Source organism: Dermacentor variabilis, chromosome 5, assembly GCF_050947875.1.
Source record: "Dermacentor variabilis isolate Ectoservices chromosome 5, ASM5094787v1, whole genome shotgun sequence".
Classification (NCBI taxonomy): Eukaryota; Metazoa; Arthropoda; class Arachnida; order Ixodida; family Ixodidae; genus Dermacentor; species Dermacentor variabilis.
In genome coordinates this window covers 67,324,618-67,612,975 of record NC_134572.1, presented here as the reverse complement: position 1 = coordinate 67,612,975, position 288,358 = coordinate 67,324,618, and the positions used below count along the sequence as shown (strand labels likewise).

Here is a 288,358-nt window from a genome sequence, read left to right as displayed (position 1 = left end):
GAGCAATCCGCCTGGCCGTTGAGGCCGTGAAGGCTCACCGTCCTCAACGCGCGGGGACTGCTTCGTCCTCCCTCCCCCCCCCCCCCCCCTACCTACGTGTAGATTAAGAGGCGGGCACGCCAGCTCGGTGGAATGATAAAGTTTTCAATCAATCAATCATCCATTGCAGAACGAGCAAACGGGACCACCACTGGGAGTGCGCCGCGTTGAAAAAGAAAAGGGAATAAAAGAGAAAGAAAATTTGAAAAAAGAGGAAAAAAGAGAAGGAAAAGAAAACGAGGCGGAGCTGGTTACGCCTACGTGACGTGGTTTTTTGGCTCCAGCACGGGATATACCAGGGACGGTATGGCACTTGAGGACGCTAGTAGAGGCAAAAGGGAAGAATGTGATTCTTGGCAGTGAAGCTCGCCTGCTGGCAGCATGGCAGCACGACAATTTCTCCTATTTCCTCTAATAACGAGCCGATTAGAAAATTTGTTGCGGTAAAATGCTCCCTAGAAAGCCCTTTACAAGTTCGAATGTATAAGCGAAATTTCAGAAGAGGCCTGGTGAAGGGCCCTTTAAAAACGAAAATACTTGCCGTCGGAAGGCTGGCGCATTGTTAATTAAATCGTAAGGGTTCAGAAGAAATGTTAAGTACCTATAATTGAAAGTAAAGCTTTACAATCATTGCATTCTGCCGGTAAACTATGGGGCTGGTACTCGGAGGAAGCTAAGGACCGCTCAACTAAACGCTTAACAAAAAATGATAGCCGGAGAGATAGGAATATGGCAGGAAAGATTAGGGAGCAAACACAAATAGGTGATATTCTAGCTGAGATTAGGAACAAAGAGTGGAGTTGGGCAGACCACGTATCGCTTATATGGAGTGCACGTAGATAACCGTTTGTTTGTACGAGTAACAGAACGAGTGCCAAAGAAAAGGCAAACGCTGTAGAGGACGGCAGAGAATTAGCTGGAAAGATGAGATTAGAAAATTTTCGGGCTAAATAAGGAGCCAGCTGACGAGAGAACGCAGATATGGCACATGTAGCATGCAAAAAAAAAAGAGCCTTTGAGATCTCTTTCTATTTCTCAGAGGCCAACCATCGCTGACGTGGATTTGGTGATGAATTATGATGATAGCGATGGTGATAGATGATGGCGACGACAATGGCTATAAGGCCGGTGTGGAAAAATGAAACGCGTGTGTTTATCAGCGGATGTTAGCCATGCCATTGAAAGGTGCACGTCATATGCACTCGAATGTACTTCCTCGTTTCCATGTACCCTACTTGCACGAGATATGCGGTACGATACGGCTCCTGACATGTACCAACTACTGAACACAATCTATTTCCAAGCTCCGACAGCCTGTTCCTTTGGACCGGACGACGTACGAACAACCAACCTACTCAGACTGCGCGAGATTTGCAAAAAAAAAATATTAAAGAAGAAGAAGATGAAGAGAGCGGAGCCGGCGGCGGGCCGGTTATTCGCCGGTCCATCACCACAGCTGAGGCGTACGCGTCCATCCCCGCTCACAGAGGACTAAAAATCGACTGCAGTTTGTTTCTGACACGAAGTGCATCACACACGACCTTACACAACATAGATGGATAGAATAAACTTTATTGTCCAACGGATAAGGTGATCTACCCACCCCCCGACACGCAGGTCAGGGGGCGAGTGCCGCCGCCTCAGATGCAGGCTGGAAGGTCTTGGGCCCCAGCAGCCTCTTCAGCCAGTTGGACGAGCCGGAGCTGGAGCTCAGAGTGCGAGCTGCGCAGCAGGGTCTCCCAGGTGTCTCTACTACCTATTTCGTGCGTTCCCCCGGGAGAATACGGACATTCCCATATTATGTGGTCGAGGGCCCCTCTCGCCCCACAAAGATTACATCTATCGCTCCTGGCCTCGGGGAACATGTGGTTCGCCATAACCGGGTGCGGATACGTATAAGTATAGTATACGTTGTTTGGATCGCACCGCTGGTACGATCGGTTGTTGGGAACTCGGCGCTGACGCCCGTGGTTGTACCTGGGTCGCAAGCCCCAAGGGTAGCGTTGGCCTGGCGGCCTGGGGTACAACTGGAAGCATCCGAAGGTCCCGGCAAAGCATGAGTCGACTGGTAACAACGAAACAACTTGTTTATTTTAACATCGCAAAGAGTTGGCGGTCAGGTTTGACCGAAGTAGAGAGACGGGAGAGCACTTCACTCAACAGAAGAAATCGGAGCCCTCCTTTTGGCGTCCGGGGGCAGCTGTTTTTATACTCTCGCAGTTGAGGGCAAGAAGGAACCCCTCAAAAGACGAGCACGTGAATGTACAATGGGCTAATGGTGACGCACACTGTCGAAGCGCTGCCGTAGCACCATGTCGAGCACGATCTCGTAGCACCCTGTTGTAGCGCTGCCGTAGCACCATGTCGAGCACGATCTCGTAGCACCCTGTCGTAGCGCTGCCGGTCGGGCACAATGACTGTAATGAGAGGATGATCCCTTTGCGGTCGCATCGCCGCAGTCGCGCCTGGAAACACCTGCCGATGAGCGTTGCGGCGACGATGATCGGGCCAAAATGTCTGCCGCCCCGCCGCAGTCGCGCCGGCAAAACCACGTGTCGCAGGCGAAACGCAACAGACCGCCCCGCCGGGGGAAGGAGATCCCGATGGACAGGGGACTGCATCCGCTGTCCGGAGGGATGTCGCTCGATGATGCTCATAACCGAAGTCGGGCGTCCCTCGACGTTTCTTGAGCGCAGCGCACAGAGAAGGCCTCGTTCTCTCGTTCAGGTTCGCACGGGACACTGCAAAGTGACTTCGGGAGAGTTCACATTTTTGTTCTCGTTCCCGGCAAGCGTTAGAACGACGCTGAAACTCAACCGCTCAGTCAGCAAGCACGGCACAACCCTCACTAAGCCCTGCCAGGCTCTTTCCCCTTTTTATACCCCTGCCTATTTCCTTACAGTAGTCTAGCATCACTCAGAACGCGTCCACAAATTGAAAAATTGCACCAGAAAGCATATCATCACTTTGAAACACTAAACAAAAGCAATATGTTAAAAAAAATCCTGCCTCAGGAAGAAAAACATCAGTAACAAACAATTTTGAGGCTGATTCCTACGTTAGGGGCTTCGACTTAAGCCATCGGCGTTACCGTTGAGACTCCCCTTTTTGTAACGCACCTCAAAGGAATATTGTTGTAAAGCGAGGCTCCAGCGCAGGAGGCGGCCATTTTTGGGAGAGATGGTCTGCAGCCATTGGAGAGGGCAGTGATCCGTCTCAATGATAAACCTCGAGCCGGCTAGATAGCATGACAATTTCTGAACGGCCCACACGAGACACGCACACTCTTTCTCGGTGGCGCTATACGCCTGCTCACGACTGGACAGCTTACGACTAGCATACAGGACGGGGTGTTCTACTTCTCCATTTTCCCGTTGGCACAGTACAACGCCCATGCCTCGCTCACTAGCATCGCACTGAACAACGAACCCTTTTGTATAGTCTGGCGATCGTAGCACAGGCTGGTTTGTTAGGGCACTCTTTAGGGCGCTAAAAGCTCTTTCCTTTGTCTCGTCCCAGACGACTGTTTGAGGCTCTGTTTTTCTTAGAGCATCCGTCAGGGGAGCCGCGATATCAGAGTACCTAGGGATGTACCTCTGATAGTAGCCGGCGACACCCAAGAACGACCGAATATCGGTCTTGGTGCGCGGTTGCGGAAAGTCTCGCACAGCGGCCACTTTTATTTCAGAGGGGCGGCGACGACCCTGACCAATCACGTGACCGAGGTAGACAACCTCGGCCTGTGCTAACTGGCACTTAGGAGCCTTGACTGTCAAGCCCGCTTCGCGCAGGCGGGTTAGCACTGCCCGCAAGTGTGCCATATGCTCAGACCAGGATGCGGAGAATATCGCTACGTCGTCTAGATACGGTAAAGCGAATTCTTGCTGTCCCCGCAACACTTTATCCATGAGACTTGAAAAACAGTATGGCGCGTTCTTCAAACCAAAACTCAACACTTTAGGACGGAATGTTCCCATTGGTGAAATGAACGCCGCATACCTACTAGCCTCTTCTGTAAGTGGAACCTGCCAATAACCCCTGACAAGATCTAGGGTGGAAATAAACTGAGCGCTACTAACTTTCTCAAGGCGCTCCTCGATGTTAGGGATCGGATAAATTTGATCCTTAGTGATGGAATTAAGCCTGCGGTAGTCGACGCAAGGACGAGGTTCCTTGCCCGGTACCTCAACTAAAATCAAAGGGGAGGTATAATCACTCTCACCTGCCTCAATAACACCGAGCTGTAGCATTTTCTTTACCTCAGCCTCCATAATATCGCTCTGGCGGGGTGACACCCGATACGCCTTGGATCGTACTGGCTCTGTGGAGGTAAGTTCTATATCATGAGTAAGTACAGAAGTCCTACCAGGCCTCTCAGAGAACAGACCTTGAAACTCTTGTAATAGCTGGTGTAGTTCGGTTTTCTGCTCGGGCGACAGCGGTGCTTTACTGATAAGGTCACTAATGACTTGACCGGTGTCTTCCCTGTTCGTCACTGAGCCTAGTCCCGGAAGCTCGACCGGAAGCTCTTCAGGAACGTTTACCATCATGCACACCACTGCTTCCCTTTGTCTATAAGGTTTGAGCAGATTACAGTGGTAAACTTGCTGTGCTTTCCGCTTTCCTGGCAGACTTACCACGTAGTTAACGTCCGACAGTTTCTGAACAATTCGTGCTGGGCCCTCCCACTGCACGTCTAGTTTGTTGTTTAGCGATGTGCGCAATATCATGACCTCATCGCCAACCTCAAAACGACGGGCCCTGGCTGTCCGATCATAATAAACCTTGGCCCTCTGCTGGGCCTTTGTCATTGCTTCACCTGACAACTCCTGTGCCCTTCTTAAGCGTTCGAGGAGCTTAAGCACGTACTCCACCACGACTGGGTCGTCGCCCCTACCTTCCCACGATTCTCGAAGCATGCGAAGCGGAGATCGAAGCGAGCGACCGTACACCAGTTCAGCTGGCGAAAACCCCGTAGCCGCATGCGGCGCGGTCCTTAAAGCAAACATCACCCCAGGCAGACACAGCTCCCAGTCAGTTCGATGTTCAAAACACAACGCTCTCAACACGCGCTTCATGACGGAGTGGAGCTTCTCAACGGAATTCGACTGTGGGTGGTACACTGAGCTGTGTAGCAGCTTTATCCCACACCTTTCGAGAAAAGTTGTCGTCAAAGCGCTAGTAAACACTGTGCCCTGATCTGATTGGATTTCCGCAGGAAAACCAACTCGCGCAAATATGGACAGTAGTGCATTGACTATCTCAACTGAGCTGAGTTCTTTAAGCGGCACTGCTTCAGGGAACTTTGTCGCTGGGCAGATCACAGTCAAAATGTGTCTGTACCCCGTGGCTGTTACCGGCAGAGGTCCCACAGTATCAATAACGAGCCGTCTAAAAGGCTCCGTAATGATAGGTACCAATTTCAACGGCGCCCTCGATTTGTCCCCTGGTTTGCCCACCCGCTGACAAGTGTCACATGTCCTCACGAAATGGTCTGCGTCCCGAAAACACCCTGGCCAATAGTACTCTTGCAAGAGACGGTCCTTAGTTTTCTTAACTCCAAGGTGTCCGGACCACGAACCCCCGTGTGACAAGCGCAACAGATCCTGACGATAGCATTGAGGCACGATCAGCTGATCGAACTCCACTCCTCTGCGGTCTGGATACTTCCGGTACAGGACTCCACCTCTTTCCACAAAACGCGCAGTTTTCCTGGCGATACCTTCTTTGACATTGCAGCGCACGTTTTCCAGGCTGCCATCCTTTTTTTGCTCGGCTATCAAAGCCGTCCGGCTGACTTTTAGCAACCTATCAAGTCCGTCTGACGTAGGCGCGATGAGCAAATCAGTAGATAGCTCTTCTAACTTTCCCGCGTCGGGCGTTTCCTCTCCAGTATCTGGCGCCTTTAACGTTACAGACTCAAGTTTATTCAGTTCGGGCGTGCTCGGAATATCAGCTTGCTGCGCCTCTGACCCTTTTTCGTTGTTTGATAACGTCGGCCCCGCAACTACCGCCTTTGCAGCGAGCTCCCGAACCTTCGATCTGGTTAAGGCCTGAACACTAGCTTCACCAAACAAAAGCCCCTTCTCGCGCAGGAGGTGATCGGACCTGTTTGAAAATAGGTACGGGTACTGGGGTGGCAGCATAGATGACACTGCCGCCTCCGTCTCAAGCGCTCCGAAAGGTCCTTCAATAAGCACCTTTGCTACTGGCAGACACACGCTATGAGCTTCCACGGCTTGCTTGATCCACGCGCACTCGCCCGTGAACATATGGGGTTCTACATAAGACGGGTGAACTACATCCATCGTAGCTGCGGAATCGCGAAGCACTCGGCACTCTTTCCCGTTCACGAGGAGGTCTCGCATGTAAGGCTCGAGAAGCTTCATGTTCTCGTCAGTGCTGCCTAATGAAAAAAACACAACTTTTGGTGTTGTTTCCGGACACTGCGCCGAAAAGTGACCCGGTTTCTGGCACGTATAACACAAGCGCGCTCGCCTCATCTCGAACCGCTTTCTGCGTTTGGCTGCCGCCGTCTCTTTACGTTTGGTCGGACTGCTTTCGCTCGCATCCGCACTACGCGTGTTCCCCTTTGCTCTCATGGGTGTGAACTTCGGCCTCTCAAACTTCGAGCCAAATTCACCCTTTTGACCGTCCTTAGCTCCGCGAGCCCGACGCGTCACAAACTCCTCGGCTAGCTCAGCGGCTTTAGCCACCGTACAAACGTCTGGCCTATCCAAGACCCAGTATCGCACGTTCTCCGGTAACCGACTATAAAACTGTTCTAGCCCGAAACACTGCAGAACTTTATCGTGGTCACCAAACGCTTTCTCTTCTTTGAGCCACTCCTGCATGTTCGACATAAGCCTATACGCAAACTCTGTATATGACTCACTTCTGCCTTTCTCATTTTCCCGAAACTTCCGACGGAACGCCTCCGCAGACAGCCGGTACTTTTTTAGCAGACTCGATTTTACTTTGTCGAAATCCTCTGCTTCCTCTCTATCCAAGCGAGCGACTACGTCGGCCGCCTCGCCGGGTAACAAAGTGAGCAAGCGCTGTGGCCACGTTTCCCGAGAGAACCCCTGCTTCTCGCACGTTCGCTCAAAGTTAACCAGGAACAAACCAATGTCCTCTCCAAGCTTAAACGGTCGCATCAGGTCAGTCATTTTGAACAATACTCGTTCTCCTGCACCGTGTGCCTGACTTCCATTACGAGCGCGTTCCATCTCTACCTCAAGACGCTTCATTTCCAAAGCGTGTTGACGGTCACGCTCTTGTTGCTCTCGCTCTTTCTGTTCTTTACGTTCACGCTCTTCTTTTTCTTTTGCAGTCTCCCTCTCTTCAATGGTCTCAAGGCATTCCGACAGCTCGTCATCCTCAGCCTCTAACTCAAGAATAGCCTTTAGCAGTTCTGGTTTTCCGAGTTTGTCTGAGACATCCAGACCCAACTCTCTTGCAAGCTCCAACAATTTCGGTTTGCGCAACGACTTCAAATCCATGGCTGCTCTGAATGCTGCTTTCTCTACTGCTTACTATTGTCTTGCCGCAAACTAACCCGGCAGCAACGACAACCACAATTACCAGCTCTGTTTCTAACACTAACAAAAGCCTGGCAAAGCTCAGAAGAAGAAAGTCCCGCACTCACCAAACCTCGCAGGCAGGAATTCCGCGCAGTCGTTCCGCTGCAGGCAACCAGTCGTCACACAGGGCTCGTTGCACTGCTCCCGGATCGTCGTTGAGCTGCTCAGCATACAGTCAACTGCATCTCTTTGCTGCTGGCCTCCGTTGTCGCGATCTCACCGCTGGCAGACAGTTGTTTGAAGTCGTAGGCGATCTCACCGCTGCCAACCAGATGTTTTGGATCGCACCGCTGGTACGATCGGTTGTTGGGAACTCGGCGCTGACGCCCGTGGTTGTACCTGGGTCGCAAGCCCCAAGGGTAGCGTTGGCCTGGCGGCCTGGGGTACAACTGGAAGCATCCGAAGGTCCCGGCAAAGCATGAGTCGACTGGTAACAACGAAACAACTTGTTTATTTTAACATCGCAAAGAGTTGGCGGTCAGGTTTGACCGAAGTAGAGAGACGGGAGAGCACTTCACTCAACAGAAGAAATCGGAGCCCTCCTTTTGGCGTCCGGGGGCAGCTGTTTTTATACTCTCGCAGTTGAGGGCAAGAAGGAACCCCTCAAAAGACGAGCACGTGAATGTACAATGGGCTAATGGTGACGCACACTGTCGAAGCGCTGCCGTAGCACCATGTCGAGCACGATCTCGTAGCACCCTGTTGTAGCGCTGCCGTAGCACCATGTCGAGCACGATCTCGTAGCACCCTGTCGTAGCGCTGCCGGTCGGGCACAATGACTGTAATGAGAGGATGATCCCTTTGCGGTCGCATCGCCGCAGTCGCGCCTGGAAACACCTGCCGATGAGCGTTGCGGCGACGATGATCGGGCCAAAATGTCTGCCGCCCCGCCGCAGTCGCGCCGGCAAAACCACGTGTCGCAGGCGAAACGCAACAACGTATAAGGTCTAAAGATGCAAAAGCAATTCTGGGACTGGATCTCACGAAGGCTTTTGACAACGTAAAGCATGAGGCGGTCCTGGAAGGGCTGAACAAGATTAACGTAGGTACCAGGACATATCGATACATCAGGGACTTCCTGACGGGAAGAACTGCCTGCATGGGGTTCCAAACGTTGGAATCCCCCACAATTGAGCTGGGGAGTAAGGGTACGCCCCAGGGATCAGTGCTGTCTCCCCTACTCTTCAACGTGGCTATGAGAGAACTCCCCGAGCAATTGGCAAAGCTGGAGGGATTAAAATTTAGTATATATGCGGATGATATCACCCTCTGGGTCAACCAGGGAAGTAATTCAGCCGTCGAAAGCCTCATCCAGGCCGCCACCGACATCATAGTCTATTACGCGGCCGAGAGAGGCCTAGCATGCTCGCCGCAGAAATCAGAATTATTTATATACAATCCGAAACACTTAAGGTGCAAGGCACCGTCGGAGATCAAAATTAAGTGGCGGGTAAGGAGGTAGCAATGGTCGAGCAAATTAGAATCTTGGGCCTGATTCTCCAGTCACACGGCCACAATGGCGAGACCGTCAAGAGGCTGCAGAATCACGCAATACAGACCCTGAGCCTAATTAGGCGGGTGGCCAGCAAAGGGCGAGGGCTAAAGGAGAAAAACTTAATTAAACTAATACAGGCGTACATATTCAGCCGGGTGAGCCATGCAACGCCATATCTCGATTTGAAAGTGGTGGAAAGAGAAAGGATTGATTCTCTAATGAGAAAATGCATAAAAGGAGCGCTGGGACTGCCCATGTGTACATCGACAGAGAGACTCATGGCTCTAGGAGTGCACAACACATGGGCAGAACTGGCGGAAGCGGTGCGAACCTCTCAAATTGAGAGACTTAGCACCACGAGGACAGGAAGAGCCATATTGGCCAAAGTTGGAATAAAACCGAACAGAGGCCCCACCCAAAAGGTGGAAGTAGATAGGGAAGTGAGAGAAAATCTGATTATACCCCCCCCCCCCCTGCCAAAAAACATGCACCCGGAACATAGCAAAGATAGGAGGCATAAACGAGCCGAAGCATTAAAAACTAGATTCGGTAATATTTCGGAACATGAGGTGGCCTATGTAGACGCGGCGGAAGTTAGCGGCAGTTTTACGTTGGCAACGGCCGTCAGCAGCCGGGGTATTCCCGTGACCGCTGTCACTCTGCGCGGGCGCAGCATAGAAGTTGCCGAGGAAATTTCGATCGCATTAGCTTGCGCTGGAACGGACGCGAAATTTGTGATCAGTGACAGCAAAACTGTCATACAAAATGTTAGTAAGGGAAGGATCTCGCCCTTAGCGGCCAGAATCCTAGGCCAGGGAAAGTTAGATAGAAAAATTCAAATAATTTGGACTCCGGCGCACGAAGCCGTCCCCGGCAAAGAGGCGGCCCACGAGCTGGCTCGAGATCTCTACCGCGCCGAGCCGCTACGGGGCCCCTCGATGACCGAGGGAGCGGAGAGCGCATGCTAAAATATGGGGAAATCACGCAGCATTATAGATTGGCTCGTAGACTGGTATCCCCGCCAGACCCAAAATTAAACAACAGACAAGCAGTCGCGTGGAGACGATTACACAGCATACAACTTATAGAATAAAGTTATAGTGCACCTGTTCTGCAAATCAGCGCCCGGCATACCAACGCACGGGCGTGATCGGAAGCGTAGATGCGAGAGCATTTCACCTCGAAGACGGGCGGCACACGCATTCCAGCACGCTTGCCCCCTCCCCCCCCCCCTCCGTCTTTTCTCCTCCCGTCCGCACCATTTTCCTTGTGCTCACTGCAGGCCCGGTTGCAGCGAGCATGGACTAGAGAAAAAACAAGAGATGCAAGCGCAAACGTGCAGCTGTTTCGAGGAAGTCGGCCGTGACCTGTTTAGCATGCGCATCGGGGTAAACTAGTTCTAATCTAAGCTGGAAACGTGAGGGCTGAGAAAAACGCGCACTTTTCATTTTGTTTATTAAATGTCTGTGCCAAGGGGAAGTTGTATGAAATTAAACACATTATTCGCACGCTACATTTGCGTCAGCAAAGCCGTCGTGGTGGTTAAGTGGCCTGACGTTGAACACAATGCCACACCTTCGATTCCCGGCGATGGCGGATGCATTTTGATGGAGGCGAAAAGCAGAAACGCTCGTGGCGCTGAGATTTAGGTGCACGCTAACGAAGCCCGTGCGGTCGAAATTAAGTGTGGAGCCCTTCGCTGCTGCTTCCCTCGTAGCAATAGTCCACTGTGCAGCTTCGCTCGACCTTCAACCCCACAATTTAATTAAATGTTACGTAAGCATCGCTTTTTGAAATGTCTTTCCGTTACAGATATCGACTGACATCATTATACTGACATTACCCAATGTCGTCTCCGCAAGTTCGCGGTTTAGTATTCTTTGACAGAAGCTATCATTACGAAATATCGGCACGTGAATTGTTTCGCGCGCCCTCAGATACTGGAAAACACTTTACTGCGCGTTTCCAAATGGCTACGAGAGGGAAGATTCAGTCGACGCTAAACTGGCGCCGAACGTCCTTGAAGACAACGATAAGCATTCTCCGAGACGGGCACCTCGAGGAACGATTTCAGTTTGTGGGGAGCTGTAGCTTGTGCATTGTGCAACAAGATCTTTATTTTTAGTAAGATTGAGAGCCTTGGTGCAAACTTGTGTGAAATGTTTGCGCATGGACGTGTTTGCGTTGGTTCTGTGCGTCGGTTATTTGCATGTACGTCATTACATTTTTCGCCCTATAGCTGGAGTCACAAAGCAAGCTTGCGAACGGGAAATCTTTTATAAGTCCACATTTTTTATTAATTGCATCTATCTATCTATCTATCTATCTATCTATCTATCTATCTATCTATCTATCTATCTATCTATCTATCTATCTATCTATCTATCTATCTATCTATCTATCTATCTATCTATCTATCTATCTATCTATCTATCTAACTAACTAACTTTAATTCTATCTTCTATCTATCTTTAAATCTATATTTAATTTAGCACCAAGTTACGTAGTTATCCCAAAATTTGAAATATAGCGCTTGGTGGCATAGATCAAGCACTTTATTGCACTTTCCTATCATTGTCTGCGCAATAATTTTCAGAACCAAGCGTCGCGATTCTCACAACCCGAGAGAACATGATTGTGTGCAGTGCTTCACAGGAATAGAACGCTTCTTGTTGCTTTACACTGCAATGAAAATAATTGTGTAGGAAATATTTCCTACTGCGGTTCTTCATTGTACTCTTGAATCGTAAGCCTATAAACTTTTGTCCATGGACATTGTGCATACAATTGTCTACAAACGTGAATTTTCATTAATCTATAGGCTGTCTATAGACAGCCTACAGATTTAGACACTTTATAGACTAGTCTATAAAATGTGTAAGGCCTTAAGTTGTTAGTCTCTCTAAACTAGTCTAAAGAAATTATATAGACAGTCTATAGACTTCATAGACACATGTCCATGGACTTTCTATAAAAAAATTTTAAGGGTATGCTGATTCAAGGGGGTGTTCATGCTGTGCTCTTTGACAAGGTTGCGTTCTTGGTTTGCAATTTGAAAGTCTCCCAGGTTGCATACACCTTCCCCCTAGGCCCCTCCCCCCCTCCCTCGCGCTAATTTGGGCGGGCATGATTTATTTCTATATTTTTCTTTTTTTTTTCCTCTTTGGCGCTTTGTCAGTGGTCTGAGGTGTGCTCCGTCTACGTTATTGACATTCGTGATCCGCCGGTCGTGAGCTGCGGATAAGAAAGAAATCACTGCCCAAGAACACCGTACTGATGGTTAACCAGCCAATCTGAAACGTGCGGCCCCTGTGTTTATCACTGGGTTAATCCCGGCAGGTCATTAAACGACGACTTGTTAGACTGCCGGATACTCAGAAGGCAATTGCTGCTTGCTCTCGGCTGCACGAGCCTGTTCTTGTGCTTGGGCTGCAGCATCGGTGCGGCATAAACGAGCCCGTTCCCGGTTCTGCTCGCGGCGTTGCTGATCGAAAGCTGCCTGCTCCTCAGGTGTACGTACGACGCGTCGCCTACCCATTTCGGAGCCTGAGAGAAACTGCTGCGCGCGCCCTCGGCAGTGACGGAGAACAACGGTGTCAATACTGGCACAGCTAATCCATCACCTAGATAGCACAAGGCCTTTTCACTACGATCCATGACGCCGTGTTATCTGGGCCGACTGCCATAGAATCTAATACGAATGTTCCCGAGTAGGCAACAGTGATTTTGATGTCACCGCTTTCATCACGCCAGCCTTGTCAATGGAAATTTCGGGCCAAGTAGCATGACGTCATGGATCGGAGTAAACAGGCCTCGTGCTGTCAAGGTGGGGTCGGCTAATCGCGCGTCTCTCTCTCTCTCTCTCTCTCTTTCTTTCTTTACGCGCATGGCGTACAGGCGAGCTACAGACGGACGGACGGACAGACGAATCGGCTAGCCATATGCAGTTGCGCTGTAAAACATAGAGTCGACCGAAAGGATTCGGTACGTAAGTTGTATCGGCCCTGATGTCTGTTTCACTGGAGCTAGCTAGTACAAATTGCACCGTGGTTAAGGTGCAGGACAGCGACTGAAAGGACTTACTGTCGCAAGTCCTTCAGTCTCTCGTGCACTCGGTGTTGCTGGTTTATACATGCTCTCGCTTATCAATCGCTTACCGTTTCAGGCGCACTTTGAGGAAGTTATGCTAGCGAGGCGCAGATAATATACGGCATTTGTGATGCATCCGTGCTTTCAAGATTTTGGCGCACACGCTTTCATTTTTTACCACTCTTCTTTTCTTATTTTTGCTCTTGTTTTCCTTTCTTTCCTTCCTTCTTTCTTTCTTTCTCTACCCTTTTTTGCGTTGTTACACATATGAAAAACGAGAGACAGCAAACAAGATGAGAAGAGCAATGAGCTCGGATACTAAGCGTGACTAGCTATCTCGAGTACCACGACAGCTCAGCGCACGTCTCCGAGGTATACATCCAGCATCATACTAAAACTGTCATGCCTAAACACAGTTCCACATCAAGAAAAATTAGACTGACTTGTACGCCTTTACTTTTGGCAATCGAGAGTGGTTTTGTACAAAAAAAAAACAATAATAAAATGTTTTTTTTTTCATGTAATACGTCATCCTAATAGAGTAACTTGTTAATTAGTAATTGTTTTACTGAACATTTAGCTACTGTAATCTCGCTCCATCGTATCAAAAACACTACTATGGTATATGCGTTAGGGTTCCCGTACATAAATCAGAATTGTAAGGCGTCAAACTCAGTGTAGCATATATAGGGTGTCCCTGCTAACGTTAGCTAAGCTGTTCATTACTAAAAAAAAGAAAAAAAAGATTAAGAACGCACGGTGTAAGGTACGATATTAAGCCCTACGTTGTTCGGTCGTCAGACCACTGATGACCGAACACCGCAACGTCTTATAATTGTATCTTCGTTGGCCAGCTTGGCTAACGTTAGCTCGGACACAGTGCATATTACGTCGGTCATTACAGTGTTAATTCGAACATGACTTCTTGCTTCTCCTGCGGCTGGGGGCTGGAGATCTCTGGTGGGAGTGCTGTGCAATGGTGCTAGCCTAATACGTCTTTCCTGAAAGTATTCGATGTTAAGCCGCTATAGATGTTTCATCATTGTTCGGGATTATTCTGTCGGCGGCTGGTAAACAAGCCGCTTTGGGCTTGTCTATGAGATATTGCTTTGGGTACTCAGCGGTGCGCGCATGATCTCGGTGATTGCCGGCAGTTTGATTTCGCAGTCGTGGATAGTCAAGTACGGGCCAGCGGCCTTTGCATTTGTCGCCAAGACAATCGCTGTGGCCTTCAGACGCACGAGGGAATGCGGCGTTGGCGTGTCTGCCCGTCACAGAGGGGGGAAAAAAAGATTTACGCATGACGAGAACGCCTGGAGAGCCAAACCTCTCTAAGGGAGAGCCTGGGCGACGGTCATGAACTTTTGATTGACCATTACTGGACAAACCGATGTTGTGCGTACTAGTCGCAGCTACAGAGGCGCGATTCGGCGACTCGTACAAAAGCGCGGCCACAGGATAGATGATATCCAGCTGAATGTAAACGCAAACGTTTTACGACTGTTGCGATTCGCCTTAACGACAACAGCATTTTGTGGTGATTTATGCACTTTGGCGGTGTGTGACGCCCGCTTGCCGTGATTGGTGCATGTTTGTCGAGATTTATGCGAAGTGCTTCAGGTCGCTCTCGAGCGTTAAGAATAGTTCGTGCGTGTCCCATACGGATGTTTACGTTTTCTGGCGATGAGGACATCGGTGTTAAACAATGCCAAGCGCCTTCGTCCTCCTGATATCTTTGGTAAAAACGTTGAAGTGCTTCCGGTCAAGCTAGCCTCTGTAGACTGAAAGAATGGATATGGTCACAGGCGGAAAGTTTTCTTTTTTCCTGGAGGAGGAGGGGGCCCGACCAGCTTTCCGAAGACTATATATATATATATATATATATATATATATATATATATATATATATATATATATATATATATATATATATATGTTTATTTATTTATTTATATCACCTTTATTAACAAACCACCTTTAATCACTTTTAATAACAAATGCGCTGTTGCGCTTGAAGAAGCATTGCGTGGCCTTGAAGAATTGTTCACTGAAATGGTGGCCTTATATAGTAGTTATTACAAGACCTCAGAGCCCGAATCTCTTCGCTCTACCAAGAGACTGGCGTCTCTTAGTGGAGTAATCTTTGTTGGTATAATTGTTTTATACTTCGCTATCACTAATACTACTGCGCTTTCCCGGCGATGCTGCAGCCTCTTGGTTTTTAAACTGTGAATATCGGGAAAATGCCTCGAGCGGACACTTTGCAATGCGTAGGGCGGACAACCGGTGGACTACTGCAGTGGAAGGAAGGGTGCCAAGGGAAAAGAAAGTGGTGCGTAGAAATTGGGAAATTCGCAGGCGTATTACGGAGTCAACTAGCGCAAAACATAGGTTATATGAGATCGTCATGAGAGGCTTTCGGTCCTGCAGTCGACATAAGCATGATAATGATGACGATGATGATGACGACGCTGATGATGATAACGATGATGGTGGATTTTAGTGTTTGTGGCATTTAGCTGAATGCGGTGGAAACATACCCGACGACGCCTGTTGAGGCGACACGGCATGCGAAGCTCGCACATTGGATCGTAAGTGTGAACAGGTCCGTACTGCAGTTCTTAGTCGATCCATACAGCATGATGCACGCACCACGAAAAGCAAGACACAACAGCGGACTCCAAGAGAAAAATAGAGGGACTTGCTCTGTGTGAAGTTGTGCGCTGCACGAAAAGCGCGGTCTGCATGTATATTGCTTAAATTATAGCAGCTACTCAGCAGTAGGTGAGCTGATTTTATCAGCAGGACCACTTCTTTATTCCTCCGACCCAGTTAACGTCATTTCCTACGGCCTTCCTTTTTTTTATGCGCTAGTCCTCCAACTTCATTTTGCTTCTATACAGACGCTGCTTCTGCTACGAATTGAAAATTTTTTTCACACTGTTTACAGCTAAGACGCGCGCGCGGTATCAGCTACGAGCGTGCGGCCCCAAGAATCTTCCAGTAACCTGCCTTATCAGCTTAGTGCACCAGAACAAAAAAGCGTATTTTTTAAATTGATTTAATGTACGAATAGTCTCCCTTTACGTTTCTTAATAAAAGAAAGGAGCATAGTGTCTCAAGACTAATACTTATAATTTTTTCATGTATCTTACGGCTAACATGACTAAATATTGGTTATGTACGCGGTAAACGCTTTAAAAATATTCAGGCATCTGTTTTAACGCACTCCTGCTACTCGCCATTTTATCGTTTGCCCGCTCACTTTAGAAGGTTACGCCAGTGTGCAAAGCCGGAAGCCGTCCAAGGTCCGTTTTGTAAACAGCTGCTACAGTTCTCGCTGTACGGGGTCGGCAAGCGTATCTTCGTGATCAGCATCGGGAAGCCGCAGGCGCTTTGTACTGGGCGGAGCCGATGCAGTAGAGTCTGTACAGAGTAACACGAACATGTGATGCATGTAGCGGAGAATGCGAAAGTACTTAGCTCGAATGTAGCAAACCGTTTGAATATCATTTGGCTACAGCGAAATAATTGCACAGGATATGCTGAAGCACTTGCAATGCCTTCGGACAGTGACTAACCAGACCTCTAAGATCACACATCAAATGCAGCTTCGCTATCTCACGCATCTTGCGCATCTCACACATCAAAGACAGTGCGAGTTGCCATGCATTTATGTTCTTTTTTTTTAATGCTTGCCCACTCTTCTTGGCAAACCATTCATTTCCCCTACTCAGCCTCCTGCCGATCAGTTCTTTATTTATTTTCTATTGCTCTGTAAATAGCAGGTCACTGAACGTTCCGACCACCCTAAACAGATCTACCTTCCTTGCGCCGTTAAACACTGTACGTCTTCATCATCATTAAACAGACATAGCGTGTCGCTGCAAGAGCCCACACCGTCGTATCACTATCGAGATAATTCAGTGACCAGATTACACACACTCAGCACTGCTCCTAAAGCACACTACACTTATGTCAGGCATCTGACCAAGATAGAGACACCTCTCTACGCGAGGTGTCCCATTATCTCATTGATCTTCTTTTTTTCTTCGTGCTAACTTATTCTCGGTTGTTTCTTCCCAAGATTTCTCGTTATCACATTTCCTCTTTCCTCCTTTCTTTCTTTCGCATTGTGAGGGCTTACTTGGAGCGAGCCGAGCAGTCTCTACCATCTATCAACAGGCTCTTCAGTTAACACATAGAGTTATAAGCAATGTTCGAGCACGGTTCCGGAAAGATGTGACACTTGCATCCACATCCACAACGATGCATCCACTTTATATTCGCGAAGCATGTACATCGTTAGCCCTTAATTTGCGCGCAGATTTCTTTCTCGATCGCTTTTTAAAACCCGGAACTTCTTGGATCACCGTGAATTCCCCTCTGCCAGGGCTTTGACGGCGCTCCAACTTTCGAACAGAGCAGAGACCAAGTAACACAGTGACAGAGCCCCTCGCATCTTTCAACGACGCGATTGATCCCGAAGCACGCAAGGATCGAGTGAGCTCGCATTACCTTCCAGGAGCCTTCTCAGCTCGGCGAGGGAGTCCTGAGCGACGCCGTCCACAGGTATATCCTCGCCCAGCCACGCTCGGTGACGCTGGTCCTCGCGCAGTATCTTCTCCCCGGACATATCGCGTCTGGAAACGGCAGCCAGCTGCGCCCGCGGAGCGGTCGTGACACCCAACACCTATCAAAGCCAGCTCCCGATATCGTCCGCAAGGCGGAAGCCGTGCGAGCGCCGCAGCCGCTTGCACGCGTCACTTTACGCACTTTGGAACGGGCCTGTCCCCAAGAGTGGCCGAAGGCCACCGTCCAAGGCCGCCGACGCTGCTAACATCGACAGAGAAGGGCGATTCACGCGACGAGTTATTAGACCCGGGCGCCCCTCAACTGTCCCTACGCTCTCTTCGCGTGCTTTGCGGGGAGAAATGGGACGATAAATGGGTCTCTGCGCTCGCTGGCTCCGTTACTCGCAGAACAATGGTGTCTGGCAGGCGAGCCCTCGTTCTCTCGTCGCAGGAGAAGAGCGAAAAGTTACGCGAAGGGAACCCGAGCAGAGAGAGTGGTTTGAGCGAGAGCAGCGCGGCAATAGGGGGCTGACGTCATCGCTTCCAACCGATGCCTGCGGCATCACCTTAAGCAAACAATTTCACGCTTGACAAAAATGTTTTTTTTTCTTTTTTTCGGCGACTGCGGGCGCTCACTGGCGCGTAGATACCTCTACCGCGAATGGCACATGTGGTTGGTTGCCTTCTGCTGGAGATCGCTTGACGGGCCTTTCATTCAGCGACACATGTGGCTTAGCAACTGGGTCGGCGAACGCTTCCTCAACGCGGAGCACGCTTTGACTATTGGAGTAAAAGTGCGACGCGCGTCCTGTAGCGACGAATACGCTATTCTTTTATGTAGTCATCTATAGAACATGTTCTCGCGCTATCGGTGCAGGTGCCAAGGCCAATGACGCTGCTACGTACTTCGCGTTTTGAGTATTCATTCCTTTACGTTGATATTCTTTACGGGATGGTGTTGTATATTTCTATAGACTTGTAGATTACATCTGTCAGTCCTTTGTGCGGATAGGACCAACACATTTGACCGTAATGATAGGAAAGGAAGAGACCGCGAGGTCGTTCCTATAAAAGAGAAATTGAATAGGACTGCGGGTTTTAAATTCGCGAAGTTTCAGAGTGGGCGCTGTGAGCAAGGCGATAGGGGGGGGGGGGGGGGGAACATCAGTATTCGAAAACGCGCATATGCACGAGTCCGCGACATCAGCGCCTGCTAAGTTAAAATGGGATGCTTGTACAATGTATACAAACAATTCTATGTGTATCTGTCCGCGAGGTCTACCAGAGATGCGTGTTCCCTTTTCCCGGCGCGCTGAAAACGTCTGTGTCCGAAGCCGGACGACACACTCTCGGTCTCGTTTCAAATTGTCATAACTAAATGGAACGCACTCGCAAAAATGTTCCACTTACGGCTAAGTGAACCCGCCGAGGCTGCTTTTAGTGACTTCGGCTTTGCGCTGCTAAACCCGAGGGTGCGGGTTCAAATCCCAGCCGCGGCGGTTGACTTCCGGTGTAGGCGAGATGCAGAAACGCGCGCGCAAGGTGCATTGGGTGCCCGTTAGAGAACCCCAGGTGGGCGAAATTAATGAGGAGTCCCCCGCTACAGCGTGTCTCATAATCGTACCGGTTGTTTTGGCACTTAAAACCCCAGTATCTAATCTGCTACTAACCAACGTGGAACGAGATTAAGAGTATGGAACAGGATCCACTCACGTCGACCGTTCTCGCAGGAACCTATCAGCTCGGCGTTCCGCGTAGCAACTGCTTCGTAGTGGAAAGAGAGAAAGAAGTGATGCGGCGGCCAGCTGAGTGTCCGCTTGCATCACACGTCGCAGTAGTCGCCGAGCAGGCGGGAGACGCCTGTTGCGAAACCGATCTTCGCAAACGGGGCGACCGAGTCGGACTCTGCAAGCGGCGCCAGAGAACACGAGCGCGGAGACGGAGACGATCACAAGGACGTCTTGTGATCCAGTAGTGCGGAAGGAAGAAGCCTGTGACATTCCGCTGCACGTAAATTTAAACCCCCTGTATACACAACGTGGCTCCATTTCAGTTCGGCGAGCTCATCTTTGGTGCTCGCAACCGCTCTGGCGAGGTCATTACCATGTTTGGCTGGATGTTTGTTGACAAAGTAATTGTTTTACAGCGGAACATTTAGCCTCCAGTTTGTCAGGATATTTCGTGGCGTGCTCACCCGAAACACGGCAGCCGGAAAAGGGGAAAAGGGGCTCGCATTACAATCCGATGCTGTCACGTCTGCAGGCTGTGTGTAAGTCATACTTTATAAAATTTCTGACGTGGTTTACATTGAGAAATTCGATTACTACAATAATGCACTTGCGCCAGGTAGAGGGCCCACAATGATGAGGTCTTATCAACCCCACCGGAAGGCGAGTGCTAGTTTAGGTTTAAATTTAGGTTTAAAGAAACATGTGCGCTCCAAGCGGTTGCCAGACATCCTGACATTTTTTTTTACTTCTCTTTTTGGGAATCTTAAATCGGGCGAAGCGTGAGAAGTGGTTGTATTAAGGCATATTCACACCGAAAGCGGAGCGTCTAAGTGGACAAGCGGATTTTCAAAGCGGCGAGGCGGCGATCGCCCTCGCCTGTTCAGACCAGCCGGGTTGTCTGGCTGCCCGCGCCGCCGGGAAGGCGGGGCATCTCGCAATTTCTTTAACCATTTCAGGGACGCGCCGCCATCTCGTGGCACTTTGGGTTTGACGCTCACTTTCGATATTTTTTTCGTCGTGGGTTGGCGCGCTCCCGTCCGCTATCTACTTCTGCAAAATGACGATCTCAGACGAAGAAGACGAGATCGTTGGCATTTTACTCGCCACTTGTCTGGTCGCTTTTCAAGATTTGTTACAGCGCAACACAAGACAATGACAAAAGAAGGTATAAAGCGAAGACACGGCGCCGTGTCGTCGTTTTATACCCTCTTTTGTCCTTGTCTTGTGTTGCGCTGTAACAAACCTTACTATGAATCCCAACCAACTGGCCCAACTTGCCGTTTTGACGCTTTTCAAGAACAGAAGCGAAAACCCCAGAGAAAGACATTAGTTTACAGTCGTTCACCAGCGCTTCCGCAGTGTCGGGTTCTGATTGGCTGCGGCCAAAGCGGCCAACTTGTCCGCGCAGAAAAAAATTGGTCCGGGCGCAATCCGGCCAAGCGGCCGCGTATTTTCCGCAAAGCGGAAAATCCGCGGCCGCTTCGCCGGATCCCTTTGTCCGCTCCGCCTTCGGTGTGAACGTGCCTAGTGCGTCCGTCGAGCTTACCTCCGCTCACCCTCTACCTCTCGCTCCGCGATATCACAAGTCAGATCGCGCTTGGTCAACTGCTTCGGTTGTCGTCCCAAGTATGAAGATGGAAACATAAGACAGAGAAGCTTGATCAGACGTGCAGCGAACGGAAGACGCTGGAAGCCAGGTCAACCAAGCTTAGACAAAGATGGCTAAACCGGAGCATCGCATGTGTTGCGTGGCTCTGTGGTATTCTAACACCGGGAATTCCAGTTCTGCGAAGTTGTTCAGGTTTCCTAATGAAAGCAGGTAAGCACAAGTAATTCACTTTATTTTCTGAGCAGGTATTCGTTTTGCGATATGTAAACCAGCTATTTACGTGCAAGCCTGAGTGAACTTCAGAAGAGTATAGGCTTGGGCTGGTTGGTAATATATAGTTACACTAGAAGCATAGCGCGGGAACAACGATCGACATAGACAGGACAAGCGCTAACTTTCAACACAGCGTTTATTGCGGAAGAGGAGCATATATACGCAACTGATTCTGCTAAGGGAAAGAAGGACATAAAAGCTTAACAAAAACGCCACATGCCGTCATGCCATGAATTCAAGCTCTGTAGTTGATAATGCCACAGACGCACTGCTGACGCATAGATCACCTGCCCGCGCAATCTCAGATGCTCCCTTGATTTCTCTTGTCAGGTCTTTGCGGTGCCGGTACAAAATGATAAGTCGGTCATTTTGTACCGGCACCGCAAAGATCACCTTGCAACCTTGCCAACCACCTTGCCACCCCTGGTAAGGTGGTTGCCGTAAGGTGGATCCCTAATATTGATCGTTGCTAACTAGGAGTACTGTCCTCCTTGACCGCCAAACAGACCACTATTCCTTGAAAAGACGACGCAGTTTTCGTCCTTGAGTGCTCACAATAATCTTTTTGTAGTGCATCAGATTCCTTTGTAAATCTGTGCTGCATATATATATATATATATATATATATATATATATATATATATATATATATATATATATATATATTATGCATGCTTGCAACGTGACAAATTTACGAGGAATTTACACATTTGCGTGCGCCGCACCCGGCTTGACTTTTTCCGGTAGTATAATGTGCCTTGCAGTGTAGCAAGCCGAAGGAACTCTGGATACGGCCACCCGGGCATTAGATCAAGGTCCTGACTTGTGCAGCACGGCTGCACATATTGTTCGACACATAGGCGCGTGCACAGGAGCCACTGCATGGCCAGCAATGGATGTAAATAACAAAAAAAACAATGGAAATTAGTTTATTTCAGTTAGCAAGAACAGCCGGAGAAACAGTTCAAAACCGTGCCTGGGATGAACGAAGTACGAAGACTTCGCGCGCACATTCGCGCGAACACTTGCTTGGTTGCGCAAGTATCTGCTGAAATTTTTGCTATATATATATATATATATATATATATATATATATATATATATATATATATATATATATATATATATATATATATATATATATATATATATATATATATATATATATATATAATGTAATATAAGAGGTTGGCAATTTTAAGTGGTACCGGCTACTTCTCGTTGCGCGCCAAAAATAATATCGCAGAACTTGTAACAAAATGTGGCACAAATAGATCGCAAAAAAACGCCAGTCAGCATTAACACAAGGAACCCACAGAAATAAACACGTATGCAGTTGCCTATGTAAACACAAGTACTACTGCTTATTTATTAAATGTGAAACATTCCGGCAGCCAGAATGCAGGTTTCAAGATAAGACAGCACACTCGAATACACTCGGCTCTAAATGTACGCTTTGTTTTACCTCAGGTCTTCCGGCAACTCCGAATGGATTGCACCCATAAACCAATGCCACGCCATTCGCGCTCACCTCATGACGCTCCATATTACTTATGATTCAAGCCATGAGCCGGAAACTTGGGTTCTCTGATCGGATCACGGGACAATCAAATAGGAGAGGCGGAAAAGTCGCATATGCTCACACACACGTACACCATGCAGAGCAAATGTATTCGCAAGTATGAACTGGCAAATAACACAAAACGAAGGTCAACTCCTATATTTTTCCACCAGGGGGTGCCAAGTGTTTCGCACGCAGCCCGAAAACCCGTGGTGCCAATCTCGAGCTTGACGCACCAGCTAAAGTCTGTCCGCCTTGCTATCCAGGCATACGTTCTTCCAGAACGCGTTCCAGTCGGTGTCGGGAGCCGTGCCTCCAAACTCCTTGGGAAGAGCGCCCGCAGGAATATCCTTCTGAAGCCGGTCCAAGTGCTTCCCGTGGAAGCGGGCCTGCGTTGGAGCACGCGGGAAATTAGACCGAGAGGCCCCCGACATAGAATTCTGGAGCGAAAGTGTCCCCCTCGGTTATGTGTTCTCGACCCAAGTACATTCCGAGTCCGCGCTCCCTGTCAGCGCCGTCTTTCTGCACAGTAAATGCTCCTGGTCATCGAGCCCTCGATAAATTCATTATACCTTACCAACTGTTAGCCTTCGAATTCGCTCAGCTGGTAGAGCGACTGAACCGGAAAGGCGAAGGAGAGCGACTAAATTCCCGGATCAGGACAAATTTTCCTTAAGCTGTAACGTTTTCTTTGCAGGTTCTGGCACCTTCCATCCGAGGTCGCTAATTAAGGTTGCACGGGATGTCGACATATGCATGCTTCATCCAGATAGATGCTAACATTTCCTCCGATGAAGTTCTACCTATATCAAACAAGATATTTTTTTGTCATACTCGCAAAAATATAAAGAAGAAAACTTGTATTTTATTGTGTTTATGGTTAATTTTATTTCATTCCAAGATTTATTTGTCCGTTATATTTGGGTCATACGTCGCCTTCAGCTGAAAAGAAAGGAGTCAACGGAGTCTGGATGGATCGCAACTCGCATCTATTGTAAATTAGAGCTATGAAAGCGTTAGTACACTCGACTGCAGAGCGATATCCAGTTAGGGTTTGACAAATCTCGGCTCTCCGGCAAACCTCTCGTTTTCGAGTAAAGGCGACCTTTACGTGAAGCCAGTGCATGCCCCTTGTGTAGGACTGCGCAAAAAAGGAAAACATTGTGAGACTAGTATGGCCTGCTAAGCGCGGTGACGTCCTTGCAGAACTGGATCCGTCCACGAGCTAACGTTAAGAAGACCACTCCCAAGCATCTCCTGTGAACCTCTTTATAATGAGTCACACTTAGTTTGATCACACTTCCTTTCATTGACATCTCCAAATAGTTATCTCAGCCATTACTCGCGGTGGCGACGCCATCTAATGCCGCCACCGCGAAGCCTGCGCCTGGCCTCCGAAATACATGGCGCGCTGGTGCGTGCGAACGCCGAGAAACGCGTCGCAAGGCGCCATCTAGTAACGCTGCGGAGAAGTCCTCACTTGGCCTCCGAGACCCGAAGAGTGGCGCGCGGGTGCCTGCTAACGCTGAAAAGTGTTCCCTCGCTTGCCGCACACTAAGTGGCACACATTCAATGTATCAAGTTGGCGAAACGTTCATTGAAGAGCATCACGTACCCAGTGCAATTCGTGGCGCAGCTCGCTAAAGCGTTGACGTGAAACACGTTCATTGAAAAGCGGCACACACCTAGGGCATTTGTGGTGCTGCCTGCTAATGCATCGGGTTGCTGTCCTTGAGAAACTCTGGTGATGTGGGTTCGATTCCCCTCGGCATCGGAGAAATTTAAGGGATCTTCTTCGTCATTGTAGAGATGGCCCATTTCCAGGGGCTACCCAAGTTGACAGCAAAGAGGTTCATTGGAGAACAGCACAGACCGAGTGACGCATAACCAGTGCTCCAAGTAGGCGTCATAGAGCTTCTTCGGACAGCGGCATACCTACCCAGTCCCGCATTTACAGTGACCAGCGTCGGCGTGTAAGAGATGTCTGGTGGTTGGTTTCGAACCCTGTTCCCTCAGCACAACAGCCCGATGCGCCACCAATTCGACCATGGACTACCCAGTGAGCCACGTAGCTGGGATAACTGTTACATACGTGTGCCCGAATAAACTTAGGCCTAGACATGTGCACCGGGGCACGTGCCATTGTCTATCTGAACATTCTCGGACAATCCCCCAGAATGGGCATGTGCAACTGGGTAGGTGGCCGAATATGCAAGTAAATGTATGGATAGTTGGGCTAGTTGGTAATGCATTATAAGAAAAACTTGGAGCGTTATAAACACACAGGACGTGGAAAAGGAACGCACACCACACGCGCTCTCAGCGTGTGTGGCGTGTGTTTCTTTTTCCACGTCCTGTGTGCTTATAACGCTCCAAGTTTTTGTAAGAATATAAAAGTACAGAATAAGAGGCAGGAAAGGAGGAAGTTGACAACAAAAGCAGCCTAATGTAGAAGAAATCAAGTGAACAAAATGGGATAGTGCATTGATCGAGGTGCATTGCACTGCAAAGGAGCGAAAAAGATAGTCGGCAACGAACAATTGAAATCGGCTGCAGAAGCAGCCGAGTGCGAAGAAACAAGTTAGACGAACGAAATGGAATCAAAGCGTACACTAGGTGAGAAGTGTAGAGCTACGTCAAAATGGAAAAGTGAACTGAGTACGTTTCAGTAAATATCAGACAGCTCCACTTATCCGCGATTCCCAGATACGCGTGAGATGTGGCGATCATTTTTTTTTCCTATGGTTATACGCCTGTTGATTCACTATAACGAAAAGGCTTACCATTTTGACGTTTTCCTCCTCCAGGAATTGTTTCACTAGCTTGAACGCTGCATCAAAGGCTGCGGGCTCCCTGACATTGTGAACTTCACTTGTTAGAATGGGCATACATTTCTGCAAAATCAATTAAATAAAAACATTCATAGTGACAGGGAACCAGTCTTTATTTGCCTGTGAAGCAACCGAGCCGCAGACGGTGAATCAGCGTTTCAAAGGGTCTGGTTGTACTTAACGTGTACTGGATTTTAAATTGAAGTGATGGGTCAATGTGAAATAAATCTGAGGATCTATAATTCTCATCAAACCATGTCACTTTGCAACCACGGGCTGATATCTGTCTCAGTATGTGGCGCAATTCGCCTATGTCACATAGCTGCCGACCCAGTAATTACGCTGTGAATCTTCAGTTTCCCGAGAGCACAACAATGACTTACATTACACCGCGAAAAATAAATGTTTTAAAGCCAAGAAAAAAAAACGGAAAATTTATATTTTTACCAGCAGCAAATTTTTCTCAAAGGAAGAACAGAGACTTTGATTTTAACAACTCGTTTTGTTTTCTTTTTCATACTAAAAAGCACTTTTTTGTTGCTTTTTTAAACAAGATTGCTCAATTGCATTACAGTAAAAATTCCGTCCATACAGTGATCCAAATGAGATTTCTTCATTTCGTTACGAGCAACTAACCTTTCTTGTGCAGCTGCACCAGCAATGTAAGTATAGAGGCAGATAAATTTCATATGCGTTAAGCAATCGGCCTTCATTTCTGAAAAAAAAAAATACACCCGCTCTCCAGGCGAGCTGTGCCCCTCAGAGTATATCTTAGTGGCACGTCTCATATACACTGGCAGAACTGATGCTTAGATGTGTTGCATATAGTGCTGGCCGTCTCGTCACATCTCGCATGTTCTACATGTAGCTTGCCTATATATGTAGTTGTATGGCATGTTAAAGCATTTGGCTCTTTCGTATTGCACGAAAGTTGAAGTGATGAGGGTACTAAGAGTTGCTTCCGCAAAGAACTACACAATGTAAAAATGTTTCCTCTTTCCTTTCTTTTCCTTTTTCTTTTTTTTTTTTGCCAAGTGGCGAGATAGCCATGAGGAGAAAACGTTAGGAAAAATACGAAAGTGCGCGGCGCGGCTCCGGACATGAGTGAAACCCAATCTGGCAGTCTAGTGGCACCAGATACTACACTGGCGCTTGCACTCCCCGTGCTGCCGAAAGCCAAGTTCATTAAACACTCGACAAGACAAGAGGGCCAAGCCAGCACTTCCAAGACAACTGGAAGTGTTGGCAGAGCGGGTTCCCCTGCGTTTCCAAGAGAAAAAAAAAACTGACAGCTTTCGACGACATGGTCGTTGTGTTGCCTTCAACGCCGCTGCACCGGGTTGAAAGGTGTCCTCTCGAGTCGCTGGTGATATAGCGTGACCGCCATTTCTGTCCTCGGTGACGCTCTCTCTCTTTTACGTCCGATGCCGCCCTGCACCCGGCGCGTGTTTTCAACGGGTCGCATAAAAGGTGCCGTATAATTACTGATTTGTGGCGTGTTCGAGGAAATGAGCCTTCAGCTACCTATAGGATTAAAAATAAGGAGTGTGACCCTAGTACCCCCATAATATTTCCGTATGCGTTCGCATTAACATATGTCTACTCCTACATGCATCTAGGTCGCAACTTTTTCACCACTGATTTGGTCAACACTGGGCCTATTTATTTATTTATTTATTTATTTATTTATTTATTTATTTGCACACATAAACACAATCATAGAGAATAGGAGAAGAGCTAGTTGAGCAACAGCCACCAGGTGGGCCACAACGCCTATTAGCTCTAGAAGTGAAAATATGCATAGAAAAAGAGTAGTCAGTGAAGCACAGAAGAGACATTGTTTTGTGGCAACAACACATCGCGTACCGAGCCAGATCAGTAACCCCACGGCTAGTTCGCTGGCAAGCATTGGAGAAGCTCGTGTATTCGCGGCACACCGATCGTGCGAAAGTATATGCTACCTATCGAGTGGGTTCAGTTATTCGGCTGCCGGGCAATTCACATATAATCGAATTCTTCGATGCGATTAGAAATGACGGCCTTGATAAAGCATTCACCGGGAAAAAAAACTGCGTTTTATCGTGCCCCCCCCCCCCCACCACCCCCAAGCTCTGCAACGCCACAATTCAGGGAATGAGAGGGTGAAGCAATATCTGAAGAGACCTTACGTCAAGCGTGCATGTGTGACCCCCAGATAGGCGAGATGGAGTCCGTCGGCAAGCATATTGTCCACTTGAATTCAGAAGAAAACAGTGCCGACTGTGGTTCTTTATCTGAGGCACTACACATATGTGCATGGACATATTTCTGTGTTAATAAAACATCACCCCGTAAAGTAAAGTAGTTCGCCCTCCGTCGGTGCATACATGCGCGCATCCAGACGAAAACAACACCAGCAACGTATCTATATCACAGCGAATAGACTGCCTATCTACACGCACAGTTGGTGTAACACGGCGTCCAATAAAGCAGCGCGTGATCGCCCTGTCGGGAATTATATTACCTACTCCCATCCAAAAGCAAAAGATGCTGGTGGCGGTTCTCTTTTTGAGGCCGTATAATACTGGACGGTGCAATAACATAAATATAATTTTACCGTTGGGTTAGTGGCAGGAGTGGGCATAACACAGCATATCAATTGCAGACAAAACAAAAAAAGATCGGTTAATGGCAACGAACAGGTCCGGACAAAGCATTCCAATTTTCAATTGTTAGGGGGGATAAGCTATATCTTTAGCTGTCGGTTCTGGCTTGAAACGTTAAAGAGTTCGGGCTGTGAGAGCTACGAGTCCGGGAAAGTTCCGTGAGTTTAATATAATTATATATTTTTGCGTACAATACACATGAACACATGCACTCGTGCTTTCCTTTAAAAGATATACTTTGAAAAAAAAATTGCGCTGTCTTATCAGATAACTTTTCTAAAAAAACATAAAAGCAGCTCTCGGCGTGAGTAGAGGCTTCGTAAGTCAGACAAGATGCAAAAAGAGAAACGCAGGTGGCGACACCACCTTGAAATTCCCGCACCAACTCACCATGACGTCATAGATTTTGACGGCGCCCTCTCACGCACATTTAATTATTTTATCGTTAAACGTGGATCACATCACATTTTAAAGGAACCAAAGACTGAACATGACGAGTTAAAAGAAAAGTGTTCTACAACGGCTCAAGTACGAAAACAAAAATTCCTTTCGATATCTGTTACGTCACACTGACGTACCGGCGTGGGGTCTTCCGCGCGATATTCAAAGAATGAAGCGCTGACGTGCTTATAGGAGGGCATGAAAGAAGACACACACGATTTTGTCATCTATGTGCTTAACAAGTAAGTACGTAATTATGTCATACCAACAAGGCCGAACGTCCACGCTTTGACGTTCTTTATTATCTAATGGACAACCCGCGAAATGAACAAAACTAGAGTTCTGAGAAAATGCCATATTACGTCTGAACTGATTTGGTGTTTCTGTTCAGGATCTAATTATGCTACTCTTTCATCGTGAATTCCATCATACTGCAAATGCTTTAAGACATTGTTCAGTGTTGTTTATCAATATGAAGTTGTATATCGTTATATAATGTTATAATAGGATGATGCAAGTTCCCTTTATCATGTTTCCATTTGGCGATAGATTAAAGCATTGTACTAGCATCAAGGATCCGATATAGCCATATAGTCTAAGAATCGAGATCTACGCCTGATTCAGCTCTCTAAATGTAGACATTTCAATCCAAAGTACAGGTTACATCTATTAATTTCTAAACATGCAAGCAAGCACGGCATTCCAATATACCGAGTGCTGCATACAATAAGCACTTAACTCGAACAGGCCCGACTCTATACAATGTTCTCAGATCCGTTAGTCTTGGTTGCAAAGTGGTAGAAGTATCTGAAGAAAAATTTCACGCCATCTACGCTCAGCAGGGTACCATACATAGTCAAGGCGGCAGAATACCACGCTTTCCAAGGGTCGTACCTGCATGTAATGCAGCAGACTTTTGGTAAGGCCTAGCTCGACATGCCGCACGCTCACTAAGGAATAGCCTTCGAAGTCGTTCACCATGGAAACTCCCAATGTCTGTGCTTCGGGGCACATTGACAAGTGCTCGAGGCAGAATATCATCGCTTGGTATAGCTGCAGGCAGCTCATCTCAGGTGGGTTCCATTTTCCTGCAGTTACAAAACCAGTATGGTTAGTACAGAGTGAACGCAAATTTGTTTGAAGTCCGAAAGATAAACCTGGGTCACAACGACTTGCACTTAGGTCAAGAGTAAAAATAGAATGGATGGCAGTGTATATGGGTGCGAAAGGCTATGTGCATGACTACGCCAGCTAAACGATGCCGCCCAGTTTGTAGGAAACCTCCAAAGCATCCCTTAGATTCAAGTTGTTGCCCATTTTGCATTAGGCTACCCAATAAGCGGTCCTCTCGTATGCGCGCAGTGTCGCTGTTTCCCCCTTTTCCTTTCTCCGTTTTATTGGCCCCCTCCCCCCATAGATAGTAAGTTTAAGTTTTTGTGAAGGAGCACTCAATCGGATAGCAGCAAGCTCATTGCCTCAAAAACAAAGTAGGTTTAGAGGCGTGATAAAGCTTTAGAGACTCCTTTGGCTTCTGTAGGACTACGCCCATTTCCGTCCTTCGTTATAAATAACTTTCGCGAACCTTCATCATATATTATATTTTAAGATCATCGGGTATTTTGGATGCTACCTCGGTTTAAGTCCCCCTATCGGTTACGTATATTTTTCATTGACAAGGCCCGAAATGAGGCTGTACAGAAACCGACCACCACATGCCTGGTCTGAGCCAAAGAATGCGTCACATGAAATCTGCGTAAATGATTATAGACCAATGCAAACAAATTGTGGTAACGTTCCTTTCTCATCTTTGAAACGCGATCTCTGCAAGTTAAACTTTCGAAGATAAACTATTGTGCAGGCAATGATTCGTGAATTACAAGAATGACAGACGACTTAACTGATGCAAAACTATCACCGCCGAGTGGTATTTCTCTCTGAAGTAAAGACCAGTTTTCAATACAGAAGACCACATGAAAAGAAAAGCTAACAATGCGCTTGCTCACTAATCTGTAGTAGGTTCTATGCATCTGGAAACTCGGTGGTGTCGTGCACCATAAGGGCAACATCTATTGCAGTAAAAATGGCACGACGTACCTACGGAACTAAAATTAGTCTAAAGTCTTCATACGCACGTCTCTGAACTTGGTCCCATGGCAAGCAACGATAGTAACGCACAGACGCCCATGCCAATGACGTTAAAGGGGCGGAATAAATGGCTCATGCTGTAATAGGATAGGCGCGGAGTGATTATAATAAGCCAGTCAGTCTTACCAAATCTGCTGAACATAATTGGCTTGCCGTGCATGTTCCTTTGCGGCAGTATCGTGAAGATATCCTGGGCTACTTCTCGCAGCTTTTCAGGTTCCTTCAGTCCTTCGAAGAGCTTCGGTGCGGAGGTCCTGAGTAAGCAGTATCTCTTGAGAACGACCAGCGCCTCGCGGGCATCGTATTTGCGAAACCGCAGAAAGCGCAGCAAGTCGGCCGAGTTAGTGGGAGCATTGACGACCGGTTCACCTGCGTACCAATGAGGACCAGGATGATTCACTATATAGCGCATCGCTCTGGATGTACAAACGAAATCGATGGACCAGTTAATTATCTTTCGTCCGTTCCTTCAGTTGCTTAATTGACTAATTAATTGAATTACTATTTTTTTACACAAAGCAAATCACCTAGACTGATATAAACCTATCAGAATACAACTGCAGCAGCTGTAAATTGAACCATCGACGTCGTGCTCAGAGTAGATTATCTTAGCCGCGGATGGTTTTTCTGACAGTAGCTTACCGCCACCAATCATAAACGCAAAAACGGAACTCAGCTCTGCGTCATATCTTGTCTGTATTCGTGCATGCGTGCGTTGAAAGAGGGAGCCGTAGTCCTAAAGAATATGAGGCTTTATGGATAGAGTATCCGAGCTGATTAGCGCATCCAAAACCCTAAGCTCCGCTCGTGTGATTGTGTACTGTTATCGCATTCTTTCGCGCGCACTTGGGACAGCATGTCATAAATGATGTCCATACATTTCTAAAGCTCCATAATGCATATTTCCAAAGTTCATCGAGACCTGTGAGGGCTCTGCGGGAAATCCTGCTACTAGCCAGTCCACATAACTATGATGCATGTGCTCTATAGTAACGGTGATGGAACACTTGCTGGTAATGCTGAAAGAGAGAAATGGGAAATGAAAAGCAGGGAAGTTAACCAGATTAACTGTCCGGTTGGCAGCCCAGCACTAGGGGATGGGGTATGGACAGAGAAGATGAGAAGGAAATAAAATATATAAAGAGGATTGGTCCGCACAAACATATTGAAGACAACTAGCAACTGGAACGAGGACACCCAGACAGGAAGGCGCGCCAGTCGTCTCTTTGCACCCACATATTTCACATTCTGCACTTCTGGCCTTCCTGATCTAAAGAAAGTGGTCATTAGGGAAAGCTAGTTCAAGCAATAAACGACAAACGAGAGTTACATCCCCTCATGGTAAGTGAGAAAAATTAACAAGGGGATACAGGTTAAACTGCAGCACGTGGTTTTACAGAACGAAACGCACAGCTGGAAAATGAGCTGCGGTAGGGTCGGGTCGTTCTGCAAAGAGTTATTGCATTCGAAGACGTGTCTCTGAAATAAGTCTCGAAAGAATGCGAGTGCGTGGCGCTTTTAGTAAAGTTCTATAGGAACTACGCCAACGAAATGGTCAGAAATTAGAAACTACTGATCTTTCCAAATAAAGATAATGTTATAAGCTTAAGCGATAACCTTTATAGCGATAATAATTTCTTTGAAGAACGCTCGGATAACACAAGCATCCGAGAGAAAAGGTGACGTGGTGTGGCATGGCGGCGACGCCCATTACGCAACACCGAGCGCTAATGCGGCAGCAGCTGTTCCCTTTCGCCCTCTCTGCTCCGTCGGGGCGCGCACTTCATGTGGCGTAGCAACTAACAGGAATTTAGGTGCCGTTTCGCTGCTACAGAGGCGGCCTTTCACTCAATGGGTCATTTGATGCTATCGCATCAAAAATAAAAGAGCCAGGGACCGAATAATTTGTTGCGGTAAAACCCCCCGCTTGTAGGTGACGACAGATGGGTATAAAATTAAACAAAGAAGTCCCACCAAGTTTTGAAAGCGAAACCACAACGTTGAGTCTCCAGCAAAGCGAACACGGAGATTTCACGCGCTTGCCACGCTATCTACGTGTTGTGCCTGTTTTTGCAACAACGACTGCATTCGGGGAGACTATTTCCAAGAAGGAACCTGTCTAGACACGGATCTAGAGCCGAGGAACGCCCAGCCACGACCTTGACAGTACAATGACGTATATGATATGATAAATGGTAAGATAAGAAGGACACGCAAACGTTAAGCAGGGACGTGTACCAGACAACACAAGGCGTCGAATCCCGAAACGAGAAGCGATTAGCGACAATATTTTGTTATAACAAAATGGACGAGCATACAAAGCAGCAGATCACAGGAAGACACCTTGAAGTGATCAACAGACGTCGAACAAGAAATGTCGCTGGAGCCAATGTTCCCACAGCGAGACTTCGGCAGGGGGCCCTGAAAGTCGAAACGTTGAATCCGGCGACATTTCTTGTCAAACTATATACTGTTGATCAAAATAAACGAGCATCACTCAGGAGCCATAGCACAGAAAAATGCCTGTTTACGCCTTACCTTCCAATAGTCTTCTCAGCTCGGCGAGGGACTCTTCGGCGACGCTATCGAGGATAACGTCTCCCGTTTGCCACGGTGGGTACTCTTCGAAGCCGGGCTCCATCACAACTTTTCTCCGCAAAAGCTCAACTGCAAAGCCACAACCGCACAACTGACGCAGGCTGACAGCGCGCCACAGGGAAAGTGGGTTTTTTCAACGAGGCCCGAGGACCAATGCGCCGTCAAAAGCTTGTCGAAGGCGACCAGAGCGCGCGGCGAGCAACACGGACTGCTTTTCAATACAGGGCATACGCCGAAGAAAAGCGCCGTACATACATACGATACCATGTCAAGGTTGCGACAGCTTACCGTATACGCAGGCTCGGCAGCCGCGGTCCATGCCCTCCGCATTAGGGGTTAGGCCCGTCGCAGTGGGCAATTTTAAGCAAATAATACATCGGCGTCTGCACACAAACGGAAAGTCATTAGGCGCGTGGCGCAACGTGGGATGTCCCCGCAGCCTTGTCCTCATGGTGAGGCCATGCATGATGGATGAACAGCTATTTATCCTTTGCGTGTTTTATTGAATGGGGCTATGTTACTACAAATGCGGAGCTGAGGTCTGTCGTATGACGTTTCTGCGTAATTGCGGAGAGCATGGTCTTGTCATCAAATAAACGTTTGCGTTTTGATGACAAGGTCTTCCTTGGTGATCTCATACGGGCTTGGCGTATCTGGCAATCTGTTTATGTAACCTCTTAACAAAAGGGGCAATGCCGACTCTTTGTCGTAGCGAGTCGCGAAAGGTATGAAGATGTAGGCCTCAAGGAGACAAGAAGCGGACACTAGATCAGTATGCGTAAAATTAACGGTACGGGCATTATTAGCGCCAATTAGTCGAGAATTAACCACGTTGCACCATAGAGTGCACTATTTCTGGGATCGACTCAACTGACGTCTTGGTCAAGAAGGAAAAAAAAAATTGAGGAGCCATTCCACTCCGCGAAGGTGGATAATAAGCGGAGCTATAGCACACGACACAGGATTAGACAAGGGTAAATGCACGTATTTTCATTATTTGGTAATGTCAGTGGCGATATCTTTCTGATTACTGTCATTTACCCTGATTGGTTCATTTACAACCTTAGACAGAATCTATACACGACTATTGTTGAGTATTTGAGTTACTTGGATTGGTGCGGTACTTCAAACCAAAGTTTCCTAACAGAAACTGAGTGAACCATTTCTTGTCATGTTTTGAAATGTCCAACATTCAAGACTCCAACGATGATCACAAGGGTAGTTTCATCACGGATGACCCATGCAAAGTGTGTGGTCATGAACTTCTCGATATCACACTTTGGTGTGCCTTGATATACGCGTAGTGGATATCACAACTGCGTCTTTCGTTTGTACGGCACAGACATCCAGCCTCACAGTCGCTGGCATTGTCCTCTTGCGAGTCAAGCGGACAAATGTACATAGATGTTGTAGCCATGAATCTTACGGGGCTAATCCATTGAATTTTTTTCCTAGCTTACGGAGGTATGAGCCATCGCTTACGGGGGTATGGGCCATTGATAATGACAGCCTGAGCAAAAGATGGAGGCGACACAAACGCAACCGCAAAATCAAAATGAAAATCAAAGAAATAACGCAGCAGGCCGAGGAATACGCCAAGGGAACTTGTAACAGCCATCTGGAACTGGAACAGAAACTGGAGCCAACTGAAACTGAACGAAACAAAGTATGGAAGAAACAGAACGCAACGTTCGTGCCCTAAATTGATATTTAATTGCCCTGTAATTATGAGTACCGACTAGAAGACGTACAAAGCATCATTCTACGGCATTGATTTCACCTCGCTAGAGTCTGTAATGACGTGGTATAAGATTAGGTAACTTCGGCACATTTATCAGAAGTCCATCACAATCGTGACTGAAGGGGATGAATAAATTAACTGAGTAAATATATAAAGTGCGCTCCAATTACTGGTGATTGCAGAAGGAGCTCCGGATCATTCGCAGCCTTTTGCGCCAAGAAACGTTGCTGTGTCAAGGGTGGATGTAGGCGAATAATTTTTTTATAGCGTAAGTCTAACATTTATATATTCTATGAATGCGAACGCTTTGTATAATGACTTAATTACGCACTTTATTAAAAGTTCAATTTTTTTTCAAGTGCCTTTGAAATACCTTCAAGACAAGAACTTCTCAAATACATTTCAGCTATTCTATTATTATTATTATTATTATTATTATTATTATTATTATTATTATTATTATTATTATTATTATTATTATTATTATTATTATTATTATTATTATTATTATTATTATTATTATTACGCACACCTTGTTGAAAGCGTACATTTGCCTTTAGCGTAAATATGCAGCAATAAAATATTAGAAGCTACGATCGTTCGTACAAAAAAAGAAAGGTTACAGTGCGCACAGGGGAATTATCATATGGTTCGACAAAACACAAACATAGCTTAGCCATAGAAAAGAACGACTCATAATTAAAAACGTGCAGTAAGTCATTCATTGAGAGAATGCCATTGCGCGTCGCAAATTATATCTTTTTCTTACGTTTCTGTTTTCTTTGTTGTTGTTGTTGTTGTTGTTGTTGTTGTTGTTGTTGTTGTTGTTGTTGTTGTTGTTGTTGTTGTTGTTGTTGTTGTTGTTGTTGTTGTTGTTGTTGTTGTTGTTGTTGTTGTTGTTGTTGTTGTTGTTGTTGTTGTTGTTGTTGCAGAGGGGCGATAGTATCTGATACGTCAAGAGAGAAATGCAGTGCTTTTACGAACGCTTATTTCACCTTAATTGAAATGACGGGCCGTGCCACTTGTAACATATATGATGCGGAACTCTGTTCTGACCTGGCTTGATCTGGCTTGACCTGGCTTGCCTATTTCACCTGGCCTATGACGACAGGCTTGCCCTTCGCAGTGCGTTAGGGCGACTAGACGACCGGCCTTTCACAAGGGAAAATATTACGTAACCATGGGCTCTTTCGTCCGCAAAGCACAAAGCCACTATATCGCTGCCGTTTGTATTCGCCCGCCTATCTGACCGTTTATCACCTGTCTGACCTATCAGGCACAAATTCATATGAACAAACGATTCTATCACGATCGGCGTGTGGAATACGAAACTGCAATCGTGCATTGCCGCCGCCGCCACCACGTCGCTGATAAAGATTGAATCCCACAGTTTCGGCGAGCATGACGACAGTGATGCAACAGAACGCCCTACGGTCCATTGCGTACGCGTGCCAGAATTGTAATCACAGCGTGCGCACACAAACAGTGCATCGTATATACGTATCATCATCATCATCATCATCATCATCATCATCATCATCATCATCATCAGCCTGGTTACGCCCACTGCAGGGCAAAGGCCTCAACAACCCCGGTCATGTACTAATTGTGGCCATGCCATCGCTGCAAACTTCTTAATCTCATCCACCCACCTAACTTTCTGCCGCCCCCTGCTACGCTTCCCTTCCCTTGGGATCCAGTCCGTAACCCTTAATGACTATCGGTTATCTTCCCTCCTCATTACATGTCCTGCCCATGCCCATTTATTTTTCTTGATTTCAACTAAGATGTCATTAACTTGCGTTTGTTCCCTCACCCAATCTGCTCTATTCTTATCCCTTAACGCTATACCTATCATTCTTCTTTCCATAGCTCGTTGCGTCGTCCTCAATTTGAGTAGAACTCTTTTCGTAAGCCTCCAGGTTTCTGCCCCGTAGGTTAGTACTGGTAAGACACAGCTATTATACACTTTTCTCTTGAGGGATAATGGCAACCTGCTGTTCATGATCTGAGAATGCCTGCCAAACGCACCCAAGCCCATTCTTATTCTTCTGATTATTTCCGTCTCATGATCCGGATCCGCCGTCACTACCTGCCCTAAGTAGATGTATTCCCTTACGACTTCCAGTGCCTCGCTGCCTATTGTAAATTGCTGTTCTCTTCCGAGACTGTTAAACATTACTTTAGTTTTCTGCAGATTAATTTTTAAACCCACTCTTCTGCTTTGCCTCTCCAGGTCAGTGAGCATGCATTGCAATTGGTCCCCTCAGTTAATAAGCAAGGCAATATCATCAGCCAATCGCAGGTTACTAAGGTATTCTCCATTAACTTTTATCCCAAATTCTTCCCAATCCAGGTCTCTGAATACCTCCTGTAAACACGCTGTGAATAGCATTGGAGAGATCGTATCTCCCTGCCTGACGCCTTTCTTTATTGGGATTTTGTTGCTTTCTTTATGGAGGGCTTACACACACATACACACACACATACATACACACATACACACATACGTTTACACATACGTAAGGTATGTGTAAACTGGTGGCGACCTTTGCCCAGGTGCCAAAAAAATATGGCGGCTCGTTGCAACCGTCGCCGTCTGCGTATCGGGGGCACAACCAGCAGCAAACAAAAATAAAAAATAAAAAGCGACGCCCCAACCGGAAATGGCAGTGACGTCAAGATCTTGTGCTCCTTGGGGCAAAATTTTGAATTTCTTTAGCGTCCGGCATCTATATCGCTACGGAAGCAGTTATCATAATTAGGTTGTTATTTACGGCAATTGCTCCAGTAGGTCCCTTAAGAAGGTGAGCGAAAAGGATGGAAATAAATGACAGAGCCACAGAGATTTCAAAAGCAACTTCCTTTTTATTCATCTAGAATAATGCAACCAATATAATTGACCCGACAAAACATGTTTCAATCGATGAAAGGTAGTATGGTCTGCGCACAGTCGCAGTGTATAGCAATATACGCGAAACCTCTTTCACAGAATCATTCGTAATTTCGCGCGACACCATGTATTCACATCCAACAGTTATCAGACAAGACAACATTGCGCCATACCCGCCGTGGTTCCTCAGTGGCTGTGGTGTTGGGCTGCTGAGCACGAGGTCGCGGGATCGAATCCCGGCTACGGCGGCCGCATTTCGATGGGGGCGAAATGCGAAAACACCCGTGTGCTTAGATTTAGGTGCACGCTAAAGAACCCCAGGTGGTCAAAATTTCCGGAGTCCTCCACTACGGCGTGCCTCATAATCAGAAAGTGGTTTTGGCACGTAAAAACCCAAATATTATTATTATTACAACATTGCGCCACATTATAATCTAGAAAAATACGACTTACTAATTTTGTTGCTCGTCGGACACTCATAGCCTGTGTTGCAGAGAGTGAACAAACGTAACGCGACGTTTCTTCGCGGAGCGTTCCGCATTTATCATCACCTCCAGACACAGCGCGTCGAATGCCGCAACGTGAACTTGCACGATAACAAAAAGCCACCCCTCACACCTTTCGCCAATGAATGCCGTGCGCTAGGTCACGCAAAATTTGAAGCGAAACGCAGACCACAGTTTGAACAAACACGCAAAGGAAATAAAAGAAGACTCGGATGAAACCACCGTTTTCAATTGGGCACCGCCATTATGCACGACATAAGAGCTGGATTGCACAGTCTTTCCAAATCTTGCGCCAGAATCACCGGTTGGTAGGTGTCAGCAAGAACGACCTAATAAATTGTGAAATCGAAAAAAAATTGTTGTCTTAAAAATTATGGGGTTTTGCGTGCCAAAACCACTTTCTGATTATGAGGCACGCCGTAGGGGAGGATTCCGGAAATTTTGTCCACCTGGGGTTCTTTAACAGGCACCTAAATCTAAATACAGTGTTTTCGCATTTCGCCCCCATCGAAACGCGGACGCCGTGGGTGGGATTCAATTCCGCGACCTCGTGCTCAGCGGCCTAACACCATTGCCACTGAGCAACCACAGAGGGTACATTTGTTGTTTTAGTACAGCAAAAATATTTGAAACCGAATATTTACTCGTACATGTGACAGTGTTTTGAGTGAAAATTTTCGAAAATATTTTTCACATAGGTTTTCTAGTATCAGTGTTTGTCCCCCCGTCACCTAGTCGAGCTTCAATCGTGCGCACCTAACTGATATCTTTGGCGATAGGTGTTGGCATGCTTTTCGTTCCAAGCTGCGCGACCTATTTAGATAGACCTCGGTATACGTGTGTACTGTGCTTTCGTGTTGCTGTCCAACCCTTAAGATGGATCGTTGCTGACTAGCAGCACTACCCTCCTTGACCGCCAGATAGACCACTATTCTTAGAAATGACGACCCAGTTTTCGTCCTTGGGTATGCATAATCATATTTCTGTAGTGCGTCAGTTTCCTCTCTGAGGAAATCTTTATATACATGTATATATAACCAAGGTGAGAAATTGACGAATAATCAACACATTTGCATGCGCCGCACGCGGCTTCACACATTTCTTTTATAATATAATGTGCTTTGCAGTGTAGCAAGCCGAAGGAACTCTGGATACGCCCACCGGGCATTAAATAGATCAAGGCCCTAACTCGTGCAGCACGGCTGCAAATATGGTGGTGGTGATAAACTTTATTGAAAGGGGGAAGGGTAAAGAGGGACGTGGGTGAGGGTTTGGGCTCAAGTAAGGCCCTGGGCCTGCTTGGCATTTTCCGCCCAGTCCACCAGTTCAAGTTGTCGGTCGACGTCCCCGGAACTGAGCCAGGCTGTCCAGTCAGTCTCGCTGCTGACGGGGGGATGAGAGAACGGGAGCGAGGTGCATTCCCACATTATGTGTGTGAGTGTTCCTGTTTCTGAACAGAGCCTACATTTGTCGCTTTCCTTGCCCCCTGTGATCTTGTTAATGTATTTTGGGTGTGGGTATGTGGGTGTGGGTGCGAGGGAGCCACCGCATGGACGGCAATGCATGAAAATAATATAAAACAATGGAAATTAGTTTATTTCCGTCAGCAAAAACAGGCATGGGAACAGTTCAAAACTACAGAGCCGGTAAACCGTGTCTATACAGAGAACCGTGCCTTGGATGAACGAAGTACGAAGATTTCGCGCGCATTCGCGTGAACCCTTCTTTGGTTGCGCAACTATCGGCTGAAATTTTAACTGTATGTGTATTTATTTTAGATATTAATATAAGAGGTTGGCGCCTTTACATGGCACCGGCTACTTCTCGTCGAGTGGCAAAAAAAAGATATATATCACAAAATTTGTAACAACATGGGGCACAAATATATCACAAAAACCGCCAGTCAGCCTTAACACAATGAACCCACAGAAGATAAACGTATACGGTTGCCTATGTAAACACAAGTACTTCTCCTTATTTATTAAATGTGAAATTTTCGGCAGCCAGAATGCAGCTTTCAAGGTAGGGCAGCGTACTCGAATATACTCTACTATATAATACTACTATAATATATCTACGCTTTGTTTTACCTCAGGTCTTCCGGCAACTGCGAATGGATTGCACCTATGAACCAATGGCACTGCCGTTCACGCTCACCTCATGATGCTCCATATTACTGAAGATTCAAGCCGTGATCACATTTGCATATCAATTAATCTTGGGTCATGTGATTAGATCACGGCACAACCGAATAGAAGAGGCGGAAAAGTCGCATATACTCACACACACGTACACCATGCATGAGTAAATGTATTCGAAAGTGCGAACTGGCGATTAACACAAAACGATGGTAAACTCTTATATTCGTTCACGAGCGAAGATCAAGCGTGTCGCATGCAGCTTGAGAGTCCGTGGTGCAAACCTCGAGCTTGACGCACCGACTAAATGCCGTCCGCCTTGCTATCCAGGCATACGTTCTTCCAGAACACGTTCCAGTCGGTGTCGGGGGCAGTGCCTCGGAACTCCTTGGGAAGAGCGCTCGCACGAATATCCTTCTGAAGCCGGTCCAAGTGCTTCCCGTGGAAGCGGACCTGCGTTGGAGCGCGCGGGAAATTAGCCCGAGAGGCTCCCGACATATAATTCTGAAGCGAAAGTGTCCCCTCGTTTATATGTTCTCGACCCAAGTACATTCCGGTCCGCGCTCCTTGTCAGCGCCGTCTTTCTGCACAGTAAATGTTCCTGGTCGTCGAGCCCTCGATAAATTCATTACACCCTACCAACTGTTAGCCTTCGAATTAGCTCAGCTGGTAGAGCGACTGAACCGGAAAGGCGAAGGCGAGCGACTAAATTCCCGGATCAGGACAAATTTTCCTTAAGCTGTAACGTTTTCTTTCTGGTTTCTGGCACGTTCCACGCGAGGCCGCTAATTGTGGTTGCACGGGACGTCAACAGGTGCAGGCTTCATCCAGATAGATGGTAACATTTCCTACCATGAAGTTCTACATATATCAAACGCAGCTTTATGTGACACCCAGAAAAAAAGCAGAAAACTTGGGTTTTATTCTATTTATGCTTAAATTTTCGTTCCAAGATTTATTTGTCCGTGACTATGTGTCTCATACGTCGCCTTCGGCTAGAAAGAAAGGCGTCAACGGAGTCCGAATGGATCGCAAATCGCATCTATTGCAGATCAGTGCTATAAAAGCGTTAATACACTCGACCGCACAGCAATATCAAATTAGAATTTGACAAATCTTGGCTTTCTCCAAGCCACTAGACTGGACGCACGGCTTTAGAGATGCTACAACTCTGTGAACTTGAATAAACGCTTCTCTTCCTCCATACCATCATCATCATTCATCAGCCCTTTTCCTCCCCGTCCCTTTTCCCCAGTTTAGAGTAGCAGGCCAGAGCAACTTATAGCTCAGGCCGACGTCTCTGCCTTTCTGTAAATCTCTCTCTATCTCCGCTCTCCGGTAAACCGTTTTATTTTTGTCTTTAGTTTTCAAGTAAAGGCGACCCCTTACGTGAAGCCAGTGCATGCCTCTTGTGTGGGACTGCGCGAAAAATGAAAACATCGTGAGACTAGTATGCTGGCCAAGGACGGTGACGTATCTCCAGAACTGGGTCCGGCCACGAGCTAAGGCCACTGCGAAGCAACTCCTGTGAATTTCTTTATACTAAGTCACACTTAGTTTGATCACACTTCCCTTCGTTGACATCGCCAAATAGTTATCTGAGCCATTATTCGCGGTGGCGACGCCATCTATCGCCGCCACCGCGAAGCCTGCGCCTGGTCTCCGAAATGCATGGCGAGCTGGTGCGTGCGAGCGCTGAGAAACGCGCCACACGGAAACCGAGTTCCTCTCTCGCGCTTCCTTTTGGACATGCTGCGCCATCTAGTGGAACTGCCGCGAAGTCCTCACTTGGCCTCTGAGACCGGAAGCGTGGTGCGCCGGTGCCTGTGAACGCTGAAATGTGTTCCCTCGCTTGCCGCACACTCAGTGGCGCACACTCAGTGTCCCAAACTGGTGAAACGTTCACTGAAGAGTGTCACATACCCAATGTATTCGGCGCAGCTAAAGCGTTGACGTAAAAAGCTTTCATCGAAAAGCGGCACACACCCAGGGCATTTGTGGCACTGTCTGCTAATGTATCGGGTTGCTGCCCTTGAGAAACCATTGTGAAGTGGGTTCGATACCGCTCAGAATCGGAGAAATTCAAGGGATCTTCTTCGTCATTGTAGAGAGGGCACATTTCCAGTAGCACACACCTAGCTACCGAAGTTGGCATCAAAGAGGTTCATTGAAGAACTGCACAGACCGAGTGATCGACGCATAACCAATGCACCAAGCAAGCGTCATACAGTTTCTTCGGACAACGGTACCTACCCAGTCCCGCATTTACAGTGACCAGTGTAGGCGTGTAAGAGATGTCCCATGGTTGGTTTCGAACCCTGTTCCCTCAGCGCAGCAGCCCGATGCGCCACCAACTCAACCACGGACTACCCAGTGAGCCACGTAGGCGGGGTAACGGCTACATACATACATATATATATATACATACATACACTCTAAGAACATTTTACACCCTTTGGCGTGGCCCTTCTGCCACACAACAATAATCGTCATCTGCCTTGATGCGTTTCCTTTCTTTAACGCTGCGAGCCCGGAACTTTCCAGTAACGAACGGCACGTGCGTTATCAGAAGGGGCACTCCAAAGGGTGTAAACTGTTCTATGCTGATAACGCGCGTGCCGTTCGTTACTGGAAAGTTCCGGGCTCGCAGCGTTAAAGAAAGGAAACGCATCAAGGCAGATGATGATTATTGTTGTGTGGCAGAAGGGGCAAGCCAAAAGGTGTAAACTGTTCTTGGAGTGTACATACATACATACATACATACATACATACATACATACATACATACATACATACATACATACATACATACATACATACATACATACATACATACATACATACATACATACATACATACATACATACATACATACATACATAGTTCCTGGAAAGTGCGTAAATTACCTTAAAAATGCTTATTCTTTGGTGAGGAAGTGGGAAGGCGGATTTTGTTGCCGACATCGTCGGCAACCAAAAACTGACGTCGGCTGCAGAAACAGCCGTATGCGAAGAAAGAAGTTAGAAGAACGAAATAGAACCAAAGCGTGCACTAGGTGAGAAGCGCAGAGCTACGTTGAAGTGAAGAAGTAAACTGAAGACATTTCAGTAAATAACAGATAGCTCCGCTTATCCGCGATTCCCACATATGCATTTGATCCGGCGATTATTTTTATTTGGGGTATACGCCTGTTGATTCACTATAACGAAAAAGCTTACCGCTTTGACCTTTTCCTCCTCCAGGAATGGTCTCACTAGCTTGAACGCTACATCAAAGGCTGCGGGCTCCCTGAGAATGTGAGCTTCGTTTGTTAGAATGGGCACACATTTCTGCAAAATGAATGAAATAAAAACAGTGATAACGAAAGGGGACCAGTCTTTATTTGCCTGTGAAGCAACACGCACGCGCAAACCACAACTTAGGGTTACAGACAGTATTTTCTGGCAATTGCTCCGCCCGAGCGTCTCTTACAATACCGTGGAAGGGTTTCACCATATGTCCATCAAACCAGTCTCTTAAGAGAGACTGGTTTGATGGACATATGGTGAAACCCTTCAGCGGTATTGTAAGAGAGAGACTGGTTTCATGGACATATGGTGAAACTCTTCAGCGGTATTGTGCGATACGCTCGGGCGGAGCAACTGCCAGCCTTGACCGCCAGGCTAAACCCGCCTGTTGCTACAATTCACCACCACCACCACCACCACCATCACCAGTATTTGCCCAATAAATTATTCAAGTATTATTTCTCTTGTCGAACCCGTTTGGGCAGGTTGCTACACAGTGACATCTAATAATTATTCGGAAATGTACTCCTTTTTTTTCAGCGCCGTTAAAATATCGCCATGTGATATCTCGGAGTCAAATAGTAGCCTTTAAAGAAAGAGGGGGGAAAGAAAGAAAGAAAGAAAGAAAGAAAGCAGCAATGTTAACAAGAAATGCGTCTGGATGTGGCGTTGGATGAGTACGCCACACCCAGCTCAGGTAACCTCGGAATTTCGACGTTTTTAACTGCTGGTCTTTTTGTTTGTAATCAAACTTCACTCAAACAGCAATTTCGTTTCTTGCTACGCGTGACTTCCTTTTTAAATAAAAAATTATGCGCCGCATAAGAGTTATGGTATATTTGCAATTCCATGAGACCTACAAAGTAAGCTTAGCTTAAACAAGTACTGACAGAAAATTTCTGTCTCGTTTCTTTATTTCTATGTCGCATATATAGCCGTCGAACCAGTAATTACGCTGTGAAGCGTCAATTCCCGGAGAGCACAAGAAATAATTACTTACATTAGACTGCGAAAAAAAAATTTTATAAAGCCAAGAAACGAAACAGGAAATTTACATTTTTACTGCACAACATTTCTCTCAAAGGAAAAACAGAGACTTTGATTTCTTTTAACAGTATTGCTCCACATGCTGCATAGTAAAAAGTTACGTGAATACAGAGAACGAAATGAGATAGTTCCTTTCGCTACTAGGAATTAACATTTCTTCTGCAGCTTCACCAGCAGTGTAAGTATAGAGGCATGTGAATCTCATATGCGCTAACCAATCGGTCTTCATTTCTGAAAAAGATACAGGTGCTCTCCGGGCTAGTCGTGTCACTCAAAGCATATCTGAGTGGCCCGTCTGATATACGCTGGTAGAGAGCTAGCTGCTAGCTAGCAACTGCCATTAAGTTGGGCACATCGCCTGCAGGATCTAGAACTGAAAATGTACATAGAAAAAGAATAGTCAACGAAGAACAGAAAATACATTGTTTTGAGGTAACAACATATCGTGTACCGAGTCAGGTCGGTAACACCACGGCTAGTTTGCTGGCGTGAATTGCAGAAGCTCCTGCATTTGCGGCACACCGATTGTACGAAAGTATATGCTATTTATCGAGTGGGTTCATTTACTGAGCTGCCGTGATATTTACATATATAATCGAATTCTTCCATGCGATGAGAAATGACGGTCTTGATAAAGCATTCACCGGGGAATAAAAACTGAGTTTTTACGTGCCCCCCCCCCCCAAGCTCTTAAACCCCACAATTCAGGGAATCAAAGGGCGAAGCAATATCTGCAGAGACCTTACGTCAAGTGTGCATATGTGACCGCCGATAGGTGAGATGGAGTCCGTCGGCAAGCCTATTGTACACTTGAATTCAGACGAAAACAGTGCCGACTGTGGTTCTTTATCTGAGGCACTACACATGTGCGCATGGACATATATCTGTGTTAATAAAACATCGCCCCGTAAAGTAAAGTAGTTCGCACTCCGTCGGTGCATACATGCGCGCATCCAGACGAAAACAACACCGGCTACGTTTCTATATCACAGCGAATAGATTACCTATATACACGCACAGCTGGCATAACACGACATCCAATAAAGCAGCACGTAATCACCTCGTCGACAAATACATTATCTACTCCCATCCAAAACAAAAGATGCTGGTGGCCGTTCTCTTTTTGAGGCCCTGTGATACTGGGCAGACCAATAACAGAAGTGTCAGTTTTCCGTTGGGTTAGTGGCAGGAATGGGCATAACACAGCATATCAGTTGCAGACAAAACAAAAAAGATCGGTTAAGGGCAACGAACATGTCCGGACAAAGCATTCCAATTTTCAATTGTTAGGGGAGAATAGCTGTGTCTATATAGCTGTCGGTTCTGGCTTGAAACGTTAAAGAGTTCGGGCTCTGAGAGCTACGAGTTCAGGAAAGTCCAGTGAGCTTAATCGATTATATATGCTTACATGCAATACAGATGAACACATAGACTCGTGCTTTCCTTTAAAAGATATACTTTGAGAAAAATTATTTGCGCTGTGTTATCAAATTACTTTTCTACAAAATACAAAAAAGCAGCTCTCGGCGTGAGTAGAGGCTTCGTAAGTCAGACAAGATGCAAAAAAAGAAACGCAGCTGGCGACACCGTCTTGCAATTCCTGCACCAACTCACCATGACGTCATAGATTTTGACGGCATCTTCTCACGCACATTTAATTATATTATTTTTAACCGTGGATCACATCATGTCTTAAAGGAAGCAAAGACTGAATTCGACGAGTTAAAAAAAAGTGTTCTACAACGGCTCAAGTGCGAAAACAAAAATTCCTTTTGATATCTGTTACGCCACACTGACGTACCGGTACGATGTTTTCCGCGCGATATTTAAGGAATGAAGCCCTGACGTGCTTATAGGAGTGCGTGAACGAAGATACACACGCCTTTGTCATCTATGTGCTTAAAAAGTAAGTACGTAAGTATGTCATACCAACAAGGCCAAACGTCCACGCTTTGACGTTCATTTTTACCTAATCGTCAGCCTATTCCAGCGAAATGAACAGTAATAGAGTTCTGAGAAAATACCTTATAATATCTGAACTGATTTGGTGTTTCTCTTTAGGATCTAACTGTGCTACTCTTTCATCTTGAATGCCATCATACTACAGATGCTTTACGACATTGTTCACCATTGTTTACCAATATGAAGTTGTATATCGTTATATCATGTTATAATAAGATGATGCAAATTCCTTTTATCATGTTTCCATTTGGAGATAGATTAAAGTATTGTACTAGCATAAAGGATCCGATACAGCCATATAGTCTAAAAATCCAGATCTACGCCTGATTCAGCCCTCTAATTATAGATATTTCAATCCAAAGTACAGGTTACTTCCATTAATTTCTAAACATCCAAGCACGGTATTCCAATATCCCGAGTGCTGCATACAATAAGCACACAACTCGGACAGGCCCGACACTATACAATGTTGTCGGATCCGGGAGTGTTGGCTGCAAAGTAGCAGAAGTACCCGAAGAAACATTTCACGCCAGCGTATACGCTCAGCATGGTAAGCTCAGCAGGGTGCCACGCTTTCCAAGGGTCGTACCTGCATGTAATGCAGCAGACTTTTGGTAGGGCTGAGCTCGATATGCCGCACGCTCACTAAGGAATAGCCTTCGAAGTCGTTCACGATGGAAACTCCCAGTGTCTGAGCTTCGGGGCACATTGACAAGTGCTCGAGGCAGAATATCATCGCTTGGTATAGCTGCAGGGTGCTCATCTCGTGTGGGTTCCATTTTCCTGTGGTTACAAAAGCAGTGTGGTTAGTGCAGAGTGAACGCAAATTTTTTTGAAGTCCGAAAGATCAACCTGGGTCACAACGACTTGCATTTAGGTTAAGAGTAAAAAATAAATGGATGACAGTGAATATGGGTGCGAAAGGCTGTCTGCATGACTACGCCAGCTGAACGATGCCACCCAGTTTGTATGAAACCTCCAAAGCATCTCTTAGATCCAAGTTGTTGCACATTTTGCCTTAGCCTATCCAATAAACGGTCCTCTTGTATACGCACAGTGTTCGCTGTTTCCCTACTTTCATTTCTCCGTTTTATTGCCCCCCCCCCCCCCCCCCCGTAGAGAGAGAGTTTAAGTTTTTGTTAAGGAGTACTCAATCGTATAGCAGCAAGCTCATTGGCTTAAATATAAAGAAGGTTTAGAGGTGTGATAAAGCTTTAGAGACTCCTTTGGCTTCTGTTGAACTACGCCCATTTCCGTCCTTCGTTATAAATAACTTTCGCGAACCTCCATCACATCTTATATTTTAAGATAATCGATTAGTTTGGGTGCTACATCGGTTTGAATCCCCCCCCCCCCCCGTCGTATACGTATATCCTTTATTGACGAGGCCCGAAATGAGGCTGTACAGAAACCGACCACCACGTGCCTGGTCGGAGCCAGAGAATGGGTCAAATGAAATCTTCTTAAAGGAATATAGACCATTGCAAGCCAGTGTGGTAACGTTCTTTTCTGATATTTGAAACACGATCTCTGCGAGATAAACTTACCATGATGAACTCGTGTGCAGGCAATGATTCGTGAATTACTAGAATCACATAAGACTTAACTGGGGCAGAACTATCAATGCCGAGTGGTATTTCACTCCGAAGTGAAGACCAGTTTCCAATACACAAGACCACCTGAAAAGAGAAGCTAACAATGCGCTTGCTCACTAATATGTAGTAGGTTCAATGCATCTGGAAACTCAGTGGTGTCATGTACCATACGGACGCCATATTTTACAGTAAAAATAGCACGACGTACCTACGGAACTAAAATTAGCTTAAATGTCTTCATACACACGTCCCTAAACTTGGTCCCATGTGAAGCAACGATGGCAACGCAGAGACGCCCATGCCAATAAAGTCGAAGTGGCGAAATGAATGGCTCATGCTGTAATAGGATAGACGTGGAGTGATTATAATAATCCAGTCAGTCTTACCAAATCTGCAGAACATAATTGGCTTGCCGTGCATGTTCCTTTGCGGCAGTATCGTGAAGATATCTTGGGCTACTTCTCGCAGCTTTTCAGGTTCCTTCAGTCCTTCGAAGAGCTTCGGTGCGGAGGTCCTGAGTGCGCAGTATCTCTTGAGAACGACCAGAGCCTCGCGGGCGTCGTACTTGCGAAAGCGCAGGAAGCGCAGCAAGTCGGCCGAGTTAGTGGGAGCATTGACGACCTGTTCATCTGCGTACCAATGAGGACCAGTATGATTCACTATATAGCGCATCGCTCTGGATGCACAAACGAAATCGGTGTACCAGCTATATATATTTATCTTTCGTCTGCTCCTTCAATTGAATAATTGACTAACTGATTGAATTACTTTTTATCACACGGGAAACAATTCACCTAGACTGATCTAAACTTATCATAATACGACTACCCCAGCCCAGAATCGAACCATTGAGATCGTGCTCAGAGCAGATTATCGTAGCCGCGGGTGGGTTTTCTTACAGCTGTTTACCGCCGCCTACCATAAACGCAAAAACGGAACTCAGCTATGCGTCCTATCTTTTCTGTATTCGTTCATGCGTGCGCTGAAAGAGGGAGCCGTAGTTCTAAAGAATAGGAGGCTTTAGGAATAGAGCATGCGAGCTGATTAGCATATCCAAAAACCTAAGCTCCGCTCGTGTGCTTGTGTACTGTTATCGAAATCTTTTGCGCGCACTTGTGATAGCATGTTATAAATTATGTCCATATATTTCTAAAACTCCATAATGCATATTTCCAAAGTTCATCGAGACCTGTGAGGTCTCTGCGGGAAATCCTGCTACCAGCCAGTCCATATAACTATGATGCAGGTGCTCTAGTTAACGGTGATAGAGCACTTGCTGGTAATGCTGAAAGAGAGAAGTGGGAAATGAAAAGCAGGGAAGTTAACCAGATTAACTGTCCGGTTGGCAGCCCAGCACTAGGGGATGGGGTATGGACAGAGAAGATGAGAAGGAAATAAAATATATAAAGAGAATCGGTCCGCACAAACATATTGAAGACAACTAGCAACTGGAACGAGGACACCCAGACATGAAGGCGCGCAGTCGTCTCTTTGCACCCACATATTTCACATTCTGCACTTCTGGCCTTTCCGATGTGAAAAAAGTGGTTATTAGGGAAAGCTAGTTCAAGCAATAAACGACAAACGAGAGTTATATCCCCTCATGGTAAATGAGGAAAATTCACAAGGGGATACAGGTTAAACTGCAGCACGTGGTTTTACAGAACGAAACGCACAGCTGGAAAATGAGCTGCGGTAGGGTCGGGTCGTTCAGCAAAGCGTTATTGCATTCGAAGAATTGTGTTTGAAGGAATTCTCGAAAGAACGTGAGTGCGTGGCGCTTTTAGCACAGTTCTATAGGAATTGCGCCAAGAAAATCGTCAGAAATTAGATACTACTGATCTTTGCAGATAAAGATAATGGCATAAGCTTAAGGGATAAGCTTTCTAGGGATAATAATTTCTTCAAGGAACTTTCACATAACACAAGCATCCGAGAGAAAGGCTGACGTGGCGTCGCGGCGACGCCCCCCGCAACACCTGGCGCTTATGCGGCAGGAGCTGTTCCCTTTCGCCCTCTCTGCTCCGTCGGGGCGCGCATTTCATGCGGCGTCGCAACCAATAGGAATTTAGGTTCCGTTTCGCTGCTACAGACGCGACCTTTCGCTCAATGGGTCAATCGATGTTGTCGCATCAAAAATAAAAGAGCCAGGGACCGAATAATTTATTGCGTCAAATCCACTCGCTTGTAGGCGACGACAGATGGGTATAAAATTAAACGAAGAAGTCCCACCAAGTTTTGAAAGCGAAACCACAACATTGAGTCTCCAGCAAAGCGAACACGGAGATTTCACTCGCATGCCCCGCTATCTACGTGTTGTGCCGGTTCTTGCAACAACCACTGCTTTCGAGGAGACGCCTATTTCCAAGAAGGAACGGTCTAGACACGGATCTGGAGCCGAGGAACGCCCGGATACGACCTTGGCCGCACAGTGACGTATATGATATGATATTTCTAACGTAGTCTGGATTGTAAACGCTATCTACCCAGGGCAAAACACGCTCGTCTGAAGTTCTTGTTTCAGCATCTAAAAAACAACTATAAGATAGATGTGTCCAGGTACATTTCATTTTCTGAGGCTCGAAAAACACGTGACAAACATGCGCACACTTTAACAGAATACATATGCAACAACGACACGTTTAAGTATTCATTCTTCCCCCTTACAATAGCTGAATGGAACCGACTTGATCCTGCTATAACCGCCATCGAATCGTTGTCCGAATTTACCTCACAAGTAGAAGCTGCAGTGCGTAAATAAAACTATTTATCATCGCACTTGTCATCGTCACAAATTTTGCATTGTGTTGCTTTCGACGTCCCACTTTCCTTTCTCCATATTTTTTTTTGTTGGTTGTCGTTATGTGGACATATGGTACACTCTGTTCCCAAAATAAATTCTCATTACTGTATTACTTCTAGTCCAAAGATGACTGTTGTAACTGCCATTTTCCTGCTAATTGCTTGCCTAGATTTTTTTAATCGATTCGCTCTCAAAGTGTATACGTTTTAAGCGTATCTCTTCTCACAACACTAAAATTTCTTGACGCGTTAAGTGTTATCTTTCAGTTCGCTCCTGTTTCATGTATAACTGGTTACTTACATGTTCTTCACTGCTAGTATCGTGTTAATTAACTGTCATATGAAAAGTTCCATTTTTGTTCCTAAACTCAGCTTCCTTCTTATATTGCCATCCTTGGGCAATTGTTTTCTTTTTCTTCCTTTTTTTTCACTTAACTGTTCTGCCTAGATGCGTACTGATATACATGTATTCTGTATCGCCCAACTGCCACGCTCTCAAATGAGAGTAGCAGTATTGTCAATAAATAAATAAAGGGTAAGATAAGAAGGACACGCAAACGTTAAGCAGAGACGTCTACCAGAGAACACAAGGCGTCGAATCCCGACACGGTAAATGATTAATGCCAATATCTCGCTATAACAAAATGAACGAGTATAGAAAACCACAGATCACAGGAAGACGTATACCTTGAAGTGTTCAAGAGTTGTCGAACAAGAAATGTCGCTGGACCTAATGTTTCCAGAGCGGGACTTCGTCAGGGGGGACTCAAAGTGGAAACGTTGAATCCAGCGACATTTCTTGTCAAACTATATACTGTTGATCAAAATAAACGAGCATCACTCACGAGTCATAGCAAAGAAAAGTGCCTGTTTACGCCTTACCTTCCAATAGTCTTCTCAACTCGGCGAGGGACTCTTCGGCGACGCTATCGAGGATAACGTCTCCCGTTTGCCACGGTGGGTACCCTTCGAAGCCGGGCTCCATCAGAACTTTGCTCCGCAAAAGCTCAACTACAAAGCCACAACCACACAGCCGGCACAGGTTGGCAGCGCGCTACAGGGAAAGTGGGTTTTTTTAACGAGGCTACAACTATTGTACGGTCAAAAGGTTGTCGAGGGCGACAGGAGCGCGCGGCGAGCAACACGGACTGCTTTGCAATACAGAGCATACGCCGAAGAAAAGCGCCGTACGTACATACGATACCATGTCAAGGTTGCGACAGCTTATCGTACGTACGCTAGTCGGCCGCGGTCGTTGCCCTCCGCATCAGCGGCGAAGCCCGTCGCAGTGTGCAATGTCAAGCAATTCACCCTGCGGCGGCTGCACACAAACGGAAAGTCATTAGACGCGTGGCGTAACGTGGGATGTACCCGCAGCCATCTCCACATGGTGAGGCCATGCATGTTGGACGAGCAGCTTTTTATCCTTTGCGTGTTTTATTGAATGGGGCTATGTTACTACAAATGCGGTCTGTCGTATGACGTTTCTGTGCAAGTGCGGAGAGTATGGTCTTGTCATCAAATAAACATTTGCGTTTCAAAGACAAGGTCTCGTTGCCGATTTCATACGGGTTTGGTGTATCTGGCTATCTGTTTATGTGACCTCCTAACAAAAGGGGCAATGCCGACTCTTTGTCGTAGCGAGTCGCGAAAGGTATCAAAATGTAGGAGAGAAGAATCAAATCAAGGAGACAAGAAGCGGGCACTAGATCAGTATAAGTAGAATTAACGGTACGGGCATTGTTAACGTCAATTAGTCGATAATTAACCACGTTGCACCATAGAGTCCACTATCTCTGGAATCGACTTAACTGACGTCTTGGTCAAAAAAAAAATGAGGAGCCATTCCACTCTGTGAAGGTGGATGATAAGCGAAGCTGTAGCTCACCACACAGGGTTAGACAAGGGTAAATGCATGTATTTTTATTATTTGGTAATGGCAGTGACGATAGCTTTTTGATTACTGCCATTTACACTGATTGGTTCAGTTATAACCTTAGACAGAATCTATACACGACTATAGTTGAGTATTTGAGTGACTTAGATTGGTGCGGTACTTCAAACCAAAGTTTCCTAACAGAAACTGAGTGAACCATTTCTTGTCATGTTTCGAAATGTCCACATTCAAGTCTCCAACGATGACACAGGGGTAGTTTCATCACGGATAACCCATGCAAAGTGCATGTTCATGAACTTCTCGATATCAGACTTGGGTGTGCCTGGATATATGCACAGTGGATATCACAACTGCCTCTTTCATTTGTACGGCACAGACATCCAGCCTCACAGTCGCTGGCATTGACCTCTTGCGAGTCAACAGGACAAATGTACATGCATGTTGTAGCCATGAACCTTACGGGGCTAAGCAATTGCATTTTTTCCTTGCTTACGGACGTATGAGCCATCGCTTACGGGGGTATGGTCCATTGATAATGACAGCCTGACCAAAAGATGGAAGCGACAGAAACGCAACCGCAAACTCAAAATGAAAATCAAAGAACTACCGCAGCAGGCCGAGGGATACGCTAATCAACTTGCAACATCCAACTGGGAACGCTTCTGCGGATTACTACATGGAACTCTAGGGACACCAAAAACGTGGAGAGAGTGAGAGAGAGAGAGAGAGAGAAAAAACTTTATTTGGACCAACGTGGAACATCCTCTACCTTTCTCCCTCCTACCCTCTCTCTCTTTTAACCCCATCCCCGCCACCCTGCTGGCGCTGAGCCGTGCTCCCGCATGGGTTGCAGAAAATAGCGCTAGCCTTTTCTCCTTCCCCTCAAGAACCACTTCTCTCTCTCAGAGGAATGATTGACCCACTCAAAACCAGACGCAAGGGATAAAAACCCTTGGAGAGATTGTTAAAATCATACCCAGGCACAAAATAAGAACCCCTTCAGGCAGTCCTTAGCAAATGCTTCAGTGACAAAGCCCCAATACCCCCATACCAAGCTGACTACACGGACACCCAAAGCCAGGAATGGATGAACTCTTCACGGAGGCAGAAGGTAGAGCAGCAATCGCCAGAACAATAAGGAACACAGTGGCAGAGACGCACCAAATATCAAACGCCATAATTAGAAGTATGAATGATGAAGCCATAGCAGCCCTCACGAACTTTATAAATGACCATTGGGTCAAAGGAACTATACCACAGCAATGGAAACACGCTGTGATAATCATGATCCCAAAACCAGGGAAGAAATTGGCTTCAGAAAACCTTAGGCCAATCCCTCTTGCATCATGACTAAGAAAGGTGTCCGAGATATTAGTAAACAGCAGACTCCAACGGCATCTTGAAGAAAACAACTTAATGCCTGACGCCATGTTTGGCTTCAGATCACATCTTTCAACACAGGACATACTCCTGCTTCTGTCGTAATCATGCTGTCGTCATTCAATCGTGGTTATGCCGCCATTGTCATGCCAACGTCGTCATTGCGTCGTCACACACACGCTATCATGCATTCGTTGTCATAACATCGTCGTCGCGCCATCTTGGTCGTACTTTCGTCATTTCTGCTTCTTCCGGTTGTCATCATACCGCCGTCGTCACATACTGTCGTCATTTCGTTATCCTCATGTCGTCGCCGTCACGTTGGGGAACACAAGTCAGGAGAACACATTGTCATGGCTGTCAACATAAAAGGCGCCTTTGACGACGTAAGTCACAAAGGGATACTGGATTGACTAGCAGAGGCCAACTGCGGTCAAAGGACGCGCCAGTGCACCCGAAGCATCCTCAACCAGAAAGCAGTAGTTATCAAAGTAGAAGACGATGAATCCAAAGACATCCATCCATTCCCTTAAGAAAGGCACGCCACAGGGTGCGGCGATCTCGCCTACACTCTTCAACATGACCATGTTTGGACTAGCCAAAAAGCTCCAAGAAATTCCTGACATCCGTCATTCCCTATACGCGGATGACATAACAATATGTCACCGCGTAACCAAGGACAACTTGGGAAATAAGGAGGAGAAGCTTTAACGGGCAGCCAATATGAAATATATGCCCAACAAAGAGGACTCCAGTGCTCGGCGGAGCAATCATAACTGATTTGCCTCATAACAAAACAAAAAAATGAACTTACCCGAGACTCAAACTCAAGGTCAGGCTGGAAGGGAAAATTATTCCTGAGAAGTCAATAGTAAGAGTGTTGGGGATGTGGCTTCAATCGAATGCCGGATTTCTCCACACTTTAAACACGATCAGAAAAACAACGCAACAGATTAACCGGATGATAGCCCGTGTGGCTCATAATCGGACAGGGATGGGGGCACAAGACACCCTCAGATTGCTGAAAAGCCCGGTCCTTAGCAGACTACTTTCCTCCCTACGTTACTATGCAATGAATAGGAAGGAAGAAGAAAAGGCTGATCAAATAATAAGGACGGCATATAAGGCAGCCCTGAGGCTGCCATGCAACACTTCAGCTGAGAAGCTTCTAGCACTCAGCCTCCACAATACATTTGATGAGCTGGCTGAGGCCTAATTTATAGCGCAGAGGAGTTGATTGGCGCAAACGACAGCTGGCAGAGCCATTCTTCAAAGAGTCGGCCTTGGCGAATGCATACAAGTTCACCAGGACACCAAGGGGCTACTCTGCCAGATAGGAGATTCGTATGGGGTATCAGCAATACGACAAAACATGGATCCGGCATTACACGCATGGAAGGAGAAAGGCTAGAGAACACGCAGACAAAACAGCCAAGTACTTGGACACTGCAAGATTCACGAATGCTTCACCATATCGGACCAACTCAAAGAATATGGTGGCAGTTGTCGTAAACCATAAAGGTAAAATCACGGCGTGTGCTTCGGTTTTCCGAGCAACCATTATTGAAGCAGAAGAGATAGCCATTGGCTTAGCTATAAGAGAAGGCATAGGGCGCAACACTCCATTGACAATAATCACAGATTCTCAGGCCGCATGTAGGAACTATCAGAGGGGCCAAATCGGCGCGAAGACACACCGGATACTTACCGAGAGAGATATATATATGTCATAAGGGAAAGTTAGGGAGGTTAACCAGGCTGAGCCCGGTAGGCTACCCTGCAATGGGGAAGCAGGAAAGAGTATTGAAAGAGGAGAAGGAAGAAATAAGGTCACGCGCTCCACTGTTACGCACACGAGCGTGCACCACTGAGTCAGTCACAGGCGGTCATACCGAAATCAGCAGAGAACTCAACGTCAGGTATACCCAAGCAATAGCATGGACCCCAGGACACGAGGGTGTTACCGGAAACCTCCATGCGGATGAGGCGGCTCGAGGTTTCACTAATTGCCGAGCTGCCGATGGCAACATCGTGGAAGACCCGACAACCATCGATCCCAGTTATAAAGCAATCTTGCAATATTACAGGGAGTTGAGAAGACCCTACCCAGCACCGCATAGGAACCTTTCAGCCGTCGACTCTACGATGTTACGTAGGCTCCAAACGGACACATATACAGACCTCCATAAACTGCACATATACTACCCAACAGCATGCAAATACATATGCCCGTGGTGTTGGAGCACACCGACACTCATCCCCATCACATAGGAATGCACGGCTCACACCGAAGAGCAAGAAAAGAATAACACGAGAGTGAAGTGGGAGGCATTGCTATCCAGCTCTGCCCTCGAGGACCAGCTCAGGCTGGTATGGAGGGCAGAAAAGATGGCCAGGGCGAACGGTGCCTTGAAATAGGTGCCCGACCACACGACGTTGCCCCGTTTTAAGGGCAACGGAGTCTTTTCTGCAAATGAAGTTTCGTTCTTCTTCTTGACATGATGTCCTCTATGGTATATGCATGATTAGAGAGAATATGAGCACTGTTCGCTTCACTTTTCTGATTGCTTGTAGCCTCTGCCTTACGGGGCGATGAGCTATTGCATTTTTTCTTTGCTTACGGGGGTATTTACGATGATAATCTTTGTTGACGCACACGAAAAATATACAGAAACCTAGTCATATGCAGCTTCGCTGTTAAAAAGCGGATCAAGGAAGGGGTCAGGCAAGATGACGCGATCTCTCCAATGTTATTTACTGCATCCTTAAATTCAAGTTATCAACCTCCAAGGCGAAATATACGAAGTGAGCGATTACGGAACGACCGCCCGCGACACAGTCAAGGGCGTGATCAGGGGCATAGTGCCGAAAGGCAGCAGATGGTTATCAAGTACAGCCCCCTTGCCGCGGGGGCGAAGCGTATCGGGAACACGACGACAGTAATCGTAGTGTTCAACGGTATCAAGGTTCCTAAGTATGTGCGTTACGGATCCACGCTCTAGCCGTGCAGTTTCTACAGAAAGCAAATAGAAGTTTGCAAAGTATGCGGCAAGGTCGGCCGCAGGCGCCACGTGTGCCCCACACCGAACGTACGTGTTTCCCTTGCATGCGGTATTTCTAATCCTAGAGAGGGCCACAAATGGGTCCCCAAGTGCAAGCTCTGCAGCGAAGAACACCCCACCAGGGACCGCCTCTGAAGAGCCAAAGACAAGGTTCCATACGTCGTGCGGCGACGGCGATGGGAACGTCGCAACGCCGAAGAACAGCCAAAGCAAGCACTCGAGTCAAGCTCGTTTCCACGCTTTGGGCGTTCCCGCTCGCACAGTGCTTCCCGTAGCGAATCCCGCAGCGCGTCGCGCCATGCCTCACGCCATGCATCACGCCACGCTTCCTGTCATGCCTCGCGCCGCGCATCCCACGGCCGTTACTCATCTGGCAGGAACAGCTGCGGTGCTAAGCGATCGCGCTCCCGTGACGGAGTTAGCTGGGCCGACGCAGTAAAGGGCGAAGTTAAAAGCAGCAGCGCTAGCTCCAACAGCGCCACTAGTGGCCGAAGCACTCCGAGCAGCTGGTGGGCATGGATAACCAGCCCCTACTACAAGAAGCTCGAACAACTCCGCGCAACCAACGCGACACTGGTAGAAACCACGCGCCGGCTTGCCCAAGACTTAGCCGAGGTCAAGAAAGAACTCCTAGCATAGCGAGCAAAGCCGACCACTGGCACAGCTGTCGCCCGAGACACCTACACACGCCGTTGTACCCGAGCAGAACACAGACACGCCATCAAAGCAAGGCACAGAATCAATGGACACAACCCAAGACGAGGCCCAGGAGGAGAAGACCACTGACCCAACCTCCAAGAAACGAGCACGCGCCTCATCACGACATTGCAAGGACCTGACCCAATCTGAAACTCAGCTCGAAGCCAAAATTGAAGCGCTCGCCAATACTATACACCAGCACGGCTACCGTCACCAACCAAGGACTGGCACAGCTGGAGGAGCTGATCACCACGTCCTTCCACATCATACAAGAGCGTTGAACAGACCCTCAAGCCCATAATAGGCAGCCCCCTCTTTGCGGCGCAATTCGTCAACCACCCATACCTCCAAGAACAGACACAAGCCCCAACTTCGTCACAGACATGTCCCAGCCCCAATCCACAATAGGATCACTACCGGGTCTTACGGTATGGCAGTGGAACTGCCACAGTTGCAACAACAAGAGAGCAGTGCTGCAATAAACATCACCACAGTAAACAAGAAACCTGACATCATTCTGCTGCAAGAAACGGTGACGGCGACCCTCACCCTCCCTGGTTATCGCGCTCACGTTAGCCCGGCGGAGGGTCTGTGCGTTCGTCCGCAAAGGGCATCGAGCACCAACTCAAACACGGCCGCAGTAGGGTGGAATACACCTTCACCGAAATCATCCCAAGCAAACAATGGAAAGACAGCCCGTTCATCGCTAACATCTACAGTAACCCTAAGCACCAAACACAGAAATTCAGGACCCTACTACACACGGCCAGCACCCAAGCCAAAGACAACACGTTGCCAACTCGTGGCTCGACCGAGACATTGTAAGAGGTACGGGTAACGCTGCACGAGCTCAACACCTGCTCAGCAGCCGGCCCCGATCTCGTTACCAACAACATGCTACGCAATCTCGACGATGCATCGATCGAGGGCCTAACCCGTTACTTCAACGAATGCTGGCATTCGGACAAGCTACCCCGACAGTGGAAAACGGCAAGAACGATCCTGATCCCGAAACCAGGCAAACCACCGGACATCGGCAACCTGCGTCCCATCTCACTCACGTCCTGCGTGGGCAAGGTACTGGAGTACGTGGTAGCCAACCGGTGGCAGGAATACCTGGAGAAAGAAGGCTTCTACCCATACACGATGATCGGCTTCTAGCACAGACTCAGCACACATGATGCCATGCTACAACTCAAACAAGAAATCGACAAGACACAAGACAGCAAAGTAATTATGGGGTTCGATTTACAAAGCGCATTCGACAAAAATCAAACACTCAGCCATATTAGCACAAGTATCAAGACACATCATGGAGGTACCGACCTGCAATTACATCGTTGACTTCTTGACCAACCGCACGGTGGAACTGCACGCCACAGACGTCAAGCTACCGGAACGCAAGCTCGGCAGCATGGGTAAACCGCAGGGTTCAGTCATCTCGCCGTTGCTCTTCAACCTAGTCATAATCGTGGTAGCGAGGGCAGTAGCGGGGACCGGCGTCCGGCATACGATATACGCCGATGGCATTACCCTGTGGGCGGCCGGCCCCACCGACGCCAGCATCGGGCAACAGCTGCAAGCAGCGGTTACCGCCATCGAGCAGCACATTGACGGCACCGGCCTAATGTACTCGCCGGCCAAATCCGAGCTGTTCGTCCTCACACCGCTACGACCGGGCCGGAAATGCGCTCCCCCTTGGGAGTGCGATCACATCAAGATTGTGACTGCATCGGGGCAACGCATCCCCGAAGTTCCCAAGATCAGGGTCCTGGGCCTGCTGCTAAAACAAGAGCGGCCGCAACGACGAGACTATCAACAAGCTTACCACGAAAGCAATGGACGCCATCCGGCTCATACAAATAGTCTCGACACGACGGGCAGGCATGCATGAAGACAGTCTCGTGCGCCTTGTACACTCGTTAGGGATCAGTCACATTGCCTATACGTTGCGGCCTACCTCAAATGGCAGGTCACTGACAGGACCAAGATCAACACGCTCATCAGACGGGCTTACAAGACGGCGCTGGGCTTAATGGAGACTCTGAGTACGGCTCGGCTATAGTCATAGTCTCCCATGTCCCATAAGGAGAGGTCCCCCTCTCCCCATGGCTATATAATCAGCTACCTTTGACTTCAATACAGTTGCAAGTAGCGCCTTGTCCTGTCTTTGTTCCTTCCTGTGTGCCGTCACTACTGGCGCTTCATCTATTGAAATTTGATCGGCAAAGTGTAAGAGTAGGGTTGAAGATTAATACGCTGAAGAGACAGGTAATATTCAATAGCCACGGAAGAAGACGAGAATTCATGATTGGTAGTCAGCCTCTAGAATTTGTGCACGAATGCGTTATTTAGGCCGGTTACTCACAGGGGACCTGTTATCATGAGAAGGAAACATATAGAATAAGAAACGAGGGTTGGGGCGCATACGGCCGACATTAGGAACTAATGACAGGCAGATTACAGCTATCCTTGGAAATAAAGGTGTATTATCGTCGCGTTCTACCGGTACTAACATATGGGGCAAAAACTTGGAGGCTAACAAAGGAGCTTTTAAAACAGTTCGGAATCCCACAGTGAGCGATGGAACGAAAAATATCGGGCTTAACCTTGCGTACACTGTATATATCGAACATCATCTTATATATTGTGACAATCAGTTTATGTGTAACCGTGCGTTTCCGCGGGTCTACGTGGTTATATGTTAGTAAATGTGGACTCGGACACTTCTCCGAAAACGTGCCGCGTATACAATGCTTCATACTTTCTATATGTTATCGTCCTGGTGGAATATGCCATCAGTGTGACTCAGTATTCGTAGCCTCTTTCCTTGAAATAAACTTTTTAAAAATTAGATTATGGGGTTTTACGTGCCAAAACCACGATCTGGTTATGAGGCACGCCGTAGTGGGGGACTTCTGAAATTTGGACCCCCTCGGTTTCTTAAACGTACACCTAAATCTAAGTACACGGGTGCTTTCGCATTTCGCCCCTATGAAAATGCGCCGCTGTGGCCGGGATTCGATCCCGTCTCAACCCAACAGCATAGCCACTAAGCAACCACGGTGGGTACTAAAATTTTTTCTAAACACATGAGAAAGAAAACAGCGGTGTGAATCATTGGGGCAGCTTATACCGGCTGTCTCAGCGAACACTTTGAAAAAAAAATTTTAATGTTCTGTGGCAGATAGCACAACTCTATATAGTCCATGAGCTGGTCTACTTGAAGAGGCGAACATCACTTGCAGAAAAAGATGAAATGCATAATCGAATAATTAACAAAAATTCACTGATTAAGTTTCTAACTAATTTCCTTATGGCACATATTGCAATTTACAAATTCTAGTCGGGGAATTCGCGAGGTGGATCATTGTGCCGAAGCATTGGTGACGGCGACTACACCTACAGCAACGGATGTTCGAAGCTGAACATTTCGTGACGGTGCACAACGTAAGCGAGTGGCTAGCAACAATACGTATTTGCTACAAGCTATTACGAAGTACAGAACATGTATGTTCCAAGCCTTGTGCGCGGCAAGAACAAATATATCGCAAGGGAGCACAACCGCCAACGATTAGGCAGGAAATAAACAATCAGACAGCGACCGCACCGAGAATCTTTACTGCGGAAGAAATATAACAAGCCGCTGCGTCAAAGTAGTTGCCAAATAAACAGAGAAGAGAGAAACAACCTGACCCTAATTTATTTCGTAAGCGGAAAGATTGGACAGCTTGGGAAAATTTTAAACACAATCTATACGCTGCTCGCGCGGTTTGCGCAAGGCGTAATGAACACCAAAAGCGCTTACATGCCCTCTAATGCTGTGGCCAAAGCTTCATGTCGTCCACCGAATCACCACCTACAATATCCGCCCAAACAGTCGTTTACAGAGCTGCACCGGGGCGTCATGCACATCCGTTGTAAACTAGTAGACAACGGAGGCAGCTGAGGCAAGCCATGGACGCGTCTCCACGTGATAAAATATGGCGGCGGCCACGGGATTGCCTTGAATAGGGTCTATAGCAGCCACACGAGAAATCGATGAAAGGGGTTTCAGTACAGCATGGTCACATTTTTCATAATTAAAAGACGTGCCCGAGGGTAGAGTGGTTTACAATGTAACTTGTTTCTGTACAAAACTATGTACTACGTATTCAGCAGGAGTCATTGATGTGCCACTTTGCACTGCTTTGTGCGTGATCATTTTAAGGGAAAAATAAAAATTAAACAAATTATAATAGGTTCTTGGAGTATTAAAGTTAAATGGTAGCAGATCAATTCGGGAATACTCATTCGCAAATTAATTTGTTAAGTTAAGGCATAGTGCAACTCGATGCTGGTTTCTATTATATGAATTCTTCACTATTTGTTCAAGCGAGTTGAATATTCTGCGTTGTTTATTGCATAATTAGTCCAAATAAATTAAATATATATTTTCAAGTATCTGTTGTTCTCAGATGAATACTCCAAAAGTGTTTTGGTGCTGCAAAACTTTGCAACATTGGTCAAAGAGATGTTGAAAAAAAAACGCAGAAAATTTTGTTCTGGGATCAGTATGTATATTTCTTTCGAGTGTCATTTTACACGTTTATAGTGGCTCAACCTTCGCGTTAACTGCATTGTATATGTTTATCTAGCACTTGCCTATACGAGTTGACGTGAACAAAGAAGTCTATCATATCCCAATTTGACGGGGGAAAAGTAGCTACGTTGCCTCCGCTGTATATGCACTGTCCTTAAGACCTTACTTGATGCAACAAAGGGGGACAGAGTCCAAATTTGCTTATATTGTGAAGCAAGGATGCCTAAACTTTCGACCAAAAAATCAGCACCATTATCATGAAGTCGAATAAAGCAATAAAAATGGCATGTTCGTGTGACAATACTAATTTCTATTTAATGAAAAGGCAAACAGTTTCTAGTGGCCGTTTACTATGGTATTCCGGAAAGCCATAGGACCAGCTTACTTGTATTTACATTCGCGCCAAGTTTACTGGTTCGAGTTTTATCACCGTGAATCATAATTAGTATGTCAGATCCAAAAATGAGATGAAATGACTAGCCGTGTGTTCACCTATGCCTTCGCTATATACTGCCTCACAACTATTTGGAAAGTTTAGTACGGTCATTAATATCCCACTTTAACACGCGAGCATTGTGAGCAAAAGATGCATTTTTTTTTTTTAGCAGCAACTGTAGCGGAAAGTCTGACGCAGTTAAATCTGCCTCTCCTTGTTATTTCTCACCCTGCCCATTGCTTCTCATATCAAATAATCTAACGGCAATCTGTGTATGTTCGGCTAGTAATGAAATGAAATGTTTATTTTTCTCACATTTAGAATAGCCAGGAAGAGGGGACGCAAGGAGAAAGTTGCTTTGATGCAGCTTGAAGAGCATTAGGCGCGCTTTGATCACATGACAATATGTTCGCTATAACCGAGAACGCGACCATGCTTCGTACAGGCCCAAGAGCTAATGGGTCGAGCCGAACCGGGACGGGCCGGACCCGAAACGTTGGGGCCCGGGCCCTGTGCAGACTAGGTTTGATATCACCGTGCCGGGCAGGCCAGCGCATGGTGCTTTCTGTCTCGGGCCGGGCCCATGCAGGCCTGAAAAAACGGCTCGTGCAGTGCTATGCCTCAGAGGGCTAAAGGAGAGAGCAGTATAGCCTTTCCGTGTCCCGTTCTGAACGAAACTGGTCTTTGTTCAAGCTTTGCACGCTCATATGACGGATATGTTTTAATTAGCGCAGTAGTTTTTCTTGCCTCTTGCACACCTAAAACGTGTCACGCGTTGCCTCTGTTATCTGAAGCTTTACTCAGCACTTCTCGGATTAGTGCTTGGTAACTTTTTCTTTATCAATTGAATGTTCCATATATATGCAGATCGGGCGGGATAGAGCTATACGATAGCACCCTACCTTTTTAATTCTTTTTTATTCTGAAGCCTTATTGTCGTAGAACATTCGCGAAAACGCAACCCTGGATTAGAAAAACAGTGGAAAATCTTCAAAATCAGCCGATAATTATTCGAGAGGTGCGAGGCAGTTGTATTTTCCTTAATGCGACTTTTATAACAGATTTTCATTTCAGGACGAACTTTATCAATGATCGTGAAACCCGCGTGCAAACAGAGTGAGAATTTTGAACTCCCACAACCGTTTTCTTTTTTCTGGTTTTGTGAGCCAATAATATATTTTATAAGCGCAAAAACACTCGCACTCTGCTTGAAATGTATATAGCCCGCCTTTCTTATTGTTGTCTGAGGCTCCAGTGCCTGCCTTCGCTGGCTGCTGCAGGGACTGCCACGAGTCCACGACTGCCACTAAAGAAGTTTCTTTACAACCTACTTGCGTGCCTCCTTCCGTTTCCTCCCCCATTTTGCGCTCGATAGCTGCTGTCTCCTTTTTTGACCCTTAATAGAGTCCTAACTTAACCTCCTGACAACTGAGAAGCTTGTAAATGAGAAATTTATATGACTAAGCTGGGGCACCACGACAATGATGGTACTAAAACGAGTGGATGACCCGTCACTAACACACGTGCAGTGTTGAAAGAGCTCGATGTAATCCTACAACACCGCACTTGTTTTTTTCAAAGGGGTTCAAACATGGTGAGACACTCAATCGAGGCAACTTCGTGTATGTAAGCATGCCTAAAAGCGAGTCATTCTTGTTGAGTGACTGCAAATTATTGCGCAGAAGTTCTCTGCCCCCCTGCATTCACGCAGGAATAGGTGCCCCTGCGCAGTGGCCGCACCTTATCCTTCGGCTGAAGCATTCAGAACAGTCCTCGCATCCGGCGTTCTATTTCCCTCAAGACTACAATAAGTGTTGTTACCCCTGTTACCTGAATGAAACGAATATTTGTCAATTTCGAAATGGGAACGCTTGAATCGCATGCGAATCGAATGGCAGAGACTATTCGATTCGTATTCGAAATTTTCAATATACGCGCACCCTTATATATAGTGCCAAGAGAAAGGAAGCGCAGTGGAGGTCGGCAGAAAGCTAGGTGATGAAAATATGAAATTTGCAGGCATGTGATAAGGTGAGCTGGTGCAAGCCAGGGATGACTGGAGGTCGCAGAGAAAGCTATAGGTATATGCCCTGCAGTGGACTTAAATAGGCTGACACACCACTGAGTCACAACCGAAGTTTTTTTTTTTTTTAATGAATATAGAGCAAACCGAAGTAGGACGTATCTTATATACAAAGATGTATGCAAGAAAGCGCAGGGTCTGTAATAGCTTTAGCTAACCAGCTTTAGCTTAGCTAATTAAAAATGCACGAGGCAAAAACATGTGAGCAGGTTGTAACGTTGTAAGTATGTCTGTAATAAATCCACTGCTGCTCTTTGTCATTTTCTATTTTACGAAGTCTGTATTTATTAAAAAAGGAGGCTTTGTCTTTATTTTCGGCAGTGATTGTCCGCTTTCGTCTAGCGAAAGCCAAAATAGTTCGAAAAAAAACTTCCAAGTCTAAGCTGTTTTAGCGTTGTTTCTTAGTGTCCCTTTAATTCACGTTGATAGTACTCATCTACTCAATGCATCCACAAAATTTCAATTTTTTCAGGGCGAGATGGCACATGATGCGCGAAAAAAAAAAGCCTTCCTTTCTGACGTCTCACGTTTATCTACGACAGCCTCGGTTCGCCGCGCTTGCTATTCAGGGTTGGGCAATCCCTCCTATACCCGCACACTTATCCCGTATGCATCAAGCATGTACGCACGCTCGACTCCGCCGGCAATGAGCGCGAATGACGCCTGTCGCCGAGGCCCGAGGTCTTCGTCGAGACACACCAGCCGGTGCATCGAAACTGTACATACGTCTCCAATGATTTACCTCGCCGTGAATGCAGTTGTGAAGGATAGCGAACGCGGAAAAATCTTCAATGTGCTTCCGCTTCCTTCACACTCACGTATCTCGCAAAGACGAGTTGTCGCGAGGTTGTACGATTTGCGCAATGTAGTAAAGATTTAGAGTTCTCTTTCTTGGCGCTTCATGTGCGTAAATGCGCGCCACAATGATTACTCATATTCGTGCTGTATACGTAATACCCTATGTTTGAATGGAGCTGCGTCAAACGACACATATATTTACGAAATATATAGTAACCATAAGAGTGACCAAATTTATTAAAATTTATATTAATGACCTACCTTCTAACATTTCCTCTTGCATGCGGCTATTTGCTGACGACTGCATCGTATACCGCACTATTCAAAGTCATGATGACCGTTTGATCCTCCAAGAAGACCTTAACATCGTTTATACTTGGTGTGATAACTGGCTTATGACGTTGAACTCGAATAAGTGCAAAACAATTTCCTTTACTCGTAAACAGTCACTTTCTAACTTCACGTATTCTATAGACAATGTTTCACTGCCCCGTGCGGTGTCATATAAGTACTTAGGCTTGCATCGTACATACGACCTTTCATGGAAATTACATATCACCAACATATGTGCTAAAGCGTCACAACCGCTGGGTTACTTACGTCGAAATTTACGTCATTGCTCAGCTCACACACGCCAATTGGCATATTTAACCTTCATCCGCCCACAGCTTGAATTTGCTTCATCCATCTGGTCGCCTCATCAAAAGTATATAATCTCAATGCTGGAAGCCGTACAAAATAGAGCCGCTCGATTCATTTCATGTAACTATGACAGCCATTCCAGTTAACACAAATTAAGCTAGGCATTTCACTCCAGACGTTGTCTTCGTCGTTCTGTTGCTCTTTTATGCTTAATACACAAATATATTCACAGCGTAACGCCATCCCCTCTGCCACTTGAAAAACCATTACGTACATCCACCCGCCTTCATGATCACCTCAGCATCAAACGCATATTTGGTAAAACTAAAGCTTTCAATTCCCCGGCTTTGCCACAAGCCATCGCACTTTGGAACGATCTTCCCGATGCCATTGTTTCAATCACTAACCGTGAACATTTCCGTGAGCGCTTATATACTCATTTTACAAACTAAGACTGTATAATGATGCATTTTTTTGTTCTGCTTACTGTTACTTTTCTTTGTTCTTGTTCATGCTCATCACGTATTTTATTGTATAATCTTCCATCACTCAATGCTCCGACCGGAGCCTGTGATATACCAGTAAATAAATAAATTAATTAATAATTGTGCTGTCGGGTTGTACCAAACGACAAGGCAAATCAGCCGACCATGCTTATAGGCAGTTCTAGATGTGTATGTATACAGTGAACCCTCATTATAGCGAATTCGTCGGGACATTAAATGTAGTTCGTTGTAAGCGGTATTTCCCATAGCAGAAAGGCTCTGAAATAGCCATAGTAACGCGAGAAGTGCACTCCTATACATCCGAGGTTCGAGTACCGTAGCTAACGCTAGCTAAGATGCATCATTTCGTTCCCGTTTTCATGTGTTTGCGTGATGTTTACAAGATTTCGGTTTGTAAGCACAGCTTGAGGCCCGTATCATCATCACGAAATCGCACCCTCAAGTTAATATATTCAAAAGGTGTTCTACGTGTAATTCACTGTTCGTGTTTAATTTGTCCGCGAAAATACGTTGAGAGGAAGCTGCGCTCGACAGGGGCACGTGACAGCACTCCCATCAGCAGCTGCCTCGTCTTTCGGCTACGACCGCGCGATGCAGCTACAATATCGAGGAGCTGTCGCCACGTGTCGGAGCGGCTTTATCAGTTTGGGTACTAGCCACGAACACACACAAGAAACAATGAAGGAGACGTTTCTTGTGTGTGTTAGCGCCTAGTACTCAAGATGAATTGTGACCAACTCGCCCAACAAGAAGTCATCTCAGTCTTTTTCAGCGCTCTTTGTCTGTCCAGGTTGACAACCTTACATGAAGAAAAGCTAAGGGTGACCGTACACCCTGCGGTGAACTGTCTAGTGCCGATTTTCTGCTGCGCACTTTCATTGGAGTCAGGCGCCATTCCACCTGGTAAATCCGGTACAATATGTACGCACAACAATCGCCACTTCGTGATACTTCAAATAAAGCAATAGCTCGAATAGAGAGATTTCGTTATTATGAGGGGGTTTGCTTTATGTCCACGGTCTTCTTAGGATGGCAGTAGACTTTAGCAGCCGTCTTGTGCAAGTACGAAACCGTTCCTTCCCTTCCAGTGTCACCCCTGGAGAAGGAACCGGACTGGCTCGAAAACTTTTGGCCTTTACTCGGCTTGAAGTTCCTCAATATTTAGTTGAGCCTTTCGAACCTGGCACATCGACCTCGGCTGAATTTCCATCCTTGATTCTTTGCAGCGGCCATCTTCCTTATTCTTCTTTCTTTTTTTTTTGTCTCCCGCAAACTACTCCATTTGTTACACCTCGCAAATGAACTACCGGAAGAGATGAAATGCGAGGCAACTCAAACTCAAGCCTGCCAACATCACAAGAGCTGGGCTCTCCCTGCTGTCTCAGTGGCAAGGTAGCCACAGCTGCGGCGCAGAAGGGTACATCCTCTCACGTTGAGATCACTCAACCGTGAGAAAAGAACGCTACGGCAGGAATAACATCTCATCGGCATTCGCCTTGGAGCTGTGGTCGCAACCTTATTTAAGCGTGGGCGCTGACGCGCTGCTTATTCGAGATTGCGCGAATCTTCGTCTCGCGTCTAGTCGTCGGCTCGCACTGCGCCCCCGCTGCTGGAACGATGGACGGCGTCGCTACCGGTGTCTTCGTCTTCGTCGCCACTCTGTGCGCGGCGACAGCACAGGTCCGAAACGTATCGTTCAAGAGTTGCGGTGAGTGTCTGCGACGTAGCAAGTGTGGGATAGTCTGTTCAACCTATAGAAGATGCCTATACACACCGGGGATATTCATTCTCGTATAAGATAAAAGGGCTAAACCAAAAGTGTAACCAAGGCTACATATAGGTTTTCAGAAACTAAGCATGTGAACGCAGCTGTTGCTCTCACATAAGGAAAGAATATGGTCATTCAGCTTAATGTATAGTTTTCTGTATAGCATTTGTGTATTTTTTCTGTAATGAAAAAAGAAAGAATAAATTGAATTGAATGTTACACAGAGAGACCATTTTCAGAATCTCGGAAAGAAAGGTTTCATGTTGCAGAAATTGGTCCTACCACGTAGCTATAATTAGGAGGCTTGCAGATGACATTGGCACGACATTGAATTATCCGACAACTCGAATCGCTGCAAACTTGAAATAACTTTATCAATTAAAACATCTCGAAACCCACAAGCTGGAAGAAGCGCTTCAAGTTTCCAGCTGATTTGATCTGCCTCGTGTCGTTATATATCTGTTAGCTCGTTGGCTCAACGAGATTGTAAAGCAACCTTTCCCGAATGGCAGTGGTACATGTATATGTATACTATAGCTGGCGCGATCCATGGAAAAGGAAGCATATTTTTTTTAAACCACACTTATCTGGCGTTTTGAAGGACACCGAAATGGGCGCATCTGTACAGCATGCCTTCTGCTACAAAGCTAGGCAGATGGCAGTGTTATACCATGCATGAAAAACCTTCCTCCTCTCTGCGAAACTTAAGTGAACAAGTTACGATTGTAATTACAATTCTCACGAAACTTCGACGTAATTCGACAGCACTGTGCTAAGCAATAACAGAAATATCAAGTGCGGAAAGTTATATCGCATTCAAGGATGTAAAGTTGGTAGGCGGCTTATATGGCCATAAAATGCTCCCGAGCTAAAGAAAATAAAGGAACAGCAGAGATAATAATATACGGGTGCTCGAGGAATGAGGTGAATGACTGTGTAATGTCAAACTCTTGGCAAAAGTTCGTACAGATACCTCGCTTCAACAGTAAATCCATACGTGGCTGAGTAAATCAATTTGGCATGCCATTTAATGTTCAATCATTCAAATATGTAGCAATAATGCTACAAGTCCCATTATGGTATATATGGTCTGAAGCCGCTTAAGAAAAATTGTGCAATTGTACGAGACTCGAGAATAGAGCTCCTAATTGTTGCGTTCGGAGCTCTGTGGCACTACTCGGCAGCCAGCGCGCTTCAAGAAGTCACTGAAGCCTTCCTTACATTACAAGTGTCTCGGTCCTTAAGCATGTATTGCTAGTGTGGGGCATCACTACCGACGGCGCGTTGACCAATTTTCATAAAACATTTTCGAAGTTGCTTCTTTCTTTTCTCAATTTAAGGTGGAACCGTGAAGTCGGTCCTGATACAGCCCTGCTCGTCGGAACCGTGCGCGATAAAGAGGGGCGACACAGCGAGGATCAGCATGGCCTTCACTTCAAGTAAGGCACACAACTGCAGCCCCGAAGATTCCCGCATAGCCACGAATCTTTGAGCCTTCGTTTCCCCCCCCCCCTCAACTATTCTCCCTTTCTTCGTGATCAAAGTAGCCACGTTCGTTTGTGACCACATTTTAAACGAGACATCACGCACATTCTAAATACCACCGGTTCAAGATAAAGCACAACTGAACTCGCTCTTTCAATTGGCTGTTCCCATGCCTAGGATCTGGACAACAATAACAACAACATCAACAACGACAACAACAACAACAACAACAACAACAACAACAACAACAACAATAATAATAATAATAATAATAATAATAATAATAATAATAAATGAAATGTTTATTAGTGCCCAGGAGCAGCTATAGAGCCTTCGTACTGGTGCACTTAAAAAGTAATACGCAAGACAAAATATACAAAGAAGACATATGTGGCAGACAAAAAAATGCGAGACGGAGAAACAAATAGCGAAAGAGAAAACGATGAGGTGGACGTAAAAGGGAACTAATCATAAAACATGGTTATCTACATTTATAGAAAAAAGGTTGACAGCCACTTAAGCCTTCATTACGTGATTTGAATGCACAAGCATAATGACCTCTCTAAGTTATCACCTTACATTAAACCTCTACCTTAATCCACCTTGACCTAATTTGTACCAACCTTAATCCACCGCAATCCACTTTAACCCACTTCAATCCACCTATATCTACTTTAATCCACCTTAGTCTACTTTAATCCACCTTAATCACCCTTAACCCAATTTTGGGAGTGGGCTAGGTCAGTGTTCTTTTTTTTTTTTTTTTCGTGTGGGCCACGCTGTCCGTCGGACGACGTGGCTGTTCACTGTAGAACTTCGCAGTGTAAGTCGCAGTAGGTCCAGCGCCGGGAACGTGATGTCATCACTTGGTCACGTGTGTTTTGGGACCATCGGATGGTAACAAACGCCGGATTTTTCGCTTCATGGGGCATACACTCTAAGAACAGTTTACACCCTTTGGCTTGCCCCTTCTGCCACACAAAAATAATCGTCATCTGCCTTGATGCGTTTCCTTTCTTTATCGCTGCAAGCCCGGAACTTTCCAGTGACGAACGGCACGCGCGTTATCAGAAGGGGCACTCCAAAGGGTGTAAACTGTTCTATGCAGATAACGCGCGTGCCATTCGTTACTGGAAAGTTCCGGGCTCGCAGCGATAAAGAAAGGAAACGCATCAAGGCAGATGACGATTATTTTTGTGTGGCAGAAGGGGCAAGCCAAAGGGTGTAAACTGTTCTTAGAGTGTATGCTGATAACGCGCATGCCATTCGTTACTGGAAAGCTCCGGGCTCGCAGCGATAAAGAAAGGAAACGCATCAAGGCAGATGACGATTATTTTTGTGTGGCAGAAGGGGCAAGCCAAAGGGTGTAAACTGTTCTTAGAGTGTATAAGGCTTTCACCTTAAACAAAGCAAATTAACTCCGAAATATGCCAATACAGGTAGAATACTTATTACATGTTTGGAGTCGAACCATACGACACTCCTTAATGTAACAAGACCGAGCAGAAAATGTGGAATGTTGCCTGGTAAACTTTTGCGGTACAGAAAATCGCACATGATTAAGCTTTGGGCAGTGCATAATGCCATGGGCCACCTTATAGAGAAAGGAAAGGTCTGACTTAATACGTCTTAATATTAGAGGTGTGAGTAGAGGTATATTTGAGAGGGCTGGGTGATGGTCTCCAGAATGGTAAAAGTGGTGCTTGAAAATAGATATCAGTTTATTTTAGACTCATTCAATGAGGTCAGAATGAGATTTGCACGTTTCACCCCAAACTACAGAGGCGTACTCTAGTAGTGGAAGGCACACAGTCAAGCACGTAGCCACAGGGGGGGGGGGGGGGGGGGAGGTGTAGTGGCAAGCCCCCGCCCCGGAAATTAAGCGGCATACACCCGCCCCTCCACGCCACCACTCCTCACACACACTCCTAAACCGCCGACAACTCAATCTATTCCGTGGTCAACATTTTGCTGCCTTTTACAGCGAAAGCTGTAAACCTTCCGTAGTTTTTTCGGCGTTCGTCAACAGAAAAAAAATCATCATATGGGCCGGTCCTGGTGTTAGTGCAGAAAGGGTCCAAGCTCAATGGCACATACCCGGGCCTGTGGGCCCGGGAACCTGTAACGCGCCCTTCGGGATGTTCGGGATGGACCAATGTATAGGGAACGCTTACTCCGCCGCGGGTCGGCCCGGTATTGGACTATCTTCGGGTCGACCCACGTATTGGGAGTGCTCAATGCCTGCTTCACCTCCGCCGCTGGTGGGCCAACAAAATTACACCCTTTGGGTTGTATCTTACCACACAACAACAAACGTCATCTGTCTTGACCGCATTTCCTTTCTTTACCGCTGCGAGCCCGGTACTTCCCAGTGACGAACGGCATGCGCGTTAATTATCAGCATGACATAGTATTCCCGACAGGAAAGTAGCGGGCGCGGCGTTTTCAAGAAATTTAAGGAAACGCATCAAGGCAGAGGACAATTATTGTTGTGTGGCAGAGATACACTCCAAAGGGTGCAAACTTTTTTTAGAGTGCGATAATCGTCATCTGCCTTGCTTGCGTTTCCTTTCCTGAAAACTCGGCGCACGCTACTTTCCTGTCGAGAATGCTGCGTCACACTGATAACGCGCATGCCGTTCCTGACTGGGAAGTACAGGGCTCGTAGCGTTAAAGAAAGGAATCGCGGGCAAGAAAAATGACGATTATTGTAGTGGAACAAGATAAGCCCCAAAGGGTGTACATTTTTCTAAGAGTGTAAAAAATTTACACCCTTTGGGGTGTATATCTGCCACAACGGTAGTCGTCATCTGCCTTGCTTGCGTTTCCTTCCTCGAAAACGCCACGCCCGCTACTTTCCTGTCGGGAATGCTATGTCATGCTGATAACCCGCATGCCGTTCGTTACTGGGAAGTACCGGGCTTGCAGCGTTAAAGAAAGGAAATGCGGAAAAGACAGATGACGTTTATCGCTGTGTGGCAAGATACGACTCAAAGGGTGTACTTGTTTTTTTAGTGTATAGTGTGGGCTAGATAACGTGGAAAATAAAATAACATGAAACAGCATCCGTCATCAGACCCTGTAATAACCGTTAAACCCATAAGCAATATGACTATCACCCCCCATTACTACATCTGGCTTTTCTCTAATTGCACAGCACTTTTCGTGCGAAATTGGCAACTGGGAACAAGAGTCGCAAGCAGGTTGAGAAATTAAGCGATCTACTAAGGGAGAGAGCCATGGCAACAGCCAAACAGGAAGGAAAAACGAAAATTACCAATTTAGCCATTGTTGAAAATATTTATGGATCAACATCTTTCTATTAAAAATGGAAGTACAAGAAACGCCGCCGGAAGGGGAGAATGATTCCGTGTGTTGTGAATGACGCTTCTACAGTTATTAGGCGAGCCGCCTGACGTAGCCACTTTTTGAACTGCTAATGTGGTTGTTTTTCTAACCTTCCGCGGTCGGCGCAATACCGCAGTACGTCTAGAACCGCAGCGTCCTGCGCTCTAGACGATTGTACCACTATGGTTGTATGGTACTGGGGACCATACAACCAAATACAAAGTAAATACAAAGTATTTACTAAGGTAATTGCAAATAGAATCAGGAACACCTTAGACTTCTGTCAACCAAAGGACCAGGCAGGATTCCGTAAAGGCTACTCAACAATAGACCATATTCACACTATCAATCAAGTGATAGAGAAATGTGCAGAATATAACCAACCCTTATATATAGCTTTCATTGATTACGAGAAAGCGTTTGATTCAGTCGAAACCTCAGCAGTCATGGAGGCATTACGGAATCAGGGTGTAGATGAGCCATATGTAAAAATACTGGAAGATATCTATAGCGGCTCCACAGCCACCGTAGTCCTCCATAAAGCAAGCAACAAAATCCCAATAAAGAAAGGCGTCAGGCAGGGAGATACGATATCTCCAATGCTATTCACAGCGTGTTTACAGGAGGTATTCAGAGACCTGGATTGGGAAGAATTGGGGATAAAAGTTAATGGAGAATACCTTAGTAACTTGCGATTCGCTGATGATATTGCCTTGCTTAGTAACTCAGGGGACCAATTGCAATGCATGCTCACTGACCTGGAGAGGCAAAGCAGAAGAGTGGGTCTAAAAATTAATCTGCAGAAAACTAAAGTAATGCTTAACAGTCTCGGCAGAGAACAGCAATTTACAATAGGCAGCGAGGCACTGGAAGTCGTAAGGGAATACATCTACTTAGGGCAGGTAGTGACGGCGGATCCGGATCATGAGACGGAAATAATCAGAAGAATAAGAATGGGCTGGGGTGCGTTTGGCAGGCATTCCCAAATCATGAACAGGAGGTTGCCATTATCCCTCAAGAGAAAAGTATATAATAGCTGTGTCTTACCAGTACTCACCTACGGGGCAGAAACCTGGAGGCTTACTAAAAGGGTTCTACTCAAATTGAGGACGACACAACGAGCTATGGAAAGAAGAATGATAGGTGTAACGTTAAGGGATAAGAAAAGAGCAGATTGGGTGAGGGAACAAACGCGAGTTAATGACATCTTAGTTGAAATCAAGAAAAAGAAATGGGCATGGGCAGGACATGTAATGAGGAGGGAAGATAACCGATGGTCATTAAGGGTTACGGACTGGATCCCAAGGGAAGGGAAGCGTAGCAGGGGGCGGCAGAAAGTTAGGTGGGCGGATGAGATTAAGAAGTTTGCAGGGACGGCATGGCCACAATTAGTACATGACCGGGGTTGTTGGAGACGTATGGGAGAGGCCTTTGCCCTGCAGTGGGCGTAACCAGGCTGATGATGATGATGATGATGATGACTGGGGACCACGCATCGTTACACAACTTCCCAAACAACAGCACTAGTCGGTTTTGGTACTTGGTAGAGCAGTCAACGAGGGATCCAAAATAACTGTGATTGTTCCGCAAATGTATATTTCTCTATATTTCTTCCAGACCTAATTCAAAAAACGCTACTAGAAATCTTTATTTTACACTTTCGCTTGTTTACTTGTTCTTGGCAGTGTTCTTCCTGCACTTCTTTCACGCACGAGTCCATTTGATGTGGCTCCTTGTTTGCCAAGTAAAGGAGAGGTATCTCCCAGGCATACCTGTGACATACACCTTATTTCATTTCTCTTTTGTGTGTTTACGCATCTTTATGGCGAATGGTGGTCGTTAATCACAATTGTACTAGTAGAGGTAGCCCCCTCCCCTCACTTGCATAGAAATGTAACCTTAGGCTTGGGTTGGGTTGCACCCCCCCCCCTCGCAAGAAAAATCCTGGGTACATGCCTGCACATAGTATAATACAACTTCAAAAGACAAGAGGGGAGTGGAAGTCATGCGATATATATGACAAACAAATTCGAATGGCTTGTTGTCTTGCATATTTAGTGTGTGAAGAGAAGCTTAGCATTTTGTCGAAATACACACCAAGATATTTCATTTCATCGACCCTGGGCAGTGGAGCATCCTGAAGGATGTATGGAAATTGCACATGGTGTGTTTTCTTCAATATGACATAGTGTGAGCAGCTCTTCTATACAATACAATTAAATGTAGCTAACCTCAACTTAACGAAGTCGATGGGAATTGGTAATTCTTAAATCAAGAAATTTGTTAAATCGAAAACAAATGAAACACTCATGTTAGTAAAATATATTCAAGAGTGCAAAAAAAAAAAAACAACTGTGGTTGTTACCCGTTTGTTGGCCATCAGCGGCCACGCATCTATCGTAGACAGTGAACCGTTCAACATGTTCCGGTGCAACCAATGCTGAGCTGGTAAAGCCGAGACCCAGCAATAGGTATGTTCACAAGAGTAAGATGGGTCACCTCAAACTGGCCTGGTAATTCATTTAAAACTTGAATATATTTTGAGGCATTTCAATGTACCAGGTTTCCTGTGGCCCATTTTGTTACCCATACTTCAAAAAAAAACTTGAATTGGTTGAGACATTGAGTTCACATCTTTGCTTCAAGGTTTTCAACACAATGAGCTCTGTGTATGTGTGTCCGGGAATCAAAGCGGCTTCGTTAAATCGAGGATTTCATAATATCAGGTTTCCATTAAATTAAGGCTTTACCGTACCAACACTACCTGTTTCTGCACAACTAGCTGCAAATTTAGAAGCCAGAGCTGCACACGAGGTAGTTTCTGCATTAAATGTGGGTAATCGTAAGGTCTTTGAGCTTCTTGTAGCAAATATAAATCATTTACTTTTGAAAGAAGTACTACTTAATGCACTATTATTGGTTTTTAACATAATATAATATGCTTCAGTTCGATGCCAAAATAAATGCTTTTCATTGCAGATCAGAATTCTCCAACCTTGTTGATGGGTATCAGTGCTGTTCTTGAAGACGATCTTGAGCTTCCTCTGCCCACTTCAGATAGAGATGGCTGCCGGGGAAGAGGCATTCGGTGCCCCCTACAGCAGGGTTCCGAATACACATTCAAATATGGTCTGGAAGTGAAGCCTTTTTACCCAAAGGTGAGCACACTTACATTGCTGTTGTCTGTAATAGTATTTTTATAATTTTATTGCTTGAAATCATAGGCCACATTGGGCTAAAGTGCAGGTGTGAGGTTCTGCCTCAATTTTCAATACAATAATGCTCTTTGGTGTTTTACAATCAATAACAACCATGGCTAAAGGTGCAGCCTGCCGCGTGCATCGAAAACGGTGTCAATTACCACGGTGCCACCAGTAGCTAGGGGACTGTTGTCTGGGATTGGCATAGAAAATACATCAGGAACGCACTTGGAATGCCGTTGCCTGTAAAAGCCAATGCGTTCCATCCCCGTCAGTTGCGTCATTTGCCCCAACCAAGCAGCCAACAATGCTACAACAGCTGTCCTATTCGCTCCCATAGCAGCGTGCCCGATGCGGCAAGCTGCACCTTTTCTTTTTTTATCCAGCAGCTGTGTGACAACGCTGACGTGCTGCGCTCTAAAAATTAATTGCGCTGCTCCACTCCAACTATACATATATTTATTTCATTTGCAATTCTCCAGCTATAGGTTCAACTAATATCTGGAAGTATAGCATGGTGATCACTAGGTCACACTTGTGTGCCAATGCTTTCGTTCAAGGCAGGGTAGTGATTGAAAACTTGAAATCCATAAGCTTATAATTGAGAAGTTGGCAATTAACCTTTTGAATGTAAAGCTCTGCTCATTCTCATGTAGAAGAGGCGTGGCTCTTACCTAGTAGCATCAGGTCAGAAGAGCAATAATACAGTCACCAGCCATCATCTATGGTTATTTAATCTGCAAGCGTAATGGCCAAACAACACATTGACAGAGAAGCAACTGTTGTTTGCTCTTACGCTTGCCAAGTCCTCCTAACACCTCTAGACACAAGGCTGAATGCACATGTATTTTATTCAGAGGTTCATTTTTAAATCATAAACAAACTTATCAAGAAATGCTAATCCTTTCACTTTGTTTCAGTTGAACACAACAGCCAAGCTCAAGCTTACTGGAGCAAGAGGGACTGTTGCATGCGTCCTGTTTCCCATTCGACTGGTTGATTGAACGGCTCCAAAGGAACTCCTTTAGAATAGCATCTACATAACGTTTCTGAATAAACCTCTGGCAAGAAGTCAAAGCCATCAGTCATACTTGAGCAAAAATGTTTGTTGCAGTTCCCACCGTGCCACTACTAGCCATAGGGACAAAACGTGCCATTTGAAAGGTTGGAGACTGCAGCAATGAGCAACTGCCTCTGTAGGCTAGCATGGCAGAATATGGAATGCTGAATATTCACTGTCTTCCTTCAAGTATTCTACCTCTCAGTGATTTAAGAAATGGTTGATTCAGCCTGTTCAAAAAGCAGGGCGCACAAAGGTTTGATGCCAACAAAACAATATATTGCTGCTAGCGCTTAACGAGAAACAAGACTGACGACAGGAACACAAAGCACACATGAAATGGTGAAAGCTGAATGAGCCCACACTGCCGTATCACCGGTTTATTAGAGAAAATATGGTTGTAACATGTGGCCAATCCAAACAAAAGAATGAATGTTGGCCAGCAATAACTACTACAGTTTGCAAACGCAGCTCACTTTGTTCCAGCAAACGTTTTTAGAATTCCCTAGTTAACTTTATTGAAGTACTCCTGCGAATTCTTGGGGTCAGGCTTGATGGTAGGCGAGTCAGGCTGCCAACCTGCAGGACAGACTTCGCCGTGCTTCTCGACAAACTGGAATGCCTTAACCAGCCTCAGCGTCTCGTCCACCGAGCGTCCCACAGGAAGGTCGTTGATGGTTATCTGTCGCACGATGCCCTTCGGGTCAATGATGAACAGTCCGCGAAGAGCCACGCCGGGGCCCTCCAACAAAACTCCGTAGTCGCGAGAAATGGTCTTGTTCAGGTCTGATAGCATGGGGATGTTCACGCCGCCCAATCCGCCATTCTTCCGTGGAGTGTTGGCCCAAGCCAAGTGGGAGAAGTGAGAGTCGATAGAAACAGCAACAACCTCGGTGTTGAGCTTCCTGAACTCGTCGGCGCGGTCGCTGAAGGCTATGATCTCTGTCGGGCACACGAAAGTGAAGTCGAGCGGATAGAAAAATAGGACAAGGTACTTCCCGCTGAAGTCGGCGAGAGACAGCTCTTTGAATTCGCTGCCGACCACCGCCGTACCCTTGAACGGCGGAGCAGGTTTTAATACTTCAGGCGCTAGAAGCCTTGGTGCAACGTGTAGTAAGCGTTGGGTCTGGAAGCCGGTGTTGCGAGGCGTGCTGGCAACAGCACACGAGATGCTACGCCGAAGCACCGAGGCGAACACACGCGACATGACAAATACTTGACTTCTTGGTGCCAAATAAAGTACGAAACGCGCACACACTGGCCGGTATGATAAATTAAGGGCTAGCGTTCGTCTCTCTTCAGCTTCAAACTCTCGTTAAGTCTCGCAAACGTCGTGAGAAGCGATCTTGCTCGTTTTTCCCTGGCGAGGACGCCGCAATCGCTGGGCGGAAGCGGATATGTTACGTAACTGAGCACGTATCCACGCGTAGGTTTTTGCGGTGACTTCGGCCACACCACCGGCGTTGATTTTTCGTGTTTTAGCTACCTTGGGCTGTCCAAATGTGAGCGATGAAGCCGCTGCTCCTCCCTTGAGGTTCGTATTTGTGCACTGGGCTGTCATCGGAGCGAAAAACTCTTCCTGACGTGTTTCATCGCCGCGCCTTTGCCGCGCACTTGGCGTTTAAAGGGACGCCTACTATGCTTTTGACCTCCGTCTCTTTTTACACTGGTCGTGTACTAAGTGACGTCTAATTTCGGAGCAGCGATTCTCACTGTCGACCTGCCGCAAGATCAATTGGAAATGCTATATCTGTTGAAATAAATTGTTGCACTCACAGGGCTGATCAATCGCCGAAATGGGGACGGCTACAAGTTCGCTCCATGATTTGAAAAAGAACGAACACCTACAGCGTTTCGTTAGCAAAGAACCCATCACGCCAAATGACCCCTTTTGGAACCAGCTGCTGTCTTTCACCATTCGACCGCCAAGAACCGGGTAAGCTCGTTAGCATTTCGATAAAGACGTGGATTCGTGTCAATAGTGGTTTCACTTGTTTTCGTTTGCTGAGAGGTCGACTCGGGTCGTCGGAGAAAGCCATGTAGCTACTCTGTTTAAAGTTGTTATGGAACATTGTTCACCTGTCTTCGCAGACATCAGAAACACATAGACATCCGATACTCCCTGACCAGGAATACAGCAATTAGCTTGCCATGTTCGGCTTTGATTAAGCAGATAGGTTACGCTTATCGGTCGTTTGAGCGTGTACGTTTTCCACAGGCACATATACATATATGTAAAGTGCAAGCAGATATGAAGTGCAGTGAAAAGTACTTATCGTTTTCGTTATTACAGCGGGTACTGTATTGAAACATGCAACTTATGATTAAAAGCACATTCACGTTTGCTTTATTGCAGGGAGGAGTACAGCCACCTTGATAATTCCTTGGAGCCACTGCTTGAAACGCTTTTGCAGAACAATGCAGTTTCAGGCAATTTTAGTGCACTGGTCAGCGTGTTCCTGACCCGAGCACTTGAGCTGAAGGCATCAGCGCAGTGTGACAAGTATGTTTCTTCGAATTATTTGCACTGCAATGTTTGAGACTGCGTGAATGCATCATCACCCCTAAAAGTGCAGACCGGTGTACCGGGCAGTGAAACATATGTAAAGTAGGGTGTTATACGGAACACATACAAAAAATCAAGCAAATGCATAAATGTGGCAAAGGAAAATGAAGTGTGCAGTGAATCTTGCAGCATCTAATCGGTAGTGACGTCATCCTCCAACCATCCCTCCCACGGCATAATAGAAATCTGTAGAATGTTGCATAAAAAGGAGGGAAAATTAAATAGAGGAGTGGCTCTGTGTTGGTTTACTGTCTTGGCCAAGGTAGTAAAATAGATCAGAAAATGACATAGAAGCATACTATCTTTATTAAGTAGTGTCAGACTCCATTACACTCAACAAATTTGTGATTGTGCATGAGGTGTTTTTTGGCCCCTAAGATTGCAGAGCTCCACTATTGTGATAGTATGTCATGCTACGACTTCAAAAGGCCATGCTTTTGGTGCATCGCAAAATTGACATTCATCCTCAGACTAGAGGAACACTCTACACAGTAACTCAAATGCATGGAAGAGGCCAAGTTTGTTCTTCGAATTGAGTTAGGCTGTCAAAGATATTGTTACGTAGGAAGACGCAGATGGAAAACTATATACAAGTTTATTTACAAGGAAATACGGCTCACTTGGCCAAGAGGCAACAGCCCATGCCCGCCTCTAATCGTCGTCGTCGTCTTTGCCCTGCTCGCCTCTTTGTCATCGCAAATACTGTTCTGTAGAACTGCCCCTGGCAGCAAAAGCGCCGTCCCAGAGCGACTAAACGCCGGACTCGGAAGCAGTGTAGTAGGCCTTGAGCCTACTGATGTGCACAACATCACTAAATACCAGAGTAAAGGACGAGGTTGAACGCACAAGAGCAATTTCGTACGTCACAGGCGTCACCTGGTGCAGCACGCGATAGGGCCCCGTGTATCGCGAAAGGAGCTTTTCTGAAAGTCTGACATGATGAGAGGGCGACCACAGGTGCACGAGAGGCGAAAACTCTACGTCACGGTGGCAGGCGTTGTACTGACGCTGCTGAGTGGTTTGCGAGGCCATCAGTCGTGTATGGGCAAGCTGGCATGCATGGTCGGCGAGGGTGATGGTGTCATGCGCATATTCGCTTGTTGAGACCGCAGCAGGAGGAAGTGCCGTGTCAAGGGGCAATGTCAGTTCGTGACCCTACAGTAGATAAAATGAAGAAAATCCGGCGGTGTCATGCCGGGAAGAATTTTAATGCAAATGTGACGTAAGGAAGGGCAATGTCCCAGTCGTGGTGGTCTTCGGAAACATACTTGGACAGCATATCGGTAAGAGTATGGTTTAACTGCTCTGTTAGGCCATTGGTTTGAGGATGGTACGAGGTAGTCAGCTTGTATTGAATGGAGCAGGAACGCACAATGTCAGTGATAACTTTCGAGAGGAAGTTATGACCACGGTCAGTAAGCAGCTGTCGCGGGGTGCCATGAAGCAAAATAATGCACGCAAGAGAAAGTCCTTACGTCACTGACGCAACTGGTAGGGAGAGCCCGCGTGATAGCGTATCGGGTGGCGTAATCAGTTGTGACGGCTACCCATTTGTTCCCAGAGGATGACGTGGGAAAGGGACCGAGGAGGTCTAATCCAACACAAAAGAACGGTTCCACAGGGACGGTGATCGGCTGGAGATGACCGGCAGGTAGCACGTCAGGTGTTTTCCGAAGCTGGCAGGGATCACAGGCAGCAACATAGCGTCGGACGGAGTGAGCGAGACCAGGCCAATAGAAGCGGTGGCAGATGCGGTCGTACATGCGGTTTACTCCAAGATGTCCTGCAGTGGGTGCATCATGCATATCAAAGAGCGCAGTCTGTCATAGATGTTTTGACACGGCAAGAAGATCAGATCCATTAGGGAGGAAGTTAATTCGGCGCAGAATGCCACCCTGGAGGACAATTCGCGAACGGATGCGTTGGTAGGTGTAGAGCGCAGACGCTCGATGAGTGCTCGCAGCGATAGGTCTCGGTACTGCTCATCAGCGATGTTAGCAAAGGCAGACACAGAGAAAATGCTGTGCGCGGTACTACTGTCAGCGTCGTCAGGCTCATCTACCGGGTAGCGAGACAGGCAGTCAGCGTCCTTGTGTAGTCGGCCAGATTTGTAGGCTACAGAGTACGAATATTCTTGGAGGTGTAAGGACCAGCGACCAAGTCTTCCTGTAGGATCTTTCGGTGAGCATAACCAGCAAAGCGCATGATGGTCTGTGACAACGGAAAAGGGTCGGCCATATAAGTATGGGTGCAACTTTGCAACCACCCAAACTAGGGCCAGACACTCACGCTCAGTGATGGAATAGTTGCGCTCCGCGGGCGAGAGGAGCCTGCTGACGTAAGTGATAACACGGTCGTGGCCACGCTGGCGTTGTGCCAGTACTGCGCCAATTCCGTGACCACTGGCATCAGTACGGACTTTGGTAGGCACAGAAGGATCAAAATGGACCAGAACGGGAGGTGTTGTGAGCAGGTCGTTTAGAAGCGAGACTGCAGATGCCTTGTTATCGCCCCACTGGAAAGGGGCATCTTTCTTCAAAAGCTCGGTTAGTGGTCATGCTATGGCCGCGAAATTTTTCACGAGACGGCGGAAGTACGAACAAAGGCTGATGAAGCTGCACACATCCTTGACACACTTTGGAACAGGGAAGTGCGTAACAGCATGGATCTTGCCTGGGTCCGGTTGCACTCCGTTCACGTCAACAAGATGTCCAAAGACGGTGATCTGGCGACGGCCGAATTGGCACTTCGATGCGTTGAGTTGCAGACCGGCTCGACGAAAAACATCCAGGACTGCTGAGAGGTGCTCGAGGTGCATAGCAAACGTTGGGGAGAATGCTATAACGTCGTCCAAGTAGCACAGGCATGTGGACCATTTGACACCATGAAGAAGGGAGTCTATCATGCCTTCAAAAGGGGCAGGAGCGTTACATAGACCGAACGGCATCACTTTGAATTGATAAAGACCATCGAGTGTTACAAAAGCAGTCTTCTCGCGGTCAAGATTGTCCACGGCAATCTGCCAGTAGCCGGAGCGAAGGTCAATAGAGGAGATATTGCGAGCACCGTGGGAGGCAGTCAAGGGCGTCATCAATTCGAGGTAGGGGATACACGTCCTTTTTGGTAACCCTGTTAAGGTGCTGATAATCCACGCAAAAGCACCATGAGCCATCCTTATTTTTTACCAGTACAACAGGTGACGCCCATGGACTACTTGAATAACTGGCGTGAATAACTTGGTGCTCAGCTGGTGACACTCGATACAGGTGGCGATGAATAGGAGGGGCATTGCCGGTATTAATGCGATGTTTAACAGCTCTAGTTTGGGCCAAAGGATGATCGTTACAGTCAAAAATATCGTGGTAGGAAAACAGAATGCAGTAGAGATCACGAGTGTGCTCGGACGGCATGTCAGGCGCAATCATTTTCTGTAAGTCGGCGATAGTACAAGTTGCCGACTACGATGGTAGAGGAGGATCGGCTGAATTGTCGTCTACTGCAATAGATGCTACTGAGTGATCCTCGAATGAGCAAAGCTGGGCCAGAGACATCCCACGTGGCAGCACTTGTGTCGTCAAGCCAAAATTGACCACTGGCAGGCAGATGCAATTTGCCGTAATAGATAAAACTGCATGTGGTACTGTGATCCCGTGTGTAAGAAGGACGTCTTGCATAGGAGCCGCGATGTAGTGACCGTTGGGGACTGGTGGGGATGACACGAAGTCAACGTAATTCAGTGCCAAAGGTGGCAAGCGAACGAAGTCGACGGAATCGAGGTGACTGGGGTATGGTTCAGCGGGATCCAGAACAGGCAGGTCAAGACGGAGAGTACTGGCGGAAGAATCGATGAGAGCAGAATGTGCGGAGAGGAAGTCTAAGCTGAGGATGATGTCGTGGGGACAGTGGGCGATAACTGTGAATAGCACGATAGTGGAGTGATCGGTGAAGGAGACGTGGGTGACACACACACTAATTACAGGGGCTGTTCCGCCATTGGCGACACAGACAACAGGCGTCGTGGCAGGCGTGATTATTTTCCTCAGCCTGTTACGAAGGTCAGCACTCATTACCGACAAATGCGCCCCAGTGTCTATAAGAGCAGATACAGAAACACCGTTGACTTGCACATCAAGGAGGTTCAGATGAGTGGGCGACGTCAGTAGAGGATTTGGCGGCGTAGGGAGCAATGCAGCGTCACCTCGAGGCGCTGCATCGTCTAGTTTTCCGGCTGGGAGTGGCGTCCGAAGGGAATCGGTGAATAGGAACGACGGGGCTGGGGGGAGAGAGATTGTCATCGTTGGGGCGAAGGCGAACAAGAATAGGGGCGGTTCGGTGCAGAAGAATCTGTGGCAGCATTATCGGAGCGGGCGCCATAGGGACAAGAAGGGCCACCTGGGGGGTGAGAGTAGGCAGTATAAGTAGTCCGGTTCGGGGAACTCCAGGGACTGCGACAGTGCTGAGAAATGTTCCCGATTCGATGGCAGTGAAAACAAATGGGCTTGTCATCAGCAGTGCACCATTCAGACGGGTTGCGGAAACATGGTGGGTGAGAAGATGCAGGACGGGGCGGAATCGAAAAAGCCGGGTGGGTATCAGGGCGATGGGCTGAGCAGATGGTGTGAAGGCCCATGTTTGCGAACTCCTGGCGGAGAACTGCCTTGATCAGGGAAACCGTGATTGCAGGTGCGTTGGAGGGGCTGGAGTCAAAGGCAGCCGGATAGGTGGCCTCGATCTCTCGCCGGACGATTCTAGTAACATCGCCAGTGTTGTTGGGACGAGGAGCGTCCGCACAGGACGATGTTGTTGAGGTGTTGGGCAGACGGGCAAACTGCTGGTCGATACGTCGGCTTTTAGCGAGTTCGAGGTGGCACTCTTATATAACTGCATCCACCGTCGCCACATTGTTGAAGACGAGCAAGTTGAAGGCATCATCGGCAATGCCTTTGAGGATGTGGGAAACCTTGTCTGACTCAGTCATGTGTGTGTCAACTTTGCGGCACAGAGCCAAGGCAAGTTTGTGACCATGGGGTTGCCAAACAAGTCTCGGACCTTTTGCTTAAGCGAATCCCAGCTGGTGAGCTCATCTTCATGCGTCCGAAACCAAACTCGAGGTGTGCCACCGAGGTAAAAGACTACGTTGGCGAGCATGATAGTAGGGTCCCACCGGTTATTGCGACTGGCATGTTCGTACGGGCTAATCCAGTCTTCAACGTCTTCCCCATCTTTGCCAGAGAATACGCCAGGATCACGGGGAGTGGGGAGAGTGATATAGGTCGTCGAACTGGCAGCAGGTGTCGGAGCCAGTGGAGTCGAGTTGTCGCCGGGAGCCATGAAGGAAGGCTCGACGTACCTTCCACTGCGAAGCTCTGTGACGAGGTACAGGGAATGTCCACCTCCACCAGATATGTTACGTAGGAAGACGCAGACGAAAAGCTATATACAAGTATATTTACAAGGAAATGCGCCGCACTTGGCCAAGAGGCAACAGCCCACGCTAGCCTCTAATCGTCGTCGTCGTCTTCGCCCTGCTCACCTCTTTGTCATCGCAAATACTGTTCCGTAGCAATATATAATCAATGGCCAACTCAAAGACACTCATTGGCATCAGCTTACCAGCATATTGATATGAAACAGCAGGAGCACGAAGCAAGGGTGGCTAAATGTCATGTTTTAGCACCACCGATAATAAGGATAATGGGAAAGTGCATGAGCAAAGGACTAATAGTTTGTCATAAATAAAACAGCAAATGCACACACAGATAAGAAGTTCCTCTGTTCACAACAGACTATTTTGCCTAGAGTGCATAGCTGCATATTTAGAGGAAAGCGGAGCACTTGCTGGTGCACAGCTTGCTTTTGCCCTTACATATTTGGGAAACCACAACTACATTGTTGTATAGCTTATCTGTCTCACCAATTGTGAATATCACCAAAATTTGTGGATGACAGATTTAGAGAACATTTAGAGGTTTATGTGATTGCCTGGCTGTCACTGAGGGTTCCACTGAATTGCAGCAGCAGTGTGCTGTTCACAAAATGTATATAACATTGAGTTTATTGCAGTGATGTCCTTTGTGACCAGTAGCTGTGATGGGAGGTAGTAAGAAGGCTGGCAAAATTTCTTTTTAATAAACGCACTCTATGCATTTGCTAGAATCGAGCTTAATGCAGGAAGACGTGAAATTGTCAGTATTTAATTTTCACCATGATAGTTCACAATAAGAAATAGAGGAAATCAGCAACCCATGTCCTAGCTACAAATTTTTGCATTCCCCGGATATTGCTGTCTAAAACATCTCAGTGCGGTTCTACCAGCTTTATCCTCCACTAACGAAAAGCCGCACTGTCAAAAATATAGTTATGAAAACTAGGGCTTATTGTATGCTGTACCCTTTACTTACTTCTTTTTCCACAGTAACATCTTCACCTGGCAAACGTACAATGCTTTGTTCATCATACGGTTCATCCTGAAATACTTCATAGTCACCGTGACTGAAGACAATGTTGTAAAGCAATTTCAGGTACCGACTGTAGGAGGTAAGCAGTCCTACTCTTATGCTACAACACTTAGATGGACACCAGACAGAAACAAATTATTTGCACTGTCACATGCTGGAACACTCAGCTGTAAAGCAAGGCTAAGGACAATAACATGAACTGCGAGACTAGAGACCTATTAAGTGCAGACTATCGACTTGTCTCTGTCTAGTGTCTCAGTTCATTATGTCCTTTTCCTTAGTCTTCCTTCTCGGTATAGTATCCCACCATGTCTCAGAACCATCTTGCCCACTACGACGTCTTATTACACTGCTAAATTCATTGGGGTTGTTAGGGAGAACAAACACTAAATTTACCAATCTTGAAAATTGCATCAACACTGCAACACCAGTGATCTAGGCTGGTGTCACGGGCTTCATAATGATTTTGTGTATTTACGCAATTCTCTTGTGAAAGAGCTTCCCACAGGGCATCCATGTTCAGTCATTTGTTACTTCTGAATCTGGTGTTATATTTAATTATTTAGCAATGCTGCCAAACTAATATATTGGGGGAGCTAGATGGGAATTTCAAGGTTGTAGTGTGCCATAGCTCATATATATATATATATATATATATATATATATATATATATATATATATATTCTAAGAAGCCAATAATCACCCGCCGTGGTTGCTCAGTGGCTAAGGTGTTAGGCTGCTGAGCACGAGGTCGCGGGATCGAATCCCGGCCACGGCGGCCGCATTTCGACGGGGGTGAAATACGAAAACACCCGTGTACTTAGGTTTAGGTGCACGTTAAAGAACCCCAGGTGGTCGAAATTTCCGGAGTCCCCCACTACGGCGTGCCTCATAATCAGAAAGTGGTTTTGGCACGTAAAACCCCATAATCTATCTAAGAAGCCAATAAACATTGACGCCAAGGACAACATAACAACATAGGGGAAATTGTACTTACTAAATGAATTAAGGAAATTATAAATTAATGAAAATGGATGAAAAAACAACCTGCCACATTATATATATATATATATATATATATATATATATATATATATATATATATATATATATATATATATATATATATATATATATATATATTTGCATTTGCGAAATACCAGAACGCTAGGAACGTGGCCATCAGCAACAGCTCTGGTTGTGGCATTATGTAGTGCTTCATTCATTGATGTGTTACAAAATCTCTTGTGTTGCATGACTGTTCTTTTTGAAAGAACAGAAAAGAGCTGCTGTGCATTAATTATTATGTTGCTGTTGACACCTTTGTTATAGCAGCTTAGTAAAGCTAAGCCTGCCTATTCAGTAATAGTTCTGGGTATTGTGATAGACGTCAGTGTCACAGGACGGCACCACCAGAGCTGTGGCTTGTGGTTGTGTCCATGTCCAGACTAAAACTCCCTGGTGTTGTCTGTTTTTCATTTGTGTTTTTCTTGATTCGCCAAGCATCAGCTCACAAATCTGGGAAATGTGCAGTTTCCTAAGTGCAGTCTGTCAGACTGGGCGAACTTAGCATAATTTTTTGATGTTCTTTTAAGGTGTAGAAACAACCATTGCATTGTTATGACTGCTTGCTTTATGCATTATGATATGATGCAATGTTTCAACTTGATAAGTGTTACACTTTTTTTTTTTCAGAAAGCTACTAGTCTGTATGCAAATAGTATCCACTCTAACTCATGCAAGCAGCATTTTCATCTTGACTGCTTGCGGTTTATTACAACTTTTTCTTGCATATTCCTTTTCTTTTTTTCTGAGCCTATGCTTCTCTTGCTACCAAAGCTACATTGTTGTAGGATTATATATGAATATTTTGCCATCTTACATAAAGTATTTTTCTTTACATTCATTTATGTAGCCTTGCTCCAATGTCTTCTAATGCCTTGGCATAATTTATTGTGTAAGTAGTGTATCGATAGTATGACACAGTTAAATGTGTATTTTTTATATTGAGCTGGTATGCCTTTTGTATTTTGCTTACTCCTTTACTTTTGCATGCCCAACCATTTATACCTTTCAGATGCAAAAAAGGAAGATCTCTTGGATTCCTTGGTGAATGCTTTAGTTGAAATTGTTGTTGACGTTCCGCTGCTGTAAGTTGAACAAGCTTGACCTTTGTTAATGCTCGAGAGGTAGAGGGTTGGGTTCACTTACAGGTACCAGCAGTGAGAATAGCTCACTGCAGGTAGAGCACATGTTTGAATGGTTGCTTGAACTTTTGGTAGGGTAACGCATGTAGGCATATTGGTTCACGCTTCTGATGTAAGCGAGCCTAAAGGCAGCTTGCTCATGTTGACTTTAAAAATTTTTTTACCATGTTTAGTGGCAAGTTTGAGAGGTGCAAATCCAGTGCGATTTCTGTACCCCAAACGCTGAAAAAAAAATTCTCATCTTTCAAGATTAATGTTAAGATTTATCTGTACATAATCCACATGCACAAATTTAGGAAGTGAGTTGAGCCATGTTGTTTTGAAGAGATCAAGAAAGCAAGCTTGTGGTTGCTAAGCGATAGCTGTAGATTTATGTTGGCGAACTTAGTGCTTGCCCATATCGTATCTGGGGATGCTATTCTGGGCAGTCGAATTCCATTGTCTTGTCAGCTCTGATTTACTCACAAGGCAGCTATGCTCTTATCTGATTGGTTCAAAATTCCAATATAGGGGAAATTAACAACATAGCAAAATTTGACTCCAATATAGCATCCTGAATTTATAGGAGTCTGTGGAGCACATTGTATCCTGTACACTTTTATGAACAAATCATGCACTTTGAAAACCTTTCCTTTTCCATCCATCTAGTAGCCACACCTCAACGTTGTGCCATAATTCTTGAAAAGAAAAAAAAAGGAAGATATGGCATTGTTATCGCAGGCTCAAAGATTATATTTAGAAATGAGTTATGCAGTGCTAATGGCGTAACACAGAAGCAGAAATTTTCTGTGCCTGTTGTAAGTTGTCCAAGGTTGCTTTGTAACTACCATCATTTGGATGGTCATGTTCGTATTATGTGCAAGTACAGCGTTGATGAATTGAAACATGAACAGCAAAGTATAGCTTTTATGGGCAATTACATGGTACTGCGACATGTAAACGCTAGGTAGCCAGTTTCTAAGCATGGAGTAGTTTCAAGTGTACAAAATGCAGGGGAAACTGTGACCCAGATGCATTGTAGTAGTTTAGGAATTGTTCAGGTTTAAATTTGTGAGCACTGTACAAGCTGACAAGATGTCTTGACACTGTGCATTTATCTCCCTGTGGCGTAAACTATGAATTTGATGCAGCAAGCTATAATAGAATTTCGTTAATTTGACTCCAGTTAATTCAACTCCTTGCTTAATTTGAACCTGACTGAAGGTCCCAGTCGGCAGGGCCATACATTTCTATGAGCCCAAGCTGTTATTTAGATCCTGAAATGGGCCTTTGCTGTGTAATTCAAACTTGATTCATCAGCACAGACGCTTTTGATGCCATTGGAGACCCCAATAGGCTCCATCCAGTGAAGAGGCAGCACCTCTGAGCAGCAGCGGTGCCGCACTGCTCAGTGCCGCCTGTAGCGAGCGGTACAACAGTGGAAACTTGGGAAGACCGCGAAATTTAAGCTTTGTGCAAATGTCACCAAAAGCCACGCATATATTCGCGGTTCACCGTTTTTTGTGTGCAGCATGGTCCTTGGTGGTGTTGCAAATACTTTTCGCTGATTTAGGCATATTAAAGGAACAGGAGAGGTACTTACTTTCATGCTGCTACGTTAACCAGCGGAGACAAGCTGTACGCTACTTCACATGTTCTTTCCGCAAAAGAAGTGGATGGCCTGGACGTTCACGTCAAATGCCATTTGCAGCACAGAAAACCACTGTACGAAGTCATCCTGCACATGAGTAAAGCCTACTGTGACACTAACATCGAAGTTTTTCTTGTAGCACAAGAAACAGGAAGATGCAGAAGAGAAAAACAAACACACAGAGGCGCTAACATCGAAGTCACTAAACTGGCACCCTGAAAACATGCTTCTAATAGGTTGACCGATTTTTAATCCACTCCTTGCTGTTGCTGATGCATGCCTCATTTCGCTCCGGCGCATTGTAAGCCGTGGCCTATCATTTCATGCCCGTGTCATGTTGTAACTTACATTGTTACTTCAGATTGCCATACAGTTAGATCTGAACCAGGTACAGCTGCACGGTCACTTTGGATCACGATTTTGTCTATATGTGTTTAGTCAATCGCGATGCGTGCAATGAGTTCGAGCTTCATGATCGCGATCGTAGGCTGTCGTCAGCACCATCATGCCGAGTGAGCTAAACTAACTCGATTCGAATTTTTAGACCATGTAGCAGTGACCGTGCTCAATTGAAATTGAGAAATTTGGTCCGGTCGTGCGCGATCTTGATTGAAAGTGACTGTGTGACTCCACGATGCTCCAACATTCTGTGTGCTTCATCGTCGTCTAGCACAGCGCCAAATGAAAGCTTTTGCGGATTTGAAGCAGTTGTAGGCAGTTTGTCGGCGCTCACTGCTGAACGCAGAACTGGGACCTATTTGCCGACGTAATCGGCGTACCTACGAGTCGCTTCATGCGGCAATTAAGTGGGACAAACGAACCTTTATTTATCAGGTCTTTTTATTCATCAGATTATTCTTGTCAGCCTGCCATACCTTGTAAAGGTCCGGAATAAGCATGGGATTGCTGTCAGTATGACTTTCGATTGTGCTTTTTTCTCCATTGACGACATGATTAGAGCATATCCAGGTTGATTCCTTTGGGACCCATTCGGAAGCATCTGCAGCTGAAAAATGAGATTAATTGACCACGAGATCTGAATTTATATGATGCGACTGTTCATTTTTCATTATGTACAATGATAGAGGTTCATTATGCCCTTTTCATAAGGTCTGATTTCGCTTGCGAATTATTTTGCTTGCGTACGCCCTTTGCTTTTTCAAGGTGATTTTGCAAATGTAAAGTCGCAAGAAAAATTGCACCATGTGAAATTGCGCCACTGACGCCAGCAGCAGAAACGAGTATTTTCTATGAACGAGCACTTGCCAGCATAAAGTAAGCTTCCTCGACATAAAATATTGCTCATCACACACGCCACTCTTATCCTGATCAAACCAAACACGAAGCCTACACTAAGCAGTAGTCAAATCAGCACTGTCGTGACAAATGCATTTTCAATGTTGACCAGCTGACCCGGCCATGACCGCTAGCGTAGCACAAGCTGTGCAGTGCACACGTGTAGCACCATTTGCAAAAACCATTCTCACAAATATGATGACAGAAGCTGACTTACCTCACTCCCCTCACTGCTGCGATTCATTTCTTTCACTGTCCTAGTTCCTAAGGCCTTCTCGGGAACACGTATCATTTTATTCCGGGCTGGCCTTCATGGCTGTGAGTCTTTTACGCAGCAGTATCACCAGTTCCACTTGTTCTTTTTCGCACCTCTGTAATTTCGACGCTTGTCCATAAAGTGCATGTCATTGCACTGTCAGAAGACGTATCCGAAGAATGAATGGGAGGGCTAACTAACATAGCAAAACGGCCCCAACCGTGGCTGACACGAAGTGCAGTGCGCGTGAAGTAATACGCATCAAGTCAGCTGAGCCGCAGAGCCACCTTCCCAGAGCTGTCGCTTCGCTGTGGCAGATGGCGCCAGAGTAGCCGCAAACTCGACTGTATGGAGCCTATTGTGACCCATATAGTGCCAGAGTCTGTCTTGGTAGTGCTTAGATGACGAAAAAGGTGTCAAAGACATCTCATACCGAAAGCTCCAGTTTCCAGCCCAACTTCAACAGATTTTGAAGCAATAATAGCAGCTCAGGATGAATGATTTATCTTTTTTGCCTGATCCTAATGGACACCTTTCTTCCTACTGGTACCTAAATTGCCTGCGCATTACTGATTCAGTAGCATTCCAGCCATACGAAACTGAAATCGCATTTACGGCATTAGCCATGGCCACATAGCTACAGCTATGACAGCAAGTCTGATCCAGCGTCATTGCGATTGTAATCACAAGATGGTGCCAGAACAAGTTTTCACATAAGAAAATGATGATGGCATGCCATTTTCAGTATTTAATTACAGAACCTCTTTCAAAAGATGGTATTTTACATGCTAAGGTAGTGGAAATAGAGTTGCATCCCATGTTTTTGGCACTCTGGAGACTTGCATGTGTTGCAGGGTGAACTTGCAAAGTGGTTGGTCTAGGTGTGAACCGCACTGAGGATGACATGTTGTAGTTTGTATGCAGCTATAAAAAGCTGTTAGAAACTGACAATGATGGACATTATAGGCATAAACAAATTTCCTAAACTCTACAGGTTTGATCTTATTTGTGATTGCCAGACTCAGAAGCATGCCACATTTTTCTTTTGTTATAAAACCTGGTGCATGTTGGATTTGGGTGTACATTATCGTGTACTATCAACCCATGAAAATTAGGTACACATTTGATTCAATGAAGGTTAGAGCCAGGCAAATAGGGCCAAATGACGCAGAGGTGATCCAGAAGCTTTTTATGCCTCTTTTAATGTGGCCCATCAGATAATTGATCAGTTTTGTTGGTCCCATCAAGCTCGAATTAAAAGAATTCATCTGTAGTTGGAATTTAAAAATTATTGCTGGTCAGTTTAACTCCTTCATACACAGAAGCTTGTTTTTATGAGGAAACTAAATATCACTGAAAAATAAATGTCATATCATAAGAAGCCAACAAACACTGACACCAAGGACAACACAGTTTTGGAAATTACTTGTGCTTAATAAATGAAATATAGAAACTATAAATTAATGGAAAATTAAAGTGGATGAAAAAACAACTTGTCGCAGGTGGGAATCGAACCCACAACCTTCGCATTTGATGAAAAAACAACTTGCCGCAGGTAGCAATCGAACCCACAACCTTCGCATCTAAATGCGAAGGTTGTGGGTTCGTTTTTCACCTGCGTGCGGCAAGTTGTTTTTTCATCCACTTTAATTTTCCATTAATTTATCGTTTCTATACTTCATTTATTAAGCACAAGTAATTTCCAAAACTGTGTTGTCCTTGGTGTCAGTGTTTGTTGGCTTCTTATGATATGACTAATAAAAATTGGGCCCCTCGGTTAACCCCCTTTCTTCTCGAAAAATGAATGGTTAGAGAGACTTAGAAAACACCATTTATTGGCTAGAGCAGAGATTTGAGGTGGTCAACATACGTGACCATGATGATTTCATGGTTCCCTGACCTCATTGCAGAACTCTGCCGAACAGTTCATATTTCCTGAAACCGAGAGCAACCTTATAATATCTGCACGCTCTTGCTGCTCCAAATTACGATGTTTTGACATTCATTCTAGACATTCATTTTTGACTATCTTGACATTCCTGGGTACGAGAGGCTGCTTTGTGGCTGTTGAGCCAGCAAAAGATGCTAGGGTGGGTGGAGTTACTCGTGTCTTGAATTAAAAGCATGAAGGTTGAAAATTGGTGGAGGTTGATAAAATAAATGCAGAAATATTGTGACACAAAGGATAAAGTAAATACCATAGTTGTATATGGGGCACAAGCTGTCAGTGTGTGTTTGTTCTTACAATGCCAACTTGATGGTTTCTGGGCCATTTTGTGTTCAAATGAATGGAGCACAAACAGAAGTATGTTTGTCTCTCACCAGGGATTTCACTTATGCGCTTCACGTGGAGGCCATCAACACCGTGCTTGTGCTGTTGTCCGTGCAGATGTTCTCGTCAAACACATCTGCGAACTCTCCGATCTACAAGTCCGTGCTTCAAGGAAAGTGGTCAGTAGTTGCTGCCTGCATACATTTTATGACATAAGCTGCTACGTAGCTTTAACTGGTGGCATATAGCTTTCACTGCAGAACCAGCTAGTATCTTACAGAACCTCCAAAGTTGCTTTGTTTGACTTCATGAGGGTTGCTTAAATGGTTCTCTGACATAACATGCATAAAACAGTAACAGTAGCTTAACTCTGGTGCAAGCACATGTCTGTTAACCTGACATAATTGTTACCGTAAAGCTGCGTCCCGTGTTTGATATTGTAAGCAGTGTTATGTTGTAAAAGTAAACTAAAAGAAGTATAGCTCCAATGTACCTATCCAAGTCAGTGGTACTGAATAGAGATTTTAACAGAAAGGAATGTAGGCGTCCATCTTGTGGACATGGGTATGCACTAGAGAGTGAGTTACAATGGCACACTAACTGTACCAGATACCACATAATATACCACATAATTGTTTGAAGTCAGCCTGTAAGAAAAAGATTGAAAGACCACCAGTGAAAAACCTTTGTGGTGCCCTTAAAAGCAGAAGCAGGTTTATCACCTGGGCTTCAAGCTGCACATAAGTTTATCATAGCAACAAGGTAATCGTAGTGCAAGTCATAGCACTTAGCCATATCATCAAGCCATTGCAAAAGCCAAGCTCGGCTATGACTGCTGCCGTTAATGGTAACACTGAGGTTTTTCTTCTGTGGCGCTTTGTCATTTTTGTTTTGCTCCATGCACACCTATCAGGTAGACAGACTTTGTGTCTCCTCAAGAAAGTAGTTCAGTTGCAGATTTACACATCTGGAGTCTGCGAAGCCTGAGAGTTTGCATGCTCTTTTGCAGCTCAATCCATGCTCTACTGTTCACAAAAAGTCTCCTACAAAACTTTGTGAGGCAGGACAAGTGCCCAGAGAGCTACTACCGCTCCGAGGGAGGCGGAAGCATCATCATTGGATTAGCCTGTGAGTAGACCAAAGTCTTGAGTGTGCTTGAGCGCACATTCCTTGGCGGTTTGAATTCTTGCAGGAGTGTCAAAAGCCTCTCCCTATGTTTTGCTGTCACCAGCAAATCATTACTTAGCACTTAGCACCTTGATGTGGTACGGCAACAAGGCACAACAGGCACTTATCTAAGTGTTGATGATACATTAGAAGCTGATAGAGAGTAATGTCTAGAAGATAGTACCTAAAGGCCTACTGCAACTAAATGTTCGACCACATAAAAAGCCCAGTTTTGGATAACTCAGACATACTGTAGCTCTGCTAACTTTACACTTGAAATAGAGTAGATGCATCACAAGACACTTGAAAACAAATCTGTGTTTTCCTACCAAAACTGGACAAAAAATGCCTCCATTACCACTTGCCAGAAGTGACGCATGACTTGGACTGTAGAGAACCAGCGCCCGTGTCGTCTGCCTTCCTTGCTTGTGCCGTTCCTGTGTATCTGCAAACATAGCCGGTAATATGGGCAGAGCCCAAGCCACTTCGACCTGTCATGGAGGACTAATGGCCGATTTGGAATAATAACAGATTGGAACAGTTGTACATTATACCGGCCCAGGTTCTGCAATTCTGCTAGCCATAAAGCTAGTACACCACAAGCTGCTCCGTGCGCTGTACCCAAGCCATTGCACACCCACAATGTCCTTTAATTTGAAGTATTTTTCACTGAGTCAAGCAGGTTTTCTGTATCTCGCTGTCAATGTTGAACGAGCAGAGCCTAAGTGCGTTCTTTGTCGGCTCAGAGATGAGGAGCACATTGAGGTGACCAAGTTAAGGGACCTTAGCTACCTTAGACAGAGAGGACAACTACCGCCATCTTTAGTAAAGGATGGCAAGTAGCTTAGGCTCGGCGCAAAATATGCCTAAGGTTTCACCCGTTTCGCTCTGAGGTCATTGTGTTCTTGCATCGTTTGACAAGATCTTGCGCAGGTAAGTGACTCAGCTCTTGAAATATAGCCTGTGCGGCTTCATCAACTGCAGCTTACGTGCTTTGTGCATGTTTGCTAGTCTGCATTGCACTTGCCCACTGCGGCGCAGTGCACGCTTGCACCCTAAAAGCTGGAATCGGAAATATGTGTTCCGCCATCCTTTGCACAGTGATGTGTACTGGACAGCCTTCACTCATGTTCGAGTATGTGTTAAAGCACTCGATGGCAACACGTCAGCATTCTTGCAACAGTTCAGATCACATGCACAACAATGAGAAAGTAGGCTGAAAGAGACACCCATCAACCAGCAAACATTGAGGAAACAGTGTGCCTGGAGGCCTAGGTGCAACTTAGAGATCAGTGTTCGTGTACAGTTCTCAGGTGCGTACCCAGGAATATTTTGGGGGAGGGGGGTGAAAGGGGGATGAAGGGGCTGAGGCACCAACTTGACCGGGCACCGAAGGTAATAGAAAGGGGGGACGGTTGGTAGCCTGCATGGTAACACAAAAAAGTTCTAGCAGTGATAGCAAAGTCTTTTATTTCTTTTTATCTGGTGGAGTGAAAGATATTTCTTTGTGTTGACAATATGTAACAGATACATACATGTATGGAATACACATATGCAAGATTCTTTATTTGTAACACTTGTTCGATGAATGCCTTTTAGATTTATGTTCGTAAGACTGAAATGCTTTGAAATCTGGTAGGAAAGAAAACATTTTTTTTCTTGCATCATTGTGCTACTGAGCCACAGCTTACAGCATGATGTATTTTCCACTTAGCGCATTGTTTATTCTACTTCACGTTTATTCCCAAAACTGTTGTTGTTGCACTACAGAAGCTTACAGATGTACCAAATTTCTTTGTAGGATACTGGCTGATCTTTTCACTATTTTAAATGCTGAACATATTGTCACAATATGCTCAAGAACTGAAGTTGTGCAGCCTTGTTAAACTGTCTAATACAAGGAATGTACTGATGTGATTGCTCCATTTCATTTGCTATTTGTTGTGCTGCTTCATTTTTTTTTGTATTTCTTGAACATGTTGATGTAACTACAGATTTAATAGGTTAAATGTATAAGAAAGGAAGAAGGAGGGCACCCATAATATTGTTCTGACTCTTTGAACGTTAGCCTTAGTTTAAAAACAACTTCACAGTGCTGAATACTCACTCCAGCTTTAATGTTCCTGGTAATGGGTGTTTAACCCTTTAAGGATGGTTAGAAAAGGTAAATTAAAAACTTGCAAGAAAGGCAGAATTTTTTCTGTATGCAAACAGTTCTGTTGATCATATAAAGCAAGTCCAAGCAAGAAGATTTTGTCAGGATAAAGTTTATTCCAAAACAAAATTTTTTTTGCACTATAGTGATGGTGGCTTTCACTGCACAACACAACATGCTGCATCACAAGATTGCTCTATTACAAGAAGCTAAGCTTTCTGAATCACCCCACTTTCTTTACTTTTCAACATTACTCATAGCGTTCACTCATCATGTGGATGATGCCATTTTGAAATAGATGGCTGGCGACAAAACAGAAAAGAAGAAATTATATCCACAGCTTCACTTTTCAACAGGCTTCTGGGCCACCTGGTGTAGTTTAAAACGTGCACAGAGCAACGGGTGAGCTTATATTGTCTTGAGGGCTACATGAAAAATACAACAGTGTTGAATGACCTGGGCTTGCCATTTGTCTTTCTTGCAAGTACACACTCAAAGAGCTTAGCTCATCTTCCATGCACAAAGGGTCTAAGGTAACGCCTTTCTGCAGCGGGCCTCTGGAATGTGCTCACCTTGGGCTACGGGAGCAAGGAAGAGGACAAGGAGGCATTGCGGCTCAGGGAGACGGTGCTTGCCCAGCAGAGCCTGCTGCTGCTCCTAGTCCTGGTCAACCACTGCACAAGCGACAAGGCCATTTGCATACCATACAAGAAGGCCCTCTTCTCCTTCATCAACTCTCAAGGTGCAGATACTGCTACCTACCCCAAGTCACTATGTTGAAGCCATTATACTGCACGGCGTTTGGTGGTTTGTCACATCGTTTTGCCCTTGTTAGATGAGTGTAAGCGCCAAACAGCGCAACTTGTGAGGCAGGAGAGAGGCACAGTTAGAGGTAGAGGTCAGATGTTATGCACCTGACGTTTGTAGGGGGAGGGCAGCTTCATGATCAGTACACTCAACAGCAGAATGGTGAACTGCAGCACCAATATCTTACTGCAATCAAACTGTTGCTGCTGAATGCAGATGCTTAGAATGCATTCATGCATCAGTGTCAAGAGGGACTCATGGACTCGCATTTTTAAACAGTCCTCCACTTGAACCATCCTCTCCACTCCTGGATTCAAAGGCAGCACTACCCCTAGATGCAATATCCTTGCACTGCAGTAATTCTTTGTAAGGTAATTGCTGGAACGAAGAGTTGCTTTAGTAAGACTCCTCCAATCCAGCACTTCTTAGTAGGTGCTGGTGTTGCATAACAAAGGCGTTACAATTTCACCTAGAGCAGAAGATTGACATAGTGGTGACACTGGTAGCTAGTGCACCATAACATGCACTGAGACTCGCAACATTTCATTCAGTACCCATTTATAGAAAATATCTGCAGCTGTGGGGGGGGGGGGGGTCTACAAACGGTCTGCTACTGCTTGCACCTATTCACTATCACACCTTTCTCTTTTTGCAGCGGGCATCACTAAATTTTTTGGCCTTGGTGCTGTTTTATTATTGTCTTACACACCTTAGCTTGCACTGCGACTAATGCCTTGTAAGGCACTTCTGCTTTTAGCTAGCAGTCAACCTTTGTTGATGTCTTGGTTGCACGTACTGGTTAGGGTGCCATTTTTTCAGTAGTGAATGCTTCAAGTTATATTCTTCCATTGACATGATGATATGATGATTATCATTATAAGAGAGCTTACACCACAGGAAGAACCAATGGTGATGCTGCCATTGCAGCTGGAAAGTTCAATCTTCGAAACATTTGTCACTTTAATAATAGCCCTATATCACAGAGGAACATTATTGAAACACTGGTCACTCCTGTCGAAGGGCAATGCTGACGTTGACTCCCAGAAATCTAGGTGGTGGCTAAAGTTTAAAAACATCTAATAACACCAGTGGCTAGCCTTCTCAACACCTCTTACCTTTTTGCTGTCTCCTCACCATTCGTGTTACAATTTCTTGCAACATGGGGTACATTCAAGCATCTCCTGCTTAATCCTCATGCCTTAACTTCAGTCAAAGGTTCACATTTATTGCTGTTTTACAAGATCACAGAAAACTGAAACCCAATATGCTTTATGTGCAGATGCCGGAGGGAGTGTTGAAGCCATTCCTTCGTTCAAGCTAGATTACGGGAAACTCTATGACACGCTGTGTACTACCATGAACAACGACCAGACAACACTCCTTCTTTATCTCCTGCTTCATCGAAATGGAAACTTCAAGACCTATGTTATTTCCCGGTCAAACATTGAAATGCTAGTAAGTAGTCGGATAGTGTTGTGTGGGGAAGTGCAATTAGGCATTCCCAACTAGCGTCATGCTCTTGCGTCACATTTGGTCGCTCAAATCTGTATTCCTTCTTAAAGCACCACATACTGTACTTTATTTGTTGCTGTGCAATTTGGCTGGTGTTTCATAGCAAATCTGCAATTCTAACTGAATGTGACAGTGAATGTTGGCTGCAAAACATTCTTTCCAAATGTCAACAAAAATTTATTAAGCATTTCATTGGCATTGGCATAATAAATCTTGAAGGGGATACTGTTCATGCTAAAGGTGATATGTAAGTCAAGTTGCTAGAACCTCATATAATAGGGTGCATTGCAGTAAATCATGAAAATTTCATTATTTGCACTTTTAGAGCTTTGTGGAGCATTCAGCAGTATGTTGTTGCAGAACTATCTGGTGTATATAAACAAAACTTAGAAAGAAAACGTCTTTTAAGAGGAACATGCTGGAATTTTATATGATTTGGAGGATTCTGGCTGCAGAAAATTGTCAAATTTATGCTAACTGGAGTCCTTCTCTATGCTTGCTGGGTGCTAAATGTTCATCATTTGTGAATTGGCATATCACAACAGAACCAGTTCTTTCCTGTCTGGCCTTTTTTCTTCTGTAAATATTTTTGACAACTGAAAAGCACTATGCATTACTTTATCGATATTAAGCTTTGTAGGAATAAGTTGTGTTATGAGAAACAAGGTGAAGAAAATGCCAGGTTGTTGGTGTATTCACGGTGCCATGGGAAATTTTCAAAGTACTGTCAGAGCCTTTAAAATGATGTTCAAGCAGTCTGTTGAATAGCAGGATTGTTAATATAAGCAAACAAATCAAATTTTTAGGTTCACAAGTAGGTTAGATACTGGACGGGGTGGTCGCATACTGATGAAGGCAATATGGAGCACTGCTCATCTACTTAGATTTAGGTGCACATTAAAGAACATCAGCTGGTCAGAATTAACCTGGATGTTCCCACTACGGCAGGCCTCATATCAAATTGTGGTTTTGACACATAAAACACTAGAATTTGATTTAAATTTTTGAGTTGACAATTGTTAATTTGAGAGTGTTAATTGTAAGCAAAAATTAGTTCCACGGGACCATTGCAACAGCTGTGGCTCAGTGCAGTGCTTGGAGGTGGTACAGTGCTTGGAGGTGGTTTGAGGACTACAAAAAGTTCTACGGGAACAAGAAATGCACACCTATTACCCAAAACGCTACATGGGAGTCGTTAGATGCCGTGGCCATTCCCTAAAATTTGGGTCGGGTTTCTGCTTGGTTGTACAGGTCTTCTTTTTTTGCCTAACTCTTTCTTCTTTTTGCAGGACAATTAACTGTAGCATCAAGACTAACAGGTGGTGCTCACTTCATAACTCGCTATTTTGCACAGATTATCATACTCTGCGTGTCCTCAGCAGATATACACCATAATATCAAAAACCACGTTATGTTGCTCACAATACCATGTCATCATATGTATAATTATTGGAGGTAATTACTGAATTAAGGTTTATATAAATGCCACTTGCAGAAGATGGACAAAATAGGCTGTCCTTAAGGAGAATGTGAAGGATATGCATGGGAAACTGTTAGCAACTAAACAGAGGTCACCAAACTGTTGAACTTGTTAGAGTAAATAATTTATCAGAGTTTGTTTAAAGACAGTTCACAAACATTTTCATATGGACATTTGAGACTTTGTCAGTTTAGTTCAGCAGTGCCACTACCAGAGGGCAAAACTTAATCACACAGGGTTCATTATAAAAGTAATGCGCATGATTTTATTATGACGTGACTATCCATGGCAGCGCAGTAAAACGAGTCTGGAAATGTAGCGAGGGTTCAGCCCTGCCAACGCAGCTGGTCACCAGCTTACTCAAAGCAGTGTGAGCGGATAGCAAGACACAATGGAGCGTTTGCTTGAACAGCAATATGCTGTGAAGTTTTGCATGAAGCTTGGAAAGAATGCAGCCGAAACTTTCCAGATGCTTCAAGAGGCCTTCAAGGACGACTGAATTTCAAGGTCACAGTCCAGGAGGTGGCACAAGGCATTAAAGGAGGGCTCGGAGGAGGTCGCTGACGAACCCTATTCTGGAAGCCCAGCAACGACCAGAATAGATGAAAACATGGATCGTGTGTGCGAAGTTTTGTGTTCCGATCGTCGATTGAGCATCCAACAAATTGCTGACACTTTACACATATCCACATTTGCGGTACATGGGATAGTGACCGAGGATCTGCAAATGCACAAAGTCTGCACAAAGCTTGTTCCGAAAGTGTTGACGGAAGATCAGGAAGAACTTCGAATTTTGTGCTGTCAAGAATGGATGGATTTGATTCAAAATGAGCCGGACTTTCTTAACTCTGCCATAACCTGAGACAAATCCTGGATGTTCGAATACGACCCAGAATTGAAAAGGCAGAGCAATGAGTGGCATGCAAAATAATCCCCCTACCCCAAAAAAGCGAGAATGAGCAAGTCTCGCATTAAAACGATGCTCATTGTCTTCTTTGACGCCTGAGGAATCGTCTCTTTTGAATTTGTACAGTAGGGAGAAACTGTCAACTCAGCCTTTTACTTGGAGGTGCTCAAGAGATTGAAATGCCAGGTCACACGCGTGAGGGCTGACATCAAAGACACGGTCAAGCTCCACCATGACAATGCCCCAGCCACACGTCCTTCATCGTTACCAACTTCCTGGCCGGCAGCAACACCCCGGTGGTCCCCCATCCCCCTTACAGTCCTGACTTGGCTCTGTGTGAATTTTTTTGTTTCCCCGACTGAAGAGAGCGCTGAGAGGAAAGCATTGGGAGACTGTGGAAAACCTCCAAAAGCATGTTACAGTGTTCTTGAGAGACATTTCCATCGAGAACTTTCAGGGGTGCTTTCCAGGTGTTGCAGACACATCTCCGCAAGTGTATTGAGTTGCAGGGGGAGAGTATTTTAAAGAATTTTAACTATTTGTACAGGTGCGGTCAATAAATCTATTTTTTCCAGAAGATGCGCATTGCTTTCATAATGAACCCTGTATAAACCTGGAACTTCCTTTGCAACAGCCTCTTGTGTTTGCGGCACCTGTAATCTTGAATAATGATCCCTTAAGGGTGTGCAGTGAATTAGGCTAAACTGAGAGACTGCTTCATGGCAGAGATGACATCATTGTGCAACATTGCAGATTTCAACATGTTTCACAGGCGACCTCTTTACAGAAAGCCCTTGAAACTTTAAGCTCAGATTTCTTTTATTGTGACTGCATTGTGACCTAAGAGCCTTTCTACTATTTTACGTTGGCTTGATATTTTCCTTTAAGGCCACCTAACATTTAGGCTTGCGAATCCTCCTGCCATTAATAAATGTGCCACGGTCGCAGTGCTGATGAGTCTCATCTGGATCATAGATGGATGTTTTCAGTTTCCTAGAGCACATAGTGGTTTTAAAAGCGGCCGTGGCAATAGAGCATACTTTGGCTGTCCACTATGCAATGGCATCTTTTCCCTGACAAACCTTTGCACCAAAGATTTTTGTTGCAGTCAGTACCTTTCCAGTTGTTAGTTTTTCAAGTTGTAGTTTTATTGACGCAATCGTGCATGGAATAAATAGAATACTTTTTTTTCATGTGAAGTCACGTGAATGGTGTTCTTGAATCTCATGACTAACATACACCATTTTGTATTTCAGATGATACCTATTCTGAAGATTCTGTATGAGGCACACGAGAGGACATCTCACCACATCTACATGTCCCTTATTGTGCTGTTGATACTTAGCGAGGATGATCTTTTCAATGAAGCTGTGCACGACATTGTAAGAATTTCATTGCGTCTTTTTAACATACCTTGTGGGTAGGATACTAAGAGATGATGAGACATTGGCGTACATGTGGGTAATACACAAGAGGCAATGGCTTCCGCACCTCCCACTCCCCGAGCTTTGTGAAGGATGTGCAGATTTTCTTCATTCTATCTGGTTCTTATCATGCATAAGCTCAGAATGGAAGAGACAGGTAAATGGAAGAGTGTCACCTGTGCCACGGAAGGGCATAGAATATTGAGTGCAAGTTTGAATTCTTTCATTTCTGAGGAAATATTCCAGAGTAACTCTATTCGAGATGCTTGGCAACTTTTCAGTAAACTGCGGTGGGCCTTATATGCTCTAATGCTGAGGGGTTGCAGGGTGAATAGGGGAGAGGGGTGCTGCCAGTATGTTGGGCCCCCTCTAATTTTGATGCCCCTGTGCACACGAATAAGCAAGAAGGTTGAAACTGCACCAGAACACTCTATTCATAGTTTGTCATATCTATTGCAATTTAATGTAGTCGGCAAAGAAGCACAATTTTTTTCTTACTGTATTACTTAGAGATGTGTCGATGGCTGTTGACACATTCATGTACATTTCATTATGTTAGTAAGGCTGCTTGAAGGCGAACTGCTGCAAAATTTTGTACCACATAAAATTACATCTTTTAGATAGTGTAGATATAAAGCAGCCTCTGTGCAAAAATTTATGTGTTAAGTACAAGCGGATGCATCACTAAAAGCTTGCATAAATAAATGTTTTGGTACCAAACCACAATGCCAAAACAGAATAATGCTGCCATTACTGCTCACTAGAAATTACACACGACCCAGAACATCGAGAGCTCCTCGACATGACTTCAGAGATCAGGTGCAACTACGGTGCACTGAAGGTCATAGAGGCCATATGTCCTGGGATCTGCGACACATCCATTCACTGCAAGGGTCATGCATTGTCCTCTTAGGAGCTATTTAAAGGCTGTTAATAAGAAAATTAGGCAATTACTTTTGGGTTTGCCAAGGTTGCTTCAAGAGTACGTAATATTAATTCATAACCAGTTTAGCCAAAGTGAAATTTCTTGCTTTTGGCCTTCAAAATGCATGTGCATGAAATACTTCTTAGAGTGTACAGGATCTCTTTTCTAGCTTGAAGTAGTGAATAAGATGCAGCAATCTTTATGTTCCAGGCCGTAAAGAACATCTCGTGGTACACAGAAAGGTCATTGTCCGAGATTTCACTTGGAGGACTGCTGATTCTGGTTGTCATAAGAACCATACACTTCAACATGACACGTATGAGGGTAAGCAGCTTCTTCACAGTCTGTATGTTTACCAGAACACTGGTGTTTTGTAATGCATTCTTTTGCAAGCTTGTTATAAATTTTCCATTGAAGTGTGCAAAAGATATGTTTGAAAAGAAAGAATGAAAATTAATAAACAGGCCTGTTTAAAGCAAGTTCGTTTACTGTATAAACAGCATGCGTATGTAGAACTAAAATTTCTTGTTTTGAAAATTCATTCAGAATTGTTTCTGTATGCTTTCTTTGTCTTCAGGACAAGTACTTGCATACAAATTGCCTTGCTGCCTTAGCGAATATGTCCAGTCACTTCAAGAATTTGCATCCGTATGTTTGCCAGAGGTTTGTCAGGTGCGTAATTTCTGTGGGAGGTGCTTTCTTTTGAACCTACCCACATTTGTTTTTAATTGCATGCACTTGTACGTTCCTTTATTGCCAATTTTTGTTCTTTCTTAGCCTGTTTGAAACACTGGCTAAAAGGCTATCAAAAGTAATGGACCAAATTCAGAACAACCCAGACTTGAAGCCAAGTGAGGATGACTTTTCAACAGACCTTGTAAGTGCCTCTTTGTGTTTGGTTACTTTTTCCCAAATATCATCATTATCATTTATTTTACCTTTAAGCACCCTAACTGGGATATCAGAAAAAGAAGGGGGGGGGGGCAGTGAATGAAACAAAATACAAAAGTGTTCACTTCTTTTTGAACAAGAATAAGTAGTGCTAGAAACGTAGAGTATTGAACAAGTGCATAACAACAACAGCATTTCGACAGTCATTTTTCATAATTGTAGAGTGCAAAAGTGCAAAAGCATAAATAAGTAAATGCAGAAAGAGTATTAGACACAGCTAGTAAGAAGAAGACATGTAGCTACCAGTTTCCAGTATGTTTTAGTATCAAGTCCAATGACAATTGGTTCTCTTGTTGTTTTTCTTATTACAAAAAATATTTCAATTCTATTCATTTTGGTGGAGTAACCTGCATAAGGTTCAACTCTGGGCTGCATTGGAAAAAAGATCAAGTTTATCCAAAGTTCCAAGTTACAGGAAAAAAATCAAAACCCCTTTCTTAAAGAAAGATAGTTGAACGCGAAGCCTTCCCCCAGTACAAACTGAATCCGACATAGTTCAAAGGCAATGACCACGCAATGAACCCAAGAAATGCTAAGCAGCCCAATGTTATGCATATGTGATTTGAGTGCTTGTTTAGGATCATATCTTCCGAACATTGAAGTTAATGAAGACTCATTTTATTAGATCATGTAGCCGTTGATTACACGCACACACTCACACTTTCATGGATGACTGAGCACTTGCGCAGTATTGCCTTATGATCGCTGTAGTAGACGGTCAAAGGCTCTGCCATTGTAACGGGACACAGCCTGCTTGCAAACGTGAAATCAATGCAGGAATGGTGTTGTGTCGTGAGTCTCTGTAGTGTATTCAGTTTCAACGATTAGCGATCTAGCATAAAACTCTCGATCCAGATGCCGTGCTCTTTCGCCACATCAATGTTAGTCACCGCACACGAGGATCAGCATACTATGTGGCTTTAAGGTCTTCATCGTTTCTGCCAGGAATGTTTCTGCCTCACAACGAAACGTGTTTGGTCTGATGTACACGCTGACGATCACAAGATCAGTGGGCATCTCGACTGCCCAAGCGTTCGCACATGGCTTCTGCATGTTGTTGCTGATACATGGGATCGACCTTACGGGCACGATTGCGCTCGCGCTTACGTTTGCATAGGACAGCCTGTTCTGCCGTGCGCTGCACCCGCGGCCTAACCATAGTGACTGTAATGATGACGCCCATGATGATGCCTGTAGTGCAGTGCAGATATATACAGTTCACCTGTGTAGCATGGCGTGCAACCATCTTTCTTTAAGAAAGGGGCTTTGATTTTGTTTTTACAGATTCTAAGACGAGCCCCTGTTCACGCGCACTTGCTGTCTCCGATAAGCATGGAAGCTCAGTTAATCGCGACTGGGGGGGTGTCATGCCTAGCAGACGCAACTTGATCGTCCAGTGAACTTTGTGTGCATGTGCTACTCTTGCTGAGCTCTGATCACTTTGCACCGTTATCAGACACTGACTGGCCGGCCAGTCAACGCTGGCGCGGTACTGCGAATGTAAACTGTAGTGTTCTACGCAGATGTGTAAGTTGGCTTTCCTGCAGTGTGTTTTTGCTGCTCACGGACGAATCAGTGATACATGAAAAGCTTCCCTTTAAAAGATCCAAGTTATCCAGGGGCGAAAGAAAAAGCGATTGTAGAGGATTTGAACCACACCTTCAACCCCTTTTACTTGAGCAGCGGTTCGACGCATGCTACGGGCATTCAGAAATTAATGTGCAAACATATTCAAGGTATGCAACTTGCCCAAAATTTTTTATGGTACATACATCATCCATGAAGTATGCGTACTAGCAATGGAAAGACAGATGAAGAGGGACTAGATCTTTAAAAATTAGAGGCAAGCAGCTTGAGTCACAAAATGTTTTTCAAAAAATTGCGTTGGTATCATGTGCCTGTAATCTGATGCCTTCCCATCTGGTACACTTCCTTAGGCAGTTACCTGGCTGATACCTAGCATATGACAGTTTTCTGTTGATGTCGCATGGGTGCTTTCGATTGCGATCAAGGACTTGCCATGGTGGCTTAGCAGCTATGGTTTCCCAGCCATGGAAGCCGAATTTGATGGGGGCGAAACGCAAAAAGGCTCATGTGCCGTACATTGGGGGCATGCATGTTGAAGATCCCCTGGAGGTCGAAATTAATTCTAAGTCCCTCACTATGGTGTGCCTCATAATCAAATCGTGGTTTTGGCATGTAAAACCCCAGAATTAATTCATTCATTGTGATCAAGCTCTATTGGGATCAGATTTATCAACCGCAATGGGCTTCCCTCCCACAGCTTGTGTCAAATAGCCTATCACGATTGCTAAGCCTGCTCAGCTTGTTGATGCCATCGTTCTTATGGTTACAACAGCTTCCGGGAGGTAGAACTTGGCATGCTACTTGCTTGGCTTGGTTGATGACATTGTTTGCATAGTTACGGCACCTTCCATGTGACTGTCAAGATAATTAGGAGATAATTAAAGTGGCTGTAAAACGTAATGTCATAGTTATTTTGGCAGTACTCGCAAGGTCATGCTAATGGCAATTGCACATTCTGTGTTTAACCAGTGATCTAGTGCCACGGATCACGTGTCACATCTGTCGTAAGAAATGAACAAAATTGCCGCGTTGGCCTTATGCTATTGGTACCACCCAACAAGCTTTATTAAGCGCATAGCAGGGTCCCGTTAGAGGCCCCATAGGCTGGTGAACTGGATATCCAGTGATGGTTTTCCATGTGTGCTGCAGCTTCAGGACCTGTCCATCCTGGAAGAGGTACTCCGTATGATACTGGAGATCATCAACTCTTGCCTGTCCAACCAGCTGCAGAGCAACCCAAACCTGCTCTACTCCCTGCTGTACAAACGGCACGTCTTTGAGCCGTTCCGTCTGCACCCCACGTTTCAGGATGTGGTCCAGAATTTGGACACGGTGAGCAGCTAATTTTTTTATGCTTTGAACAATGTCCATGAGATGCGACCTGTACTGGCTCAGTGCTGAGGCATGGCACCTGAGAGTACCGTCTTGCCGGTGTTGTCTGTATGAGTATTATTTCATTGCTGGTATGCAAGTGTATGCAAGTTCTGGCTTAACTCTACTCATGAACTTAAATCTTTTCCAATGAAGAAATGTATACATTCAGATTCTGTCTAATACAACAGTGGCATCGACTACTCAAAGAAGGATCCCATGTCAGAAATGAACATTAACAGATCTCATATGTAGACACCATGATTAATTCTCAGTTTATGGCCCTGAACACTACTAAGTTATTTGATAGAAAATTAAAAGGAAAGTTCTTGTTCGCTAAAGGTGTGTGTCATGATTTTACAGGGTGTGTCCAGAAAGTAACACAATTACTATTATATTTTTTTTTTTGTGCTGTTATTAGACGTACCACGATCAGATTAGTTGGGTTAGGTGGGGGGATTCTTAGCTTTTCATCGTTGCCTAGCGCACTCCGCTCCAAGCTCTGGTAGCATCAGGATCGCTGTTTCCGTGAACCTCCTGATAGTGTTCTGTCACAATGTGCGATGGCATCCGTGTGCGAACAAAGGTACGCGATCAAGTTCTGTGCTAAACTCTGTAAGAGTCTTGCCGATACCGACCAAATGATTCAGCAAGCCTATGGGAATTCTACTTTGTCATATACTCAAGTTTCAAAGTGGTTGAAGGCATTTAAACGGGGCCGAGAAGATGTGGATGATGAATCCTGCTCTGGACGTTCATCAACAAGCAAAAGTGAAGAAAATGTGTCTCGTGTTCGTTCGTGACCTTTTAAACACCGACCATAAAATGAGTGTGCAGATGATAGCACGGACTCTCAATATTCTGAAAACCACCGTGCACAACATCGTAAACGACAATTTGAACATGCGGAAGGTGTGCGCCAAGCTGGTCCCCAAACTGTTGACTGACGACCACAAGAACAACCGAGTGGTGATCGTGAGCAAACTTTTGGAACGCATTCAAACTGAACCTTATTTTTTATAGTTTTATTACCGGTGATGAAACGTGTATTTGAGTACGATCCTGAGACGAAGCACCAGTTTCGAATGGCACACTTTGGAGTTCTCTCACCCCAAGAAGGCAAGCATGACCATGTCGGAAGTTAAAACAATGCTAGTTGTCTTTTTTTGACGCCAAGGATGCGGTTCAAAAAAATTTTTACCCCAAGGGCAGACAGTCAACGCTGCCTACTATGTGGATGTGCTCGAGAAATTGAGAAAAAGGGTCCTCCGAGTGCAAAAGGATATTGCCAATACCTGGCAGTTTCACCATGACAGCGCTCCCAGCCACACCTCTCTGTGCGTACGGAAGTTCCTGGCCAACCACAACTTGGTGACACTGCCCCAGCCTCCCTATAGTTCCGACCTGGCTCTGGCGGACTTTTTTTCTCTTCCAGAGAATCAAGAGCACCCTGAAAGGAGTCCGTTTTGGGACCATCGAAGCCATCCAGACCGCTTTGACAAAGGCTTTAAAAGAGGTTCCCGTCGACGCCTTCCAGGATGCGTACAGTGCATGCCAGAGTCGCTGGAAAAAATGTGCAGATGCAAGAGGAGACTACTTTGAAGAATTACCGTACCTACTCGAATCTAATGCGCACTTTTTTTCCTATAAAACGGGTCCGAAAATTGCGTGCGCATTAGAATCAAGTACCACCCTAAATCTGTGTTACCATATCCCCATCAGCATTTATCCCCATCAGTTAATGGCCACCTCATACACGCTTCGGGCCAAGCTACTGTAGCTTCATGTGCTGCAGTACATGTGCTTAGGCAACGCTTCCTTTGTCTTAGGTTAGTGCACTGTCCGTCTTCCTGGTTTCTGCGTTGGCTCTATCAGCATGGAACTACCAACTGCAAAGACATGCCGAGTTCATCATGATGCCACGATTAAAAGGAAAGCGATTACATGTGCAGAGACGGACGGAAATTGTGCCACATCACGAGCGTTTGGACTTCCCGAAACTTGCATACGGGACTGGCGCAAACAGGAGAGGCATTCTAAGCTGGCTGCTGCTACGTACGGCACGGCTGCACGCCCCCTATCTTGAAAGTGATCTGTGATGGAGACAAGAGTCTACGCACCTAGGCGCACCACGCTGTGTTCTTGTCGCTTAGTTCGCGTTGAAGCGAGAGGCCGCACAAAGGTCAATTCCCTTGCTCGTGCTACCGCATTTCCTCGCTCCAACGTTTTGATAAAGAGTTTCTGCAGTCATTGATAAGATGTGTTCATGTGCGCTTGTGTGCTCACGACACCATGCCTGTTAATTTAGCTAGTAAGCAAATGTTTAAAAGTTTATGCGTCCGATAAAAATACTATCCTTTTTGTATAGCTGTCTGCTAATCTGCTATTGTAATCGATGCTTCGCCTTTCGGACGATACTGCGACTTTTCTTATTTGTCATGACTTTCGTGCATTGGGAGCAAATCTTCGTGTTTTCCAAATGAGAGAAAGTTGAACGTCTGTATGAAAGAATGAGGTGCGCAGTACTGTAAAGGACTTCTCGTTCTTTAGGTCACACGGGTGCGTGTTACCATCGAGATCATTTTTCTCCCTCTTTTTTTTGGTCGCGGAAAACGCATACGCATTACAATCAAAGGTGCATTAGAATCGAGTAAATACGGTATAAATGTGCATAACGATATCTTGAATAAATGTTTTTTCTACGGATAAAATTGCATTACTTTCCGGACACACCCTGTATGTCATGGTTCATACAGAACACAAGTTTGCTCACTGACGCTACTTTGTCAATCAGTATGCAGCACTAATATACTAATAATATGCCAGTTTGTTGGAGCTTGCATCTGGCATGTATATAATGTTTTATACACCAGATGTTTCTTTTTATGTAGAAAGCTTTCTTTATATAAAGAAAAGCTCATATCTAGGGCCCTGCCGTTTTTATTCATATTCTACCTGGTTAGGCAGACATTAGCAGTGAGGCATATTTAAATAATAACTTTGCTAATTAAAATATGCTAATAACTTCTTAATTAATAACTTTAGGGCTCATGTAGTTACAAAATTGAAGCTGAGGAGTGGTGATGTCACGTCTGCTTAGCAAAAATCCTTAGACTAGCACCACTTCCGAAATGTGCGGCCTTAAAATGTGCTACTAATTATGTTGGCGTTAAAAGTTTTCCAAAAGAATGCTTTTAACAATTCTGGGCAGTCTGAGTTGGAATGCCAAGGAATGTTTAGCACATTTTGACATAGATGTCTTGAAAATGGTGCTAGTGTTAGGATTTCAGCTAAGCAGACATGACTACGCTACTCTTCGGCTTCACTTCTGCAATTACAGCATGTGACCCAAAGTTGGCAATTAAAATGTAATTAGCACATTTTAGTAGATTAGCAAAATTACCATAAAGCTTATTTCTCTAATAAGGATGCAAAGTGGTTAAAAAGACCGTAATGTGATAGGCACTTTAATTCAAACACTTATGCAAGAAACATGATAGCATCCCAACTTTCAGCTTTTCGAAATGGTGGAACTCATGGGTGCATTTGCTAGAACACGGTTGTAGGCTGTACAGAACCAAATGAACAGGCCTGTATTGTTGCCAAATCTTAACAGTATATTAGTCCCTCGCGACTCCCTCAAGCTCAACGAGTGAGGTGGACGTAAGTGTAAGGCAGCCAACAGGTGTAACTAAATGGAATTAAATGTGTTTTCAGTGCAGTGGGCACTGTGGGCCTTTGAAAACAAATCACAGTACACCTGCACGCCTTCGGTCACAGTCTATTCAATTTCATGTGCAATATTTAAAGACTTCAAAAACACATCAGTCCACATCACATAAATAAATGCGCATGTGAGGCTGGAAAACTTTGTTTTCAAAAACTTTCCACTCTCTTTACTTCCAAACTTTTGTGAACTGCATGAGCCGGTTCAAACCAGTTCAGTTCTGTTTTTGCTCCAGCGCCGAACCTGAACTGAACTGGAAAATATGCAGAAGTCAGAATTTGAACCCGAAATGAACCCAGAAAGCTGGTTGGTTCGACACCCTGACTGTGACAGCAAGGGGTATATAGAAACATTAAATATATCTGCACCTCTCCACACCATACTTCCCTCGATAAACATCGATCATCGCCTTTGCCCTCGTGACATTGCTGCATCAAATTCTCGTTGCGGACATCTGTACAAGCTGGTATTTGCATTTCTGCATAGCTTATGATCAGCGTAGTGCATAAACATAAACATTGTGTGTGGCATGTTACAACTCATGAAAATATTCGATTGTATGCATCACCTTTAGTTGCATAACATTTAATTAACTGCTTCACATAGATTCCAACAAATGCATTGGATGTGCATAATTTTTTCAAATGTAGGTAATGTTCAGCATTTCTCACTAGCATTTGGATAAATATGAATATTGATGTTTAAGTTGAAAGTGAAGTAGCTTCTTGTAAAAAGTGCACTATACAATAGAACCTCGTTCATATGTTTTGAAGAAAAAGATACAGAAGGAAAAGAAAACATACTAACCAGGAAAACGCAAGATCCAAAGTCACTAAAAGATTTGGCAGGTTCAAGTGTGGTTGACACCTACGTAATGCGAAGCGTTGCGTGAATCATTGCAGCATGAGACACCGACATCCACCGCTCTGTGGGGCCCGAGCAGCCCGAGATGTGCATTGTCGTTTTTGTGGCTTTGGCAAGCTTACCTTCGTACTTCTATAATTCAACCTGGGTCAGCAGCTTCTTCGGGCATAGCATTCTGGCTAGAAGTTTTAACATGCTCACTTGGCAAGAATTGTTGCTGCATCAGACGCGAAGATGCATCGAGCTGGTGGGACCTGCCTGGTTCAGGACGTGCGTTGTCATTTTAAGACTGTGATGGCTAACTGAAATGAAATCAAGCTGGCAGGCAGTGCCAGGATACAATGCCACAATGTCACCAGAATGAAACATGATGCTCACTTCGTGCCGCTTGCAGCAGGAATGGCACCACGTTTCGGTTATCACCTATTAAATGTGTGCAGTACATTCCTTAAGCCACAAGTGCTGTGAAAGAGATGGGTGAACATGCTTATCACAATAGGGTTGGTGCGGATATTTGTGAAGGGTGATGTGTGACAACCCACGAGGAGATTTGCTGGCACCGGAAGAGAAAACAGAGTGTGTGGTAGCAAGCAATATCATGAGAAACGGGTGGATGAGTACTGAGGGGGAGCTGCCATTACGGGCACTTATGCTCTCAATAGTGCGTGCCTCTTGCCTTTTCTTGTTCACATGGCATCTAGAGGCTGGAAAACATGTCATGCGATTGCAATTTTGCGATGTGCTGAACATGGAGGCCGAAATATAGTGTTTTCTGGAAACATATTAACTAGTGAAAAAAGAAGCATAATTGTAGTGGATCACTTCATGCGTTCTCGATCGTGAACATTGACACAAAGCGGGACTGTATCAATGAGGTTCTGCTGCATTCACTTTGAAAGTAACACTTTCAAAACAAAAGGAACATGCTGGCTTGGTTTTTGTTTGCTTCCAAATGGATTGTTCAGTGTATACTAATTGCGCCTTACGGCTGTTCCCATGTACAGAAAAAATCATAGTAGATTGCTCTTATGAAACAAATGCTTTTCCATGCTTTGTTTATTAATTAAACTGATTGATTGCTAGTTGCAGGAATAGTTCAAGTGTATCCTAATTGCGCACTTTGGCTGTTCCCATTTACAGAAAAAAATCATAGTTGATTGCTTTTATGAAACAATTGCTTTTCCATACTTGTCTTATTGATTAAGCTGCTTGATTGCTAATAGCAGGAATAGTTCATAACACAAACTGACAGTAACAAGATAGCTGTGAGTGCATTTTATTTTATTGTGTGTCTACATGTAAATTATCTCAGTGTTTCCTGCTGTTCCACATTCTCTCTCATATCATCAGGTTCTCTCGTATTTCTCATCACGCCTCGAATCACCTGACAAGCATGTGTCTGTGAGTGAAGTGATGGATTCCATTAAAGAAGCAGCCCTACATTGGCCCACAGATAGGCTTAAGGTACAGTTCGACATTTTTTTCTTCTCCACTACATCTCCAGCTCTCTTTCTGCCCGGTGTTTCTAGTTGTTATTATGTACAGTGCCACACTTGGAGGCAACACAAGATGTCACTGTTTTGTTTACATGTTTTCATAATTGTCTACCTGCAGCAGCAATTTTTACTGTTACTGTATGCGTTATCGTGTTGCAGACCTTGTAGCTCTAGGTGGAAAATAGCAATTTCAGTGACAACACATGACACCTTTACACTTCAATCATTCATTCATCTTTATCTTCCTTTAAGGGTTTAAGGGAGAACAAATGAAAAAATTCCATTTCCATCAATATTCTTGTCAAAGGCAAGAGGGTTACCTAGCACTGATTATAACTCAGAATAAATTATGGCATTGTGCTGGGACAGGTGGCCTGAGACTAAAGAGTAGTTAACGCTGTGTAAGAAGGCAGGCACTCCTCTTGACTGGCTGAGGCATTTTGACACATTATATGCAATGAGCCAAACTTGTGCAGTCATGATCATCCGAGCCAAATACTATTCATGAAACTATCATAACAGGGAAGGTCGATTCAAGTAGGAGCTTGTGCTTCACAGCGGCACCTTCCCTGGCTTCTTCACTTATCTCTAGGGATGCCCTCATTGGCACAGTCACGTAATTAACCAATGTTAAGGGCCTGCATTATTCTCTTCCCAATAGTGACTTGCTCAATTTAGCGTCTGTCCTTGTATGACCTCACTCTTTCATCTGCTTCAAGATGCTTGAAGACTGCACCAGCTGGCCTATACCCTGTTTCGTTAATGGCAGGCAATGCTACGAAGGCTGGAAGGAACTTTCTCACTGCTTGCATTCAAAAGCTTAAAGCAGTGTGCCACGTATGGATGAAATATTGCGGACTCTCATTAAATGAAACTTCAAAGGATGATGAAAATAAGTTCTGTTTTCCAGGAGTTTCATTTACCGGGAGATTGAGCTCAGGGGCATGGAAAGAGCTTTAAAAAAAAAGTGCCAGACACCTTATAGAAAACTGCAGATAATAAGCATAGCAGATCTTATTACAAAGCTTCTTTTTACAAAGTTCTGCTTGCTTGAGGCCGCTAACTAGAGCTAGCAGCGCAAGATGTAATCACAAAGGAAAAAAAAAGAGCCATTTTGTAAAAAAAGATAGTTCTCCTAGTGAAGCAGCCACTCTCAAAGTCATCGGTAACTTCAGTCTTTGTCTCCAGCAAGAGTGTATCGTGCGCGTGCTTCTGTGTGGCGCCCTCAGAAATGCGAGCCAAACTCACAGCTCACCACATTGCAATCACTAAGAAACCACAGTAGGCCACAACAACAGTAGAGCGACACTAACCAGGATGGGGTGGCTAAACATGGCATCAACATAAGCCATCAAAAGCTGCCTTCGTGATAACATAGACAATTGGCGAGAAAACCTGAAAAGAAAAGGTGCAAGCAGTCATGCTTGTAGTGATGCTGCTGAGATTGGCTGCTCAGCTTCATTTTCAGTAACATGTTTAGTTCCGTTTAACTGTAGTTGGAAAATATGTGGTTCTGTTTAATTAAGTTCTTTTATTTTTTTGCAGTGCCTTAATGCAAAACCAACAAACGATAAGGCTGTTGTTTCGTTTAAGCGATTGTTCCATTTCAGGTACTTATTTGTAGCAATATTCTACTGTATATAAGTATGCATGATGAAATTCAACGTAACATTGTCTCATGCTATTATGTTGCAAATTATGTATTTATCACATTGAAGGCATTACAGATAGCTTTTCATTACCGAAGAAGTGGAGTGGTAGGTTTCTGCAACTAGAGGCCACAACGCTATAATCAAATCATTGTGAGTACACAGGTGCACAATTAATTGTACATATGTGATTTGGTGTAACTATTCATCCATAAGTTGTAGTTGTATGGCATAGCTATTCTGCAGAAGGTGCTGCAGATCAAGGACAACTGCACTGTCGAATGCACAGAGTGAGATTTTTTATGAATGCTCTACTTTCATTGTTTTTGTGGCGTTGCCTGCTAAGTATGAAACAAAATACAACCTTTCACATTGTGCAGTACGAGAATAGCGTGTGATATAGAATGCTGCTGTCATGCAATTCTTGCACCTATAGATTGCTTATTTTTACAGCTCATCATAGTACTCCCTTTAAATCTGCCAGAGTGGCCTTCCCATGCTACACCGTTGCTCAACGTACAGCAGCCAGCATTGTTGCAGTGACGATTACCATGCACCTAGTGCATTGTTGATTTCATACATTCCATTTAATCCCACTTTACACACACAAGCACGAACAGCATGCACAACCTGCACAGTAATCGCCTTTTTAACAGGGTTTAACAGGGCACCTGTGCATTGCAAGAAAGCCAGTTTGTTAGTCTTCAAAAGGGCCTGTTGTGATGCTCTGAATGACACCAAATGACATACTGAATTGCAGAAGTTTCCCGATCTCAAGTTCCGCTACGTGGAGGAGTCTCAGCCTGAAGAGTTCTTCATCCCTTACGTGTGGACCATCGTGTACAGGTGCTCCGGAATTCCATGGAGCACTAAGAATCTGATCCTCTTCAACCCAAACAAGGATCTATAGCAGGGGCAGCTGACTGGAGAGGCTATTTATTTTTTGGAACTGGGAAGTTGTGTGCGTGACTATTTGTTGAAAGCTCTGTAGGTGTACATACCAAGTAGTAGGGATTCTTCTGTAAGTTTTATTAACTGTTGCACTCACCTTGTCATCTGTTGCTAGACGAACCCTGGTGAGGCTGGCCCACTTGTCTGGAGAGTGCTTCATCTATTTCTCATGTTTGTTTAGTGGAACGATTGTGTGTAAGTGGGGAGAATTGAGGAATGATAGTTTTACAGTGTTGAGGGGGAATTTGAAGAAAAAGATATGGTTAGTAGTCTTTGTTTTTTTTAAACAGAATGTGCTACTGAATGCATGGCTTCCCAACTGTTTATTGTCGAAATTTCGCTCTTTAATTGCTTTATTTGCACGAACATAACACAACCACAAGTATGACGCAAGCTTGAGCTTTCAACGAACCATAAACTCGATTAGTAAGTTAATTAATGGATGCGACTGTGGCACTATAGGAGTGTTCCAACACAGCGTGATGTACGATCCACTACAGCAAAGGGGAAAGCACAGGCACGCATGGCTGCAAGCACAGCCTCAAGGGGTCATTATACTTGGGTACCAGGGCCCCCACTCCTCTGTCACAGTGAAATTGAGTGGTTGGCTTTCTTGCAGAACCCTCTTTTCTAATGGTTGAGCTCGCCACAAGCTAAAAAAAGCATTATATGCTGAACATGACTATGTTTCATACATAAAGTGTTCCACATATTTCACACATGCACACACACAAAAAAATCTTGCTTTGTTCGTGCAAATACAGCACTTCATAAATATAAAGTCTTGCTTTAGTTTTTATAAGCAATGGTTCTATTTTACTAACAGGCTGAGTATATGATAATCATTGTTTTTGATGCGTTATGCGTGCTGGCGTGCAGACCTGTAATTGAATGCGCATAGCGTGTTCAATGAGTGGTGTTATACCTTAGCATTTTTTGATGTCATTGTTTTCACAAATAAAACAGTGCTGAATTTATGCAAGTTACAGTTGGTTTTCTATGAATTTGCAATATAATGCAGTTTGGTCCAATTAATGCATGATAACAGCTGTAAAAATACATTTGCGCTTACCTCTGGCTTGTTAATTCTCAAATAATGTGCATGGACAGTATACTGAAGCCTGTGTTGGTTAATGCATATACGGTATCAGCACTTCCCTGGTTCATTTAGGAGGTACGAGAAAAAAAGCTGTGAAGAGCCACTCACTAAGGAATGCCACCAAAAACGGCAGTAGTTGACCCAATTCATTGAACCCAAGGAAGATAACGATAATGTTGACAACACCACGACGACATCAATGATGACTGCATGCATAATGACGACTGCTAAGTGGCTCTTATGGACCCATAATCGAACCCTGGGTGGCGACCATGGTGGGGACAACATAATGACGATAAACAGGATAACCATACCTGCAGCACACACTAGGCAGAAGTTTTACAAGGTGCCCTAAAGAAGTATTAATTTACATGACAGTCTCGACTCCTTAATTCGTCTTTTTTTTTTTTTCATTAAGTGACGACCCTGGGCTTGAAACCCAAGAAAAACGGCTGACATGTCTTGGAATACTCTAAATTATTTACTAGTTTCGTTTTCAGGGCGGCACATGTGTTTGTTGTCATGACAAGGAGCCTACAGTTTTGCTCAAAAGACCATTGCTGCCCTTTGCTGCAACTTCCTGAAATCCCCGCCTGTTGACTTGCGTGTTCCTATGCACTTTTGAACATTCTGGACCCTGATTGAGTGTGTTTCACTTCCACAAGTATGGAGTGTGTTTCACTTCCGCCCTATAAAATGGTTCCCTGTTTTTTTTTTTTTCTTTTTTTTTTCTTTTTTTTTTTTTTTTACGCCAATACTCTAAACAGGTCCTGCTTATCCGGACTGCTGACCAGTTAATGCTTCCATCTGCTTAAACTCCCAGCACTTCTGGAAGGCACAGATTTCGTACATCACAGCTGTGGAGGGGGCATAATTGGATGATAAAAGCATGGCACATGACATCAAGGCCATGCGCATATATGTAGATAACAAAAGCTCCATCAACACGCCTTCAGCAGCTTGCTGGCGAATACGTTTGCAATGGTGAGCATACCTGTCATAGTGTGGAGGCCATCGTTCTGCGGGAGCACAATAGCGCAGCTTTGAGTGCAGTTTATAGTACAAGTAGGTGAAGGCAGCGTTTGATTGCTGGTAACTTCAGACAAGTTGTTGCACTTTTTTGTTGCAGAAGATAAAGGAGAGAATGCCCTTTAATACCTGACACATTCCACTGCTCTCATGAAAGGTATTGCAAGGCATTAACCGTCATAGCTATGAAAAGACATACTTAAGTATGCAAATCATAGTGTGAAATTCGATTATTTCCTTTTTGTCCTACCAGTGCACAGACGTTCCGAAGCAATAATCAGGGCCTGTATAATGTAGCGGTCAATTTTGCTCGATTATATTCTTTCCTTATCAGCCACTATGTGCAATAGGCAGATCCTGGTAATAATGCAGGTGGTGTGCCGCTTGGACCACTGACGAAATGCAAAAAGAAAAATTATATTGGACTAGAATCTTATCAATATTTCGGTCCAGTGCTTTTAGACTATAACCGATTCCCGCTTCTCATCTTTATTCTTTGTCATGTTGTCCGTGTTGCCTTTCTGCGATTCATTATTGCGATAGCAATTTAACAGGCCATCTATTATTGCCGTTACAATATTACAGCAGGCATTCTACCTTGGCGGCAGCTGCGTATGGCGTGGTTGTGTGCGGGCCCTATCTTAAAAGTGATCTGTGATGTGTACAGAGTCAAGGTGCACAGAAGGCTGTTAGCTTCGTGCGCGCTGTGTTCTCGCTGCTTAGTTCGCATTGAAGCGAGGGGCGCAGCACGAAAGTCGATTCACTCCTGCTGCTGCCACTCTCCTCACGCCAGCATTCTACAGTGGATGTCTGCGATCATCCAGTGAGATGTGTTCATGTTTGCCTGCGCGTGCGTGACAGCATGTTTGTTAGTTTAATTAGGAAGCAAATGTTAAGCTTATACAGCCGATAAAGCTACTATCATTACTTCGTATAGCTGTCCAATAATTTGCTACCGCAATCAATGCTTCCTCTTTCGGGCGAAGCTGCGACTTTTCTTTTCATACTTCCTAATGTACTGAAAATTGTCAAATCTGACCAATGTATATTAAAGTACAGTCAGCCAATCCATACGGTGCATGCATGGCATTGTTCGTGGGAGAATTCCAACAGCTATGTTTAACAACGTGTCGAAAAACCATCGATCAAATCGATTGATTTAGTTGGGCTCAGTAAGGAAATAGTTTGAGGGGTACTGACATGGTACCTTTCACAATTCATATTATTCTGGTAAATGAAGGTCCTGGACCTCCAAACCCTAGAAAAAGTAGTGACAAGCCTCAGAGTTCCCGAAATCATTCCATAGCTCTTCTACAGATACTTTCAGTTTTGCTTCCGATGAGGGTACTGTGTCGTGACATCACAACACAGTATGTGGTCACGTGAGAGCAGGACATTGCGACGTTTTGATACTCGCTCCTGCTTGCTCGATCGCCTCGTATGCTGCTGTTTGTTGTGAGGGCCGATTTAGCAGCATAGCAGGCGACCGAGCTAGCCGGGACGAGTGTCAAAACCTTGGAGGACTCTTAAGCTTCGCTTTTAGCAGGGGAACACAATAAATTTCAAAGATCCCTGACTGCTTGCCACGCTTCCCGGCAATCTTGCGGATGTGCGGAGCCGAGCACGATGGTGGTGTTGCAAGGAACCGAGCGGGCCGCACCGCTCGAGAAAGGAGTTTGTGTTTGAGTTTCCGCGTAACAGAATTATGTTTTCTGGTATATTCAAATTAAACTCCAACGCTATCATGTCTGTAGGATGTGTTTAGTTCATACTTTACGATTTTTCTTACGTGTTTTCCCTTGGGGAATTTAATTAGTTCTGCAACGCCTTGCACCACGTGTAGGGCCTGTGTGGATGTAGTTCGGAATGATTTCTCGCGAAGCAACGTCCGCGCCAACTTTGGATTTTCTGCGACACGGGGCCTTTAACGCTGTCGCGTTAAAATGTCGCAATCCCTGTTCCACATACTCTGTAATGACGTCACAACACAGTATCTTCCTGGAAGCGAAACGTAAGCTGGCTGTAAGAAAGCTGTTATGATAAATTACTAACGGTGCTCTGAAGCTTGTCACTATATTTTCTATGGTTTAAACGTCTAGGACTTTCATTTAATCCAAGAAATTATTAGTCGAAATATCGCGTCTCTACCCTCTAGGCTTTCTTTAGCTTGGTGGTTCCTAATGAAGAAATCGTTTTTTCTCAACAACCACTATAACAAATTTCATGCGGTTTAATGTTGCATTTAAAAGAAAAGAGTGTGTAATGACTACAGGATGCACTTTTTATTAAGGTGGCCAATTGTTTTACAAAAATTGTTGAACACTGCAAAATTAAAAAAGAAACGTATCAAGTTAACAATTAACTTAGCAATATAAAACGATGTTACAATTTTGTAAAATATGTCTAATAATAAGTCTAAAGAGGACAACATGTATTATATGACGCGCTGCAATATACGTGAGTAGGATTCGTTTGTGAACAGGACGAAGTGGGTCGTTACAAGGGTCTAAGCATAAGGAAAGGAAAACTAGGTGAGGGCATGACGTCAGGCATCCTCCTCTGACACCGTGCTCTCCCTGCTTTCACTTGCAAGACCATGGAAAATGCTTAGGTGCACGTTGATGAGCCCCAGGTCGTCAAAATATATGGGAAATGCATACATCACGAGTTCAATCCTGGGAACAGCACGCCGTCGACTTACGGTAATTTGGCCCTGTCAGAAGCGACGAAATTGATCGAGTGATTCGGCAGCTCGAATTAAACGGTGCAGAAAGAAATGACTGACGATTACGGTACTCCCTGATGTGAATTTTGAGTGTAGTTATATGCGTGTTTTCATTTCGCGATAAATTGAGGCAAAGAATTTGAGACCGAAATCACCGCAACGACTGGCAGTGGGCCAGTGCCGTCAGCGCCTTAGCAGAGGGAGGGTCAGTACAGGAGCGCTGGCATGAGTGGCATCGGTGCCAGCTGTGGAAGACAACGAACGTGCAAGCAGTGGCATGAGCGTGTTTGCGCGGTTACACCGAGGGACGCGGTCGAGGGCGCGATCGATATGGTTCGACGAACATGCAAAGTCTGCACTCCTGCGCAGAAATGGACTGTTTCCCTCCTTCCAACCTTGAGTGCGTGCCGCGCATCGCTGTCAATAGGGAACGCACGAAAACACCGAAAACAACGGCTGCTGGGAAACGCGTCTTGAGTGTCCTTGCAAATGATATCGCAATAACATTCTCAATGTCCGCGACACAAAGCAATAAACGGCAGGGATGATACATTCAGTTTTCCTGGCTGAACAGCTGGAGAAGACAGGAGTGAGAAGAGTATGAGAGAGATACAAAATGCCACAAACGATAAGTGACCTTATTTTTTTTATTTTTTTTTTTTTTTACCAAACCGCCTCTCGTCATATCTAGCCACACACACTATAGATATAACCTTTGTAGTCACTCCGGCTATGTCCGTTGCTTTATATCTAAATTTTCTCAACTCTTTCAAAATTGAAGACAAATAAAATTTTCAAAGTGGGCTTGGTTCACTGCAAATGCCTTTTAATTTGATAGCTCAAATGCCGAAAAGTTCTAGTAGAAAACTTAATTTTAGCTTCAGAATTACTATGAACTTCTTTTGTGCGAGTGATGTGCAAGAGCAACCAATTTCACGGCAGCATTTATTGCAATAGCAACTGTATGGGCACTCTGAGCGAATTTTCGCCTTTGTCGCTGCCGTCGGCGTTGCCGTGAGTTTGCGTGCTGTGTCACTGCAGCATGTAGCACCCGCGTATTGTCATAAAAGGCCATCCCAGAAGTTCAAGTGCAAGGTTAAACCACGGTCTTTAGACGTGGTTAACTCTGGCTAATGCCTCCAAATAAAAACCATGCTTCGCCTTTCGGACGGTACAATCAACTTTATTGCGATAGCAGTTATATGGACATTCCAGGCACATTTCTGTCGTTGGCGTCGGCGTCGCCGTGAGGTTCCGAATAAAGTACACGGGCGATAAAATCGTCGCCGTGCACCGTGTGCTGCATGTGCGAGGGCGAGCCGGCGATTGCGGCTCAATGTTGCGCACGCAACGGCGGAAAGCGGGGAGGAAGCGCGCCGCCTTCCGTCGCGCGAAAGGTTTCGGAGGGCGGAGGGGGGGGGGAGTTGCGCTCTACGCCCAGCAGGCCGCCCGCGCCCGGTCGGGCCGCCGTATTGGCCTCGAGCTCCCCCACTGGAAAATCTGGCGCCACCGTCGGCGTGACGTGCTAGGAGGGATCACGTGGACATAGCGGCCGCGTCGGCTACTTCAGGAGCGCCGAATTAAGCGAGCTGAAAAGGAGTTTGAATTCCCTCGCACGCTGCAATCCTCATTTAGTGGCGAAAATTTCCCGCTTCGAGTGTCTCCTTTACAACGCTTGAAAGCACTACAATAATTAGTAGCTGCCTTTGAAGGCGCGCAACATGGTAGGCTACTGCTCGGTGCCGCAGGGCCGGACGCACGTAACGGAGGCCGGTGTCAGCCTTATTCACACGTAGCCGCAGGACAAGAAGCTGCGTGAAGCTTGGCTCGCGAAACATAAAACCGGCAAACAGTCATCGAATACAACTCGGGTATGCAGCAAGCACAGACGCGAGGAAGATTTCTGCTACGTACGGCGCCCGATCTGCGATGTTCTGAAAACGCGCACTGAGACGCTCGCCCGAGTCTGCTGCACGACTAATGTTATGACGGTTTGGCCTATCAACTTGTCGATGCTATAGATACTGGCAAGTTCAGTGGAGTGGAAAGGCAGCGGTAAGAAGCACATTTTAAAAAAGCATGGCATATGGTCATGTTTGTGTTATGAATTAATGCACTGGATTACAAAAAAGGTGCAGCGGGAAATCGCGCGCTGAGAACACCGATAAACATACAGTGCGACGCAACTCGACAAATGATATTGAAAAGTCAAATAATTTAGAAGAAAAAAAAAAGATTGAATCGTCGCGACGGCACATCGGAATCGACGGAATCGTCGCGACGGCGTCGAAGTCTCTACAATGAAGTTATTTTTGAACAGCTCTGATAGCTCCCATGCAACAATGGTTGCTTGTATACTGTCAAATGATCATATTCTGCGGCCTAAAGCTCATGGCACAGTGCAAGAACGCGCGCGCGGAGAAAGCGAAACAGTGCGCGGACAAGCATGCAGACGCGCAGTCGGTCGCTGCGAATCTGCGCGATCGCTGCATTGAGGCTTCTTTCTATTACGCTCCATTTAGTTATACAAACACTATAAGAACATATTTCACATAGTTTGCTCTCAGCGTTTACCTACCTTTCACGCAAGAAGCCGGTTCGGGAGACTCCATCGCGGCGACCGCGCGCAGTGGCGTTCACTGTACGTATTCGGTAAAGAGATAGCGTCTGTAAACGATTGTGTGCTTTCAGTTTGCCCAAGATTATTATTTAGACAGTAAACAACTTCTCTCGTTTCGAAAGCACTTACAGAAATGTACGGGAGAGCTCGCGCGTGCTGTTTTCAGTGAGCGCGGACAGCAAAACCTATGAGGAGCGCGCCGCGTGATCCCTCATACTACGCCAGCGAGGCGCTGCCGATAGATGGCGACTCCGTAACTCCTCGCCGCCAATATTGAAAGCCATCTACAACGGGTGCGGAGTCCGCGCTGCGCTGTTTTTTGAAGGCGTAGTTCGCGTTGATGCGAGCGGCTTCACGAAGGTCAATTCGCTCGCTGCTGCTGCCGCGTTTCCTCACTGCAGCGTTTTGACGGCGAGTTTCCGCGGTCATCGAGTGAGATGTGTCCATGTTGGCTTGTGCGCGCGTGACACCGTACTTGTTACTTTAGTTATACTCACGGACAACTTTATGTGCCTCTGAAGGGAAAACTACGGAGGCAAAGCGCGCACAAGGGAGAGTGCTTCTGGAGAAAGTGCCGCCTTTTAATCCACGTTAGTGTAGGCTGGGAAAGACAAAACACAAACACCTTATTAGCGACAGTTAAATAAGACAGAACACACCACTGAGTGTAAAGGTTTGCTTATTTTGCGGCTTTTCCCTTCCGTGTCTGGGGAAACTCGAAGCGGCCGCACGTCGAATCTGCGCTGATTCAGCGTCTGTTCCAAGCATAATATTCATACACAGCGTGGTTCCGAGCAACCAAAAGCGCCGTCAAACGCTGCCAGACTAGTTGGCGCGGTTACACATTTAATTGTAGCAGCCGCGCGCCCGTCGCTTTCCCTTGATAGCCACAGAAAGTTGTACGCGAGTATTGTATGGATATGTTTAGAAGTTTATATGGCCGATAAAACTACTATACTTACTTCACATAGTTGTCCACTAATTTGCTATCACAGTCGATGATTCGCCTTTTGGGCGAAACTGCGACTTTTTTGAACTCATGCTTCATTCTCGAGCACTCAAGAAGTGTTTCCAAGTTGTGAAATCACTTTCGGAAAGCTGGAACTTTTGTTTTTGTCGTTGTTGCTGTTGTCTTCCTCTATTACAGCGAAGCTGTAAGTTCGACTATAGAAGCGCTCGTAAACGTTATATGCCTGTTCTCACGGTTCTTTATTCTGTTAAAAGTTGAATAAGAGAAAGCCTAGATACTTACAAACCTTATATTTTTGAGAAAATGTGAAAAATGTAAGGGGCAATATGTGCGTGAATTTTGAAAGGTGTGTGTTAATTATGGGGTTAAATGAAAATCGCTAAACCATCGTTTTCAGCATGATTAGAGACGTTATATGGTATGGTTTATATGGTACGTTCTATTTAAATCCGAAAAGAGTTAGGCAATTGTTACAGGCTTTACGCTCGTACCTTGAGGCTCAAAATGCTGCAACTTGCAATGCTTCCCCGCATATTATGGGAGGCCCAAAAAGGGCGGAAATTTCATATTTCGATGAACTAGCTGGGGCCATTCTATGGTTGAAGTGTACTGAAAGGTTGGAGTGTGTAGGTTAATTATGTGCTTTGAATATGCAAGAGACGTATGTTTCGTTGAAGAAGGAAGCGGTTGTGAGTGACGCACGACGAAATTTTAATCTGTGTAGATTGATTACAGCTTTTGTAGAACCTATCTTATTTAAGCTTTCCAGAGAGCCGCATGCTGCTAGTATCCGCAATGTTTCACTGAGTCTTAAAACATCTGTACACCTAGTTCAAATTCCGGGAAAATGGGAAGCATATTAAGTGTAACGTTTGGCGTAACCGTCGCGTACGTTTCTGTCTTAATTAGAAGCATTGAAAATCATTACTAACCCTCACTTTTCGCAATTGTCAGCATTACACATGGTTCGTAGTTGGTTTCCTCAGTGTTGTTGGCGAAAAAAGCAAGCCACCTAGATTTTGTTTGGCGAAGATAACGGGCCTGTTATGGGACAGGTTAATGCATAGACAAAGTTCAAAGCGTGCGGGTTAATTGCGGATTTTGCAATAAATTGCATATGCAAGTGCTCCGGAGCATCACGAATGTGTTTTACGAGCACAGCAATATTTTTGCCACCGAGATCAAATTTAGTGAACATAGGGGAAACGCTTGGCAGATATGTGTGCGAAGTTATATGCGCGTGGATCAAATACAGCTATTGCAAAAAAAGAAGAAGACATCCTTTAGCAAGTGCTGGAAACCGTTATATGGTCATATATGCTGTCTTTCAGTATCCCTGGCAACTTTCTGTTGCACTAAGTTTATATTTCGTGAAAATAATGGGAATGTTATGGGATTATGTGTATGCGAAATTCGAAGTTTTTGAATTGATGGCGGCCTTTGCAATAAATTATGTATTCAAGTACTCCGCACCGCTGTGCTGCCTACAGCAATTCTAAGGTCGCTAACCGGCTTCACTTTGGAAGTCAGCTGTGACGCTAGACCAAATGGACGAGCGCCCACTTAGGAAAATTAAAATGGAGGCGAAATGAAAAAAAAAAAGACGCTCGTGTACTGTGCATTAACTGGATGCACGTTAAAGAAACCCAGGTAGTCAAAATTAACCCAGAGTCCCTCACTACGGCGTGCCTCATAATTGGATCGCTGTTATGACATGTATAAGACCCAAGAATATAATTTTTAATTATGCGCGCACAATGCCCGGTTACACGAGCGCTTTTGCATTTCGCCGCCATCGAAATGCGGCCGCCGCGGCCGAGATTCGAACCCACAACCTCGAGCTCAGCAGCGCAACGCCATAGCCACTTGGCTACCGCGCCGGGCGCACCATAAAAAGTGCACTTTCACAGCGTTGCACCATCACCACATCCAGCACATAGCGAGATGCAAGCTAAGACGAGTGTTTCGTGTATACGTGCGGAGGAGGGGAATCCGCACGTGATCGTTCCTTTCGATTGTCACGCACCGCCGGATTAGCAATGGACAAAGAACGAGGCTTTTGGTTGACATCCTTGTCTGTCTTGGGTGGACTTTGCTTTACTGCTCGTAGTTAATGAAAAGCAGTGTAACGGAGGCTCCGCTTCCAACATTGACAAATTCTCGCGGTGGGCCGCCTGTGCAGGCGAGTCTTAAAGAAGAGCTGGAAGACCAAGTTATTTCCAGTTTGGTAACAATAAACTGCAAGTAAAGAAAGTCCGGTCATGACCACGTTGCCCCAAAAGGGACAGATGCGTAAATGGTTATATGAAACGACAGCTCCAATTGAGACAGAGACCAGATTCAGACAAACAAGTACCTCTTTGGCAATTCTAGGAGCACGAGAATAACATAAACCAGTTCGTGTTCATTTCTTCTTCTTGGACTTCGGTTCTTCGCCAGAAGAGTTAACAATAAGGCACGTCGGTTTTCGCCGCACACAGTTCAGTCAATGACGCGACCGCGAGCACACAAAACTTGACATCTACTCGATGCCCCGCTTCTGCCGTACAACGGATCACCGTAGCACGGGCAGAATGGCTTTGGGTGTGAGCCATTCACCACGAGGCACTTGGAAGGTGTGAATTAGACCTACACTTGTGGCTTTGTTGCTATTATAGCCTGAAGCATTATTTAATTGCCTTCTCAAAGCTGAACCTATTGCACGTAACTCTTGTGTCGGTTGGCATGAAAACAATTTGTCTTGCCACCGGCGCACGCTTAGCGACTGCGGTGCGCAAAATTCTGCACTGTGAAAGTTCGCATGCCGCTGCAAAGACAGCTCAAGAAGCTCGGAAGACATTCATGCCTTATTTTGATATTGTCAACTTTTGGTGGTTCTTCCAACTTCTCTCGCAATCCAGATTGTCGCTCTCTTTACTAACCTGTACCATGAAATTAGTACAAGCAATTTGTCAAAGTATCATTCTGCTTCCAGTAGCAATTTACAGCTCCGTATATCGACCACGTGCCTAAAGAACGTAAAGCGTCTGGCCACACCGTGCAAGCTTGGACTTGGGGGAGGGCTGTTTCCGAAATTGTGATGAGACTTTGTACGTTTCTTGTCGTTACTCCCGCTGCTCCTTAGAGATCGAAAAACAGCCACCGCTTTTACCGGCAGGTGATAGTGTTGTTTGTTCGGACTCTACGTACGTGGCATCGCCAATCGAATTCATGACTAGAACCACGCCTGCGAGCATGGAGCAATATGTTCTCAGTTTCCTCCCAGCCTGGGACCCTGTTTGTCGAAGCCGACCTGCGGTGAAGTTATCGATGAATCAATGTGTACTGAACGAGAACGTCCTAAACACTTGAGATCAGCAGAGCACCTACAAAACACCTTTCTGCACCGAACATTCGGCTTTGTTAGCCGACGCGCACAGTCACTGTAGGCCGCAGGATCACCGTGGCACCCGGTTCAGGCGCTCTGGTTTCTCATGTGGCTTCCAACGGTCAGCACTATTTCTGGGTTAGGAACAGTGCCCCGTCTCTGTAGCTCTTCGTAGGTGGGCAGAACGGCCGCGTCGGGCGGGGCCGACGAGTCCACCTGGACACTAGGCCTCGCAGGCGGCGCTCGGCTGGGCCTTGGTGGAACCGGAGGTCTGCTAGGCTCGGGAAGCGTCTGTTGAGGTGCAGGGAACCCGGGCCCCGTTCCACCTCCGCCACTGCCAGGGACAGGGGCGCGCAGGGTTGGCAGCTCGCAGCCAGAGTTTGTCCAGTCCAGGGACGGATACTTGATGGCCTCGTCGTAGGGAGGCGGCAGCTCATTGCGAGGCGTCGCCAACACGAACGGCCGCTCGCGGCCATCTCGGGAGGTAGCCGCGGGTAGGGTAGCCGTTCCCTCGCACTGCGTCGAGAAAGGAATAAAGAAAAAGACCGTTACTGAAGCATTTTGCTCGTGTCAGCCGTTTTACTGAGAATTTAACGAACGCCCTATCTTCCCTATCGGTGCACTATCTACTATATACGAGGGCGAATCAGAAAGTGTTTGCTCCTGTTTTTTTCCCCCAAATTATGGGTGTAAATGCGAAGTCAACATATCCATTCCCAGCGGTAGACCTTTCTTGGACCGGACCGACCTTATCAAAGCCCCCTTTAGGCCTTATCTGCCGGTAGCTCCGCAGCGTGGCGCTGCTGTCAGTTGTTGATGGTGACGGTTGTGCTTCACGCGCCCACGGCGTACGAACAACGAAATGTGATGGAGTAAGGGACGAAAACCCATCGAAATCCACAATGAAGTGCAGCCCATGTATAGGGAAAGGTGTCTCGCATTGAGAAGTGTGAGGTGGCGGTGGTGTCGTGAGTTCACAAAAGGCCCTGAACACTTGTTTGACAATAGAGAATTTTAGTGCGTCCAGTATTCCGGCAAGCGCGGGTAGTTTGCCGGATGAGCGGGGGCGTAAACGTGAGCGGCAATATTGGCGGCGCTAGTTGGTGGTGCAAAGTTCAACCACATAAACACAGAGCCAATTACTATATTCTTCTTAGCACGGGTGTTCACAATTACGCCGCTCCCGAAAATTTGCACCAGCTAGGAAGTAGAATACATTAGGTTATTGAAATTTTAGCTCTGTGTTTGTCTGGTTGAGGTCTACACCACCAGGCGGCTGCACCACTCGGGCCGCTCATGTTTACGCCCCCTACAATCCGGCAATCCGCCAAAACCGCCCCCGTTTGCCGGAATAGCGCACATGCTAAACGTATCTAATGAGCGTTCGAGGAGGCCGCGTCCGTCGCTGATTGACAACAAGCGCATCTCAAATTTAGTGCTGCGATGGGACAAATGGGGGAGGGGGGGTCTGAACCGATGTGGGGACCATGTGGAAAAGTAGTGTAATGTACGTATAATAGTACGTATATTTGTGATTACGCGCATGTGTATTATTTTGGTGGATAAAAAATGGGGGCAAAGACCTTCTGATTCGCCCTCTTTTAAGACGAGCTTTACTACTCATCTACAACTGTTAGTTATTGTTTCCGTAAGTGTGAGCAAGGAATTTCGCAAGGTACAACGCGCATTTACTTATCGTCATCGCGGGGCCTTTTCCTGGAGTTAAAGGGTTCCCCATCTTTTATAGATTCTTTTATTTATTTTTATTTGTTTTTTTATTGACCTCCGTCATCGAACCTAGCCATTAGTCGCAGGCATTTCATTCTCTGGCACTGGAAGGCACTTAGCCTTGAATTGCTGTTCATCCGTTAGCCGTCAAAGAAAGCGCAACCACAGCAGTTTACGTAACCTCTGCATATAGCATCACACTCCTGATACAATGGCTCCCGTACTTTGCGAGTGACCTCAATATGCGGCCGAGCGAAGTCTAGTGTTTACTGCTTAGACTGCCGCCCCTTATGGAAGAAAAGATTTTAGGCGCATGGAGAAAAGTTGACCATGCCAAACGCACCGTAAAGTCACTCGTTAACTTTCTACGTGAGACTGGCTTAGATAATCGCCTCTAGAACCCGTGAGGCATGCAGACAATGCGAAATGTGCTTGCGCGAGAACGTTTAATGTGGACAAGATTACTCCTGAGTGTATTGTGTCTACAGCGTGCACCCACATATTGGACAACGTGTCTATATATAGTAGCGCATTGCATACCATAATTACCTGCCATTTACCTTTCCTTGTATCTCCCACTTGTCCTTGCCCCAGTGAGGAGTAGCAGGCTAGAGACGCGCCCTCCAGGTCGACCTCTCCTACTTTCTCTTCATTAAAATCTACTCCTCATCTACATAGCAAACTGAGTACTTTTGGTTCGAACTCGTGTGATATGCAGTATCGATGTGCGATTATCTCTGTACATACGCATTTATCACAGCGATAATCAGCGTTGCTACTATAGAGATTTTCTGTTTTTACCTATATATGCTCCGTACTTTGCTGAAGAGAGCGTGCACCATGCTTCGAGGGCACAGTTCTTTTTTTCTTTATATTGGGCAAGTATATATATCTATAACATGCAATATGTGACAACATGAGACAAGGCGTCTCACTGCAATAGCAAAATGCACGCAAGTCGAGGATGTGGACACAGCTGCACACAAACACGGGATAAGGGCGTGAGTAGGTGTGAGCATGCTCGAGCTCCGTCCACCATCGATCCCGCATTTGAGCGCGATCGTGGTGCCGTATGTGTGGTACACGTTTTCTGTAGTAGACGTACTGAAGCAAGTAGTGTGTGTGTTGCAATCCGAAACGATATGTCCAACATTCCATGTAAGTACCGGTGTGTGTGTGTTTGAAACTGGCGTCGCCAACGTGGCGGACGGGTCGAAGTTCTAGCGACAGATACGATTGGGGCTGAACCATCTGATTGAGCTGAATGTTTCCTCCGTAACTTCGTGGTTGGAACGAGTAGCTCGTATTAGTTGGTCATTTTCGCTTCCGCGCGTGACAGTAAGTGTGATGCGAACGACGAGTTCCATGACAGCTCGCTATCACAAGCCATAAGCATTCTTGATTTTTTTATTTTAAATCGATAATAGAGCAAGGAATATACGATTTCACATGACGGCTGTCTTACGCCTGTCGCCAGCGTTTTCGGAGCATATAGCACGAAGTCTATCTCGTCTGGCGTGACGCTCAATTTACCGCGGAACACCGCGTGCGAGGCATGTCCCACTTCCATTCCCCCCAACGAAGCCTCGAGACATCTCGAGCTAATAAATTCTGCCTATCGAGAGTGTATACTTTCGACTCGCCCCTTTCCCACCTCCCCTCTAGTCCCCACGCGCAGGCCTCTGTGTCCTCATTCTATTTCTTTTGCCTTTCTAACGAGCTCTCTCTCTCCCTCTCTCTCTCTGTCTCTATCTCTCTCTCTCGTGTTCGAGGTGAGCGCTCTCGGACGCTGCGCTTCACTCGACGACGTGCGCAAGACGCGCGCAAAGTCGCGTGACGCTGGCACGCGCAGCCTTCGGTGAAAGTGTGGCTGCTCCCCGGCGGCGCAGGAACGCGTCGGCGCCCGCTGCCAAATCGGCGTCCTTGAACCAGTCGCTCGTATTGCTACGGATTTGTGCACGCGCTAGCCGTAGCCGCAGGCAACAACGTATGCATGGCGCACGCGTCCGTTGCCCGTCAGCTAGCAACAAGGGCTTCGAGCATAGGTTTTCCTTACTAACACAACTCAAATACTTTTTCTTATTTTAGTGTCGCTTTAAAGCCACTTCGCTCGTGACCGTACTGCAAGTCGTCAAGAAGCGTATACTTGGATTCTGTGTAACTTTATATATAGTTGTCCCAAACACGTGCGGCTGTCCATCAAGCGTACTACGATCGGTTCACGTTGCTAGTGCCTTCCTTCCTCCCTCCATTTCCTTTCTTTCTTTCCATCCCTTAAGGTCCCTCACCAGGCCGCATAGCACATTTTGTGCATACGCTGGGAGTTGTTACATGCCCTCCAAGAAGTGTTCTTTAGCAAGAATTTTTCGAATTAGTTGATTAATAGCAGGGACAGAAATATTTGAAGTGCCGCGAACCCATGATTTCAGGAGGCGAGCGTCACCGCCAACATAGACACTCTCTCCACTTGCCCAGTTTAGCCTCCGCAAGCGAAATTACTTCCCTGCGTTCTCCCATACAGGAGCCGGAAGATCGCGGGACGAATGCGTCACGGGCCCCGCCTTCTTTTTTTTTTTCACACTCTCGCGTTTTTTTCCGAGCACGTGGCGCACTTCCGGTGACGGTCTCGCGAGCGAGCTGTTGCGGTTGCCTCGTTTCGCGCAGCGGACGATTTTGCGCGCTCTGCACGAGCACCTAATTAGCGGCGCTCTGCACGAGAACACCTAATTCGCGGTGTAAGTGCCACAATCACGAGAAACGAGGCAGGCGCGAGAGAATGATAGAGCATAATCGCGGCGCTGGAACGCGGTATAAAATAACATAATTTCGTTCTCTGCGCGCGCGACTGCACGACGTGGGGACAAGCAGACGAAACGAAAGCACATCTCTTTTGCTACGGTGCGAAGCAAAACAAGTACACGCAGACATTCCGTTTATATGTTTTATTATTTGTCGATTACTTCTCTAAACTTTATTTTGTCTGTTGAAGCAACAGATTAAACAAATAATCTACGTTTCCTTGAATAATTCTCGAAGTCACGTGTCCCTATAAGTGACGCTACAGCACTGCCACGTACGTAGACGCGCTTGCGCGATAGACGTTGACTCTCCGGCTGGGAGCGTGGCGCCCGCGAGGAGAAGGGCAAACGGCGTTTGCGTTGAAACTTAAGTTACTTCCGCGGCGCGTAGGGATGTAATACTTCTCATACACAATCGTTAGCAAGCATTGTATGCACCACGCTTCTCAGCTCAATATGTCCAGACCTTGTAGGGGCCCTTTAACCCGCGTTGCCCCAGTGTGTAGGGTACCAAACCGGACGCGCGCATTTATTGACCACCCTGCCTTTCCTTCCTTTGCAACTCCTCCTCCTGGTTTGATGCAAACCGTTACAGGTTGAACGGAGCAGTGCGTCCCGACCATCGCTCTGCAAAAAATTCATGTAGCGCCAGGCGTGCCTGGCGACCAATCTCGTCGCTCGCGGAGCGCGGCTTCGAAAGTTTTGAAAGACTGTCCAGATCAGTCTGGGATTTTTTTTTACTTCAGTGTATTCTGTAGCAAGCCAGTATCGTGCGGAGGTGTATACGTGAGTGAGCACGCACTTAACAAGCGTTCTCGCCGACTGGCTTTCATAATCTGCCGCAGCGAGGTGACAGCGAAGAGTGCTAGGCATATCGCTTCGATTTATTTAATATTCAGCCCCGGGGTCGAAGGACACGCCGTAGTTGCCGCCTCCCGTACAGTTGCAGAGTCACGGCGCTAAGCAGAGGGCAGTAAACAAGGAAACTTTCATTTCCTCGTCGTACAGGCAACCTTCGCATGCCAAACGAGTCACGTATGTATGCGCTCGGCGAAAACATATATCTTTTGGCAACGCCGCGCTTAAATTAAGAACGAGGGTTTACTGGTCGGCTGTCGGGTTACCTTGCCTTAGATTTTACCGTTGGCACACGACTTTCGCAGTTTGCCTGTCTTCGCTGGTTGACGCACGTGCTGCAGCAACCTTCGTTTCCAGAGGCACGTGTGATTCCCAAGACGAGTTACGATAGAACGTCTTCGCAGCAGTCACGGGCGGACTCCGGGTATCCTCAAACGAGTGGAATGGGGAGAGGTAGAGAGGAGGGTGTTTGCCTTCCTTGTTGTTGGTATTTCGGGGGAAGGCAAGGAGCCGTAGAGGGAGAAGTGCTAATTATCACTTTCCCCCTCCTCTCTCTGTGGATCCACCAGTGGCAGCGGTAAGTGGTAAGGATCTTTTCTTTTTTTTTTCTTATTTTTCCTGAGCTGATGAATAAGTGTCCGCCCAATAGCCGAAGCGTTGATCTGCCCATGGTTATGGCCGCTTTCGTTGTAGAATGCTGACTCATCTGCGCTAACTGCCACATACCAGTTCTTGCTCTTCCTCCTGTTGCTACTACTACTACTACTACTACTACTACTACTACTACTACTAGTACTACTACTAGCACCATGTAGTGCTACTACTTCTGCTGCTACTTCTCGTGCTTCTGCCACAACCACCACTACAGCTTGCATAGTGATAACGTCGTTGAAGTGCTACCATGGACGGCCGGGCAGTGCATGTTGGGCTGGGAATCCCGGCCTCTGCAAAAGGCCGTACATTGTTGCTTGCCACAGCCAGGCTCTGCGATGGCACAGGTACCAAGCAGTCAGTTCAGCAGTGAGAACACACAGCAAGCAGTCGAGGTCAGAAAATACACGTCGCTACATAATAGTAAACCAATAATTTGGTTTAGTCAGAATGAAAAATATGATACTATAAATGTGCCGGTAGGCTGGCCCGGGCGAACACTCTTTCGGGGAAGTCACTCGACAAGCGAACTATGGACAAACTTTTACCTAGTCGCTCTGCTGTATATACTGTAAATAGTTGCCTTCTTTTACTGCATCCTCTCTCGCTGTATTATAGTAAAACCACAATACTTCAATCTGCTAACCGGCACTTAGGCGCAAGCAGTAATTTCCTTTTCCTTTATTTTATTTATCTTAATAAACAACCAGCTACTGTACTTTCTACTAAATCTGTAAGAGTTTGGTGCGTACACAGTTAAGTTAGCTAGCCAGTATAAGAATGCAAAAAGAAAAATGGCCCGACGAAAACAATCCGTCACTGTGATAGAATCGCGGCAGTCGCATTCCGAACGGGGCGGAAAGCAAAATCGAAAAGTGACCCCGAAAAGTGACGCCAAGGTCACGATAGGCCTGATGGCGCCACCATTCGCTTCTGAGTCCCTAGCACAGCAAGCCGCCCCGCAGGAGATTCCTAACGCCTGTTTCTTCGCGATGCAAATCACAAGTACGTGCAGAGCCTACAAGGGGACCTTTACCGCCACCGCCTCGTCTAAGCAGATTTTAATCTGACCCTCACTGCGGCGCTTAGTGCATGGCATGACGGCAATTCGACAGTGGCGCGGGCTGGCGACTACACGCCGCAGTGTTGGCATTGCTCGGTCCTCCAGCGATCGCTGTGTTTGCAGGTTGGCGCGTTACGCTCAACCTTTCCGCAAAACTGAATGGGCGTGTATAAGGGCACTTTCCCTCTCTCTATTGGCTTTCTGACGGTCGCTGCGTTGAGGTCGTCGGTTCATGGCGGAAGCGGCCGTAGTACATAGCAGCGTTGCGTCTGTATAGCAAGGAGAGACTTCGAAAAGCAAAGGCCTTGCAACTCGAAGTGGCCTGAGCCAGCTACAACTGTGATCAAAAAAAGGAAGGAGGAAAAAACTACACGCGGAAAACAAAGCAGAATTGAGAAACTAACAGACGAAGGTGAAAGAGATGTGCAGCAAGGCAATATTGTACAATGGCCTATTTGGTTGCTTGCCATTTCAGTATTCACTGTGTTGCTTAAAAAGGTAAAACTAAAGACCAAGGAAGAGCGTGGACGCGAAGATATTAGAAGCCTTCCACGGGATATTAGAAGCCTTCCTTCACTCAAGTGCCGTGAACAAGAAATACAAGTGTCCGTCTAACCAATAGATGCGTGCAATTAATAAATTTTGTTTCCATATGTTGTTTGTACAATAATTTGGCCCAGTGCATTGCGCAGTTAATACTCAGCGTTTTCCACTCTCTCTCTCTCTCTCTCTCTGCGTGCGGGCGTGTGTGACTGCAAAATTCGCAGGTACTTTTCCCATCTTTAAATGCACTTTGTTGTATCAAGTTATTTGCTAATATTTCAAAGAAGCAGATCATAACACATTTGCGGCAAAGGTGCCAACAGTGCAATTCAAATTGCGCCTTCGTGCTTATGCATCCTACCTAACAGCTGTCTAAACAACGTGCATCGGGGAAATTACTGTAACGGGCGAGCAAGCGTACTTACTCTATAAACAAGTGAAAGAAGCTAAATAAAGCTTCCACGGCTGTGTATGCATCCCGAAAGGGTGTTTCTTCAAGCAGTACAATTAACTTGAGTATTTTCGTTATGAAATATGAACGTAGAATTTTATTATTACCGAATGTATTTCAGATTCAACTAAATGTGGCTGTCCGGTGCAACAAAATTGTCTAAGGGTCCACCTGTAGCAGGTAAGAGTGAATACGTTCAGCAGGAAGTTTTAAATTAAGAATAGCCAGAATTGTTACCAGAACCAAGGTACCATGCACACAAATCGAAATAGATGTATGTCAGATGTTGACGTGTACAGAATCTACAGCACAAGCAAAATTATAAAATAGTACACTTGCAATATGAATAATTCTAAGGATGCGCGTGCAGATACAGAGCATAGAAACAAATAGAACTTATACGTACATATTAGAACATCGCGCCTGTGCCTAGCGTGCAACTTGAAAAGTAATAACTACCAAACCCATAATAATGGGCAGAAATGAACAAAGAGGAACAATGCCCACAGTGCAACTTAGAAGGAAAGTGATAATTAAAATTACCTTATTTTTACACCGGACATAGATAGCTAAACGGGACGGGAAAGGCAGGGAGGTTAGCCGGATGAGATTCTGGTTTGCTACCCTGCACTGGGGGAAGGGTAGGGGGAAATGAAAGACGGAAAAAACAGGCGGAGAAAAAAAGCAAACTAACGAGGAAAAAAAAACATGTAGGGAAAGTCGTGAACGTCCATGACAACTACAGCCTCTCCGATAAGCCACTCGAACGTAACAGTTTCAAGAGTGCCTTCACTGTCTTGTGGTGTGACTACTATATAGATCGGCGTTCCAGGACCGTCTGCTCCGACAACGGCCGGCCGTCAAGGCGCGCCAGCGCGGTCACGAGTGACAGATAACGCTATAGTACGATGCTGAGCGCACGACCCTAAATGGTCTGTTGTCATTTGCGTCAACTGCGCAGTAGATAAAAAAAAAAGGGGGGGGGGAGAGAAAGAAAGGAAGAAACGTAGAGGCTGCAGTTTTACGGCAGACAACTTCCGCTTTGACTTTGCCAGATAGTTCTTCATGGGAGGCCAGCAAGTGTTTGCAAAACAAGACGTAATAAGAAGTTTTCTTTCTCTCTCTCTTTTCTGCCGTAACCAAAAGCGGAACGGAAAAGAGAGGCGCACTTCAGATGAGAACCTTGAGTGAAAGGGTTCCAAGGCAAAAAGGTCGAGCTAGTAGTTACATAGGGCACCAAAAGAAGGAAGATACGCAGTGCGAGCGAGGGAAAGGCAATTATCGGGACACGGAAATGACAGACAGACAGAAGGCAGAGGGGCAACAGGAAAACGGAGCCCACCGTGCCGGGCGGGTCGGAAGAGAAAGGCAAAGGAAACACTCAATCGCACTCCGCTCACCGTGACCAGCGACGGGTTGGCGAAGGCCTCGGCCGCCTGGCGCCGCTGGCGTCGTATCTGGTCCCGCGCCCGCTTGAGGATGTACACACGCCACAGGATTACCACCATCCAGAAGAGCAGGTTCAGCACCAACACCACGATCAGGATCCTGCCGACGCAAGGGTAAGGAAATGTTCTCGCTGATTCACCACGCACGCACGCCGGCCGCGCAGACCGTGTACTCACGCGTCCTTACAGCCTACGCGTTATTAGCTTATCAGGCACACGTATATCTGCGAGGAGGTCGCAACCCTGCCGTCTGAGACTCTCCCTCCTACTTTTCAAGGGCACTAGGCCTGCCGGCGCAGTGCGTAAGGTGCTACGAAAAGAATGACTGGGTTCGCATAACGGCGAGAAATTGCTGCTTAGCGTCTTCCCGCTGGTGATCTCGTTCAAACGCTATCGTGACTCGCTGGCGTTTGTCTTCGGGCCACTTTTCTGGAGTACAAGCCTAGAGCCCTGTTCTGAGCAGTTTCGGTTCGTTGGTTCCTTTCAGCCGGTAAGAGGACGTGATCTGCATTAGAAGTGTTTCGTATAAACGCGCTATTTTGCGTAAACCCAATACGAGAGCGACTTCATAATGGGGCGTGACCTGATGAAGCCACGTAACGTGCATTGGTGTTGCGCAAAACAGCGCGTTTATCCGAAACAACGCACAACCAATTCTGACTGCCCCCCCGTGCTGAGCCCGTAGGCGCGGGATCGAATCCCGCGGCCGCGTCGGCCGAATTTCGATGAGGGCGAAAGGCAAAAACGCCCGTGCGCCGTGCATTTCAAGAACCCCAGGTGATCAAAAGCAATCCGGAGTCTCCCACTACGGCTAAAAATATGAACCTCTGTCTGCTTGTCTTCGCAAAGCCAATTCGTAAGAAGTGGCGCTGTCGCATAAAAACCGCGACAGCAAGCCGTGGTAGCTGACTTGATGACGACGATTAACAAAGTGCCGACCACGGGGAACTTGTTTACAACGCATTTCAGAGTGCGCTTAAAGTAGACGGTGTCGGCGCGTCTCGGTCACATTTCGCAATGACTTGATGACGTAATCTCGGAAGGAACGTGTTCCGTGCGCAGCCTGTGTAGAAAAAGTTTCGAAACCACCTAGCCCATGACAGGAGCTCTCCTTTGGCCTGTGTGAAACGTATACGACAGTGCTCCCGCCAAGCGCGCATACTGGAAGCCTCGACAGGCTACCCTTCTTTCCGCTCGCGAAATGGCGTCGATAAACATGTGTCAAAGACATACCACATGCTCCAAACTGTGGGGCCATAGCGGCAGCCAGGCGAGTGGCTGCGAGTGGCTGGCTGCAGCTTGATAATTTTTACAAAACACTATAGAAAAGCGTCATATGTTAGTAAACAAGAAACATATGACGTCGCTAGCGAGCAGACGCATGGGCAGAACAAAAAGGACAGACCTTTTGCTTTCTCGTTGAGCTACTTCAATTCGTTGCCGCAATTGTCTGCAGCTTAGGTAGCTTTCCTGTGCGACAATAAAATGCTCGAGACCAATAGAATCATGCGCGTCTGCCAGAACCAGCAGGTTCGAGGTAGGCAACGTTATGGGCAGCTATCTACATGACGTCGCGACCGGAAACTATTCTATAGCAAACTACGTTCTCAAACCGTGCTATTCATTATTGCGAGATATGTCGTGGTAAGAGACCCATACTCTTTTCAACGAGCGTCATATCTTCATTTTCATTTCTTTGTCATTTCTTCATTTGTTAATAGCGACCGGGCAGTGCACATGTGGGACATTTCGGCCCCGAAACTGGACTTTGAGATACTTAGCGCCAGAAGAAGCAATCGGACTGCAGGCGGGATCCATTAAGCAAGCTTGCCCTTGGAAAACTGTTGTTAGCCGGGATTTTCGGTAGGACGATATAATGCAGCAAACAGCGCAAGAATGGGGCAAAATATTATGGGAACAGACAACACGGGGGCTGAAGATACAGGCGGAGAAAAACGTTGCGAGAGCAACATAATAAATAATTGAATAAGCAAAGAAAGAAAGAAATGAATACACGCAAGACGAATACATCACTGACCAGGGGATTCTGAATAAGCGCGGCGAGAGGGGGAGGGGGTAATCATGTATAGATATGCCATCTCTTTGTCAAGTAGTTGCATGGATGCCGAGTTGACGCAAGAAGAGACGCGATTGACGATCATGAAGGCCTCGATGGTCTCGTGTGTCCGATGATCGGCGCGCCTCCCGATGATGGCGACTTCTTCCGTATAGTTTCGGCCTGCACCCGCGTGACTGGCACTGCGAGGCCGCAGGTTGCTGCCGTACTTCTGTTTCACATTATTGGCACGCTCCCGTATAGGCGATCGTTGAGGCAACGCCCGGTCAGCCTCCGCGTATATATGGGCCGCAGCTCATTGGGATCTCATAAACGACATCCGCGATGCATCGTGTGAGGGGTGCCTTATGCTCATTCTCGCTTGCTGTGTTCAGAAAGTCGTCTTTGGTTGACTCTCCACCTATACATAAGGCCTTGCTGGGAAAAAAAAAGAAGCCCTGTTGGCACGCATCACCTTGCCCGTCGCCTTCTTCACAGCTGTCGCGTGCGTCACAATTATTGCTGAAGCGACAATATACTTCGGGAAGCATTGATAGGAAGGTAGACTCCTGTTGGATACAACTCAGATCTTCCTTCCTTTATCTAATTTTTTGGGCATAGTCGCGCTCGCGTAAAATTCGTTTCACGGCGGCGCCGTCAGTGAAAACACGTGTAAGTACTCGCGCAGTATCAAGTCACAAATAGAGAGTAGTCGTATCGAAATTCTTTGGAAATGTATTCTGTGCGTGCGTGCTTGTGCCGGCCGCGCAGCAAATATGCAAACTACAAATATTTACGCAAATGTGTCAGTGTATATAGCAGTTATGCAAACTACAAATATATAGGCAGACAACCTAAAAAGTGCGAAAACCATTAGGTGAACTGCGCCTGCGTCATTGTCGTGAACGCAATTATCGAGTTTCGTCTTCGTTGGCATAGTGGGAAGCGTTGCCCCACAATCCTATCGCCTCAATAAATTTCAGCTTTCAGTTCTGCATACGTTACTACTCACATTACTGTTGACTTTCTTTTATACTCTCAAACTTATGCCATTGCGAGAGAAAAAAGTGCTCAAGTGATGAATGGGGTAGTTGTTTATTAGCATACAAGAAAGGAAATTACTGATGACAGGCTCGATATTTTGTATTTCTGGGGTGCCATGGTGTGGAAGAGCTTTGAGAAAGCACCCTCGCGAGTTCCGTCTTGGGTGACATGGGAAGAAATTACGCCACGATTGGTACACGGACTTCGCGCGGTGGTTTACCGGATCTCCGACGCCACGCTTCAAAATATCGGCGAAAGTATACTTTCCATGCGTGCTTCTCAAACGAAAGAACGTTCTGGTTCATTTCTTGGCGGCGCCGTATTTGCTCGGCTGCTTGCAAAGAATAGTAATGTTTTATTTTACTATAATTCATGCCTGCATTTCTCTTGCCCATCGCGATAGCCGCTGGGTGCCCCAATTCAATTAAATTATTGTATCTTACGTGCCAAAACCACAATCTTATTATGAGGCGCACCGTTGTTGGACTCCGGAATAAATTTGGTCGCTCAAAGTTCTTTAACGTGCACCTAAAGCTAAGTGCGCGATCGCGTATTTTTTTTTTTTGTTTACATCTCGCCCGCATCGAAATGCGGCCGCCTCAGCTGGGATCGCTGGTTCTTTTCGGTTCTTTAAGAGACCAAGAGGCCAGTCATGAGCAGTGAACGATAGGAAGAGAATAGAATCAAGCGAAAAGATTACTTAGATCATAACGACCCTTGCCACGTATCCGCTAACCATTCAAAAAGAGCTCTTGCGACATAATTGTTCGTAAGACCAGATTATAGCCAATCATGGTGCAGGAAATATTAGCGAAGGCAACTGGCGAATGACAAAGAACATTTACGAACGAAGAGCTTTGTGAATTCGGCCCTATAGATCTTCGCACTTTTGTTCGACGGCGCTTCAGCGCTTTTTGGCCACTGGTAATCGCCATATTTTTATTTTTTTTTCACTTTTCAATGGGTGCCTGATCACTCTAGTGTGATTGACAAAAAAGTCGCTGACAATGACGCAAGATCGGCATTCTATTCTTCCGATGAAGTCCCGATTGCCTACTCGCGACCAGACACAAGCTTTATATATATCAAGGCACCTCATGCCGGATATTGCAGAGACATATACACAGCCTACCCTGGCAACGTCCACAGACGCCTACATATGATCGACCCAGACGGTAAATGCTGTTTGCCCCCGATGGTTACGCGGAGAAAAGCGTCATTGCAGGATCGATTCGTCTGGGCGTTGCTTTCACCCGCCGCTACGCGCACCTCATCGGCCAGTCGAACAGCCCCAAATGCGAACACTGTCAGTCACCTGCAACTCTGGAACGCGTATTACGCGATTGGCCAGCATATATGCCGGAGCAAAGGAGGTTGGAGAATTCCCTATAGCCAGCGTTGGCGGGCAGCCACTGCCGGGGGACGCTATTCTCGGCCCATATAGCCTGACGCGCCAACTTAAATGGCGAAAACTGAAGCGTTGCCGATGTTGGTGTACGACACAAAACTAGCCGAGTGGCTCTAGTAGGCTCACAGTCTAATGCACATACGCACTCACCACTTCTCATAATCATCCATCCCAATACTTCCCCATTGCTCTTTTCCAGTGCAGAGTATAGCTACAGGCTAGGGCGCATTAGCCTCGACCACTCTGTCTTTCCTATCAATAAAATCTCTTTCTTGTTTGAGCGTGGTTGGGCGCAGGTAGCGCGCAGAGCGCGGTTGCGCGCGTGGTTGCGGCACGAAATTGTCAACGTATAAAATTAGCTCATAGGTCAAAAATGTCCTACAGGCCAACAGACCGGTCGCAAAAAAGTTATCGCGCGGCGCGTAGTTTTATCGTTGGTCCTGCGATCGCGTCTCTGTAATCGTCGAGGCTAGCTACATGGCGAAGAACTAACTGGACTCTGTTGAACGAAGAACGGTCGGCACTGTTGGATTTCTATTTCCCAGACGAGTTTGCCAGCGAACGCAGTTGGACTGTAGAGAGAGAGAGATACGGAACGTTGCCGGCCGCGCGCTTCCCCGTTCGCTTGTTCGCAATTCTTGGCTGCGCGCCCACAGCGAAAGGTTTCCGCGTGACTGCGTGTTTTGTGTGTGTGTATATCCGACACGTGTCCGCCACCACCACGCCCCTTCATACTTCTTGAAGGCACGAGGAGCGGACGAGAAAGAAAGAAAGAAAGAGAGAAAGAGGAAGACGCTCTACTGGATAATTAGTTCTCTTGATTGGTTTATTGCGAGCAGTTGGTTACGAACCTATTTAACAAACCTACGCGACTTTCCAGAATCATATATACGCTAAAGGCCAGCGAACCTGCCACATGTTCCCGCCAAGGAGGAAGGTGCGCACAGTGACTCACTGCGTCCTTTCATCGACAGTTATTTATTTTCCGTTCCCAAATAACGCGCTGTTCGCGTGATATTGTCTCCACACACACACACACACACACACACACACACACACACACACACACACACACACACACACACACACATATATACATATATATATATATATATATATATATATATATATATACACACGCCACTGTCGAGTTCACCTTGCTCTGAAAAAAGCACTTTATTGAATATTTGGTACTTTGTAAAGCAACTTACAATGCGCACACTGGCTTACGAAGAGATTCAACTTTATATGTGTAATGTTCCAGCTCGAGATCTTGGTTCACTTGCACATAGCAGCTATCTTTAGGTGAATTTCGCTCATTTAGAAGAAATTTTAGTGGCCTCAGCAGCTATTTATTTATTTATTTATTTATTTATTTATTTATTTATTTATTTATTTATTTATTTATTTATTTATTTATTGTTGTTTGTCTGCAGTAGATGCCCCACGCACATGAAAGTTGTAAGCGCAGGATTATTGGCATGTCTTCCATATATTAGCAAAGCTTAGTTCGGAGAGTGTGATGTTTATATTTTCATACGGATTTTTCTTTAATCTCTCAGTGACCTGCACGGCGCCTTCGAGTTACTGCTATCTCGATAATTATTTTTGACTACTTTAATTGTCTCAGATTTTCGTGACTGGTTCAGTATGTGCAGCTGTAGTATTCACAGGTACCTATCCTTCAATGTTTCAGTCAGATGCGGTTTTTAGTTCTCTTGCGTGAAATTTTAACATCGTCTATTTGGTTCAACGTTCATATTTCTTGTGACTCAAATCAGATCAAGTTTGTCGTCATTGAAAGATCTCACAATTAACCCAGATTCTTATATAGTTTCGCCTACTTTTCATACCCAACGCCCTCCGTATTTCTACAAATTCAAATGCTCTCTCTCTCTCTCTCTCTCTCATACCTATCCGTATTTTAGTAAGCGTGAACGAATGAATCAACTAAGCAACGGAAGGAATGATGTATGGATATACAAAGGTATAAGGAGGTAGGACGCACGGAATGAATGAATGAATGACGGAACAAAGGAAAGAATGTCATACGGAATTAAGAAATGAACGAACGAATCAAAGAATGAAGGGTAGAGATGGCGCATGAATGGAAGGTACGAAGGAAGGACGCACGGGAAGAATGAATGGAGAAAGGAAAGAACGACGCATGGACGGAATGAATGAACGAATGAAAGAAAAAAGGTAGAAATTGAGTACGGACGGAAGGTACTAAGGAAGAATTCACAGAAGGAATCAGTGAATGAATGAGTGACGGAAGAAAGAAAAGAAGGGCATACAGAATTAAAAAATGAACGAACGAATCAAAGAATGAAGGAAGGTAGAAATGGCGCATGAATGGAAGGCACGATGAAAGGATGAACGGAAAGAATGAATGAAGGAAGGAAAGAACGACGCATGGACGGAATGAATCAACGAATGAGTAAAAGAAAGGTGGAAATGACGGACGGAAATGAGGTAGGAAGGAAGAATGCATGGATTAAATTAATGAATGAATGAATGAAGAAAGAAAGAAAGAGTGCACGCGCGCGGAGGGAAGGACACACGGACGAACGGATGGTAGTAGTAGTAAGTGATTTTAGAATGAGAAAAGAAGAGATAAGTGCAGTACCGTAACTGTCTCTCGCTTAGGAGGTCACCTCAACAGTACTGCACGGGGAAGGGTAATGGGAATAAAAGAGTGTCGAGAAATAAAGATGGAAGAAGTCGAGCGTAAGTCCGCGAAGGGAACAAAATAAAAGAAGAAGCGAAAAACGGGGCCTATGGCCGCGTGTAGAGGTTTGAGGCCTCAAAGAAATCTATGAGAGCCGGAAACGGATGGAAGGCCGTGGCAATCGTAAATACTTGCCCTTTACTTTGCCTGTTGAGGCGCCCAGCCAGGCCCTGCGAGACCCGTTCTGACTGCTCGGTCGCGAACCAGTCCACTGCTTTGCCGCCGTTTGCCATTTGCCGCGTCGCGACGCACGCGCCGGAATCCAAGACGAAGCCGGTGTATTGTTAATGCACACATGTGTTTTCGGCGACAACGTCTATGCAGCTGCAACACTGACGAAAGAATAAGTATGCGCGAAACCCGTTTTATTCGTTATGTATGTGCTTCGAGGTTCGTCGCAGAAGCCTGTACGTCATACTGGCGCCGTTATTTCCGTCTCGTTGGCCGCTGAGTTAAAGAGCAGGATTTTTGGGCGAGCTGGAATGGAGTGGTTCTTTAATATATATATATATATATATATATGTATATTGCGCAAGTTTCCATGCTTTATGCCTATACTATGCCCGCGGGCGTGAAAATTTACCGTACTGTTGCTAAAGTTTATGGTTAGTTGGGTGCAATCGATGTTTAGGAATATTCAAAAAAAGTATTCGAAAAAAATATTCGCGTTTACGAATAACGACTATTCGATTCGAAGACCGAATCGAATAAAATACTATTCGATTCGTTATTCAAACGTTTCGAATATTCGCACGCCAATAGTTATTTATTTATTTATTTTTGTCTCGGTCACTCACAAACTGCCTGTCAAGATGTGTAAGGAAAATGCATGGCCGGCATGCCCACAAGAGCTCTGCAGGCATGCATGCATGCGACCCTACGGGCCACGTAAGGCCACTTCTTTTCTGGATGTATAAATTTCTGTGTCTTCATAAATTTTTTTTTAATTTAAACGTAGGCACATGAAAAATGCTGCAGTAAGTTAGAAAATCGTCTGCTACTGTTCCTTCGACCTCTTTGGCAGGTACTTGTTTTAAACCGCTGTGAATGCGTTCGAACGGAGCTGGGGTTCCGAAGAATTCCTTTCCGTCGTCATTCCTGTTTGTCGTTGACCTATCATCTCATTGTTCGCTTTGATTAGTTACTACGAGAGTTTTCCGCCCCATAGGTACTCCAAGGCTAAGAGCGTCGCCGCATACTGTCAAGCACGGAGTTATCTTCGACCGCCCGAGCCTCATTTAACGATGGGTTGTTTGTTCTCACAGGAAATTTTGCCTGGCATTAACGTTAAAAAATAATTGGACGCACAGATTAGCCTTTTTTATATAGGCCTTTCCTTGCGTACACGATCTGCTCTTTCTATATTTAATTTATGGGTTTTGGTGTCCCGAAGCTACATCTGGGCCGTGAGAGACGTCGTGATGGAGTAAACGGGGTTTCACCTTAAACGGCTCCAAGTTAACTGCATAACGCACCTCCAAACCATAGCACAAGGACATTTTATTTGCACCCCGCCCTCATCGAAATGCGGCCTGCCATCGAACCTGCGACCTCGCGCTTAGCAGGAAAACGCAACATCCACGTGGATGTTGCGTTTTCTATCTATCTATCTATCTATCTATCTATCTATCTATCTATCTATCTATCTATCTATCTATCTATCTATCTATCTATCTATCTATCTATCTATCTATCTATCTATCTATCTATCTATCTATCTATCTATCTATCTATCTATCTATCTATCTAAAGTCAATAAAGGCTTAGCATAATACCCTAGATGAGCATGACGAAGAATAAATGAAGATAACGAAGAAAAACGAAAAGCGTGCATACGATTACGAGACAACTCATACATAGGCACTGAAATTACATCAGAATGCGCTTGTTCAGAGCACTTTACAGGGATTTTCGCTTAAAGTATAATACGCCGAAAACGTAAATGTTTTTACGCCGTGGATATATCTGGCGGTTTGTGATATGCATAATCGAGAATAGTGCACGTGTGCATAATACTTCTGTTCATAACCGTTCGTTGCCTTTCTGTCTTTACTGTCGTCACCTTTTTATTGTTACCACTGGTTTGCTTAATGTTTACTTTTTATGTAATTGCATTTAATAACATTTGTTCCTAATGCTCTTCATAAATATGCCTTACGTCGCTTGGACAATTCGTCGCTGTACATGTAACGCGGAAACCGAAAGGAAATGTTCAGGGCATGACGGAGTCGGCGATAAGCATTCCCAGAAACACTGCACGAACGCTATTTCTAGCTGGCTTGTGTAAGCCTAATTTGCAAAAGACGGAGGGCCTCCATGTTTGCGAAAGCCTTTGACGTAGGGCATTGCAGAAAGTGTGCTGAAGTTGAATGTTAGAAGACACGAACGACGTAATTGACTGTCACTTACAAGTGTGATAATGCATAAATAATCCGTGCTCACTGACGTCACTGTCAGTCTCATTTGACGTGAATATTTAGAGACGCCAGAGCGTTTGTCAGAGACCACAGTCTTCCTCTGTTGCATGCGTTTAGTCGCCAGTGACGTAGTTTCGGCTGCGAAGTCGACATTATTAGGATCATTTTTAATGCAGAACAAAGTCTCAGTCCCCTCTATCGCGTTCATTAAACACGCGTCGCTACCAGGTATACGGAAACGTGTCTGTTTCATTATATTTGCCATAAACAGGCGGATGAGAGGTCGCCTCTCTTCCGCAACGCACAATGTGGGTATAGGTACGGCGACGACCGCATACAGTCTATCCTTCCGCACTTAAGAAATTTACGGAGTCACGACCCTGATGGGCGCGTCGGGAAAGCAGTTTGTAGGACAAATAAAGTTTGCTCCAATCCAATCCACTGTACCACTACCCGCGGTGTATTTGTTCGTCTTTTCTCCTTGAGAGTGAGATCTGGAAGGCCGGCGCATTGCTTCTGCATTTAATTGTGTTTCACCATTTTCTTTGAGAGCGCGCTGTTTGTCTTCTATAGCTGCAGCGCAGCTACGGGAACCGTGCGCAACAGAATATTGACAGCGATGTATTTGCCGTTCTTTCATAGTAATCACTCGAAGAGAGAGAGAGAGAGTAAGATGGTGTCATTAATGAAAAGGCTGGAGGTATTTGACTGGCTGACGATCTGGCGCGCAGGTGTTGGGTGAAAAGGATGCTATACACCGTGATCATACAAACATACAAAGGGTGCATTCATGCACAGACATGAACAGACCCTCAAACTGCTCGTAAAGTCTCATCGAGTTCTAAAAAAGAAAATAATATTACAAACGCTTTCGTTGCGCGCAATTCGCAAGGGGTGTTTCTCCACGGGTCACGAACGTCCCGCCATTTCAAGCGCCAGTCGTGGTGCAAATGCAACGTGTAGCCTCGATATATTGTTTGGAGAATATCGACTGCACTCACATGAAACAAGCCGCAAGTCCTCAGCAATACTGAATAGATTCACGAGTCTGAAGTTTTCATCAAAAGTAATTGTCACGAGTCCGATAGCTGAAGTTTTCATCAAAAGTAATTGGTGTATAAGCCATGTTGAGACGGATGCCACGAAGTTGGGGGGGGGGGGTAGAGGGGGGGGGGCGTGCTTGATTTTGACTACCGAGGCCACGCGGCGTAATAACTAATGTGAAATCCCGGAGCCTGTGTGCTCGCCGGAAAAAAAAAATGGCACGTATATAGCTCACAACTGGCGCGAGAGAAACCAGACCGTACAGGAATGCCGCACGTCGGTGCTGCCAGCACTATATACACCGTAGCCCAGCGCCTCTCACTATCCCGCCAACATATGCGTTTCTTCGCCTCCTCGCAACGCGTGGAAAGCGGCCCTCCCCGCAGGAAAGTCAAACATCTTTGTGGGTGTCCATGAAGATGACCTCAACGAAGCCTGCTGTTAGCTTGTCCATTAATGCCGCGTGACAGAACTTCGGAATAAAATGTTTCCTTTCCTTATTCGTGTACGACCTATGTCGTGAAGAAAAGAACACCGCGTCGTCAGCTTTCCCATTATATGCAAACATATTCTTTGACAGCGATAGCTCATATTCTCAGCTATCACAGTTAGGCATACGCCGAATTTGCTAGTCGTTTGCATCACCGTAGTATATACCCCGTAATAATAGCACAGCTGTGTGTTTGGACAGCTTGATAAACGTACTTGGAAAGCATTTCATCGTAAGCAGACAGGGACAAGAGGTAGTCGTGCAGGCACTCACGGAGCACTAAGTTCTACAGTTTACAATGATAATATAAAAATTTGAAGATGATCACAACCAAGACTGAAGTTTGGTGAGTCCTTTCACTATGAAAACCTAATCGCTAGACAACCATACGCCATCACGGCTGCCGCAACTGTCTACGCGAAGCGCTCGGTCGCGCAGGCTGGGCGGCTGCCGCGATCATGTGCGATACGGCAAAACGTCACGGCTTACCGGATCGTCTGACGACCTCCCCTAAAAGCGGTCTCGCAGAGTAACGGTGTCGCCGCAGCGTCACCCGCGGTTCCGGGGGCGTCGCCTCCTCCGTCAGGGCACAACCCGCCACCGCCACTACACAGCACATGGCTGTCCGAAGAAGACCGAACGTCGGCGCCGCGCATGGCATGACTCTGATTCCGAGGATCCACCGCGAATTCTTCCTTCAGGCCTGGCCGCCGCTTTCTAAACGCGGAGGACGGCAGTTTACGGTGTACACACGTGCCTCCACGTACCGTACGAGCACGGTCACTGCACGGGCTGCGCCGTAAACAACGGGCGAGAGATGAGTTCGCCGCGCTTTCCTTTCGCGCGGTGTACTCCGTCCCCTCGGTTCTCGAAAGTCCGCCGCAGTGGGGATTTCCCCGAAAGGTGGAAACAGCCGGACGCCAGCGACGGACGCGCGAAGGTGCGCGGCCTTGAACTACCGTCTCACACGCGCGCCGTGCGTGTGTAGGGGAGTCTTCGACGGTGTCCTCTATTATACTACACGCTTTCGTTCATGCTGTCGGCCCTGGCCGCTAGGAAAGGGCGTCTACGCAAACGACGTTGTACCTCGTTGCCGGAGAGAAAGCCTAGACAACGTTTGGTACATCCGTGAGAGAGGGGTGGAGAGCCCCGCTTTCTTTTTTCTTTCTTTTTCTTTTTTTTCGTTGTAGCGAGAAAATTCGCGGAGGTGTGTTTCATCCCTTTTAAAGCATTCCGCAAGAATAAATAAATAAATAAATCCGGTGTGGATGAAGAGGGGGTGTATACCCTGCCCGTGGTGAGGTGCGTATACGTTTAGACTTGAATGCGTCCCTCTCTTGATCCATTAAACGAAGACGTTCTTCGGCCATGCTCTCTTCAGTGACAGCGAGGCCGAAAGCCGATATCATGCATGACCCTATCTCGGAGGACTGTGCTTCGCAGCTATGTCCCTCTTCGCCGCCTCAGGCATGTGAACCAGATCGTTGCTGAAGGCCAAGCCGAAGCTCCGCGTCCTCGCTTTCGCCTCTCTTATTATTATTCGCCTCTTAGCCGCGATTATGCCCCCCCCCCCCCCACTTCCCACGCACACACACGGCTGGTGTAAAGGGCTCAAACTGTGCTACGCGACACAGTTGAACGTGACAGCGTAATTGTGCGTCCACTTCACGTTTTTAGTCGACATCGTCGAGAAACTTGAATGCTCGCACGCAACTCTGACTTGGAATTTGGAGCTGATTTAGAAAGTTCAGGAAAGGTTCGCCACCATCCCCAATGTACCTGTTGTTGATAGAGCTAGTTTGAAAGTTCAGTTTGGCTTCGGACAAAAAATCTCGGCTTTTTGGTACTGGAAGAATGGTGAAAGGTTCTCAGCAGCGCCTATACCGCAGTTTCAGAGGGCGTTGGATCACCGAAGGTTCCGAAGTCGATATATGCGCCCCAGCTTCGGCGGATGTTGAGCGGTCTTTTTCTGTATGTGCAAGCTAATACCCACCGAAAAAATAAAAAATAAAGGCGAAACACGAAACCCGCAAATCTTTAGCTGGCGCTCGTTTGTCACTGCTTCCACAAGTTTTCTCGCGGCGCCTATAGACAACTACATTTCAGGTAAATATTTCAATCTACTCAACTTGCGTCATTCCGTTTTACCGAGAAAATAAATTTCTATAAACAGAAGTTTAGTGGGCTGTGTTCCTGAGAAAAATCATAACGTATTTTAAGTTTCATAAATGGTGTTCTTTTTATTTGAGCCTATACATGGGGGTTTGGGGAGGGCAGGCTAAGGGATAGTGTTTGGCGCCAGGCCTTAAATTACAGTTTGAGCGCCTGGTATGGGCTCTTAAAGCAGCATTCTTCAGTGTATAAACATCCGGTCTCCAATAATCAGCCTCGGCATCTATGGCATCAGAGGAGGGTTAAAGACGGAACGGGGTAGGAGGTTGTGACTTATCGGGAAGCAGGCAGTGTTTTCTTTTTTTTTTTTTTTTTGCATCAGATCAGCGTCGCTAACGCAAAATGTCGCGAATTGCAAACAAGCCCACCTCGTTGCCTGTTCCTCATATAGCTGCGCAGACTCGTTAAATAAAGCGTTAAATTAGCAAGCAAGTAAAACAATGCTGTTACTATTGATAGCACCGTCGATACTATTAGCATCGTGGTCCCATTGCTGGACTGGCTCATGGCAAATATTTTTATGGCACCTTTTATCGAAGTGACCGACGGCATAACAAGCGAACACAAAGAGTTGAAACAATGGAACGGTTGTGCTCGCTCTGGTTCAATTGGGAAACACGAGTGCGATTAGTCAGCGTCTCGCTGCACCGTTGTTAATTATCGCCGTGCTATGTTAACAGACCTTCCACAAAGCTAAACGATAAATGTAACTAAATTCGGAAAAAAAGATCCATATTTTCTGGGAACGTTAAAGAAAGAAAAGCGTCCCCCATCGCTTGGGTACCCGTAATCTAAAGCTCCCTAACGACATGGACGCTGACAACACCCAATATAGAACTATCGGTCGGGAGAATAATAACTAAGAGAGACGTATGTTGCAGGACGGCGGCGCAAGAACTCACGCTATACCAGATCTATACCTCATATCCTCGGTATATGCATCCACAGACCGGTCTCTGCTATAATAAATATTCTGCTTCAGCACTCGCCATGCCACATTTGGCGTTACAGCAAACATTTAAATAAGTTATCCCCAGTGATCAAATCTTCCAGCATGGCTGAATTTCTTGATATTCTATCTGCGTTCCGCTTCATGGCATCAGTAGAGAATGCACAAGAATGGTTTGTAGCGCTTATCAAGTCGCTCTCGCATCACTAAAAATGTGAGACGAAAATTCGTTGAATATGCACATTCATCGTATGAAACGCTCGGAACGCTCACAAAGGCATTCTATTGCCTGTCCCCCCGAAATCATGTGTTTGTTTTGCGCTCATCTGTACTTAAAGGTGGCGGCGCCATTGTTATGTTATTGTGGGACTGTGCACGTGCAAAGTTTACGCTTATCAGATAATTTTAGATAAGGGTGCACAAGCGTTGGGGGACGCGAACCGCCGGGTGTAGAAAACAACGACAATGGCTTATCAATAGAATTTGCGTCTCCAGCGCTTTGGTACCCTAATGTAAAACTCTATGTTTTGTGATAATTCACGCGTATGAGACACTGCACGATCTGTGCATGTTCTCGGACATTTCCTTTTTTTTTTACTTTTCGTTCGGTTTACGAAGAGGTATTGCCGGCGCCTTCTGAACGCACGAACGTCTCCTTTCAATCCATATTCATATTCAATTCACGGATACTAGTGGAACGAGATGTACAACACAAACACTGACTATCAGCTGGAAGGTCACACAGTGGTGGGAAAGAAGGCAGTCACAACCTTTTGTGCGTATGCTCTAGGAAAGGCAGCGTTTCAGCTGCGTTTTGACTTCGCGATTGTTTTGATGTGTCAGCATGTTTCTTTCCCGTGTTCATATAGTGGTTTCTGTTACACGCAAATATGGTCCTGGTTACAGCACTGAATTTCCTTTATAGCTGTAAGAGCCTTGCTATGTTCTTTGTACCTAAAATTTGTGCTAAACTCTTACCGCAGACCTGCGTGAACCGCTTTATTGAAGCAACTTCCACACATTCTCCTGCTCATATGTTTGTTTGCTTTTAAATCTATTTTTATCTTCATCTCTATCTTGTATTTGTGGGACTTTGTATATAACCGCACTTTTCGTGTATTCGTTCATAACGAATTAAGAAAACCGTGTGGGAGTTCTCCAGCAGGTGAAACAGGGAAAAGAGACAGAGGTAACTGCATAATCTACGATGGAGTCATGCTCCATGCTCCGATTATACTTCAGTGTCTGATATCTGCCCTCAATTCAAAAATGAGCGTGAATTGCAACTCAGCGCCTGGCACAGCGTTGAACTGACTGTCAGGAGCTCGCACTTGTTCGCGATATGTGATATAATACATGGATCCCCCCCCCCCCCCCCCAGAAAAAAAAAAAACTTTGGAAGCGTCTTTTCTTGACTTCTCGGAATGTAACGGCAACACTTCTGACGTCACCTTTGCCGCATGTTTGAATAAAGGAGAAAAGGTGTCGAAAAAAAAAAAAAGGAAGTCTGCCCGAGAGCGGATTGTTGCTACAGGCCGTCGCCTCATTGAGGGTAACGAATATCTCGCAGTTAAGTCGCTGCTTGCTCTTTCTTTCCTGTTTCTCTCGAATCCTGGCGGCTATGCGCATTTGTTCGGGTATACTTTGTCAAACGCTCCGCGCACATTTCCTATCGATCTGCGTGCGCAACCTCGGTCGTTTATCGCAACGTCTTCGCTGTAGCGCGTGAATGTGGCAGCTGCACGTTGCTGTCGCAAACATTTGTCTTTTGGGAAGAGCGTGCGCTGCATGGTGCGCTGAGTGCGGCAGTGAAAGTCTAAAAATGCTAAAAAACTATACCGTCATTTGATCACGCGCTGGACTGACTTTTTCCGGCTTCGTTTTTTTTTTTTTCTTTCAGGTGGTGCTGCCTCCTACAAAAGGGTTTTTGCGCTATTGAAGACGCGGACAAAGAAAGAGCGCACAGGGCACTATTTCATTGTCACAATTCCTCTATTTCTTCCTCCGCGTCTTCTATAGCGCAAAAACCATGCATATTGCAATGCATGAACCGACTTGCCGAAATCGCCACTTTGGCTTCCTCCTATCTGTTTCCTTTTTTTACATGCTAAAAGCGTATATCGAGTAACTGCTGTTCAAAACCCGTTCTTCCGTTGCTGCTACACAGCGCCGTTGTTCTGAACAGTGCTAGTTACTTCGTGTATACTCGTTGTTCGGTGCGAAACATTATAGCTCCAGCAGCAGAAACTTCGTTGCGCTTACAAGCGGGAAAGCTCTACGCCATAGAACATGGCAATTTCGCTTTACGGGGATACGGGTCTTCGCTTCGACGACGGCCACGCGTTAAATACGCAGCTGTTGTGACCCGTGCTCACGCAGGCAGTTACAAATGCCCGGCGCAGCTTCGCGCGCTGTGTCGAGAGCGTCAGGCGACGCGCGCCAGAGTATGCGAGCTGTGCCCGATTCACAGCTTCGGTGACGCGGGATCTAAAACAAATGTCGAGGCGCAGAATTTCACACCGCGTCTGCGCTACAAACGTGTACGAGCGCGACTCGAGTCTTCCCCATCATATATGCACACAGCAGCGCGCGTTTTCCGCGAAACGGAACGCCACGCGCACGCTCCCTTTTTCGTTCGGCGCAGACATTCGGTTCGCGGGCATCGGCAAGAGCACCGTAAGCCCACGTGTGCAAGTACCAAAAAGTATGACATAAAAACTAGATGCACAATGCGGTATCTACCGCTGCGGAATATGGAGCGAAACGTTACGTTCAGAAGGTTATTTCAACTATACAGCCTCTGGTTCCCAGCCACTTTTGGCTCCCGTTGCGTAACATTTGTGGCTGGAGTGTTTGGCACTCGCTGCTGCGGCCGCTACGAAGATCACCAAGTATAGTGTGAATGAATCCTGGGCTTATACGTGGCAAAACCACCATTTGATTATGAGGCACGCCGTAGTGAGAGACTGCGGAATAATTTTGACCACTAGGGGATGTTTAACGTGCCTCAATGCACGGGATGCGGGCGTTTTATTTATTTATATATTTTTGCATTTTGCCCCCCATCGAGCTGCGGCCGCCGCGGCGGGACTTCATCCCGCGACCTCGTGCTTAGCAGCGCAACACCATGTAACCGCTAAGCCACCGTACGTGGCGAGTACCGAGTAGTTTCCTGTATGACATTGCGTGATGCAGAAACATGATCTGCTAGGTTTCGTACGATCAAATCGCAGCGATAATGGTGTAACTGCAACGTCGTGGACTTCATGGCATAGTAGAGTATTTGGGTCTTTTTCGAGTGCAGGAAAAGTTTGCAAGAATTGCCTGGTTGAGGACGTTCGAGGAAAAATTGAGGAAAAAGCGAACGATAAAATATAGAGTGAAATAAAGTAAAAGAAAGAGACTACAAAAACGAAATACAATGGTCCCACACATGAATGGAATCTAGTTGGGTCACGTATAAATATTGCCTCAATAAAGGCTGGTATACACAGCAAAAATACTTGCACGCGTAAGGGCGCTAGATTTAAAGGGGTAAGATAGAATCGCTGATGGGTACAAATTAAGTTTTCTTTTATAGTGCAGATCTTAATAGACCGTTCCTGCATCGGCGTCGTCGGTGTAACGGAGCGCCGCGAAGAATGAAAGCGAATGCGGAGCGCAGCAGTAGATGAAAGAAAGGTCAAAACGAAGAGAGGAGAATGAAAGCGGACGAGGAGCGGAGGGGCGACAGCCTGCGCATGCGCTGTGCTGCCGATGGCCACCGCATTCGCAGCCGCGAACACGATCTCATCTGCGCTGCTGAGGGGGAGGGGGAGGGGGAGGGCAGGGTGCTGCGAGGTGGGGACGGTTACGCTCGTCTGCGGCGTCTACTGCTAAGATCAGCCCGAAGTACCCGCGTTTCTGACGGGGATCACTGCTCCTGCGAGGGGCGATGGCGAGACGCTACGAGTAAGGCTCGGTGTGACGCTCCCTTGGGCGTTGTCGCCGCTGACACTGGTGGCACGGCTTTCCCGCGACGAAGGGCCGCTCTCGTCATCGATGGGACGAAAGCGTGAGGAGCGTAGTGCCGCGCAAGACGGGCTGTGTGGAGACTATGGCTACGATGTGCCGCCAGATTAGAGTGCGTCGTCTGTATGGAAACAATGTGCTGCATGAGCGGAGGTCTGTCTGCAGCGGCGGCTGTGAATTGCACCCACGCGTTACACACACGCTGCTTCTCGCGATCTCCCGATTAGCGAGCCAGAGGCGCCACCCTTCGATTCGTTTGGAACATGCCGCACGAGACAGATTGTCCGCGCCAGTCAATATATCGCGAAATGAAAACTCTCGCTCAAATTTCGCATTCGGGAGTATCGTAATCGTCCGTGAATTTTTTTTTAGACTTTTAGCAAGTAAACGTGACAGCACGAAACCTGCATGAATTAAGCTTTCATAGCTATCATCGTCAAAGTCCTGTCTCAAATATTTCCGTGCGCACCAGAGTCAGACTTAGTGTAGTCTTCAAATAAATCTTCTCTAATCGCAGTTGCAGTTTGAGTTGCTGTCGTGAAAAGCAACGTTTTTACCGTAGACTTTCGTCGTATTTCCATCATGAATGTCGTCGTGATGGGAATACTGCCGTCCTCCACACGATATCACCTTGTAGAGGAGACAGTGCGTTACTGACGTCGGTCGGAACCACAGCCGAGTATAAATGCGAGGCCGCGCAGACGTTTCGAGGCCGCGGCCGTGGCTTGTCCGGCTCGTGGCAAACGGCTCCTGATATGCTGCGTCCCGTTGTCGGTGTATGCTTTCCTATGCCCTCTTCTCTGTCTGAAGTTGCAAGGGGATATCGATCGATGGAATTAGCGCAACTGAAGTAAGTATACCAGAAACAAATTGAGCCGACCTATACACATACCTGCCTTTGTCAGTGCGGCGTCGTTGCCCACGGAATGTTAGCTTTCAGTGGTTGCCCAACTATTCAAAACTAACCACATGGTAGGGACGAGCCTCGCAATGACAAGGTCGCCTTTCAAAGGAAGACCCGTCTAATCGAAGCACTGACCGATCCCTGGTAGTGCCTTTCTCCTCAGTTACTCCCTTTCAATGTCGCTCAGTTGGCCGAGTTGCTTTGCTAATTACGCGTGTCTAAATTGACCTCATCAACAAGGGTCGCCGTCACGGCTAAGAAGAGAGAAAAGCGTGTACATAAGTAAAGACAAAACTTCATTAATGATTTGTCAGGGCTGTCAAAACAACGTTAGAATGACATGAGATTGGGTGAGACGGTAAATAAAAAAATATGGCTGCTTTATAGTGCACACATTAGAAATGGATAGAAATAAAGCATCTAGTCCAGGCCAGTGCATCCATAAAAGTGCATTTTGTGTGTGTGTGTGTGTGTGTGTGTGTGTGTGTGTGTGTGTGTGTGTGTGTGTGTGTGTGTGTGTGTGTGTGTGTGTGTGTGTGTGTGTGTGTGTGTGTGTAAGCGCCATGTCTGAATGCCACCATCTCTATCTATCTCATACAGTAAACTCTCATTTGAGTGAACTTCAAGGGACACAAGAAACTAGTTCAGTTAATTGAAAGTTCACTAAACTGAATTTTCACTAGAGCATGGAACGGCATACGGCACAGCAGACATCGAGTCAAAAGTCTGAAATGCAATTTATGGAGTTATGTACTCGTACATCAATATATAAGAACTGCGTCACAGTTAATTATGTTGCTGCCTATCTCTTCTTAAAAAAAAAAAGAAATCTAATTTTCATGCGCGCTGGTGCTCTTAAAGGGCAAGAAGTAACAAAGCTGTCCAGAAAGTCTCCTTTTGTGCATTTACTTTGGCACAGCTTGTTGCTGAGACACGAAGTCTCGCAACTATCCAAGGCATCCTACAGCCTCGGCTCGAATTGCAGGATTCAACCGATACCTTCACAAGATTGGACAAACACGGGACCCTGAATGTAGCGTCTGTCACACTGTCGAGACAATATCTCACGTACTTTGCGTGTGCCCTCAATATGCGGCCGAACGAAGAACACTTAAATGTACAGTTGACAGCTCGGACTCCCGCCCCTTTTCAGAAGAAAAGCTTTTGGGCGCGTGGAGGAGTGTTTACTGTGCCCATCGTGCCATAAAATCACTTTTGAACTTTTTAAGTGAGACTGGTTTAGACGATCGCCTCTAGAAGCTGTGCGACGTGCAGTCAGTGCGAAATGTGTTTGCGCAATAACTTTTTGTGACAAGATTACTTTTCGTATGGACAAGATTACTCACGTGTATTGCATCTACAGTGCGCATCCGCATATTGGACAACGTGTATATAGTATCTCATTGTACCATAACATAATCACACGCCACCTACCTTTCCCTGTATTTCCCACTTCCCCTTTCCCCAGTGAGGAGTAGCAGGCTAGAGACACGCTCTCCAGGCCGACCTCTCCTCCTTTCTCTCCATTAAAATCTACTCCTCCTCCTGAATCTGCCTCTGACATTGCATATTCCCCATAGCACTCTTCTTTGGGACGAACATTGGAAACAATTTCCAGATCTGATAGTTCAGCAGAGGTAATGAAACTCATTTTCACACTGCACATAGCCGCCTCGAGAGGGATGGTTTGGGGGCTGCGGGCATCGGCTACGCCAGTGCTGCAGCTAGAGCGCAGAACTTCGTTGAACTGACAGGAAAAATGAGCCCAGCTCCACTGATCAAGTTCGTTCAACTGAAATATTCGCTATTCAGAAATTAATTTTATTATCATCATCACCACCATCATCATCATCGTCAGCCGATTTTATGTCCATTGCAGGACGAAGGCCTCTCCCTGCGATCTCCAATTAACCCTGTCCTGCGCCAACTGATTTCAACTAGCGCCTGCGAATTTCCTACTTTCATCGCCCCACCTATAGTGTTCTGCCGTCCTCGACTGCGCTTCCCTTCTCTTGGCACCCAATGGTCCATCGATTATCTAACCGGCGGATTACATGACCTGCCGAGCTCCATTTTTTTTTCTCTTGATGTCAATTAGAATATCGTCTTTACCCGTTTGCTCTCTGATCCAAACCACTCTCTTTCTGTCTCTTAACGTTATGCCTAGCAATCTTCGTTCCATCGCTCTTTGCGCGGTCCTTAACTTGTTCTCAAGCTTCTTTGTCAGTCTCCAAGTCTCCGCCTCATATGTCAGCACTGGTAAAATGCACTGAGTCAGGAGCTGACAGTGTCTGCCATATGTGCTCCAACCCATTTTTTTTCTTCTGTAAGTTTCTTTCTCATGATCAGGGTTCCCTGTGAGTAACGGACCTAGGTAAACGTACCTCTTCACAGACTCTAGAGGTTGACTGGCGATCCTGAACTCTTGTTCCCTTGCCCGTCTATTGGTCATTCTCTTTGTCTTCTGCTTATTAATCTTCAACTCCACCTTTACGCTCTCTCTGTTAAGGTCCTCAATCATTTGTTGTAACTCTTCTGCATTGTTGCTGAATAGAACAATGTCATTGGCAGACCGAAGGTTGCTGAAATATTCGCCGTTGATCCTCGCTCCTAAGCCTTCCCAGTTTAATAGATTGAATAATTCTTCAAAGCAAGCAGTGAATAGCATTGGAGAGATTGTGTCTCCTTGTCTGATCCCTTTCTTTATAGGTATCTCCCCACTTCTCTATTGAAGAATTAAGGTAGCTGTGGAATCTCTGTAGATATTTTCCAAGATATTTACGTAAGCGTCCTGTACTCCTTGATTGCGCAATACTTCCATGACTGCTGGTATGTCGACTGAATCAAATGCCTTTTCGTAATCTATCTAGAAAACCGCCGTAATCTATACAATAATCTAGAAAACCGTTGGGGATTTCCTAAAAGTTCGTTATTATGAACCATTCCTTAAACTGACCTTCGTACTGCTGAGAGTTTGCTGTAGTGGCTTTATAGGAAAGGAAAGCGTCAAAGATTGCCAGCGCGTGCTAATGGTACGTGGGACTGGCTCACTCCGTTCACGCGGTGTGGAGAGCTTGGATAGGGTTCCCCCGGATGGATTTTCGTTCATTGGGAGATGTTCGGCCAGAAGATGTGCATTTGGTAGTGGTAACCAAAACATTTGTCTTTCCTCGCCTCCCTGGAAGGGGTTGGTTTTGAAACAAAGTTTGAAGTCATATTAAGGGGTCCGGAATAATGAGGGAGCCATCTGCAGCAGCTATTTTTTTACCTTGTTTTCACAACGGCTAGGAGAATAAGTACCATATATACTGCCATGCGTGTGAAGGTACGCAAATTATTTCTGTAAATCTATCGCTGCAAGACGGGGAGCGCCGCTTCTCTGGTCTTGCAGCCAAAAAAGAAAAACAGGAAAAAAAAAAGATGACGGACTCAGCTTTGTCCTACTATAGAAAGGTCTAAAGAAAGAAAGACCGCTTGTGCAGTATGTGCACAAAGTTTCTCATAGGCTTGAAAGAATAGGGTCGCGATATGGTGTCGGCGTAGTCCTATCAGCCTCGTGGGAGATTGGATGTATTTGCAGGATGACGGACGACCGCCTTTGTGGAACATGAAATAAATACATATGGTCATGCGCGGTAAAACATGAAAAGAAAAACAAGTTTCTGAAGTGCTGCGTTGGGGTCGTCTATCGAATGCTGTTATCATGCGGCCGCAGCTATATTGAGCGCACGGAACGCTGCTTCGACCAAAGACTAAGGGAACGCAAAAATGACCTAAAGGAAGAGCGTCAAACCTAGTGTTGCACTGCAATGGCTGTGGATGTAAGCCTCAGTTTAAAGGTGGATGTGTGCTGGATCGCCACCACGATAAGGGAACGCGAGAAATGTCGGAGGCGTGTTCTGTTAAGAAATTTGGAGACAGATGCGCTAGTAAACCATCAGTGGTTTTGCACGATGAGGAGTTCTTGCTTTTGAGCCTATATGCCAACCCTAACCTTGTCTGGTTTTTCTGCTGGATAACTTTCCGATGTGACTGGTGTCTCTGACGCTGTGTTTGATAACCGTGTCATCATATATATATATATATATATATATGTGTGTGTGTGTGTGTGTGTGTGTGTGATCAATAAAGTCAGTTGGTAGTCAGCGCTCGTATTGTCTTCTTGCAATCCTTCTTACTTCGTTCGTTTTTGTTCTTTTTTTCCGCGATTCAGTGCTTCGCGCTGCAGAAATTTTACAACTCGCCAATCAACTCACCCACATCGCTATTCTTGTTTAAATGCGTAAAGCTTGGGCACGCAAACATCGTGTGTACAGGTTCATGGATGTGTGCGTAATGTGCCGAGAACCACACAAAGTACGCTTTCCATGCAGCCATCGTTAGAGAGAGAGAGAGAGAGAGGTTGACCAGAGGTTTGCTACCCTGCACTGGGGGGAGGGATATAAGGATTGGAAAGAGGACAAAGAGAGAGAGAGAGAGAGAAAAAAGAAAGAACAGGAACTGGTAGCAGAAAAGGCGTTCCAATTGATTCTTGACTGCGAACGTTCTCATGTATCAAACCGGAATGCAACACGAGCGGGAAGAAACAAGAACGCCGTTTACGCTCAAATATTTGAAATTGCTTTGCTTGGTAGTCCGAAAACAAAAAATCGCACCACTATTGCTCGCACTGGCGAATGTGAAAAAAGAAAAGCGTCTTGTTTATAAGTGCGTATGCGCGATCACTTGGTACAGTACGTAAGATACTTCCTTTTATGACAAACGACATATTAAGTTGAGTGATCCCATATGTGGAAAACTTCAGGGCCCGTGTCACAGGAGAAAGTGCTTATGCTAGAGTTATTCGTCAGAGCAAATGCCAACCAATCGAAGCAAGGACCTCCTGCACAAACAAAACAAAGACCTTGTACACTTACATTTAGGTTAGCCGTCGCCGTAGCACAATTCGTACATTTAGGTTCACGTTAAAAAAACTTCAGGTGGTCAAGATTAACCCGGAGCCCCCCATACATAGATTGACTGATAATCAGATCGTAGATTTGGCATGTAAAACCAAATAATTTAAATAAATAATTAATTTAATCCTGGTGTTGGGCGTTTTACCGAAACCAATTGACCGACCAATGGCAAAGAGCACTCAAGAACGAAAAACAATTTGAATTCTGCGCCAGGTACTTTTGTTAAGCTTCGTATTGATCCAGAATGCTTTCGCTACGCTGGACGTTTTGGAATACAAACAGATTTTCAGTCCCTCTTCACATTTGCCTTATAGTCGTGCTACATACTGGGGGAATTCCCCAGCCACGTGCACTGCGCATCTCAGCATCACGTGATAAAGCGGGGCGTAATCAACATTGACGCAAGCAAAAGTATACCAGCGAGGTTATCTGTGGCGAAATGCGTCACTCATTGTGTTCTGCATCAACGTGGGGATAAAAGAAAGGAGAAGCACTCCATGCTCTGAAGTGCAGACGCGAGTGCATTAGATGTAAGCGCTCAGTAGATGTCGAAAGAAAAAGAAGAAAGAATTTATTTGTGACGATGCTTTGTCCGCATCGCTAGAGGTCGAAAGAAAAAAAAATTACGGTACCCGCCGTCGTTGCTTGGTGGCTTTGGCGTTGCGCTGCTGAGCAATAGGTCGCGGCCTCAAATCCCGGCCACGGCGGCTGCATTTCGATGGGGACGAAATGCAAAAACATGCGTGTACATTCCCCACTACGGCGTGCCTCATAATCAGATCGTGGATTTGGCACGTAAAACCTCATAATCTAGTTCTAGTTCAGAACCCTAAGAATGCAATCCGCATTCACTTTAGGGCGATCCACCAGACTCCACACCCAGCCTGTGGGACCCATGGATTTACTCGGGCAGAAGCAACGCTGTTTTGCCGCATCCGAACCGACTCCGCGTACACCCCGTCTTGGTTATTCAAGGATGGACGATGCGCTTCCCCGTTCTGTGCCTTCTCGAGTGATATCGCCGGCATCGAACATTTCATTTCGATGTGACCGCAGTTCGACAAAAACAAAAAAAAAAAGAAAGCGATAGTCGACAGCCTGCAAAAGAATGGTCTTTCGCACAGTACTTTTGAAGACGTCGTTTTCCCTGGAGGGCCTGCGGCAATCAAGAAGGCGCAACCACTGCTGATTGCCTTCCATGCGAGATACGGGGCTATTCGACACCTTGTGACACACACAGTGACACTCATAGGAGGCTCAGGCTGAACAATTGCTGGCTATGTACGCCAGTCTAACCCCGCTTGCTGCAACACCACCACCACCAACACCTATATGGGCACAGGGGGCTGATTGCCCTGTACTCGCTGGCCATCGACTTTTGCCAAAGGCTTAGCCATTCAGAGTTTGCACCTTTGCGTCATAAATGTTTTTTTTTTTGTAATGCGTCAGCATTGGGAGTGTCAAAGTGGAGGAAAGGTGCATGTGTGAAGTGTGGGACGCCGGTCACGTGGTAGAAGGAGAGAGGGCTGCAGGAGCTTAGAAATGTATGTATGTATGTATGTATGTGTGTGTGTGTGTGTGTGTGTGTGTGTGTGTGTGTGTGTGTGTGTGTGTGTGTGTGTGTGTGTGTGTGTGTGTGTGTATGTATGTATGTATGTATGTATGTATGTATGTATGTATGTATGTATGTATGTATGTATGTATGTATGTATGTATGTATGTATGTATGTATGTATGTATGTATGTATGTATGTATGTATGTATGTATGTATGTATGTATGTGTGTGTGTATGTATGTCGAGTGGGCTCTCATGATACGTGGCGTACACGGTTTAAGTCGTCGATCCGGGACCTTTCAAAGATGTGCTACGGAAGAGTACTGCAAACACATTTCTCTTGCATTTCGTTTGCACAGGCGCCGTCGGAGAGGGCGTGCTGAGTTTCTCGTTCTGTAGTATTGTCGATTTTGGTGACAACGACGGTGACGTGTAAATTCAGGCAGACGAGTACAGCGTTCGTGGAGGTCGACGTGGTCGCATTATGCAGACATATATGACCGAGTTGTAGAAGTAACTTGACCGAGAACGGCTCTGACAATCGAAGCAGGGATCAAACGTTCAACACACAGAAATGCCGCCCACTTGAACGGCTTCTTTTGCTGCCGCATGTTCAATAACAGGAACTACGGCGTGGAATGCACGCGACAAAAAAGAGACGAAAACAGGACGCACGCATGAAGGAACTCTCCTGTGTTCCCCGTTTCCCGTCTTTCATCAGTCAATGTACGCACGCGTGTGAATGCCTATTAGTATACGTGCTAATAAAAAAAAAGCCTTGTAAATCTACAGTAATCGAACCTCCGGCGTGCCTCCGTCCACATTACGAGTGAAATAATCGGAGCATGTTCTACTACACCGCTGCATGTGCTTTGGTGCGAGGCTATAGCATTGCCGCTAATTCGCTTTCAGAGGACGTTTCATCCACCTAAACTGAATCGACAGTCGAGAATCAACCAGCATATTTCTTCATAGGATATTGCAGCGCAGACTTAGATTTGTGATGGGCAGGGCGCAACTTTAACCCCGAATTTGCCTTGAGTTAGCCCACCAACCGCAAAGTAGACATTTTACGGCTCCATAGCAAGCATATGCCGTTCAGCAGGGTTGCTTGCTTGGCGAATTTGTTCGTGACAGTTAAGACTAACCAGTGTGAAAAACTGCTCCTACAGATAGGAGCGAAGAAGTGCGCAGAACATGCACTGGACCACGAGTTGTCAGCATTGTTCGTTCGATGCCCTTTCGATGTACACGCATCGTTTGTACTATTGGTCCATGGCATGGTGTTTACCGTCCCCAAGCAACGTACATTCGAGCTACGATAGGCGCTTGGTGGAGAACTCCGGATTGATGTTGACCACCGGCACCCTAAGCACCGCGCACTGTAGCGCTTTCGGTTTCGCCCCTCATCGGAATGTAAGAGCCGCCGTCGGTGGGAATCAAGACCGCGACGACCTCGTGCTACGCCGCGGAATGCGTTGTAGATATTATACCGACACTCGCAGCGCAGCCTCTCTTTGTCGCATGACGTTGTTTTTTCACCCTGCTTCAAACTGTCACGTGCTCTGATGAGCGCATGACTTTGAAGAGAGCCGTTCTCGGCATGTGTGTGCCTCGCTACATTCCATGGCGGCGCAGCATGACTGAGCCACCACCTGACAGGTCGGTCGGCTGACAAGCCACAGTTTCATCTACCGGTGGGAACGCGAGGCCTGTACTTATAGAAAGCAGTTTGTATGTCAGAGCGGCTCGTATACGAACAGAGCCCAGTTGTTCGATGTGGCAAGCGTAATATTAGCGAAAACAGCCTGCCCATCGCAAACGTTCCCAGAGAACTAGGCGCCGAATTCACAAAGCTTGTTGCTCTTGAGCGCCGTTTGCCATTGATCGGTAATAGTATTTGTTAAACTGATAATTGACTAATATATGCTCGAAACAAACTGTTCTAGCGTAAAAAAGCTATTTTGTGACTGTGGACCTAGCTTCGTGAATTCGGACTGCGATTTATAAGCGCGCAGATGTTTCTGAGCAACGTGAGTTTGCTGCGTGTTTTCTTCAATCTTGTTATGCTTATCTAAAATTATAATCTGGAGTTCTACGTGCCAAAACCACGATATGATAATGAGGCACGCCGTAGCGGGGAACTCCGGAGTAATTTGGACCACTCGGGGTTCCTTAACGTGCACCCAACGCGCGGTACACGGGCGTTTTTGCATTTCGCTCCCACCCATAGAAATGCGGTCGCCGCGGTCAGGATTCGTTAGGCTTGCGTAATGCTTGCTCGCACAGGGGTTAAAGAGCAAGAAAAATGTGTAATGGCGGTGTGGTAAATCATTTAACAGTCGGTTGCCTCAGCTAATACCAGTCATTATCCGTTATCAAAGCTTGAGACTAGACAGGCCGCTACACAAACGTTAGTGGCGTACACTCAGAGAGGAAAATCTGTCCAAAAAAAAAAGAGAGAAAGAGAGAATAAATTCTTTTTAAAAAACTCAATTTTCGTAAATTTCGCGGTATTGGGTTAAATATGAGAAGAAAAAAAATGATCTTCAAAGTTTTATTATTTTTTTTTATTATTTAGCGCGAAGTTCTAGCGCCAGTACGTCAGTGTGGCGTCGCAAATTTTAAAGCATTTTCTCGTATTTTGGCCATTGTTCTGTATAAAGCTCTCCAAGCTTGTACGTTAGTCTTTTGCTCTAAACTAGCTGTAGGCTCGAACAGGCGCTGCAAAATTTCATTACGCCACAGCGAGCTGCGTGGTATGGGGAATTTCAAAAGGTGCTATCGTCACCCGTTTTTCGTTTTCGCATCTTTTCTGGCTTACTAAGCGTCCTCTTATGGTAGTGTGTGTGTGTGTGTGTGTGTGTGTGTTCTTTTTTTTAGAGGGGGAAGAGTATTGCCGAGGGGTAATTTGCTAAATACAGCTCAAATATATATATATATATATATATATATATATATATATATATATATATATATATATATATATATATATATATTCTATTCGGTGTTTGAAAGCAACTCGGTCTGTCATCGGCTTGAGACCAGGCTCCAATAATTTCCGTAAAAAGACGGTTCATATCTTCTCTTCGTTTACCCTCATCTTTTCCACCCTTTCCTCTTCCCCTAGGGTAGACTAGGTATGCCCAACTTGACATGTTGCTGAAAGGCAATCATGCAAACACGATCTCAAGGACTGCACAAATAGCGTCCGTGCTGCCCTTTTCTGCCCTTGTTGGGTCCGTGTTTGTACGCCTGTCTTTCAGTACCATGAATTCTATACTAATTTGTTCAACTTTCGACCGTTCCAACCGGACAGTTACTCCAACTAACCTCTCTGCCATGCTTTCCTGCAACACTTGTGGCTGCCCCGTGAATGCCCACTGCGCATGTATACGGCTCTTTGTGAAGGTCTCCTGCGACACTGCCTTCCTTTGTTATAGGGCCTTTCCCAAACCAACGTAAAAGTGCTCATTGGTACGCAAGCGGAATCCTTGAGGGTGTGTTTTGGCCTGCCGAAAAACACATCAAGTGTAGGAACTCTTGCAGAAAGCGGAAAGCTTTTGTTTCCATTGCTTTCGCAGCAAGAGTTTGTTGGAGCTCAATTGCGCTATGTTGCCAGAGAACCGGATCAAGTCACCCGCTTCAGGCTTCCTGTGGTGCGGAGCTTGCTCCAGGCAAATTATCAATGTCCTTCTGTGCCGACAGAGCCACCGTGTAAATTTTCTTCGTGGTCAATTGACACTTCAGTACCTAAGTTCAAGGGCAAGAGACGTATACTCTCGCCGGGGCTGGCAGCGCTTACATATTTTGCTCTTGAGCATACTAACACCACTACCAGCAGCCCTAACCATCATATTGGCAATGACGGCTGTTACACCTGCATAATATGTCATTGCTGTGTGGATTTCGTCTGCGAGTGTTACCATCTCTGCCACTCACAGTCACCGCACTTCAACTGCAGTCACTGAACTAGCTGCACTGCGGGCAGCTTTTGTTTACATCATAAACCAGAGAGCCTAGTCTTGGGTCACCTTCACCGATTTAAGAGCATCCCTGCGGTCCCTGAAGTCGCTACGCACGCAGGAACAACTCGTCATGGGCATCAGACGCCTGTGTATCAAAGCCTGCGAAATGCATCACAATGTTGCGTTGCAGTGGTTGCTCGCCCACTGCGGTACACAAAGCAATGTCCAGGCTGACTGTGCTGTCAGAGCTGCATACGGCACTTCGACAAAATGGATCCAGATAACTGTGTCGAGAAAAGATGCGGCGACACTGGTATCTGCATACGCTTGGTGTTTGTTGCAATCCCATTGGAGAGATGCAAACCATCAGTACGGACTCCTTTATAAACACGATCCGTCTTGTGATTATTATATGTCGCGAGAGCACAATGTAGGCAAGACCAAGGACGCCTTCACCGCGTCAGACTTAACGTGACCTACGCTACTTCAAGCGCAAAATTAAACTGATGATCTCGTCAATGGGCTTTCTGTGTAACACTCCCGAAGACTGCAACATGTTCTGTGTGACTGCTGCCGCTGCTTCTCAGAGAAGCAGTCTTTGAAGGTCACTCGCAATGGGACTGGAACTTGGAACTGCGGCACATGCATTCTCGGACCCGTGGCAAAGCGCCACCTGCGCGTTACACGCCACGAAAGTGATGCTTATGTTTCTGAGAAACATTGTATGTATTGTGTATGTATAGATGTGTGTGACTGTATGCGCTGTTTGTGTGTTTATGTGATCACACTGTATATCGCGATCATCGCGCAGTGCCTGGATAACACAGGCTAACATTTCCGACATATCATTAACGCTTGCATCTCTCTTTCTCTGTCATTCATTTCTCTCTCTCTGACTCTCTCTCTCATACACCGGGAAATGTACGGGACAAATATGTACAGAGTAATAATATAATAATGCGCACCGTTCTCCGACAGGTACACTCGTGAGCATGTCGGGCCGCACCCCTCCAGCCGCATCAGGTAAAACGCTGTTCTCATTGTGCCAGGTCGGCGCGACGAAGACCCGACTCGAGAGGTGCGTCACGGGCTCGCTTATTGTTCGAGGAACTCGTGCAGACGCGCGCATGCGCGCAGCAGCTAGCTAGACCAACGAAACACGCGGCAGTCCAGCGGCCACGGAACCTCGCGTGCGCGATACATTCCCCCCTTTCTTTCTTTCTTTCTTTCTTTCTTTCTTTCTTTCTTTCTTTCTTTCTTTCTTTCTTTCGTCTTTGTTCCTTTCTTTTCCTTTTCTTTTCCTGACTTGGAAGGCTCAAGAGCGATCCTTTGTTTGGGGCTTTCGCGTGGCTTCGTGTTCATCGACTTCGCACGCCAAGTCGAGGCTCGGTCGCGGAAACAAATTCCTTCGTTCGCGCGCTCTATTCAAGCGTGGGCTGTTGGTAACTACGTATCCCGGATGGTGGCTTTGAGACTGCAGCTGGCTCCAGCGTGCGTTATGCTTGCGTAACCCATCTTGCGTTATGCTTGCGTAATCTTTAGAGAAGAGGCTTGTCCCCTATTCCTCTTAAAAGGAGTGCAAGAAACGTAGGCATTTCGCGCTAGCTCGCATCTGAACATCAACTGGAACAGACAATAACGCGAAGTATATATAGAGAGAAAGCTTGACGTCACCGCGTCCGTATTCTTTCCGCTCCTGCGTTATCATTCGTTATCGCTGTTTTTCACGAGCGAGCTCCCGCGTTCTTATCCTTACCTCGAGTGCTTATCTGTTTTCGCTGGATGCCGCAGGATTCATACACGACACAAATTCTGTAACACCCATGCGCTAATCTCGTGCTTAACCTTTGTCGCTTCATTTGTTGAATCTGTTGTCGCTGTGGCCCCCAGCGATTGACGCAAGCACATTACCGATATAGTCAAGGTGGAAGGAAACTAGGGTGAGACAGAGAAAAATGACTACGTGTACAAGGTGGCCCGTATTCACAAAACGTTTCCTAGGTTAAAGCGAGGTTTCTGATTGGATGGCTCACCGCGCGCTTTGCTCAGGATAACGATTGCTGAGGTAGTCATGGACATGGTCAATCGCAGATGACACTTGCTCCATAGCAGTATTGTGAATAAGGGCCCACAGTCACAATACTGATATTTCGCGAGATCACCTCCTAGTTGGCTGGTGTCCGGGCGGCCACCGTGCACTCGTGATAGCGATCTGCGCGTTAACGACCCCGTCTATCACCTCAGACAGTACCTCCAAAAAGAGGCTTTGTGAATAGCCTGCATTAATTTTTTGGTTACGTCAGTATACCATCAGCGATTTTCTCGCTAGCACGTCTCAGAGTCAGCACAGAGTCAATAAAATATAAAAAACATGGAAGCGGCAATCTGGTTTCGCAGAGGTAATCGAAGATGGCCGAAGGCGGATGTCGAGGTCCCGGTGAAAAGTGGAACTGGGGCTCTATATTTCGGTAACGATTCTTTTCGTCCTCAATTCCCGTTGCCATTCGTAACGAAACCGTGCCCCCGATGTCGCCATGATTGGCAACTCGGCAGGACGAATGATAAGAAATGAATTGGAAAAGTCGCAGTTTCACCCGAAAGGCAAAGCATAGCGATAGCAAAGTATCGAACGACTACAAGAAGTAAGGTTCGTAGTTTTATCGGCCGTAGAAATTGTAGTAAGCCATCACGCGCGCACAAGCAAACATGAACAGTTCTCACTCGACAACCACGAACGCATCGCCGTCGTAGCGCTGGCGTCCCGCCATGGTTTCTAGGCTTCGGCGTTGCGCTACTAAGCACGAGGTCGCGGGTTCGAATTCTGGTCGCAGCGGCCGCATTTCGATGGGGGCAAAGTGCAAGAACGCCCACGTACCGTGCATTGGGTACGCGTCAAAGAACCCTATGAGGTCAAAATTAATCCGGAGTCACTCACTACAGCGTGCCTCATAACCAGATTGACCGCAGTGGTTGCTTAGTGGCTATTATGTTGGGCTGCTGAGCACGAGGTCGCGGGATCGAATCCCGACCACGGCGGCTGCATTTCGATGGGGGCGAAATGCGAGAACACCCGTGTACTTAGATTTAGGTACACGTTAAAGAACCGCAGGTGGTCCAAATTTTCGGAGTCCCCCACTACGGCTTGCATGCCTCATAATCAGAAAGTGGTTTTGGCACGTGAAACCCCATAATTTAATTTTTTTTTTCAAAGTAGAACGTGACTTTGGCAGCTAAAACGCTAGAATTATTTCATTGTTAACGCTGGCTAGAGGAAGAGTGCTGGCAGAGGGAAGTGAAAGCCTCGTGCTGTCTCTCGCTTCGTCGCATCTCGGAAAGTTGATATTACGTGACGCCCAACACGAGGCGCGCCGGGAACACAACGCGCATGAAACCACCTGCCATCTCGGCTCTCGCTTTTATTAGCGTTTGCATCCGCCGCTGATTACCTCAAAGATACGGCGCCTGCTCCGCGTACGCGCTGAACTGGGCGGTCTTTCATTCGCAGCCACGGACGAGCTAGAGCAGGAGACGCGCGCTCACGCGCTCTTGTACTCCCCCCTCCCCCACTAGAGCGCGTTTGACCACGTGACCTCCAACATCCGGCGTGCAGGGAGACGGCCCCTATCAAGCCGCCATCCTTCTCGGCTCACCCTCGCACGCTTTACCACAGCATACAGCGGCCGGGGCGCGATAGTATCTTATCGCATTTGGACATTTTCAGGAAATTCGCCCGGTGTGTCCATATAATTGACATCGCAATAACAGAAAGCAAACGAATTCTCACAAAATACGTCTTCTAGGCTATCGTAATGTATAGCGTTTCTATTCCGATGCTATCATTATTATTTATGTATTTATTTCTTTCGCTTCATTGCTGTGATCCGAGCGGCGAAGCGGAGATGAAATTGGAGGCGTTTCCAACGATTGTGTAACTGGCCTTCTCTACCAATAAATTCTTCAATTATCAACGGGTGATAATATGAGGTGATATGAATCAAGCCGATTTCGTAAACGTGCCTTAACAGTTAAAGTACAAAAAAAAAAACAGCACCGAAGCGGCACATTCTGCACTTTCTGCAATTAAACAAAAGTCAATCGAATAATACAAAACGAATAAACAAACACACAGTGTTATACTAAGTATTATAGATACAACATCACTTTCAGTAAAGAAATGCAAGTACATACCGAGTGTTAATACCGATCCGGTATTACGTTCAATAAACAAGGTTATTAAAGCTTTTAGAGCAGATCGTTGTAATAACGTGCTACTACCACATGGCCCAAGCAACCTTTATATGCTGAAAAGGCGATTAACTAGGCGATTTATTGTTGTCCTCAAAGCACATCTCTTGCTGTAACATTATCAGAGGGATCGGCGGGGGGTGGGGAACGGTTGCTCATAATAAATAAACCGGGGCCGAATTTACAAAGCTTTTCGTTTGTAAGGGATCTTTGCCACTGGCTGGTCGCCTTCGCTAACAATATGCCCAGAATCATGATTGGGTAGGATATTCTCTTACGAAAAATTGAGGCGTAAGACGTCTTTGCGAATACGGGCCTAGAATCGAGCGAAATGAGTGCTTAAATTATGCGGGCCCTGGACTGTGCATGACCTATACACCAAGGATTGTGGTACGAACGCTTCAGAAATCTGATTTGAAGAAAAAAAGAAAGGAAGCGGCAGTACCGTATAGGGCGATCGATTGATTCTAGTTTATTAGGAAACAGACTTGTTCAAGCCTTAATTCCGTCGAATCAGTTCAAGTTTGGCGCCATCTGGTGAGGGACAAATCATAATGGCTTATCAAGATGAAAAGAGAGATCTCCAAAAAAAAAAGCCCTTAATGCAATTGACAGTGTACGGTGTGGTCTGGTTATGGCCGTTCAGAAGAGTGAGAGAGATTTATATACAGAAAGGCAGAGATGTCCACCTGAGCTATAAAGCTGTTCAGAATGTTTGCATTCACTTCCATATGACTCTTTCGATTATATTCAAAAGTGGAACAACGCAATGAATGATATACGATTATATATATGATGCCTTCGAAAGGCAAGGGCGCACACATGAACGTGTACGTTATACGTGTACGCTTCGGTTCGTCTTTCAAGCTGCAGCTGTGCACGTGAAGGTCCTTTGAAATCGAACGCCGCTCCTACAATTTATTTTTCTTCCCCCTAGTCCTCTGGCTTATCGCAATTAATGCCGCAGATGTTTGGTCATTTTAGTGGGTGGTGCTTTCAGAACGGATTAGGCCTCAGCTGTGACCCTTTTGTTTTCTATAAGGCGGGAGCTCGTGCGTTCGACTCTCCGCCGCAGCGGCGGCCGCATTCCGACAATACGAAAAATGACCGTCTACAGCGCGGTCCACTCTTGATAGGAACACTTACCTAATAGAAAAGTCAATAGAAATGATGCACTTCTGCTTTATTTCGAGTAAAAAGTGAATAACAGTACTTATTAGGCCGGCATCTGTGCATAAAGAAAATAATCATTAATTGCATTCAGCTGTAATCGGCGGCCAAATACTAAAGGGGTGTTCCACCTAACAATGGAGCGTACTGTAGACTGATTTATGTGCACGTTGAGGAAACCCAAGTGATCAAGTGGAAGCCGGGACCCTCCGCTACACCGCTTATCATAACCCATCCCGAGACGCGACTTTTGGACTCCGAGGTGTGGTTATTATAGTATTGGAAACAAGCGGACGCAAACAGCTTGCGCATGCGCTAAAAGGTCCTTAATCGTACACAAGTATAGCGCCGGCAGCACTGCGCCTGCGCGTTACCACATCTCGCCTTGGGCCCTCTTTCAAGCAGAACGCTAAGCATGGCCCTAACCGCGTGTTCGCTTTTTATAAACCTCTTTGTTATTGCGATGTGGACCAGCTAGGACAAGCTCCATTATACGGTATGAACTTGGGCATGTGCGTGCTGACACGGTCACGCGCTAGAAGAAATTTCGCAGCATTGTCTGCACCTGGCTTTCGCAGCGTCTTTATTTATTGTTTTTATTATTTTGCTAGTGGTGGCATCCATTTCGTTTCTTTTTTTTGCTTGCTGAAAATATTTAGTTTGTTTTACTCGAAGCCATCGTAATAAATGTGGTACATTTAGTGCCGAAATTCATTTTATCTGTTCTCTTTACTAGCCTCACGGGCCCATGACACACCCACGGAAGCCACGCGGAGATTTTTTCCCGTCATCCACGTGGCTCATTAGTTACGATCACAGGTTGTAACAGTTACAATGCAAGGACCATTAATATAACATGAGGGAGAAGCCCGAACCGACAAAAGGTTCAGGAAAGGCTAGTCCTCGCTGAGTAATCACGTGTATACTTCGCCAACGGATACGTAGGCGTCGCCCGTTCCCGCCGACCGCTATCCCGCTGCGGTCGAAGCCGCCAATAGTTGGCGCTGTTGCAAATTCCAAGATGACGAAGATTCGCACTGAACCGCGGGTGGCAACTGGCCACTGGCGGTCTACTAGCTCGTTCATTTTGACACGCTCGCACTAAACGACAATCAATCCTCCCGCGGTCTGGGTCTCATTCCTGCACATCCCCGACAATTTCGAACACTATGCTATATGTACTATGTGGCATGCCTCCGCCGTGGCTGAAGATTCGGGGCCCGAGCTAGAACGGACTGTTCGCAACTCACTGTTTGATCTCCACGGGCGATAGCCAGCCGGCGAACATGAGGAAGCCGGCGGCGCCGTTAATCCTCCGGCGAGTATTCCTTCAGCAGCAGTAGTAGGAGCGACAAGCGCCAATCAGCGGCGCCGGTGCCGGGGAAGGGCATCAACGGTGCTAGGGCACACGATGCCCGCGACGAGCACTACGGGCACGCTCTCATAACAACACACACCGCACAGTCTGGTACAACAGCGATGCACGCGTATACGCAGCCAATGGAGCCAATAAACGGTATAGCTCGTGCCAAAACCAACGCAAGGCGAAAGGAGTGGTTCGGCACGCGCGACACGCTCGCGCGTTTAGAGATGCGAGAATTTACGCGCGCGCGCTAGAACGCAGTCGGCGCTTGCGGTGGGGGGGTGGCAGCCGCAGCAGCGCTGTTCGGGGCCGCACACCTGACGGCAGCGTAGCGGCGCAGCAGCGGCAGCCTGCTGGCTTGCGCGTTTCCGGCCGCCGACATGTCACTCACTCACGGCCTGGCGCTGGAATGGCGGCGCACCGTCAGACCTGCAAGCCGCGGCCGAATAGCAGATGCGAGGGCCGGGGCTGCCCGGTGGCGGCGGCGGTCGCCTCCAGTTGCTGTGTGCGAGCTGTTCGCCGCGTGCTCTATGCGAGAAGAGGCGCGCCATCGCCTCCTCGCGTGTATATGCTTCACTACACACACACACACGCAGGCTTCGTGCGTGAGTCGTCGCGTCTTCCGTAGCCCGTTATAAATTCACGTGTCTGCTAAATGGTCGCATCGACGCCGCGCGCCAGAGTTGTGGAGTGTTACACGCTGCGCGTGCGGGGAGCAGAAAAAAAAAAAAAATGTGGCTACAAGGAGTGGAGGAGGCAAGTGGTGGAGCCACGCGGGCACGCCGCTTCCTCACTGCTGTTGAAAGCGGCTGGCCACCTGCTTTTGCGGCGGGAGCGATCGCGTGTCAACGACTGTGGCCGCCATGCTCGCGCAAAGGCAGCGCGCGTAAAAGGAAATACGTAAAAAAAAAAAAAAAAAGACCGCGCATCGACTTGCAACTCGAATTGTTAGGAAATACATGGGTCATCAATGCGCACGCAAACCAGAAACGCTAAATTAATGGCTTCCGGCGGATATTCCATAAATCAAATGTATACACTGCAGCGATATACTTCCGCAGTGTACTGCTGGCTTCAGATAACGGTATTTGACGACGGCGGCGCGTATTATTGTCGACGTGTTTCGGATCGACACCATGGGAGCGCGACGACGAAAAATGGCGGAGCAACGACTAACTGTGGTGACGACGATGGAATGGAGACGATGAAGGTGAGGAAGGTTCGTCGACGCGGGCGCCATGACGAGAACGTGATGACGGTGGCGTGGCAACGGCTGCGCGTCCGCTCTTCCTATACTCCACGGAGGCCCAATACTTATCCGACCATTCGCTCTAAAGAACAATAAACAAAGACAAACACGCTTTTCATGGCAGGCGGCACTACAAAAAAATTTCTGCCTTCCGCGTAGATGAACTGTCACGAAGCGAAGTATAAGCGGCGCCGTAAATGTCGGAACTACAACAGCACAATGATCTCTCGCTTCGAGCAAAATTCCAAACGTTCCTATTCATATGCTTCATTCAATCGTTGCTCTCGAAGCCAGGCTGCACGAGCTGATCCCGTGCTCCTTTTAAAAAGCCAGCCAGAATCAAGCTGAGCAGAATTTTCGGGTACCGCAACTGTTATATGTGTAGTAAAGCGGTTGTCGTCAAACCTCTTGCCACCCCTGACCTCCAGGCTCCTTGACAGGTCATTTAGGGATGTTGCTAAAGTAATACAGACCGCAGCAGGGTCGCACGTACACTAGATTGCGCTTTGGGCGTAGTAAGCTGAGCTTTAGCACAACTCTTTGCACGACTGCCGCTGACTTCTCTGTTCCTAAGCTGATTGCATGTTGCGCACTATAACCGTGCTATCGTTAGCGTACTCGCGTAGTCGTTGCCATGGAAGACGCATAGCATACGGGGTGTTTCTCTTTAGACCACACAAAATTGTTTTTCAAAATTGCATGTGGCACATAGATACTCGAAGCGACGGACATACGGGGACGCGAAAAGGAAATATACAATTGGATAATTAACAGAAACGCACTAATTAACTCCATGAACTTCTACATTAATGACTTTACACCACTATTGCAATTTAAGAATTATAGCCGGTGAGTTTCTAAGGCCTAGCCACTTGGAAGGAATTCCGAGGATCGGGTTTCTAGATACGTGCCGTGAAAGCTGAGAAGCCCAACGCCGTAACCACTGGGACACCACCGCGGTGTCCGTACTATACCCATGCCTGACGATATAATACGATTCGTCTTCCTCGTGTGTCATTCCCCATCACTCGAATGCGACACGCTAGCTCTTCGTGGGAGTTCTCCAAAGTCAATTCGTCGTTCTCGTGCTACCCACACGCGTCGTCCTAGCTCATCATCTCCGTCTACGCGAAATGCGAGGCTCTACAAACGCGACGCGACGCGCTGCTGTCGCCGTCGTGCCGACGCGACTTCAGCTATACGGCCTTTCCTTCGCGAAGGCGGCGGGGCACCTCGAGGCTTGCCGTGGCCTTCCGGGAAAGCGCGGGCTCGCGAGCTTTACGGCGTACGGGTCAGACTGGACGCTATGCGTAAACAACAAGGCCACCGGAGCACGAACTGTCCGTCAAAGATAATGAGGGCGCGGTACTATACGGGGAAGCTGGAGGCGAGCGAACGTCGTTTGTTAGAAACGAAAACGGCTTCTCACGCGAGTAGGTTTCCGCCCGCCTTCTGAGACTCCTCGAGATAATGTTTTCGCAGCAGAAATCACTCGAGAGCCTTGACCAGCGTCTGGCTTTAACTCCGGGTAATTAACTGAGGCTCTTAACTGCTATTTTATCGGCGTAAGGCAAGACGTATATGCTGTCGCTAATTCGCCAAGGACACGTGGGGACGAAGGCCAGGCGCCCGAATTTTTTTGTGTAACCGGGTTCGATGTTCGCAGTGATTAAACAGGGGTCCTAATTCAGTGCTTTTACCGGTTAATAAAATTTCCCGTAACGCTGAGGCAGAAGTTGCTAAAGCCTCCTCACCGTGGCACAGCGTTACCGCAAAATTAGGAAAGAGAGCGAAACGGGATTGTCACAGGCACGTAATATGACAAAATAAAGCATACATAACCAGAATAACATATTTATTACAAGAGATTTAGAAAAACATAGCAAGCTCACGCAGTCTAGGTTACTATTCATAGACCCCCGATTCAAGGGAGATGCCTTAGCAATCATCGTCATCGTCATCATCATCATCATCATCATCATAGTCGTCGTCGTCGTCGTCAACAACAACAACAACAGCAGAAACAACAACGACGACGACAACAGCAGCAGGTGCCATATGTGCCATCTTTGCAGAGGAAATATAAACAAACAGCAGTAGCAGCAACATCAGCGCATCAGCATCAGCCTTGCAGAAAGAACGAGTTCTTTGAGGGCAAGTAACATTAACATTTAGTGCATTTGTTTTCGGAGAACCACAACTTGTTTCCTGATCCACAGCAACCGAAAAGTGCGCGAAAGTGCCGCGTGCGTTGAACACGTTGCGAAACGCTGCGCCTCAAATAGAGTGGCAATGGAGACGTGCAGTACCTGTTACGCTAACATTTAGACTCATATTTATGAAGACCAGTCAGTACTTCAGCCTCGCGTTTCAAACGATTCCAAAGGCACTTGACGAGAGCTCCGTTCACACAGAGCTATAGGCCAAGCTGGGAGTACGCTCACAGTTCAGCGCACAGCGCAAAAGCGGACAAGGACGTGCGTATAGCGAGACGACGACAAGCGAACGTCTTCGTCTCGTCTCCGTCTGCGTTTTGCGCCGTTCGTTCACTGTGATCGATAACCACCTATTCCAGTCAGCCCACGCTGGGAGGAGTTGCACATAGAGTCTGTGACGTCACGGAAAGGAATATTGAGACCTCAAGAGCTACATCAAGCAAAGGCGACGTTCTTCGAATTGTGCCTGATAAACTGCTTGCGAAAGTGGACGCTCGGTCTTTCCGTTTTTGTCGAGCGTTTTTAGCAGTCCTCGAATGGCTTGTCTTCCAGGACTGGTAAGAGCTCAGGACCCAACTTGCAGAGCCTTTCGTTCGTGAGAAATATATGTCGCTGATATAGACCGCTTGTACTAATAATAGCTCTACTATTATTATTGGGTTGCGCCTGCTCTTACCAACTATATATACTCTATAGCGAACGAAGTGCTCTGTGTTACGGGCCATGATTACAAGCTTTCTGGTGAAATACCGTTATGATATATATATATATATATATATATATATATATATATATATATATATATATACGAGGCCGTCCTTTCACCCCAGATTGTGACGTAGTTTCCTCGTGTGCGGGAGACAGGGTGCAACATAGGAGGTGGAGTCCCGCGGAACGGTGCGTCAACGTGGGAGGGACATTACGACCGATTCGACAATTGTGATTGGCCGAGATACAGTCGTCACATTCTCTAATCTATTCTCCTAAGGAAGACGACTGTTTTAAAAGCGGATACCTTTGTTGTGTAGGTGTCTGACGTATCCTGATGTGAGCTCGGACATTTAATATACTCCTACGTGGAGTGGGCTTCCGTATCTTGAGCCAGTGTAAATAATTTAAAATAAGCCTTTTTTTCTTTCGCTGTGCCTGGAGGATCCCTAGCCTAAACGCTACCTCGAGCCGCAACAAGGTGTAAGGGCGTTGCCTTTGACGAAGACATATGCAAGACGAACGTGTGTGTGTGTGTGTGTGTGTGTGTGTGTGTGTGTGTGTGTGTGTGTGTGTGTGTGTGTGTGTGTGTGTGTGTGTGTGTGTGTGTGTGTGTGTGTGTGTGTGTGTGTGTGTGTGTGTGTGTGTGTGTGTGTGTGTGTGTGTGTGTGTTGTGTGTGTGTGTGAACAACAAAGCTCCGCTGGATGTCGCTACTGCGCTTCCTTTGCCGTGCAAATTTCTGGGCAGCTGGAACTACATTCCTCTGCATTTAAAAACAGGAGACTGCTCTCGCGCTAAATATTGAAACATTTTTCCTATTTCCCTGATAATATTCGCATTTGTTGTTTCCGCAACACTTAATTTGGGCTACTTAGTTTCTGCTGGCCAGTTTCTCGACGCGACATACATTAAGTGGCTACTTGCTGTCTTTCACTAAGCGTAAGAGGAAAGTCGCCGGTTATCCCGGAAAACTCGCCACAGCGATGGGTATTCGCCTTCTCGTAACAGGAAAGTGCTTCATCACCGTCCCGGCGCACCGCATGTAGTTTCATTGCTCGTGATAAACGTGCATAGGCCGCGAATAACATATTAAAAGTGGGACGAAGGTTCTAGTCGCATATGAGCTTCAACGTGTAGCCTCGCAACTGCAAAGCCCGATGTATCTTTTTTGACTGGGGCCTCACTTTGGGCATTTCGTTTATGTAGAACACGCTAGCTATCTTGCTTTCTCTGACTGACTCAAATGTGTGGCACTTGCTCTCTGATGAATTCAGTCGAGAAAGTATATATAGGAGACTTTATAAACTTAAAATAAACAAAAATCGGCAGATGGCATGCATACGTGAGAACGGCTGATAAGCGAAGCTTTCTGTTGCTGTTGACCTGAGTGGTCATGGCCCATGCCCATAATGGGGGATTAGATGTTTACTTTTCGTTGTCGGTGTCACCTTCCACTTTTGGCACGTACCCACTAGGGAAGAGAAGAGGGGGGTGGGGTGATTGGTCATGGTTCTCAATGGAAACATAATATCAAGTACTTACTTCCTGTTAACTTATTGGTAGGTACTACCTATATTTCAATAATAATTATTATAAGTTCTTTCTCTTTACTTTCCTTTTTTATTTTTTTGAAATGTGGCCATGCAAATTTTTGACGAAGATGCCAGATTATATATATTAAAAAAAGCAATCTAATGTTAATAACGAGGAAATCGTGTTTAACATGAGAGGTCTCCCTGTAGATGACGTACTCATGCACAATGTGACACATTTCCTTTCGGGCTCGGCTGAGGGTGCTTGCACCAAAAGAAATATTAATTTCCGAAAGAGGAAGGCCCGTACTCAATAGGGGCTGCTCTAACTAGGTCTTTCTATCGGAATTACATTTTCGGCAATGGACGTTCCGGTGATTCTATACCTCCCACATGACGCACAAAGGCTCGAGGGTGCGAACCCACACCTACTCACGTACAGATTTAATTGCGGTATTCCCCCCGATATCGTAATATGGTAATCGAAACTTCGCATTGTCGAGTAGAGCACGACCGCACATTCCAGGGGAACGCTGAATGTCCGTAATCCGGTGCAGCAAGGAAGTGCTCCTTTTTTTCCACGTAGGACTTGTTGTTGCCTTCGGAATCTTGTCACCGCCAGCAGGGTAAGATTGGGTATAAATAAACCTTCTGGCCCACCAAGCGCTGCCTTTGCCATGCTGTCTGTAATCCCATTAAGTGCTAGTCCACAATGTTCAGGTATCCACAAAAACCAAATTTCTTCATCATGAGGTGGAATGAAAAAGTGTAGCGACCGCTGCAGTGGTGAATTATATGTGCTGTCTGGCGACGTAAGAATTAACAAGCAAAAAAAAAACGAAAACGAAAAAAATATGGAGTTTTACATTTCAAAACCACGATCCGATTATGAGGCACGCCGTAGTGGGGGATTTCGGATCACCCGGTGTTCTTTAACGTGCACGTAAATCTAAGTACACGGGCGTATTCGCATTTCGACCCCAAGGAAATGCGGCCGCCGTGGCCGGGATTCGATCCCGCTACTATAGTGCTTAGCAGCCCAACACAATAGCCACTGATCAACCACGGCGAGTGATTAACAGGAAGTCTGCGAGCAATATTTTGTGTGACACATCGCTCGGAACTTTGTAGGGCCAAGCAAATGGCCAAGAAGTCGGCCACATAGATTAGAGTGTAATGCGGAAGACGGATAGCAAAGGTCCATGATAGTTTTTCTGAGTTGATGCTTATCTCCAATTTCTCATCTTTCTGTGAGGCTTCCGTGAACGCTACATTGTGTGTGGAAAAATCTTCCAGATTTTCATTTCAAAAGTCTGAGTAGTGTCCGTTTGGCTGTGAACTTGGCTTTCTTGCTTACAAATATTACATCTTTTATTGAAGTGACACACAGAAGTGACCGTAGGTTAAGGTTTATTCGGCTCTGCGTAAACACTACCTGAGGAAGCTTGTGCCTTGGCCACATAGAATAAAGTGTTGGTTGTGCGACAAACATTGGGTAGCTGGTCCCGGGAACATGTTCATATGCATCGAGAAAATTTTTTGAAACCTCGACGCTAAATCTGGTATGTGAGCTTTTAGATACATAAGATGTATTGATTTCTCCTTCACTTTTACGTAGCTCAATGCACCTCATTTAATGCACGCTCTGGCACCATTTCGTTCCCTTTATTTTTTCTCCACACTCTGCTGATTTTGGTGTCTATACTTTTCCGTAGCCGATTTCTTCACTTCTCGCCTATTATCCTGCTTGTTCATTCGACACACACACACACACCCATTCTAGGGGATTTGCCAAGAATGTTCGCATACCCAGTGACCCGAGTTGTCTATTCGGGCACATAGCCGGTGTTCCGAAAGAGAGGGAGGGGGAGGGAGGAAAGGAGGGAGGGGAGGCAAAAGAGGCAGATAAAACTTCACTTATTTGATTGTACAATAATCGCCTCTGCTCATCTCTTGCCACTCTATATAGACCTTCGTGCATGTTTCGAGTTACTAATATTTACACACGGCATTCAGTGACCTCGGCCTTGAGGCGGAGCCAAAAGTGCCTGCGTGGCCTTTCCACTCGCCTGCCGGGCGTAACATTGAGCTGAACTGACGGCCGCCTGTGCTCTGTCGCGTTGATTATTCTGCGATGCGATGCGGAAGCTGACAGCACTGGGGCGCCCATCCTGCCAACCTTATTGGAAGGATGTATAGCGAGGATGTGTAGAGAGTGTGCTCGACAGCGGGCCAAGTTGTGAAAGAACAATACACGAACAACATTTCTAGGACTGTCTGCCCACCAGTAACCGTTATTCATTCCGAGAAAGAAGTAAAGCATAAGAGTCAGCAGCTCGTATCCGTGTTGTTTTGATCTTGTTTTTCGTCCCCCCACGCGCTCTATAGAATAATTGGCGTTAGAAGAGGAAGCTCGTCGGGAATAATTAGTTGAAGTTCCAGTCGAAAAAAATAGTAATAATAAGAAACGCCTTTGCAAAATATCGTTGGACTAAACATAAATAAAAATGAAGAAGTAAACGCCAAAATTACAGTCGCATGGTGTGCAAGAGATGGTTTTCTGATGCGGTATTCTCGGCAGAAAACTTTCGGTTGTGTCACTTCCAATGAGCGTCGTCGGATATAGATTCATTCGATTGAAGCGAGTTTCTGCGCACCTCCTGCACCTAATAACGGTGCACTGTGCCTATAGGCCTTCGATTCTCCGAGGTGCAGTTGTGCACCCTGCACCCCCGTGTTCGATTGCACGGGGAATGCAAGGCAAGGTGCCGCCGCGGTGTAGTGCACCCTTGAACCTTGTAGTGAGTGGGTGTAACCCGGCGCCTCGCAATTGGCACCGCCTGCACCTTTTCATTTGTGGTGCTGTGCACCTTTTCTGAGTCGAACGAACCTTATGTGACGAGGAAAACGCATGGACGGACAAACTTCACGCCATCGTTATGTCCAGGTAGCACGGTTCACCAACTTGCGTTAACAATGAACGGACAGGCAGCATAATGGCCACGACGTCACGGAATAAGTCCGTCAGTTGCGATGCGCCGCGGATGTTACGACACTCATAAGCGAGAGTGTCCCCGAAAATTGCGTTCTGGAGTACGCCAGCTCGTTGAAGAAAGAAAGAAAGAATATAGGCGGCAGCTCCGCCCAGAGCACACGTAAAAACGGCCAGGCTCACAGAGGAAGCTGCACCAACCTGCCAATCTTGTATAATTACGCTTTCTCGAAAAGGCATGGCTTAAGGAAGCTCTGGCGTTTGTCCACCGTCTCTCTGCAGTCGCCGCCAGCCGTGCGACTAGGACAATCGCACAACAGTGGGATAGACATACATCGCTCCGGCGCATCTTATCTGTCGTGGACGCAAGCCACCACGTGAGTAAAATGTGTGCCCAGATCCAGCGCGCGTACGTACGGTATAATCCGTGCGAGGCACTGCGGAGGCCGCTATAACATGTTTGTATACGAGCAGGATGCAGCACTCGTCTATAGTGGCTCTTCGCCAAAAGGCCGATTGTGTGCTAACAATTTCGTGGTGCTCCTGTCGCGCAAAGCGGGTCTCTATGGCGCCGACACGAGTGCCGAACAAAAACGCAGTTAATGCCAAGAATGAAGCGTGGTTCTACGCATTAAGCTCAATGTCCCCCCTCGCTTGTTGTTTGCCCTGCATGTTTACGCAGGGCGTCATCAAGGTCTGTCTGCGTAGCCCCTGCGCTTAGGTGCACGGTGACAGCCATGCGATATATATATATGTATATATATACACGCCTGTGTAAATTAGCGGCGTACCGTGGCTGATGGTATCTTCACTGCGTATGACGCGTCAATACGTCACGCATGATTTAGCGCGAGGACCTGATTATGTGAGTGTAGGAATATATTGGTTAGGAGCTCTTGCATTATGCTCTCTCTCTCTCTCTCTCTCTCTCTGCAATGGACACAACCGGGGACATGAACTGTGCCCGTGTTGTAGGTACAGTTGGCGCGCACAGCCTGATGCATGCAAGGTTTTCGCAGCAACTGGCGCCTTTATCGTCTCATTCGCCGTCGCGGAGCATCTGCGTCCTATCGCAATTGAGAACAGTTCGTCAGTACAAATTGTTGCGTGTAATTGGGGCATATCGATCAGCAACACGCCCTGCCGGTAAATGTAACTTGCGAATAAATAGCAAATTTGAAGCGATGCGACGAGTGTTGTCGACACGCACATAAAAATGTCCTGCTGGCGGGGTGGCGCTACTGAATGGGGTTAAACATGATCTAACCTACAGGGACACTTCGCTGCAGTCTACAAATGAAGCCGCATCTCCGTCATTGTCACAAGATGAATGTGTCCTCTGCAAGCGAATGAAACTAAAGTTATGTTTGTTTCGTGTTAAATGAGGAATGGCCTGAGTTTAGTAAAACAGTACGTGGCCCAGAACAGGCCTGAAATGATGTACGTCGGAGTGGCGCACGGCGTTGGCACTCAGACCGTCATAGTCCCTTGCTGTTGTGACAAAACGTAAGCGCATGAAAGTGGTACAGTCTGCGCTATGGAAGGATGCACGGCTTTACTATGGTTTATGCGGCTCGACTGGCGATAAGCTGGTCATATAGCTGACATTTGAATTGGCGCGTGATAGAATTTTAGAAAGAAGCACAATATAAAGATGCAATATTCTGCAAAATGCACTGTCCCGCAATTTCACTTGCTACAAGGAGCAAGCTTAATACTAGCTATTGCCTGAACAAATGAACGCTTCCCCTACGTAATTTATGTCGTTGCGGGGAAGATCTGGGGCCGAATTCACAAAAATTTCTATTCGTAAGGGCTGTTTCCTCTTGACCGGCCGCTTTCGCTATAGTTATACGTCCGCCATCGCGATTGGCTGTAATCTGCTCGTCAAAGGCCCCTCACCAGGCTACATGGCAAATTTTGGTTATGCGCTGGAAGTTGTTGCGTGCCCTCTAAGGAGTGTTCTACCGCAGTAATTTTTTGAATTAGTTCCTTAATAGCAGGAACTGAAATATTTGAAGTGCCGAGAACCCATGCTTTAAGGAGGCGAGCGTCAGTGCTAGCATAGACACTCTCTTCACTCGCCCCGTCAAGCCTCCGCAAGCGAAATTCCTTCCCTGTCTTCTCCCACGCCGGAGCCAGAAGACCACGTGACGAATACGTCACGGCCCCCGCCTTCGTTTCTTTTTCCTCTCTCTCGCGTTTTTGCTGAGTGGCGCACTTCCGGTGACGGTCTCGCGCGCGAGCTGTTGCTTTTGCCTCGTTTCGCGCAGGGGACGATTTTGCGCGCTATGTGTGAAAACACCTGATTAGTGGTACAAGTCAGTGCCACAATCACGACCCTCTGAGGCAGGCGCGAGATGATGAAAAAGCATGATCGAAGTGCTGGAACACGGTAGAAAATTACATAGTTTCGTTTTCTGCGCGCAAGCGTGGGAACAAGCAGACGAAACGAAAGTACGTCTCTCTTGCTACGGTACGAAGTAAGACAAAAGCACGCAGACATTCGGTTTGTATGTTTTATTATTTCTCTAAACTTTAATTGGTGCATTGAAGCAACAGATTAAACATATAAATGGTGCTGCTTTGAATAATTCTCAAAATCACGTGTCAATTCCTGAGTCATGTTATCTACATCGCGCAGTACCTTAATTGGGGTAAAGCGGAAAAGGTAAAGTTAGGCTCCCTAATCAGAACCGGCCCCAAGCGCATGCTCGGCCTTCCGCAGTCCACAAGCACTGAGAAGCTACTGGAGTTAGGACTCCATAACACCATCGATGAGCTAATAGAAGCTAATACAGCGACTCAAATAATGAGACTTTCATCCACTAAGCCAGAGATCAAGATTTTATAAGAAGCGGAAACCCAACCCAGACATGAACAGGCGACCAAAGTTAGCTTGACCCAGGAAACCGGAACTCGCATCATTTTTGACCCCGTCCCGCGAAACATCCACCCAGTGCATAACGAGGGTAGAAGAGTCACGAGAGCCAAGTCCATCCTTCAAAAGATCAATCAGCAGAAACTAAACCCCCTCTTTGTCGATGCTGCCAGATATGACAGTGGGGATAAGTTCACTGTCTCGGTGGTAGACGCGCGAGGCAACCTGGTCAATGTAGTCTCTGTTTATACGAAGTTTGCCCATGTGGCGGAGGAAGCGGCGATCGCTCTGGCTTTTCACAGCTCAAAAGTTCCCGCTATCGTCTTCTCGGACTCGCGCACGGCGATTAGATCATTCTCGTCCACCCTCGTGTCTGAACAGGGGAACAGTATTGTGATTAAAGCACTTCAAAGGGCTAGGGAGAGCAGTGAAGGAGGATACCACATCTCGTGGTTCCCAGCCCATCTAGACAGCTCAATTAACCCGTTTGGATGTAATCCTAACGAGCAGGCCCACCGCAGAGCGCGCGATTTCACGTACCGCGCTGTCGCGGGTAGCCAGGCTTGGAACGAGGTCAACATCCACAAAGATCCATTATGTACTTTCCACGAAATTGTTTCCCGTTATCCACTGGACAGGAGGACATTTTCACCCCGTCACCCCAAACTGAACAAACCTCAGGCTAGCACACTCAGACTTCTGCAAACCCGTTGGTATCCCACTCCTCGGTCCCTTAACAGGAAGGATCCTGACCACTCACAGTCGTGCCCCAAAATGTGGTCATGACTCATGCTCTTTTGAACACATGCTCTGGCTGTGCCCAGTCCTTAACGCCTCTCCACCTATCACGAAAGAACAATAGCAGGAATCTCTCAAGAGCAGCAATCTCCACATTCAACTGCAGGCTGTCCAGAGGGCCCACGACATTACGGCGGGACTTCCATCTCCCGGTCTCATCGTGGGCGGAGCCACCGATTTGATCTTCGGGAGGCTTTGGCTCCCCAAGATCTCAGTCCCTCAGGACTCAAATAAAATTATTGTCATGTTATGTCACGCGTCACTGTGAGTGACGTCACAGCACTGCCATGTACATAGGCGCACTTGTACAGATGCGTCGACTCTGACTGGGAGCGCGGCGCCAGCGAGGAGAAGGGCAAACGGCACTTGGTTTGAAATTTGCGTTATTTCCGCGGTGCGTAGCGATGTAATACTTTGCGACACGATCTTTACCGCACATTCACTCAAAATGGCCAGAACTGGTGAGGGACGCTTTAATAGTTAGTTTCAGCGCTTTTTTTTTTTTTTTGCTGAATACGGGCTCTTGATCTCTCTTCACTGGCCTTCTACGACTCGCTTTCACAAATATGGCCGCCTTGTCGCACGTGCGGCGGGCGGTCACCATTGTGGCGTCATAAATTTGTATTTATGAATTGAGCAACGTTACGTAATTACTTCACAGACGTTCGCGCATGCTTTTCACATTCATGCCGTGGCCACATTTGGAAATGAGAAGCTGCACATTATCGTCAGCTTTGCGAGACACATCACCGCTGTCGTTCACTACCACCTGTAGCAGCAAAGGTGAGAGTTAATGCTGTAATCATTAATCAGCATGTCATTGCAGAAGGCCATGGCAATCAACCTCGTCTGCTGATTACTGGTTTTCCGCACATTGACAGACTGATGAGGTTCAGCGTACCAAAGAAACAAACCGGCTAAGATGGACGCCGTGGAAAGATCCATTTTGACCTGAGCCGATGATCTGTAACATCAAAGGAAGAAATTGACGTCCGCCCAAATTGTAACACGAAGTTATAAAGGAAACCCATACGGTTTCCTCGGAAAGAAAGCCTCGCTGTTGAGGAAAAATTCGTCCTTGTCCGGGATCCGAATCTTCACACGCGTGAATTTATTAACGCAAACCCAAAGCAAAACGCACAAGCGTTTTTTGCATTCCACCTCCATGGGAATGCGGCTGCCGCGGCCGGAATATTGAACCCGTAATCTCTTGTCTCGGCATGAAACGCCACATCCATGATTCACAGGAGGTACTACGGCTGATTCTCCACAAGCATACTATATATGAACTCAAACACCTGCGATATGCGCGTAGAGGCGCGCGTGGTATTCCCGCTTGAGCGCATGCGTCTGTGCAGGAGCCGCTGTTTGCTCTAACTATTCACTCAGGCTAACTACTTATCACAGTCGGTATCGATCCGGCGTACAGTGGTGCGACGTCATATGACGCGGGCCTCTTACGGCAAACGGCGTCAGGGGCTCACGTAAGAGCCTGACGGCTTAATTAAGCGATCCCCGTGAGTGATATCGCGACCCACTTCCCTCGGGTAGATTTGATCAGAGTATACTCACGAGGGGGCTACTCATATATCGCGATAAGAAGGCGTGAACTTCGCGCTTGTCGCAGGCGCGATTGGAGTCGTCGGCAGCTACGCCGGCTCTACCTTATACGCAACGATAGAGCGATATAGCGTAGCGGGGACGTGCTACCGTGGACGTATATCCACGGGAATACCGGAGCACGCATCCGGAGACTGATGTCACTTGTGACGCCCAGAATACGTAATAATGGCACTATATTACCACTTGTGACATCCATATCGCGTCGGAAATGTATTTGCGTTGCAAGACTCTTCTCTACAATAAAAAAAAAAAATTAGAATATGAGAGATACAAAAGTACATCCGCGATGTTTGTCTTTTTTTTTTTTTTCGTTGCCGATTCATGGGGTTTATAAGTCCCGAAGACACGTGGGGTTATGAGAGACTCCGTAGTAGAGGACCCCGGATTAATTTTTAGCCACCTGGAATTTTTTTTTAACGTGCACATATAGATCTAGGTGTACGAGAACGTTTATTTTTTCTTCTTGAATATCGCCCCCATCGAAATGCGGCTGCCGTGGACGGGAATCGAACCGGCGACCTCGCGCTCAGCAGCAGAACGTCACAGCTGCAGCGCCACCGTGGCAGGTGCCAAAATATCTGCCTCCTGCGGATATGCGGAGCACAATTGGACATTGCAACGAGTGCTGCGCGTGGTTTGGTTGAGCACAGCGTCGCAACATGTCCTTCAACATGGCGCTTCTCGCGATGAGTCTGCCGGCATTCTGGTGTTGTACGTTTATACGCTGTGCTTAAGAGCTCACATCTGTGCGGCGCTCGCCAAGGAGCTCTATACAACAGCGTGAAGAAGCGGCGACCACGCCTTTGCCAACTTCTGCCAACTCACGACTCATTACGGGCGCTGACGTGGTGGGTGGAGCAGGAGTAGCTTATGAGCAGCTGCTGGCGCCGCAGATATAGGCATACACCGTGTGTTAAGCTTTTGAGATTCATTCATTTCTGCTTACGTGGTCCAGATGCTTCCTCGGACACTGTTCGATCTCTCCTGCTTGCGCAGTTGGCTGTCGATGAGAAACGCCCCAAGCAAAGTACGCTGAGGGTCTGCAAGGAAGCCCCGTTCACCGTCCTCAAGCTTCTTATGGGAAACTCTTCGAGGTGAGTGAAGTTTCTAAAAGTGCCACTTAAGTTGTTTGTCTAGGAAAAAACAGAACAGGCCCACTAGCACATACTTTTTATTGGTTTGCTCTTTATCTATACAGCTTTTAGGCGGAGATTATTATTATCACCCGCCGTGGTTGCTCAGTGGCTATGGTGTTCGGCTGCTGAGCACGAGGTCGCGGGATCGAATCTCGGCCATGGCGGCCGCATTTCGATGGAGGCGAAATGCGAAAACACCCGTGTACTTAGATTTAGGTGCACGTTAAAGAACCCCAGGTGGTCGAAATTTCCGGAGTCCTCCACTACGGCGTGCCTCATAGTCAGAAAGTGGGTTTGGCACGTTAAACCCCATAATTATTATTATTATTATTATTAGTAGTATTATTATTATTCGCTTTTTTATGTGTGCGTGCGCCAGCACTCAGCCCTCATGGTTGTTCCTGGGCACGGTAAATGAATGATTGACTGATTAATAATAATAATAATAATGACGGCGTGCTGATTGCTGTTGGCAGTTCACTGAGATGTGTTCGGCGCAACGACCTAGAAAGTGTACAGGAGTCGATTTGCCTAGCGCGCTGTTAAGAATTGTTAATTGGAACTTTCTTTGTAACGCCGAATATTTCCCTTGTGTCATTTGATAAGGTCATCTATTCTATTGAAAGTGTCTTATCTTCCCATGGCCAGCACAGACTAACCCTTCTTGATGATTTTAATACTACTGGAATTGATTGGAACGCGCTTAGATAAACTCATTACATAGATAACAAATGCAGCCTCTTAGACTTTCTGCCTTTTTGTTCCCTTTAGTAGCATACAGCCTTGCGGCAGAGCTTGTACAGTGGTATTAATGAATCCTCTCGCTTTGCTTTCAAACGTGGTGATTGTGTCGGTTTAATTATTTCTTGTCTGTCACCGACTGGCCACTGGTCACAAACCAATGTTGATGACCAAGTAGAACATTTTGTTTTGAGCAGTATATATGCGCAAATCAATTCCCCACTACAGTACTAAGCGCGCTAGATATCCCCACTGGTTCTCATCTGTACTTATAATAATAATAATAATAATAATAATAATAATAATAATAATAATAATAATAATAATAATAATAATAATAATAATAATAATAATAATAATAATAATAATAATAATAATAATAATAATAATAATAATAATAATAATTAAAATAAAAAATATAAATTAAATTAATTAAATTAGATTGTTAAAAAGATAAGCTGTTCATCCGCCTGTGTTGTAACTCCCCTAATGTATAAAGATCGCACGCCGTAAATCAAGAAGTCCTGTGCCTAATGAGTGGAGGGAGGAATTCCGCTTTTTTTTTCGGACTATCAGCAAGCGCCTCTATAAGCGGGATCACAACTCATATGTTGCATTCTTGGAAAAGAGCGTCTCCGACTGGCCGGCTGAATTTTGGAAGTACATCCGTAAACGCTCTAATATACGTGGATAGTGTTTTCGCCTGCTTGAATTTAGGCCAGATACCCAAGCAGTCGCGGAATGTTTTGCTGCCAATTTCTCATCCTTATACAAAGCTTCAGGTTTCAGTGCTGGTTTCATTCAGCAGCACACGACAGTTCCTACATGTAGTACTGCGCTGTTTGATGAAAAGCTCATCAGCAGGTGCCTCAGGCGCTTGAAGCCTGTCACTGATGACATCCCTTCCGCAAATCTAGAACCTTACGGCAGTATATTTGTCCCAGTATAAACACCTATGCTTAATAATTCTTTAAATACTTCGACTTCAACTCAAATGAGAAAAACTGCTCGTGTTTTTTTCCTGTATTTAAGTCTGGCTGTAAACACCGATGTCTCGAATTATCGCCCGCTTTCTCTTCTCTGTGACACGTCTAAGATTTTTTGAGCTTGCTCTTCACAACATGTTGTCTTTTACTGTAAAGCACTCATTGATTTCGAGTCAGCGTGGATTTCGAACCGGCCGCACCACTGTCACAAATCTCGCAAGTTTCACAACACAGATCTACGTGCCAGCACTTGAAAGGGGGCAAGTTGACGCCATTTACTGTGGCCCAGTGGCGTAGCAACAGGGGGGGCCGGGGGGCCGTGGGCCCCGGGTGCACGGGGCCAGTAGGGGGGGGGGGGGGTGCCATTTATGCCTGAATGCACCCGTCTTTCCGCCAGCTTGACTGGGCGCAAATTGCAGAGAATGCTCCGGTATCCAGTAGCCCGAGCTCAGGAACCCGATGCGCTGCGCCGCAGAATTCTTGACTGCAGCTCTATCAACACCTCACGAAATAATTGCACGAATGTGCGGGCTAACAAATTTAATTCGCGAAATGGTCGCTAAACTACTCGCCTTAGCGGAACGTTTCATGTGGGGTACGCTCGTGCTGTGCGTTCGTGCTGAGAGCAGGAGTCGCGAAACATACAGTGAGGCGTTGTAAGGCGTTGGGGCTCTTGGGTCCCTCTTTCGTTCAGAACGCGCAGCGAAGACGAACATAGACAGCAGCAAAAGGGCGTTCAACCAGCGCGCCCGGCGCTCGCGTTTACGGCGAAGCGTTCGTGGACAGCGACGTTGCATAAATGTGGCCGTCAAAAGTCGCGAATGGGATTCTCTGGATCGTCTTCAGACTGGGTTCGGCCGAAGAGTTTGGCGGCGTATGACTCGACAGGCTGTAGTCGCGGGCCCGCCGTGATGTCCGGCTCGCTTTTATTTCCCCTCTCCAGCTCGCTCCGAGAAGCCGCTGCGAAACCTGCCGTTATGTTTCACGCTTTCTTTCTTACGCTCGAAAGTTTCAGAAAACTGTTGTTGTGTGACTTCATGCCACAAGTACAGTGTCTGTATCAGCTGCACAGAATTTTATAAAAGAAAGAAAGGCGAATTTTGTAAGGATATTTCCCGATCGAGATTATATGAAGATATGTCTTTTTGTGATTACTGGGAATTCGGTAGCGCGAAAAATATGGCAGATAAGTAATAACCATGTCCTTAATAATCCCGTAATTAGTACTTATAGAGGAAGCACTTCAATTCGAGAATTGAGGACTCAAAGTCATATTATTAACTCAACAAAAACTTCTTAAACAATATCGTTTTGGGTGCTACAACCTGCAGTACTTTGGCACTGCGGGCGGCGCCCAGTATGAAACCCGGAAATTGTCGATATCCTCGCCTTCCTCGACCACATCAGGGGGGGGGGGGGTTGACAGAAGACCTATGGGCCCCGGGTGCCAGACGACCTCGCTACGCCACTGCTGTGGCCTCAGCAAATCTTTTGATCTAGTCAGCCACTCACTGCTTGTGATCAAGTTTACGCATTTTGGTGTTGACTCGTCAAGTGCCAACCTGTTGCTTTTAGAATTCCGCGCAAGGTCACCGGATAACACACACACAGAGTGAGACAGAGAGATAGAGACAGAGAGAGAGAGACAGAGAGAGAGAGACAGAGAGAGAGAGAGAGATGCAAATGAGAGAACGGCAGGGAGGTTAACCAGAGTTAAAACCTCCGGTTTGCTGCCCTGCACTAGGGGAAGGGAAAGAGGAAGCAAAGACGGAAAGAAGAGCGGGGACAAAGAGAAATACCTTTCCATGTTCCTGCCTGTCATCACCAACACTCAACCATCCACGGAATACAGTCTTTATAACGCTTATTTTCATGATCTTAGTATTTTTCATAACTCGCTGTCATTGTTCTTTTCCGAGCTTTACGTTGTTGCGTGATACTATGTATTTTCACGCATGGTTCAACTGCCATTCTGCTCCTTTTTATTTTGTATTCAATTGGCGCCTTCTTGTGTGTACACTCTTTTCAATATTGTTCTTTTACAGTTCTTTTTAAGCTGTATATGGCTAGCCTATTCATCCGCCTGTCGGTCACCTGTAAGCCTAAAACTCCTCCGGTGCAAACCCATGCGCATGTGCGAAAAAAAATAACAGAGAAAGAGAGGCGCGCAATTAGCCAACGCCACCTAGATAGATAGCACAAGGCCTGTTTACTTCGATCTATGACGTCATGTTACCTGGCCCGAAATTTCCATTGACAAGGCTGGCGTGACGAAAGCAGTGACGTCAAGATCGCTGTTGCCTACTCGGGAGTATTCCCAAGAGATTCAATGGCAATCGGGCCAGATAACATGACGTCATGGAACGGAGCGAAAAGCCCTTGTGCTATCTAGGTGGTGTTGGATTAGCTGCAGTAGGGACGTCGTTGCTCTCCGTCGCAGCCAAGCGCGCGCAGCAGTTTCCCTCCGGCTCCGTAATGGGTAGGCCACGCGTCATACGTACTCCTGAGCAGCAGGCAGCTTTTGATCAGCAACGCCGCGAGAAGGGCCATTGCAGGTTAACCTTTGCCTGAGTTTGTTATCCGTCCTACATGTGCATGCGACTCATGCCCTCATGTAGTGCGCTGCATTTACTGTATCGTCAGGACAGTAAATAGTTAATCTAAACTAACTAAACGATAGTTAATCTCTGCTGTTTTAGTTTTCATCCAGTGTGGGCTCTTTCCTTTTTATGTCAACTTGCGAGAAATAGCTCCAAGCCATTTGCATCAGCATCATTGCTAATTCTGACTACGTGCCGTATGCCTGCCGCATCTCGCACCGTATCATCCCCGGATTTGGGGGGGGGGAGGGTTCTGCGACCTTGCAATCACACTGAGTTTGGCTGCCGGAAACGATCGCACGCGGCCGAGTCCGCGATCCGCTATGCCGACTCGGTCGCTGCGCCGGCCTCCCAGGATGCGCACGCTTGCAAACGGGTTCGACCAGTCAAGGGCGGCCGCGTAATTCCGGCGACCTATGCGCGCGCACATACACACGCGTGCACAACAGGGCGTTCCTCTGCCCCGACCACGTAGGACGGAAAGGACCGAGACGAAAGTATCGAAGGGAGAGGGCAGTGGGGGGGGGGGGGGCGATGTCGTCAGGCAAGGTCAGACAGTGCGGTCGGCAGTCGGCAGGGCATGACCACCATCGTTGGAGTGGTCACGGCTCAATGTGGGAGTGAGAAAAAGGCATTTAGAACCCTTCTTCCGCACTCGGTGGCACTTGCGGCGAGAATGAGAGAAAGTGTGTGCGTGCGTTCATGCGTGCAAGTTCACGCTTCAGTTCGATGCGTTTCACTTCTGGCTCTTCCGGTACATGGTTCGCAGGTGTCATTGCAATGGTTCAACGCGCCAGGGACTAATGAATTAATGAATAAACGGAGATGGGAAAGGTAACGATATGACACAAGCGGGTGTGAAGGAATGCTTACGAGTACTTCGTACTTGTGTGGGGACGAAGCTGTGTCTGTTTCCGGCGCAGACGACGCTCCTAAATTACAGTAACGTTGGGCGCTTACGCGTTGTCACCATGCACGCCACCCTTTTCACTCTTGACATTTTTCTCTGGGGTGAAGTACCGCCCTGAGTGGAGGACGCTGTCACGTAGCCATATTTATTTTAAACAATAAAGCATTATCAGTCAATGAGCGCAGAGTCAACCCTCTTGTTTGTCCTACACGTACTTAATGCGAAGGACAGCACTGTAGATGCTTTGACGACGTTCGCTCTGCTACGACTTGACAGGTGTTGACTGTGCTCGAAAGGTTTATATAAGCCAGGCCTACCAAGGTTATCTATTATGGGCAGGGCGGACGTCTTGCAACGCTCCGTTGCATCATCAGTGCGTACTTCGCAGTGCAATCGCCGATATAAAATGTGGCAAAAAAATGGTACAACTATCTTTAAAAATTTCTGCCAGGCTCTTTTTAGAGGAAGAAGGACAGAGAGCGCATGAGACCAGACACCAGGAAGCCGCAAGTAGAAACAGTGCGCAAATATTAGAAATTTCGAATATATATAGACTAGTCCTTGCTATTCGATTCGTATTGGACTCGAGAATAGGCAATTCGAAATTGTTGAGTGTTCATCTTTGTTCGAGGCATAAGGTGATAAGAATACTTGGTGAAGTCTCGAGGGAGAGAGATCGATGCATATGAGGGATTTTCTGACTGATTGTGCTCTTGGAGAGTCGTGGTATATTGCGCAGAGACACTCCTCCCTGAGCGAGCATATACGACCGACAACTTTCGTATGTTTAATCTGTTGCAGTCATTCAGTAAGAATGCCTCGCTTTTGGGCAGTCTATATACGCTTTTGTTGTCCTCGCTGAGGCAAGGCAATTTAAAATCTAACCAGTATCACCATATTTGCATCCCATTAAGGAATGCATGGTGCTGTATAGTATGATGCTTCTTTTTTTAATCCCTCAGACACGAAACAAAAATAAATGTGCGACAAGCCCGCGCCACCAAATGTATATGGCAGGCTAAAACCAATCACAATCGCAATAATCTGTAAGTTGAGAACACAAAACTGAAATTTGGAAGAAAATCCAAATGGAAAAATAATCCCGGCCCTGCCAAAGAGGATGTCCAGCGAAGGAGTTGAAAACCACCGCTACAACTGCTGAGGGGAGTATGCAATGCTTCATTGCTTTAGAGTAGCGGTAGCAGTGCTATCTTAGAGTAATGGTATAGGAATGCGAGTAATCGTAATTCTGACAGCACGCCGCCGCCCATAGCGGTGCTGCAACAACATTGAAATCGGTTGCTAGGCTGGTAATTTATTATACAAAAGGCTAGTGACGTCACACCCCGCGTCGCGAGCTGGGCCGCTTGCGAAACACTAATCTTTACCGTGAAACGTGCGCGGGGAGCGCTACGTGCTCCTCACTGCTATCACGAGAGCCTTATCATCATTTATGTGGTTGGGTGTTCGCTTCACTTTGCTGAGTGATTGCAGCCTCTGCCTTAGGGGGGTATGAGCCAATGCATTTCTTGCTTGCTTACGGGGTTATGAGCAATTGATGGTAATTGGGGTCCTAGTAATGTGCAGCTTCGCCGCAAAGATACAGTAGAGAGGCGAATTGCTCGGCCGTGTGTATGAAATGAGGCGGATATGGTAAATGAATTGAGCAAATGTGTAAACGCATAAATAGCTATATGTGGCATGCCATGTGAACCCTGGGCGCTCGATTCTCCACTGTTCGCCGGTGTTTTTATTGGTTGTCGAAGAGGGAAGAGGGACAAAAAAAAACATAGAAGGAGAAATATTCATATTTAAAACAGCGCAAAAAACACGGACAAGGGAGGACACAGGACAGCGCTCGTCCTGTGTCCTCCCTTGTCCGTGTTTCTTGCGCTGTTTTAAATATGAATGATCCGTACCAACTAGCTCGCACCAAAACCCTTCTGAAGGAGAAATAATAAAAACAGTGGCCGGTATTGACAGGAGAGGATAGGGGAAAGGAAAAAGAAAAGAAATAAATGCGAAATATTTTCTTCAATTAGACAACACTGTACGCATGCACCTTGTCACATTGTCACTGGGCACCAGATAAGTGCAAGCAGTTGTTTCTCATTTGCAAGCTCCTTATTAGAACGGAGCTCTAGTTAATTGCGAACGGCCTTAGACACACGTGTTAAATAAGCTTCGTTCTTTTACCAAACGGACTCTACACAAACTTTAATTCGTAGGGTTTCCAGAAGCAGAAAATTATTCGATCGGATATGCGAAGGCCATCTTTCTCGAATATTTGCATTCGACTCGATTCGGAAATTCCAGTATTAGGCCGCTGATACAACTATAGAACCTAACAGTAAGCCAGTTCTTTGACACACCTTTCTTTCTTTACTACTTCCTCGATGATTTAGATGTGTGCCATCGTTTACGTCATTTCCTGTACAGGCGCTCAGCAGGGAGATGCCGGAAACCAAGACATAAAACTATTTTTGTTAAGATGATATAGCAGCACAAATATGTTCTTGATTGCTTTGTTCAACTTTGACTGCTTTAGCACGATATATGTATTTCATCTTCAGCGTCTGCAGCCATGCACACATTCAACTTTTCCCGTCTCGTGCGGACCGGCACCGTTCGTAACGAGAATACCCCTTTCGTGTCCGAGAGAGTCACTCCAGGCAGAACTGCCTTAGTAGAAGATAGTAAAACATTAAATTATGTCAAGTTGAAATCTGTCACTCTTCGCTTTCCTCAGCACTATTGCATTCACGACGCATTCAAAGCCAGTCAGACACGACCAGTGATGTGTGTTTAACTGAGATTTTTATTCTCGGGATCATAACATTCCCAAAGACTTTTAAAGCGATTGCTTCTGCTTTTTTTTCTTTTGTTCATCCCCCCGCTCTGCAGTTTGTATGGTCCTGGCCGTTTATATTTGGCCAGCTCGGGACACTAGCACTAGAAATTATATAAATAGATATGTCCAATGGTTGGTTTCCAACACTGGTCCCTCACCACGGAAGCTCGATTGCGGACATGTGCCCGCTGAAAAGCGAAACAAACTCATGCAGGCCAGCGTCTTGAGACGCTTGGCACGCTAGGCGCTTTGCAGAGCAATAATTTACATATAGATATAGTAAGCGCACGCACCTTAGCTGACGATGAAGGAAGAAGTTACGAGTCACTTTCGTCTACGAAACCCGTCGCGCGTCTCTCATCGTACTACGGCGCTGCGGGGCGTTTCTACGCGGTCAAGCACGTCGTGTCTTGGGAGTGAACACATTTTAATGCTGAATAAAAGTACCATATTCTCTGCAAGGTCCACCATGGGGTCTGAGGCGTACGCTCATCACTGAAATGGGCAGCGCGTCTCTATAGCCGTAATGTGCCAGCTATCGTATACAAACCAACCCAAGGTTGGTTTTGCTGGGATTTCCTTTATGTTCTACGCGTTTAAATCCTGGTTAGCCACTCCTGCATTGGCTGTCACGTCTGTCGTTGGTTGTTAGGATAACTTACAAAATACGAGACAGACTCTCGGAGTAGGGCGCGGTTTTTTTATCCGGTTGGGAGAGCGTCATATAGGAGCGCCTTTTCTATAGTCCATCTTTGCCATCTCTGAGAGAGAGTAGAGAAAGCAAAAGACGAAAGGCAGAAAGGTTACCCTCTCTGCGCCACAATCTCGAATAATGTCAAACATTATACAGCGTTGAGCTTCCCCATCAAGTGCGCAGAATATATACGCCGGCGAGCCGGCGGCGACATATAATCAAGCGGGGACGAGACAGGCGGTCTTGCAAATGATCTTAACTCTATGCAAAAGCTAAAGATAACTTGGAAATGTTAAGCTGTGGGAGTTCCTCGTTATCTCGTTATGGTGCTGAAAATGGGAATGCATGTTTAATTGCATCCTCAAATGAGCTTTAGCAAAAAAAGAAGTCGAGTCTCCTTGAGAGACATTGCTGCTCCGAGCCAGAGAATTTGCGTGCATTTGTGTCCTGTCGCTATATATGGCTTTAGCATTGCGGGTAAATTGAGCTAATGTCCTTGTTATAGAGAAAGCTGCTTTCGTTTCTTTTTTTTAGGAGGCTTCTCATTTCTTTTTTCTTTCTTTCCTGTCGCTGTCATGCGCGGCTTTCCACGCGAATGGATTATCTGAACTACTGCCTTACTGTTCTCATGTAATACTGAAAAAAAAAGAACGTTTTTCTTCCATTAAAATATTCTAGGGGCTGAACTCATGAAGGTTTTCGTTTGTAAGAGCTACTTGTGATTAGCCGGTCGGATGGATTCATAATAATACGCCCAATTTGACCATCGTATGTACGGGCCTCAGGTGATTTGTAGAAGGCTAAGAAGGCGCCTTGAGGAGCAAGCTCTATGTCCGCTGGATCCAGTGGCGTAGACAATTTTTTTTCCTGGAATAGTGGCGGGGGGGGGGGGGGGGGAGGGGCAGGGCCCGCACTTAACCGGGGGTGGGGAGGGGAGGGAGGGTGAGGGGGGCTGAGCAGACCGCAGACCGCGCATACCGAAATACCGAAATACCGAAATTTCGGGAGAGGGGGAAGGGGCACGGGCCCGCTGTGCCAGCTCCTGGCTACGCCACATGACTGGATCAACAGTTAACCTCAGTACTTTTTTTTCTTTTTTTACCTGGACGAAATACATCCACGCCACGTGCGCTTCTACTGCATCGATAACGTTCGTATTGAGGCTTCACTTGCTAAATATACATTGACCGGACGAACAAAGACACGCAGCCGATAATAATTCCGCAGACGATCGCGAAACAATGAAAGAGCGACCGGAGTTGGCCGGTCAGTCGTTTACGCTTCTACATTTCATAAGCGAATGGATGGGGAACGTATACTTTCTCTACCACTGCGCTACTTGTTCGAGTACCCGGAGTTGGACTCCCTCTAAGTCACACGTCACTGTCTACGTGGAGAACAAGCAAACAAGCGAACAAACAAGCAAAGAGCCATATAAGAGATCCATGAGGCTCCACTGCCTATAAGGAGAAATAAAATACGATTCGGCTCGCAACTAGCTCAATGCAACATCAGCATTCTGTAATTGTGGAAACAACCCTCAAGCTGCTACATAGAGAATATAAAGCGGTAAGTGGGCGAGAGGTTGATGTTGAAGAATAGTTTGATTAATGAAATTAGAAATACGCTACAAGCAAGATATTTTAAATATTCTTTAAGCGCATTATTATAAATTTTGTGACGTTAACGAAAGAAAAATAGTGCTTAGAGAAATTAAGCCCTGCATTCTTCTTCTTTGCGATGTGCACAATTTCGATTCTGTATGATAATGTAATCAGCAATACACTACACGATATATGACAGTATGATATATGCTGTAATATATAATTACGGTACAAAATAGGTCCCAGGTTCAACACTCGTCTGCCCTAGGAGGCCCGGAAGGCGGCGATAGATAGACCTCAGTTTTCCTTGTTTTACTTCGGTCGCATTAGACGCTATTTTTTTTCTTCTCCTTAGCCTAACTCGCAGGCGGCACGGGGTGAGCTAAGTGTCGCCTCGAAAAAGGATTACGAACCCTATCAGCGTACCGAGGAAGTCTGGGTCTGTTATTTTGTATATTTCCACAGTTGCTCCACGCGGCGCACACGTGCTGCAGACCATTGCTGCCTGGCGTACGGGTCTCGCTTCCTCCAAGTCTTGCAGTGTGAGAAACCATGCGGCGGGCTAGCTCTGACGCGACCTTGAGGCGGGCAACCATCAACCCACTCTCGGCCTATTGCGGCACCAGGAGGGACCGCGCCGCCGAGAGGGTTACTAATGGACCACTTGAGTCGCCTTCACTGCTGACCTCACGCGCATTCACACACGCAAGTGAATGAGAATTAGCGGTAGGCAGGAAAGAGGTCGCGGCGAAAGGAGAGTGCCCGCGAGCGCGCCGTTCTTCCTCCACAACTCAGCCTTCTCTAAATGCCTTTATTTCGTGTTCTTTCCGCATAGTCAACTGAAGCCCGGCATGTAAAGAATCGCCTTTCTGGGGACACGAGCGGTGGACAGGTCCCTTAGCTCCACGTGGCGTGCACGTGACCATCGTTACACATCGGTTCGTGAGCAAAGAAATAGAAAAGGAAGAATTGGCAATTCCTGCCTCCACATGCATGTTTCACTCTGTACAGCAACAAAGGCCCGTATTTATGGCCCTCTATAGGGGTCTACTACTGTTGGCTATGGGGGGCGTATAATCTCAACCAGCCGACTACCACCCTTTGCGCATCGCGATGTGCGTTTAACCGGCAGGAGAGAATCCACTCTCAGACAACCGGCTAATGAGCAACTGTAGAATAAGAACACTAAAGGAAAATATTAATTAAGTCGAGCTAGATTGAAAGATTAGGCTTCTGTAATAACGAATGCGCCATTCGTAGCAAGAACAGAGCTTTTGTAAGCGAGAAAATGTCAAAAATTGGAAAGTTGAAGTGGCGCCACCTGTTGTGGACTCTGGTGGTACCTCTAATGTGACGTCAGAAAGTGGTCACGCTGAGATTGCGGCGTCAACTCATCTGTTTTGGCACTGGTGGTTCAAATTGAGAAGCAGCAGCGGTACCTTCTGCGGAAATTTGCTACGCAACGAAGTGACACATTGGCACACAGAAAACGATGATACACTTCTAGACTAGTAATCTATCGATCTAGTCCGACTTGCTGTTTTCCTTTAGTGTCGCTTTAAATATGTACTGACAAATACCTTCAAAGCTGTAGGAACACTAAAACGCGTTCTTCGCACATGAAAAAGATTACAGGTGTCAAGTATGAGGGCTAGAAAACGTAAGATATTTTAATTTGATACTAAAGCATGTTTCGTAGCGCTTACCTAGTGTCATCGGTGTTATCGTCACGCCATGACACAGTGCAAAATTTGTTCACGTCTTTAACAATAAGGCGATGATATAATAATTTTGCTAAAGAAAAAAAAAAGGAGTGGCGGAACCTACGCGTTTGTGTGAATCGATGGTAAGAGAAGCTTCCTTTGATGTTCACTGTAATGGATTCTTTTATGTACAATTAACACTCCTCACTGAAAGCGCGTTATGGCTCCATTTTGTTCGCTTCTTTTTCCACACTCGGCTGCTTCTGTTGCCGATGTTTCCACTTCCTGCCTTCTATCCTTCTTGTCCATTCGGCCACCTACTGAGTGGCACATGCCCGTTGGATGAACGTTTGTGAAGAATGTTCACAATATCCAGTAGCACGTGCCCAGCTGCAAGAACCTGGCGCCCCAAGTTGTCTATTCGGACAGATACACAGTGAGCCAAGTTGTTGTATACTCTGCAACACAGCAGACAACAGCCAACAAACAGCATTCGCAGAATCAGGGGAAGAGGCAATGAAAGCATTGCCTTAACAAAAAAAAATATCAATAAGTGCTTCGCGAGCGTTTCCTGGCTGAGCTCGCGTGTTTTAGCCGCAGCGATGGCGAGCACAGAGCAAGCCAATGTATCCATGACGTCATAACGCATCCACCACCTCCCGGATACCGACACCGAGATAATCAGCAGAAGCAATTAATTTAAAAATAATAATTTACACTAAGTAAATTAATTAGGGAGCTTTGACGCTTGTCAGCACTGTTTCTGCGAAGCTTAGAGGACTTCATCCTCTATTTAACGCATGAAAAAGAAAAGAGAAAAAAAATTTAAAATACTATGTCGGTACTCCTTTAACACTTTAGCACAAGCGCTCCTTTTCTCTTTTATTTTTTTTTTTCGCAGGGATTTGACGATTTGAATGTTTCTGCCAGAACCGTCAGCTGCTGGCGCTAGCGGATATGCTTTCTTCCTTTAGGCGAAGCTGCCTACTTTCTGACGCAACCTTGCGAATTAGAGTTGAATTTTTCCTGTTTATGCCTGCCAGCCGCTGTACATGCGGATTAGTCCAGGATAAAGGTCTTTCGCTGCGGGGCGAATTTCGAAAGCGAAAGCCTGGATTTCGAGAACGACACGACCTCTCCGTGGCTCTTTCCCGATATACTGTATATATTTGTCTGGGACTACGGGATTTGATATACGCGACATTTTCAAACAGCGAATGCAATGAAAAGAGCCGTAAGCTTTTTTTAAAAGGGAGAAGCAAGCGTCTGCGCCCACATTTTTCGTCCACGCCAGAAGCGTTAACGAGGCCCCAAAGATCGAAAGTGTACAAAACTCGTTTCTTATGACCACCATATAGTAACCTTGTGCCGTTATTATAGGGAACTATGGAAATAGGGGACTCAAAGTTAGCAGACGCCATAGGCCAGACGCAAAAGAAGCGGCAAAGCGTGCACAATATACCTTGGGCTTTCGGGTATCGCAAAGCCGTTTGGAGGCGCCATTTATAAATATCCCTATTATCTTAAACCGCGGCGTACGCATCTTTGCTTCCAAGTGCCGGCAACAACGGTGGGTCTTACGTAATACTTCGGCAGTCATTTATTGTTCACGTTTTTGTTAGCTAAACAGCCAATTACTACAACTACAGTGGCGACGCCTCCTGTCGATTTCTGAAGTAGCCTGTCGCAGAGCACCCAGTTGGTGCCTTTCGTTTCGTTTTGTTTGTTTCTCCGGGCTCCGTCTGACGTCCGCTGGTGCACTGAGGTTTGTGTACTCGTGGCCTCCGCGATCAGCTCCGGCGGCGCGCTGATCGCGGAGGCCACGGTGTACTACACGCTGTGGCTGAATTATGCGGCGGTGTGGCCAGTGTCTTCCGTTCTGGACTTTCTTAATGCGAAAGCCTTGGATGACTCACGGGTAGAAATATTCCGATGTCCGGCGTTATGGCACCGAAATTCGTAGGGAGTCTAGCCCTCTACCTTTGATGGGAGTCTAACCTTTGGTGGACGAATCAGCCCCCATGAATTTCCTTACAAGAAAGCGTGAAGCCGAGGCCAAGAAGAATCGTCAACACGACCTGTGGTTTTAATTAAGGTAAAGTTAATTAATGCACTCGAACCAACGACCTTTGGTGGGAGAAAACAAGTAATAGAAGTAGCAATGCATTGAAATGAAAATATCAATAATGTAATGAATGTCTCTTGAGCGCGCAGGCTTTCTGCGTCATCCATTTTAGCTAAAGCAACTCTCAAGTTTTTATTTATTTATTTATTTATTTATTTATGCAGAAAAATAAAATGAGAAGAAAAGATATAGCAAATATGGAGAAGAGATAAGCACATGGACACAGACACCGTATTAATTGCCTCCATAACCTCGCTATAGTACTGGCGTCGATGACATGACAGATTAAGCTGTCGACAGTATTCAAGTCTGGCCTGTTGGCTTCTGTTATGTTACGGTGTATCATCCCCAATCAACCTTGCCTTGTGATAAGGTGTGGCAGCTGCTTCAAATAGGCTTTAAGAGGCAATTTTTTTAAAGGCTCTGCAGCTGATATAATAGTGTCCTTCCTGCGGGATTGAACCTTAGAGAAGTTTTGCCTTTGCGAAATTGAAGCCGGTGCGTTCTCAAGATATGTACACTTATTAGTAGGAACCCTAATAATAGCTCATATATCTGCCGAAGCTTTTGGAGAACTGCACTGGCGTTTCACTTACTATTTCTTCTCACAGTAAGCTTCCTCGCCGAATACTGGATAAAGCTCGGAACATTAAAATATTTTGTGACGTCAGTCTAACGAAGAATATATCGAAGCTAGACGTAGACTCAGTATTGTTACTACATTGCTTCGAGCACTGACCATATTCACTTTCGAAATGGCAACAAGAGCTGTAAAGCCATTAATTAAGTTATTATTGATCAACAATATTAATTAACTAAACTAATGATTGATTAACAAGTGCTATTCAATTAGGCAATGCATACCGCTGCTGTAGTAATGCGCTGCAGAAAGAAAGGCATTGTCTCCAGTGCAATGTCTGCAAAAATCTTGGTTATTCAGATTTGAGCACCTTGTATGTGCCTCAGCTACAAAAGCTTTTCTGTATCTGTATGCATGCGCCCGTTCATTTCAACGTCACTAACGAATGGAACAAATTCACTGTTTTCTGGGTAGCAAGACACCATTTCTTTCCTTGATCAACGGTTGCGGGCCAGTCATGCATGTTTAGTCTCCCCCCCCCCCCCCCCCCCTTCCCCGCTCACACAAATTTTCGGAACACGGCCGACTTTCTCTTAACCTGATCATGCTTATAAGAGAGAAGAAATGTATTGAGATTGACTATATTAATGTTTACTGTTCGCTACCCTGCACTACAGGGTCGGGGGAAAAGGGTTAGCAAGAAGGGAGAATGAGAGAAAGCACAAACAATCTTTCTTATTGTTTTTCATTCTCGTTAAGAAGAAAAATAATAGCAGACGTCGCATTCTCCCACGTGGCTCAAGTATTTATGAGTTATCTTGTTTCTTGCCGCCGAGTCACACTACAGACGATACCGTGCGATTCCAGTGCTGTGTGCGTGCTGTGTGTGCGTAACGACCGCGTTTTATTTTCAGGCCTATTGCTTAAGTGACGCGACATATCGTATCAGCCAACACACCAGACGTGACCTTGTGTGCAGCCGACTTAATCGGCACCCGACCGTAGGCAGCTTACGTTGCAGGTTACGCGACAAGAACGAAATCGTCGGCAATGTGTGATAGGTGACAATTCGTGGAGGTTGCGTATTATACAGCAGAGAAATTGTCTGGCGGCGAAGCCGCCAACAAGATTTGATTTCGCCTCACTTGATTACTCCTGAGAGGCCGTTCCCGTATACAGAGAGGAAAAAAGACAAGAAATGGTGATTGAAAGGGAAGTTTAATAGGTTTCATTACATCCTCACTGATTTGAATAAACTATATTTATTAATGGAGACGGGTTAGGTATGCAGTTGTTAGGTATGCATCGCATATTTGTTCTCTATATCAATTTGGTGTACCCCGTTGTTAAACGTGCAGTTCGGTACGCTAATTTAATTTAATTTAATTCATTATACCCTGAAGGCCTGTAAAGGCTTTACAGGGGGGAATGGGTTGCAAGTAATATCAGCAATTACATGAGAAAAATAATACAACATAAAAAGTACAATTTGACAAATAATTCGGCAGGAATACAATGAGTAGGGGAAAAAAGAAGCTGTTACAAAAAAAATACAAGATATGCAGGTACATGAAACCGCGTCATAGTAAGTAATGTTGTCTAAGACGTCACGAAACAAGGTATTATCGCTGATGGGCGCAATGTTTCACTGTAGTGACGTCCGAGGTACGAGTGACTTGGAAGATGTATTTGTGCAGCAGGAAGGACCGCGAACTTTGTAAGAATGGTTCGAACGAATTCGACGAGAGTTAAAACACAACTTAGGTGAGCACAAACATATTTCTGTATTACGGCCGCTTAATGGCCAATAAGGCTGCAACAAAATTTAGCTTAATTTCATTTAATCTAAGCAGCGAACCTGGTGCCTAGTGGCAGACAGACAGACGAGGAACCTCATCGATGGTCCTGAGAGGCTCCGATGCCCCTTTTCAGGGAGGTGATGAAGCCCAGTGTCGTTGATTTCTTTTCGTTTCCACAACTGTCTCTCCGGGTGCATCAAAACGTTTTCCGTCTCCTTGCGGCCACGGAGATGTCTCCAAATCTCCACGCTTCTTTAAGCGAGTTTATACACTTCCCATGACCGAGTTTCATAAAACGAAATTCTATATGTTTCACGTGTGGCGTGCCGCCGATACCACGCAGTTGGTATAGGATTCTATGGACCAGCCGGTCTGCCGGGACACGCGCCCAGTCTACGGGTCCCGGTAATTTCCCGTCTTCGCGCACACGCCGTGGCGCGGCCGACATTATTGCGGCTGGCTATCTCAGGTATTCGCGTTCCGTAAGCGTACAAGCAGATAGCGTTGCCTCCGCGAGCGTCTGTCAGTTGTCTCTACTCCCAGGGGAACCCGCTTTGGGTGACACACCTGGAAAGTGTCTCGGCTATGTATACAGCTCTGCATGCAATACGCAGGCAGACGGCCGTGTGGCGCTCTGAGTCGGGCGAAATGAGACATGGGAACGGGTCCTCCAGTGGGCGCTGCAAGAAGTGCTATAGAAACACGTTCTAATATTTTCAACTCTGAAGACAGATTAGGGATGTAATTACTCTTTTTTCCTTATTATTGACTGGTATGTTATACGAACTTGAAAACGACTTCTGTGAGTGCGTGTGCGTGCGTGCGTGCGTGTGTGTGTGTGTGTGTGTGTGTGTGTGTGTGTGTGTGTGTGTGTGTGTGTGTGTGTGTGTGTGTGTGTGTGTGTGTGTGTGTGTGTGTGTGTGTGTGTGTGTGTGTGTGTGTGTGTGTGTGTGTGTGTGTGTGTGTGTGAGCGCGCGGAGAATGCACCTAAATCTAAGCAAAAACGCTCGTGTACTTAGATTTGGGTGCACATTAAAGAACCCCACGCGGTCAAAATTATTTCGGAGTCCCCCACTACAGCGTAGTCGCATCGCGATTTTGGCACCTAAATTCTTGGGATTTAATATAATTTAAGAAAGTAACCGACTCCTAATGTTCCTTAACTGTCGCAAAAGAACAAAGTTTTTCTTCTTATAAATAGAGAGACGAAGTCGTAACAGCGCGTGGTAGCTGGCACGTTAGTGCTGCGCCATGCTCTTCGCGGGTGTTCTGCTGTTCTGTGACGAACGACGCGACGGTTCAGATCAAACTTGTGTCGACCTTCACAAATGCGGGCGGCAGTAATGTGCTTGAACCACTTCTATAAAGTTCCGCATGCATGCGACTCTGAGTGAATGTGAAGAGTATTAAATGCGGTGTGCGATTTGCGTAGCTAGGGTACAGGCAGGCGACCACCAGCGGTATACAGTTCGCTGCCACAGCTGTCGACAGCAGGCGCGGACTTTCGGACATTTCATAATAACGTCACATTGTATAGTGACGGCGAAGAACGGCACGTTGCCGATACTGTGAGTTACAAATTTTAACTCTTTATTGGACGAAATTGTTCCCAGCAAGAAAAACACTCAATTTGCACAACGATAGCGGCGATCAAAGTCGGCGATCGTCGAAAATCTGATCTGTGGTTCAAGCGCGTTGGCTTTTATACGTGACTCGTCGAACGTTCCAGCGTAATTGCTGGTGCCTTCCAGAAAGTGCTACACAATTTGCGTCGCGCATACAATCTGATTACACCAGGTTCGGCGACGATATAAACAGATAGAATCAACGATAACATTCGAGTAAGTACCAATCGTGCAGGTGCGTTTTGCGCTGAGCGATAACTTGTAAGTTGATAGCGAGAGAAATGCAGTCCCTGAGAAAAGGATACATAAGTACGTGTACTTATCGATAATAATAATAATAATAATAATAATAATAATAATAATAATAATAATAATAATAATAATAATAATAATAATAATAATAAAGTCTGCCTTGCACCTTGGAGTCTCAGACTAGCCTCCAGGTATAGCGTGTAGTTTCGGTACCCTGAACTGAGTGGAAAAACGGTAACACAGTTTTGTGTCTACTGTCCCGGAAAACGCCACTCACGAGGAACCGACACTGACAGCCAGGAAGCAACGAACATAACCACCACAACTACCTTCCACCTCCCCCTTTCCCGCCCGCATTTTTTTTTCCGAAGCTGGCAGCCTACAGTGTGCTGTGTGAGGTTTTGTCCAACATCTCTGATATATGTGTGCCAAACCACAGCGCCTTTCTAACCTCATGTCATTCCCCTACACGGAGATGAAGATATGCTGGCCTAACTACACCTTTTCGATAAGAAGTTCTCTGCCGTATTTTTTTTTCTGCAGCAAACAACTACATTGAGAAGCGTGTGATATCCAACGTTTTTATATACGGCTAATCTCTATTGACCTTCCTGGACTGTCTTCTATTGATTGCCATCGACTAACACGCAAGTGATATCACACAATTCGTTCAAAGGCAACGCATAGATTCAGAACTTAATCTTTCAGACTGATTAGCGACAGATTTTTAGTATCTTTTTTTCGTGTGAAACTGGTGGAAAATTGTACTAAATGCATACTTACATTGTATGTATGTATGTATGACGTAGTAGTTCTGCGGAAACCCGCAAGGTGGAGGGAAGTAATGAATAAAGGGAAAATCAGACATCCACCCGTTCGTAGCAATTGCTACAAAGGAAACCCATACGGGTTCCTCGAAAGAAAAGCCTCTTTGTTGAAGAAAAATTCGTCCTGGTCCGGGACTCGAACCCGGGAGCACCGCCTTTCCGGGGCAGCCGCTCTACCATGTCAGCTAACCAGGCGGGTGGCAGATGGTAGGGCGAAGTCGAATTTGTCGACAACACGAAGCAAAGGCAAGAGTTTGACGTAGTAGTTCTGCGGAAACCCGCAAGGTGTATGTATGTATGTATGTATGTATGTATGTATGTATGTATGTATGTATGTATGTATGTATGTATGTATGTATGTATGTATGTATGTATGTATGTATGTATGTATGTATGTATGTATGTATGTATGTATGTATGCATGTATGTATGTATGTATGCATGTATGCATGTATGCATGTATGTATGCATGTATGCATGTATGTATGTATGCATGTATGTATGTATGTATGTATGTATGTATGTATGTATGTATGTATGTATGTATGTATGTATGTATGTATGTATGTATGTATGTATGTATGTATGTATAAAGGGTAACGCGCCGGAATAACGTTTTGGATTCGTTGTATATAATGCATATATGTATATTCCAATAGAATATTTTTTTTCACGATGTCACGTGTAATCTGCTTCACGACTATAAATTCATAACAGGCTTTATCAAATGTCCTGCATTTTCTTTCCCTGCGATGACGTCATCGCGACGCTGCCAAAGCAGCAACGCGCCGACGTCCGTCAGTGCTTGTACCAGCTTTCTCCGTTTACTGCTTCATTCTTTGCCGACCATGCATACTGATGTTTTATTACGCTCACTGCATGAGATTTTCGCGAGATTCATCAGGGATTACCGAAACATTCAGCAAAATTTCATTCTTACTACTGCAGAATAAACTTATTCTTTCAAGATATCCGCGAGATGCTTCATTCTTAAATAATTTTAAATGTCAGATAGCCGGCCGTCCAGCGGGAATATTCCGATTCCGACGAGGCATTGAGGGAAGGGGGGGTCATAATGCATAGCGATTTCTATTCCAATGCTATTCCTTTTCGCGCTTCGTCAGTGGCAAGAGCGCTGCTCCGTCCCAGTTATCGCTGCCATCGGCCGACCATGAATGGTGGATGATAGGAATGGAATAGAATCGAGCCAATGAAATCGCTGCATTGTAAAGAACTCGCGCATCTTTTCAGATAGATAGATAGATAGATAGATAGATAGATAGATAGATAGATAGATAGATAGATAGATAGATAGATAGATAGATAGATAGATAGATAGATAGATAGATAGATAGATAGATAGATAGATAGATAGATAGATAGATCAAAATTCGCACCCTCACTCGAGTAATTAAAGATTTCGTTAGTTGATTAATCTCGTCTAATTATCGATAGTTTAATTGCGAATAAAAGTCTTCCTCGTACATTACGTCACTGATGGCAGAATACCATTGGTTGCGTCCTTGTATATTCTACATTCTGTTTTTAAGAACTTGCTGGCTAACGTTATCTGGGACACCCTCATCTCGGTTTACCCTACCCTTAGTCTACAAAGCAATTAATTTCTTAATTTCCAAAATGCTTCTTTTTCTCCAACCGTGCACCCGCATATTGTCTTATCCAGCGCTGTGATCATGTGGCACAGTGAGGGAGTGACAACTTTAATGCGCCACTGACTCGAAGAAACCGAAACGGTTACACGCTCGGCACGTTTGGCATTTCAGCCATAGGTCGCGGGCGAATAGTGAGAAATATGTGATAAAAAAAAAAAAACGCCGTGTACATCGTCGAAAGTCCAAAATCCGCACACTATGCAGTCGCACCCCCTCCTTTCTTTACTTTTTTTTTACCCACCACATTCCTTTCGAGTACACCGCGAATGACGTAGCTGCGCAGGTATACATCATCGTGCCAGAGAGACGTGATCCCCGCAGGAGTCTAAATGCTTACAAAAGAGGAAACGGGAGACGTCGATGGGCAATGAGTAAGAAGTGCATGCCTCGGCGGGTTTACTCACCCTATTGTCGATCGTTTCTGCCAACTCATAACGATATTGAAGAACATCACACGGTCGGCATGCGCGTTCGTGGGGGGCCACGCTATATGGACGTCCCGTAGGCTCACGGAAAGGCCGATTGCCCGATTCCCAGAGGGCAGCACCACACAGAAAAAAGGTTTTATCGCTCGTTGTCAGGGGACTGCCCTCACCGACAGCGATTGAGGAACATAATGAGCGAGACTGGTTGCAGCCGAGCCGATATAAGCGCGCGAGCGAGAAAGGCGCTGTAACCGTTGTATATTTTGCATAACTTATTAGTGAACCCGATGTAGCAAGTTGGATTGCGGAATTTCTTCCCTCTTTAATGACGTCGCGCGCAATTTATTTTCGTGCACATTGTGCCGCTGCGAGTGGACTGCGCGTGTTATGGCACGGATGTGTAGTCATGTTGCCACACAGGCCTGGACAATATTCCGTGAGATGAACTGGCAGTACCATTCGGTTCTTTCGGATATCTTTAACGGAATTCAAGACTTTTTATCACTGACAAGCGATGCCGCGCGGGCGCTGTCAGCGAATGGGCCACATAACAGCCCCCAACTTCAATATAGGCAGTATAGAGGCGTGTTCGCAACAAGCATTATGTCAAATATGCCGCAGCTTTGTATACATTCATGAATGAATTCTCGGGTTTTACGTGCCAAAACCACGATTTTATTATGAGGCACGCTGTATGGTGGAGGATTGCGGATTAATTTTGACCACCAGGGGATATTTAACGTGACCCCAATGCACGGGACCCGGGTGTTTTTGCATTCTAACCCCATCGAAATGCGGCCGCCGCGGCCGGGATTTGATCCCGCGACCTCGTGCTTAGCAGCGCAGCACCATAGCCGCTGAGACACCGCAGAAGGTAATGTATGCGCTCACTTCGTGGTGGTATAGGCGTTAGATAGCGTGCGTAGTTTGGTACGGAATGCGCCCTGAGAACGACCGTTGATAGCAGCCTGAAGCAACAGCGGAGGTTCAATCCTCTTATGTTTGCAGCCGCTCCAAAATGAGAATAATAAGATGTTTAATGACACTGTTTAAATGCTTGAATCGGCAGAATTCACACTTAGATTTCAGGCCAGAAACGGGACACGTAAGTGATACGGTAACAATGAGCTTATGGTTACCATTGTATTAAAAACTATTTCACCATCAAAAATGGTTATCAGGTGGTGATAATCAGCTGTGTTTGTCACATCCTGTCACTCACTCTCTCTCTCTCTCTCTCTCTCTCTCTCTCTCTCTCTCTCTCTCTCTCTCTCTCTCTGTTTTCGCTCCTGTGTTTTCCGTATCGCTCTCTGAGCTGCAGTTGTTCGCTCTCACGTGTTGTGATATTCCAGTGTCAGTTCAACTACCTGGGAAACCTCCGCTGAAAGGACTTTCGTGAGGACAATCGGGAAAACCGAACAATATGTGTCTGCCCTCGTCTTTTTCGGCCGCCTAATAGTGGACGAAGCACGACGAATACGAACAAGCCACCAAAGAAAGAAAGTCCACAGCACTTACGTGTTGTAGGTGCCGCGACCCATGGTGATACCAGATTCCTTCGATACGTTCCTAGTTGACGATTTTGTGGTCGGTGTTAGCCGGACTTGGCGAGGCCGCTTACTTCGAAACTTGGCGCGCGGCCGCGCACGTCATGCACGGACCTGGCAATTGTGGAACAGGACCGTTATGGGCGGAACGGTGCTGATGAGCGTCCCGTTACGGGACGCTTTCTTTCGGCCACTGTTTCGAACGGTGCGACTAACGGGCTTCCAGAAGGGAGGGAAAAACCTCTGGGACCATGCGCTTGCTATGAAAGGGTAAGAAAAGCATGATTGATCAAGAGAACTAGGCGTTTGCGTCGTGTGGGCCGGCCCGGCAGTCTGATACGTCGCCGTCAAGTGCCGCGCCTGTGCGGCTTTCTGTTATCGCGGCGGGCTCTCAACGGACTTCCAACGCCGATAAAAAGGGCCCAGACTACCGCTATATACGACCTTCTGTGGGAGAATACACGCACAGCGGAAAACACACCTGTGGTGCACCGGCATACGTACCTACGTGTGCGTGCGTCGGCCAAAGCACTGTATATTCAAAACCATCCTTCCGCTTCGCATCATCATCATCAGCCTATTTTATGTCCGCTGAAGGACGAAGGCCTCTCCCTGCGATCTCCAATTACCCATTTCCTGCGCCGAGCGATTCTAGCTAGCGCCTGCGAATTTCGTAATTTCATCACGCCACCTAGTGTTCTGCCCTTCTCGACTGCGCTTCCCTCCTCCTGGCACCCATTCTGTAACCCTAATGGTCCACTGGTTATCTAATCTACGCATTGAATGACCTGCCCAGCTCCATTTTTTCCTCTTATTGTCAAATAGAATATCGGCTATACCCGTTTGCTCTCTGATCCACACCGCTATCTTCCTGTCTTTTAACGTTATGTCTAACATTCTTTGTTCCATCGCTCTTTGCGCGGTCCTTGTTTTCAAGCTTCTTTGTCAGTCTCCAAGTTTCTGCCCCATATGTCAACACCGGTAGAATGCATTGATTGTACACCTTTCATTTTAATGATAAGGGTAAGCTTCCAGTCAGGATCTGACAACGTCTGCCGTATGCACTCCAACCCATTTTTATTCTTCTGTGAATTTCCTTCTCATGATCAGCGTTCCCTGTGAGTAATTGAACTATACATAAACCTGCTCCTTCACAAACTCTAAAGGCTGACTGGCGATTCCCATGCGCGGCTATTCATCATTATCTCTGTCTTCTGCATATTAATGTTCCCATCCATTCTTACACTCGCTCTGTAAAGGTCCTCAAGTATTTGTTGTAACTCGTCTCCAGTGTTGCTGAACAGGACCTTGTCATCTGCAAATCGAAGATTGCTGAGATGTCCGCCGTTGATCCTTACTCCTAAGCCTTCCCAGTTTAATAGCTAGAATAGTTCTTCCAAGCACGCAGTGAGTAGCATTGGAGACATTGCGTCTGCTTGTCTGACCCCTTTCTTTATAGGTATCTCCCTCTTGCGAAGAATTATGGTAGCTGTGGAATCTCTGTAGATATTTTCCAAGATATTTACGCAAGCAGCCTGTACTCCTTGGTTGAATATACTCCTTGATTACGTAATGTCTCTATGACTGGTGATAGCTCTACTGAATCAAATGTCTTTTCGTAATCTATGAAAGCCATGTAGAGAGGCTGATTGAACTCTGCGGATTCCTCGATTAGCTGATTAATGACATGAATGTTATACATTGTAGAGTATCCTTTCCTGCGGCAAAGTCCCGCGGCAATGTCGTGGGCCCTCTGGACAGCCTGGAGTTGAATGTTGAGATTGCTGCTCTTGAGAGAGTCCTGCCATTGTTCTTTCGTGATGGGTGGAGAGGCGTTAAGGGCTGGGCACAGCCAGAGCATCTGGTCAAAGGAGCATGAGTCATGACCACATTTGGGGCAAGACTGTGAGTGTTCAGAATCTATCCTGTGAAGAGACCGAGGAGTGGGATATGTACGGGTTTGCAGGAGTCTTAGTGTGGTAGCCTGGGGTTTGTTCAATTTGGGGTGAGGGGGTGGAAATGTCCTCCTGCCTAGTCGATAATGGGAAACAATTTCGTTGAATGTACTTAATGGATCTTTGTGGATGTTGACCTCGTTCCAAGCCTGGCTACCCGCGACAGCGCGGTGCGTGAAATCGCGCGCTCTCCGGTGGGCCTGCTCGTTAGGATTACATCCAAGCGGGTTAATTGAGCTATCTAGATGGGCTGGGAACCACGAGATTTGGTATCCTCCTTCGGTACTCTCCCTAGTCCTTTGAAGTGCTTTGATCACAATACTGTACGCCTGTTCAGATATGAGGGCGGACGAGAAGGATCTAACCGCTGTGCGCGAGTCTGAGAAGACGATAGCGGGAACTTTTGAGCTGTGAAAAGCCAGAGAGATCGCCGCTTCCTCCGCCACATGGGTAAACTTCGTATAAACAGAGGCTACATTGACCAGGTTGCCTCGCGCGTCTACCACCGAGACAGTGAACTTATCCCCACTGTCATATCTGGCAGCATTGACGAAGAGGGGGTCTAATTTCTGCTGATTGATCTTTTGAAGGATGGACTTGGCTCTCGTGACTCTTCTACCCTCGTTATGCACTGGGTGGATGTTTCGCGGGACGGGGTCAACCATGATGCGAGCTCTGGTTTCCCGGGTCAAGCTAACTTTGGTCGCCGGTTCATGTCTGGGTTGGATTCCTGCTTCTTCTAAAATCTTAATCCCTGGCTTAGTGGATGAAAGTCTCATTATCTGAGCCGCTCTGTGAGCTTCTATTAGCTCATCGATGGTGTTATGGAGTCCTAGCTCCAGCAGCTTCTCAGTGCTTGCGGACTGCGGAAGGCCGAGCACGCGCTTGAGGCCGGTTCTGATTAGGGAGTCGAGCTTGGCCTTTTCCGCTTTACCCCAATTAAGGTACGGCGCGATGTAGGTGACATGACTCAGGAAGAATGCCTGATAAGCTCTGAGCAAATTGTCCTCTTTAAGACCGCCTCTTCGATTTGAGACGCGGGCTACAAGTCTTAGGACATTACTACCCTGTCCAGTGAGCCTGTTGAGGGCCGTCGAGTTACAGCCCTTGGCATCAATGAGGAGACCTAGTATCTTGACCGAGTCCTTCCTCGGTATGGGATGCCCATTTTTAGCTCGAATTTCTACCGGCAGAGTTTCCAGAGGCGCAAGATTTCTGACCCCTTGTCTGGACTGGCGGTATAACAGTAGCTCTGATTTAGCGGGGGAGAGTTCAAGGCCCGTGTTTGAAAGAAAATCTTCGGTAGCCTCCAACGCGCTTTGTAACGAGTGTTCGAGCATGGCTAGCGATCCGCTCGGCGCCCAGATCGTAATATCGTCCGCATAAATGGCGTGACCCACGTTCGGGATTGCAGCGAGGCGAGTGGAGAGTTTGTGCATGGCTATATTAAATAAGAGTGGGGAGGAGCCTATATTTTTTTCAATTCTTTAACGTCTCCCTTTTTGTGGATTAGTATAATGTTTGCATTGTTTCATCTCTCTGGGACTTTTGAAGTCGGTAGACTCTTCGTACAGAGAGCCGCCGGTTTTTCAAGCACTCTGTCTCCTCCATCCTTGATAAAAACACTGTTATTCAATCTTCTCCTGCCGCTTTTCCCCGTTTCATGTCTTGCGAGACCCTTCTAACCTCATAGTTAGTTATAGGAATCTCTGAAACCTGTTCATTACTGCTTTGAATGGAGGTATCGTGGCTCCTCTGGGCACTGTACAGGTCAGCATAGAATTCTTTCGCTGCTTTTACTATATCTTCGAGATTGCTGATGATATTACCCTGCTTATATTTAAGTACATGCGTACATCTTGGTTTGTCATATGCCAAGTTTCATTCTCACATATTTCATGCTGCGTCCATTTTTACTGCTTCCTCCATCTTTCTCACGTTATAACTTCGAATATCCCTTACTTTCTCCTCGTTGATCAGTTTTTATATTTCCGCGAATTCTATCTTATCTCTTGAGTTGGACGCTTTCATTCTTCGTCGTTGCTTTATTAGGTCCTTTGTTACTTGGGAGAGCTTGCCTACTGGTTAAATTGGTGCCTTACCTCCCACTTCAATTGCTGCCTCTGAAGCTAGCCTAATTACGGCTTCATTCATTATATCTATGTCATCTTCGTCGTTCTGTTCTAAGGCTGCATATTTGTTTGCAAGTAGCAGCCTGAATCTGTCTGCTTTTACCCTTACTGCGTCTAAGTTGGCCTGTTTCTTCCTGACCAATTTTACTCTTTCTCTCTTCAAATTGAGGTGGATGCTACACCTCACCAACCTATGATCACTGCACTTTACCTAACTCTTCAACATCCTTCACTATGCTGGGATCGGTAGAAAATATGAAGTCTATTTCATTTCTTGTTTCACCATTAGGGCTTTACCAGGTCCACTTTCTGCTGCTTTCTGAAAGTGTTCATTATTCGCAGTTTATTCTTTTCCGCGAATTCTACCAGCATCTCACCTCTAGCGTTCCTGCAATCGACGCCGTAGTTTCCAATTGGTTGTTCAGCAGCCTGCTTTTTCCCCACTTTTGCATTGAAGTCGCCCATTAGTACAGTATACTGAGCATGCACTTTTCTCATGGCTAATTCAACACGTTCATAAAACTGATCTACTCCATCATCATCGTGACTTGATGTTGGAGCGTAGGCTTGAACTACCTTTAATCTATACCTTTTACTAAGTTTGGTTATGACTACTGCTGCCCCCTAATTAATACTGCAAAATTCGACAATGTTGCCCACCATGTGCTTATGGTTTAGGAATCCTACCCCGTATTGCTTCTTATCTGGGAGACCTCTATAGCAGAGGGCATGGTCGCTAGTCAGCACTGTGTAAGCCTCACCAGTTCTTCTAATCTCACTAAAGCCAGTGATATCCCAAATCATGCCTGAGTTTCTCAAAGAGTCCTGCTAAGCTAGCCTCACTCGACAGGGCTCGGGTGTAAATGGTTGTCAGGATCAGGTTTCTATTGGCGGCCTGTCCGGGTCCAGAGATTCTTAGCACCCTCTGCTGCGTTACAGGTGTGACCGTCGCCTTGGTCACGTGCTCCGCAGCTGCTGGGGACCGAGGGCCATTGGTTGGTCTAATGAGTCATATTTAGTTCTAGTAGATAAACATAAGTACCCCAGAAAGTGGATGGGAAAACGGCGCCTGTGGTAGCTCACTTGGTAAGAGCATCGCACCCGTAATGCGAAGACGTGGGTTCGTGCTCCGCCTACGGCCATTTGTTTTTTCATCCACTTTCATTTCCATTCATTTATAATTTCTTTAATTCAATTAATAAGTATATGTAACTTTCCCTATGCTGTCATTGTATGTATATATATATATATATATATATATATATATATATATATATATATATATATATATATATATATATATATATATATATATATATATAGTAAACGTGCAGTGACGCTGCGGTATGAGAACGGATCTGTTTGATGAGACAGAAATGCTCGACTATCATGAAAAAAAGTGCATGGAGATGTTAGCGTGGATCATGGCCTTGGTTGCTTGTGCTACTCCATATCAATGCAAAAGTTGAGGTGACACACACCGTGAACATATGCACACACGTGCTACATATTCGCGTTAAACCTACTCTCTGTATCTATTCCGTTGTCCCCAGTAAGGCCAGAAGCGTGCGGTTCAAAAGCATGTCTCAATTTGAGATACGAGTCGCGATTCAAAAGAAGTACGACCTTCAGAGTCCGTCTCTGAAGGAGATGTTAGTTACACACAAAAAGTGTGGATGAAGCTCACGACAAAGATTAGACTAATGAAGAGGGAGTGTGCGCGCATGTGTATGTGTGTGTTCTACACCCATCACATGATAGGTGGCAAGGCAAAACGTGAAGCAACGTGGTAAGCACGATATGCTCTGGAACGACCCTTGCAAGGAACTGTCGTTGGGCATTAAAAGAAAGATAAACGAACGAGTGTGTAGAGATCTGTGCAAAGAAGCGAGTGCGGACGAGAGTTTTCTGAAGCAGGAACTTGAAATATCCCACTAACGGTTTCCAAGGAACGGCGCAATATCGCACGCAGAAGAGCGATAAAATCCAGTGATAAAACTCTCGAAGGGTCACACCGCAGACAGTTTCGTCTTGTGACTACGGAAGTCATAAACTATTCGCAGCGCCACACAAGACCATGCATTGAACATAACGTGCGCACGGTCTCTCAAGAGGCATGCAATGTTTCACGCATGGCTTGGAGTGACTCAATCAAGACTCGCACGCCAGATCAGCGCGAAAATAGCGTTGGATCTTTGGCTGGCTAGGCCCTTATCACCAAGGGTACTCGGCTTAGAACTATAGAATAGATAAGCCGGCACCTGGTGGAACAAATTGAGTGACTTCGAACAATGACGTAGGTATGCAAGCTTTGTTTCTGCGTGCTTTTCCTTTGTATAGCGGTCTCGTGTTTGTGGGCGGTTGCTGATAACGAAGGACAGCGCCGTACGCGCGGACCTCGAACCGCAAAAGCACCTCGCAGCGAGGGCGCCTGCGCCGAATGCAAGTCGGCCTGAGGCGAAGCCGCAGGCGCCACATCGTATTTACGCAGATGCTGATCGCGAAACAGGTCATCTCTCGAATACCGCGGCGGCGAATCGCATTAGACGATCTCTGCTTCCGTTTGCCTGGGCTGTCTGGGTACACTTCCTTGTCCAGATGTACGCGTTTCCACTGGGGCTGGGCGACTGGTCGACCCACGTTACGCATATCATATTGACCGCAAATAAAGACGGGGACAGAGGGAGAGAACACATAAACAGCACGGGCGGTAATTTTCAACGGGAAGTTGACAGTTACCGCCCGTGCTGTTTATGTGTTCTCTTCCTCTGTCCCCGTCTTTATTTGCGGTCAATATATGATATGCAGTAAATATCAACTAGGCCAAAGTGAAGTTCTTCTGATCCACGTTACCATTAATCGCTTGATGGCTCAGTGTTGACCGGCGAAGAGCACTTCGGCCAAATAAACCAAGCATGGTTCTGCGTGAGCGGATAGTTTGCGCGTTCAGGCATGCAAGCCAGTGTTTAGTAATCGGGGTTTCTGACGATGGCCAACTTACTTTTTTCTTCTGCAGCAGCCATCGCGTACTTTTTCATAAGGTACCGGGAATGAGGAACAACGAGGTAGTTCTTTTTCAACGCCAAGTACTAGGCGTACACTCTATTTCAACACGCACACTGAAAACTGCTAGGTAATGCAAAACGTAAGTTTTGGTTTTCTTAAGCGATTAATTAGGCGGTTGATTATTAGCTTACAGAAAGTAGCGATTAAGCTTATTAGAAATTTTAATAAACTCCCCACCCTAGTTTCTAGCGTTTTCCGCACTGTTCGTAAACGGTAAAACACGTGACCTGCCCAACTCCAATATTTCGTCGTATTATGTCAACTGAAATGTCATCTGCTCTCATTTCTTTTCTAATGCATAGTGCTGTCATTCTATTGCTCTTAGATTCACTGTCACCGCAGGGTGTTTTAAGCTGCCCTGCTATGACAAAATATATTCTGCAACAGAAGAAGTAACTACTAAAACATGCACATGCTGTACGAGTGAGCTAAATGCACTCATAGCACAGAAATCATGAACGCGCTATTCAGTTGGCCGTTTCCCTTTCGCAAAGTTCGCTCGACACGGAATACCTTGTACTTGCCGTCTGTCGTTCATGTAACATCTTCCCCACAACATCAACCGCACGCCAACGGAAAATTACGAATTACCTGAAATTCCCTGAAAAGCCTGTACATAAAACACATTCCATGTTAGCAGCTACTGCACAGGAGCGACAGATGTAATAGTTCTGCGGAAACCCGGAAGGTGGTAAGAAGTAATTAATAAAGGGAAAATGAAATATCCACCCAGTTGTATGGTTTTCCCGTATGGGCTCCCTTTGTAGCAATTGCTACGACTGGATGGATGTGCTATTTTTCCTTTATTAATTACTTCTTTCGACCTTGCGGGTTTCCGAAAAACTGTTACATCGATCTCTTACCTTTGCTTCGTGTAGTTGTTGACAAGTTCGACGTCGCCCTGCCATCTGCTGGCCGCCTAGTTAGGTCAGATGGTAGAGCAGCTGCCCCGGAAAGGCGGTGGTCCCGGGTTGGAGTCCCGGACCAGGACGAATTTTTCTTCAACTGCAAGGCTTTTCTTTCGAGGAACCCGCATGGGTTTCCTTTGTAGCAATTGCTACGACTGGGTGGATGTTTAATTTTCCTTTTAATAATAGTGACAGAGGTGACGAACACGGGAGGGGGGGGGGGGGAGCGAGGCGACGTACGTAACGTAGTAGGCAATTTCGACCCTGGTAAACGCTTCCTGGCTGGAGCCAATTAGTGGCTTTCACTACGCTGGAGATGGGACAATGAGTTTAATATGGTGACAGCCTTCTGCAGGTACCAGATACCAAGAAATAACAGCGTCGACGTGCCAGCGAGGGCAAATTTATCGTGCGAGAGAAGCTATGCAATTTTTGCGTCCGGTGTCCCTTTCGTCGAGTTTGGGATGTCAAGCGCCTAAATAGCCATCGGCTTCTCTGCGGACCTGGAAACGCTGACCCCTCTCCACCTCGACGTCCCGTGGCTAAGCAAGCAAGCGTCGAAAGGAGTGGGCATAGTTATCATTTCTAGCTTTGTCCGTAGAACTGTCATGTAGTGATGCGTGGACTCACCTTTTGTTCCTTTCCTAGACAAGCTATAAAGTCGATGTAGATGTAGATGTAAATGTAGATGTAAATGTAGATGTAGATCCTTCTGGTATACTGGCATGCATCAACCCTGGGGGATTGGACAAGAATCGGGTTGGTGAAAGCAAAGTGAAAGATATGGGGTCATCATGATATAATAGGTAAGTTGTGATCGAAATATGGATATTTGAGAACCTTCATTTATGAAAATGACGATTCTACCATAACCATAAAAATAAAGCTATTTAACTTCGATTAGGGTGAAAGAAAAGGAGGCTTAAGATGTATTCAGAGTTTAAATCTCGTTAATCCTAAAAGAATATCTTGAATGGCAGCGCTAACCTTCCCGTCACTATGCCCAAGTCTAGAGGCACCCAAAGTACACTTTGAACAGTTAAGTCTAATCCAAGAAGGCAGAATGATGTTTCTAACGTTTGCTTTCTTAAGCTAATAAATCATCGACAAAACATTTTAAAAAATGTTCTATTGTCTCATCTTACCTACATATATGACAAATCGGTGAGGGTACCAGACCAGTGCTGAATAAATAAAAATTTCAATAAATGCGACAGTGGAGCGTACTAATCTGGACTGACATAGATTACTTTTCTAGGGGTGCAGTAAGTGTGCTTAAAATGCGCGGACTTTGTTATAGATGGTACCGAGAATTCTCGCGCCATCATTTGCCTTCGAAATCTTGCAGCTATGATCGAGGCTGATGTAGGGAAATATTGAATGGCTGGGCAGACTATCAAGGGGTCGCTTTCACCAAAGAATCTGCCGTTTCGCTTAGAACTATATACCAGTATGCCCAGGTACCCGGACTAAACGGGTATTAGTTAAGTGTTGAGGTGCTAATGATTTAAACACTCACAAAACCTGAGATTCATTAGGTGCTGTTAGTGAACTACGCAAGGACAAAGAATCAGTTGCAATGATTGCATAATCTGTTAATGGGCTTCACTTTCGAAAGGCCAGTACTACCGCTAAATATTCTGCAAGAAATATCGGTGCAAAGTCTGGAAGCAGCAGGGAATATGACCCATGGAGAATGGGGCTGAGTATACCAATACCACATTTTTCTTCGTTCTGCGTGCCATCAGTCACTATGGCCACATTTATTTGGGATTTCATTAAATAATCCTGTAAAGCATCACTTAACATTCCGTAAGGTAGGTGTTTTTCCTTAGCTGGAAAAATATCGTCAAAGTGTATGTGAAGAGAATTTTCCCCTGTCGCAAGTGGGTTTTGCCTCTCTTGATTCTAATGTTCAACCGATAGAGAAGAGTTTGTACAAAATTACCTTGAGGTGTATGGAATCGAGGCCAATTTGCATTGAAACACATACTAGGCTGAGAAATGAACAGTTTGGCAACGTCTTATTGGTGATTCGTACGCCTCTACAAAAGTTTGTACAGTAAGTACACAAAGCCGAGTTACAAGAGAAGGAATTCTTGCTTCTAGATACACAATAGTATTTGCTACAAATTTAGGTATATATATATAGCCTTGAACACAGTCTTAATGGCTGCGTTTCTAGAACAAAAGGGCACAGCTTATAGGCAGGCCTCCGAGAGTATGATACACACACGAACTCCAAGACAGGGCGTACATACACACGGTAGATTGATAACAAGGTGGCCCTGCGTATCTCTGATCGACTGTTGCTCAGTCTACATAACTCCATCGCTCGAACGCCCTTTGCTGCAGTGTAATCTATGTGCGTACGCCACGAAAGAGCAGGGATGCAAGAGAACGTCGATCGTTGTTGTTGTTGCCTCGAAACATGGCTCGTACCCACGAGGGGGATTGGCCACATTGGATTGATTGAGAAGTACGCCCAAAAGGGGTAAAGGCAAACATTCAAAGCGAAGCACCTGGCAACTAAATGGTAACAAAAATTTTGAGAGAGCCTATGCTTAAACGTAGGGGAGAAATAATTTAAAGTCCGTTGCTGTTAGCACCAAGCCAAGAGCGAGTGAGTTACTTCTTTCTTTCTTTTTCAGATTTTGAAATCACGCTAGCAAATGAAAACGTGTTTGTCGTGTTCGGTTAGATAAGCGGGGCGAGGGAAGCCTCTCCATTGAAGAAAAAAATAGCACTGGTTATTAGGCTCTTCTTAAAAACTTGGATATTCACTACAATGACATAAAATGGGACCGATGTCATAACTGCAGTTGTAAAACTTGTGTCATCAGTGCGGCGCAGATATGTTGTTGTTGACCTTCAATGACCTGGCGCAACCCACGCTGGGGGATCGGCCATGAATCGGGCTACAAGGGTTAAAAAAGGAAATACTCATTTTGAGGAATATAATTTCATTTAGAACTGGTAATTTGAACTTGCGAGAAATAAAGTATATGTGATATAGATATAAACTACATTGTGTAAAGATATTATATAATACAAACCTTGAATTACAAAATAAAAATGAAATGAAATAAAAAATTACCATTGAATTCTTTTTTGTCTCGCACAGAAAATTGCAGAAGGCATCACAAACATTCGTGTGGCTAAAACCCGTTCGGTAACACCAAAGGAAAGGACCACCGAAAGAATGAACATCACATGAAGTTTACGTAACGGTTCTTCCAACAATCCTTCTTTTTTCTTTTTTTTTTTTTGTAAATGAATCATTCGTTCGGGCCTTTTCATTCTCATCGCTTTCCATGGACCTCAGCTCTTCACACCGTGGGACTTTCTTTAACAAAGCGAGAAGTAGACGACGGTCAAGGCATGTATCGCCTACTTTTCAAGAGAAAAAAAAATCACTCTGTACGGACCGCACATTCCCACGTTGGACAAACTTAGCTTGCACAAAAAAAAAAAGTTTTGTGAAGGCGGTCTTCGACAGAACTATCCTTTCGTGACATGCGTACCGTTGTTGACTTAGGCACTCGTTTTTATGCAGTGGGACGATCGTGTGCGGCATATTCGCCGCATATTCGCTGGGTAATCGTGGGAGAATTGCGCGACACGCTCATTTGCATGCAGTGTGCACGAACGCTGCGCGTATTACCGTAAAGGAAAAGGTGCGTATCGTACAACCTGGACATTCAACGCCACTATTTGTGCGTCCGCTGACTACATGTATCGACAGCAAGCAGTCTCATGTGCTTCCTCGTTTTTAGCCGTTGTTAAAGGAAAGCGTCAGCAGATGTCAATGAAAACTCGATTTCAATACACCTGCTGCTTATCTTACACCGAACGCTTACCGGCCTCTGCCACCAGGCGCGGTGCTCCCAGATTTACATTACGCCTGTGGCAGTCGCCCTCGACGGGCCGAATTCCATTTGTCAATTTCACGGAAACGCCGGCGGGTCAGTCCGGTAGTGTGACCAGCGAGTCGGGATTAGTCGAGTCGACTCTTTCAACGCGCTTGGCTAAATGCACGTAAACGCCGTCGGGTCGGTCAAGGTCATCCAGACTTCTGACTCGAGCCTCTCGCGTCGCGCTCACGCAAACGAAGGTTTGGTTGGTCTGGTGAACTGCCGGTGAGCTTTTGTTCGGTCACCAGCAATCGTTTGGTTAGGCCTCTGTCTGGTGAACTGCCGGTGAGCTTTTGTTCGGTCACCAGCAATCGTTTGGTTGGGCCTCTGTCTGGTGAACTGCCGGTGAGCTTTTGTTCGGTCACCAGCAATCGTTTGGTTGGGCCTCTGTCTGGTGAACTGCCGGTGAGCTTTTGTTCGGTCACCAGCAATCGTTTGGTTGGGCCTCTGTCTGGTGAACTGCCGGTGAGCTTTTGTTCGGTCACCAGCAATCGTTTGGTTGGGCCTCTGTCTGGTGAACTGCCGGTGAGCTTTTGTTCGGTCACCAGCAATCGTTTGGTTGGGCCTCTGTCTGGTGAACTGCCGGTGAGCTTTTGTTCGGTCACCAGCAATCTCTCCCGTCTTTCTCCCTTGTAAAGCACTTTTGCTCTCGTTTTCTTATGTGTTCCCCGCGCGTATTTCTCTCTCTCTCTCTCTCTCTCTCTCTCTCTCTCTCTTGTATTCGATCTTAGGGGAGTGCGAATAACAATTTTTGAGACCGAATAGAATGCGAATTGAATGGATTCCAAATCGAACAGCGCCAGAGTCGAACGGAATCCAATGGGACATCAAATATTTGTCGAATAGTTCTCGAATAACGAACAGCATTTTTCACCGTTAATTTATAACAATGTTGACATCCCAGCGTTTGCCACGTTAGCAAGTTTATTTCATTACGGATTACGCTGACCACTGGGGAGTAAGCATAAACCGAACGCTTCGAATTGAGTATTATAAACAAATAAGCACGATCCTTCGGAGCAAGCATGGTTGGGAATTGTCAGAATCAAAGTTTACAAGGCAGTCTTGTCAGACCGTTAATTAGCATCTGTATATACCTACGAGAATGAATCGGAGATGTCCGCTGACTGCTGCGATGTCAGGGTGAAGAAATTACTTTTTCTTTAGTTGGAATGGTTGCTGCAGATGGTGCCGCTATACCAAGTGTTTATTTTCCTTTCTTTTTTTATACGGCATTTTCAAAACATACCTGTGGATGACACTATTCTATCTTGAACTAGATTGCTCGAAGAGGTGCATGTGCACAATAAATCGAAATGAATAAGGGACTACAGTTAACCAAAAATCACTAATTAAGTTTTTAACTAAGTACATTGCGGCACATATTGTTACTTAACAATTGTAGCCCGCTAGTTAAAAATGCATATCAGGTTGTAATAAATTATAAGGATAGTACCAGTTTTCGTATATGTACCGTCAAACTTGCGGTAAAAAATGCCCTGCAGTAAAAATGTACTTGCATTTTTTTTTAGCAAGACACCGTTTTATGCATTGAGGCACAAAATTAACTCGACCGCCAACCTATTTAGTCGCACACTTTGGGAATTAATAGCACGAGACTGGTATCCAAAAGTTAATTCTTTCCAAGTCGATACACCTTGCGAACTCGCCGGTTACCGTTCGTAAACTCTAATATATGTCCTGTAGCAATTCGTTAAAAACCGTTAAATATCTGTAAAATTTTGTTGATTATTTGGTTATGCATTTCGATTTCTCGTGCAAGTAAAGTCAGCCTCTCCGAGTAATCCAGCTCAAGGACTAGAATTCTGCTATCTGCAGTGGCGTAGCCAGGGGGTGGCACACCGGTCATGCCCCCCCCCCCTCATCCTCCGCCGAAATTTCCGTGTTATTATGGGGCCTGCCCCTCTCCCCCGCTTCCCCCAGTCTAGTGCGTGCCCCCCCCCAAAAAAAAAATGTTCTGGCAACGCCACTGGCTAACCACCAAAATCAATTTTTAAAGATTATGTTTATAATAATAATAATAATAATAATAATAATAATAATAATAATAATAATAATAATAATAATAATAATAATAATAATAATAATAATAGAACACGCGGTATATCATATGTTATAATCGAACGCATTCACATTTAGCCCCAGAAGAACACACAGTTGCAGCGTCGACAAATAGCACTAAGCGATACACGCTGCCGATTGCTATGTCTGAGGAAAACTTGAATGCGAATCATTGTGGTTTAGCTCGAAAAGTCCGACTCCTTGAACGACGCAGGGCGCTCAACGTAACTTCCTGTTCTTTATGTCCGCGATCCGAGGACCCAATCGAATACGACAGTATTTTATTTGATATCACAATGTTTCCAGTAGTCGCACGCGTAGATCTACTTCGGGCCCCTGGGCCGACCGAGACAACGAATGCTCTGCTGTACCGCTGTTACGCCAGCATTCAGTAAGACTTAATGAACGGGCAAGAACCGTGCCAACTTGTGCCTCGGCGTGGGAAAGACTTGAGGGAGCGCGAGAGCGGCCCTTTCGTGTCGCAACGAAGGTTGCCCCATTTCTCGCCCCGTGCCTTTTCATTCCATCGCATATCCTCCTACGTTTGAGTCATTTTAATTCTTTTTTTTCTTGTTTCCTCTACATTTTCCGCCTCACAAAGCTGCGCGATTTATATTTCTCATTCGAGTTCCGGAACAAGAACCGATGGCGCTCGTTGTGCGTAGTACAAAGCGTTTTGCGCAGAAGTGATAGGAAGCTTAATGAGAGCAGCATTCCGGGCAAGTTGGTAATCCATTGCTTAAATGATATTGCGCTTGGTGTGTCGTCTTCTTTCACGTCCGTGTCGTTTTTATGTCGCGCAATATCATTTAAGCATAGGAAGCTCGTTAATTTTCTAGAATTCGGTTGTCCTTGTACCACAACGCGCTTCTCCGTCCGCTCTCGCGACGTTGGTCATACCGCACCTTCTTACCTATAGGACACCTTCGATTGTCAGATGGCCGCTGCGAACATGAAAATTTTGATGTCACCCGCCCCGAGCAAGCGAGTATCCAGCGAGTCAGCAAGCGGGCAAGCAAGCAAGCAAGCAAGCAAGCAAGCAAGCAAGCAAGCAAGCAAGCAAGAAAGAATAGGGTACCCGCACTGGGGGCTTCTCAGCAGAGGTTGCGCAATAGGTCTTCCGCAATACGTCTTCCGCAATACGTCTTCCGTAAGCGTTTCACGTCTGCGCAGTCGCTCCAGCAGCGATTTGAAATCGTAACGAACAGTGAAGGCGTGAGCCTCCTTTTCCCACTGATCATAAGAAATGCGCATCGATATGCCATTAATTTCTTCCTTTCTTTTTCTTCGTTTTTGCACCGGGGAGAGGTGCTGCTTGGTTAATACACCCGTGCTTATCTACCTGTCTTCATGTTCTAGGTTGATTGCTTGTGCGTTCTTTGCTCGCGCTATCACTCTAGAACTCCGTGATCTCGACGAACTTCTGCATGGTTTGTGTTTGTTGCTATAGTATGTCTTATCCGAGACATTCATGTATAAGAACAACTCGACCTATTATTCGTTCGTTAGTTACAAGAAGCCCCATCATTCTATCGCTCTGCACTACCTGCGTATTATTCACGTGCAGCGTACGCTGCCTGCCATAGCCCACAACAGACTGCTGCTGACCCTGGCGTCATCACGATAGTGCTGCTTTTTCAAGTCATTGCTGCTTCCACCATTCTATGTGCACTACGTGCACGTGTGAAGAAACCATCCGTCACCTTCTGTGCCACTGTTCTCGCTTCGATAATCAACGTGAGACTCTCCAGTGTGCCTTGAATAGACTGGATGACAGGCCATTTACGGAAGCGAAGATCTTGGGAGCCTGGCCTCACGGTTCATTAGCGCAGAAAGCAGTTCGAGCGCTTTTTCACTACCTGAGGGCAACAGACTTGAGTGCCCGACTATAGACATCCTACACCTAAGTTCTCTCTCTCTCTCTCGTTCACTCCCCATTCCCCTCCCCACGTGTAGGGTAGCAAACTGGACTCAATCTGGCTAACCTCCCTGCCTTTCCTTTCCCCTTCTCTCTCTCTCTCTCTGCTGCACATTTTCTGTATACCGTTACCTCGAACAGTAGCCACCTCTTTGTTTCTTTCCCTCTTTTTATTCGAGCATCTGCCACATTTACAGTGTATGCGCGAACCGTCACTTCACAGACGTTGATACTAAAATGCAGTCTGCAGCGGTTCGGTGTTCGTGATTGCTAATGCGCGAACTAATGTGGTCAAACTAAATTATCATTGCACAGAATCGATTCGCGCCTGAAGGAGTTAAAGCCAATAGCTCTCTTTGGCTGTTTCGCCCGTTTTCGCGAACGGTCGTGTTTGTACTTTCGCCACCCATACAACATAATTATCTGAGGCACACCCGGTGCTATTGCGCTTGAGCTTTGGAGCGTCTAAGGTTTATATGCTATGGTGATGCCCTCGGGAAGGAGAGTTTACCAGTGACTATAGGACAGCTTAGAACAGAAATGTACTTTTCTCCCGCCCCCCTCTCCCCATGTGCCGGCTAGGGCTCCGGTGGCAGTCGCCTTCCACTTCGATAGTGGCGCCGCTGGACAAGCGAATGAACTTGTGTGTCTAGCCATCTATACTACCGCGACAAATGTGCTGGTTAACGGTTGCGTAGCCTACAGAATTACGCAGCGAAATAACGAGCGCTGCATAAATATCATCACTGCAACAAATATGCGCCTTCCAGCGCATAATTCCCTTAGAAATCGAGTAGCTTTATGGAAGCGTTCGCCTGTTAACTTACATTGACAGTCATCGTCGATGGCTTCTGTGAACAGAACTACTTTCTTTGTTGGTGCATGACTGTCAAAAAAATAAATACTGGAGAAATAAATAAATTAGCAATAAATAAATTATAAATAAATAAATAAATAAATAAATAAATACGTGCTCGAGCAGTTTGTTCCTTTCATGCTGTGGTTCTCTGTAGAATTCTTTTTAAATTCTCTCTCTCTCTCTCTCTCTCTCTCTCTCTCTCTCTCTCTCTCTCTCTCTCTTCTCTCTCTCTCTCTCTCTCTCTCTCTCTCTCTCTCTCTCTCTCTCTCTCTCTCTCTCTGTTTAGAATGCACTTTCTGGAGTTCGACGAGCGACGTTGGTGACTTCATTGAAACAGCTCAAGCTAAGTAGGAAAAATTGGAGGCCGCTTAAGCTTTAGCTCGGGTACTCCTATCTAAATACATGTAAAAGGAGAATTCGTTTTTCTTGGCAACCACTGCACCAAATTTGACGACGTTTGTCGCATTAAAAATAAAAAAATAAAATCTAGTGAGTATTCATTTCTAATTTCTTATTTGTTTTGTCAATCTTTTATTAAAAATTGGCGAAAATCGAAAATATTCAGAAGACGAATCTATCAAGTTTGGAACTCTGTAACTCAGCAATGAAAAATGATATCGCAATTCTGTGAAATGCATCTGATAGTACATCTAAAGCGGACAAAATTGATATGTTACACGTGAAACTGAAAAAATTTAGTAATATGGGAATGCAACGTTTGCGGAACCCTTGTATACAACGTAACAAATTCACGCATGATATAAATTGACGTATAGAATTTGTCCGCTTTGAATGATGTAATGGATGCCGCTTACAGAATCGCGATATCTGCCCTTGATGCAGAGCTATTAATTTGTAAACTTCGTGCTTCTCTTTTTATTTTCGAACTTTCGAATTTTGAAAATTATTTTAAAGGCTCTAAATCGAAATTCCGCTTCCACAGTCACTAGAATTTACCTTTCTCTCTCAAATGCAACAAATTTCATTAAAATCGGCACCAAGGCGGGCTTTCTTGTAAAAATGCGGTCTCTTGCTTGGGTCGATCCCCGATCGCAGAGGTAGTTAGTGCACAGCCGCGCGAAAAGAAAGGAAAAAGAAAAAAGAAGAAGAAGAAAAAAAAAACCCCATCATTTTTCAGTTTTCTGTTATTGTCTCGCACTTTTAATATTTCAGTCTGAGAATATTTTGACTTAAATGGTATCGCTGTCGGTGTTTTGTTTCATGACGTTTATTTGTGAACTGTCATTCTCAATATACCGAGGAATAACTTTGTCAAGCATGTAAGACAAGGTATGTAGGCAACTTTAGTGGTAGAATGCTGTGGCAACTGTATAGCACGCGTATATGACATATCATATAGCATGGCGTGGCCTATCATATACGGGAATTTTGACTCACGGAGTAGCCGTCGCCGGACGCCGACACTTGGGACAGGGAAGAAACAGGGACTACGGTGTCATAATATTATTTCTCATAATATTCTTACACCGTCACAAAGACGCAAGTGCGCGCTTTCGTTCTGCCCCTGCGGTACAGCGCGCACCGAGAAACACTAAATATTTGTGAATGCTATATTTTTCCCCCGTCTAACTTTACCTAAAGTAAAATTTCAACTAAAAGCATGCATAAAACCCAACCTTCCATCGATAAAACACGCACAACACCCGTTCCCGTGTTAAAACTGAAACCGAAACATTAAAAACGTCTTTTCTGTTTCGGTGGGTGCAGCCAATTTGTGCAGCTCACATTTCAGAGATAATTCTTTGTATTATTATTATTTTCTTGCGTATCCAATTTCCTACCATAATATTATGTAATAGTATGTATTCGCCTGTAATTTTTTTTTCATCTCCCTAAAGAAGTAAGTAGGCACACACACACAAAAAAAGAAAAGCGCATTCTTTCTTTCTGGACGTGAGCCAAGAAGATCGCGCTCGTCAATAAAAATTACGTGCTTTATCTAGAACGCAAGGTGCGCCGCCATGGCATCTTTCGTACCTTCATCACACATGTGCCTCACGGAGCGCGACAGCGGATCTTGGTCATAATGGAGCAGCGGTACAGTTATCTAATTTGCCGATGCGTATTGAAAGAATGGCGTCATAATACCCGAGACCTCTCTAGCTCGCGATTCCAGAAGAGGAATGATCTGTCGCTAAGGCGCTAAGGGCTCCTCACACGGACTTCACGTGATCCCAGCTGTGTACGCCGGCGGCGGAGAGAGTGGAGCCGGTGGGGCCCTTGTGTTTTGTTGCTGCCCTTCGTGGACGCAGCACGCCAAGGTGAGGCTCTGCACAAATTGCAGGGGAGTGCTCGCTCGCAAGCTTTCCTCCTCGCGAAGGACGGACCGCCACACGAGCACTGTGTAAATGCAAACCAGGCGTCGCGCAGCTCAGACGGAGGAGTTGCTCTGTTCTTTGATATCCGAGAGCGAGTAGCGTTCGGTGTTATGCCCGCAGTCGAGTGCCTGTCAGTGAGTCACGAGCGTCGTGCGCTGCTTTGTGCAGGAGGCAAGCTGCCGCCGACTCTCGAGTGTCCCGCTTTCCGCTCGCCGACCCTGCCTCGGAAAGTTTGAGGACGACGTAGCCAAAATTCGAAGATGGCAGAAGCGAGAAGCGCCGTCGCCGGACTACAGGTGCGCGAAGTGGACGACGAACGCGGCTCCTGTGGGATCATTTTTCGGGTATGGCTGAGGACTGCCTTCCGGAAATACCATCGCGTCAGGTGAGTGTGTTGTTTTCATCTGACGTGAAAAGGTGGGTTCGGTTAGGCTGTGCCGCGTTCCAGCGATGCGTTTGTCAAAACAAGTGGAGAGCTTTCTTCTTCCTACTTCGATAACTCGACAAACACGGTGCTATCAACTGCGGCGCCATATCACGACGGCGATGCGCACATGTGTTGATGAGCTTGAAATGTCTTATGCGCGGACTGTGGCTGCTGGGGTTGAAGCGAGAAACTCTTCTTGACAGGTTGCTTGTGTCGTGTTGCAGACCGGAGTAGTTTGCAGTGTGCACGTTACGCATGACCCCGCCGCTGCGCTACGTGAAATAAGCGAGAAAGAATTTCGTTGGCAGTTTGTGCTGGCGAACGAAGTGTTCTCGCAGTTTCTAGTATCGCAAAGCGATGCAGGTAATTTGCTGGTAGACGCCATTGGAAATAAGAAAGTTCCACCATAAACACCCCGACAACTCGATCATTATGGAAGTACTACTTGTTGCTTGTCCAGCTAGCTTTGGCATTTCTTAGCCTGAAATCGGAACAAACAGTGCATGCACGAACATCGCAGTGGGAATCACGTGTCATCTTGTGGTTCTTAATGCTGGTATCCGTCTGCATCTCCACTTTTCAGAAAAAAAAAAAAAAAAACTTGATTCAGGATGAAATTGGAATGTCAACTTAAGTTCAGGAATCTCCAAGAACTTGAGTGCGAATTCGTATCTCCTTGCCCTTTTTAATACGAAGATTTTGTCAAACGTAGCTCTAACCCGAGAGAGCTTTTGGACGCATCATGAAGGAATGCTTTGCCAGCATAACTTGAGACAAAGTGCAAAAGAGCACGCAGGATGACAGAGAAGATAAAGACGCGGCGCTACTAACAACTGATCGTTTATTGCACATGGTTGAACATAAATAACGTATTACAAGAAGAAAACAGGGGAACAAAGCTACCATCACAACATAAAAGACTTTTTGGCATCATCATCCATCACAGGCTGCTACCACAATAGGAACAGGATTTCTCTATCTTTTTTTCTCAACATCGAAAAAGCATGCACTGTGGCTGTAAATCCTTGTTTGATAGATCAAAGGTGATATCCTGAAACACTGATCAAGTGACTAGGAAGCTTGTTGAGGTGTTCGAAATGAACAGAAGCAATAATACTGTAAGCTGCCCATATGTCTTGCTGTCGAAAAAAGATATTGCTCTTATGAATACTTTGGTTTTAGCTAAATTTCACAGGAGTGGGTTTTTTGGTCAGAATCGTTCAGCACAACACCGGTTATCATTATTTGCCTACCATCACTTGCCTATAGGCCGTGAATCCAGTTAACCTTTCTGCAGCAGCTAACTCGACAGTGAGCTCCATGTTTTGTCTTTTTCTGTGTTCAGTGCAAGAACAATGGAAATTTACTGTCATCGATATAAAAAAGGTGTTCACTTCCACACTGGATCCCCAACCTTAGCTGCCTTGGCATACTGACAGATATTTATGAAGTATAGAAACTCAACTTTACTCTTCTTGCCCACAAAAGGTTGACATTTGGCAAGAATAAAGGTTGAGAAAAACATAAAACATGTTTCAATTTTATACTAAAATTGGTCTAGAAAATCCAACCTGGCAAACAATATTATCGTGACATCATGACACATAGCTAAATTTGCTGACGTTGCGTCGCAACAATGCCAGGTAGGGTGATGTTACTCATAAACACTAGCGCTGCGAACGTGTCTTCCTGCTGCACTTGTGTGGGGCAGCTGCAGCAATTGCAGGAACGAAGCGAGCTTGTGTATCATGATGGTCATAATGCATTTGCTTCCTCTTGGGTACCGATAGTGAAACTGGCTTGTAAAAACAAGTATTATAGTAAATTATTTATGGTGTTATGATGCTTGCTTCTATTTCTTTCCTAAGGTGCAAAAGCTTTTTTCTTACATTTATTACAAAAAAGGAGGGGTAATAAAAAACTGGTCAAAAGTGCCACACCAGTACTCCTCTAAATGCAAAAGCCTAATTTCTTTACTGTAAAGGGGACTAAAACAGTACTTGCACATTCAGGCAGTCAAGGAACCTTGCCTCTGCATGCAAGTGAGTCTGTGTCAGGTTGCTGCAGTTTGTGTTTCTTGTACGTTAATCTTCTTACTCTTGTCTTTTTTCCCCCTAGGAATTCCATCAGCAATGGCATGTGGCCAACATCTGTGCACAATATCTGCATACTTTGTATATTAGTTTTTCTGTTTATGCTTTCGGACATAGAAATCGCAGAGTCAATCAAGGAGCTATTTTGGGATACTGGTGACAAACTTCATGTGCCTCATGGTAAGATATGAGTTCACTGTATGTTTATTTGGCTTTACCGCTACTGCATATGTAGTAGCAAAAGAAAGAAGAATGGAGTGTATATCTTTTCAGGCAGTGAGGTTGCTCTTGATTTCATAACAGCTTTTGTTTATATTACTTACAGGGTTTAAAAGTTCATTAACTGTAGCATAACATGGTGCACCATTTTCTTGAATACCTTGCTACACAGATTGTAGTCTTGAAATTGCTGGATTTTGTAGTCATTTGGAACCTAAACATCAGAATGTGCCAAAGGCATTTTTAGAAGTAGATGTTTATGAATAGAATAATAACTTTATTACAAGAGATACTACTGGTGCTTGTATTTATGGCTGCCTCTGTACAACCTACCCATGCATGATAAAAAGGGATGATGGGAACAGTTTGAATATGAATTTTCGTAATATAATCTTTTTAAACCGGGTTTTGCATTTGCATATATAAGATCATCTATCTCTCGTCTTCATTGCAGAAATTTTTACTTTAAGCCAGTACTGCCGATTGAACTTGGAGATATGTATCTGTCAAGTCATCTGCATACTTTTACATAGACCGTGTTTGTATAGACGAGCCTCGGAGATCTCAGTACCATTACAGGGTAGCTGCACTTTGTTATTTATGCTTAACAGCATGGTATTCCTTCAGGCACCCGAGACCCGGCTCTTGTAGTTCACATATGCAATCTGTAGGTAGTACTTGCGACTAATGGTGAACACCAGTATCATCGAAACAGTACTAACAAAAATCGGGCTCCTGAGTTACCTTTCTTCTTGTTCAGTATCATACAAGGCAACTGTGAGAGCTGTGTTAGTTACATTTATGATGGCTGTACACCTTCCCTTTTAAGCTATCTCATTACTAGCTGCTCTGTTTGTGTAGGGGATTGGTAGCAAAAATACTGCCCAGCCACATTCTTTAGTTATGTGACCTTGTGATTTGTTCTTGCTAAGTGTAATGCTACTTTAGCCAAAAGATAAGCTTGTCTGCAAAATGTTTTTATGTCTGCAGCTTTAAAGCAAACAATCAATCAGCACTTATTATTTCTATCGTTAAGTAACACATTATACATTGTGCCTGTTGGAGGCATAAGTTAGCAAAGTTCTCGCAGTACTATGTGCGAAGCCTAATCCGTTGTGATGGTTGGGTCAGAATGTTTATGTAGTAGTATTTGGTTCTTGTTGTTATAGTGTGACATTGACCTTGTTTTCCTTTCAGAACTCCCAGCCACAGTTAGGGCCATCATCGTTGCTTGCTTCATCAGTGTGGTGCTGTCCGTTGTATTTATGAAACTTCGCCAAATTATACTTCGCAGCTTACTAGGCTACCGAGGATGGATGTGTAAGTCAATTTATTTTCATGGGCATATAGGTAGAAGGTGTGATTTAAACATGACACAGGAAAGTGCATATTTATGTCTAAACATGGGAGAAATTCTCCCTCTTCCTGTGATACTAAGTCATCAGGCCAATCACTTAGGCAGTCCCATTTGGAGATAGTTTTGCTTTTGCAATATTTCGTGAGAATCTACACTGGACATGTCGAAGTATGTGGCAGTATGTGGCTCTTGCTGCTGTTTGAATATAGCGAGTTTGTAACAATGTCTGAAATGCTGTCGGCCATGTACGCAGACGCCTGTGGTTTCAAGTCTAGCGAAATCTCGCAAAAGTGAAAATGTCTCCAAAAGCAATCACCTGTAAATACCGCCCCTGCAGTGTTTGCATTGGGGATGTCATTAGAGTCGATGTTTTGACAAGGAAATTTATTTTTGTCCCTTTGTTGACAAGTCCCCATGTCAAAATGTTGGTTCCACCCACTGCAGTAGCCGAGTGGCCATGGCGTTTTGCTGCTGAGCACGGGGTTGTGAAATTGGTTCCTGGCCATGGTGGCAGCATTTCGACGGGGTCAAAATGCAAAAGTGTCCATGTACTTGGGTATAGGCCGATGAATGTAGCTTAGCCAAATGTCTCTCGTGTCTCATTGAGAAAAACCACCTCAACGGAAATACTAAAGAGTGCCTTTCTAAAATTTTCCTTTCAAGTGAACCTGCATGGATTTCTTTTTGTGGCTTGATTGGCAGCATTTAAGTATGACAAGACATTCCTTTTCACAAAGCTGCCTCCCCTTTGTGTATAATCTGCAGAATTTATATTGCTAACTAATGTTCCAGTTATTGGAGCTGGCAGTTAACGTGCCATTACATTGCCAGTTACTGGGTTGCTTGTTAGCTCATTTGGTATACCTACCACCCCAGAAAGGCAGTAGGCAGGAAACCGAGACAAACCTTTTAAGTGAAGAAGCTTTCTTTCTGACATGATTGTACAGGTTTTCTTTGTAGGTATTGGCAGCAATCACATGAATGGTAACCCTTCACCTCTCGCACAAGTTAAACTTCTGAAGATCACTTTGCACTTTTAGATTCAGGTAGACATACTTCTTGTTATACACTGTAAGGTGTTAACACATTAATTGTAGGTTGGAAGTTGTAAAACGGCAATTTTTCTATCTGGCATTGAGTTCTAGTGTCTGGTGAAATGCGCCTGGGGTTCTGTTTTTCGAGCAAAGTGTTTGTTTGCAGACGAAGCAACGAAACCCAGCCACAAGTACCTGACCATGCTCTGGTGCCTGTCTGTGCGAGTGGTCAGCGGCTATCAGCCGTCACTGTACAGTTGCCAACGATCGCTACCAAGGCTTCCGGTGCCTCCTCTGCACGACACCATTGAGCGCCTGCTTGACTCCCTCAAAGCAGTCTGCACTCCAGAAGAGATGAAGGTCCTCGAAATGCAGGCGCAGGTAATTGATTGCTTCTGCTTGCCTACAAATAGCTGGATGCTGTTGCTGTATTTCTGTGTGCATAATCCACCTCTGCATGTGGCTCACACAGCAGAGGTGGATTCCTCCCCCCCCCCTTACCTTTGGATAAAGGGGGGAGGGAAGCATCTATAATTATTACAAATAACTGCTCACAATAACATTCAAATTTTTGCGGAACGCACCTTGGCAAAAGTGTCGGCATAAAGCAAAACTTGAGAAACAATCTTACTTTGTATATTCAGTTATTGCAGCTTTCACAGCTGCTTTATGCCATAGCTTGATGTGGTTTCCACATTGTGTTTCAAGCTTTTTGGTGCTGGTTGGGCGCGTGAAGATATAGTGTATGTGGAGGCTTCAACTGTGAAAAGGGGTAAAAAGCACATGCCAGCTGTTCCAGATGTAATCTCCTAAAAAAATAATGGCAGTAAATCACAAATTCTCCATGCTGTCATTTGAGCAAAAGCTGCAATTGAAAGTAGTTGACTTGTCTTCACCTGACCATGCTCTCTTTTCCTTTGGTAACTTAGCAGCTCTGTCTCATGTGTGCACCTTTGTGACTAGTCTTTTGTACTTGCTCTAATATATGTAGCTGATCTTTGATACATTGTGCTATTTTTTGTTGATTTAGAAGTTCGAGTCTACCTTGGGCCCAACACTGCAGCGGCTTCTTTATCTGCGTTCCTGGATCTCGAGCAACTATGTAACAGAGTGGTGGTAGGTGTCCCCACCTTAGTGACTGTCTGGAAATTGTTAATGGCATGGAAAGAAATACCTATGTTATGCCATTCCTCAACTGGGGAGCTACTTAATTTTGGAGCTGGTTTAAGCTTACTTTTTGAGTCAATGTTGAGTGATAATTGCTACTTTCACTTAAATATACGGTTAGTTAATAGTCACATGATGGCAAGGGTTAGGCATGGAAAATTTTTATTATTTGCAGCTAAAGTTTTCTTTTTCTGTGGGAAGCTTGGAGAACCAAAATATCATCAGTGGTTAATTTTCTGTCACTTTATGAATTTGTCTGCAACTGTCAAGTCATCTGTTCATGGCCACTTGAGTTGCTCTTGTAGTGGTTGGAAACAGAGAAGCACCACATGAGAGATACATATAAAACACCTTGGTGTATTGAAAACTACTCTGAATGTCCAACACCCCTCTCTATAGTGTCAGCCTGTTAGTGTTCATGTCCACATATGTGGGGATCTAGCAGCGAGTTTGACAATAAGCTGATGCCTTTCCTACAGCTTTTATATTCGATCATCTCTCAGATCTGATGAAAAATAGAAAAATTAGCTTGCTCGAGCAGATGCCAAGCTTAAATACATGTGTACCAGTATTATGAGACTTATACTTTAATTCCTTAACCTTTTAATTCCCAAGATGACCTAGGCACATCCACATGTTTTGTACACTGGCTACCCATGGACGAGTTGGGCTAGTCCAGGGTAAAAAGTGCTCATTTATCTTGGCAAAGACAATCTGAGCATGTCCAGATGTCTGGTACTGTGTTTTGGTTGCATATGTTTCTGCAAGAAGTTCGAAATTTTGGGAGAAGCACTTTTAAGGTTGGCACCAAGAAAAATGCTGTTGTCAGGTTCAGAGAAGCCTTCCTACATGACTTAAGTTCGATCCCACGTAGTAGTCGGTTGCATCACAACTTTGGTAGAACATGGAAGTTAGATATGTTCACTTTCTTTTTTACTTTATTGGTGCTGAGTAAGGCAACTTCAACCAATGCAATGAAGTCAGCTTTCTATAACGCTTATTTTTTTAATGTCTGTGTTCTTCAAATAAATATATAGTTCTTAATGTATTCATTTAGTGTGCCAATTCCATCAAGCATGTTTTTTAAAGTCAATATTTTGGGAACATTTCCTTTTCTCGAATTTGGACAGTAAAGGGCTAATGATTGCACTCTAGGAGTATGTATAAAATGCTTTTCATATAGACCTTGTGACAGTGGTAAATGAGATGTTGCATCTTCAATGAAGGCTTGTAAATGGGTGATAGCAGCTATTTCATTGGGAAAGCCATTCCCGTCTGCAGCTGTATGAGGAAAAAAAACAGCAACAGTAAAAGTGACATTGCAGGCACAAGTGCCAGCACCATTTAGAGAATGAGAAAACTAGTATATCCTCTAAAACAGTGATAAGCTTGCAATGTGACAGCAAGAGAAAAATGCCAGGAAACTGGAACTGCCTTTAATAATGATACTCATATAGTATACATATACGAGTGAGAGAGCCAGGTTTGTGTGGATTCCTGAGTGTTTATGATAAAGTTGATTTTGGAAAGGTTCCAAATGGCGAATGCATATTCAAGTTTTGGCTTAATGAGGGACTAGCAGCTAGGGGGAAGGGAAGTTCTGTAAATGACTCCTAAGTATCCTAGGGTTTTGTATAACAAATGCAGAAACCAGTCAAGAACATGAATGGCAGAGCTACTTGGGCACCTGAAAGAATTAACTGCTTCAATAGGTGTATTACCATTTACATAAGCGAGGAATAGGGGATATTGAGGATGTGAATAGGACTCAACTACACATTTCACAGTATCTAAAACCAATTAGCCAGCCATTAGATCAGGTTAGAATGTCATGCTGTTGTGCAGATAAGTCAAGTCATTAATGTTTGGGATTAATTTGTAAATTACAGAATCATTTGAAAGAGTGTGGATTTGGCAAGCCAGATTTATGATAGATTATAAATGGTTATTAAGAACAGACAAGGGCCCAGTATGGAACCTTGTTAGATGCCTGTCATTGAGGAGAAAGCATTATAAGCTTGATGATTATTATGCATGCACTGCAAGCAGTTAGCTAGAATTATTCACATTATATGATACCTGGGTGCAGGCCTAACCGAGGAAGCTTTATGTTGTAGGTGTTTATAATAATGGCCCATGTAATCTTGTCGCAGTTTTTTTATTTTTATTTTGTTTTATTTATACATACTGCAGCCCGTTAGGGCTATGGCAGGAGTGGGTGTACTTGCGAGAAAAACTGATTATAATATGCAGAAACAAGAACATAGAAATATAAAAATGTGAAGGAACTGTACATCAGCAATAGCATTTAAAAATTGAGAAATGGGTATTAAACGAACTTCGGCAGGTAACAAATTCCACTGTTCAATCATGTGGGGGAAAAAGCTGTATTTGGAAGTGTTAGTGCGTGGATGGAGTGGTCTAATATTAGAGGCATGATAACTTTCATTATACTGTACAAGTGAATCTTGTCATTTGCTTGCTTTCTCATACAGCATATGCAGGTTTGCTGATGTTACATGCCTTGTTTGCAGAGTAAGGACAGTTTATCAAGAGGCTATTAATTCGAGAGCTTGTTTTTCTTAGTTTGTTGCTTGCTATAAGGCTAAGCACTTATATTAGACAGCTGCTTTGTCTGTGTAATGAGGTCTGAATGGGATTGAAGTGTATGATAGTATTATTGCATGTGTGCCTATGTGCGTTTGCTTTCATTCTCGTGTTGGTGTTCATTGACTTTGCTACAAGAGCATGTTTTGTACGCCTCTAGTTGGGTGTGTTTTAACAGCTGTCTCCCGTTTGCAGGGAAAAGTACATCTACTTGAGCAACCGTATGTCCCTAGCCATTAACAGCAACTACTATTGCTTTGACCAGAGCTACTCTCATCCGTCACACATTCAGTCTTCAAGGTATGTAAAAGTAGAACATATTCCTACTATCTGTCAACCTGCTTCAGTCAACCAATCTCTCCATGCTTATGCTCCATGCTTATGCTCCATGCTTATGCATATAATTTCTGCCAGTTCTATGACATCTGCCTCCCTGTCTCACTGCTGTGTTTGAGTAAAAGGCAACCACGTGTACAGTGCTGAGGCCAGCCATATTGTGTTGTTCACTAGTGCATAAATTCAATTATATCTATTGTGCCCTGGCACATCTGCTATGGAGCAACCCTAAAGGTAATATTCTTGTGTTTTGAGATAGTAATATGCGAAAGAAAGCAGCATTCAGACCATAGTTTGAGATGCTTACTAAGGCATTAGCTTTTCTTAGCATGTTCCTCAATTTCATGTTGTCGTCATTGTCCGTAGACCTCCTCTCTCAGCTCTTGGACCACCTCCACTTTCCTTTTCATTGGTAGAACTGCACACGATGGAATCTGTGCTGTCGATGAGAGAGAGGAAATCTTGTCACATTACACAAAATTTGGCTCCCTGCAAGACCACCAGATCACATCACATTTGGCTGCTACAAAGAGAAAAGTGGCATGATATCATCATCATCATTATAATTATCATCATCATGGGCAGCTGAAGAAACCAATTGTGCCCGCAGTATCATGGAAGTTTTACCACTTCGGAGTCATGCCTTGCCTTTTCTTTTGTGAGTCAGTGGCAGCACTGGCCTTTGCCACTGTGTCGTGTTACACACTGTTAATGGTCATACGAATTTAAAGTGAAAAGCTTCACTACGCTAGTCAACACCGCGTTTCGCGCGAGCCGCCATGTGTCGGAGCACAAGTGACGTGACGCACGGTGCAGGTGGCCGCCGCCGACTCCGTCGCCTGACCTTTCGCCGCTGCCGCGCATGACGTCACGCGTGGCACAGGTGGCCACTGCCGTGCGCTATGCGTCATCATTTGACGTTTGCCGCAAGCGCTTGTTTATCGTGGTGGCCGACTATATAACCACTTGCCAGAGAATAGGCATGCGCATTCAATATGGAAGGAGAAGAGAGTGATACTACCGATACAGAAGTGCTACCACAGGAGTTGGCTCAAAAGGAACAAAGAAATGAAAGGCTGAAAGCTCAACGAGCGTCCGAGGCACCCGAACAACGAAAAGAATGTGTTGCTAAACTACGCAGCAAAGCAGAGTCTGAAACGCCAGAAGGACGACAGGCACGTCTCGCTAAACGGCGTGAAAAGAAAGCTGAACAGTGACCTTTCAGCCATGTCAGCTGAGAGTAGCCAAGATGGTGAAAGTTCAGGAATTTCTGAGCAGTTTAGAATGAAAAATGAAAAGGCCAGAGCCAAACAAGCTAGTGAAACACCCGAGCAATATCCATAGGCTAAATCATAAAGCATAACCATAAGCTAAACTGTAAGCATAACCAAAGGCTAAATCATAAAGCATAACCATAAGCTAAACCATAATCATCACCGAACGTTTTCGCTTCGAGATATCCAGGCTTAACTGTAGCTAAGCCCCAGCCAATTTTTTCAGTGACTTTTCAGTCTTCTCCTCATGCCTTCTATTCAGTCTTAACAAGTGCCTGCTACCTCTCTAAGTGCACCTTATGCCAATTTTTCATGAATGGCAACTTGAGAACTACATTAGTTCTTCAGCAGTCTAAAACTACAGTTGCTGATTGTGTTTGCTGTACCAGTGGCATTGTATAACTCTTGGTGAGATCGATCGATGGTAAATGCCTTTTCTGGACACATTATCAATGATGTACTACAGCACTCGGCAATCTAAGGCTTGTGAGCAGTGCCCTTTGGTGTATGTATTCACAATATACCAGGGACCGTTATTTCAAGACAACCTACTTTCGGTGTGTTTAATGAAGAAGGTTGCCGTGATCCATGCCTTTTGCTTTAGCACGGCTTCACAATTTGTCTAGTGCAGAGAAACTGTGCACTTCAGATTGTATTCATGCCATTCAGTGGATGTAGGCTGCTGGGTCGACATTTTTCTTCTGAGTGAGCATGGCATGTTTTCTAGTCCAGTGCATCTTGCACTTTTCGCATTCCAACAAAAGACAGCTGCTGCACGAAAATGGAAATGCAGCGTTTGTATGTGACAACACCACTGTACTCTTGGCTACAGGACAGCAGTGATCGTTTACAACTGCTTAGCCTTCAAGCGCCTCATTGACCGGGAAGAACTGCAGCCTCTGGTTCTTCGTGGCACAGTCCCAATCTGTATGTCCCAGTATGAAAGGCTCTTCTCAACGACAAGGTGAGACTCTTGTAATATACGTTTTGATACATAGCATTGCCACTGGTTTCAAAGAAGTAGGGGGGCGGATGGGGTTAGTGATGCTAAGGATGGGGGGAAATTTTATTCTACTATCTCGCTCAACAGCTGAACTATTTCCACAGCAGACAAGAAGCTATCCACACTTGATATTTCCAGGTAGTCTTCTATTTAAGAGCTGAATCTGGCCAGTGCTGCTTATCTTTAGTAGTTACCTCACCAATACTATTGTACTCATGTAACATGACCGAGGGCATGATGGTTGCGTAGGTACCATTAGTATTTCAGTAAAGCTTTGAAGTGCTTTCAGCACCAGGAATGTTGTTTTATTAACTCACTTTCGTGCATTAGATTGTGGTCAATCTTTCCATGCTCACAAAGTAACTGATCAAGGGAGTGCTTCCTAGGTTTATGAATTGAATGTATTCATGCTGACCATTTACTTTTTGCATTATTGTAAGATAAAAAGAAAACTCTTGGCCAGTGAAATTGCTTCAAAGCTAGAAATACTTGAGGGTGCACATACTTTGGTAGCCTTGTCTTTGTTCAAACAATAGAATCAGCCTTTCAAGCCCAAGCAAGACCTTTTTATCCTTATGCTCAATGGAAGCACTGATAGATGTTCATTCGTTGTGAGGGGGTGCTGTTTTGTGTGCCTGGGAGTAAGGTGTTGCTCACTTGGGTGCTCTCTGTATGTTCTGCTTTTGAATTTTTCTTAGAACAGAGAAGGGGAAGGAAATGTTTGCTGCATCAAGTGATGATGTTGAGTATTGTACTTCAGAGTGAAAGTGTGTCACTTAGAACATGTGTACATGCACTTCCTCTCACTTTTACAGCACATATGAGGGAGTTCACAAGGGTGGTAGAGAGCCTTTTATGAATGATTTGTGCCATCACTGCAGACTGTGGCAGTCTTGGCAGTGACCTTTCTGTTTTGTAACAAGAGCAGCCTGTGAATTTCAGTTTCGGCTCCCTTAAATGTTTCAAAGCAGCCTTAAGATAGTAGAGAGGGAATTAATAGCTCATTAGGAGCCGAGTTTGTGAAGCATGCAGCTTCGACTGTTTCTTTTATGCCCAGCAGCTTGAGCAGCGCATGTTTTTGGTACATGTGAAAAGTGTGTAAAAATAAGTTTAAGTGTGCAATGTTCTTCAGCGCATGCTGCAGCTGATTAGAAAGATATGTCTGGCTAGACTGTCACATTTGCCTAGTCGCTTATGTAGTTTCACTGCCATCTTTTCAGAGTACCTGGCATTGATATTGACGAAATTTGCCACTATAGTTCAACTGTATCAAAGGTGAGTTCAGATTGCCTTGTGCTAAATAATTTGGCCTTGTGAGGCACAGATGCATCTGCTTAATTATCAGCATTTAATTTATTAATCAATCAATACTTCGTGTTCATTTTCATGCAGCTCATCTTAATTAAAAGATAAAACCTATGATGTCTTGCATTGTACACTTGTTTGAATTGTGAAAATGAAACTGCAGAGTAGGTATTTAACGAAACAAATACGTACCTCTTGTGTCCTACAAATGGCACTTTCATGATGAACTATCGTATTTACTTGCATAATGACTGCACTCGCGTAATGATCGTGCCCCTGAATTTTGGCATCAAAATTCAATTTTTTTTTCCTTTTCCGTGTAATGATCGCACCCCGAACTTGCCACAGCGATATGTCGTGTGCCAAGTCTAGCTAATGATTGCGCTTGCCATCTGTTGAATGCTACGCGAATGAGTCTTGAAGACATACCAAGCGGTCTGCACGCACCGAACATTCCTAAGCAGATGCCCCATTTCATTCACTTCATCACTTTCCGCACTTCCATGAAAAAAAAAAAAAAGCTACAACGAAACTTGCCTTGGCTTTATTATTTGTAGGCTTTGTAATGGTTGTGGTCAACAACAACAACAACAAAAAAGGCGCCTTTCGATTTTCGTCTGCACTCGTGGGCATGCAACAAATCGTGAGTGGCAGCGATAGTAGCTATGTTTACACTGATCCGTTAGAAGTGTACCCTATTCATATGCCGACGCTTGTAACACAGCTAAGATAATCGCCCACCCATAGCGGAAACGTGCCCGCCATGGGTTTCTGTCACTGGCAGCTAAGCGCGCCCATCTCTGTTTCTGTCCCCTCAAAGTGGACATTCTTTCCGCAAGCTTGCCGTTATTAATGATATTATTCATTACTAATACGGAAGAAACTGTTTCAATGCGCGTAATATACTCGCAAGAAGAGAAAAAAATTGTGTTCAGCACGTTCAGCTTGCTCCGCCGGCCGCTATTTTTGGTTTGGTGTCCCGCACTGTTGCAGCAGCAGCCGCCTATTTGTTGACCTGTTGTACCCCGCAGCAAATGCGAGATGAAAAAAAAAAAGAATGTTTTCTTTTCGCAGGAAATTTAACCCGTGTTATGATCGCACTTCTGAATTTGCATCAATTTTTTTTACAAAAGAGTAGGATCATTATGTGAGTAAATATGGTAGCTTCATAACCATTAACATCAGTTAATGTGTGGGAAAATGAGAGTGAAAAAGCACAAATAATGCTGAGGGTAAGCTGAAAGTGAACAGGATTGACGCTGAGCACAAGAAAGCTGTTTCCAGCAAAAAATCGTTGTGAAGGCTTCAGGTACCTATTTCGTGAAATTGCTTGGCAAAAATTATATGGGGTTCAAGACATTGAAAAGGGTTAAGAATGACTTGGCAAGTATGTGGCTGTTTACTTGGTCCTCTAATATAAAAATGAGAGTAGCACAATGCATTTTCAAAATTGTTTATTCTTTCAGCATGTGATCCTGCAGCACAAAGGCTTTTTCTACAAGCTTGATGTGTATGACGCTGCCAACCAAATTCTCTTCCCAACAACCCTCGAGCATCAGATTGAGTGGATAATGGAAGATGCCAAGAAGCATGTTGGTATGTACTGGTGACACAGTCCGTTAGTAGTGTACGTTTCATTTGTCCGCGCAATGGGACAGCATTAGATTGACATTGACGCCTTTGACATTGGTCTCTCCTCACTTCGGGGTTTAGTCCGAGAACTTATCTTTTGAGCTCATTTGTTTGGGCAATGTGACAGCATAAGAGTGATGTTGATGCCTTTCTAGTAGGCATCTTAAGGTCTAGACCTAGAGCTTTAAGTAGTGATAACCCAACTAGATTTGTTTTTTTCTGTTCTGGCAAACTTTAGAGACATTATAATGTAGTAACTGAATGAAATAATAGCACCGTGTGTTGGGAGGTTATGGGTAAATGTAGTATCTGTAGGTGCCGTAAATGTGCTGTTTCTGGTCATCTTTCAAGATAGGGCAGCTTTTTATAGGCAATCGTGTGCATTGTTACACTGGGAATATGTAGTTGTTTTGAGGTGTTGTAAGATATTCACTGGCTGAGCAGTGCATGTATTGTTAGAAACCAAAGAGAGAAGGGGGAGTGAAAAGAGAGAAAAGCTAGTGTTCATTTAGCCAATGTTGCTGCCAACGTTGTTGATCTTACCAGTACTGTTGACAGCATTTGATATCGGCTGATGTTGTAAACTGTGTATTTCCTCCAAAGGGGCACTAAAGAGAAATGCTAAATCAGTTTAGACCAGTGTTTCTCAAACTGCAGTCATGACCCCCAAATGGGTCACAAGCCTTTTTCTGGCAGCCATGGAGGGTCCAACTACATATATGTATGCACATTCTGCTTGTTGGAACAAAGGTGAATTTTTTAGTCTAGTCTTCATGCTCACTCCTTGAATGGCAGTTTCTTGAAGAGTAATATAAGCATATATATATATGCACACACACATATTTATTCGAATCTAGGCTGATAGTTTCTTTGAAATAATCATATACCAAACTCTTGGGTCGGCTTAGATTCGAGGATTTTAAAAGACGCGACAGTTTGTAACTAAAAAGGATAAATATGGTGCATAGCTAGCGCCATCCATAAAAGTGAGTATCGCAGCTGCTTCTAGCCGTGCCAGTAGCCAACTGATGTACACGAGCGAAGTCGCCATTTTGAGCTGTGTGGTATCGGCATGCGGCGTGGCATTATCGTAAAGGCACTAAACAGATGATGCCATTATGGTGCCACTTTCAAACAAAAAGTTGTGCTAGCCACAGAGGCATCTTCAAACGCTCAAGCCGGGTGGGACACCGGCATCGATGAGAAAAACGTCCATCGTCGGAGGGGGCAACGGGAGCCTCTTTTTGCCTGTGCTGCAGCATGGAGATTCACAGCAATAAGGAAGATAAGGGCGCGATTACAGAGAGGAGCTGTTTACCGAGATCGCGTAGTGTTTTGACGCGTACGAGCCATGCCACACTGTCTGCGCATGCATGGGTGCATGGACGCGAGCTTGCACGCATCCGCAGTTGGACAAGGCTAGCAGCAACTACAATATAGAATGAGCTCGGCATGTCCATATTAAATAAATTCTGTTTTCATTTTGTGAACGCTGTCCTCACTTTCTTGCTCAGCTTATATTCGGGGTAAGTTTTTTAATTTTTTCTGGCTTCGAATATTCGGGGTCGGCTTGGAATCGGGGCCAGCCTAGATTCAGGTAAATACGGTGCACGCACGCATCCATATACGCAGTGAACTCTCATTAAGACGAACTCGGTTAAGCCGAAATCTCACATATAACGAAAACATGGGAACGTTTGTTTGGTTTTGCATAAACTCAATGTAGGAAAAATTCGTTTAAGACGAACATTCAGAGTGACCACCACCGCTACCGATCCTGAAGGCTAGGGTGCCTTGATGCGCATGCATTGAAGCACCCTACTGAATGCCTCTGGCACACATCGCCCATGGACAGAGGCGAAAACATTACGAGGAAAGAAAAAGAGACAGTGACGTTTCACTTCGTGAATGCGGGTGATGCGCAAGCGCATGGGTGCTGTAACGCATACGAAGCTATCGGCCCTCGATACGCCTAGACTGTCCGCATCGCAGATCCTATTCAAGACAGCTCACAAAGCTGTCTCGTGCAGCAGCCGCCAGAGTAGAATGCCCCTTTGTAAACGTTCGCCTACTAAATAAATTAACAAGCATGGCGTCAGTGCGCACAGGCAAACATGAACACATCACACATGATAGTGGACGCTTGCTGTCAAGATCCTGGCATGAAGAATCGCAGCAGTAGCGAGTGCAGTGACCTTCTCGCTGTCTATCACTTCAACGCAAACTGAGCGGCGAGAACACAGCGCAGGCAAAGCTATGAACCATCGGCTCACCAAGACTGTGCCCCCAAAGCAGATTGTGTTCAAGCTTAAGCCGAAGCGGCCGAAGTACAACACCCCCCCTCCCTCCCCTCCCCGGTGCCATGGCGCGACCGAAGACGGTGCAACAGAAGATGGTGCGCTCTCCCCCACCTTTCCTCTTTTGCGCATGTGAGATTGAGCCGCTATTGTCAGCTTACTGTCGCACTCTTTTACTCGCACACAGCATACTGCGCACGAGGATGATGTTATCACAAGATGGACCCCGTACGTCCGTATCGCTAACGAAACTTGTAGCAACTGCCAAAGAAGGTCAACTCGACATGCCTCTGCCTGCCTTCCTCCTTTGACACTTCGCCTCGTTTCTCCTTCCTCACTTTGCTTGATGTCACCTAGACTTTTCTCTAGGTTGCGTTGCTTTGCCACATGCTCCTGCATACTTTTGCTAGCTCGGAGACTGCACTGATAACCGGTGAGGTAGCAGTTGTCTGCTTTAACTCCCTAGTGAACTTTTTCGAGAAGCACAAAGGCACAGGATTTTTAAAGTTATTAGTTGAAATGACATCGTTTGTGGCTGCTCGCTGATTTGCACAGAAGTGCTAAACGTCCATCACAGACTTGATGAAACCAAGCAAAAGCACCACTTGAAAACAGTTTTCTATTAAGTTCAGCTGAATAAATGCTTTTTGCCATTTTCTCCCCTTTCTAAGTGTACTTCATTTGCCGTATTGAAGTAAGGTATTTGGATGATGGTGCATCGGTGCATGAATACCATCGGTGTCCAGGGACCAGCTGTTACCTATATTGCTGAAGCAAGAACAGACTTCTAAGGGGCTAGTTGGGGCAAGAAATAGAGTGTTACTAAATGCGCTTACACGCAAGAACCGAGTATAGCTCTTGAGGCCATCAGTGCCATTTAACCGACGTTTTAATGAGAAGATTTCATTAAACACGTTTGGTATAGCACTTCCGGAAAGTTTCTGCCCATTATGACAAAACATTTGGAATAGCTGAAATTAAATTAGGCCTTAACAAAGCATTCAATTTGCGCCAGATTACATCACATTTTCGATTGTGTGGATACACACACATTGTGTGTATCCTAATTTGAATTAGGCCACAAGGCCTAATTCAATTTCATGTGTGTGTGGCCTAATTCAATTTCATGTGTGTGTGTGTGTCACACGCGCTCGCTCACTCACTCATTCACTCACTCACTCACTCACTCACTCACTCACTCACTCACTCACTCACTCACTCACTCACTCACTCACTCACTCACTCACTCACTCACTCACTCACTCACTCACTCACTCTCTCTCTCTCTCTTCTGTAGCAAGAAGGGTGTGAGCCAGGATCACAGTTCGGAGCGCGCGCATTATTTGTTTGAGCCACACATAATTGGCCTAGGCCCCGGAGCAAGAAACAATTAGGAGTGGAAACTCTGCTGTTTGTGGCGACCAGAAAAGGTCACTATCCTGCGGAACCATTATCGTGCTGCCGGCCTGGAAAGAAATTACCACCGTTTCGGTTGCCAGCGCAACCGGTCGGGCGTGTTGCTCCCGTTAGGCCGCGCACGCCTGGCAAGGAAGAAGTGGCCGGAGAGCGCGCCAAAGCCGCCTGCGCGCGCTGCATTTTTTTTTCGCTGCGGCTTCTATGACGCGTGCTTGGCGTCGCCACTGCATACGGTCCCGTCGGCGCATGCAACAATTGTGACCTTATCTGGTCGCCCGCGCTCGCTTGTGCTGACGGGAGTTTCACGTCCTAAATGTCTTACTTCGTGGCCTAGGCTGCGTCGGCTGCGTCAGCTGTGTGTGCACAATTTGCTCCACACGCAATTTCACTCACTCACTCCTCGCTCACTCACTCACTCACTCACTCACTCACTCAACTCACTCAACTCACTCACTCACTCATTCAACTCACTCACTCACTCACTCACTCACTCACTCACTCACTCACTCACTCAACTCACTCACTCACTCTTCTGTACCAAGGAAGGTGTGAGCCAGGATCACAGTTCGGAGCGCGCATTTGTTTGAGCCACACGCAATTGGCCTTAGCCACGGAGCAAGAAACATTTAGGAGTGGAAACTCCGCTGTTTGCGGCGACCAGAAAAGGTCACAAGCCCGCGGAACCATTATCGTGTTGGCGGCCTGGAAAGAAATTACCACTGTTTCGGTTGCCAGGGCAACCGATCGGGCGTGTTGCTCCCGTTAGGCTGCACGCGCCTGGCAAGGAAGAAGTGGCCGGAGAGCGCGCCGGAGCCGCCTGTGCGCGCTGCATTTTTTTTTTCGCTGCGGCTTCTATAACGCGCCGCATGGCGTCGCCACTGTATACGGTCCCATCAGTGCATGCAACAATTGTGACCTTATTTGGTCGCCTGCGCTCGCTCGTGCTGACGGGAGTTTCACCTCCTAAATGTCTTACTCCGTGGCCTAGGCTGCGTCGACTGCGTCAGCTGTGTGCGCGCGGTCGATTGCTCTACACGCAATTAGCCTAGGCCGTGCCAATTCATCAGCTGCGCTAAGTCAGCGCTGCCTAGGCCAATCACGCATGACGCAACTGAATGTGCACTCCGTACAATGATCCCCAATTGCGCCCCAACCATGGTGCAATATATACTTAATTGAAGCTTCACACAAAGTATGTATTTGACTGAAAGTGCTGCAGCAGTGTAGCCTGCTCCTTATTGGCAGCTGTGTGCTTAAACACGGAGTCCTCAATGTAATCTAAACGATCCACAAGTGATAGGCCGGTGCCCTCTGTTGTGCTGCAGCAGAGGCGTAGAAGGGCCAAAGCACCTACAGCCCCAGTTGAAGTCGGGAGCGGGGTAACATCAGTGCTTGTGAGGTGGACCTCAGCAGCATCTTCGTTTGGCTGCTACTTCTGCTGTGATCTTCATGTCTGTCAATCAAAGCATTTTGAAACACTTTCAATGACAAAGTATTAAGTGGCCTCTGCCAAGGCATTTATGAGTGAGCCCAGTGAGTGCACGCTGTAGCGCGTCTTTGTGGATGCAAACCGCCAGTCCTCGCAAGGCGCGGCAGGCGCAGAGCGTAGCGCCGAGGAGTCGGTGAGACAAATGCAATGCGTTGTTGACGTTGTCAAATTAGCCAAGCCGCCGTGTGTGTATGCCGCTGCGTTCGAATGGTGCAGCTATACTGCGCAGCAGTCAGGAACGCCCATTGCGCCACCAGTATCTTTGAGGGTGTTGCGAAAGCTCACCGCCTGTCAACAGAGCACACGTGGTTTGGAGTGGCGGAGTTTGATATATCCGTTTTACGTCTGACCCCGTTCGAAAGAAAAAATTAAAAATGCATGTGATTTTCCAGGTGCTATAGATAGTGTCCAATATACGCAATAATTCAATATATCCGTGTTGAATATATCAAGGTTTGACTGTATATATATATTATCACATAGTAATGATGGTGAAGAAAGCAGCAAAACTGGGAATGATGAAAGCACCATTTTACTGGGTGAACTTGTGCGCTCAAGAACAGGCTACACTCAAAGAACGGTGACAGCGGCGAAAACAGCCGGCGATCGTCGAAATCTGATCTGCCGGTCAAGCGTGTCAGCTTTTATACATGAGCCATTGAAGGTTCCAGAGTAATCGCTGGTGTATGTGTGTCTACCAGCAAGTTCTACACCATTCGTGTCACACATGCAATCAGATTCAGCTAAATAAATGCTTTTTTTCATTTTGCCCCTATTCTAAGTCTACTTCATTTACTGTTTTGAAGTGAGGTATTTGGATGCACCCGGTCATTTGCCAATTATTCTTCTGGTAAGACGAACAAATTTTCATGATCCCTTCAAGTTCTCTTTCAAGACACTCGTCTTGAAAGACCAGGCCATGTGGAAGTTGGTGTGGGCATTTGGCAAGCAACATGGTGTGCAAACATGCAAATTTTCAGTGCTGCGTGATGCCATGGGAGGATAGGGTGCACTTGGCTAGTGTGGTGGGTTTACCACAGCATAGGGACTCGAAGCCGAGGAAACCCAATGTACTTTAACTGTAGCCAATGCACTTGCCTGGAATTCCCTTGTACGTTAGCCTGAGAAGTCTCGTCCTGCTTTTGAATCACTCCAACATCCTTGCTGGTCCTGGGGCTGTTGTCATTAGGGCAGAATTAATTGAGATTCGAGTGTGTGAAGCTGTGCTTTCACTTCTTGACTAATCTCTGATGCCTTGTTAAACTAGCATGCTTGTAGGGGAAATGATGATGTGACAGGAGTTGTGTGGTTCTGCTTTTGGTTTTCCACAGCCAGTGAAGCTGAGGCATCTCTTGCTGCACTCACAACACTAGACAGGGCAACATGGGCAAAGATTCGGCAGAAGCACTTCTCTCGTGGCATCAACAGAGAGAGCCTGAGTGCCATTGAGAAGGCTACCTTTTTTGTAAGTATTGCCTGCATTATTAAGTAGTTAGCTTGAGAAGAATAAGAGAAGCTAAAGAGATTGGCTTCTTTTTTTTTGTCAGTTACGATCGCGTGAAACCAGCAAACAAGGCAGGAAAGGTATAAGAGAAAATAACTGTTTTTTTATAATTGAAATGTAAAAATAATAAGTAGAGGAGACATCCGTGGTTGAAAGGAGGCTCCACATTTGCCACCAGAGCCAGATCTAGTACACACACACATACGCAAGAAGCTTTGATGGTAGGATGGGAACTAAATGGCAGAGCATCACACTCACTATGCAGAAGATGTGGGTTTGGCTCTGAACTGCAGCAAGTTGTCTTTTCATTCCCATTCATTTCTCTTTTCTATATCATTTCTACATTTTAACAAAATAAGAGTGGTTACAGTAAAAACCTGAATATAATACAATAATTATTTTTAGGGCTACAAAAAGAAGAAACAAGTTTTAATTGCATATAAATGGATACCAAGAACACTTATAGTGCTTCGATAATAGTATTTCATCAATAAACCCTTCCTGCCTGCTCATTCACTCTCACTTTCCTTGAACAATGCTTGCCAGATGTGTCCACCTAGAGGCTCTTATCTGTGCTACCCAGAGCATTTAATATTCTGCACCGCAACTAGTGCAGTGGCCTAATAAGAAGTGAGTGCGGCTCATAAGGCAGGCAATTCATTGATTACTGGCCTAGTCTTTACTTACCTTAAGCGCTCTTTGCAATGCTGTTTTACTATAAATTTTACCTTGCAATAACGAACTCGGCGGGGAATAACTTTCGTGAGAATTTCATTGTTTCAAAATGAGACAGCACAGATAGGTAATGCTTTGCAGAACGAAACATTACTGTCAAAATTATGTTGGCCTACCTTGACAATTTTTGCTCGAGCGTATAGAACCACATTGCTGACAGTACAAAGTGTGCCGCATGCGTAGATCAGCAGTGGCAGCACTGCTGTGGAGCTTTATTCTCAATCAATTTCTTTTGGAAATACGATCATTTTTGCGAGATATTGCACAACTCGGCACTGGATGCAGAACAACAGTGCTCCACGCAAGCAGCCCTAACTCTCCGGTGCACGCTGTTGCTCGTAGAATCCAAAGTGTCCGGTGCCAAGTGCGAAAGTGATGGTGTCTTGTATATGCGAAAAGAATCGATGGAGATTACAGCCCCTTCACGCAATTCCATGTCCGATGCCGATTCCGCTCGTGATACCTGTCGAGTGGCACCGAAACCAGCGTTTTTGAAGCAAGGGATATGTATTCCTGGACTTATCACGGCCCTATGCGTGGCACTCGATGCTACGGCCGCCATCTAAAGCGCCATAAGCAATTCCACATCATTAGGACGTGGATTTCCTTTTTTTTTGCTGCATTTTGCTTACCGAGGCGCACATTAAGCGCTGCACTAGATGTGCAAAAACGGTTGCCACATGCCGGTAGCAACAGGCGTGCTGCTTCGAACGGATAATCATGAAACAAGATAGTGGCCATGACGTGTTTCCGGCACATGCGATTGCTCGCGGCACTTTGTTGTTTTTGTAAACAAAAATGGCGGCACCCATGCAAGCGTAATGCAGTGGTATTTTATGCAATTTTAGTGCAAAGAAATCGCATTTGAGCACATTTTGGCGCCAGCTAGCCTTGCGCTAGTAGGTAATATGTGGGGTCACATTCTGGTGAACTGCATTGATGCGGGATTATAGCACAGCGACATTTTGTTGTTTAGAGGTACGAAATGCATTGAATCCTATGGGCATTTGCTGGGGATACAAAAATATTTCACTGTCCCGATAATTTCGTTGTCGCAGGGTTTCATTATCGCGGGTTTTGACTGTATGCACACTGCATACCGGAAGTACTGGAAATGGGCTCGATATAGCTTGCCTGCAAACAATAGAATGAATATGCGAGCAGCTGCTGGCAGGGATTGACGCTGATGACATGTCATCATGCACATAGCATTGTTATGCTTGCAACATAGCTTGTGTATATAATCCCCATCTCCATATTATTTAGCTGCAGTAGCTCGACCCTCACTGCAAGATGCAGCGAGCATTGCCATACTATGCATCAGTAGGCTGACAAGTCTTCTTTGGCAAATTATGGCATTCAAACACTCCTTTAACGTCTTCTCACACTCGACAAGCACAGATAGACCAAAGCCTATTCCATGTGGTTAAGAACACGTTAGGGCAAATGTTAAGAATGCACCTTTCTTTTGTGTTGCCTAAGAGGTATACCATTTTCTTTTTTCTTTCACCATTCCAAGTAGTAAAATCTTTTTCTTACCTTGTGTTCTTTTTATCCCCCGAAGCTCATAAAATAACTATATTGCATTGCTTGCTACCTGGTTTAATTGGGAGGTGAAACCAGTCAAGCTGCCATAATGCAGCCTTTATCTTGGCTTCCACACTATTTACCCCAATGTACTTATGTGGTAAATATATTTCTTATGCCTTATAATCTTTCCCGTGTGCCCCATGGAAGTTAAGTTGATGCTGCTGTCCATGCTGTGTCCAGGTGAGCATGAGTGACCTGGAACCAAGGGGCCTGACTGATAGGGGGAAGCTACTGATCCACGGAGATGGCAGGAGCATCTGGTTTGACAAGTCGCTCAACGTCCAGGTGTTCAAGGATTGCACGTCCGGCATGAACTGTGAGCACAGCATGGCTGATGCACCCGCCATGGCCCACATGTGGGAGTCCACCATTACAAGGGAGTGAGTAACGTCTCTGACATCAAGAGAAGTGTTCAAATGTGGGCAAATTTAGCGGTTTATACTACATACAGCTCCAAAGTACACCAGTTTAGAGCAATACAGAGTAAACAGACGGTTAAGCCAGAATAAAGCATAAGAGAAATTGAAACATAGAGATATAAGGAAAATAGAAATGAAAGTGGACGGAAAGCAATTTGTCACATGTGAAAGTCGTGCCTATATCTTCTGCACTATACGTGCAGTGCTGTACCATTAAGCTACTGTGGCGGCTGTCCTCCCGTCTCCTTTATTTCTTGGGTATTTGAGTACTTATAGAATATCAGCTTAATGAGTGGTAGCTAGGTTAAAAGGATGTTTGACATCTGCCACCATGGCGTTGGGTTACGCTGGCTGACACTCCCACGGCTAACCTTGTATCCTTACACAAATATCCAAGAAAAAAAGGATAAGAGGACATTCAGCCTTTTGCTACCTGCATAAGCATTGTGCCTGCATACACCGGCGTTTACGTTGAGTGGATGTGTGAAAACTGTTAGGATACGCTGGTCTGAGCAGAACAGACTCGACATGCTCAGCTAAAGCTCTCTTATACTCCGCATCCATGTTCACTGCAGCATTAAAGAGTTTTAGCATGTCTGGTATTCTGGTATACACAGAAATTGGGTGGACTGGCGTGTGAGGGGAGGCGTAAATGTGAGGTGATGATCATGATCATGATGTCTTTTGGCATCCCCTTTGAAAAGGAGCGTGGACAAAACAGGGTAGTGGGATGGAGTGACAGTGATTAGCAGAACAATGTGGGAATTGCTGTGTATCACTGCAGTGGCAGAAATTGGAGCATAGAGGTGATGGTGAGGAGGAAGGAAAAGCTTTGAAGGCACTGCAGGGTCCACATTTGATGGCTGATAGCTCTGCTCACATGAGGTGCATTCAAATGCTTTTATATTGGATAAGATTTTTGAGATCATGCTGTTATAATGCCAGACATATTCCACACATTTCCTAAATGGTGTTGCGGGGCTCCTTAAAATCAAGATTGATGGTGTGCCTAATGTACACAATAGGGGTGTGCGAATATTCAAAACTTTCGAAGAACGAATTGAATAATCACTATATTCGTCAATGCAAATATTTTTCAAATACTTTTCAAATGTTTTAAAACGTCAACTGCGCCCGATTAAACATAAAATTGGAGCAAAAATACAGTAAATTTTTACCCCCAGGCCCACAATATAGGCTTAAATAAGCATGAGAACTGGCATAGTGGGGCAGGCTATGTTGCTTAGGTAGCCATACTTTACAGTCTAAGCGATCATTCATGCTCTCTGAGGAGTCCTGTACATGCATGCAACTTGTTTGCTCCTAATGCTCCATTTGCGTTTTTAATAAACAAGGCTTCATAACATACCATGTAATGACAGAAACTTGCTAACTTTCAGAATACTAGGATGTAAACATTGTTCTATATTAGTTGTGATAATGGCTGTTCATTATTTGAAAACTATTCGAAATCTATTCAATATTCAATTCGCTCCTGGCATTATTTGATTTGTGTTCGATTTGGTCTCAAAAATCACTACTTGCACACCCCTGATAGGTGAGCTAGCATGTGTAGCGGGACTTGTCGCTTTCAGTGTGCATGCTGAGCATGTTTAGTGTTCGCAGAGCAGCAAACAGAGTTTTTATTTGGTGTCATATTTGGTTATTATTTGAACAGAGTTATGCCAACGGAGTTATCAGCTCCTAGCACTCTTCCTATCTCTATCACACTTCCATCCCTTCTCCTCCTTCCCCGCACTGCTGACCGTTGTTTATCTCTATCACACTTCCATCCCTTCTCCTCCTTCCCCGCACTGCTGTTTTTATCTCTATCACACTTCCATCCCTTCTCCTCCTTCCCTGCACTGCTGACCGTTGTTCAGGCGCCAGCCATGCTATACATTTACAGTGCAGCAAGCAGGCTTTCCTTTTCTCTTTCAACCGATCTTTCTCTCACTCTCTCTCTCTTCTGCCGTCCCTGAAGTTCTGAACAGTTGCGCGGATCTGTATTGTGCCAATGCCACTGTCTATGTTCCTGTCCAGGGTTCTTGAGAAGCTGTATGATGAATCTGGCCGGTGCATGCCACCAGGCAAGAAGTGCAAACAGTATGCCATCCTGCGGCCCCAGCGTCTCGTGTGGAACATTTCACCTGACCTGGAGAAAGACATCACTGAGGCACTGGCCAAAGCAAGGAAGGTATGACAGCAGCATTCTTTTTCTCTTTGTTACTAGGAAGGAGCATGCATTCGTGTGTGGTTGGACTTGCTATACAATTGACTTACATTGCTTTAAATTTCTTGGAACTAGAGATTGTAGTTTAACTTACCAGAAACTTGAACTCCAGGCAGTGGGGGAGCTTTCTGCTCACAATGCTCTGTGTTTGCCATCATTAAGGGACACTCAAGAGGAATGCCACTAAAGTATAATGTGGCTAAAGCGTGGTCCCAGCAAAGGGCTCGTAGACACCTATGTTTTAAGTTCCCCTTTGATATGTTGTCGTGCCTGCAACAACCCCGCATGATACATTGTCACTTTGGCATATAACTATATAAGAAAATATCAAGTGTACCATATGTAACTTAATAGAAAACAAAACTTCAATTGCGCTTAACACGCTAGCTGCGCCCTTCTGACCAGCAGTAGCGTGTGCTTTTCACTTTTCACGCGCCACGGCCATGGCCGTGTCGTCTTGGTGAAAATTTTAGGCAGCTCACAGCACTGTCCAATATTTAGACTGTGTGCACGACTGTGTGCCAATTTGGCCACACAATCTTGGAAAAATGGTGATATTGTAATTTTAATACGTGGCTAGCACGGCATCGGGCCACATCACTGGCACATCCTCAAAACCGAAACTAGCAAAGCCTAGTCACTCAAGTAGTCACCGACTGCGCCCAAACGGCAGGGCAAGCCAAGCCAAACCGCTTCATGTTAAAAGGCTGCACGTGACTGCATCGGCTGCATTTGTCATTTGTCATGCAAGTTCCGTGCTTCTTGTGTTTGTTCACTTATGTCTTAAATAGCAACATGTTCCCGGAAACTTCTTCAATCAATTTCAAGCAGCACCAACTTTGGAGATCCACAATGTATGCACCGATGAGGCCCATATTAAGTGAAGGTACTGTCGGGCATTGACTATTGTGAAGAAGCCCGTGATCATTCAGCTATTGCAGCTCAATTGACTTCTGTTATGTTGCTAGGGGATGAAGATTTTGTCAATGAACTGACTGTACTTTCGTCTACCTGTAGCAGCAGTATGACAGTGGTCAGAATTCAGACTGCAGGTCGTAGGATTGTGTATGCAAGCAGGTACTGCTGCGTGCAAACATTGCTGCATGCACATCTCAGGCAAGCATATGTGCACGCAGCAACACGATGACAATCTTTCGAAAATACCACTTTCAGTTTCGTAGAACCGGACACTTCAGCGGGTGAAAGCAATCCTGGCACTGTGGTGCTAGCATGCTTGGCACTGTGCAAAGAATGCTGTCAATTCATCGACGCCTATGCGCATGATGCTAGTCATGCGAAACCTTGCAAAAAAGAAGGAATTCCCAAAAGTAATAATCTGAGAATGCAGCTTCATTCTCAAACTCATTCCTTGCCGAATCTAATACATCGGACTTTTAGGCAGTCCCCACGAAAAGCCATCACTAGGTGCTTTAAGAAGGCGTCACTCGCTTGTGGGGACCTCTGTGATCAGTGTGTGCGAGTCGAATGTTATGCGCTGGGTAATGGGAACGATAATGTTCCTTCTTGCATTTGCTCTACACCATCGTCAGTGTTCACCTTGCATCAGGTATTGAGAGAGGCATTGTGTGGTATCCGCAGTAGCGAAGAAAAAAAAAAGCACAAGTTGTGCAGAGGAAGTTTGTGCGTTTTGATAACATCTATAGTGTAACCAAAGAAATGCGAGAAAATAAAAGTATGAAATCTTTGATTGACCTGCATGACTTTGGCTGCATGACTTTGTGCCCGTGGCTAACGGGGCAGCCCACTTTATAAATGTCTCCTACAGAACAGTTGGCTATCTTGCACTGCTTGGGTGCATGACTGTTGAGCCTAGTATATAAGCAAAAAAAAATAAATAAATAAAAAAACTAGTTATACATGCTATATCGTTCTAAATGAGCTGGGGGCACGCTTTTAAGCAGCAAGTTACAGGAAAAAGGAAATGAAGTTGTGTCATAGTTGCGTAACTATGGTAACTGCTCTTACAAAACCAAATAACTATGCTAAATTCAGTGCTGTGCTACAGATGTATTAACATATCAGGATGCAGATTGAAGTACTTGAATATGGTACTTTCTTTTTTTCTTTTTCAGGCAAATGATGACCTGGATCTGTTCGTGAGAGACCATGACAACTGGGGTAAAGGAATCATCAAGAAATGCAGGGTGAGCGATTGTGCCATTATTGAAGTCCCGGCATTGCCCTCAAAATATAGCGGAACCCCGTTGATACTTCCCTTGCTGACATGGCTTCCCAATTTATATGCTCACTCACAATTTCAATAGTATGACGTCTTCAATGCTGAAGTGACGTAATTTCCACGAGGACTTACCTGCTTTTTCTCAAACACCCCTCGAGTCGAAGTTGTTCCGTAACTCAACTAAGTGCAACACAGTGCTGCTTTTTGGCTGAAAGAGACCCTTCGCTTTAATAAGAGCCCTGTCTGGTTTCTACGAAGATGAGTTGTTTAAACAACACACCTTCACTCCAGTGCATGTGAGCAGATACTGACACCACCTGGTTGCGACGTTATTGCTCTGGAGCTTTATTAAAGGGGCACTAAAAAGAAACAATAAAGTAGTTTAGACTGATGCAGTATGCTTTCAGAAATATATATTTGCCAACTTTGCCGTGATAGATTCATTATTAGAAGAGCTAGTAAAGGTCAAAGAGTAATATTTTCAATTTCGCGGCAATACCCCAGCTCTGGTATGCAGCAGCTGCATGGTGGAACTCTACAGCCGTCGAGTACAGCTTTATGTTGGGGAACAGTAGATAGCTGTTTTTTTTTTATATGACGACAACATGCCAACACTCGGAGCCAACAACAGTCAAATAGTTCAAGTCAACAACAGTCAAAATTCAAGAGCTCACTGAACTCGCTTAACCCATGTTAACCATTAATATCACGCTCACTGCTCTGTATTATTTCTTTGCCTTTTTCTTGCAGTGTTATACGTTGTTACTAACTTATATTGTTCCTTTTTATTGTAATCATATGCAGCTTTATGTAGCTAATATGTTTCATGACTTTTAGGCTGTGCACTTGGCTGCTGTTTTCATTTGTTATTGTTGTTAATTGTATGTACTTGATTGTATGCCACCCTTACTCAATCCCCAAGAAGGGGCCTTGTAAGGTATTTTACAAATAAATAAATAAATAAAATAAATACTGCTTCGTTTGAAAGACCGCACGGCATACATATAAACCCCCACTTATATTCGCACCTTGCAAGCTTGCCTGTGTGGCGAAGCGGTAGCTTATCCGACTCACAAATGCGACTCCCAACCCGATGGACCCAGTTCGAATCCTATAATGTGAACATCTTTTCTTTAAAGCTAAAATCATTTACTTTATAAATTTAGATGATTGTGAGCCATCACGTGACTGTGGTGTGGGTTTCTCGACACAGTGTGGATGCCACCGCCTTCTCCGCTGAATGGGAGCATTAACGCTATCGCTATAAAATTTCTCGGAGTGTGGTTCCCAGAAGATTTGGCCTGGAACATGCGCATCGACAAAATTACTATGGAACTAAGCAGACCTGTTGGTTGCTTATACAGACTGAGTACTTTGGTCCCTCCATTTAAGTTCATTGTACTATGCACTTTTCTTTTCCTAACCCTTTGAGGATTGAATTATATTGAAAAAAAACTTTCCCAGGTGGTCAAATTACTTTATTGTGGATCTTGAATGTACAAAATGTATAAAGTCAGGAATAAATAGCAAAAAGAAATTAGGAACAGTATTTTGGGGTCGGCATCACTCAGAACTGCAAAATGTTCAATAGTGTTTCAGAGTGTGGTTCTCCTTGAAACACGATTCTACGCACAGTGCCTTATCACAGTCTGCACACCTAAAATGTGTGTCTGTTCTCCTTTTGGAGCGACGAGTTGTGTTGGCGCACACATGACATCTTCTCTGCGTGAGGCTGCGTTAGGCAGAGGTCCGAGGCACCCTCTCGTGCAAGCACGTTGCCGCAGAGAGCGAGAATACTTCGTGAGTGGTGGTGATAAACAAGCTAAGAGCAGCGCCAATCAAGATAGAAATCAACTTCTGCCACCCCTGCAAGGGAGTGCTGACAGAGAAAAATGATGTTCGCGCGCCTCCATTGCAATCACGCAGCGAAACCGAAACCGCAAAAGAGGTGTTGCCGCAATCTGCGCGACGCGCTGAAGCTAGATTTCTGCTTATCTCCCCAAGAAGGTAGCACAAATTTCAAACACTTCTTATAAGTCATAAGAGGTGGCAGCACCTCCCAGTGAGCACGCATCGTCATTATAGCACGAAATTTCAAACGGAGGGTCGAAACCGTACCCGTACGGCGAAGACCTTGCGGGACAGAAAACCGCCGCCGTACATGTACGGCAAAAACCTTCAAAGGGTTAATTAGCCTATTGCATGTTAACTTGGGGCACTGCTTCGTAAGAAAGGATTATAATAAACTGATAGTACTCAAGAAAAGAGTCTTATGGGCATTCGAAGGATATTATAGCTTTGCACAAAACTTTGGAAACAAACCATTTCGATAGAACATTCTATGTTAAAGGCAAACCAGGTATATTACTACAAGTTGATGCAATGCATTAAACAAAACAAATCACAGTATGTCCTTCACCCTTTCGCTGTCGGACCTTTCTGGCCGTGACGCACCCCTAGTGTCAGCTTGGTTTCAGGGAACAAGCATAACAGGGAATGAACATAGCAATTTATTTTTGATTATGATTGGTATACAAATAACATAGTCAATGCAATATGCACATTTCAGTGTTCTGCAGCTGCTGTTAGTAAACATTATCATCATCATCAGCTTGACTATAACATTCGTTTGACATCCGAATCTGACGATGCGGAACTCACCTCTTCCTCACATGAGACGCTGTACGAATTCGAATCTGAGCTCGGCTCGTATTCTGAATCAGAAGAGCCACCGCTCCAATGAGCAGACGAAGGTCCCGCACGCTCAGCCATCCGAAAGTAACCGCGCGCAGGAAGGATGCGCTTTCAGTTGCCCGCACAACGGAGAGAAATGGGGCGTTGTGTGATCAAGAAGACAGAGGGAGATGGAAAAAGGCTAAAACAAAGTTCGAGGGGCTTTACGTCTACTGCTGCAAGCCGGAAGCGAGGGTGCGGCGAGAGAGCGAAAGCAGCAATCGCGTCATTGTCTCGGTCTCTTTTTGGAGAAGCAACGCGTGCCCCTGAACTTGACGTGCCGTAGCAGACACACCACCAGAAGAAGAAAACAGGAGAAATGGAATTAATTAATTATTTGATTAATACTGTTGAAAGTGGCACTGCCATCTGCTTGCTTCAGTTGCATTAGATTGTCAAGTTGTGAAATATTCTAGAATATATATTTTCTTTCTTTGTGTGTGCTTTGCTCCACTTTTGTACTGTTCAGAAGCAGTCATTCCTAAGAAAAGTTTGCCGTTGTGTCAAAATTCACGTCTGCTGCTTCAGTTTCACAAAATTTGTTGCCCATTAATTATTTACATGTCACTACTTGTTGTTGGTCTTGTTCATTCACACTTGGTTAGGGTGTGAACGATTCAGAACAATTCGAAGGAATCACAAGATGCGCTTTCTTGATGTTATTTCCTGTACTCTCATTCATTCACATTGTTTCATGTCTTTTGCTCCATAACTAATTGAATGTGTACCGTTTTTACTCGATTCTAACGCACCATCGATTGTAACGCACACCCATTTTCCGTGACTAAAAAAAGGGAAAAAAAAAGTGCCTTCGATTTTAATGTGCACCTGTTTACTGTGCACCTCGTTCTTTCATACAGGAATACAACTTTCTCTCATTTGAAAAAACAGATTCACTCGCAGTGCACTAAAGTTGCGATAAATAAAAAAAGTTGCAGTTTCGCTGAAAGGCAAAGCATCGATTACGATAGCAAGTTAGTGGACAGCTATATGAAAAGAAAGGATAGCAGTTTTATCGGCTGTATAAACTTTTAAACATTTGCTTACTAACTAAATTAACAAGCACGGTGTCACGTGCGCACAAGCAAGCATAAACACATCTCTTGCAATAACCGCGGAAACTCTTTGTCAGAACGCTGGAGTGAGGAAGTGCGGTAGCAGGAGCCAGGGAATTGACTTTTGTGCGGCCTCTCGCTTCAATGCGAACTAAGCTACAAGAACACAGCGCGGTGCGCCTAGATACGTAGACTGTTGTCTCCATCGCAGGTCGTTTTCAAGATCGGGGCTGCGCGGTCGCGCAGTACGTAGCAGCCACCGAAGTAGAAAGCTTCTCCTGCTTGCGTCAGTTCCACACCCAAGTTTCAGGAACTCTGAACGCCCGTGATGCAGCCTGATTTCCGTCTGTCTCCGCACACGGGATCACTTTCCTTTCCATTGCGGCATTGTGATGAACTCGGCATGTCTTTGCAGTCAGCACTTCCATGCTGATGGAGCAAATGCGGAAAACGGGAAGAGCAAGAAAACAGACGGTGCACTAATTTAAGCACACATACTACAGCAGATGGAGAAAGCTACGGTAGCAAGGCTTGAAGTGCATGCGAGGCGGCCATATTGAAATGTCGATGGTGATATGGTAATGCAGATTTAGGGTCGTATTCGATTCTAGTGCAGGCTATTTTTGGAACTGTTTTATCGAAAAAAAAGTGCATGTTAGATTCGAGTGAATACAGTGCTTCTGTTATGTCATAGAGTGATAAATTTAATGTTAATAGAAGGGTTAGTCTAGCTTTACAGGCTTTGAATGCTAGTCCAGATTCTATTTCGTTTTTTTTTATCCCAGCAAAAGACACTGCATATTTTGTTCACAACCAGGCTGCAGCAGACAGCGTTGTGAGAAGGGAATTATTTTTAAGAACGCCTTCCTTGGGCCTGTTTCATATTTTTTTTTTGGGGGGGGGGGGGAGGTATCTGGAGACCTTGCTGTCTCTATAATGTTGTGGCTATAAGTGTGCATATAAATGAGGTTCACAGAGCGACATTTGGTTGTACATTTGTTGGCTGATTGCAACAAGGTTGAGAGGTGAGGTACTTGGTTAAAATTCATCTTGAGGAAAATGGAAGCACTACTAGAGCACACGACACAAAGTACTGCTAAGAGGCAATTATTTGCTCCCTGTACATCTTAGTGCTTTTTGTCAATAAATGGGAAGCACCTGGTATAATTTGCTTCAGTTAATCATGATTTGGTAACTATTTAGCAATCTATGACTATTTACAATGCAGAGATTAAGGATGCTGCATGTTGCCATGTTCCTTCCTTGCGTGTGATGTTGAGGCACCAACGAACCATAACTGTTTGCAACCTCTCCGCATTGGACACCTGCTGTTTAATTTGACATGTTTGACTGCTAAAGGAATGGCTGTAATGCTAAAGACTGCCACAGAGATATCTCTTGTTAACTTACCTCTCTAAACTTGAATGATGATACTTTGAGCTTGATAAAGAAAGATGCCTTAGCTCATATCTTTTATTTTGAGCATTTGTTCTCCTCTTCCAGGCAACTCAGAGGACACCAATTTCTGCTCTGCAGCTGTCAAACTATAGTAGCTTTTCTCCATGTTTTTCAAAGCATGTGTGTGTGTGTTTTGGTTGATGTCACTTCCTTGAGGCTGGAACCTCCTGAACCTCATAGGTCTTTTTTTTCTTAATATTTGCTTAGGTGTCACCAGATGCATTCATCCAGATGGCTTTGCAACTTGCATACTACAAAGAGAACAAAAAGTTTGTCCAGACCTATGAAGCCAGCATGACGCGGCTCTATCTCAATGGTCGAACCGAGACTGTGCGATCATGCACTCTTGAGGCAACAGAGTTTGTCAAGTGAGTCCATCTCTACTTGATCCTGTGCTAGGGTGTGCAGTTAAAGTCATGCACCACGATAGCTGGGAGAAATGTCAACATTAAAAAAAAGGCCTTGTTGATTAATTGCTAGTGCAAGGACAACTACTTACAGTTGTGTAATGAGTCGATAAATGCTGTTTTGGGGGTTTTGTTTGGACCTTGGCATGCTGTGAGGAAAGTGACTGTTGAGCCATCTGTGTCCTTTCTGCCTTGAGCTATTGTGTGCATCATTCATTTCTGGAACAGGCACAGCTCGATACCACTGCTGCATTCACATCCATGTCCATTTGTTGTTGGTTATGTTACTGGTTAATATATTTCAAAATTTTACAATTTTGTATCAGTGATGCATATTGATGTATACAGTTGCTGAGCACTAATTCAATTAGGACACCGATAATCCGAAAATCTTCAATTCAGACATGCCAAATGGAATAGTCTGGTTTAACCGGTGTGCCGCCAAATACCTCTGATTTGGTGAGGGTTTGAAGCCATTGTATGCTTGCCCACTAAAGGGCGACTATGGGTTATCCAGTTTGCTGCATTAATGAGGGCCGTAATAATGAGGTTTGATTGTGCATGCAATTAGTTGAGTGCACCAAATTATCTTTGTTCGAAGTGTGTTTCGGTAGCCTGTGTACTTTGTAGAGAAAACTCTTGAGAACTTACCCAAGGTACTCCTTTTGCCCCTTGACAAAACTTGCACCAGTGAGCCTCGCTATATTTCCACTAATTGTACACACAACTCTGTGCAATGCATGGCAGGCCCTACATCAAAAGTGGTGGCAGCACCGCTTTGCGTTGCCACATATTGCAGTGTACTGTTGAGTAGGGTGTGGTGTTCTTAACACTTCATGGTCTGAATTTTTTGATGAAGTAAAAATTCTGTGTTATGTGCACCTGAATGGCAAAAGTCACGGAAAAGTAAAAAAAAAAAATTACAGCTAGAGTTCTTGCCAATTAACAGAACGCTTTTTTTGTGAACTGCCAAAAACTCCCTGTGTTGTAAGCAGCATGGGGTTCTTCTGACTTCGTAATTTGCAAACATAAATATGTGAAATGGGGCCACAGATTATTCGGAGATCATTTTTGTGCCACTCGACGCAGGGGTTATGCAATACGCAGCAGGTTCCAAAAATAGAGTGCGAACGTTCGAATGCAAGTCGACCCCCCCATATCGCGTGGTAGGGGAAAGAAAGAAAGAAAAAAGAAGAGAGCATACCTGAGGGCGCATTCGATAACGAAAATTTATTAGTAGCTGACTTAGTCAGTGGACTGCTGGTCTTCACTAGTGCTGCCATCGTCATCGTTGCTGCGGTCCCACAGCGTGTCATGGTCCAGCGAAATTTCACATCTGGCAAACGACTGCACCACGACATCTTGTGGAACAGCAGCCCACGCCGAATGCACCCAACCACACGCAGCCGAAAGGGAGGCTCTTTTGACATGTCTGGTTGGCGTAATTTCGTGGTCTTCTGCCGCCAGCCACTCGTTGTACTCACAGCGGAGCAGGTCCTTAAAATTTTAAAATTAAGGCGAAGGTCCGAGCTTGTTTCACGACCATGTCGCACTTCACTGGCAGGGACCGATCACACATTTCAGCGACGTACGCCGAAAGCTGAGCTTTCAGTTCCAGAAAGCGTCCAGACTTCGGCACATGGGAAATTTCTCACTTGCCGTCACAGGTGAAAATTCTGCTTCGCTGCAGTCGCCATTCTTGCACCACCCGTTCTGAAACATCGAAATTGCGGCCCGCTGCACAGTGATTTGTTTCTTCGGCGTAAAGGATGGCAGCCCTCTTGAACGCTGCTGTGAACGAGTGCCGAATGATTATTGGGCCTGGAGCACTCATGACGACTGGGGAAGCATAGAAGTAGCACGTAGTCGGCAGTCAAGTGGAATGCGTCAAACCAATGCCAATGCCCTTCACACAGAAAGATAAACCCACAAGCGGTGTCTGCTCTTCCACGAACTACCGATACTCCCCGCAAGCGCCGCCATTTTGAGGGTGCCGCCGCAAATGGGAACAGCCGCGCTTCCATCAACTATCGACCCCCCCCCCTCCCCATGAGTGTTGCATGCACTGTAAAACTCTAAAAATGTTGCAAAACCCTTCCGAAAAGCGAACAAACATGCGGGATAGCGAAAAGTTATGGGTAGGGCCATAGAGCGAACATAAACTTGTAACTGCGTTGTAGCTTCCATTGGTCTCGCTTTTTTGGCGGGGCCATGTTTTGGTTTCGATTGTAAGTCGACCCCCTAATTTCAGACTTTCAAATTTGAAAAAAGTGGTCGACTTACAATCGTGTAAATACGGTAACCTCAGTGTAACATGGCACATGGACACTTGTGAAACTTCAGGAAAAGCTATATTTATCTGCAGCACTAAGTTGCCAAATTCTATAATTGGCATTGCTGACACTTACATTTCTAAAATTAATTTTGTAATTTTTCTCAATTTCAGATATCTTCTGCAAAAGATTGATTCGTACAGGAATCATTGTAACATATAGAGTTAAAAGAGCACTGAAGATAGCTAATACGTTTATATAGGTTGGTACAGTAACACTTCTGTAATTGGAGATACATCAGTCTCACAGTTTTAACAGATGACTAGCATGTCAGAAACAGCACAGTAATACAATAAAACCTCATTAATTCGAAGTCACCGGGACCACAAAAAATCCTCAAATTAAGCAGGTTTTTGAATTAACCGAACACAAAAAATGCAACCCAGGCAAAAAATTTCACTGCAGGAATGTGCTACCTTGATTTGGCGATCTTTGGATTACTTAAACCAATCAGAGATGCGGGTTTGCTGCATCCTGTAGCATCAGCATCGACGGTGCTTTCCTTCGAGAAGCCAGCATGTTCAAAACACTGCATGATCAAAGTGGGTTGGTTCCACTTGCTTCCATGCATACACAATAAGACATGTGGCCCCGAGAAGGTAGATGGAGTACTCCTTGCCATTTTCGTATCAAAGGAGCATGTGCTTGAGCAGGTGGTGGTGGTAAATCTTCCTTGTGTGGTGAATGATGCCTTGGTCCATTGGCTGCGAGATCGACGTGGTGTTCGGAGCAAGAAATACCATCCTGATAGCTTTCAGGTGTGGGATCTCACCATGCGTCGGGCAATTATCAACAACAAAGAGTACATTCCTGCCTGTGGCCGTGAACTTGTGGTTAAGCTGCTGAACGTAATCTTCAGATATTGCGCCTTTGACCCAGGCTTTCTTGTTGTGCCGGTAGATAAGCTCATCGCTTGGCCGTGCATTTTTAAAGCAGCAAGGCTTCCCACTCTTTCCAACTATGAGTAGTGGCAGCTTGTGTTTACCGCACATGTTCACGCCGAACAGAACGGTAATTTTTTCCTTGCCCTGCTTTTGATCCTTGACCGTGGTGTCCTTTGCTGCAAACATTTTTTGTTGGCAGCATCATGTAAAAAAGGCCTGACTCGTCAAGGTTGTACACGTCGTCTGCACCGTGCTTGCTAAGCAACGAAGCCAACATGCGTTTCCTCCAGTCGTTGATGACGCTCTCGTTTGCGCTGCCACTCTCGCCACAGACGGCTACGAAGGTCAAATTATTGCGCTCTTTAAAACGGCTGAACCATCCATTGCTACACTTCAACTCTTCATCCCCAAGTTGTAGAGCCAAGTTGTTGAAGTTGTTGGCCTTCTCCTGCAGTATCATTTCATTGGCGGGAAGGTGGGCTCCGTCTGCTTTCTGCAGCTAGCGAAATCGAAGTAAAGCTGATTCCACATCTTGGTACGTGGGAGCCCGTACTCGCGACCTCTTCGAAGAATTTGTCTTGCTGTAGGCCACCAGTACCTTCGGCTTGTTCTTCAATATTGTAGATAACGTCGAGAGGGGCACGCTGTGACTTTCAGCCAACTCGGTCATGGAACACACATTCTTGCGCGCTTCTTTGATCAAGCATAACTTCTGCTGCAGTGTTGAAATCTTATACTTTGGCATCTTCGTTCACTGGCGCTTCTGTACAGTTCAGAAAAAAAAAAAAACACCATGCTAGCTGCAACACCCTAACCACCGCGCACAAAGAAATGGCGTGGAGAGAGAATGGGCGAATGGCAGCCAGTGGCAGCGGCACGGAACATGCGCTGACGCTGCGACCGCTGCAACTGCGAGGAGCGTTTGGAGTGGGGGACGAGAGCACGTGACAAAAACCAGTATGCCCGCTGCATTGCAGTGAGGCACATCTCCTCTGCAGGTGCGCGTTTCGGCGGTGCGTGGGGCGTACCGTGGACTGATTTTTGTGCTAGCAGTACTGCAGGTCGGGCGCTTCGTCTATAAATAATCAATTGCTATGTGGCATTGCCTCGTGGCTCAGAATGGCCGTCATTTCGTCGGGTTTGCGGTGAAATGGGGATCGGGAATTGTTGTGTAGCACCCCAAATCTTTGTATTAATCTGGTTGGCCTAGGCCACCGGTTTGAATTATATGGGATTTCGAATTAACCGAGTTCGAATTAAAGAGATCTTACTGTAAATGACAAGGTCCACCTCTCTCGTTCTTGCACCGGTTTCTCATGACATCTTAAGTTTTGACAACATTTACTGGTAGGGCCTTGACGAAGGCAAATCCCCTTCTCAATATGTTGGCTCCAGGCTGAGGCTGTTGATTACCTCAAGTCTCCACTTTCTTGTCTTGTCTGGATTACTAGCCAGAAGCTAGTCGCTTATTTTCTGATAATAAATTGTACTGAACTTAGAGAAGAAAAAAAAAAAAATTGAACCTGGAAAGTTTGTCGACTTTTCACACATAAAAAGAAACATCAAATGTACAAGGCAAGAAGAGGAACCGAGGACCTCGAATTTTCACTAGTCACGACCATGTAAAGATATCATGAACTACATAAAATATCATGAGCAAAACGAGAACAAAGTAAAAGCGGGAACCAACGTTTCGACAAGTGGACTTGTCTTTTTCAAGACGAGTGCTTATGTCGCCTTGAAAAAGACAAGTCCACTTGTCATAATGTTGGCTCCCGCTTTTACTTTGTTCTCGCTTTGCTCATCGTCTTGAATTTCCATCTCCGACCGTCCCTGTGTTTTCCATGAATTGTCATGTAGTTTGCGACATCACTATGACATCAGCGCTGCCATTTAGGCATGGAAATTCAGAAAGAAGCAGCTTGGCTTTCTTTCTTTTTTTGTTTGCTATGAACTGGTATTTCCCTGCCAGAGAAATGCACTTAAAAAAAATGTAATCTGCCACTTAAATTTTAGTCCTTTGTTTGTTCTTTTGTTGCGATTGCTTCCTTTAAGGTTTCTTTTCTCTTATCCTTGCCAGGGCGATGGTGGAAAACAGTGTGAGCACAGAGGAGAAAATTCGGCTTCTTAAACGTGCAAGTGCCAAGCATCAGAGGCTCTACAGGGACGCAATGAGCGGCAAGGGTGTTGACAGGCACCTTTTTGCTCTCTATGTGGCCTGCAAGGGTCTGAAATATGTGAGTTCCATGGCATAACCAGCACAACCTGTCTGCTTTTGGTACACAAGTCTGACGAGCAGATTTGATGTCACTTTAAGTTAGTGAAGTTTGCCATTACCGTCATTTGCAGGCTGTCACATGGAAGTGTTTAGCAACTCTCGCTGTAAGAAGCACTCATCAACAAGTGTGCTTGTGAAACCCACTTTGCTGCATTGAAGTATGTAGCCTTGATAGCAGTGCTTAAAAAAATAAGTAAAATAATATTCACTGCTTTGTCAGCACCTATTATGAAACCACTTTCTTTTAAATATTTGTTATAAGCATTTCTATGCCATTTGCAAAGGACATCACTGATGCTTTACCATTCTTAGCACTTCACTTCCAAACTCGCAGTGCATTGCTTTGATGTTAGGTGCAATGCCATCTTCAGGGTGTCCACCATCTGAAAAAACTCGGGGAATTTACGCTTCTATCAGGGAAGATGAGCAATAATTTTGTTGTAAGAGAATGAAAGTCGCGGTAATGCTGGCTCGAGTAACAGAGGAATCGTAAAGAATCCTTTTAATGCCATGTTGTCCGCTGGAGGAGTTTCCAGTGTACCGTCAATGACCGACTTTCCGGACACCCAATAATTTGGACGGCCTCGCGGCATCACCACGTCCCCCATAAAGTCAATGTATAAGAACGTCTGAAATTTCGTATGTGAGAACCATTTGCCATCCGATTTTCTGGACTTTTTGCTGTGACCACTGTTCTGAAACTGCATTTATCAAAGCCACCACCATCGCTATCATTTTGATTATCTTGCCGCTTCATATTCATGAAAGCTACATAGTTATGGTTGTCATCTCTAGAAGGATAATGTAGACCGAATGTAACCCAAACTATGGTGTGCAAAGAGTTAGCTTCATTCACAAAGTAGAGAAGGAGGGGAACTTCAGTGATAATGTAAAGTCAAGCAGCATGATTAAACTCTATGTACCAGTTCAATGTGTCAGTTTACTAATTGAAAATTGCTGGGCTAGGTTGCTAAGTTCTTTTAGCCCATAGAAATATGTATTAATTTATCTCTTGCCATCCTCTTTAGTTGAATTTCACTTAAGTTCGTTGTTTTATCTCAGGATGAACCTGTTGTCTTACGTACTTTTCATACAGGAAAGTGAATTTTTAACCAACGTGCTTCTGCGTCCCTGGACGTTATCTACAAGCCAGACGCCGCATACACAGCTGGATTACTCGCCAGATGCGGACCTGGAGGTGTTCAGGAACAAGGCAAGTCTTTCTTGTATACCACAGGGAAAGTATTTAAAAGCATGGGATAAAATGATGTTCGTTTTGAGTAGACCTTGGTAGACATGGAAAAAATTGCGTATCCCTTGTGCCGAGGCAAAGGTAATGAATGATGCATGTATTGCAGTGGTGTCTAGTAAAGCTGTTTCATTGCAATGCAGCAGTGCTTCCCAAATTCTGCAATGCTGGGACCCTGCAGAAATACACAATTAAAGCAATGCAACACTGCCCCCTCTGTATTTTATTTAATGCTTACTATAGTTGCCGCAAAGTTAGTAGGGCTGAGAATAGTGGGTATAAGATGTCTTCTCATGACATCGTATCTTTCCTAACAGCTTGTTTATTTTAGAGCAGAATCATGAAAACCCAGAATAGAGTTTAGACAATGTAACTTGCATTTACTTGTTGTAAATTGTAACCGCAATTTTGGATTGCTTCATTGCAATAATAACTTCCTTCCATGGCTGCCATGAGATTTACGAGCACCATGATGAGCCCCAGGTGGTCAAAATTAATCCGGAGCCCTCCACTGCGGCATCTCTAATAGCCCCAGTGCAGCTTCGGGATGCTATGTCCCACGAATTAATCATGAGCACTCTGTTGCTGGCCTACAATGCAGATTTCTCCTGGAGGTGGTTTCGGTCCAGTGTCCGACGACGGCTACGGAGTGTCCTACATCTTTCCAAACAACTCCAAGATCTTCTTTCATGTTTCGTCCAAAAAATCCTGCGCGAGCACAAACTCTGAAAGGTTTGTGAGGACGTTAGAGGAAAGCATGGACGAGATGAAGGCTTTGTTTGGGTTTTAAGGCAAAGAGGAGTATGTATCAAGGAACAAGAGGCCCAGTGTGACCAAAATAATGGAAAGCCTTTTGCGACGGTCATGACACCGTTACAGTTGTCAAAAGTGATGCTTCTTGGCACACTTGCAAGAGGGCTCCCCTTTACATCTAAGTGCTTGACTTGCTTGCAAAGTTTGCAAGCCTTCTACACTATTCAGCATTTTTATGAATGACATAATGTTCAAGGTGTAGTGTACGCTCTTCTCCATGTACCGGCAGATTAATTATGCTGACAAATTTTACTTGGGTGGTAATGGTGATGGTGGTAAATGGAAGGAAGATTTTAAATTTACTGAGGAACTGCACTCCTTGTTCTAATTGTAGTGGAGATGCCTGGTTGATTTCTGTATATTAAATATGACAACTACTATAACACATGGTTTGTGAGATGTTGGAGAGCTCTCAAGACATTTGAGATGGCTTCCCTTAGAAACTTGGAAGATGTGCGTATATGGCATTTGGTCCCATGCAGTGCCTCTGTGCTCTTTCAAAGACAATGTTTAGGTAATGTGACCTTGGATTTTGCATTTTCTATCCTTCATGTTCCTGGTAGGGCTAGAATACAAATACTTAATGATGGTGTTTTTGTTAAGTCAAGCCACTTGGCAGTGCAATGAGTAGAAGATGAAATCGGTCATGGCTGACCTGTTAGTTAGTGGTTCTTGAAATGTCACGTAGGCAAGAAATTATTGATGCTGCACCTACGTTTGTCGCAGGTATCTACTTTTAAGTAACTTCAGAAGCATTACATTACTGTGGTTGCAACATCGCTTTGTTTTTTGCAAGCTGTAATAATCTCTCATACACAAATTATTTTAACCTAATACTTACCTATCTCAAAGGAGAATGGGAGAACAGGTTCAGCATGCCTTGTTCAAAGAAGTAGATGGAATTGGAAGCGAGGTACGTATGGTTGACAACATTCTGTGTTCTGCCAAATTTTTGCTTGGGTAGGCTTCATCAAAATTAACAGGATAAAAATTCGTTTTGTGGCATGGTGGATTTTTGCGATGTCCACATCAAGGGGCATTGTAATTTTGCAAGTTTGCTTTGTTGTTGTAGCCTGATCTTTTTCACAGTTAAAAAAAAAAAAAGGCTTTGGCTGAACATAGGCTTTGTACAAGCGAACAAAGTAGCAAGGCACTGTTTTTTGCAGTGGGCTAAATTTATTGTGCATTTTCAACTTGGAGTAAATGTTGGGCTGTGCTGGTTTTCTAGTAAAGGCTTTTAGGAGACCATGTAGCACAAACGCAAACCTTTCGGACTTTTATTGCTTTGAAAGCATTGCTCTTCCTTACTTAGAGGACTCTTGATGTACAGTGCACTACACTGCTAAAGGGAGCACAGAAGTGCACTGCTCACACTCTGTGTATATCCCAGCTATCGACTGCTGGCAGAAGCAGTTAGGCATACCACGCAGATGAGTACAGAGGAGACAGTAGCACCTACAATGAGTCGTCTGCTTGTGCAAGCTTTTCCAAAATTTCAGCTAAGAGAAATCTGCTCATGTCCTGCAATCTTATGTTCCCTTTATCAGTGGGCTACACTGCTTATGTGACAGGAGCTTTAACTCCTTCTTTTTTTTTTTTGCAGTTGAGTGCATTTGTGGTAGTGTTCACGGGTCTTGTGTGCCGAGTGAAGCCAAAGCTATTGAATGCAGAAGTATTATTACTACCTGAGTGCTGTATACCCTGCTGGACATTGGTCGTCTAATGCAAGTTCTGCACTAAGTGCGCACTTTTTTAGGAGAAAGCAAAGGGAGGGCAAATGCTGTGCCATTGGGAGGCACATGTCACAATGCAATGCAAACATCCTTGTTTTGCCACTTAATGCTGCTGGCTTTTTCTGTTGGCTAAATAGCACTTGTTTTATTTTGCCCTGTGCTAGCATTGTATTTCCTCATGTGTTGAACAGTCTTGAAGTCTATTTTTTTACGTTTTTACTGAGGACTTTCCACTTTTGGAGTTGTTTCTGTATTTTCCCTGCCTGAAATGGGCACAGTGTACCAGCCATTTTTGTATTGAGATTTTAGATGCAGTGACTGTTACCAATGAAATGTTTGCATGGGCAATTCAGTGTGTGCTCTTGTTTGTGTGTGTTTATACAGATGCATGGTTGTTTGTTGAGTCAGTGAATGTAGTTTCCCAGAGACAAGTCTTGCTCATTTTTTAGAGGCCTGCATGTGTGGGACTTCTGAAAAGCTCTCCGGCACGCGAGATGAAATACCGATCCAAAGTTGTGTCTTAGTTATCATTGCCTCCTTTTTTTTTTTCTTGTGAAATGCAGTGTGTCGATTTTAGTGGCAGTGGTTTTGAAGACAATTTTTATATACTAATGTGAATTGTGCTTTTTTTATGTCTGGTGCCTTTTGTATATATACATGAAGGCCTACTCACTGATGGTATGTGCTTAATATTAACAGTGTTTGCATGGTGACGAATGTAATAAAATCGTGGTATGTCAGTATGCTTTGTATGGCTAATCATTTCTGAATATTTCTCTTGCTGAGTGTGTGTGGTGAGCTATCACTTATCATTGCTGTACTCGTACTAATAATGCTCATCTTTTAGCGGGGTGTGACGTCGTGGCTGTGGAATTGTGGTGCAGTGCGTGAGGTTGCAGTTCTCTGTCGTGGCGGCTGCATTCTAGTGTGGCTGGAATGCAAAGGTGTTGGTGTACCCTGCTTCCTGTGTACATTATGCACAGATGGTCAAAATTAACCCGCAGCGCACTTTTACGGTGTCCCTCGTACCACTGATTGGCCAGACATACCAGCCATCTTACTCCACTTAATAATTAAACAAATACTGCTCACAAGCATTATAAACATTTTTACTATCTTTAAAAAATACTGCCAGAGCCATGATAACACAAGTGAGCAGGCGCAAAAAGAGCAGATAAAATTGCCTGGCCATGAATGCTAGTGATGTGATCAGAAAAACTACTCCACTCAGTTCAGATATGTAATAAAGCTGGTAAATTAGTGCCTTTGTGTTGTCGAGGAGGCATGTGAGGCTTTATTTTTCAGATGTTGAATGTAGATATTGAGTTGTGGGAAGATGGTAGTTCGATGTTTGACTGGAATTCTAAAGATAAAAGCATTTGACCAGTGCTCTGTTCCTTTTAGCTGTTCGTCCCTTGTCATATGCTCAGTGTTCTAATGTCAGGTGCCAAAAACAACAAATATGTGCTGGTTCTTGCTGGAATGCCAGTCTCGTAGTAGCAATGGTATGCACAGCGTTTTTTTTTTTTTTTTTGATGCCTTTGAGAAATGGGGGGGGGGGGGAGGTGACGAGCCAGTCCTGTCGAGGCAACATGATGTGCAACGCAATTTCGAACTGATGAATTGAATTGCAATAATTGACAAAATGCAAGATTTGCTAGTTTGCATGAGGGAGAAGGAGAGGGACTACTCTGAAGGCAGTGATTTAAGTGGACACTAAAGAGAAACACTGAATCGGTGTAGGCCGACACAGTGTTCTTTCAAAACCATTTTCGTTAATTCTTTCGGTAATAGGTGAATTATTAGAAAGGAAAATGAAGGTCAAAGTTAATTTTTGTTAAATTTTCACGCCGAAATATCTGGTCGGTGCGTTAGTGTGACGTCACAGATTTCAAAGCAGTTCCTTTTTTTTTTTCAGTTTTGTACTAATGTGGTTCGGTGAGCTTTCTTAAGACTTGTTAAGTTCAGTATTTAGCTCTGGTAGATTACAATATAGTAGGTATGTTCACCGATAAAAGATCTGACCCGACGCCTTCTAAATACATGTCACGGCTAGGTGGGCGGGAACTTTAGGCGATCGCCACTCGTGTTTCGTTCTTGCGCCTTTTCAGGCTTAAGATTCTTGTCACAGTAAGAGTGGTAGTTCTTTTTCTTCTTGATAGTTTAGATGTGTAGTTCGCTTTCACAGCTCAACTTATATTTCTCTTTAGTGTTAATGTTCATGCCATTTACTTATGACATTTTAAGTGAGGTACCGGTGCCGCGGTAGAGCACTTGTGTATACCAAGTTCAAACATTTGCGTTTAAACCGTGTTGCACTTTAATACTACAGCTGGGGTACCGAATATCGATGTTGTAGATAACTATGCGTTTTTTTTCCCGAAATATAATGCGGCGATCAGCCAGCAGTGGGGTGGTGGAAGTAATATTAGTCAGGCGAGGTAATTCTAAAACGCCCGTACATGATCTCACAAATACCATATTGGAGCAGCGTTTGCAGCTTCCACGACGCCGCTGGAAGCAAGTTGGCGATGAGCAGATCTAGGCGCAACTTTTCTGCGTGCTGGTTGGCGACTTGATTGATCCGAGCAATGCCTCTTAAAGCGCTAACTGCATTGAACTAGCTATCGACCTTATGTGCGAGGCGGTGTCTTATCTTTTACAATGCATGGCGACTGCCGCAGGCAAGGTTCCAGGGTTCGTTTTTTAATTTTTGTCAAGTGTAGTGTCTGACAGGGGTGGTAATCTGTGATGATGATGACTGCACAGATGCTTACGATTAATAATGTTGGTAGCTGCCCGGAAGGGTAGCTATCGGCGTTCCAGTGCTCATTGAGCGGAGGACGGAGCAGCGAGGTGCGCCTTGTCCCCCTCCCCCACCTCCTCGTCTTGTAGATGGGGGGGGGGGGGGGTCGAGTCGTACATCTGTGCAAAGTGTTATCATGGGGAAGTTTTTCTTGTTTTTTTTTAGGTGCTTCTATAATCATTAAAGCTCTCTTGTCTCTCCAAAGCAAAAGAACAGTGAAAGCTGGGAAGAAGGCATTCATGCGTTTGTCATGCGCTGTGCGCTGCCGCTGCGCACACATGTTTTAAGAGAGAAGGGGAGTCGGGACGTCCGGGCATACACCCCCCCCCCCCCCCCCTTGGATCCGCGCACGACTGCCGTGTGTGATAATGGCTGAAATATGTTTGATTTAGTGCGATGAAAGCTTGTCGTTTGGCTGTATCACGTGGGTGTCAATGCGGGAGCAGTGTCTCAATTTTCCATCACGTAAAACCAGCAATACTGTCCACAGCTCACTTGCTTGCCAAATAGTTTGACCGGCCGCATTGTGGGAAAGTTACTTTACAATTCAAGAAATGTCTTTACACTTTTGCCATCATAAATTACTCGTGGCACATTCGACTCTAGCGTTCTGGCTGTGCAGCAAAAGTCGTTAAAAGCAGCTTTGACGCTGTGTCCAGATAAGTGGTTGTAGTAGCGATAATCTAGCTTTACTGTTTATTGTAACAACAGCCTGGTTATCCTCGCACTAAAGCTTAGTTTCTGTTTTATACAGTCAAACCCCGATATAAGGAAACTCGATTTAATGGAGTTCGCGATATAACAAACTATTCTCGTTTCCCGATCTCAGTTGCCTTCAAAGCCGTGCATTTATTTTTGCGATTTAACGAAGTAGTTGTGTGACACGGTTTCGATTTGACGAAGCTTTCAGCTATTCCACGCACGTACTTGGAGCCTGCATGGCTAGTAAATCTAGCAAACAAACAAAAAGAAAAAGCTATAAACATGTCCGCCGAGGCAAAAGTTATTTCAAGCGTCTTTCTGCATGTAAAACTTGAGCGGCAAAGCCGCCGTCAAAAGCGCGCGTGCCCGGATGTGGTAGGAAAAAATACCGCTGCGCGATTTGTCGCGTTGGTAAACGACCTGCGGAGACCGCGGAGGAGGTGGTGGTGGTGGTGGTGATGAAAAATTTAATACTTGGAGCATTATGTTTGCATGCGAGTATTGGGCCGGCTCTTGGTCGCGTGAAGTCGCCGAAAGTTGGTGGGGCTCGGCTATTTCCAAAGCCCAGCGCACCAGCTGTTTCTGGATAGCTGGCTCGGAGCTGGACACCGCAACCTCCCATCGCTCTAGGTCGGTGAGTAGCTACTCGGAAGGTGGCTGGAGCTCAGAGCATTTATAAAGGATGTGGTGGAAATCTGCTCTTGGGGCTCCGCACAGAGTGCACTCTGGCAAGAACAGCCCTGAGTGTACAAGTGCGAGATGGGCAGGGGAGAGAAAAGTGCGGGAATGTATAGCTGGCGCCACGTCGTGTGCTCCAATTTAGTTCAGGATTCATGAGGCGGTGGATAACGAAGTCTTTGCTCCCTGAAATGGAGTGAGATTTCATGGTACGTAAGCTTTCTATCACGGGCGCTTCCTGGCTCGGCTACCTGTCCTGCTCGGTCGACGTATGCTCGAACGGTGTCATAAGCTGCTGTGTTGCCTGCGTGGCCTGCGTGTGCGGGGACTCTTATTAACTGGATTGGTCTTACGGGGTGATTGAGTGGAGGTTAGATTGTTGATAGCGGTTGTCTGAATCCGACTCCGTTGGCGAAATCTTGTATGGCAGTTTTTGAGTCAGTAAAGATTAGTGTGGCAGTGGTGGAGGAGATTGCGAGTGCTATTGCCGCTTCTTCGGCGTCTAGCGAAATGTCTGTTCTGACTGATCCCGCTGTTTGTGGCGACAAGTTGCTGGCAACGACGCTTATAGCGTATGCTGTGGGGTATTCGGCTGCATAATATAGATGGCCTCTCTGTGGGAGTTGTAGTGTTTGTAAAGAGCCTGAGCGCGCGCTGTGCGTCAAGCTTGATGATGGACTGGACGCGTATTTTTTGGCAGTGGGTGAACGGTGAGGAGTTGCTGAATGGCCCTGGGGGTCGGGTGTGTGGGTCTAAGATTACTTGTTAGGTTTAGGCCTAGTTTCTGGAGAATAGCCGGCCTGTGGGGGTAGAAAGGCGCTCTAACTGCGCTGTACGATGAGACTCTGTCAGCTCGTCTAGAGTGTTATGTATTCCCATTAGAAGGAGGCGTTCGTTAGATGTCTGGGAAGATTGAGTGCGGTCTCGTAGGCATGTAGTATCGGAGCGTTGATTTTCTCTTCTGCTCGTGAGAGGTAGAGACAGATGAGGGAATAGAGTATGTGGCTGATAACAAATGCCTGAGCGCGCCGCAGCTCGCAGCGCTCGGAGAATCACGAGAGCTGACGATTCCTTTTACGCAAGGGGATGTGGAGGGAGTGAACGCGCAATAACGTGATCAAGCACACGCGGAGAGGGGGGGGGGGGAGGCTGAGTCTTCAAGCAGCCGCCTATATGCCTTGTCCTCCTCGCGCGCGTCCGTGCCCCGGCCACGCGCCGTATTTTGGAGGCAATCTCTCCGCGGCATGTGCTAAGCCCTAGCCGAAATGGTTGATGCCTTCCCGTGCATTGTGTTGTTGGCGTGCGTCTAGTGTTGTCGGTCGGGCAATCTCAAGTTTCCAAGACACGGTGCGAAACGCTCGCCCGCGCTGTGACTGCGAGTTTTTGGTTATCCAGTGAGATCTGTTAATGTTTGCCATAGCGCGAGTGACACCAATAGAGATACGGACCTTACTTCGTGCAGTTGTCTCTTTGCTATCGCCATCGGTGCCCTGCCTTTCTGGCAATACTGACGTTTCTCTGTTTCTTTCCTTTTCTTTTTTCTTTCTTTTTCCCGCTGCACAAATATTCCCATATTTTTACAGTGTCTTTAGTTGGTGGGTGCCGGCTGCGGGTCACTAAGCGCCGTTAGCTATGGCGTCCAAGATTTACGGCGCCGCTCGACGCAACACACACAAATCTCGGACGCCGCGAGCCATGTCGATGTATTGCTCTCGGCGCTATCAGCCCGCACGCGCTGGTGCTCATAACCGTGCTGTTATGGCCCGGCCTTCTTCCAATTTGTTTATAACTGCTTACTAACAAGATACTATCCGCCAGGAGTGCTCTGGGAAGTTAAGTTGTTTTTATAGTTGAAACTTTAAAAATGTCGAATTAACGAAATTCGCGATTTAATGAAGTTTTCGCTGCACGTTTAACTTCATTATACCGAGATTCGACCGTACAACATTCATGGCGCAGTAGAATGTGCCATTAACGCATGCTCATGCAGACACGCGCTTATTTCCAAACTCGCTGACCTGCAAGACTAAGGAAATCGTTGAAGCTCGCTTCTCCTCCTAAAGATTATTGTTGTGGAGAAGCCAACGTCTGCAAACGCTTTTTAATAATAGACGCGCGGACAGCTATCGAGGCCCGTTGTGCGCTCAGGTTATCGCTTTTATGTATACGTGATCCTTCCCCAACTATACATTCTCCCCCCTCCCCTCCCCCCCCCCCCCCCCCCCTAAGAAAAAGGAAGCTTTACGATAAGTGGGATGCTCGTGCGGGTGATGAAAGCACGTGTTCGAAGACTTTGCGAGCGATCGACATAGGAAACGCTGGCGACATTAGAAAAAGGCGTTTACAGCAACATCTTTTATTTGAGCAGATAATAACAGGACATGTATGGTGTCAGCGAAACGAAAGGCCCACGCACTGATCTCCTTTATAGCAGAGATCAATGAGCCCACGTATCGAGCATAGACTATGGGCACTACCACCTCCTTGTTTATGGCCAAGTATTCACGCATGTGCAAACATGATCGTTCTCTCGCAAAATGCATTATTCTTTAAATGTGTTTATTATGTTTTATGTGGGTTGCTTTGGCCACGGTTATTTATATGAACTGCGCCATTTAGTAGAGAAAGAGAAAACAGTTCATTCGCGCTGTTGTCTTCTTTTGACGCACGTTCCTGTCAGCTGCTGACGACGTTATAGAGCTCGTCGAGCCAGCCCTCGGGCTCACGTGGAAACGTGAGCAGCAAGTACTCCAGCTCTTCGCTCATTTCGACCTCGTCCGGCGACGGCTCGTACTCGCACACGCTGCCGTCCTCGCGAGTCCACCTGGACGAGAGAGAAGGGATTCGTGTCGCACTCTCTCTGGTGACTGTTGCCGCTGTGATGACGGTTGACAGGTTGCACTGGTGTCCGTTAAAGCGAATAGCGTTCTTTGGCCCGTTTTCGTGGTCGCTGGTTGGTGCACGGTGGGCAGTCAGACTTTTACCGCTGACATAAAGGGTCCGTTATCTCGCACAAATATTTATTCTCTCTCTCTCTCTCTCTCTCTCTCTCTCTCTCTCTCTCTCTCTCTCTCTCTCTCTCTCTCTCTCTCTCTCTCTCTCTCTCTCTCTCTCCCGCGGCCGAGTTGCGTGGTGCGTTCGTCGCTGAATAAGGTCACGTCAAAAGCAAATGAATCTGATTAAAAAAAAAACTGAACCTAGTTCTTTCAAGCTTGACTTCTAGATACGCCATTTACAATGATAAAACAATACTTCAAGTTTTATCAAACATCCAGGGGTATTCGGAGGTTCTGAATGTGTAGGCAATATGCGACAGCTCGAGGGTAAAACTTCGCTCCTTTAAGGACATGTCTGCGTTACATCCTCTGGAATTGTGCGCTTAAGCGAATAGCCGGACATGCCGGCACTTGCTGTCACGCGATAGTTTTGGGGCGTCCGAAGGTTTAGATGTTACGGTAGAGCGCTCGGGAAAGATGGCCTCCTCCTCTTCTACCGCCCTCCTCCTCATCTGGAGGCTGCAGGAGAGGGCTTCGGCACCGCTACCGATGTACTGGTCAACGGCTCCCTTCTCTACGGAATTACGCAATGAAACAAAAAACGCCACCTAAGTGTCCTCACTACAACTGATATACGCCTTCAAGCGCGTCATTTCTTGAATAAAGTGGATGACTTTCTAAAAGCGTTCGTCTGTTCGCTTGCATTGACAATCATCGTCGACAGTTCAGGGTTTTTATTATTTTTTTTCCCTCACCTTCCTGACGGGTACCGCGCCATCTGCTCCTCGGCCCAGCTCAGGAATGTCTCGTGCCGGCAGGGGCAATTGAACATGGAGCACAACTTATCTGTATAAGGTAAAGAAAAGAAACATTCTTTTGAGCTGTTGAACCAGCTATGTATAAGTCACGTCCTGCTGGGAAAGGGAAGAGAAGGCGGAGCGGACACACACGCGTCCTGTCCGTGCAGTAATGTACACATTTGCAAGTCGCTTTACGGCCTGTCGAGAATGAATGAAATTTTTAATTTGTTCTAAAAGGTGTCACTATGCCGAGGAGTCCTCAGTCTAGTACTTCGCTGAACGTTTACAGGTACTAAGTAGCACTAGGTAGACACTAGGTAGGTTTACAGTTCACTAGGTAGCGTTGGTCGTGCCAGGTGTTTGCGAGAATGGGCCGGTCCGTTGTAGAGAAACAATCAAATGCCAGGGGCAACTGGTGGAGGACGTTAAGGAAGGTGGTGTACCCATGATATGTGGTACTAGCCTCAACATATGATTGACATTAAGGGTGAGTCGCCGGGTGTCCTCGAATGTGGTACGAGCTACGAAAACACAGCACAGTACACATCACATCAAAAGGGTGGAAGATTTGGCCTTTTTGTGCACTGGCATCCTGGAAAAAAGTTTTAATAGCCTGTATTAGTGGGTATTTTGGGGAACTTAAACTGCGCTAGGGACGAGACAATGAATTAGAAGACAGGACAAACGCAGACTAACTGGTTTATTGAAACCACACAATGCTGCCTCCTCTTCGCAGTTTTAAGTTCCCAAAAATGTCTTACCAATTAACCTCCCAACACATTCTCCTTGTGTATTAGTGGGGTACGTAAAAAGTCTTGTGCGTGCTGCTGAGATCGCATGGGCTCTAGGTTCCAGAAATGACGTTCACAAATACACAGCTGACGTTTGTTCACGCATTAAAAAGCTGACATGCTTCACTTAACTATGACACAGCTAGGGGGGGTGTTCTGCGGTGTAATCTTGCAGTAGTGCTCGCTCTCTATTCGTTGGGGGCCCGCCGTGGTCAAAATTGGTGGGCGCGGATTGGCGTGCTTCTGCCTTGCTGCCCGGGTCTTCATGCCATTTGTGGACCCTACGTGTCGAACGCCGCAGCCGAGCAACCGTCAGGTTTCTGCGACAAATTGCGCACTTGTAAGCCTTATAACTCCTAATGAGTATAGGTTTGAGTTCGATGGAGAACACCTGCTATGGCAGAGATTAGCTTTCTCAAATGTGAACAGTACCCCTCGGATCGACAAACGTATTGCCGAGCTAGTTGCTGCACCTTCGCCGTGTCGCTTTTTTCGGTCACCAAGAGAGCGACCGGAGATCGTTGTTCGAAACCCGCGTTCAGTTTGCGTTCAGTTTCGCCTCACGCGATTGGCCTATAGGCCGCTCCGACTTCGAACAGCGATCACCGATCGCGACCCAAGTCAGTCATTGAGCAGTGCTGATTCTTTGAAACTCCTTTTGAAACCGCTGCTGTCAGGCGAGAAAAGACGCGCGAGCCTCGCTTCACTTCGCATGCTTTTTCGCGTTTTTCGCCACATTGAAACGCGGCATAAGTAACTGGGGGAAATGTAGCGAGCCGGGAACTTATGTACGTACTACATGATGTCATATAATGTGATGTATAATTTGACAAACAAGCTTGCAAAATTACGCAAGTGATTGGAAATTTAAGCAATTAATTTTTACTAATTAGCTTTTCAGTGATGGCAGAAAAATTCACCAGCGTGCGCTAGGCGACCGCTAACAGAACACCGCTGGTCCCATCGTCATATCTCGTTGCCATTTATTTTAAACAGCTTGTCCCGCGTTAGCTGAGACACATGCATAGCGCAACTGTATTCATGAGCTGTCCTAGCGACCAGTACTGACTAGCAAAGCGGGGGCTCCTGCCGTTAACTGCAACTACGATATCCGGGGGAGGCGCGAATGGAGACGATCTACCGAAATAGAACCGACTGCCTAGTTCGTTGTTGCCGAGCCCTGATCTGAGGATTTGCATTGCTTCGCAGCCTATATAATTCATATACTGAAGTGGTCCGCAAGGAATGGCCTGTTCCACTTGTTACATTAGGGGATTTGGACTGGGACAATTTTCCCAGTGTCGCTCCGGTTGCTTGTCGCGCAGTTTTTCGGACTCGCTTTCGTAAGCGTGCTTCTGTTCCTTAAAAAAAAAAGTAATTTGATGCAGCTTCTGGGCTTAGCGGGTCTCGTTTCTTGGTATAATTCTTGGGCAATCGGGGAGAGCACACTAATTTAAACGCGTAACTCAGAAACTCGTCAGGAACAAGAACATCCAGATAAATGCTACATGCTCGTCAACCATCAGCGGCTTGCAGTTGAAAGGCACTCATTTTTCTTGCAGAAGAAGCCACAGAAGCAAAATTTGCTCAACGCGTACAAGCTTCAGAAATTCTGGACGGAGCGGTATATGGGCTTAAAGTATAACGTCTCGAGCAAGATAAAAAAAAAAAGAAGTTTGCTCGATAAAGTAAGTGTTCTGTCTAGGTTTTCAAACTATGATCCGAGGACTCCATCAGAGTGGTCTCGGGGGAAATTCTTCAGAGAGGTATCTTCAAAGACAACAGGACATTGCTGACGAACGTAGGCCATAGAATCAAAAAGATGTCTCGCAATACACTTTCTATAAGTTGCGTTCCCCACCTTAATGTAGATAGAACGCACAATACGAAAAAGCGTTCTGGTTGAACAGGGTTTGCTGATTCGACTATTACTTTAACGTGACTGACCTCAACACTGTCGTTTCTGGCCTGTGTAATTACTTTCTTCATTAACAGTTGAGTGATTACGAAACTTAAAGTACCTTAAAACGTCTTCGTGGCAAAATTGCAAGAGTAGCCTATTTCAAGACTTGACGTCAATCTTTCTTGCCCATATTTCAGCGTAAAAACACTAAAGAAATACTTGATGGGCACCCTGAATGTCTTGTGAGCGAGTCAAAAGGTCGTGACCACTAAAGGTATGAGAACCTTTGGTCTAGGGAGCATAGTTCAGACATGCGAAGAAGCACGCCTCTCAGGAAAAAAAAATGTGATGTGGATAAAAGTAGTCTACTGCGGTGCGTAAGACCGATACTAAGTCCCAGTTCATAACTTTACACTTCATCATCTTCATCGTCCTCACATTCGTCAATTCCAAATTTCATCAAACCACCGTGTTCCTTGCACCCCACGACTGGGCTTCATTTTCCGTGACACCTATTCTGTAACTAGAATATGTCACCTGTAGGCTACTTTAGGCGTTACATGGCCCTGCGCAGCTCAGTTATTTTCTCTTAATCTCAGATAGAATATCGGCCACCCGTTTGTTCTATTCCGCACCGGTAATCCACACGTTGCAATGATTGTACCCTCTTAAAGAACAGTAGTAAGCTTGTTGGACTTCTCTCATTATTCTTGCAATTAACTTTATTATCACTCTGGCATAAATTCTAAATTTGCGGATAAAACAAGGGAATAACCAAGACACCATGGCTGTCTGTATACTGCTTGCTGTTAAGACTATCGTCACTAGCCAGTTGCTAATCAGCCAGGTGTCGAGTTGTCTCCTTTCATTTCCTGACCGTAAATTTAGGCTGTGTGCTGCAATCAATCACGAGCCAATCAGCTCATGTGAAACCGCTTTTTGTCATCACTTCAGAGATTTTCGGGCGAACTACTGCGTGACGTCACGTAGCATTATTACATTGAAGTGAACGGCTCGTTAATGCACCTTCGGGGCAGAAACTCACCTAAGAAAAAGCAGAAGGCGGTTGTGAGATGTTGAATTGCGAGAGAGAAGGCGAATAGTCCCAGAAGGAAGATGAGTGGG

The 288,358-nt window shown here is 45.7% G+C and overlaps 8 protein-coding genes and 1 long non-coding RNA gene across 19 annotated transcripts in view; 3 read left to right on the top strand and 6 right to left on the bottom strand.

Moving 5' to 3' along the window:
* Nucleotides 1–19,463, bottom strand: part of LOC142582736 (alpha-tocopherol transfer protein-like) — a 32,620-nt gene extending 13,157 nt beyond the window's left edge. Inside the window, exons 1-2 of one of the 2 annotated variants that reach the window (XM_075692734.1) lie at nt 19,191–19,463; nt 17,725–17,866 (exon numbers count right to left, since the gene is read on the bottom strand). In XM_075692734.1, the coding sequence (XP_075548849.1) occupies nt 17,725–17,842 (118 nt within the window). In that variant the 5' untranslated portion in view covers nt 17,843–17,866; nt 19,191–19,463. Of the gene's footprint in view, nt 1–17,724; nt 18,229–19,190 lie in introns of those variants that run through there. The other variant, XM_075692735.1, reaches the window with a different exon arrangement.
* A 3,125-nt stretch (nt 19,464–22,588) lies between these two features.
* Nucleotides 22,589–33,798, bottom strand: LOC142581887 (alpha-tocopherol transfer protein-like). Its single transcript, XM_075691331.1, has 5 exons — nt 33,554–33,798; nt 31,142–31,384; nt 29,765–29,958; nt 25,737–25,847; nt 22,589–23,342 (listed from the first exon to the last, which is right to left on the bottom strand). Exons 1-5 carry the CDS (start codon nt 33,654–33,656, stop codon nt 23,193–23,195), a joined length of 801 nt encoding a protein of 266 aa, XP_075547446.1. The 5' UTR covers nt 33,657–33,798; the 3' UTR covers nt 22,589–23,192.
* A 6,566-nt stretch (nt 33,799–40,364) lies between these two features.
* Nucleotides 40,365–52,819, bottom strand: LOC142581885 (alpha-tocopherol transfer protein-like). The gene is made up of 5 exons (XM_075691330.1): nt 52,468–52,819; nt 49,170–49,412; nt 47,778–47,971; nt 44,111–44,221; nt 40,365–41,344 (listed from the first exon to the last, which is right to left on the bottom strand). The coding sequence occupies exons 1-5, from the start codon at nt 52,568–52,570 to the stop codon at nt 41,195–41,197; spliced, it is 801 nt and encodes a 266-aa protein (XP_075547445.1). The 5' UTR covers nt 52,571–52,819; the 3' UTR covers nt 40,365–41,194.
* Nucleotides 52,820–69,182: 16,363 nt separating this feature from the next.
* LOC142582734 (mite group 2 allergen Tyr p 2-like) lies at nt 69,183–78,542 on the top strand. Its single transcript, XM_075692733.1, has 4 exons — nt 69,183–69,378; nt 70,779–70,877; nt 77,251–77,429; nt 78,392–78,542. Exons 1-4 carry the CDS (start codon nt 69,288–69,290, stop codon nt 78,473–78,475), a joined length of 453 nt encoding a protein of 150 aa, XP_075548848.1. The 5' UTR covers nt 69,183–69,287; the 3' UTR covers nt 78,476–78,542.
* Nucleotides 78,543–78,896: 354 nt separating this feature from the next.
* Nucleotides 78,897–79,871, bottom strand: LOC142582733 (peroxiredoxin prdx-2-like). The gene has a single exon (XM_075692732.1). The coding sequence runs from the start codon at nt 79,736–79,738 to the stop codon at nt 79,037–79,039; it is 702 nt and encodes a 233-aa protein (XP_075548847.1). The 5' UTR covers nt 79,739–79,871; the 3' UTR covers nt 78,897–79,036.
* Nucleotides 79,872–79,938: 67 nt separating this feature from the next.
* LOC142582732 (dymeclin) lies at nt 79,939–119,176 on the top strand. The gene is made up of 16 exons (XM_075692730.1): nt 79,939–80,065; nt 80,310–80,467; nt 80,888–81,034; nt 87,513–87,634; nt 89,634–89,706; nt 95,271–95,396; nt 96,227–96,345; nt 99,090–99,281; nt 100,626–100,801; nt 104,502–104,627; nt 105,805–105,918; nt 106,172–106,266; nt 106,372–106,471; nt 109,282–109,464; nt 115,445–115,558; nt 118,000–119,176. Exons 2-16 carry the CDS (start codon nt 80,328–80,330, stop codon nt 118,147–118,149), a joined length of 1,977 nt encoding a protein of 658 aa, XP_075548845.1. The 5' UTR covers nt 79,939–80,065; nt 80,310–80,327; the 3' UTR covers nt 118,150–119,176.
* LOC142582735 (uncharacterized) lies at nt 92,216–94,331 on the bottom strand. The gene is made up of 2 exons (XR_012828473.1): nt 92,907–94,331; nt 92,216–92,399 (listed from the first exon to the last, which is right to left on the bottom strand). It is a non-coding gene; the product is annotated as an uncharacterized LOC142582735 (long non-coding RNA).
* Nucleotides 119,177–128,972: 9,796 nt separating the features above from the next.
* On the bottom strand, nt 128,973–214,669 carry LOC142582730 (uncharacterized). Of its 8 annotated transcripts, none has more exons than XM_075692728.1 (4): nt 214,076–214,669; nt 139,493–139,640; nt 136,285–136,368; nt 128,973–130,516 (listed from the first exon to the last, which is right to left on the bottom strand). In XM_075692728.1, exons 1-4 carry the CDS (start codon nt 214,096–214,098, stop codon nt 130,088–130,090), a joined length of 684 nt encoding a protein of 227 aa, XP_075548843.1. In that variant the 5' UTR covers nt 214,099–214,669; the 3' UTR covers nt 128,973–130,087. The 8 variants fall into 8 exon arrangements, with proteins under 8 accessions (XP_075548843.1, XP_075548844.1, XP_075548841.1 ...); XM_075692729.1 differs by lacking the exon at nt 214,076–214,669 and adding an exon at nt 212,537–212,634; XM_075692726.1 differs by lacking the exon at nt 214,076–214,669 and adding an exon at nt 176,344–176,733.
* On the top strand, nt 139,565–277,300 carry LOC142582729 (carnitine O-palmitoyltransferase 1, liver isoform-like). Of its 3 annotated transcripts, XM_075692719.1 has the most exons (19): nt 139,565–139,654; nt 191,023–191,120; nt 233,446–233,662; nt 235,823–235,977; nt 237,214–237,336; nt 238,574–238,788; nt 239,438–239,523; nt 242,377–242,481; nt 244,624–244,755; nt 246,015–246,069; nt 247,566–247,695; nt 254,265–254,398; nt 256,943–257,142; nt 259,225–259,378; nt 261,508–261,579; nt 267,068–267,228; nt 272,565–272,721; nt 273,859–273,975; nt 274,613–277,300. In XM_075692719.1, the coding sequence occupies exons 3-19, from the start codon at nt 233,538–233,540 to the stop codon at nt 274,799–274,801; spliced, it is 2,310 nt and encodes a 769-aa protein (XP_075548834.1). In that variant the 5' UTR covers nt 139,565–139,654; nt 191,023–191,120; nt 233,446–233,537; the 3' UTR covers nt 274,802–277,300. The 3 variants fall into 3 exon arrangements, with proteins under 3 accessions (XP_075548834.1, XP_075548836.1, XP_075548835.1); XM_075692721.1 differs by lacking the exon at nt 244,624–244,755; XM_075692720.1 differs by lacking the exons at nt 139,565–139,654; nt 191,023–191,120 and adding an exon at nt 232,879–233,220.
* Nucleotides 277,301–288,358: the final 11,058 nt, after the last annotated feature.

Coding starts and splice junctions, on each gene's coding strand:
- LOC142581885 (XM_075691330.1), bottom strand. CDS start 52,570: ATGGAGCCCGGCTTCGAAGGGTACCCACCGTGGCAAACGGGAGACGTT. Junction 49,413..52,467: donor GTTGAGAAGACTATTGGAAG/GTAAGGCGTAAA, acceptor ATTGGTACGCAG/ATGAACAGGTCGTCAATGCT. Junction 44,222..47,777: donor GTCTGCTGCATTACATGCAG/GTACGACCCTTG, acceptor TTCATTTTGCAG/AAATGTGTGCCCATTCTAAC.
- LOC142582734 (XM_075692733.1), top strand. CDS start 69,288: ATGGACGGCGTCGCTACCGGTGTCTTCGTCTTCGTCGCCACTCTGTGC. Junction 70,878..77,250: donor CAGCATGGCCTTCACTTCAA/GTAAGGCACACA, acceptor TTTTCATTGCAG/ATCAGAATTCTCCAACCTTG. Junction 77,430..78,391: donor TGAAGCCTTTTTACCCAAAG/GTGAGCACACTT, acceptor ACTTTGTTTCAG/TTGAACACAACAGCCAAGCT.
- LOC142582732 (XM_075692730.1), top strand. CDS start 80,328: ATGGGGACGGCTACAAGTTCGCTCCATGATTTGAAAAAGAACGAACAC. Junction 80,468..80,887: donor ATTCGACCGCCAAGAACCGG/GTAAGCTCGTTA, acceptor GCTTTATTGCAG/GGAGGAGTACAGCCACCTTG. Junction 109,465..115,444: donor TGGTCCAGAATTTGGACACG/GTGAGCAGCTAA, acceptor TCATATCATCAG/GTTCTCTCGTATTTCTCATC.
- LOC142582733 (XM_075692732.1), bottom strand. CDS start 79,738: ATGTCGCGTGTGTTCGCCTCGGTGCTTCGGCGTAGCATCTCGTGTGCT.
- LOC142582729 (XM_075692719.1), top strand. CDS start 233,538: ATGGCAGAAGCGAGAAGCGCCGTCGCCGGACTACAGGTGCGCGAAGTG. Junction 237,337..238,573: donor AGGCTACCGAGGATGGATGT/GTAAGTCAATTT, acceptor GTTTGTTTGCAG/ACGAAGCAACGAAACCCAGC. Junction 247,696..254,264: donor AGATGCCAAGAAGCATGTTG/GTATGTACTGGT, acceptor GGTTTTCCACAG/CCAGTGAAGCTGAGGCATCT.
- LOC142581887 (XM_075691331.1), bottom strand. CDS start 33,656: ATGGAGCCCGGCTTCGAAGAGTACCCACCGTGGCAAACGGGAGACGTT. Junction 29,959..31,141: donor AATTATGTTCAGCAGATTTG/GTAAGACTGACT, acceptor TTGTAACTGCAG/GAAAATGGAACCCACCTGAG. Junction 23,343..25,736: donor AGGAGGAAAACGTCAAAATG/GTAAGCCTTTTC, acceptor GCTCCAACGCAG/GCCCGCTTCCACGGGAAGCA.
- LOC142582730 (XM_075692722.1), bottom strand. CDS start 151,386: ATGCGCGGCGCCGACGTTCGGTCTTCTTCGGACAGCCATGTGCTGTGT. Junction 139,641..151,219: donor GGAGGTCGTCAGACGATCCG/GTAAGCCGTGAC, acceptor TTGCGTCGGCAG/GATCCTGATCGTGGTGTTGG. Junction 130,517..136,284: donor GCACTGCCCGGCCGTCCATG/GTAGCACTTCAA, acceptor TTCTCGACGCAG/TGCGAGGGAACGGCTACCCT.